Raw genomic sequence first — 283,471 nt, 5'->3', positions numbered from 1 at the left:
AGGGGGGCTGCGACCCCGCCCCGCGCACACCCCCGGCGCCCGCGCCCGCAGCTCCGCCCCCTACCCGGGCCGGCGCCGCCTCCGGGGGAGCTATTGTTCCGAAGGCGGGCGGGGAGCAAGGGGGCGGGGGGTCGTCCGCACCCCTCGGGCGGGCCGCGAGGGGTTGCGCCGGGCACCGAAGGCCCCAGCTGTCTTCCCCAGGACAGATTTGATCTTATATTATTTGTTTTTTACCGACCTTTGTGCACTGTTGGGAAACGTTTTCCTTACACCGTTTTGTGAAAGGCTGTGGAAGAAGGGCAGGTGGGCTGTCGTCGGCTCGCCAGGTGAGGAAGCCGCCAGGAGAACTAGATAGAAAAGGTGACTTGTCCAAGGTCACCTAGGGAGAAGAGGACGGGAGCGGGATTGGAACTCGGGAGAGGTTGAGTGAAATGGAGCCCACTCCCACCTGCTTCCCAGATACACAGCCCACGGAATCGTGTAGACTGCTTTTCAAGTCCAGAGTGCCCTTCCTCCCCTGTAATAGCAAAGACTTGGAGAGGCCTCCACGAAGCTCTTTGTGAGCGTTCACATCCTGTTCCTTGGCACCGCCCGACCACGGAGCCTATATTCGCATCTTGTAGAGTAGAAATTGGAACCCAGAGACTTAAAAATGACGCCCAGTCTAGTGCTTTCCTGACCACATCTTTCCCCCCGCCCCATACATACTCAGACGTACTGAGTAAGATCAAGGACTTAATTCTACCAAAGTCCTTTGCCTTTTTCAGTATATTTTTGCCTTCCATCTTGGAATTTTAAAATCTCATTGAAAAACTAATCAAAGTTGGGCACGGCTACGGCTCGTGGCTGTAATCCTGCCTACTTGGGAAGCTGAGATCTGAGGATCTTGGTTAAAAGCTAGCCAGGGCAGAAAAGTCCGTGAGACTCTTAACCTTCCACCAGAAAGTTGGAAGTGGTGGTTTGGCTCAAGTGCTAGAGCACCAGCCTTGCGTGTAAAAACCAAGCCAAGAGCACAAGGCACTGCCTGAGTTCAAGGCCCAGTACCAGCACAGGAAAGACTGAAAAAAAAGAAAGGCAGGAAGGAAACCTAATCGAGTTGCCTCATAAAATTAAGAAATGTCGATGAAATCCTCCTTGTACTACTGATATGTCATTTTTTTAAAAATGTATGAAAACTCACGAAAAGAAAGTCTACTAGGAAAAAAAAAGTCAAGGTAAATGTGAGAGAAAATATATATAGGTGTAAAGTCAAGGTGGTATCACAGAAAAATGGAAAACACATTCACAAAAAGTATACAATAAATGTAAGAAGATATTTCAATCATTAGTAATAAAGGGAAAGTAAAACCACCGGATTGTCTTCGAGTAACTAACAAGAGCTAAACATACTTACAAAATTTAGTATTAATTTATACATTTGGGGAAGGCAACTTGCTGTTTGAAAGAAACTTTACAGTGTATTTTACTCATTCATCTAACAATTCCATTTATCAGAATTTATACTAAAGAAATCATTGGATAAACACACAAAGATGTATAAATAAGGAACTCCATCATTGTCTCTTTATAATAATAAAATATAACCTGAACATTCAACACTGGTATGTTTTTGTAGGATTGAGTATCATGTAATTTTAAAAAATGATTAGACTGACTTAGAAAAATGAGCATGCATAAGAAAATCCTATTTTTATAAAAGATGCATGTGTATCCATCTAGGGGGGAAAAAACATCGAGACAGCACAGCATTACAAGTGGTTGTCTCTGAAAAGTGGTTTATGAATATGATACTTACTCTTTAAATGTTTCTGTACAGTCTGAAATTTTTCAGTAAAAATTTTCTATTGTAATAACTTTAGAAACTATGTCTTTTTAAACTGTACTTTACCATGCTCTTTATGTAAATAAATACATTTTGCATTGTTTTGATTTTTTGCAGGTACCAGGGCTTAATCTCAGGGCTTGGGCACTGTCCTTTAGCTTTTTTTTTTTCAGATCTGGTGCCCAACCACTTATCACTTCCAGCTCTCAAGTGGTTAATTAGAGGTAGGAGTCTCTCAGACTTTTGTACCAGGCTAATTTTGAACCTGGGTCCTCAGATCTCAGCCTCCTGAGTAGCTAGGAATACAGGCATGAGCCACTGGTGCCTAGCATTAAATCTGAATTTTGAACATTGTATCTAGCTTTTTTTTTCCTAGGCTTTTTTTTGTTGTTTTGTTTTGTTTTTTGCCAGTCACTGGCTTCTTTTTGCTCAAGACTAGCACTCTACCATTTGAGCCACAGTGCCACTTCTGGCTGTTTTCTATATATGTGGTGCTGGGGAATTGAACCCAGGGCTTCATGTATACGAGGCAAGCACTCTTACCACTAGGCCATATTCCCAGCCCTGTATATAGCTTTTTTTTTGTCTAAAATGTTAGCAGGGGCATGGCGATTGTTAACTAAAATGGAATTTCTGGCTTTCCTGAAGCAGGTGTGTTTCCCAACCCCTGGCTGCCAAGCCATAGGCAAAAACTCCTTCTCAGCCCATTCCTTTACCAACTTCTCTGCCAAGCTCAATCTGACTCATACTTCTCCCCTGACCCTGGGTCATGGCTTTCCCAGCCCTAGAATTCTGGAATTAAATTTTATTTGTTTGGTGACCTTATCCCAGGCAGAAATACTAAGAACAGATAACCCTTAAATAAAAAGTAAACAAGCCTGGGACTATAAATCACAATTAAATTTATATTTGCATCTTTGTCCAAATGAGTTAAGAAAAATTCAACACAGATGCCTCAGAAGTTTTCACACTGAAACTTTGAAACAAGATTTCTCTCTTTGATCTTACAATCTCAGAGAGGAGAAAGGATCTTAGAAGTTATCTAACCTCCTATCACACACTTTGGTATTGGTGACCCCAATATACCAGACAGAAGAATGTGGGACCACATAGAAACTACCCAGAGAGTTTAAAAGGACTGTAAATCTCTGAACACCACTCCAGACAGTCTGGGCAAAGCTTTAGCATCTCATTTCTTTTAAAGTTCTCTAGATAATGCAGGTATGTTGCCATGTTTAGAAGTCCTTGGCTTAACTTCATTCAATCAGCTATTTATCTTAAAAAAAGTCAAAATAAAATTTCAACAAACATGAAACAATAATCATTTCTCATAGGTCTCATGAGTCTAAGATCTAGGCTGGACCTGGGTATCTCTGCTTCAAACTGCAGATCCAGCTGGCCTTGCAGCCTGTCCATTCCTCTGGCTAAAAGGAAAGCAGACATCAGAAGGAATATTTCTGGACACAGTGATAGTGCAAGGGAACAGGTACAATTGTGCAAGCAGTTTGCACACTGCTGCTTGTTTTGTGTCTGCAAACATCCTGCTGGCCAAAGCCAGTCCCAGAGCTGAGCCCAAAGACAAGAAGTAGGGAAGTCTATTCATACAGATGTGAACGGATATTAATATGCAGTGAATAATTCTGAACAAGAGTTTACCAAGGCTGGGCAGTGATGTTTCACATCTATAATCCTAGTTACTCAGGAGGCTGAGATCTGGGGTTCAAAGCCAACCTAAGCAGAAAGTCCATGAGACTTTTATCTCCAATTAAGCAACAAAAAGCTAAGAGTGAAGGTGTGACTCAAAGCCATGAGAGGAAAAGCTCTAAGGGTCAGAACCCAAGCTCTGAATTTAAACTCCAGTACCAATACAAATACTAATACTATAATCTATCAGAGGTCCTCTACATGCACACCATTAATTCTTGATGTCAGTTTCAAGTGACAGAAAATTCAACCAAAATTAACCAGCAAAAAAAGGATTACTTGGCTTGAGTTTTATTTTATTTTTATAATGGTAGGGGTGCATGCTCTCCTATGAGTTGTTTTTGTCCTCAAACTAAAGCTTGGCTTGGAGAAAACATTGCATTCCTCCAAGAACCCTTTATGAGCATTCCTTGCTTGCTAGGCACCACAGTAGCCTCTGGGGGCAAGAGATAATCCCATCCTGGCTGTGAGGGAGTGGAGAGACATCTGAGAATTAACAGTTACAACACAGTGTGATAGGCTGGGGTAGGAGTAATTGGCAAATCCCATTCCATACTCCCAGTCCTGCCAAAATCACAGCTTTTCTAGACCTCCTGCTGAGTGGGCTAGCTGCATAATGAAATTCTGATGAACAGTAATGAGACACCTTGGGGCTGACTAATTGGCCCTAGTAGGAGAGAGTCACAAAGCTTGAGCCAGAGACAGGAAAAGGGGTGATTGGTGGTGAAGCACTGGCACAGCCTAAGACTGACCTCTAATCTGATTTGCATAACTAGACCCCACTTCATAAAAAGAAAGGAGTCTTGTTGTTTTGTAAATTGAGAATATAAAGTCATTCATTCATTCGTTCAGCAAATTTGCACAGTAGGCCTACTAGTCCCTGATAATTTATTGGTGAATACAAAAGACCTGTTGCCAGTCTTTAGGAAATATGCAGTCAGATATCAGTCAAACAGTTATGGAAGTAAAGTTGGAACCTTGTTGAAATGTTGTCTGACTTCTCAGGAGGATGCTGCTTATGCTACGATCTGAAGGATGGATAGAGGTTGACCAGGAGAGAAGATGTGTTCCAGGAAAGCAAGCAAAAGGCCTCTTTGTAGGAGACTTTGCATGCTGGCCAATATAGAAAAGACCTAAGACAGCAAAGTCCACTTATTTAGAACTTCCATGGGTTCATCAAATATCTACTAAACATTGTAACCCAGCTGGAGGCCAGCACCCAGACTCAGGGTTTCAACAAGTCAAGTCCAGCACTTGCTCAATTATGCCAAGTAATGGTGAAGGATAGACAAAGGATATTTACCATGCAAAATTGGCATGCCACCTGACTCCTTCCACAAAATAAGCATTTCCCCTATCCTAGGAGTACAGACTTGAGCTTTAGGTTTAAAGAGAGGAAGATTTGGGGCAGGAGGAGAAAGATAAGCATAAACAGTCCTAGTCAACATGTGGCCTGGCTCACTATCTCAGTTCTAGTTCTTCATGGGGGACCAGAGAAATTGTTATCGCTGTCATCACTTGAGGGGAGCAATGTGGTTCCCAAGAGATTATCATTTCTGCTCCAGAATCAGCTTCCTCATTATAAGTAATTATCCTGATTTAGGGCGTGGTCTGTCTCATTAGGCTCTGCTGTTTTTTGTGTTAAATGTCTTCTCAATCAGTCCTGTCCTTCCTGGAACCCAAGGTGACCTATTACATAAGGGGGTTGGGGGGGGCGGGGAACTCAGAGCAAATGAGAAAAATGTAAAATGGAGGGAAAACTGCCAAGTTTTTCTCCTGGTTTTAGCTAACTCGAGAACTGAAGATAAGAAATCAATGGTTTTTACCAAAAGCTGTTTCTAAATACCTGCTACTCACCTACCTACAATCTAAATACAGTGTTCTAAATACAGAGAAACAGCAGTAAACAAAACGAAGCCCCTGGGTAAGTTTAGCATATAGTCTAATAAAGGAGACCAGATAATAATGAGTTAGTGAGAGACAATAGCCATCAGATGGAGAAATAATAAAGACTACAATTCACTGAGGACTTGGGACACCTAAGGGAAATGGGAGGTCCTTCCTATTTGTTGTCACTTGTCTTTCCACTCTCCTTGTTCATAGGTATTAGTGCCAGTGATAAGTGATCAGTGATCAGTGATAAGGAAACAAGGTGCTAACAGAGCTCCAAGGCTAGGATGCTGGAGTCTCCTGGATCATACGATCCCAAAGCCCCACCACATTACAAGGAGGAGAAGAAAACAACAAGCAGCAACATCTGATATGAAAACTGAACAAAGATGAGGACTATCAAGACTGGAGCCGGACTGCTCATGATAACAAAGAAATCAGCCTAGGTACAAATCAAGAGATGAATGGATAAAGATGATTGCCAGGCACCAGTGGCTCATACCTATAGCCAGAGCTACTCAGGAGACTGAGATCTGAGTAACACAGTCAAAGCCAGTTCAGTAAAAAGACCATAGACTGTTATCTCCAATTAACCACCAAAAAGCCAAAAGTGTAGATGTGGCTCAAGTCGTAAAAAATCAATCAGCCTTGAGTAGAAAATGCCAATTAAGAGTTCAAGGCCCCAATCTCAAGCTCCAATTCAAGGCAGGGCACCAGTGGCTCATACCTATAATCCTAGATACTCAGGTAGCTGAGACTTGAGGATTTCAGGTCAAAACCAGCTGGGCAGGAAAGTCCATGATACTCTCATCTCAAATAAACTACTCAGCAAAAAGCCACAAGTGATGCTGTGCCTCAAGTAGCAGAGCACTAGCCTTGAGCAAGAAACTCAGAGTCAATGCCCAAACCCTGAGTTCAAGCCCCAGAACTGGCCCCCCCAAAAGCCTCAGTTCAAGTGCCTATGTGTGTGTTATGTACAATGGAGAAATTCAACCATAAAGAATGAAATCCTGTCATTTGTAGCAAATGGGTGGTACTGATAGACAGTAAGGTAAACACAGAATAAGCCAAACAATCAGGTAAACACGGGGAAAGTGCTCTATATTCTCTCACATGTAGACTGTAAAGAAGCTGATCTTCTAGAATAACAACTACTAGAGGTTGTGACAGGGGCATGGGAAAAAACAGCAAGGTACAAGAGGAGTGGTTAGATATGACCAGCATACACTCTGTGCATGTATGGAAATACCACACTGAACCCCATTAATGTGTTTAATTGATAAGTGATTAAAAGAATGTAGCCAGGGGTGGGGGAATGGATATAGCCCAGTAGTACAGCATATGCTTAGCATGCTTAAGGCCCTGGGTTTGATCCCCAATACCCAACATTAATTAATAACTACAGCCACCAAACAGCATGGACACACAAGCATTATGATCATGCTGCAAGAGAGTCTGAAGATTCTGATGGGTTTTCTTTGGTTTCATGATTCTTGTGATGCTATTGGTGGAGACACTGGCTGAAGGCACCACTGTTCTTACCCACACCCCAATTAATGGACCTCCATTATGAATCCAATGTGCAGAGACCAAGAAGGCATTTGCAGACATCTGAACAAAAATGTGCTAGAAATCCAGAGAACTAGCTAGCTACACTCTGCCTGGAGGAGGACAGAATCCCCACTTTAATTGTGTCAATTTGAAAGTCATCTCACCCAAACAGTCCCTGTGAGTGGGTAGTGAGAGAAAGAGAAGACATCTCCGCGTTTTTCCTGCAGGTCTTCTTGTCACTCAATTGTTCAGAGTTGCTCTGAATTCAGAATTAAGAGTTGTCTTGATCTCCTAGCAAATGGAAAATTTCAGCTACAATTCAAATATTTCTCCAAGGGTTTTCACTCATAATGATTATAGTAGTGAAATGGCTTCTCTGACAAAGACAAGCAATGGAAGTCAGAGGTACAATGCAGTAATTAAGAAGGTTGGCTTGAGAGCATATGCCTCTGAGCCCAGCCACTTGCTAGTTCTGCAGCTCTTGGGAAAGTTCCACAGCTTCTCTTTGCCTCAGCTCCATTATCTATTCAGTTCCACTTTTATCTACCTCACAGAGCTGTTGTAAGGTTAAAATGGGTCCTTTGCTTATTGCATCACAAGTACTTAATAAATAATTGGCTAGAAGTAGTTATGTCATAGAAAGCACATGATAAATGTTACTATCTGTGGTAATTGTTAACTGCTCTTGTACACTAGGTGAAAAGTTCTTCATGTATTACCCAATGTACCATTACCAAAAACCCAATAGGAGACTTGCTTTTGTCATTATCTTCATTCTGTGATTGAATTGAAACATATGTTTGGAGAAATTAATTTGCCCAAGATTACACAGTCAGTCGAGTAGCAAGGATGGGAACTGATTGCTCTAACTCCACAGCCTATACTTTAAATCAAAACCCAAAGAGGGGCAGGGAATATGGCCTAGTGGCAAGAGTGCTTGCCTCGTACACATGAAGCCCTGGGTTCAAGTCCTCAGCACCACATACATAGAAAATGGCCAGAAGTGGCGCTGTGGCTCAAGTGGCAGAGTGCTAGCCTTGAGCAAAAGGAAGCCAGGGACAGTGCTCAGGCCCTGAGTTCAAGGCCTAGGACTGGCAAAAACAAAACAAAACAAAAAACCCAAAGAGTTAGTATCAGCAGTTAAAAGAACTCATCTGGGCTGGCTGCCTAGTAGAGAAACACCCAGGAGGGCAGCCTGATGACTGGAAGGGGTAGCCAAGCTGTTGAAACAAATTAGCCATGTGGGTCAAAGAGAAAGACAAGAGGTAATGACCAAGAGCCTGGGAACTTGAGACCCACACCACTGATGTTACAAATTGTGGTAGATCCTTAGCTATTCAGGAGGCTGAGATCTGAGAATAGGGCTTCAAAGCCAACCCAGGCAGAAAAGTATGTGAGATTCTTATCTCCAATGAACCACCAAAAAGCCAAAGTGGAGCTGTGGTTCACATGATAAAAGTACTAACCTTGAACAGAAAAAGCTCAGAGACAGTGCCCAGACCCTGAGTCCATGGCATGAGCGTGTGCACACATGCGGTTCACGCACACACACACACACACACACACACACAACCGTAAAAGATAAAGCAAGGAGCTCAATACTTGGAGGAATTAGAATAAGTAAAATAAAACTGAATAAGTGAATTTTATCACTGAATGTGTTTAAGTATGTCAGCTTGCTTCTGTATGTATACATATGTATAGAACATATGCCATTTGCTTGTGTGTATACATATGTAATGCGTATATCTCCTCTTGCCTGTGTACATATGCGTAAGTGACAAGCATATGTCATTTTTTTCTCTATGTACATATATAGGGAGTAAGAGTACATCTCATTGCCTCTGTGAGAGTGTGCATGCATGCATATTTGAGCATGACAGCTGGGCCCTGTGTTTGTACATGTGCATGTGTACGCGTGTGTATATATCACTGTATATATGAAGTCATCTGCACTTGAATTAAGCCAATCATTTCTCAAGTCTTCTTCTTTGTTCCCAGTTGAATATCGTTACCTAACATTGAACGGGCTGGGCTGCAGGAAGAGTGCTGGTATCAGAGTCCTTACAGATGAACTCAACACTGTCTGAGTTCCCAGCAAAGAGATGTGCAAAGGTGAGGCAGCAGCAAGGCCCCATTCTGGAGCTGTTGTGCTCAGCATGAAGCAATAGTGATAAGGCATAAGGCCACATTGGCCTCAGTGAGTTCTCCAATGATGAAAGCAGGGGTCAGGCAGGGTAGGGAGTTTGGTGTGCCATTCGGCCAACAAGACTTAGAGATCGCCCATCACGTGCCAAGAAACCATGTGAGGACACAAAGATGAGCAGTACTAGAATTTGAACTCAGGGCTTCATGTGCTTTCTTGACTGGTGCTCTATCACTTAAGCCATGACTCCAGCCTGTTTTTTTACTGACTATTTTAAAGATAGAGCCTCATAGACTTTTCTGTTTGTGCCGGCTTCGAACCATAATCCTTTGGATCTCAACCTTTTTTGTCTAGGGCTTGAACTCAGGGCCTGGGAACTGTCCCTGAGCTTTTTGTTTCAATGCTAGCAGTGTACTACTTGAGCCAAAACTCTAGGATTACAATCGTGAGCCACCAGTGCCCAGATGTATAATATTCTTGAAAAATACAAAGAAAGTGAATCTTAAATGGACTTAATTCCCAAAATAATTATGTACAAGGTGATGCATGTGTTAGATTCAAGGAAAGTATCTGTCCACAAGGAAATACGCTTCAAAACATCATGTAATACACAATAAATACATGAGATTTTTATCTGTGAACTTTTAAAAAAGAAGAAACTGAAAAGGTAGCTGCAGCTGAAGCCTACAGAGTAAATAACCAGAATGAAGTTGGTTATTTCAGGAAGCAAATACTTCCTGTAGGACTATTATATCACAATAAGGATTGGGACTTGATTTTAAGATTAACTAGGAGCTGGGTGTGTAATTGTAGCACTGAGGAGGGTAAGGGAGGAGGATCATGAGTTTGAGAACAATTTGGCTACATAGCAAAACCATATTAAAAAAAAAAGAAGAAAGAAAGAAATGAAGGAAGGAAGGAAGGAGGGAGAGGGGGAGGACAGAAGAAAAGAAAGAGGGAAAGAAGGGAGGGAAGGAGGGAGGGAGGGAGGGAGGGAGGGAGGGAGGGAGGGAGGGAGGGAGGGAGGGAGGGAGGGAGGGAAGGAAATAGGAAAAAGATTTTAAGGGCCAGAAACAGTGGTTTACACCAGTAATCTCAGTTACTCTGAAGGTGAAGTTCAAGAGGATCACAATTCTAGATCATCCCAGGCAAAGAGTTAGTGATAGCCCATTGCAATTTATAAACTAGGTGTGGTTGAATGTGTTCTAATCCCAGCTATTGAGAGACTGTAGATAGAAGGGAAGTGATTAGCCTAGCCCAGGCAAAAACATTAGACCCTATCCAAAATATAAAGCAAAAGATGTCTAGAGGCCCAGAGTTCAAACCCTAGAAACATACACAGAGAGAGAGAGAGAGAGAGAGAAGCAGGGAAGAACTTGCCCAACACTGTGTTTGAGAAAGAACACTGGGTAAAATGGAGGTTATAAGAATACTATCTCTATGGGGCTGGGAATGAAGAACTCTTGCTAGCACACGTGAGGCCCTGCATTCCATCTGTAGCACTGAAAAACAACAAATAAAGTTCTAAGCAAGCTGTTAAACCAAAGTCACACGAAGGCTGCAGTGAGCAGAGTGGATTAGAAAGACAGAATGTATGTAGGAGAGCCAGGGAAGAGTATTGGAGTGACTTGGGTGAATGATGAGGTGGATTGGATCACCATCATGAGCACATAAATGAGAATGAGGAAATGAATTAGAAAGGTAGAGCACATAAAAATCACTTGGTGACTGAGTAGATATGAGAGTCACCACATCCAGGGGAGAGAAAACATTAAACAATAGTTTTCCCCAGATCCCATAGTACATATCCCATAGCATTATCCCATGCCTACTCTGGAAGAAAAGCAGGTATGCAGTGGGCATGATGAGCTCAGTCCCAGGAACAGAAATTGACGGGCCAGTGACACATCTGGCAGCCTCTGGTAGCCACTGGGTTTATCAGCCAAGTGCTGGGGAAGAGATCTGCCCTGGGCCTGTTAATGTAGGAGGCATGGGGTGGCGGGGGTGGGGGGGGGTGGGGATATGTGAGTACAAGTATGGAAGTACCTCAGATGACTTAATGAGGTACTGAAACAGAAGAGGCTAGGGCTTCCATGAAGAACATGAAACAGAGGGAACTGTGTGGGAGCTGTTAGAAGACTCAGAGGGAAGCCAAGGGAAGAAGAGTGTCATCTGACCAAAGAATAAATATGTTTCCAGAAGAGGATGGAAATGCCACAGAGAGGTCAAGGAAGATAAGACCTGAACATTATCTAACACACACTGTCCCTCGAAGTCACCAGTGATCTTAGCTAGAGCCACTTGGTAAAGTGGTAGGGCAGAATCCAATTTCCGTCTTCATATCACATGAATAAGAAGTAGGGAGTGGACAGGGCTGGGAATATGGCCTAGTGGTAGAGTGCTTGCCTCATATACATGAAGCCCTGGGTTCGATTCCTCAGCACCACATATATAGAAAAAGCCGAAAGTGGTGCTGTGGCTCAAGTGGTAGAGTGCTAGCCTTGAGCAAAATGTAGCCAGGGACAGTGCTCAGGCCTTGCGTCCAAGCCCCAGGAGTGGCCAAAAAAAAAAAAAAAAAAAAAAGAACAACAACAACAAAAAAGAAGTAGGGAGTGGAGACAGGACATTTAGACAGCTGGCTCTGAAGGGAAGAAGGTAAACAAAGCAAGGAGTGATAGTGGGCAGAGAAAAAACTATTTTTGTGTATGCATTGCCAGTACTGGAACTTGAACTCAGGTCCTGGGCTCTAGTCTTTAGCTTTTTTGCTCAAGGCTGACACTCTATCTCTTGAGCCCAAACTCCACTTCTGGCATTTTGGTGGGTAATTGGAGATAAGAGTCTCATGGACTCTCCTGCCAGAGCTAGCTAGCATCACACTCCCTGTCATCCTCAGATCGTAGCCTCCTCAGTAGCTAGGATTACCAGTGCCCAGTGGAGAAAGGATATCTTAAGATGAGACTGTAAAATATTTAAATAATGACGATAAAGGCTTAAATACACAGGAATAAAGAAAAGGGATATTCAATTGTCTAAGATTCTTGATAAGATTAAAAGAATTAGAATTTAAGCCAGAGTTGAAAGACTGCTCTTTTTATTTTTTTTTAAGACACTTTCTTTTATAACAAGAAGGAAGTTGGATACAATGGAAGCTGAAACATCAGGGCTTTGTAGGTGTTGTGTTAAGAGACTCAGGAAATGCTTGCATTGTGACTTCTGTGCTCTCAGAAGAGAAAAGGGAGTATGGCAGAGTAGGGATAAGAGTTGCAGACATGCCTGCTCCAAAAGGTAGCATAGAACCGGTGCCAGTAGCTCACAGCTATAATTCTAGCTACTCGGGAAGCTAAGATGTAAGGACTGACGTTCCAAGATAGGCCAGGCAGGTAAATCCAAGAGAATCTTATCTCCAATTAGCTATCAAAAAGCCAGAAGTGGACCTGTGGCTCAAGTGGCCAAATGCCAGCCTTGAGCAAAAATAAAGCTAAGGGATAGCCCCCACGCTCTGAGTTCAAATCCCAGTACTAGCATAAAAATAAAAATAGATATGACATACACACGTTATATAATAGATATCACTTCCAGCCAGATTGCTGCCTCAGTCCCTGTTACACAGAAATTCTGGGTAAGATTTGACAGGAGTAGAGAAATATTAAAGTGGCCATGGATGATAATTGGAGAGAAAGCACATGATTTTGCCCAGCAGAGCTTAGAAGTGATCAGGCAGGCACCAGAGAGGCATTCTGGGGCCAAGATGCTCCAAGAGAAGGAAGTTAGGAGCTTTTCCTCTCAAGTAGGCATTGCTTGGCATGAGGGAAAAATCTATCCCTGATAATACCCATCTCTAGCAAGAGTTCTAAGACAAATGGGCTCCAAAAAGATGAGCCAGAGTGGATCCTTTCTTAAGGTGACCTGAATTCAGACTTGTCAAACCCAGCTTTATCTTTTTTCCATATGAATGCTGAGGAATGATCAAGGCTGATTCAACCTGAAATTTTGAAGTTCTAATGAAATAACTGGTTTGGATAAGGACCATCAGTTGGCATTAAAAAAACAAAACAGAACACTGAATGAAGGGCAATGAGGGAACAAGATATATTTAAACAGTCTTAAAGCATCACCCACACAGATAATGCATTAACTAGAAGTGAATGTATGTAACTTCAGCTGGGCCTCAGTGTATCACTTCTATAATCCTAGATACTCAGAAGTCTGATATATAAAGATCTTGGTTCAAAACCAGCCTGGGAAAACCAATCCTTGAACCTCTTCATCTCCAATTAACCAGCATAAAGCTTAAGGTGCAGACATGGACCAAGAGGTGGAGCACCACTTGGAAAAGCCAGAGTTCAAGCTCCAGTACTGGCACAAGAAAAAAAAAATGTAACTCCAATATGGGAAGATCTGGCAGATAATACCTTCACCAAGTAATCAAATTTAATGTCACTAGTAGTGACACTAAAAACGTTTTCTGAAATTTGCCTCCAGAAACTATGCAGAGGTTCGTAGCATTTGTCTATGTGATTCACTTGTCAAAAAGTTTGACCTGAATGTAATCAGAATGATGAATCAAATAGATCCAGAATGTGGAGTACCTTATGAGGCTTGGACTTAAAACAATTAAATCATAAAAAAAGATAAGAATAAAGGTTTGTTCTAGAATATATAGGACAAACCAATAAAATGAAATATCAGTGAGAGCTGAGATTGTAAAAGCAGTAAGAGACATTTGGATATAGACTACATATTAGATAATATTGAATCACTGCTAATTTTCTGAGGTTTGATAAGAGAAGGGGAGTAATGTAAGGGAGTGTTTTCACAACAGTACAAGCATGCTAAAATAGGGATGAAATATGATATTCAAGACACTCCAGCAAATGCTTGAAGAAGAGAAAGAGAAAAACAATAGGTAAATCTAGGAAATGGATGACGGAAATATTTTTAAGGACTCAAGACAGTCTATTTCCTAATTTCTTCACCAAACATTTTCTTTTTCTCATGACCTTGGATAGCTTTATGCTTATAAATAACTGTGGTGCCTAATGTACTAAGTTAGATTGAAATCCTTAAAAGCATCATAGCAAGAAAATTGCTCTGTAAAGCTTTTTAGACACAAAAGGACTCCCACTTTGTGTAGGAGTCTAAGTACAGAAGTGGCAAAGTGGGAGAGCGAGTTACAAAATAATAAAAAGATTTTTCTAAGAGTCAGAAACCTTGGGGTCTGGACACATAATGACTAAAGATGTCAGTTTTCTCATCTGCCAAGTGCAGAAGAAAACAGGATGTAAAGGCCTTTCTAGTCTGGAAATGTGCATGCAAAGAAGCTGATTTTAGTTAGCAAGGCAGAGTGATGTCCCATTAGTGATGACTTTCAAATGTTACGTGTAGCAAGCAACTGAGAAGTCTCAGAGATCTGATTCAGTAGGTCCTACAATTTGCCTTGTGAAAACATATACCAGGAGAGCCACCCTGGAAGAGGTAGCTGTGTCTTAAATTGTTGCTTACTCAGTGTTTGGTCCATGGACCAGCCACAATACCATCACACAAAGTTTATTAGGAATACAGAAGCCAGCCCCCTGAAAACTTACTGAATCAAAACATATATTTTAACAGGATGCCCAGATGTTTTCTGGGCATGTTCAGGACTGAGAGAAAAGAATCTACATCTTTATGGCAAAACTGAACGGGAACTCGGGTTTGGGGCTTGGTTGATGATTCTCGGCTTGCTGTCAGAATTGAGGTTGCTACCTTGGTTTGTTGCTGTACCTCTAACCCCTTAGCTCTTCCCTAGGCTTCTCTGTTTCTGGGTCCTCAGTGTCCTGGCAGATCTCTAATAGAGAACTAGACATTCACAGTGCTTTTCCTTCCATGTCACTCACAGATACAAAGAACAGAGCAAACTCACTTGGGATTTGAATCTAGTTAAACTACTTTATTAGGTATGTGATTTCCTTCCCTTCCTTCCTCTTTCTTTCTCTCTCCTTTCTTCCTTCCTTCTTTCCTTCCTTCCTTCCTTCCTTCCTCCTTTCTTTCTTTCTCTCTCTCTTTCTTTCTTTCTTTCCTTCTTTCTTTCTTTCTTCTTCTTTAGCAAAACATTACATATATCACCTAACCATTTCTAACTTTCCAGTTCAGTGTTATTGTGTAATCATGTCCACTGTCCATTTTCAGAGCCTTTGGTATGGGACTTTGAACAAAGTTATTTAACCCTTCCTTTTCTTGTTTGAAACATATGAATGATATTACCTATACCTGCCAAGTACTGAACCATTAAACAGAGTATTACAGAACATGTGTATGGCCCATAGACATGCTCAATAGATGCTGATGCTCTTTTTTTTTTCATTTAAAGTAGCTTTTCAGGCCACCCTGGTTTTATAATTAGTATCATGTATTGTAATTAACTGATAAGAATTTTTTTAAATATACAAAATCTTTTACTCTGGGCACATCACTGTTATAGGACATAGTTTGTTTTTGTTTTTGTTTTCTTTTCTTTTCTGCTGGTCCTGGGGTTTGAACTCAGGGCCTGAGCACTGTCCTTGAACTTTTGGCTCACAGCTAGTGTTTTACTACAACTTGAGCCACAGTTCCACTTCTGTTTGTTTGTTTTATTGAGATAGTCTCATGGGCTTTCCTGCCTGGGCTGGCTTCTAACCGTGATACTAAGATCTCAGCCTCCTGAGTAGCTAGGATTACAGGCATGAGCCACCAGCAAACAGCTTAGAAAATTTCCAAACAGTAGTGTCTTATAATCTATAGAATTGGGCACTTTGAAATAAATTATAACCAATTACATTTCCTTTGGGAAAATTGCTTCTTTGGAAGCAACACCCTTTGGTTGCCATAGATATTCTTATATGGACTATATTTAGATTGTGTCATAAACAATTTAAATACATTCATTATCCTGATATCAGTAACATTCACAAATGGTTTTTTCCACCTTGGGACTGATATACTTGTATGCAGTATTTGAAGTCCATCTATGTATACCTTATCTTTTAAAATCTAAATTGGACTGGTGCTGGCGGCACACACCCGTGTGTGTGTGTGTGTGTGTGTGTGTGTGTGTGTGCGTGTGTGTGTGTGTGCTACTCAGGAGGCTGAGATCTGAGGATCGAGGTTCAAAGCCATGAAGAAAGTCCGTGGACTCTTATCTCCAATTAGCCACCAGAAAACCAGAAGTGGAGCTGTGGTTCAAAGTAGTAGAATGCTAGCCTTCAGCAGAAACACTCAAGAACAGAGCCTATGCCCTGAGTTCAAGCCCCACAACTGACAAAAAATAAAAAATGAAGTCTAAATTAAAAACTTGAGTTACATGCAATAAATTGAAAAAATTAGTTTAGCTTCAGAAGTACACTAATTAAAATACAAGAAGAGAATTGAGAGATCCTCTTGTCTAATAGTTGTACTTTATAAACAAGGAAATGAGAGAGAGAAAGAGACAGAGACAGAGACCAAGACAGAGAAGCAGATCTAAAATCCTAGTAACTTGCCCACAGTCATATGAGTTTTAGGCAAAGCAGGGTCTAGGATGATGGGATGAGAGCTCAGGTTCCAGGATTGTGTCCTGGTGTTCATTTGACCTTGAAGAATGGATAACCCTTCAGCAGCACAGGTGATAGGCAGGCATTGCAGAGAGACTGGGAGCTCTCTGGGTAGAAGGATCAACAGAAGCAATTTTACACAGCCTGGTTATAGAACTGGGAGATCTGTGATAGTGTTGGGGAATTGTCTCGCCATGTAGAAAGATGAATTAAGATGAAGTTCTGTGATGAGGGAAGACAGTTTCAGAGTTGCCTGCAATGCAACAACAACAACAAAGTCTGGGATTTTTTTCCTTTTAGTTGGTTTTGAGTTTACACTATTCTGTTTGTATTCTCAAATAATCATCACAGCAATTGTGAGCTATTTTGCAATCATGAGGCACTCTGGGAAGTGATGGTCTAATACTTGGTAGAGCAATGTTCTTTGCAAAGCTAAAATTTGAATTGAGACCTCTAATAGGAAGTTGTGTGTTACAGTTCTCAAAAGAATGAGTTCTAGAGCCTGATGGATTGGATTCAAACCTTTCCATCCCTATATAGAAGCCATATGACTTAAAAAGATTTTTTTAAAAGGACTGAAATTTATAGTAAATTTTTTTTTATGCACCAGGACAATTCCAGGCTTATAATGATTCAACTGAGGAGTTTTCAGCTCTATAATGCTGTAGAAGTGATAAGAACTATACTTCAAATTTGGAGTTTTTGTTCTTTATCATTATAGGTAATAAGAAATTGTTTTGCCAGGCACTGCTGGCTCATGCTTGTAATTCTAGCTACTCAGGAGGCTGAGATCTGAGGCTCCTGGTTCAAAGCCAGCCCAAACAGAAGAGTCTGAAAGTCATCTCTAACAAACTACTCAGAAAAAGCCAGAAGTGGCACTGTGGCTCAAGTGGTAGAGCACTAGCCTTGATCACAAAAAGGCTCAGGGATAACACCAAGCCCTGAGTTCAGGCCCTAGGACTGGCAAAAAAAAAAAGGGGGGGGGGAAGAAATTTTCTTGTGATGCTTGTTGGACAGCAAGCCACAGTTCACAGCCAGTAGTAACCACGAGGAGGCAGCTACTTCTCTACAGCATGTTGTATTACTAAGCTGTAATGTTCATTTTGTAATGTAATCATTCTATTTTTAACCTAAAAATATTTTCAATATATCACAGGCTTATCAGGATATAACCTCATCATAAATCAAGGGCATCTGTGTTATTCAGTTAACCCAACAATCTAATGAAGAGTATTCTATTACCAACACCATGTTAAATCCCCTCCATCTAGAAAATTGAGAAAAATGAAGGTATTTCAATCGAAGATAAGGAATTCAGTTTTCACCTATATTTTCTGTTCCTTGGTTTATTACGTACCCTTAGCTCCTTTGTCTTCCACTACATTCCTTCCCCCTGTAGCTCTGGTGGTAGAGTGCTAGCCTTGAGCAAAACAAGCTCAGGGACAGCATCCAGGCCCTGAATTCAAGCCCTGAAGCAAGCACAGTATATATTTAAAATTAATTCATTAAATTTAACCAAAGAACCAACATCTTAAGTAACAAGAATTGGAATTTCCACTCATCAAATCCATAAAGGAGGAAACTCAGACCAAAATGTAAAAAAGTCTCTTACCAGTCATCTGAAGTTAAGAAACTGAACCCATGTTTATGGGTAGAAACTTCCTAACACCACTGGCCTTGTAGTGAATGTATATTTAGTTCTTCCCAAAACAGCAATGCTATAAGGATATGTTTCCAGGTGGATCCTTTTGAACTCTGGATCTTTCCATTTCCATGCTGCAGGATCCCCATTCTGTATATTCCAGTCAGTACTAACAGTGAGAGAACCTTCACACACATTCTGCAGCTAGGTAATGTAGACACAGGAGCTGCCCACCTAACGATGACAAACTACACCATTACGCTTAAACTCAGCTGGTAAACCCAACAATTAGATTGGGTAATAGAGGTTCAATAGAGGCATTCTTCTAAAAATCTACATAAATCACATTGCTATAAATTGAATCTCACTCTAAATACACCAAAGGACTATTTAAAGAAATGCCATGCTGAAATTTTTCTTAAAGAAAATAATCACATTCTTTTACCTGTTAGGGATTTGTATTTGTACTTGTTATGTATTCATATGCCAGCTGCTCCTAAACTGTGGCCTACCTGAGTCACCATACAGGGTCATTTCTCTAAGCAGGGCATCTATAGCTCCATGGCAACAATAATGTTAAAATGCTTTACATCATACTTTATTTTTTTGTGCTGGTCCTATGGCTTGAACTCAGGGTCTGGGTGCTGTCCCTGGAGCTTTTTCACTCAAGGCTAGTGATCTACCACTTGTGCCACAGCTCTACTTCTGGCTTTCTTTTTTGTAGTTTATTAGAGATAAGAGTCTCAGGAACTTTCCTGCCCAGGTTGGCTTTGAATTCAGATCTCAATCTCCTGAATAGCTAGGATTACAGACATTAGCCACCAGCTCCTGGCTTATCATCCTTTATTTTAAAAGTGGCTTGTCGACCTTCAAGGAAGGTAGGTATTTTACCCCTTTCACTGATGAAGAAACTGAGGCAGAGATGAGGAAATCATGTTGAATGCATCATCTACGGCATGATGGGGAAAAGAATTTGCATTCACGGTTCACGGATTGCTTACGACCTTTCCCATGACTTCTGATCCCACTAACACAAAAGAGCCATTGTGAGCGCAGGTAGGGCTTAAGAAACAGGGCTGGAAAGAAAGAAGAGAGAAGAGGAAACACAAATGGATACTAAAGTGAGGGAAAACAAGAGGACCAGTCAGGAACCAGCTCAACAAGAAAGGAAAGTCATGGCAGAAATGAAGTGTCATTTATCTGGAAAGCTCAGACATTCGAAAATGCTATTAAAGAGGTAATTGTTTGCAATGACATTACAGAACCACTCCTCATGGCTTTGCCAAATATAATTATCAGGTCCCTCTGACATTCCCAGGAGGCAGAGTCATTCCTTTCCTCTGGACCAGACCAAGTGCTGATGTAATTGACCTGACACTGCTGAGACTGTTGACAACCACAAATATATTCTCTCACATACTGCCTCACTTCTACTGCCCTTCTTTATTCTGTAACAAAACAAACAGAAAATGCATTTTTAAAGTCTCCCTGCCCCCCCAAAAAATCCTAAAAAATTTCCTGAATTGTTGACACAGTAGGTAGGACCATATCTTGTTTGATTTTTGTAAAAGGGCCATAATAAGCCTATAATGTGACTACTTGCTCTTCCCAGGCAATACTCCTTTATACAATATGGGGCATTTAAAAACAAAACTAAAGGGCTGGGGATATGGCCTAGTGGCAAGAGTGCTTGCCTCGTATACATGAGGCCCTGGGTTCAATTCCCCAGCACCACATATACAGAAAATGGCCAGAAGTGGCGCTGTGGCTCAAGTGGCAGAGTGCTAGCCTTGAGCAAAAAGAAGCCAGGGACAGTGCTCAGGCCCTGAGTCCAAGCCCCAGGACTGGCAAAAAAAAAAAAACCAAAAAACTAAAAGTGAGATTCAAAAATCCCTGCAAATTTGTGGATACTCCCTTTCTGGAGAAGAATGGAGTCCATAGGAACTTCTTTTCTTCTAGTTGTTTTAAGAGATGGTGGTGGATAAAGGCAAACTAAGAGATGGCGATTGACACGCTTCCAGGTGCAATGGGAGGTATTGATGGCAAAGGAATGGGGTGATCAGCAACCCAACAGGAAGGGATTAACTTCAGATAAACAGAAAAGGCAGCTCAGGCAGATGAATGTGATAGCCAAAGAAGGCTTAAATGGGGGTGCTGGCAATCAGAGCTAAGGGGGTAGAGGAGGGGGCACTAGCATTAGTCTGTGCCTCAGCCTCTCCTGGGATGGATCAGAGCCAATAATGCATCCTTCCTTTCTTCCTTTGTTTCAGTCAGCAGTGTCATTTTCTTAGCAATCTAACAAAAGTCATCAAGTGCTAAATCTTAGCAGTTGCCCTTCAGCAGTACATATCCCATGGATCTCATGTCTACTCCAACTTCGTCCAGGCCGTCCTATCATTTCGGCCTAAGTAGGCCCAAACTCTCCTACCTAAATCCCTGACTTCAGTCTTCTGTCCACTCAGTTTCATCTTCCTGTGAGTGCACAACACTGCTCCATTTGCAAACCCCTCCCACAACGTTCCTTCCTTGCCTCCACCTACAAAAGCTTCCTCTGTTTTCTCAATCTCCGCCTACTAAAATATCAACTCTAAGTATGGACTGCAAGACCAGCCCCTCCATGAATCCTGTTTCTAGTGTAATCTCAGCTCTGATCTCAGCTACAGTTGTGTACATGGGAAGACATGCACTGATCAGGCCACAAGACCTTTGTTCAAGCTTTGCCTCCTATCTCGGGCTGTGTGCATGACCTGGCACAGAGGAGACTAGTGAACTGTATCTTAATATTTTTATCTACCTACCCCAACACCTGCCTAAAAATGGTTATTGCATTTGTACCGCAGGTAATGGAAAGCTCAACAATGAAATTAATTGGGATGTGCTATATCTGATCATGAACAAACAGATAAAGTAGCTTGTTGTTGGGGATTCATCTTGGCCTTAAGGGGAGAAGGGTGATGAGAGTGAGATGCCGCCCTTCCCCCAGCCCTGGGGCAGTGTGGAAGTGAGCCACACCTATCTCCTTCTGGGTCCAGAACCAGAAGGGATAGCTTTAAGACCATCCCCCACCTTGCGCCAGCCAGCATGTGTGCTCCCTTTTCCCGGGCTTTGCCCAGAGGGCGGTACTATGGAAAATGACGTTAGCCCATGAGGGAGGTCCTTGGGAGCTGCTCTTGGACGGACAAGCTCGCCAGCCTATTGCCAGCTCATGCTCAATCCTCGTCATCATCACTGTATTACTGTGAGCCCCTCCCAAATAAACCAGATTGCTCTTGAAGCTTTCTCCGAGACTCCTTGTGCGCCTGGCTTCCTTCGTGGGTAAGGAGGGAGGAAAAGGGCATCTCGTTCGGCTACGTGCACCTGAGGCCTACCTTAACTCCCCCACTCCACTCTGGCCTGCCTGCTGGTCGGGCAGCCAGGGGAGAGGGTGAGAAAGGGAGCACAGATAAGAGAGTAAGCTTAGCATCCCCACGACAGGGGAGATAAATCTAGCCCGGCAGCTTGTAATGTTATATGACTCAGGATCGAACAAATCCATGTCCCGGTGCTGGTTAATCACATCTATATTAGCTCCTCAGGAGCCTGAGATCTGAGGATCACAATTCAAAGCCACCATAGGCAGAAAAGTCCATGTGACTCTTATCTCCAATTAACGATCATAAAGCCAGAAATAGAGGTGTAGCTCAAGTTGTAGGGTACCAGCCTTGAGCTAAAAAGCAAAGCAACAGGGCGAGGCCATGTGGTCAAGCTCCAGTTCTAGCAAGCTTGCACATGTGCAAACATGCACCCATACGAAATCCATGATATTTTTTCAAGGAAAAAGTGAGAGGGTGGGCAGATGGGGCTATGTTTTGGAGTTAAAAGTCTCCAGATTGAGGTCTGCCTTGCCATTTACTGGCTACATTGTCAGGTGGTTTTCTCAGCACATTTTCTTACTGCTGAAGGACTTCACGATGTAGGACTTCATACTTAATCTTAGTCAAAAGGCCAAGAAATGATAGCTGTTTCATTCTCAAAAAGGTATACTTGATAAAACTAGATTAAGAACAGAAATCCTTATAAAAGGATTGAGAAATGAGATGGATTTGTAACCTCTACATAAAGTAGTTCTCAATCCCAATTATGTGTTATAATCACCTGTAAAATACAGGGTATCAAAAATACAGAGTACCAGGCCCAAACCAGGTCAGCTGACCCAGAATCCTCCCGAAGTGAGATCTAGGGACTAATTATTTATAAAATACTGTTTCTAGTGCATAGCTAACATTGCAAACTACTGTTATAAACTCATAAATATTAACAGTAGAGCCAAGGTGCTTTAGGCTGCTGGCTTAATTATCCTTTATTTGTTCTGTTAGAAATTAGTTCAATGCTTTTATCATGCAATTAAAATGTGCTTTTGTGTGTGAACATTTTTTGTTCTCTACTGCTGTTTGTGTGCTTAAGTTCCTAGATCATAACAAGCTTAGTGTGGTACATAACAATGCTTCATCATTGTTGGATAAATCCTTAAACCCTGATTTTTTTTTTAGACTGATAAAAACTATATGGGGTCCTCTAAACCCTACTCAGAGGTGTGTTGACCATTTAAGCAATTCTGGCCTGAGAGCAGAATTTCAGGTCTTACTTCAGAATGTGTGCAGGAGGAAGATTTCTACATGGATGAGAGAGGAAGCAAAGACAACCTTTCCTCAGTTCACATCTGTGTTTAGAGCCAGCTGGGATTAGGATGGAGAATCAAGTTCTGTCTTCCATAAACCATTTAAACTTGAGACTTCAGTAGGCGTCATTCTCTACATTTAATCTTAACCAAAAGGCCAAGAAGTAATAGATGTTTCATTCTCTAAAGGGTGCATTTAAAGACAACTAAATTAACAACAGAAACCCTATATCTTTAACTTCTAGTATCTCTTTACAGGATGTATCCAAAATCATTACCCAGTTCTTCTAAGAGCTTTCAAATATGAGGTAGTGTATAAAATAGAGATCCATTTCAATTTTACACCATGTGCAAACTGTGAGTCTGTGTGTGCCTTACAGAACTTATAATTCCCAGGACCCAAATTTCAAAATTATGAAGGAAGGTAGCTTAGTCACTGCCGGTGATAACTGTTCCCCAGTGGCTCATGGCTTTCAGGCCATCATGGTGTTGGCAGTACCCACCGAAGGTGTCAAAACGTATACCATGCCAAGGTGTTAAAGCAGACTCTGAACTTAGGCCAATTCCCTTGTTCTGTGGACAAGAAATACAGTGTCAAGGATTTGAGGAGTTACCCAAGGTCACACAGTAACTTGAGGCAGAGCCAGGCTTAGAACTCAGAGCCTGCCTCCTCTTTCTACCTGTTCTCCCCAACACAGCCTCTTTTACCTGGACTGACTCCTCCTTCCCTATCACATAGCCTTGAAATCTCAATATCAGAAACTGCTGATCTTCCTTGGCACTTGTCACTTTGCTACTCTCAGCTATTGCTGTCACCAAGTCCCAGGACTGCTTTTTGTTTCTTGGTTTTTTTGTTTTTTATTCTTGGTTGGTCATGAGGTTTGAACTCAGGGCCTAGGTGATGTCCTGAGATTTTTTGCTCAAGGTTAGCACTCTACCAGTTTGAGCCACAGCTCTATTTCCAGTTTTCTGGTGGTTAACTGGAGATAAGAATCTTAGGGAGTTTCCTGTTCAGGCTGGCTTCTGATTTCAGCCTTCTTAGTAGCTAAGGACTACAGGCATGAGCCACTGGCATCTGGCTCCTAGACTGTTTTTATAACATGATGCTACAGGAGACACTGCAGTATGGCTCCATCTGTATTTCCAAATATATTGCTAATAGATCCTTAAAGATCCCAATGCTGACCCAGTATACTGCCAGCTACATGCATCACCATTAGCTAGTACCAAGGAGGCTGTAGATGAACAAAGGGGGGCCATCAATTCACTAGTAAGAATTGGGCAGAAGGACTGAGGGAGGGGAAAAAAAGGAGTTTGGTTGGGAAAGCAGCACCTTAAAAAAATACAACACATACACAGTGTGACTATAAAATTACAAGACTTTTCTTTAATAAAACAAATATAACAGAAGGTAGAAATCTAAATGAACATTAAACCCTCTTATTACAGTCTTAGTTCCAACGAAACTACCATGGTTGGAGACCTTACTTGGAATTCCTCTTGGGGGGGGAGGCCTTAAAAGGCAGTTTTATGAGACACTTTGGAAAATACCCTTCCAGATGCTGTTTAGGGACAGAAAATCCACACTCCAGAGGATGGTCCTGAAGAAGGGAACAAGGGGCCGTAGCTCTCTCAGAGATACCCCAAAGGCCTCCAGCACATTTTGAGAGCAATGGCTTCTCCCTTGTAGAGATATGTGGCTGTCAGGACAGCCATTTTCAATGGGAGGGCATTGATTTGGATAGAAAATGACTACTTAGAAAGAAAAAAAAAAAAATCAGCCACACTCCTTTATAGTCACACTTGCATTTGATTAAAAAAAAAAAACCTACAACACTCACACATGGTTCTTACATGAATTCTAATTAAGAGACATTACATTCAGAATTATAGCACTCATCGTGATAATTTTCAGAAGAGTATAACAGCTTCTTTATCCCTGGAAGGGGACACAAGGTACAGCTGTTTTACCTGAATGTATTCTTAAATAAGTGACTACTACCACTCTAAGTTTCCTAGTTGTAGCTCAGTTACAAGTTACTGACCGCAAGTTCATATTCCAAACTTTTCATTTCCAACACAGATTAATTACAAGGTAGTCATTCCCAAAGTCTTAGGGTGAATTGGGAAAGGGCCGGTTAAATGAAGAAACAGGCCATTCCTTGGTAAAAGTCTGTAGTTTTCTTTCCCAATACATCTTCTTTTTATTGAGAACTTCCATTTTTATCCTATGCTCTTCCTCTGCCATCTCACACTCTCGCTCTATCTGCTGGATTTTGGCCACATGCACCTCATTCATTTGTATCAGCTGCAGTTGTAAGATGGACATTTGTTGATGGTGTTCTTCCTCATGCATCTTTTTTAAAGCACCTTCCTGAGAGGTTTTGCTCCTGTAGTTTTTATTGGCTGTTATTCTGACAGCTGAACACGAGGGTTCAGGTTGAGAAGTCCCCTCACATACTGGAAAATGTATGAACTCTTTCTCATCATCGCACAGTTCTCTATTTGAAACAGCAAATGATTCTGAAAGACAATAGCAGAAAACATATGTTCAAAGATTTTACAGGCAGTGAAAGAAGTCAATTGATTTCAAACCATAGGGCCTCTCCTTATAGGACAGATCTAAAATAGTGTCTGTAATATTTAGCCTTCAAGTCTACATGTACCCTGGCCACCCTTGACTTAAAAAAGAAAAAAAAAAAGTAATTTTCCCTTAAGAAATCACGATTAAGGATTTTACTATGCCATTTCTACAACTGAAAACTATAGGAACAATGGCCAGAGCACAGACCCCAATACAAGGCCAACCCGTGGATCTCCAGATGAAGTCCTCAGACTGATCACCTTGCCATTTCCTTACTTAGACGGGGCTCTTTTGGCCAGTCTCTCCAGGAGCATCATGCTGACTGCTGTTCCTAGGTGGGAGTCCTCACAGACACAGGTGGTCCTTCTTGCAAATGAGTCTGCATTCCTCAGCTTAGATCTCTCACATACCTCTTCAGCCTCCTGTATCTGGCTATAACCCCCAGCACTGCCATTTGGGGTCCATTTATCAGATCCCAAGGACAACCATGAACATTCCCCTCATTTCATCTCTCCCTGGCATTTGTCAAACTTCGAAATTTCTTTCCTCCACTAGCTTCTGAGCCATCAATTTCTCGTAAGCATGTCTATAGCCTCCTTCCTGTCTGACTGATGATCCTCTTAAGGCTCTTGAATGTGGGACTCCTGCTCAGCCCATCTATTCATTTTTCCTACTCTGGAGGTTTCCATCTCTGGCCCACTTCTCTCTCTACAGTAACTTTACAATCTCATTCTGACCTTCTTTTATCATTTTCGCTTAACTCTTCAAAATATCTTTTCATCTTACCAAACACCACTCACATTCTTCAAAAAGTTGCACATCTTTTGGCAACCCTATGTCTCATGATCTCCTCAGCTTAAAGTTGGACACATTATTTGTTATGCCTCATTTCTGCCTCCATTTTCAACCTTCGCACTAACTCCTATAGGTTCAGGACCAATGCTTCTTGTTCTATTGCTTGTTCTCCTCTATTACAGCACCCCATACAATGTTATTATTTGGGCATTTCTTAGTCGTAGGTATGAATTACTTTCCTTAATACATGATGGATGGCAGGTAATACTTACTGGCTAAATCTTTGACTACAAAGGATAAAAAGCATATAGATGCAAAAGGATTCCACTTTAGTTACATGTCATGTTGGCACACTGGTATTTTTACAGGGCTATGACATCAATGTCAATTAGAGAATTTCAATAAGGAAAGCACTAACTTCAGTAACCCGTGGAGTCTTTCAGCTATGACTCCAAGGCTTTCTTGAGACCTTTTCCATTTCAGATAATGAGAATCTTCTCCTCAGAGAAAAGTAATATCAATTTATTAACCAAGTTGATTACATTATTATGTCCACTCCATTATTCTGGAAGATAGGATGCTGGGAATGTTAATGACTACTAGGGGAAACCTAATTTGTAATACTCTGTTAATAAAAGGAAATGGCTACTGTTTAGATCACTTCACTCCAAGGGGTAAGGTAACAACCATAACTAGTTCCTAATTAAGATTAAAGAAAAGGTTAAAAAAAATCTTACTTTTGGAGGAGGTTTAAACAAAAAGAACAAAACTTCAGTATATCTAGAAACAATGAAACTGTATCCCTAGCACTCCCTACCAACTCTTAACAGCTTTAGCCGCCCTCATGTTCCTACTGCCCCCTGGGCCCATCTCTGGCAGAGCATGTATTAAAAATCCGGTGGTTTAAATACATCCCCTTTAAGTCTTTGAATTCTTTGAAGACAAAGACAGCCTGTTCCTCAACCTTATGAAAAAGTCAGTAGAAAGCCTGGCACAGTGCTGGGTGATAAGAAATGGGAGTGGGGTGAACTGATTCCAGGGGTTCCCATCCCTCTCCATGCAGCACCATTATGGAGAGAGGACAGAGCTCTGTGATGGGTGAGCAAGCAGAGAACAAAGGCATGGGAAAGGCTTTTCACTGGGGACAGACGTGCCCTTGGATGTGAGCATCCAATACTGAGAGCATTACCTCACTCGTTTCCTTTCTAGTCTCACGTCTGAAAATGTTTTGTTTGAAGCATAGACACATTAGATGCATTCGGATCCCTCTAACCTCTACTCTCAGTGCGCTTTGATTTCATTCTAGGGGACAGTTCTGGATATTCCTTGGAGTCTTTGAAGTTCACCCACTAACACTGCACCTGCTTCTCCCCAATTTCTAAATGCTTCTTTTTATCTCAAAATTCTAGGCTTGAGGGACATGGTGATGATGATGATGATGATGATGGTAACCATCATTTTTCTGAGCAGCAAATCATGTACTAGTATTTTACAACTTTTCCCCATCTAGATCTTACAACAACTGTCTAAGGAGGTATTATAGAAAAACAAATATAATATCCAAGGCTTTTTGGCTAGTTTAAAGAGCCAGGATTTCAAACAAGGTCTCTAGGACACCAAAATCCAAGCTCAACCATTCCAGCTTAGTCTCTCACTATAATACCTGCTTAGTTGATCCTACTGTATCCACTACAAAACTATTACTAGGTATATCAGTATACATTCAGACATTTGATCTCCATATTTCTCTCCAGACTTGAGAACAATAAGATAGTATCTATGTCTGGGAACAAAGAAATAACTACTTTTAAAATGATTCCTTTTTAAATGTGTGTTAACATACCCATTTTATTTTATTTTATTTTATTTATTTTTTTTTTGGCCAGTCCTGGGCCTTGGACTCAGGGCCCGAGCACTGTCCCTGGCCTCTTCTTGCTCAAGGCTAGCACTCTGCCACTTGAGCCACAGCGCCCCTTCTGGCCGTTTTCTGTATATGTGGTGCTGGGGAATCAAACCCAGGGCTTCATGTATTCGAGGCAAGCGCTCTTGCCACTAGGCCATGCTCCCAGCCCTAACGTACCCATTTTAAAGAAAAATAGCCTGCCCTCTTAAAAAGACTGGCAGAAGATAGGACTTAAAACTAGGAGGCTGGGGCTGGGAATATGGCCTAGTGGCAAGAATGCTTGCCTCGTATACACGAAGCCCTAGGTTCAATTCCTCACCACCATATATAGAAAAGGCCAGAAGTGGCACTGTGGCTCAGGTGGTAGAGTGCTAGCCTTGAGCAAAAAGAAGCCAGGGACAGTGCTCAGGCCCTGAGTCTAAGCCCCTGGACTGGTGCAAAACAAACAAATAAACAAACAACAACAACAACAAAAAGCCCAGGAGGCTGGTACAGTACATAATTAATGTTCAAACGAATATTATCTCATAAATAGAAGCTAGGGCTGAGGTAGGCAGATTATTCCCTTGGCTGGAATAGAACTATGAACCTGGTGTACACACACACCACATAATCTCTCTCACAAGTAAAACAAAGCCATTCAAAGTAGAAAGCAACTCAATTTTATGCAAAAGAGTAGAAGGCTTTTGTGGGACTGAGAACACACCCCAGAGAGTTCCTTCACTTGGGTGATTTGAGTAAATTTAGCTATCAACACGAAAAGGATTGTTAGTAAATGGTGTGCAGGCCAATCTCTAGTTGTTCTCAATAGAACAGGAAAGATTATTGAGCAACTAGAAAAATAAGATGTGGTAGATACATACCATGGTAGATAGATCTTAAAAATATGACTGAAAAAAAGCAAAAGAGATATCTGCAGCACAACTTTTAATCTGTGGAAGCTTGAAAAAACACATGGATATAAAACAGCACATTAAAAGAATACTCAAGCACATAAGACTGGTGTGGGTGCAAGAGAAGGGAATGAAAGTGGTAAGCGGGGATTAAAAGGGAATGTACACCTAACTAACACACAAGAGAAGCTTTTCACAAACAAATGATGCAGGTGGCCATAACTAAAAATACATTTCTCTGGACTCAAGTTCCTACCCCAAATGAACAGGAATGGATTAAATAATGATAATAATGATTTTGTGTATGTATGTGTGTGCTTGTATGTGCATGCAAGTCATGGGGCTTGAACTCAGGGCCTGGGTGCTGTCTCTTAGCATTTTCTGTTGACCTCTGCTTCTACTCATTGGGCCACAAATCTACTTCTGGCTTTTTGCTGGTGTTTTGTTCTGCCCCAGTTGGCTTCAAACTGTGATCCATGGATCTTAGCCAGCTGAGAAGCTAAGATTACAGGCGTGAGCCATCAATGCCTGGCAATAATGGAATTTTAAAGGCAATATTTACATGATTCAATTACAGATTTCTAGTAAAGAAATGATTGTATGAAATATAAAATCCCCTGAGACATTAAGTGTTCCTCAAAAGCCTAGCTTCCTTTAAGGCATTTGGCCTATCACATTCCCCTCAGAGCTATGCCTTGGCAAATTCTGATAGCTCCTTTAGTTTAATTTCCACACCACTTCTGTCAAAATAATGGAAAACAAATGTCAGTCAATTAATCACAGAATATATAGGATATAAACTGGTTTAATGTATTTATGGGGTGAATACTACAATTTTTTTTTTTTTTTTGCCAGTCCAGAGCCTTGGACTCAGGGCCTGAGCACTGTCCCTGGCTTCTTTTTGCTCAAGGCTGGCACTCTACCACTTAAGCCACAGTGCCACTTCTGGCCATTTTCTATATATGTGGTGCTGGGGAATTGAACCCAGGGCTTCATCATGTATACTAGGTAAGCACTCTTGCCACTAGGCCATATTCCCAGCCCTACATTTTCTTTTAAATATGTTCCCAAGTATTTTTCTTAAACTTTAAGACTACTGTGCTCAAATACAACTGTACTTTTCTTTTCTTGGTGGTGCTGACCTGGGGCTTGAACTCAGGGCCAAAGCACTGTCCCTGAGCTTTGTAGCTCAAAGGTAGCACTCTACCACTTGAGACACAGCTCCACTTTTGACTTTTTCTTCTTTCTTGCCTTTTTATTCTTTTCTCTCTCTCTCTCTCTCTCTCTCTCTCTCTCTCTCTCTCTCTCTCTCTCTCTCTCTCTTTCTTTCTTCCTTTTTTTTGGTGCCTAATTGCAGATAAGAGTCTCATGAATGTTCTTGCATGGGCTTGCTTCAAACCACGATCCTCAGATCTCAGTTTCCTGAGTAGCTAAGGATCATAGGTGTGAGCTACCGGTGCCCCACTCACAACTGTACATTTTGAGAAAGGCACTGCCAAAGTTCAGGAGAACCACTAGATGGTGATCAAGATGACAGTTATACCATCTCACACCAAAATGTAGTTGGAGGGAAGCCTCTAGTGAAATACTAGTAGGCTTTGTTCCAGCTGAACTCCCCCGAACCCCCCCCCCCAAACCTAGGGTTTGAACTCATGGCCTGGGTGCTGTCCTTGAGCCACAGCTCTACTTCTGGCTTTTTTTTGTATTTTTGGTTGGAGATAAGAGTCTTACAGACTTTTCTGCCCAAGCTGGCTTCAAATAATCCTCAGATCTCAGCCTCCTGAGTAGCTAAGATTACAGGTGTGAGCCATGGGTATCGGCCCAGCTTAACATTTTAATAAACTCCAGCAAATCTTTGGGCACCTACACATTTCTCTCAACAGACACCCTGGAAGGTGTCAGAATAGTAGTATTGAATGAAAACAGAAAATAAGCTACCTACCTAAGTGATTTTGGATGTTCTCATGGCCCCATTAACAAGAAAATAAGGTCCAGGTGCTCGTAGCTCACTCCTGCAATTCTAGTTAATCAGGAGGTTAAGGTCTGAGAATTGCTGTTTAAAGTGAGCCCGGGCAGGAAGACTCTTAGCTCCAATTAACTACCAGAAAAACAGAAGCGGCACTGTGGCTCAAAGTGGTAGAGTGCTAGTCATGAGCAAAAAGAGCTCAGAGATAGTGTCCAGACCCTAAGTTCAAGCCCTATGACTGACAAGACAGAGAGAGAGAGAGAGAAGAAACACTAATTTTAATCTACTACACCTAAACTATTATCATTTTTGCATGTAAGTGATGTAAAAAGTAGAAATGAAATATTTTACATTCTTTTTTGTGGTATTAAGTCTTCAAGATATGATGTGTACAATTATAGAACATCTCAATTTGGTCTGCCTACATTTCACGTGCTTATTACCCTCATGTGGCTCGTGGTTACCATACTGGAAAGCACAGTGCTAAAGAGACAAACGTAAAGCATACACACACATAGTCCATTTGTCTGAATATATACAAGATCTGAGGGCCACAAATGCTCCCTGTCCATCTCTGTTTGTCTTTTTGTTCTTTCTTGGAAGTAAATTGAAATACTGAATGAGTAAAACAACCTAAAAGCTTTTTTTTTTCTTTGTGGCAGGCTCTGGGGCTTGAACTCAAGGCCTGGGCACTGCCCACGATTTTTTTTTTTTTTTTTGCTCAAGGCCAGTAGTGCTCTACCACTTGAGCCACAGATCTACTTCGGACCCTCAAAGCTTTGCAGAGAGTGTTGCAATACCTTAACTAGTAATATTAGCTGATTACTCTGAGCATATATCCCAAATGACCAAGTACCAGAGTTCCCCACTGCTCTCCAGATGTGACAGGGAAACAAAGAGAGTAGTATTCAGTGGTACTTAATAAACCCCAGCAGAAAGGGACATCTCCCATGTCAACTATGCACAGACATCCGGTTTAAAATACATCCCTTTTGCAAGTAAGGCCTGAGCAAATGTCACTACAGGAAGGTCATCAAGAATCCTTATTTATTCCCTTCTTGAAATATATACACTGTGCTATAAGTGTATTATACTGTTTCTTTCAAAAAATAATGAGGGGGGATGAACTCTCTCAATTCTACCTCAGATTTTGAAAATGTGGAAATAAGACTGCCCCTTAAAAATAACTCTATGAAATCAACACAGGGTAACACAGGATTCAAGTGAGCAAAATGAGCTAAACACAGTTCATGTCAGCATCGCCCTCAGCAACTTGGCCAGGAGAACAGCCACCACGCACAAAGCAGTTCTGCTCAGTCTCCCTTCCCTCCCCCTGCACCAGTCTCTACATTGCCACATGGAGACTGAATGGCTCAGAGGCTAGCAAGATGGAGCGGAATCACTTAGTTGAAGCTATAAACCTCTCCTAAGCAAGGACACTGTCATTTAGCAGTGTGGCCCAGGTCCACTGCTAGGAGTTAACCTAGCTTGAGAACCCAAGAATTAAAGCCCAGGCATAAAAAACTTCCAGAGTAGGAACTGATGCCTAAGTTTTAGGACACTAACCACTTTGGCTACTCAACTAAGTTCCTGGACTCAACTTCGGTCAAATGACCAGCAAGCAAACTTATGATCCTAATTGAGCTCTGCAGGAATTTTTAAAAAGGTGCTAAGCAAAAGCTGTAGTCGGATTACTTGGTAATTATCTTTCTCACTCTACAGAGATAACATTCTAGGTTTCTTGTGACTTTTAATTAACAGAAGCCAATCCCTCAGAGCTCAGTCTACTCTGGGGACAAGTGAATTTCCCATCCTGCAAATGAGAATCAGATTTTCCTAGACAGGTGCTTGCTGGGCCCTCCCAGCAATGGACAGGCAATCATGAAGGCTAGCTCTCCAGCAACCTTCCTCTACTCAGGTGTCCTCTCCTTACTGCAATAAACCTTTACTGGCCACTTCCTAGCTTAAAAGAAATCAAAATTAGCCAGGTGCTGGTAGCTCATGCCTGTAATCTTAGCTAAAAAGGAGGCTGAGCTCTTCGACAAATGGTGTTGGCAAAACTGGGTCAACACCTGTAACAAACTAAAACTAGATCCCTATTTATCACCCTGCACCAAAATCAATTCCAAATGGATCAAAGACCTCGAAGTAAAATCAGATACCCTGAAAACACTACTTGAAGGAATAGGAGAAACTCTAGGACTCCTTGGCACTGGAAGAAACTTCCTCAATAAAGGTCCAGAAATGCAACAAATCAAAGAAAGGCTGGGCAAGTGGGACTGCATCAAACTGCAGAGCTTCTGCAGGGCAAAAGACATAGCTTCCAAGGTAAATAGAAAGCCCACAGATTGGGAGAAGATCTTTACTGGCTATACAACGGATAAAGGCCTCATATCTAAAATATATGTAGAACTCAAAAAATTAAATTTCTCTAAAACAAATCCTCAAAGAACCAACTGTCACCCTCAACAAATGGGCTAAAGACCTCTGAAGAGGAAATGCGAATGGCCAATAGACACATGAAGAAGTGCTCTACATCACTGGCTATGCAAGAAATGCAAATCAAAACATTGAGATTCCACCTCACCCCATTAAGAATGTTAATTATCAGGAAAACTAATAATAACAAATGCTGGAGGGATTGTGGCCAAAAGGGAACCCTACTACATTGTTGGTGGGAATGTAAACTGGTTCAACCACTCTGGAAAGCGGTATGGAGGCTCCTCAGAAGACTAAACATAGAGCTCCCCTATGACCCAGCAGCCCCACTTTTGGGCATCTACCCAAAAGACTACAAACAAGAACACACTAAAGCCACCAGAACAACTATGTTCATCGCAGCACAACTTGTCATTGCTAAAACATGGAACCAACTCAGATGCCTCTCAGTAGACGAGTGGATCAGGAAAATGTGGTACATATACACAATGGGATTCCATGCCTCCATCAGAAGGAATGACACTGCCCCATAAGTAAGGAAATGGAAGGACTTGGAAAAAATCATAGTAAGTGAAGTGACCCAGACCCAAAGAAACATAAACCCTATGGTGTCACTCATAGAGAATAGCTAGTACATGATTAGGCTAGTCATAGTAGAAGATCAAAATACCCCAATAGCTACACCCACATGATCACATAAGATGATGCCAAATGAAATGAACTCCACATTACGGAAACAAGAATTATATCACTGTTGTTATTATATTCAATATGCCATGTGAAACCGTACCTTTTTTTTTCTTGTCTGTTTGTTTGATTGTTTTATTTAGTTGTGTTTCTCTTGTGTTCCCTTCCTGTGGTTGTACCCCCACTACCACATCTGAATACCCCGAATACTGTTTATACAGGTATTAGAACTAGGGAAGGGAAAGGGAATATCAAAATCGAGAGACAAAGAATAAAAGAAAAATTTCAGAAGCAATACTTACAAAACCATTTGGTGTAAACCAACTGTACAACTCTTTTTTTTTTTTTTTTTAATTTTTTTTTTTTTGGCCAGTCCTGGGCCTTGGACTCAGGGCCTGAGCACTGTCCCTGGCTTCTTCCCGCTCAAGGCTAGCACTCTGCCACTTGAGCCACAGCGCCCCTTCTGGCCGTTTTCTGTATATGTGGTGCTGGGGAATCGAACCTAGGGCCTCGTGTATCCGAGGCAGGCACTCTTGCCACTAGGCTATATCCCCAGCCCCCCAACTGTACAACTCTTGGGGGGAGAGGGAAAGGAGCAGTGGGGGAGTGGGGGAAAATAAGGAAGGAGGTAACAAGTTGAACAAGAAATGTACTACACTTTAACAATAAAGAAAAAAGTTAAAAAAAAAAAAAAAGGCTGAGATCTGAGGATCAGTGGTTCAAAGCCAGCCCAGGCAGGAAAGTCCGTGAGACTCTTACCTCCAATTAACCACCAGAAAACTGAAAGTGGCCCTCTGGCTCAAGTGGCAGAGCACCAGCCTTGAGCTCAAGAGCTCAGGGACAGCACCCAGGCCCAGAGTTCAAGCCCCATGACTGACCAAAAGAAATTGAAAAAAAAAAAAAAGAAGTAGGAATTATTAGAAATTTATTGCTATACATTTTTATACCCTTCTCTTGCCTGAAGACATTTTAATAGTCCCTTAGTGCCAGTCTTTGAAGCTACAACAAGTTAGCCCTGTGCTCTGATGATATGGCACTCTTTTTCTTCCGTAGGACTATGTATGACATATTTAGTTCTCTTCAATGGACAAATAATAAAATTAAAAATTATTTTTTGTAGAATTCCTCTAAATTACTACAGTGCCACAGAGCAAACTTTAGATTACAATTATTAGGACAAGTAGAGATACTGGTTTTTAATCTTGATGAATACCAAATAGATGTTTTTGCTGATGTAGGGTAAAGTAAGGTTTGAACTCAAGGTTGCTTGAACCATGCAATCAACCAGTGTTTTGCTATATTGTCTCTTAATTTGAACTCAGGAAGTTGAGTTTGTCCAGCTTGCTTTCCCTACCACTTGGTGCTCTACCACTTGAGCCACAGTGGTATGAGCTACAGCCTTGCCTCTTTGGGTTATTTTTGGAGAAGGTATTTCATGGATTTATCTGCCCAGGCTGGCTTTGAACCCCCGTCCTACAGATCTCAGCCTCCTGATTAGCTAGGCATGAGTCACTGTGCCAGATTGTACTTCTGTTTGTTTTTAAGTTTGAAATAGTTTACTCTTTTTTTTTTCTTTTGCCAGTCCTGGGGCTTGAACTTGGGGACTGGGCACTGTCCCGAGCTTCTTTTGCTCAAGGCTAGCACTCTACCACTTGAGGCACAGTCCCCTTCCGGTTTTTTTCTGTTTATGTGGTACTGAGGAATCGAACCCATGACTTCATGCATGCTTGGCAAGTACACTACCACTAAGCCACATCCACAGCCCCATAGCTTTGGATGACTCAATACTGTGCTTTGCACATAATCAGTCCTCAAAAGAATTTTTTTAAATAAAAACAAAAAGACCAAATGAATGCACATAAATCCTCATCAACTTCTCTTTAATATATTTCAAATTAGGTTGAGGTAAGCAACAGAAGTACTTCATTATTAACCATCCAAATAATATAGTCTTGACTAATATAGTCCCTATAAACAGTAATAATCTCTAATAGAAAAAGCACAAAGAATGACGTACTCTTATTCTTATATACCATATGACTTGATTGTCCTATAGAATCCTGAGATTGTGAATCAAGAAATTCAAGTTTCCCAGGTACCAGTGGCTCAGGCCTGTAATCCTAGCTACTAAGGAGACTAAGATGTGAGGATCCTGGCTTGAAGGCAGCCCAGGTACAAAAATCTGGGAGACTCTTATCTCCAATTACAATCAACTACCCCAAAAAGCCAGAAGTGGAGCTGTGGCTCAAGTGGTAGGGTGCTAACCTTGAGCAGAAAAGCTCAGGGACAGCGCCCAGGCCCTGAGTTCAAGTGCCAGGAAGGGCACCAAAAAATAAAGAAAAGGAAGAAAAGGAAGGAAGGAAGAAGGGAAGGAAGAAAGGAGGGAGGAAGGGAGGAAGGGAGGAAGGGAGAAAGGAAAGAAGGAGGGAAGGTCAAGTGTGATGTTAAAGTCTTTTTGACAAATTCCCTCCAAATACACCATTTTTGAAGCTAAAATGATACGCAATTCGTCCCGAGGAGCAGGTACCTTGGGCTGGGGTGTCAGGGTGGTACTCGGGCTCCTCCTCCGGCGGGCTCTGTAGGAAGTACAGTTGCTCAGGCAGCATGGTGCTGATCTTCTCCTTCCCCAGAACGTGGCTGCTGAGCAGTGGGCTCACACTCCGCTTCACTTTCTCTCTCCTCTCATGAGCCATAATTTTTTTGGTCCTAGCCTTGATGTTCTCCCAGCACTTCTTTAGCTGTTTGAAATCCCGCAGAGAGACGCTGGGCTGGGAGTTGTATTCATGGGCAAGCGCCTGCCAGGTACGTTGTTTGAGGGCAATAGTTCGGGCATCGCTTTTCTTACACTCCAGCACATATTTGTACTTTTCTACTAAAGCAAGCAAGATGCTCTTTTCCAACTCCGAGAAGTATTTGGCAGGCTTTATAATTTCGTTGTTTTGCATTTTCCACTATATTTCTCTGGCTCGCTAGCTATCCTAGAAAAGAAGTTTGAAACAACAATGACCAACTCTGGCAAGAAAAATGTCACAAACCACTTAAGCATAAGCCCTAACTTGTTAGATTCCTTGTTTCAGAGAGAAGTACAATTGTGTGCCCCCCGGGGGTTCACTCCTATAATCCTAACTACTCAGGAGGTTGAGACTGGAAGATTAAGAATCAAAGCTAGCCTGGGAGGAACGTCAGAGACTCTTACCTCTGATTAACTAGCAAAAGGCCAGAAGTGGAGGTGTGGCTTAGGTGCTAGAATACCAGACTTTATCTGGTACACAATATCTACCTGAACCTCCATTTCCCTAATTTATTTTTCTGCTTAGTGTTAGGGCACTGGCTATTCCCCTGCATCCTAATTTCATGCAGCTTTTGAACCAAATAGCTCTCTCTCTCGAGTTTTTGTCACAGATGAAGACAAGAGAAGCCATTGTATAATCTAACAGAACAGATTATGCAAACAGCACCAAGATTTCGGAATCATGAGGAAATTACTCCAAAAGATCTGACATTTCCATCATTATATGTGTGACCTTAGGTCGTGGTCCTGGAGCAATCTCAGATTCATCCACACACAAGAAGGTATGCATTTCTGACTCCTCAGGTCTAAGGGCCACTTTTTAAAGCACACAAGCTTATACAATTGCTATCATTTCAGAAATGAAGGAGCCTGTGGAGAGACTTTGTCCACTACCAAGGGAATGGAGGACCAGAACATGAAGTAGATTGCTTGAGATTATCCCAGAAATCTAGTACTGCTACTGATCATCTACAACTGTCTCTTAGGCTCTTGAGCCTTCAGTGGCTCCAAACTATGCAATAACCACTCTTTAAGTCTGCTTTGCCATCCTCACAGTATTGAGTAAGTACATTTCACACTCAGGTCCTTAGTAAAGTCAAGCCAAGCAGTATAGGTTTCACACCAGAGTAACAAAATCTAACCAGGCTCTCCCACAACACACTACCTCGTCCCCAAAGTGAAGGTTAGAATGAGATACTGGTGTGGTCAGCATCTCCTACCAGGCACCACTCTTATTCACATGGGGAGCATTCAGTGCCAGAGACAGAGATTTAAACACATATTAAATACAGTTCAGACCCTACCAAGAACCAGTAAACAAGAAGGCATTTATCTTCAGGCAATGTATCCCTGTGCCCCTAACTTTCCAGGTTGGGGCTTGGATCATATTTCTCTAAGGTCTCTAATATGATACACGATAGGGCCTCCTCCTTCTCCAAATGCCCCAAATAAGTTTTCTGTATTTATCAGTACTTCAAGTCCTTATAAAAACTGAATGTTGGGGCTGGGAATATGGCCTAGTGGCAAGAGTGTTTGCCTCCTATACATGAAGCCCTGGGTTCAATTCCCCAGCACCACATATATAGAAAATGGCCAGAAGTGGTGCTGTGGCTCAAGTGGTAGAGTGCTAGCCTTGAGCAAAAAAAGAAGCCAGGGACACTGCTCAGGCCCTGAGTCCAAGGCCCAGGACTGGCAAAAACAAAACAAAACAAACAAAATGGAATGTTCTCCAACCTAAATCGATTAGTCATTGTACTATATAATCTCTCTTCTGTATGACCTCTCAGTCCGTTTTACTATGTGTCATTTTTATAATGAAATCAATGGATACACTGAATGCTCTTCAACTACATAGCACCCAGAGCAGATTTTTACCTCATCCCCCCCACCCCAATTCCTCTGCCTGAAGAGCTGCCATTATGCCCACTTTCCTCCTGCCCCTCACTCTTTAAGAATCACTGATCTAGCTGGGTGCCAGTGGCTCACACCTGTAATCCTAGCTACTCGGGAAGCTAAGATCTGAAAATGGTAGTTCGAAGCTAGCCTGGACAGAAAGTCCATGTGCAGCTCAAGTGGTAGTGTTAGCCTTGAGCAAAAAAAAAGCTTAGGGACAGCAACCAGGCCCTGAGTTCAAGCTCTAGGATCACAGTAGCACAAAGAAAGAAAGAAAGAAAGAAAGAAAGAAAGAAAGAAAGAAAGAAAGAAAGAAAGAAAGAAAGAAAGAAGAAAGAAAGAAAGAAAGAAAGAAAGAAAGAAAAGAAAGAAAGAAAGAAAGAAAGAAAGAAAGAAAGAAAGAAAGAAAGAAAGAAAGAAAGAAAGAAAGAAAGAAAGAAGAAGAAAGAAAGAAAGAAAGAAAGAAAGAAAGAAAGAAGAAAGAAAGAAAGAAAGAAAGAAAGAAAGAAAGAAAGAAAGAAAGAAAGAAAGAAAGAAAGAAAGAAAGAAAGAAAGAAAGAAAGAAAGAAAGAAAGAAAGGAAAGAAAGGAAAGAAAGGAAAGAAAGAAAGAAAGAAAGAAAGAAAGAAAGAAAGAAAGAAAGAAAGAAAGAAAGAAGAAAGAAAGAAAGAAAAGAGATCACTGACCTAAGAACTGACAGCTCTCATCCACACAACAAAAAGATTGGTCCTTCTTTTGTTTATAAATAGCATTATACATATTGCTATTTTACACACATGATATGTGAAAGGATATGTCCCGGCCATCCTAGGGGACCATGCAGAGAAAGTCACGGACAGGAAAAGAAGGTTTATAAGGAGGTTTATTAGTGGGGCCTTATCTCCCACAGGAGAGGGAGCAACATGGCGGCTGCACCTTACCCAGGTGGCAGCTTCTCTGGGGCTAAAGGGAAGTAGGTAGGTCTTAATGGTGAGTAGGAGTGGCCCATTATGGACCTGGGGGCTAATGAGAGGAGCTGAGGACCTAAGGTGGGAGAAATACTAACACTATGTATGTATACACACACATACACACACACACACACACACACACACACACACTTTTTTGGCAGTCCTGGGGCTTGAACTCAGGTCCTTGGGCACTGCCCCTGAGCTTTGTACTCAGGCTAGTGCTCAACCACTTAAGCACTGCACCACCTCCGGCTTTTTCTGAGTAGCTTATTGGACGTAAGAGTCCCGTGGACTTTTCTGCCTGGCTGGCTTCTCACCACTTCCCTCAGATCTGAGCCTCCTGAGTAGCTAGATTACAGGCATGAGCCACTGGCACCTGGCTCTAAATCTTTTTTTCTATCTATTTCTTCAAAAGATATTTCTAGAAGAGGGATAGTTGCCACAAAAGATCAAACAGTCCAGAGTTCTGAGACATTAACACCTTGCCCTTATAAAATGCTGTACCAATTTATATTCCCACTAACAGCCCATAAACATGCCTGCCCTCCCTACTTCATTTACTCTTGCTGTTAATATACTTTAAAAAAAAAAATCTTCATCAACTGTAGAGATTTTTTTTAAAGTCATTTAATCATTTAAGAACATATGCAATCCACATCCTCAGGCAAATAAACCACACTCTGACAGTCTTCAGTCCTTGGAATTCCTAGAACTGAAATTACACAAAATTCATGCCAGACAATTTAATAATTCCTCTTCACATGTACAGTACTGTCACATGCTGCTAGGTGGTGGTGGGCTTAAAGGGTGTCTAAAGATCACAAAGGATTTTGCCCTAAAAGTGGCCAGTAGAGCAATGACAATAACAGGTAACTTTTATTGAGCACTTCTTGTGGGTTAGGCACTATACCAAATGCTTTATATACACTATATCATTTAATCTTCCTAAAAATAGCCCTTAAGAGCAGTTTGTAACGCTCAAGATATTTCTGTTAAGGACAAATTTTAAGTACAGAAGAAATTATACAACTGCTCTGAAAAGCAAATACTTGAATTACCAACACCTGGGGACCATTAATAGCCTATTAACCAAACTGTTATTTAATCACTATTAAGTAAATCCAGACTTACCAATTTACTTGCTTAATTTTGTAGAACAGCAGGCCCCTGGGCCATGTGGTTGTGTTCTGCAGAGCTGTAAAGGATTCTAGTACAAAACAGTATACTCCTACGGATTCCCTATGGATTCTCAGCCAAGCAGTTTATTTCTACTAACCAATTATTCCCATTTCCTAAACAAGAAAACTGAGGCTTAGGAAGTTACCTTGGTAACATAGGCAATTAGTGGCAAAGGCCCTAGGATTTAAACCCAGTTCTGACTGCCAGCCCATTACTCTTCTGCTTTGCTTGGTTCTTTTCTTTTTTTTCTTTTTTCTTTTTTTTTTTGCCAGTCCTGGGGCTTAAACTAAGGGCCTGAGCACTGTCCCTGGCTTCTTTTTGCCCAAGGCTAGCACTCTACCACTTGACCCACAGCACTACTTACAGCTTTTTCTATATATGTGGTGCTGAGGAATCGAACCCAGGGCTTCATGTATATGAGGCAAGCCCTCTTATCACTAGGCCATATTCCCTGCCCTTTGCTTGGTTCTTTTATTTCAGATATAGTGACAGCCTCTAATACCTCCAATCACATCAGTAAGCAATTCGCAATCCAGATGTCAGATGGTAAAGGTCCAAGGGTAGAACAAATTAAGGGAGTAGTGTCTGCCCTCTATTAGTTGGCTCTGTCCCTTCTTTTTCCTTCCCCCATCCATATTCCTTGCTTCCATCACTTCCTCTTTGTCTGTCTCAACCAAGACCCCCTAAGCCCTTACCCACCTCCCTCATGATAAATCAGAGCTTTGAAATAAATTGCTGATGTTATTGTGAAAAAAATGTATGGTATGACTGGAAAGTAACTGCAGAGATCATATGGCTATTTTTTTTCCCTTCCATTCCTGGGGCTTGAACTTACGTCCTGGGAGCTGTCCCTGAGTTTTTGTTTTGTTTTGTTGTTTTTCTCAAGGCTAGCACTCTACTACTTGAGCCAGAGTTCCATTTCTAGCTTTTTGATGGCAATTAGAGATTAAGAGTCTCATCAACTTTCCTACCCAGACTGGCTTCAAACGGCAATCCTCAGATCTCAGCCTCCTGAGTAGCTAGGATCTGTAATCCCAGCATAAGCCACCAGTGCCTAGTGATATAGAGCTTTAAAGTGATCCACACTCCAGGAGGATGCTGGCATTTTGCAAGAGCACGTTGTAGTCCTTAGTACACAAACACTTCCACAGACATCTCCCCAGCAAAGCGTCTTACTGGAAACTATGAGGTTAGAAAACATATTGTAGCGTAAAGGTAATCAACGTCATCCATAATTGGTTACAGATGACAACAAGCCTCCCAGCCACATCAGCTTTTATTAGAGATGGTCTTCCCTTCCCTACCTCCTACTCTGCTAAAGTAGCAATCTCCTTTTGTGCCTCCTATTCTAATAGAGAATATGCTGTGTGTTCAAAGCATGATTGTGATTCAAAAAATCAGCCCAGTAACCTCATAAAAGTGGCCCTCAATAGGCATTTAATGAATGCATATATCTTTACACAGGTATAAAACTGCCTACCATGTGCAGAATATCATATACAATAAAGCAGTACACTAACAGCTGCATTAAAGTAAAAATGGTCAGTAAAATAACAAAATCCAAAAGCAGTGAAAGTTCCCCTTGGATGTGGCAAAGACCCACCAATAGATCTAAATAAAGCACAATTGTAGTATCATTGAGAGAGAGAGAGAGAGAGAGAGAGAGAGAGAAAGAAATGATTAGGATAATTCCCCAAGCACTAACATTAACTGAGCTACCAGAAGAGTGTAATAGGTATATTTAATATACAGCTTAAAGCAAAAAATCCAGCTGCTTATGGGCTGTGTGCTCACAAAATTCAATACTGAAGAAAAAAATATTGGAGCCCTAACCTCTAATGTGGCAATATTTGGGGGCTGAGTATTTGAGGAATTAAGGCCAAATGAATTCTTATACAAGTATGAGGCCTTGGTCCAACAAAATTAGTGCTCCTAGTGCTCCTAGAAGAAAAGACATCATAAAATTCACTCTCTGCCTTTGCCTTCCTCCTACCCACAAGACAGATAAGAGGCCTAAGAAAGAAACTTACCTTGTGGTACCATCTTGGTCTTGAACTTAAAGACCTCTGTCCAACTTTCTGTCTTTACAGATGAGGAAACTAAAGCTCAGAGCAAAATAGGGGCTTCTCAAAAGGCCTCGTAATAGACGAGAGCTGCAAGTGGAAGGCTGGTGGTTTGTTTTCCTCTTTGGAAAACTCTCACTAAGACTCTTTTTATTCTGGGTACCATCAAGCCTTTCCCACGATCTCATCTGCTAAGGCTTGGATCTTGAATGTCCCTCATGAATAAGAGGTTTGGTCCCCAGTGTGGTATTAGTGGGAGGAGGTAGAACTAGGGGTATGAACCTGGAGAGGGAAGTGGGACCTGAACCCTTTCCTCTTCTTTCACTTTCCTGACCATGTGGCTTTGCTCAGCCACAGGATCCTGTCATGATGTGCTTCCTTGCCACAGGCCCAAGGCAACAGGACGAAAGTGGTCATGGACTGAAACCTCTCAAACTATGATCCCAACAACCCTTTTCTTTCTATAGGCCGATTACCTAGGATACCCGCTACATTGATAGAAGGCTAACATAGCATCTGAAAACTGCTCTTAACTCTGTCACCCAACTTTTGACATTAAGCAAGACCTCTTTTCTCTCTCAATTCCTCACCTCTAAATCACAGCTCTAGTGGGTCCTCTTTAAAGTTCCTTCTAGTACTGGCAGTCCATAGTAGTAGTACTGTTAGTGGTTTGTTTACTTGCAACTTAACTTCTACTATTCATTCCTCAACAGACAAATAGATGGCATTTTCTTATTATGTCTAAAGCTACTGAGGCTACTGGCAAAGCAAAGAGACTGCAATGGAATCATGGTCCGAGTTCTATAGACAACCCTTAGTGGGGCTTAAACTCTCACTCAGCCTTTTCTGCTCATGGTTAGTACTCTACCACCTGAGCCTCACCTCCACTTCCAGGTTTTGGTTTTAGCTACCTGGGGTGGCCATTCCGTTTCTGCTGTACCACCTTCATTTTTTTGCTCTCAGATGGCTTTGCAATCTTAAACTTAGTGCTAAACTTACTTTCTCTAATGTGTTTCCTCCCCTTCCCCTTCCCTACCAACTTCAAGGGACCAAGCAATTTTGAAGTGTTGGTTTTTACCATCTGTGCCTGTGAACAGCACCAGCCATGTGCTCAGACACAGGCCCTCCCCTTTCTTGCCCTCTTCTGTCCTCCCACACTGTAGTCCCCCCTTTAAGCAAGATGATGGTTCTTCAAGGTCCTGATTCCTTTCTTCATTTTCCCTACAGCTCCCTTCTAAACCATCCACTGCCCAGGCTTCCCTGTATTGCTTTTAGAATCATTAAATCATCACAGAAAGCAAATCCAAAAGGCAGAAGGTCCCTTCTGTGGGTGTTCTCATTCTAGCCTGCTTCCTCTCTTCTGAAGAACACATTCCTACACCCCCACCCCTTTTGTTCAGACCACAGGCTCTTTTCTAGGCCAGGGTTGGGGAGTATTTACTTTTTACTGCAGCACTGTCAGTTTCTCAGAGCTGAGATCTATCCTGGAGGACATGTTGGGTAGGGGAATCCCAGGCTTGGAGCTCCCCTTTATGTGTAACTTTTGCCCACAGTAAATGCTTAGTGTTTGTTTAAAACAAAACAGGGGTATCAGGGAGAACCTCTCTCCCTAGTCCCATTTTCTCCCCTTAGCATCAAACACACTGTTTAGTGTTATGGTTATCTACCAACCACCTCTGTCTGGCTTTTCCCTATGGGCACTTCAGAAATCTCCAAGTCTCCAAAGCTAATTAAAACGCCCCTAGTTATTCCTCGACCTTCAAATCTCCTAATGTCTGATGGTGTCAGTCACATCATCATAGCTTCCCAAAGCTATGTACCCTGTGTACCCTTCAACATGAGCAATTAGTCTCACAAGCTTCCAACCCATCTTTCACACAACCCAGGAGACATCTTCCTAAAGCACAGTGATCATGCCACAGCCCTGCTATACCTCCCTCACATCTCTCCCACATATAAATGACTGCCAAGCCCAACCCTCACAGCACACTGATCTAGTCCAGATTATAGAACTCCTTCATCTCCACCTACCTCCACTTCTGTATCTTTCAACCTAACCACACAAAATTCATCTTCTTGCCTTTGCATCTGGGTGCACAGGACTCTCTCTGTAGGATGGACTCCAGGGTCCATCCGGGGTCTATTTCCATCGTTCAAGACCCAGCTCCTATGCAACACTTCTGAGGCTTTCCCCAGTGAGACTGTTGTTTATAACAGCTTCCTTCTAGAATGAGTTGGAAGCAGTTTAAAAACTACACACAAGACACCTAGATTCTTTTTTTTTTTTAAGAGAGATTATTGGGGCAGAGAAGACAGAGTAAAAGGAGGGAGGGCTAGGAGATAATGAAATATTTAGAACCTATATGACAGCCTCATACTCATCCCATTGAGAAGCACTGGCCACTCTTCTTTGAGCCCATTGCCGATCCTAGATGCTTGCTTGGTACCATTTTTTTTCTTTTTCTTTTTTCTTTTTGCAATTTTCTCTTTGTGGCCATCTTCCCTTCTCTGGACTTAAGGGAATACCTAATTTCTGACTCATCTCTGCACCTCAATATGTAGATCTGACTCAGCACACAACCTGTGTCCAGCAGATATTTGTTGAATGAATGTTCTCACGGACAGGAAAAACAATACAATTATGGAGCTCCTTGATATGCATTTAGAAAAAAAAAAAGGAAAATCGCAAAGTTAAGAAATGGCAGAGCAATGGATTCGAGCCCCAAACTATCTATGTTTATCGTCTTTCCATAATGATTACTCTTTCCACTGCATCTTCTCTGATGCACTCAAATATTCTCTCCTCTGGGCTGGATGCAAAACCAAACCTCCTGCTCACTTACAATACAGGCCAGCCTGAGTCCCTTGACCCTCCATTACACTTGGGTGAAAAATTGGGAGAGGGTAGGGTGCCTGTCCTTCGAACCCAGATCTGCAAGATTCTCAGCAGATTTGTGTGCTGAAGTGGTCAGCTCCTCTACCCGCGCCCCATGGCCTTACCTCCTGGGACTTCTGCTTTCCTCTTCCTTCTTCAGAGCTTTTCAATTCTCTTCATTCCATAATGGAACACTGTGTCCCCCCAACACTGTCTCCAGTCCCACTGCTTCTCTAACCAAATAAACAACCTCCCCCATAGAGCAGCTAAGTCCTTTAGGTGTCTTATCAACTTCTGGGACTGGTGAGTGATCCCCCCCAACTCCTGAAACACAATATAAGAATTGCAGGCATCCTAAGAAGAGACAATGACACTTCAGGAGGCCTAGTTCCGGGGGCCTGCATTCCATCTGAACACTTTTGTCCTGGCCAGAGAGTAAAAAGGGACAACCAATGACCTCACTTCCGGCACCCCTCCCTCCCTGCCTAGCTCTCTGAGGGAAGGAGGCTGCCAGGAGGGGACTGGATGACCCTCCGGGACAGACAGACAGAAAGACATACACACCTCCCCTAACATCTTAGCTGCTCCAGCTCCCAGAACCCTTTCTTTCCAGTCCCAAACTCTCACAGCTATCCTCAAATCTAACTCAGGAACTATGTTTTTTGAATTAACATTCGACAATTTTTCGAATAACACATCGAGGGCCTAATCTGACATTTTGAAATGTACACATAACCCAAGGCCCCATTATTATTCAACCTCCCGTTCTAAAGGTATGAAAAATTATGTCCTTATGACCGTTCTAAGTGCTGCAAGAAATGTGTACTCTTAAACGTTACCACCCCAGGAAATATTTATTCTCCAGAATGTGGGGATAGGGAGACTAAATTCTCTCACTGTTTCCTACTCCTAAATAAACATTATTTGTCATACAATCTACAGTAGTTCCCTCAGTGCCAGGACGATAGATTTAATACTAATTCATGCTAACTGTTTTGTTTAGTAACTCAGGCCTGGTACATTTTTTTTTAATAAGTGCTCAAAACGTAGCCAGATCACACACTTTATTTGCACTAGTATCAATGGGGTAGATGTTACATCACACCCCAGTCTCCCCTCCACCCCACCCCCGTTACAGAATCAGGGGCCCACAGGCCCGAAGTGGAGGAGCTTTCCCCCCAAGGTCAGTGGTGCAGGACTGAGATGCTCGGCTTTCAGCCCACGCTCCCCCAAGTGGGGGACCCCTCCCATTATAGACCTGGACCATGCACGGGGCGGGGGTGGGGGGGCGGTTCTTAATGGAGACAAGTGAGCTAAAGCGCTGAGCACAGCGCATGGCATACGGGGAGGGGGGGGGGGGAGACCCAAGAATGAAAGACGACCTGGATTCTTCTCAAGCGACTCCCCCAGCCTGCAACACCCCGGACCCGAGGGTCCTGGCCACCCCCTCCCCTCCTCAGCCCCCACCCCCTGCCACCGCACCCCACCTCCCAGCCCCCGAGCCCAGGGGCATCTGGAATCTCCCCCCCACCCCCCACCCCGGCCCGCGCCCGGGGGCTTTGTACGCAGCAGGCCGGCCCCACTCACCGTGTCCCGCGCTGGGCCTGCAGAGCTGGGGTCGCGGCGGTCGGGCCCGGAAGCCCGCCAGGCCGCCCGCCCCCTCCCCGGCCCTCCCCCCTCTGCTCCCCCCTCCTCTCCTTCCCCCGCCTCTCCGATCGCCCGCCCGCCCCCCCCTCCTACCTGCGGCGGCGGCGGCGCGCGGCCGCGGGACCCGAGGAGGCGCGGGCGCGGCGGCCTGGGCGGCTCTGGCGGGCGGGGCGGGGCGGGCCAGGCGGGCTCGGAGCGCCGGACGGCGGCGGCAGCGGCAGCAGCGGCGGCGGCGCGTCCCCGGACGGCCAGGCCCCGCCGCGCGCGCCGCGGCCACAAAGCCCCGCGCCGCCGCCCCCCTCGCGGGCCGCCGCCGTCTGCCGCTCGGTCGCGGTGGGCGCCGGGGAGGGCGGGAGCGCGGCCCCGCTCAGCTCAGTCCCTACCGCCCCGAGCCCAGCCGCGGCCGCCGGGGCTCCCCAGGGCGCTGGGACGGGGCGCTGAGGGTCCGCGCCGGGACCGGGCCAGGTCCCCTCCCTCCCCCTCCCCCCCCCAACTCCGGCATCCAGGGCCGATGCGGTTCCCTTTTCCCCCACCTTGGCCGGGGAGCTCCCTGGGGCCCCGGCAGACGGCTGCATTTCCGTGAACGACAACAAAAGAAGGCATTTCCACCCACACACAGTGCCTGTGGCGGTTGTGGACTTTAGTCAGTTCTTCCCCAACCTCTTGACCCGCCGCAGGCCCTTTTTTGGGGGAGGGGGACGACTCGGTGATGCCGGGAACAGCGCCCCCCCCCCCCACACACACACCCGGGCCGAGCTCATCCCTAACTTTTTGGTCGGACCGGTGTCCGGGGCTGTGCGCTCCCCGCCTGGCAGCCCACCGAGCTGCGGACCGGCTTCGGGCACGGGGTGTGGGCCCGGTGGGGCCGTCCCCCGTGAGCCCTAAAGCATAGCTTGACGGAGCCACTGTGGGACTGGGCGGGGCACCGGGCCCCTTCTCCAAGGAGGGCGGCTGGGCGGTTCCAGGACCCGAGAAGAGCTTTCTCGTTTTGATCGAGGTGAAGTTCCCACAGCGGGGTAAAACTAACCTCTTCCAAAAGAAAACCATTCGGCAGCGTTCACAACAGTTATCCACTCCATCTGGCTCAGAAACATTTTATCGCCCCAAAACACAAACCCCTCGTGCACGCAGCAAGTGGTCACTCCAGTCTCTCCTTCCTTCAGGCCCTGGCACCCGGCTCATCTAGTTTCTGCCTCTACCCATCTACCTTTTCTGGATGTTTCATAGACATGGAATGGTAAAATGTCCGGCTTCTTTGAAGGTCCACCCATGTGGTAGCATGTGCCAGTACTTCATTATTTTTCTTGTTACTCTGTTTTGTTTTCAAGACTGTAAAATGTGAACTTGAACTGTGTCTTAGAATCATTAAATCAAGGTTGCATGCAATAGCTAAAGGAACCAAAGATTCCTCCCTCCCTCCCCCAATCCTGGGTCTTGAACTCAGGGCCTGGGTGCTGCTGTCCCTTGAGCCTCTTTTGTTCAAGGCTAACACTACCAACTTGGGGCCACAGCTCCACTTTCAGCTTTTGGGGGTAGTTTATTGAAGATAAGAGTCTCAGACTTTCTTGCCCAGGCTGGCCTTGAACCTCAATCGTCAGATCTTAGCCTCCTGAGAAGCTAGGATTACAAGTGCAAACCACTGTTGCCTGGCCCAAAGATAGATAGATAGATAGATAGATAGATAGATAGATAGATAGATAGATAGATAGATGCTCCCATGGGAAGTTCCAATACACATGGCTAAGAAAAAGTAACAAACCAAGCAAACAGCATCCAGTATGAGCTGGCTTCCAGAAAAAGGCAAAACAAACCTCTACATTTTACTTTCACAGACACTGAAATTTTGGCTACCCAGAAGTCTCACGAGTCCCCTTAACAGTGCCATTCTCTGCTTGAGAAGGTACTGCAAAATAACTTTCTGGGGGCTGGGAATATGGCCTAGTAGCACACATGAAGACCTGGGTTCAATTCCCCAGCACCCACATATATAGAAAACGGCCAGAAGTGGCACTGTGGCTCAAGTGGCAGAGTGCTAGCCTTGAGCAAAAAGAAGCTCAGGGACAGTGCTCAGGCCCTGAGTCCAGAGTCCAAGGCCCAGGACTGGCCAAAAGAAAAAAAAAAAAAAGAAAAAGTTTAAAAAAAACAAAACTTTCTGGGACTCCCAGTTGAAAACATGTGATCTCAAACAACTTCTGGAGAGTACATTTTAAACAGACACTCCCCAAGGCTTCCTTTCCTGAATGAAAATGTAGAACATCTCTAGAAGATGATGTATGGCTCTTCCTATGTAGTACACAGATAGGACCACAGAAACAGCCACCATGAACACTAGGACAAAAGTCAAGGGTTGAGGATGATAAACTGAAAGAAAGAGGCTGGGCTCCTGGTGACATTGTTGAGCTGAGCTGGCTCAGCGTGGCCTGTGTGCTGACTCTGGGTTTTTCTTTTCCTTTACGGTAAAAGAAACCGTATCAAGAAAAACATTCACATTGTTAAGGATCCTTTATCAACATCCAATTCTATATTTTCATCATTCCAAACCCTGTACCCATTAAACACTGACTCCTCATTTCTTCTTTACCCCATCTCTATCAACTCTATTCTATTTTCTGTCTTTGTGTATTTGACTGTTCCAGGTACCTTATACAAGTGGAATCATAGCATATGAGTTCTTTTGTTTCTGTCTTTTTCCATTAAACTCAGAGCCTGGGTGCTGTCCCTGAGCTCTTTTGCTCAAGGCTAATGCTCTATCACTTTAAGCCACAGAGCCACTTCAGTTTTCTGGTGGGATAAGCACCTTATAGACTTGGACTCTCTTGCCTGGGCTGGCTTTGAACTGTGATCCTCAAATCTCAGTTTTCTAAGTACCTAGGATTACAGGCGTGAGCCACGAGTGCTCAACTTACCATGAATCTTAATTTTACTCCTTTTAAAGGCTGCATAAAATTCTGTTATACATATGAACCACATTTTCTTTATGCATTCATTTGATTTATCCTTCATGTAGGAAAACCTAAATTTTTTCCTTTGAGTTTCTCTGAATGACACTAATGAACTACTTCCTTTCACTTTCTTGAAGTAAAAGAAATTCCAATTGTGTGTGTAGAGATTTGTAAGAAAAAGTATCTGGGGAATGAACACTGTGCAAAGTAACTCTGCAAGTAGGGTAGAAAGAATACCCCCTTTCCTTTTAAAAAGCATAATATCTCTTCCTGTTGCATAAGGAGGATATAAGGAGATACTTAATATTCTATTTCATGAATGATATGGTTTTATTGCCACAGCAATGAGAATTTTTCTTAGGCCCTCAATGCTTAACTAGGGAAGAATAATAGAACCAAATCTCATGAGGAATGCATTCAATAAACAAGGTACATTAACTACACAATGAGTGAGTTCCAAAATGATCAAAGTCCAATTGCTCAATTAGGATGGAAGCAGGCATCTATGGAAAGGAATCTAATTAACGCTTGAGACATACCTTTGTAAGAGCATTTCTCAGGAGAAACTGGCTTGATCAACATAGCAGACATCCACCAGGATATGTCCAGATGCTAGAGGCGAACAGGACTTCAAAGCTTTAAGGCTTGCAGCGTGTCACTTTGTGGCAGCCTGAGCTCTCTGAGAAGTGCTAACGCATTGCATCCTGTGACAGCATGTACTCTTGATCTTCTGAGAAGCAGCTGGCAGAGCCGAGTGCTGGTATACCCTAAGCTGTCACAGCGCCATCAAACTCAAGAATTTACCTGCATTTTGAATTGCAGTTGTTGAAGTCACATGGGAAGGACTTCCATAGAGAAGAGGGAGTTTACTCTCTAAGTTCTCACCCATGGGAAAAGGTGTCCACTCTTGAAGTCATTAAAAGCAACCCTACCCCCATACACACAAATGTAGCAAACTAGGTGTTTAGAATAATTTCAAAATTGTGTGCCGAGCATTTTAAATCATTTATAATCTGCATTATTCCTTCTTTCATATTTGTTTTTAAATCAACTTAATTAATAAATATACATAGAAGTAAGTAAATGAGCCAGGTGCCAGTGGCTCACACCTATAATCCTAGCTACTCAGGGGGCTGAGATCTGATGGTCAAGGTTTGAAGCCAGTCCAGGCAGGAAGGTCTGTGAGACTCTTATCTCCAATTAACCATCAGAAAGCCAGGAGTGGCACCATGGCTCAAAGTGATAGAGCACTGGCCTTGAGTGAGAAAGCTCAGTGACAGTGCTCAGGGCCTGAGTCCACGCCCATGGCAGGAGGAGGAGGAGGAGAAGGGAGAGGGGGAGGGGGGAGGGAGAGGGAGGGGGAGGGGGGAGGAGGAGGAGGAGGAGGAGGAGGAAGAGGAGGAGGAGGAGGAGGAGGAGGAGGAAAATAAGCAAATAGCCTCTTTGATACTGTACTAAATCCAACCCAGTACAAGACTGAAAGTTGAGATTCTTGAATCATTTCAATAGATTATAGTGACAATTCACCTCTATAATTCTCCCTAGGGAAAATTACCTATTTATTGCATTATTCTAAACATGTTCATTTATATCATATCTGAATTAGAGTGGTCATAATTTATGGATGTTTCTCATTTTTTAGTGTAAACTTGCATATTAAAAATGATCATAAAGGGGCTGGGGATATGGCCTAGCGGCAAGAGTGCCTGCCTCGGATACACGAGGCCCTAGGTTCGATTCCCCAGCACCACATATACAGAAAATGGCCAGAAGCGGCGCTGTGGCTCAAGTGGCAGAGTGCTAGCCTTGAGCGGGAAGAAGCCAGGGAGAGTGCTCAGGCCCTGAGTCCAAGGCCCAGGACTGGCCAAAAAAAAAATGATCATATGGTCATTGCCTTTCCTCAGGGTACTCCATATATCTCTTATTTTGAAGCATCTACATTTATGTCTAACAGACAAATCTCTCAAATTTGATTGTAACTACCCATTATAAATTTTTTCCAACATCTTTTTTTGTTAATGAGACTTTTAAATTTTATTTTATTTGTTTTTTTGGTTTATGTGGTACCAAGTCATTGAACCCAGGGCCTCATACTGGGCAAGTGCTCTACCAACAAGCCACATTTCTAGCCCCTTCAACATCTTTATGAAGTTTATCCAAAACTTTCAAAGTTTCTGCTTCAGAACTTTGTAGGTCATACCAATCAAACAAAATGGTAGGAGATTCACTTTCATCATTTGATAAGGCTGTCATTGCATGAATTTCAACATTTTCTCAAAATTATAAAAATAAAGAGCCAGTTTGACCACAGAGAACTATGACAATGTGCCACTTGGTGCACCTACAATTAAGCTACCAATGCAGATGCCTAAGATGAAATGTTGTGAAGGGCTTTTTGGTTTTTTTTAGAGAATCAGCCTTGGGCATAGATTTTAAATCCGAAATTAGGATTAGCAAAGCAGTAATAGTTAGTTGCTCTTCGAGAAGCTTAGCAGTTGGCTTCATTAAACCTTAGAATATATACCTAAACAATAAGTGAATCACACTGGAATTTTCCATAGTCACTGGTTATAGATGCAGTTAAATAATGACCTACTATAAAATAGTATACAAAATCTACCACCAATTTTATCTCTATGGCTATTACAAGATTGACCAGTTATTTTCAAAATCTTGCCCTACATAAAATCCATAGCCTTATCTTTTGATAAGTGTACACATTATATTTGTCAAGCATTGTTAAATGCATATACATCACTAGAGACACTTCAGCCCATCATTTTTCAGACAGATGCACTGGCATTATAATAGTGTTCAAACTAAAGTCATCTTCTATAGCATTTGATAATTATCTTGAAGAGCATAAGGTAAATTCATCTGTATATCTATTTAGTAGAACAGAGTATGTCTTCCACATGCTATCAGATGCTATATCAGATTTTTTTTTCTAGGCTTCCAACCTGTGTGGTTAGTAGTGGTAAAACTTCAAATCATTAAGGTAGTATTTTCACACCGGGAATGTTAGGGAGATTGTTTTGAACACAGATAACTACACATAGTATACTGTTGAATACTATAATAGAAGTGATCAAACCTCATACTTTTCAGATTTGCAGTGTTGCTATTAGAATATATTTCTGAAGTAGCCTGAGCCTGGCAATTCAAGCCAATAATCCCTGCACTTCGGAGGCACAGGCAGGAGGATCTTGAGTCCTAGTAAAGTTTGGGTTACATGATGAAATTCTGTTTCAAAAAACAAAAACAAGCCAGGTACTGGTGGCTCACACCTGTTATCCTAGCCACACAGGAGGCTGAAATCTGAGGATCACAGTTCAAAGCCAGCATGGGCAGAAAAGTCCCCATGTGACTCTTATCCCCATTTACACTCAAAAACCAGAAGTGCCACTGTGGCTTAAGTGGTAGAGCGCTAGCCTTCAGCACAAAGAGGCTCAGGGACAGAGCCCAGGCCCTGAGTTCAAACCCCACAGCAGACAAAAAACAAAAGCAGAACTTGTAAGCTATATCTTCCATGATATCAAATAATATGTCACACATATGAACATACATTTTCTTCATCCACTCTTCTGTTGATGGGCATCAAAGCATATTCCATAACAAGGCTACTGTGAATGCTGCTACCATAAATGTGGACATACAGGTATCTCTATAGTAAGCTGATTGATTCTTTTCAGTAAATACCCAGATGTGGTATGCCTGAACCATATGGGAATTCTGTATTTAATTTTTTGAGGAATTTCTTTACTTTTACTATGACATTCCCATCAACATTGACCAAGAGGCTCTTTTCTCCACATCCACCACATTTTTTTTTTCTGTTTTTCTTGATGATAGCCATCCTGATTGGGATGAGATGTAAGTTGAGTTTTGTTTGTTTGTTTTTGTGTTTGTCCTGGGGCTTGAACTCAGCACCTGGGTACCATCCCTGAACTTTTTTGCTCAAGACTAGCACTCTAGCCACAGCTCTACTTTTGCCTTTTTGGTGGTTAATTGGAGATAAAGAGTCCTAAGGACTTTTGTGCCTGGGCTGCCTTCAGACCATGATCCTCAGATGAGTAGCTAGGATTAAGGGCGTGAGCCACCAGCATCCAGCTGAGATGTAGTTTTGATATACACTTTCCAGATGATCCAGGCTGTTTAGTATTTTTCATATATTTATTGGTCATTTGTGCTTCTTCATATGAAAAGTGTTAAGTTAATTTAACCATTTATTGATTTTTTTGATGCTTAGTTTTTTCTATTTCTTCATATATTCTGGATATCAATTCTCTGTTAAATGAATATCTGGCAAAGATTTTCTCCCAGTCAATCTCTTCACTTTGTTCACTCTTTTCCTTACAAAAGCTTTGAAATTTGATACATCTCCATTTGTCAATTATTGCTATTATTCCCTGAACTATTAGAGTTGTTCAGAAAGTATTCAGAAAGTTCTTGCCTCTCCCAAGATCTTGAAGTGTTACCTTTATGTATCCTTCTAGTAGTTTTAAAGTTTTGGTAAGATCTTGGATCCATTTTGAGGTGTTTTGTTTTGTTTTGTTTTTCTCTTATTTTTTGCCAGTCCTGAGCCTTGGACTCAGAGCCTGAGCACTTTCCCTGGTTTATTTTTGCTCAAGGCTAGCACTCTGCCACTTGAGCCATAGCACCACTTCTGGCCATTGGGGAATTGAACCTAGGGCTTCATGTATACGAGGCAAGCACACTTGCCACTAGGCCATATTCCCAGCCCTTGAGTTGGTTTTTGTAGAGTGATCAATAGGGACCTAGTTTCTGTCTTCTGCATGTGAACATTCAGTTTCCCAGCACCAATGTATATAACTTTGGCACTTTATGTGCAGGATCAGGTAGCAGAAATTGCTTGGGTTTACTTCATGATCTTCTATTCTTTTCCATTAGTTTACATGTCTGTTTTTGTGCTAGGACTGTGTTTTGTTTGTTTATCTGGTGCCAGTCCTGGGACTTGAACTCTGGACCTGAGCACTGTTCTTGAGCTTTTGTGCTCAAGTCTACCATACTACTACTTGAGCTACAGAACCACTTCTGGATTTTTGGTAGTTAATTGGAGATGAAACTCACAGATTTTCCAGTCTGGGCTAGCTTTGAACTGTGATAATCACAACTCAGCCTCCTGAGTAGCTAGGATTACAGGCTTGTTCCATCCCCACTCAGGTGCTTTTCTTTTCTTTCTTTTTCTTTTTTTTTGCCGGTTCTGGAGCTTGAACTCAGGGCCTGAGCACTGTCCCTGGCTTCCTTTTGCTCAAGGCTAGCACTCTGCCAACTTAAGCCACAGCGCCACTTCTGGCCTTTTCTATATATGTGGTGCTGAGGAATCGAACCTAGGGCTTCATGTATACAAGGCAAGCACTCTTGCCACTAGGGTATATTCCCAGCCCTCCTTTTCTTTCTTTCTTTCTTTCTTTCTTTCTTTCTTTCTTTCTTCCTTCCTTCCTTCCTTCCTTCGTTTTTTTTAAATAGCTTTGAAATATAGTTTGACATCAGGTATTGTAATACATCCCATATTGCTCTTTGTGTTCAAGATTGCTTTGGCCATTTGAAATCTTTTATTTCTCTATATGAATTTTAGGATTGCCTTTATCTATTTCTGTGAAGAATGTCAATGAAATTTTAATAAAGATTCCATTGAATCTGTGTATCAGTTTGGCAACAGGGTCCTTCGTAACAATTTTGATTCTGCCAACCCAAGAACATGAGAGGTCTTTCCATTTGCAAGTGTCTTCTTCCACATTTACGGTTTCCATTGGAGAGGTCCTGTAGTACCCATAATCCAATCTGTGTGGTTGTGACTCTGGTTTTCCCCTCTCACTCACGGAGGCCAGCGTTGGAGCTGAGGGCTGTTTTTTGCTTTTTGTTGCACAGTCTTTCTGTTTGTCTATGGCTTTGAAGCTAGCCAAGCACACAGGCATCATGAAAATCTCTAGTGTTTTAGTCATCTTCCCAATGACAAATAATGAAGCTATTTTCAGTGTTTTGTTTTGGTTTAGATTTTTTTTTTTTTTTTTGCCAGTCCTGGACCTTGGATTCAGGGCCTGAGCACTGTCCCTGGCTTCTCTTTGCTCAAGGCTAGCACTCTGCCACTTGAGCCACAGCGCCACTTCTGGCCGTTTTCTATATATGTGGTGCTGGGGAATTGAACCAAGGGCTTCATGTATACGAAGCAACTAGGCCATATTCCCAGCCCTAGATTTTTTTTTTTAAGACAGGCTCTCACTACACAGACCAGGCTAGTCTCAATCTTATGATCCTCCTGCACAGTCTCCTGAGGGCTGGGGTCCCAGGTGTGCACCACCATCCCTACCATCACAGAGTTGCTCTATGAGCATTGCCATACTATACATTCTTGTTCATCTACCTCTATGCATAAGTGTGGACATTTTTACAGAACACACTTCTAGATCTGGAATCTCAGAGTTAAGCCACTTACTGCCATCACTTCAAAATTTGATGATCAATGTCCAATTTCCCTTCCAGAAAGCCACACCAATTTACACTTCTTCTAACACAGTATCTGAATATTCTTATCTCTCTCTCTTGCCAATATTGGTCATCATCAATTCAATGTTTGCCCATACTGATAGTTTAAAATGATATGTAGTTATCTTAAGTTTTTCATTTCTTCATTTACTTGTAATGACAATGTTTCCTAAATTTGGTGATCACTTTGATTTCTTTTTACAATCAATTATTCAGGCTAGTTTTGGTGACAGTTAAGATTGTGTATGTGGGGGCTGGGAATATGGCCTAGTGGTAAGAGTGCTTGCCTCCTATACACGAGCCCTGGGTTCAATTCCCCAGCACCACATATACAGAAAATGGCCAGAGGTGGTGCTGTGGCTCAAGTGGCAGAATGCTAGCCTTGAGCAAAAAGAAGCCAGGGACAGTGCTCAGGCCTTGAGTCCAAGGCCCAGGACTGACAAAAAAAAAAAAAAAAAAGATTGTGTATGTGTCATTTATTTGTATTTTTTCTGCCAGTACTAGGGTTTAAATTGGGCTTTATGTGTGTTCAGCTGCTACTCTACTTGAGTCAAGTCTCCAGTCTAGCATTTTTAAACTATCTAGGAGGTAGAGTCTTGTCAACTTTTTTATCTGGGTTGGTTTTGAACTGAGATCCTGTGAATCCAAGAGTAGCTGAGATCATAGACATGACTCACCAGAGCCCAGCAGTGTGTGTATATTTTAATAATTGAATGCCTTTATCCTGCAGGATACATGCTTTTACTATGACAAACTTAAAAGTTTTATAAAGTCTAATGGGTAATAGATTTTTATTTTAGTGGGGTTTTTTTGTAAAGGCCTATATACCTTGGAAAAAGATTCTGTATTTTTCTAAAGATTTTTTTAAATTTAGAAGTTAGATTGGGAAGACGTTAGGTTCATATCATTGAAATGTTTAGCTCCAAATCCACAGCCAATCATCCATCTCTTGACTCATCTTTTCCTACGCTTACTTGAAATGTCAAATTCATCATGTACTAAATTCAGATGTATCTATCTATATATAAATCTCTCTCTCTCTCTCTCTCTCTCTCTCTCTCTCTCTCTCTCTCTCTCTCTGTAGAGATCTCACATATGCCACTGCAAAGGGAATAATTACCAAAGGCTCCAGCTGTGGCACTGTGAAAATCTATCATTGTTTTTGCTCTATGACCTTGCTTTCCAAGGGCTAATCCTGGTCAGTGGTTGAGCACTAAGTACATCCTATGGGCTTTTTTCTGGAAGATGAGCAATTCTCCCAGCTGGTGACTGGCTCAAGGACTTCCTGTCAATCTTGACAACATTTTCATAGACCTGCAGTGCAGGGAAGACTTCCTGCTTCCTTTCTAGGGAGGCAGACTTGCAAGATGGTCTGGTGGCTCTCCCAGTTTCCTTTACCCAATTTTCTTCATGCACACATTTCCTAGTAGTTGGGAGAGAGTTCACCCCTGCTTTGTTCTGCTTCTCAGGTTATTAAGACTAATGATGAAACACGTGCTTCAATTAGAAGCATCTGATATTTTTACCCTGTGAATGAGAAGAATCTTGTACCAGAAAACAAACTAAATTTTGAAGAAAGAGAGGAAGAGAGTCAGAAACCAGGACAGGGGTGGCAGGAAGGCCAAACTAAAGAAAAACAAAGCCAGCAGAAGAAAAGCAACACGGAGCTCAGAGCAAGACTCCAGCTCCTTGATTAGGGACAGGTCAATTGCAGACTACAGAACAAGGTTAACAGAGGGACTTTTCCCCCCCCATCAAATACCAGTTCTAACTACAGGGAAAGCCCACACATTATTCCCAGCAAACATTACTCCCAGTACAGGGATTTGTGAGGCCGTGGCAACTGCTATATGGATGAAGAAAGGCATTTTGTCACTCCACTCATCTCAGAGCATGAAAGGGAGATGCCATCTTGGCAGAGTACTTATTGTTGGAGACACTTCTAGGGGCCTAAGAATAAGGAGCAATCACAGCTCAAGGAATCATATGAAACACTGCCATAAAATTTGGGCATACAGCAGATATAAGTGGTATTGAAGAGAGAGAAGAATATCTAACAGGGCCCCACAGAGGACTTTAAACTGTGGGGAACTACAATCTGATGCCAAATGCAGTGGCTTGCAGTTCCTTGCACTGGTGACTGGGGCTTGGGATTCTCTGCCAAGTCACAAAACAGAAGCACAGGTGTGGCAGAGATATCAGCAGAGGACTTTGGGCCTCTGGAGGTATGGAGGTGGTGGTTGTGGCGCTACCCTTCCCAGCCAGAAGAGAACCTGATTACTTGATGCTTTTTATAGTACTCACTGTCTGTGGTCTGCTTTCTGGTTTATGTACTGTGATGATGAGAAGAGATTTGATGTGAAGATTCCTAGTGGCATTGATGACCTTTCCTCTGATGATTGGCAATGATGTTGCCTCCTTCTCTGTTCACACAGAAATTCAACCTTTATCCAAATTTCCATGATCAACAATCCTCCCCCAAATGAATCTCTAGTGACAATTGAGAAAATTCAGCCCAGCGCTGGTGGCTCATGCCTGTAAATACTAGCTACTCAGGAGGCTGAGATCTGAGGAACACAGTTTGAAGTCAGCCCAGGCAGGAAAGTTCCTGAGACTTTGATCTCCATTTAATGACCAGATATCCAGAAATGGTACTGTCAAAGTGGTAGAGTGCTAGCCTTGAGTGCAAAAGCTCAGGGACAGTGCCTAGGACCTGAGGTCAAGCCCCATACTGATAAAGAAAAAAGAATTGAGAGAATTCTAGTGCATAGAGGTGGAGGTATAGCTCAAGTGGTGGAGGAAATTGCAGTACACAGAAAAGACCTAAAGAATGGTTGATATTAACATTGGATACCTTCCGAAATGGAGATGCAGTATTAGAATATTGATCAAAACAAAATAATAACATCACATTGTGTAATTATTTATGTTGAGTGATATGACATCCTACAAATGGTGACCATAAAGGAAAGTTAATACACAGTATTATCTTTCCAAGAGAAATGAACAAATGATCTTTTGTTATTGTTGTTTTTGAGGTAAGTTGATGGCAAACCTGTGTATCTAGTTTGTGACTATGCATTACTAATAATGGTGAAAACCAGTCTGGAGCTTCATTATAGCTCAAAATCTGCTAAACTCAATGAATCAGGAGGCCAAATATCCATGGTGAAAATCAGTGTTCTTCAGCCAACTTTGAAATCGCGATGCTCTGTTTTCACTAGGCCTGTGACAGAGACAACGTTATTCAGACGAGTTCTGTAGGGGGTAAAATTGAAAAGAAGCTGAGGCCTCACATGGAAAGTGTGTCCACTTTGAAATTGTTAGCAACAGAGACATAAATTTATTTCATACTATTAGCTTGTCTCAGAGAATGCTTTCAGATCAGATTACTTACTTTGCACAAGATACTGGAAAACCATCAAAGGATTTTGCAGGAGATTTCCAAATTTTCTCTTTTGTTCATGGGATAACTACAGAGTTTGCTGTCACTGGAAGTCATGGAAGGCACAAAAGGCAAGGACTTATTTGAGAGGCTTGTTTTATCAATGAAAAACATTGGAAACATTGAATGGCCATGGTTGGCTTGCACAAAGGGTTAATTGCACTTGTCAAGAAAGAACTTAATTGTCTCAGTCTAAGGAATGTAATTTGTCTACCAGTGCATCATACACCAAGAAAGTCTGCCCACAGGCATTTCAGGTCAGCAATGTATTATCAATGGTAGTGTCATGCATAAATTTTGTAAAGAACAGAGTCTGACACCCCTTGATTCTGAGTACAGTGATCTTGTTTGTCACTCTCTGAAGCCAGGTTGCTGAGTAGAGGAAAATGTTCATGAGGTTTCTTCAACTGCAGATGAATTCAAGCGGTTCATCGAGATGAAGGGAAATCCTGTCAGGGAACTCAGTGATAGCAAGTGGCTATCAAGCTGCTTCTCAGCTCCCTAACCAGCTTCTTAGCTCCCTAGATTCAAAGGTGAAATCATTTGCAGCTAAACTAAGGCCGTGGAAAGTACAGCTCTAGAAGGATCAAAGCCTTCTACAAAACTTGAATATACTGGTGAATGTGCAAAGTTAATGGAAGCATTTAAAGTAAGATTCCAAGACATGAAAAATAAACAAATGAAATTGAACACTTTCACAAAACTGTTCAATGTGAAACCAGTTGATGGGCTCAATAACTTAAAACACGAAATCATTCCACTACAAAGCAAATATGAGCTGAAGTGGTAGGTACAACAACCTTCACTGCTTGAGTTCTATGAACATTACATAAACGATGACTTTCCCACTTTAAGGAGCCATGCATTGAAACAATTGAAGCAATTCTTTTCAGAACTTAGCATCTCAGAGATGACTGAGCTCCAGACGGATGGACACAAACCAGCCAAAGCAACATCAGCAAGACCAGCTAGCATCACACACCTCAGCAAAGAAAAGCAGTTCTAGCCAGAACATTAGGGGTGAGGTAATTAAATGGTTAACCAAACAGGAGGCTAAATGTTTCTCTGTGTGTGTGCCATTCCTGTGGCTTGAATTCAGAGCTTGGGCACTGTGCCTGAGCTTTTGGACTCAAGGGTAGTGCTCTATCATCTCCTGAGTAGCTAGGATTACAGGCATAAGCCACCAGTGCCTGGCTAGAAGGCTATTTTTTTTTCTTTTTTTGGTCAGTGGTGGGGCTTGAACTCAGGGCCTGGGAGCTTTCCCTGAGCTCTATTGCTCAAGACTGGTGCTCTACCACTTTGAGCCACAGAACCACCTATGGTTTTTTTTGTGTGGTTAATTTGGGTATGGGCTGGCTTCAAACTGCAAACCTCAGATATCAGTCTCCTGAGTAGCCAGGATTACATGTGTGCGCCACCAGCACTCGGCTTAGAAGGCTAATTTTTAATTTTAATTTTTAATTTTTTTTTGCCGGTCCTGGGCCTTGAACTCGGCCTGAGCACTGTCCCTAGCTTTTTTTTTGCTCAAAGGTAGCTCTCTGCCACTTGAGCCACAGCGCCATTTCTGGCCGTTTTCTATATATGTGGTGCCGGGGAATTAAACCTAGGGCTTCATGTATATGAGGCAAGCATTCTGGCCACTAGGCCATATTCCCAACCTCTAGAAGGCTAATTTTTAAGTTGAAAATTTTATATACCCTTGAATGGCCTTTGGCAGAAGGAAGATTCCTACCTCTGGATTCGAAGGAATTATTTAATAGCCATTCTTTTTTTTTTTTTTTTTCAGGCTTTGGAAGTAATTTCTGATGTTGATTTATTTAGTTCAAAATTGTAACAGCCATGTGAACAATAGTGATGGAAAATATTTAAAAGTATCTTAATATCTAGTATTGGTAAATATACCACATACAATTGCTTTGTGAGGATAAAATGTGTATTATTTAAAAATAGATATAGTCTGCTCATTTTGTAAACGTGTTTATGCAGTGAGCAAGGAATATGAAATAAAGGTGACAATGTAAAAATATTGTAATATGGGAAGGTTAATAGGGTTTCTAAGCAAAAAAGTAAAACATGCAATTCCTGAGGGAGACCAGAAAGAGCCCAGACTGCTCTGTCTTAGACATATGCTAATGTGGCTATATACAGTCTGAGGGGCTGGAAAATAATTGTTATGAATACTTTACAATGAGCAGTGGTTTTTGATAAGGTAAATTTTAAATTCTACTATGGTAAATATTTAATTGTAATAAAAAGAGCCACACTTCCATTAGCATGCCCTAGATAGCATCTAATTGGCACATATATTTTATGGAAAGGCAATATCACTCCTCATTAACACACTTTCTAAAAACATACTGTGATGAAATAATTAAATACTCTTAAAATAAGTTAATAGAACAACACATATAAGAGTAACTATGTAAAATGATGAATGTATTAATTTTCTCCTCTGCTGTTTCTTTTTCTTTGTATGTGGGTATTAAACATTATATTATATGCTTTTAAATATATGCATTTAGCTGGGCACCAGTGGTTCTTGCCTATAATCCTAGCTATTCAGGATGCTGAGATCTGAGGATAGTGTTTAAAAGCTAGCCCAGGCAGGAAAATCTGCAAGAGTCTTTTTATTATTTGTCAGTCATGGGGCTTGAACTTAGGTACTGGACACTCCCTGAGCTTTTGTGCTCAAGGCTAGTGCTCTACCACTTTGAGCCACAACACCACTCCCTGTTTTCTGGTGGTTAATTGGAGATGAGAGTCTCACAGATTTTGCTGCCCAGGCTGGCTCCTGAGTAGCTAGGATTAGAGGTGTGGGTCACCAGTGCCCAGCTCTGTGAGATTCCAATTAACTACCAAAAAGCTAGAAGTGAAGCACTCAAGTGGTAGAGTGCTATCCTTGAAGACAACAGCCAGGCCCTGAGTTCAAGACCCAGTATTCTCTCTCTCTGTCTCTGTCTCTCTCTGTCTCTCTTTCTCTCTCTCATACACACACATACACACACACACAGGTATGCATGTATGCAAGCACACATGCATGCACGCAAACAATACTAAAAAGGAACAAAAGAACTCAAATACTATTTAATGACTGAGCACAGAGAAAGATATTAAAAGGTCCTTTTGGGGGGATGGTGAGAACAAAAGGCATTTATTAAATTTGTTATTTAGGAACTTAAACCAACATGGAAGCCAAAAGACCAGACTCTCCACTATCATCTCTGAACCTCCTTGAAACTGAAATAATAAGATTCAAAAAATCAAAGTGAATGGCCCAAAACCATAGAATTAATAAGTAGCACCTGCAAGAATTACAAACAAAACTGAACCATATGCCAATGAAAAAGAATTTTGGGAAGAACATGATCAATAATTTGAAAGTATGGAAGATAGTTGTTTTTCTTCAAAAAGAAACAGGGAGAAGAGTGAGAAAAGTCTTGGTGGAAGAGATGACATTTAATCCTGAGTGACCAGCCCATCCATGGACAACTGGAATTAAGCAATCTGAAAAAAAAAATTTCCCTTTATTACTCCTGTTATCATTTAGCTATGTATCATAGCTTATGTTCATGATATCATAAATACAACGCTGTTAAGTTTCAACCAATGAACGAACTAAATGGTAAACATGGGCAAAATTGTTTTAGTTGGTGGTATGCGAGTGTCTTTAGAGGCTTTTAATATATAAAGAATGGTTCTAATGAAAAAAAATTGTTATTTATTTATTGCGCTGGTACTGGGGCTTAAACGTCTCCCTCTTTCCTTTTTCCCATTACCATTGCTGCTCTACATATTTTTTAAAAATTTGAAGTGACATAGATTCTACATAATCAGATATAGGGAGAGCTTTATCAAATGAGCCATGAACATGTGGAGTTGAAGGGAAATGGGGCATTTAACTTTAGTTAATTTGTTGACATTATCTATTTTTATGTTTATTTTCACTCTGCTCTTGCTTGGTGCTATAAGGGAAACTTTTTCCTAAATGTTATCTGCTTCATGTGGAATGACTGAGTTTATTATCTATTTATGCTGGTCTGGGAGATTTTTATGTGCACTCTTAAAGGAAACCACCTTTAGTCTGGTTGTTTGAATTACTTCTTGCTACTAATCACCAAGAGAGCCTTCAATGAAACAGTAATTCTGTGTGTGTATGTGTGTGTGTGTGTGTGTGTGTGTGTGTGTGTGTGTTTATGTGTTCAGGGAGACATGGTCTTCCATATAGCCCAGGCTGGCCTGGAACAACTCATGCTTCTCTGCCTTAATTTTGTTTTTTGTATGAAGTATACTTAATATTAAGTGTGCCCATTGTATAGTACTACATATTTGGGAATTTCCATAACATCCTTCATTTCAAGTGCTTTGGCAGTAACTGGTGCTCAGTTTGGAAGAAATCAGTATATCTGTATTATTTTACAATTTTTGGTGTGATAATTTACCACAGACATGATAGCTTAAAATAATACCCATTTATTATCTCATAGTTCTATAGGTCACAAATCTGAGACTATGTCAATGTTATTTTTTTGTTTTGTTTTTGTTAGTTGTGGGGCTAGAATTGGGGTCTGGCTCCTGTCTCTGAGCTCTTTTGCTCAAGACTAGCACTCTACCACTTTGGGCCACAGCACCACTTCTGGATTTCTGGAGGTTAATTGTAGATAGTCTCAGGGCTTGTCCTGCCCAGCTTGGCTTTGAACTGCTATTGTCAGATCTCAGCCTTCTGAGTAACTAGGATTATCGGCATGAGCCACCACTGCCAGAAAGCAGGAAAACAATACCAACAAACCAGATCAGTTCCAATGGAGAGCTGAAGCGGGATGCCATGGTGACCGGAGAAGAGCCAGGAGACAGGATAAAAGTCTCATGTTTCTGTGAGTAATGCTCATAGGATTCTATGAAAATGGAACAAATTAATGCACAAGAATCTTGGTATAGAGTCTGTCAAGTGGTTAAACGAATACTAATGTTTAGTAACAAAATCTAAGAGCTGGGTGCCAGTGTCTCACATCTATAATCCTACTCACTCAGGAGGCTGAGATCTGAGGATTTTGGTTCAAAGCCAGCCTGGGCAGGAAAATCAGTAAGACTCTTACCTGCAATTAACCACCAGGAAACTGAAAGTGCTGCTTTGGCTCAAAGTGGTAGAGTGCTAGCCTTGAGTAAAAGAGCTCAGGGCCATCTCCCAAGCCCTGAGTTCAAAACCCATAACTGACAAAAGAAAAAAAGAAGAAATTCATCTCAGTGACAGAAAACAACATTATTTTAAGGTGAAGTAATTGTTTTATTTCCCCCTTTGTTTCTCCAGTGACCCTACTGTGATCATTCAACAACGTAATGGCTCAATCTCCCTGTATTTCAAGATTTTCCGTGGTTGATTTCTAGTTTGATTTGATTGTGGATTGATACAATTGACACAATACAATTGAAAACATTCAAATACATAGAGATTGAAGAATATATTATCCAAGCTATTCAGTAACCAGAACTGGAGGATCACAGTGTGAAGTCATTCCAGGCTGAAAAATCCTCCAGACTCCATCCCTAACTAATCACTAAAAATCTGGACTGGAGTCATAGCTTGTGTGGTAGAGTACCAGCCAGGAGCAAGAAAGGTGAGCAAGAGCACAATACCTTCAGTTCAAATCTTGGTACCTGTGAGTGTGCAGCACACACACACACACACAAATAAGCTAGAGAATGGAAGAAAAAGTTTGTCAACTCTTCATCAGCTAAAGGATTAATATTCAGAACATACAAAAGGCTAAACAAATAGTAAAGAAACAAGTAATCAAATTAACAAATGGGAAAATGAATTGAAAAGGCAGTAGAAAAAAGGAACAAATGGCCAATAAATTCATGAAAAAATGTAGTCAGAAGTAAAATGGTCAATAAATATATAAAGAAATGTTCAGCATCCTCAGCCATAAAGAAATGCAACTCAAAACTACACTAGGATTCCATCTCACCCCAGTCAGAAGGAAAATCATAAAAGCAAACAAATAAAAGCTGGCAAAGATGTGGGAAAAAAAGAACCACATACGCTGTTGGTGGGAATGTAAACCAGTGTCACCACTATGGGAATCAGTATGTAGGTTCCTAAAAAAAAACTAAAAATAAGCTTACTTGATGACCATTTTATAACACTATTGGTCATATCTGGAATGTAAAAATCAACAGAGAAGAGAGGTTTCACTATACTCAAATGCTTCCCTGTTTATGTAATCTAGTCAGCTTTATACTACTTACTTGAGATGCTGCCTTTATAATGTACTAAGTTTTAAGAAGTATCACCTTCAGGATGTTGAATATTCTAACCCAATCAATAGAATTATATCGGCTTTGGTTACTATTTTAATATTTTTCTTTTCTTTTTCTTTTTTTTTCGTGTGTGTGTGTGTGTGTGTGTGTGTGTGTGTGTGCTGATCCTGGGCTTGAAATTCTCAGGGCCTGGGCACTGTCCTTGAACTTTTTTGGTCAAGGCTAGCACCCTACTACATGAGCCACAGCATCTTCCAGATTTTTTTTTTTTCTGAGTAGTTTATTGGGGATAAGAGTCTCAAGGGCTTTCCTGCCTGGACTGGCTTCAAACCACGATCCTCAGATCTCAGCCTCCTGAGAAACTAGGATTACAGGTCTGAGACATCAGTGCCTGGCTTGACTGCTATTTTAAACAGGTCCTTTTTACCATCTTCTAACAGGTTAATATCTGTGTAGGTGAAGACTATCAATATGTGAATATTAAGTTTGTATCACTGTTCTTTCTGAATTCTCATTTTGTTTATAATAAATTTTCTCTTGGTATTTGTATTCTGATATGGTATCAGACAATCCCTGTAATTGTTGAATTCACTTGTTAAAAAGAGTTAGGAAAAGCCTGTTTTTTGTGAGTTTTTTTTTTTTTTTTTTGGCCAGTCCTGAGGCTTGAATTCAGGGTCTGAGCACTGTCCCTGGCTTCTTTTTGCTCAAGGCTAGCGCTCTACCACTTGAGCTACAGCGCCACTTCTGGCCTTTTCTATATATGTGGTGCTGAGGACTCGAATCCAGGGCTTCCTGTATGCGAGGCAAGCACTCTACCACTAGGTCATATTCCCAGCCCCAAGCCTGTTTTTATGTATATACTTTCCATATCATAAACTAGAGATAGTAGTAAACTAGCAACCTGTTCATAGTTTGTTCGGCACACAGAGTTTTAAAAATCAGCCAGAAAATGTAAAATGCATTTGCTCACTGATTGTGTTAGTCACTTTTCAGCACTGTGAAAACCTACTTAAAGGAGGAAAAAGTTACTCTGGCTCACAATTTCAGTTGTTTCAGGTCATGTTCAGCTTGGTTTCATTGCTATGTCCACTCGGCTAAGGTAGAGAATCATAGCAACTAGGGTATAGCAAAGCAGAGCTGCTCACCTCATGGTAGAAAAGATACAGAAGAGTCCAGGGACACATTAGGAAGGCATGCATGCAACCAATGATTTACTTCTTTCTGATTAGGCCCTACCTCTTTATAGACTATTAAATATGAACTCACGAAAGGGTTGGTTAAACCATTGATAAAACTGGCTCCATCAAAAACAATTGCTTCTCATAAGCTACCAGCTGAGGACTAAGTGTATTTAACACAAAAGTCATTTGGGGCACAATGATATTAAAATCACCACACAAATACTTAAAAGATCAGATTTCTTATAAATGTTTTGGGATGTGCTTGAAAATGAGATTTGCATTCCTTTATGACAAAAGTTTGCTGTTGCTAGAGATGGCATGTTTCTTTTATCCAGGTCATGAGTACTGCTGTCAGCCAAGCTGCCACCAAGCTTGCTTACCTGGCTGAGTATGTTACCTTTGTCTTAGAGCAAAAAGTTGGGCAACCGTAAGAGCTACTGTGTTTGAGTGCTACTATATAGAAAGGGGTTTCTAGGCATTTATTCAAGGGCCTACTATATACCAACGACTGCTCTAGGCTTAATATACATAGAACAGAACAAAGGTTCCATATGGAGCTTACATACTAGTAATGATAGGATAAATAGTAAGTAAATCATGTAGTATGTTAGAACATAATAAGTTCTAAGAAAAATAATAATAAAAGAAAAAGGAATTGCTACTCCCAGGGGCAAGGTAGGTTGATTTTAACTGCGGTGGTCAGAATAAATGTGCCTGGGTAGATATTTGAGCAGGCTCAAGGAAAGGTTGTTAGTCCTGTGGATTTATAGGGAAGGGAGAAAAGCATAAATCAGACAAATGGAAAAGCTAAAGCAAAGGACTAATGGCATGTAGCTGCTTGTTTCATGTATAAATTAGATAAACAAATGAGTGTAGCTGAAGCACAGTGTAAAGAAGAGAGTAGGAGTGCTCGGAGGCTGAGGGTTGTGTGCAGGATACAGAAGACCTTGAAACCATCAGAAGGACTCTGCCATTTTTTTCCTGATGAAAGAGGAGCCAATGAAGGGCTTTACAAAAAGAGACCTGATCTGACCTATACTTTAAAATAATCATACACTTTCTCTAATGACATATTGAAGGGAAAAGAGAGTCAATGATAGAAGCAGAAAGACTTGTTCTGAGATTTCCTACAGTGATGAAGAGGTGATATGATCTGGGGGGAGCTGGGGAGGTAGGGAAAGTGGTGGCAGTCAGGTAGCATTTGAAGGTAGTCAACAGTAACTCCAGATGAATTAGATGTAAGTTGTGAGAGAAACCTAGATTTGGGTTTGAGTTAGTGGGCAAAATGGACTTGCTCTTTGAGGTGAAGAAGTTGTAGGAAGAATATTTCCAGAGGGATATTAAGGAATTGGATTTTGAACTATGTGGGTATTTTTGGTATCTGAAGGAAATGTTAACTAAGCTGATAGATACCATTCTGGATAGAGCTCAGAGCAGATGTCTGGCCCACAACCCTTTTCCTTTCTAATACAGTCTCACAGTTTTGAATACCATGTAACGCCAATGACTTCCATATATTTGCCTTTATGGAAGATCCAAGACTGATTGTGGGTGTGTTGCCAGCAAGTTAGGATGGGCTCTTGGGAGGGTCTTTTAACCTTGATTGCAGAATAGGCGGTCTTAATTTCAGTGCTTTGTCTCCCAGATTCCTGACATCTTTGTTTTATTCCTACCTAGCATATTAAGTGTGGCTCAATATAAGCTACCATATGTCTGGTAAACTGTAGAGACAAATTTAGGCCAATGCTCCATATTTGGGAGTTTTTTCCTTCAGGCTACCATGTCAATCTTGGGCAAGGCTACCCCTGAAAGGATCTTTGTCCTTCCCTTTTCATCTCCTTATCGAAGCATTTCATTCTCTTCCTTAACTTCTCTAGGCCCACATATTTTCAGTAGGAATTACAGGCCAGGCCCTACCTGTTAGGTGTATTTTGCCTTGCTTTGAATACTTATCTGTTCTTCTTTATTCCAGGTTAAGGTCCCCTGAAATTCTATCCTCGTGGTCCCTAAACTTTTCCTTTGCTCCACTCATTTCATTTTATACTCTCCTCTGCATGCGTCTCCAGGTCTGAAGAACCGTGATCCACTGGAGTAAGAAGAATGCTCACAGCTCACCTGGGACACAGGTCAGATAGAACTTGGCTAAGACCTCAGATCCCTGCTTTGTCCAGACGTGCCGGACAGACTCCGCCCCTCCCCGGCGACTTCCGGCGTGGCTCCGCCCCCGTGGAGGCGTGGCTTACATCTCCAGTTTCCCTCCTCCTGGCTGCGCAGAGCTGCAGTCTGCAGTCACGTGAGTGCGGCGCGGCGGGGGGGGGGGCGACTTCCGGGCGGCGGAAGGAGACGCGGCCGCGTGAGGTCGAAGCGGTTTGAAAACACGCTCGGGGACCGTCAGGCTCTGTCTGGTCTGCCCACGCTGTCGCCTCGTGGCCTTCTGCTCACACGCTCTTCCATTCCGCCTCGGCTTGCCGGTTCAGGCCGGCTCCTCAGGTGAGCGGCCGCCACCCGCTGGGTTGGGCCTCCTGACGCGCGGGTCGTCGCCCCTCGGTGGGCGCGCGGCCCAGGCGGCGGGGCGGGCCGTGACGGGCCGTGACGGGCCGTGGCGGGCTCGTGACGGATTTGTGGCAGACTCGTGGCGGGCGGACGGCCCCGGGGTCTCCTCGGTGGCTCCTCCACGGATCGGGTCCGTGCGCGGCGCCCCGCCCCCGTCTCCCTCGAGGCGTCTCCGGGCCGGGCGGGTTTGCGCGCTTTCGGGTCTCGGGGAGTTTGTAGGCCACGGAGAGTGGCTCGAGCCCCCTGGTCCCCGATCGTGGTGCTAACTGACGTACACAAGCGGCAGGAATGACAGTTTCTAAATTAAACACTGCCCCTCGCCCCCGATCTCGGAGGTTTTCCGTGTGGGGATGCTGGACTGGTAACGCAGAGTAGGGGGAGGGCAGGCCCCAGCCCACATCTCCTTTCCCCGGCCCCTGGCTGATTGCTGCATTGCCCCTTCTTGTCGGAATTTTGCTGCTTCTGGTCCTTCATGGAGTTTGGAGAAACCCTCGAGTGGCAGGTATTGGAGAGGGAACCATCCATGCTGAGCGCACTGTGCTGGCTCTCCTTGGTTTTTATTTTTTTGGGGGGGGATGGGGAAGTTGGAAATGAGGACAGGTAGGTAATACGGTGATTGGCAGGCAAACCAATTGGAATTCGGTTCAGTTGAATGCCTAGTACACTAGCTGTTTGTAGCGATATCTGCCGAAGGAAGATGAGAAATGATTTTTCAGAACTATTGGGGTTCACAGCAGCAGGGGAGCAGCGATGTGAGTTTGGTCCCTGCATGTGGAGCGGCCACCTTTTCAAAATCAACTGGAGAAGAGAGAGACCGATTTCATTTGCTGTGCTGTGAAAATATATTTAAGTGAAAGAGCAAATGCTAAACGATTTTTAAAAGTACCTAGTATAAAACAAGTTTTTCCACTTCTCAAATGGAGTGGACACAAGATAATGGGTGGTAAGGCATAAATTTGACAGTCTGATACTAAATGATGGATAATTTGGCAATTGGAAGTAGGCGCTGTTGGAGACCCAACATTAGGTTAAAAGAGAACCCTGAGGACTAGGGGTTGTGTCTATGTGAGACAGTGTTTTTTTTTTGCCAGTCCTGGGGCTTGAACTCATGGACTAAGCACTGTCCCTGGCTTCTTTTTACTCAAGGCTAGAAAGAACTCTACCACTTGAGCCACAGCGCCACTTACTGTTTTTTCTGTACATGTGGTGCTGAGGAATCGAATCCAGTATATGAGGCAAGCACTCCACCAGTAGGCCATATTCCCAGCCTGTGACAGAGTTCTGTGCAGTTTACTTTCATCTCTGGTGAAAAAACTGTAATAAAAGTTCACAAAGTGCCTTCTTGAAACCATTTTTGTATTAATAGAAGCCAGATGAATATCGGGACTTTATTTCTGTTAGAAATAAAAACTTGATATCAGGGTAAGTGAAATAAATCGAACCATTTTGCCTCAGTCTTCCAGTCCTGTTAGTTCCAGTATTAATAACAGAAGAGTTTAGTCTTAATGAATCCCTCTCCTCCTGCCTAATGAAAAGGATGGAGTAATAGATCTTTCTGAGCCACATCTATTAACATGAGCTTAGGACTACCTTCACATTGCTAATGAGCACATGTTTCTCATGTTCTGCCCAGTATGTTCAGATTATGAGACTTCATGAACACATGCACATTTTTGCTCTTACCATATATATATTTCATAAGACTTCTTAGGTACATTTTTGACAGTTACAAATATGAACTCATCTATTTCACTGACATCAAAGGATGATTTGAGGCAGGTATTGTTCCTCTCCCTGTCCTTGAGACATAGTGGTTAAGTACAACTGAACGGTGGCAGAATTTGAGTAGGAATCAATCTAGTTCTAGAAGTAGCTTCTTTCTGCCCCCAAATGAAAATTTTGCTAGGTTGCCCAGACCAACATCTGGGTTCAGTCTGTCTGCTTTGCCTGAGTTTTCTGCATAGCAGGGACTGTAGGAATATGCCATTATGCTGGGTTTAAAATAAACTTTTAGCCTGTATAGCCACATTCTAGCTCAGGGGACCTACGGTAGTAAAATCCTGCAGTCATGTGAATTTGAATATAATGCCTTAGTTGGCTTCTGAGTTTCCTGAACTTGAATCTGAAACTTGAGTTTCTCAGCCTTGCACTAGGTCCTGGGGCTTGAAATCCAGGTCTGGGAATTGTCTGAACTTTTGTGCTCAAGGCTAGTCCTCTATTGAGTCGTAGTTCCCCTTCTGACTTTTTCTGATAGTTAATTGTAGATAAGAGTCTCATAGACTTTCTTATCTGGGCTGACTTTGAACCTTGATCCTCAGATCTCAGCCTCCTGAGTAGTTAGGATTACATTTGTGAGCCACAGGTACCCCCAGCTGGGTTGTTTTTTTTTTTTAAATTTATAATTTTTTTAAATCTTTTTTTTAATCTTGCAAAAGTGAATACTTTTCTTTTTATCTTAAAAAAATAAGGTGAAGGGTTAGTATTTTGTATGGAAGTACTAGAATTTGAATTCTTGGCTTTGTGCTTGACAGGCAGGCATTTTACCGCTTGAGCCATGTCAGCAGCCCTCTTTACATGTAAGTGCCATTTACACTTAACTTCCTAGCTAGGATGACAGGTACACAGCACCACGCTCAGCTTTTTATTTGTTGAGATAGATCTCATGAGCTTTTTGACCAGGCTGGCTTTGAACTAGTCCCACTAATCTCATCCTCCCAAGTAGCTAGATTACAAGGTGTGAGCCACTTTGCCTGGCTTCATTATTTTTTTTTTTTTTTTTTTTTTTTTTTTTTTTTTTTTTTGGCCAGTCCTGGGCCTTGGACTCAGGGCCTGAGCACTGTCCCTGGCTTCTTCCCGCTCAAGGCTAGCACTCTGCCGCTTGAGCCACAGCGCCGCTTCTGGCCGTTTTCTGTATATGTGGTGCTGGGGAATCGAACCTAGGGCCTCGTGTATCCGAGGCAGGCACTCTTGCCACTAGGCTATATCCCCAGCCCTGGCTTCATTATTTTTGTCATGTGGAATATAGGCTTCAGGAAGAGTTGAATGGGTTCCAGATGGAGGAAGCCAGGTTTTAAATTCAAGTTTGTTTGTGAGAGGATGGTCAGGGCCACAGTAGAATACTTAATTAGTCATGGTAATGAATTTTTACTTTTTATGAGTATAGAACAACTGAAAGCTCCCGAGCCTTTGTCAGATAATGTAGTTAGAAAGAGCTATCTGGTGGCTGTGGGTAGTCAACTAAAGAGTAGGCTAGAGATAAACAGGGACTTCAGTGGAGAAGCTGTTCTAAGTTAAATAATAGTGGTGTACAAGTGGGTAGGAGACACAGGTTAAAGATTTTTATAAATTAGAATTTGTGACATGGTTATGCTGGAGTTATTTATCAAAATAATGGCTTAGCTAATCTTTGTGGTTTTTTGGTTGTTGTTGTTGTTCCTCTATTGTATTTCCTTTCATAATGCCTTTCTTTTTTTCTTTTGTCAGTGGTGGAGTTTGAACTTGGGCCTGTGTGCTGTCCTTGAGCTTTTATGCTCATCACCCTAGCCTGATGCCTTTCTTCTTTGAAGGGATGCATTTACCTTTTATATCTAATATAAATTTTGCCAGATTTTGAAATTGCTAGTGACTTCACTTCTGTTGTTCCAGGCTTTCCTGACCTTAACAGTTTTTCCTTGCTCAAAAATGCCTATTAAGGGGGCGGCGGGGAAGGCAGGGGAAAAATGAGGGAGGAGGTAACAAGTTGAACAAGAAATGTACTCACTGCCTTACTGTAACCCCTCTATAATTCACTTTGACAGTAAAGGAAAAAAAAATTTTTAAGTAAAAAACATACCCATTATCTTCTTACCTGTTTTTAAGCACCCAGCTTTGTTTCATGAAGCTTTTACTAATCATCAGCTACTTTATACATTAGCATTTTCGACCTTTATTTTCTTAAAACTACCTTGAGGCCTTGGGAGGGCCAAGAGCTTCCCAGCAGATACAGGATGTATCTATATCAAGTCTCTGTTGCTTTCCTATGTACAGAGAAGGAAATCATTTCATAATGTGTCCATTTACCCTTAGAAAATGTGACACAACTTAAAAACCTTGCAAAGGCAGTGACAAGACTTCTGCTGTACTTGTGCTCCACTTGTCTCTTTTATAGTCTTTCTTGACTAAATTTTTTTTTTTTGCACTTAACAGTACTTTCTATCAATTTTTTGATCCTTGGGCATAATCACAGTTGGCCATGATACAGGTTATGCTTGAAGTGTTAGAGTAATAGGAATGTTGGAAAATGTTTTTATCCTTCTGTCATTTGTTGTGTTTATTCTCTTAAAATTCTTTTTGATACAGCACTTAATCATGACTAAAAAAAGGAAACGCCAAGATGATTTTCAAAAAGTAAAACTAAAAGTTGGTAAAAAGAAGTCCAAGTTAGAAAATGCTACTGCTACAAACTTTAGAACAAAGACAATAAATCTGCCTGAACAACTCAAAGAAGATAGAATACTTCCAACAAACAATAGAAAACTTAACATAAAGGTAAATTGTAAATCTTATATTGATAAAATAAGATTTTCTTTGAAATCATGTTGAATCTGCTTTTGTGAAAAGTTGTTTTAAATCTTAGGGTAAATGTTTAGCCTAAGGTCACAAGGTTTATGGATAGATGACTTTGGAGTTTATCTGTTACCCTGTTCATCTGATCTTGGAACTGTGTCTTACCTGCTTTCAGAAAATTTTTCTAAATGAAACTCATAGTGATTTCTCCTTAGTATACTCATTTGATGATTTTAATATATGTCACTTGGAAAAAAATTGTAAGTTTAACTTTCTGTTATGTTAGGTGTGTCAATTTTTTTTTCATTTTTTTTTTTTTGGCCAGTCCTGGGCCTTGGACTCAGGGCCTGAGCACTGTCCCTGGCTTCCTTTTTGCTCAAGGCTAGCACTCTGCCACTTGAGCCACAGCGCCACTTCTGGCCGTTTTCTGTATATGTGGTGCTGGGGAATCGAACCCAGGGCCTCATGTATACGAGGCAGGCACTCTTGCCACTAGGCCATATCCCCAGCCCTTTTTTTTCATTTTTTAATGAGACAGGTTTTGCCATGTAGCTCAGACTGGCCTAACAAATGTTATACAGTGCAGGTTGGCCTTGTACTCAATAATCCTCTTGATATCAACTTTTTGGTAATTAATTTCCCAGCTGTTTTTTTATAGCTGGCTGTCCATTAGCCTTTCGCTCAAGGTAGCACTCTGCTACTTGAGTATTTTTAGTTGTTAATTTTTGATGAGTCTCATGTATTTTTCTGCTTCAGCTGACTTTAAACGGTGATTCTCAGATCTCAGACTCTTGAGTAGCTAGGATTACAAGTGTGAGTCACTAGTACCTGGCTGTATTCATTTTTGAACCTGTGTACCACAGTTTATCATTGGTTCACAGCATAGATTAACTCTTCTTAAATGCTTAGGATCAGAAGAGTTTTTGATTTTAGATTTGAGGGTATTTGCATATGCATTATATGCTCTCTTGGAGAAAGGACTGATATTTAAACAGTTAAGTTTATGTGTCATATACACTTAATACATATAACTTGAAATTTTATACAGTATTTTTAGTGTGTTTGTTTTTGATGGCTGTGTATCATGTGAGGTCGGGTATAGAATTTCCCACATGTGTTATGCTACTCAAAAGAGTTTCAGATTCAGTAGCATTATAGACTTTGGATTATGGATTTTTGAATAAAGAATGCTCAAGTTGCAAACACTTGAAGTCTGAGCAATAATTTTGCATAAAAGTATAACAACTTTGTTGATATAAAGTTTACCCATAATAAAATTCACCTATCTAAACTTTACATTTTCATGTTTGTTTGTTTTTACAATATTCAGAGTTATGCCACTATATAAATCTAATGTTAGAACATTGTTCATTACTCCAGAGGAATCCCTGAGTCAACATTTAGTTTATTTCTACTTTATGGCTCTTTAGGAATAATGGTCTGATGATGACTTTTGTTCTGATAAAAACTTTTGAGTCTTACCTTTTACCTCTGACGAGTAAATAACATACCTGAAGTTACATGTTTAAAGTGTTGCATAAATTATTCTATGAGTCAGATTGTCTACTGGCATCCTCTAAATAAAAATCCACATTCATCATGGAAAACGATTTAAAAGGCAGAAAAGGCTTAAGTTAGGAGCTTATAAACGAACTGATCATAATGTTTGGCACATAGTAGATCTGCAATAAATTATGTCCATCACTTTCATTTTAAATCAGAGTACCTCAGCCTGCATGCAATTTAATGTAAACAAATTTAAACTAATAAACTTTTTATTATGCTGAAAATTACTTTAAAGTTAAGAAACAATGTTTCTGACCTTAAAGCTAAGTAACATTTAAACATTACTTATTCAATACTTTGTCCAAGGAATGTCAGTTTCCTAGAATAGTTTTAGTTAGCATCTTTATTTGAAATTATTTTCATCTAAAAATCTGTATTTTTATTTATAGGATCTGCTGTCACAGATGCATCACTATAATGCTGGGGTTAAACAAAGTGCTCTTGTCGGACTTAAAGAACTTTTGTCTCAATACCCATTTATAATTGATGCACACCTTTCAAACATATTAAGTGAAGTGACTGCTGTATTTACAGATAAAGATGCTAATGTACGATTAGCAGCAGTTCAACTTCTTCAATTCCTGGCCCCCAAAATACGAGCTGAACAAATTTCTCCATTTTTTCCTTTGGTAAGTGCCCACCTGTCTAGTGCCATGACTCACATCACTGAAGGAATTCAGGAGGACTCTTTAAAAGTTTTGGACATTCTGTTGGAGCAGTACCCAGCTCTAATTACTGGACGTAGCAGCATATTGCTTAAGAATTTTGTAGAACTTATTTCTCATCAGCAGCTGTCAAAAGGACTGGTAAATAGAGACAGATCTCAGTCCTGGATACTCTCTGTAAATCCTAATCGGAGGCTCACTTCTCAGCAGTGGAGGCTGAAAGTCTTAGTGAGACTCGGTAAATTCCTTCAGGCCTTGGCAGATGGATCCAGTAGGTTGAGAGAAAGTGAAGGACTTCAGGAACAAAAAGAAAATCCCCATGCCACTAGCAACTCCATTTTTATCAACTGGAAGGAACTTGCCAGCGACCAGCAACACATCCAGGTTTATGAAAATGGGGGTTCACAGCCAAATGTCAGTTCACAGTTCAGGCTACGGTAAGAAGGATTTCAGTTATGTCAACACTCAGTTTTCCTATATTGAATTCTAACTCCTGGCCATTGATGGCGAATGGTGGGAAGATATGCAATTCTCTTTCATAATTTTCATAGAGTTACTCATTTGACCTTATGATTTTAATGGGAAGAGTCATTTGAATGTATATTTATTGATGCTTTCTTACAAAGCTTAATGAGAAATAAAACTTAAGCTCTGTTGGCTTTGTCATTTTACAACTATGTTTTCTTACTAGCCTTGATCAATGTAATTACTAGTTCAAGGTGCATCATTTTATTGCTGTGTTAATTTAATATTTAAATAAAAGGACAGCACATTTCTTAAATTACTAATTGTCCCTCTTCATTTTTCTTTATCAGGTACCTGATTGGAGGACTAGGCACTGTGGATGAAAGCCTGACATCTTCTGAAAGCTTGAAAGGGTTTATTGAAATAATAATTCCATTGCTAATTGAATGCTGGATTGAAGCTGTGCCTCCACAGTTTGCCACTTCTGTTGGAAATGGTATAGAGCGAGAACCTCTACAGGTTATGCAGCAGGTCCTTAATATTATTTCCCTTCTGTGGAAACTCTCGAAACAACATGATGAAACCCATAAATTGGTGAGCACTAATAGGTCTTTGATATGTTTACCCCTTTTAGTGAAATGTAGAACATTTGCTTGATTCTATTTTTTAAATTACAGTTTACAGTAGTATTAAAATGTATTGTTTATGGCAGATTATGTAGGGAACATAATCTTTAAGAAGTTGCTTATTAAATAGTATCTTCTTAGTTTTTGCCATGTTGCTAAGCAGAAAAGCAGAAAAGGACCTAATAATGAATATGGTGTTTATTTCATGTTTGCTGTGCAACTAAGGAAAATCAAACTGTGAGATTAAATTAGTGCTAAATCAAAATGGTAATATACTTTAAAAAGGCATCTGCAGGAGCACTACTTAAAAACTTGAAGCATTGAATTTGAATTTTTTTTTAAAGTTAGGAGTTCCTTGAATTTTTTCAAGGAAGATGAGGGCAGGTATGAATAGAGTTGACTTTGTAAACAAAAATCTGAGAAGGCAGGTATTTTTGTTTTATTTAGTCTTTATTCTAGGTTAAAGTTTTAGGTGAGTCAGTATGCTGTAAAACACTAAGAATAAATTAACTAGTACTAGATAATTTTGAAAAGCATGGAATTGCACTAAGGTATCAGTTCCCACCAGGAGATTCTGGGGTGACAGATGAAGAAATGCCCATGTGTAGTACTTTATTCTACTTATGATGTAAAGAATGAGTAACTACAGATAGTTAAACCCAAGATGTCTCTCCCACCCTTTTGTAAGTTCAGATTGGCTGGACACTTTCTTTAAGGACTTAGGGGAAAATAAACAAAAGGGCTCATTCCAAGAGGTACATAATAAGAAATCAGGAAGCATTACGATAAGTATACATGGACCCCTACAGAAAGGTCAGATAATCATAATCCTGTGTCTTTACTTAGACATAGGATAAACAAGCATAAACCAGGGTTTTCCACTGTTTTTCACACTCCAGGAACACTAGTCAAATTTCCTGCAGCCGCTCACAGTCCCCACAGTGCTGTAAGGTTCACACACTAATGTGTGTGTATGTGTCATAAGTATTAATTCTATCACTGTTAGCCCACCTGTCTACAAGACTAGTTTTTGGATTTTTCAAATAGGATGACATTTTATTGATTACCAACTTGAGTCTTTTAAGATTCATTGCATAAATCGACAAAAAACTAATCGTGATTAGGACTAGAGTATGACACTGGGAAAGTGGTAATGTAGCTTCTGGAGTAAAAAAAAAATCTCTGTTGAATAGTTCTGCAGACAGTTGCTGCCTTAAGGTGGCCTGACTTAAAATTCTACTGCATAGTGCAACAGTTTGTACAGTAATTTTGTTTTTTACTTTCAATATGATACTGAATAAGTTACTTGAGATATTTAATATTTTATTATAAAGTAGATTTTGGTGAGATAATATTGCAAAATTATAGACTACTATAAGTAGCTGAACACATCTAAGGCAGACTAGGCTAAGCTTTAATAGAGTAGGTGCATTAAATGCATTTACAATTTATTTTTTCCACTAACATATGTGAACCTTCTTAAGTTGGCAACTGCATTTTCATGTGAAAGGCTAAGAAAGAATGCTGGTACCATATACATCAACTCAGTACTAGCCTTTTTTTTGGCAATTGTGGAGCTTGAACTCAGGACCTGAGTGCTGTCCTTGAGCTTTTAGCTACAGTGCCACTTCTGGTTTTCTGGTGGTTAATTGGGAATAAGAGCCTCACAGATTTTCCTGCCCAGGCTGGCCTTCAAACTGATCCTCAAGTCTCAATCTCCTGAGTAGCTAGGATTATAGTCATGAGCTCCAATTACAGGTTGCCTGGCTCGATACTGTCTGTCTAGTAACAAAAGTTGCAGTCTACTTTGGAATTTAGTTATATATGAGCACCAGCAAACCTTTTTTTGTATTTTAGTAGTAATATTTTTATTTAGATAGAGCAGGCAGGCCAAAGTACAAAATATATAAGTTTGTTAGTTGTCTGTAAGTTTGGAAGCATAGTACTATATTTGAAAGATATAAATACCACTTTAACCTTGTATTGATATTTAAAACAGTATGCTTTAGAACTATTGTATTATTCTATTGTGACTATATTGGCATTTCATTAACATGAGATTAAGTTTAGATTATAGACTGTTAAAAGACAAGAATGCTAAATTGAAATACTGCATAAAGCTGAAGTGAAGTGGTTAATTCAAATAGAAATCAGTGTGTGTATGCATGTGCATGCTTGTGCAGGTATATATACATACATGCACACAAATACATAATCATATTTGCATGTTGAGGACTAAACCTAGGTTCTCAGTTCTACTATTTATAAGTATTAATTGATAGAATTCTCTAATTCAAATCTCAGCAGATTTGCTATACTGAGCTATTGTCTTAGACACAAAGTATAAAAATAAAACCTACTAGTTGTATAAAATGGCTTGAAAGAGCTTTTTAATTGACCTTCTTACCGTTCCCACTACTCCTCTATCATTCACCTTTATATGTATTCTAAAATTGGTTGATCTGTGTAACAGCTTACTCTTTATGAAGTACAAAATGGCCTTCCTTGTCCTTCAAGCATACAGTGGAGACCACAGAGTAAATTGTAACTTTTTCTCTGGTGTGTTTATTGAGATGGAGTCTTGCTAACTTTCTTTTCCAGACTGGTCTCAAATGGCAGTTTTTTTGAACTCTTGCTTCCTGAATAGCAGGGATTTATAGGCATGAGCAATGATGCTCAGCTCAAGTTTTTGTTTTTTTTCTTTGTAAACTATAGTACTTTGAAACTCTGATCCTTGCTTTGAAAAGAAATCTCAAGGGGCTGGGAATATGGCCTAGTGGCAAGAGTACTTGCCTAGTATACATGAAGCACTGGTTTTGATTCCTCAGCACCACATATATAGAAAATGGCCAGAAGTGGCACTGTGGCTCAAATGGCAGAGTGCTATCCTTGAGCAAAAAGAAGCCACGGACAGAGCTCAGGCCCTGAGTTCAAGGCCCAGGACTGGCCAAAAACAACAACAACAACAAAAAAAACCACAACGAAATCTCAAGGTACATTAAATCTTACTACAACAATTGAATACTCAATCCTTACTGAAGTTTTTTCTCATGCATTCTGTATGTCCTTAATGGAATAACTATTTACTTTGTTTTTTTAGGGTCCTGTATTAATAAACTCAGGGCCAGTATTATACAGCACAAAGATTTTTATGTTTTAACACTTGGCTTCTGTTTCTATATTCCATTGTTGTGATCCTTTTTTCATGAGAATTCTGGTTTGCAAGTAGTTGGATACATTTTAAGACATTTGCTCAGGTTTCTTGGGCACCTGTACACAGGACTACTTTAATTCATGTAAAATTAAATTCTTACTTCACTGGGCCCTTTTGGGTGGTTGCTTACAGTTGAACACTAGTCATGTTTTTTAAGTGCTCAATAGCTACATGTTCTTAATGACAAGGATAGCACAGATGATATTACAACATTTCAATGAAGAATAGGTCTTTGGAATACTATAATTCTACTCTAGGTTCTGGGGATACAAAGATGAGAATTAATTGATGAGGTGCTAGTTCTCATGAGTTGACAGAGTAAACAAATATGTAATATCAGTTCTAAAACGAAAATGAATGTATGGCAGGGTGGAGAGAGCATGGAGGAACATGTAAACAGCAAGCACATTGTGATTGGCTCCAGAGTATCGAAAAGTAGGCTCTCAGGAAGTATTCTAGGGAGATAGCAAAGTGGAGGAGCAAGTCTGCTAAAAGATCTGTAGCAAGCACTATCTTGACATAGAAATAGCATGTACAAAGGTACTTGGGTGAGAACTAGATTGGTATATCTGAGGCCTGGAAGAGACAAACAACTGGGAAAATGGTGGAAGATAAAGGAGTGGTGGCAGATCATTCTTAATGGGACTCTGTCCCCTAATGACTCTGTTCCCTAGTAAAGGAAGCTTGATTCCTTTTTTTTTCCCCCTGGTCCTGGGTTTTGAACTCTGTGCCTGGGCTCTGCCCCTAAGCAGTCCTTTTGCTTAAGGCTAGCACCTGAGCCACAGCACCACTTTTGGCTTTTCCTACCCAGACTGGCTTTAGCTCAGCCTCCTGAGTAGCTAGGATTACAGGCATGAGCCACAGGCGTCCTGCAGAAGTTTGATTCCAAACTAACTGTGATCAAGGGTTAATATCAGAGAAACAAGTTTTTATTTATTTTTACTTTAATATGTCAAATTTACCAAGAGCACAGTAATGAACCCCTATGTAGTCACTGTTACTGCTAGCAACAGTCATTGAATGCATGGCCAGTGCTGTCCTATACGTACATGCACCATTTCTTTCACATTTCTATAATATATATATCTTTGGCCTGTCCTGGGGCTTGGACTCAGGGCCTAAGCACTGTCCCTGGCTTCTTTTTGCTCAAGGCTAACACTCTACCACTTGAGCCACAGTACCACCGTACCACCTTTGGCTTTTTCTGTTTATGTGGTACTGAGGAATCGAACCCAGAGCTTCATGCATGTAAGGCAAGCACTCTACCTCTAAGTTACATTCCCAGCCCTATAGTTCTGTAATATTTTGAAGTGTGGTTTATGTTTTTTTTTTGTTTTTTTTTTGGCCAGTTCTGGGCCTTGGACTCAGGGCCTGAGCACTGTCCCTGGCTTCTTCCCGCTCAAGGCTAGCACTCTGCCACCTGAGCCACAGCGCCCCTTCTGGTCGTTTTCCATATATGTGGTGCTGAGGAATCTGAATGGAGAGCTTCATGTGTAGGAGGCAAGCACTCTTGCCACTAGGCCATATTCCCAGCCCTTGGTTTATGTTTTAAAAGATGACTTTTTGTGTGGATTTGACTTTTAGGATTTGACGAGAAACAGGGAGACCAGTTGTCCTAGGTAAGAAATGATGGTGGCCCAAAGTAGAATAGTAAGTGGTACTTGAAATAGTGAAAAGTAGCAGGATCCTGGTAAAACCAACAGCACCACTAGTGTGCATAATGAAGGAAAAAGAAGTCAAGGATAATGCCTGTGTTATGATTCAGGTCACATATTCATAGGGTGATTTTGGTTTTATGCATGGTAGATTTTAAGGTGCATGTTTAAAAGCTCAGAGGATATGTCAAAAATACATTTGTATTTAGAATCTGGAACCCAAGCAGAAACAATGTAGGGATTGATAATTGGGTAATCTAAACATTTGGGAGTCAGAAAGAGAAAAACTCAGAAAAGGATACTAAGAATAAAAACAGCTTGGTATTGCACAAGAATAGGCCTGAGGACCAGTAGAACAGAACTGAAGACCCAGAAATGAACCTGCAGAACTATGGCTACTTAATCTTTGATAAAAGAGCTAAAAAAAAAAAAAGTAGGATGGGAGAAAGACAACTTCTTCCATATGGTGCTGGCAAAACTGGATCAACACCAGTAACAAACTAAAACTAGATCCTTATATATCACCTTGCACCAAAATAAATTCCAAATGGATCAAAGACCTCGAAGTAAAATCAGATTACTCTGAAAACACTACAAGAAGGAATAGGAGAAACACTTGGGCTCCTTGGCACAGGACAAAACTTCCTTAATAAAGGCCCAGAACAAATCAAGGAAAGGCTGGACAAATGGGACTGCATCAAATTGTAGAGCCTCTGCACAGCAAAAGACATAGCTTGCAAGATAAATAGAAATTCCACAGATTGGGAGAAGATCTTTACTGTTATACAACGGACAAAGGCCTCATATCTAAAATACATGTAGAACTCAAAAAATTAAATTTCTTTAAAACAAATCCTCAAAGAACCAACTGTCGCCCTCAACTAAATGGGCTAAAGACCTAATTAGAGACTTCTCTGAAGAGGAAATGAGAATGGCCAAGAGACACATGAAGAAGTGCTCTACATCACTGTCCATAAAAGAAATGCAAATCAAAACAACATTGAGATTCCACCTCACCCCAGTAAGAATGTCAATTATCAGGAAAACTAATAATAACAAATGCTGGAGGGATTGTGGCCAAAAGGGAACCCTACTACATTGTTGGTGGGAATGTAAACTTGTTCAACCACTCTAGAAAGCGGTTTGGAGGTTCCTCAGAAGGCTAAACATAGAGCTCCCCTATGACCGACCCAGCAGCCCCACTTTTGGGCATCTACCCAAAAGACTACAAGCAAGACCACACTAAAGCCACCAGCACAACAGTGTACATCGCAGCACAATTTGTCATTGCTAAAATATAGAACCAACCCAGAAGTCCCTCAGTAGATGAGTGGATCAGGAAAATATGGTACATATACACAATAGAATTCTATACCTCCATCAGAAAGAACACCACTGCCTCATTCGTAAGGAAATGGAAGGACTTGGAAAAAAATCTTACTAAGTGAAGTGACCCAGACCCAAAGAAACATGGACTCTATAGTTTCCTTCGTAGGGAATAATTAGTAAATCTCTCGGATAGACATAGCAGAAGATCACAATAGCTTAATAGCTATGCCCGTGTGAACACCAAAGATAATGCTAAGTGAAATGATCTCCATGTGGTATATCGTTGTAATTAATCTCAACATACCATGTGAAACCGTACCTTTTTTTTCACTCTCATATTCCCTTCCTGTGGCTTTACTCCTGCTATTACTGTAACTGATCTTAGTATCCCGGATACTGTGTATACGTGTATTGGAACTAGGGAAGGGAAAGGGAATACCAAATCGAGAGACAAAGGATAAAAAAATCAAGCCATCCCCAAAGCAATACTTACAAAAACCATTTGGTATAAACCAACTATACAACTCATGGGGGGAGGGAGGGAGAGGAAGAAGGAGGAGATGGGGGTGAAAAATTAAAGTGTTAGACAACCTTTAATAGACAATAATGAAATTGCTGGTGAATAGAGTTATGGTTTATATATTAACATAAACTAGAAGACTTCTTTATGTGTTTTATAAATATACTGATGTTCCAAATTCAGAAGTTTGTTTAATATTACTCCTTTTTCCTTCTTTTTTTTTTGGCCAGTCCTGGGCCTTGGACTCAGGGCCTGAGCATTGTCCCTGGCTTCTTCCCGCTCAAGGCTAGCACTCTGCCACCTGAGCCACAGTGCCCCTTCTGGCCGTTTTCCATATATGTGGTGCTGGGGAATCGAACCAAGAGCTTCATGTGTAGGAGGCAAGCACTCTTGCCACTAGGCCATATTCCCAGCCCTCCTTTTTCCTTCTTAAATAGCAAATATATGTTAGAAAAGCAAAACCTAAACAGAAAGGATCTGTGGATAAAAATTGGATATTCAACATTTCTTGCTGATTTAAAATTTTATTTCCATAGTGTATTATTGTTAGAATTATGATGGAACAGCGGATAATGTTTGAATATTGACACATTACTGAGCTTCTGCTTACAGTTTTATTAGTTATTTTGCATTTTTTCCTCATGGATTTCTAATCTTAATGTTTACTTCAATAGGAGTCATGGCTTCGAAAGAATTACCTAGATGATTTCAAACATCACTTTATGAGTAATTTTCCGTATGCCTTAAAAGAAAAAGAAATAACTAAGCATCGAAGGAAAGATACAAATAAGAGGTATTGTGAATATTTTCTGTTGTATGCACTTATAAAGCTGTATAGCCTGAAACTATACTTTCAAGTATTTTACACTAGATTTTAAACAAGTTATTTTAAGCCTTAGCAGTAACCTTTTTTTTTGCCAGTGCTGGGGCTTGGGATTCAGGGTCTGAGCACTGTCCCTGGCTTCTTTTTGCTCAAGGCTAGCACTCTACCACTTGAGCCACAGCACCACTTCTGGCCTTTTCTGTTTATGTGGTGCTAAGGAATCGAACCTAGGGCTTCATGCATGCTAGTCAAGCACTCTACCACTAAGTCACATTCCCAGCCCTGGAGTAACAGTTTTTAAAAATTCAAAAAGCTTATAGTATCTTGTGCTTGATGAATATATTATAAATATGAATTTAATAAAAGTTACTGAGGGCAATTTATTTAAACGAAATGGCATGTAATTGTTGAAGCTGAATATTTTTAAGGTCACCTGGAATAAATGCTACCACTTACAAATGGACAGTAAAAATAGTATCATCCTGAAGAAAAAGGGATAATTAGAGAAAAATCAGAAAGAGTAATGAATTAGAAGATGGGAAAGTAAAAGAAATAATCCTGTTAAGTATTTAAAATGTTTACTTCAGTTGAGAACATATAAATGTTAGAACACATTACATAATATCATAATAAAACTTGACAAGCAGGTACAAACTAGAACAGTATAGTTGCCCCCAAATGAACAAATACTTGAAAGGGAACTTGAAGTCTACAAGAAGGTTCTTAAATATACTAAAGAGATTGAATTGGACAAGTATTGAGGTCCCTTGACCATGGTTCAAGGGGTATGTCCAGAAGACATAAGGCTTTTAGTATATGAATGTTTAATTCACTATTGTATTCAGTATTGTATTTCTTATTGTAAGTAGGGTATTTTTTTAAAATAAATACCTTAAAATGTACTCCTTGTTCTTTTAATGATTTAGTTTACCTTATAAACAACTTTGTTAAGGTCCAATCAGGAGATAAAAACTGTAGAACTGATTTTTAATAGAGTTTAATATAAATTATTTCTACTTAAGTATTAAACTGGAAAGATATAAGGTAACAGTAAGGTCTGGAGGTAGCAGTAAGAAATAAGCAAGTACCGAAAAGAAGGGAAGAAGCTTGGAGGAACGGAGTTGAATTTCTGACCAGAGAAAGGGATACTGTTCTGCCAGCCTGTATATGTTGACTTCATTGGAGAATGCTCTATCAGGTTGGGTGTAGAACTCTACAGAGGAAGTTCTGGCTGGCTGTTAACTGATATTTTCTTAGTGGTATGGTGGTACAAGCTCTGTCAGGAAAATTGCAAGGTGGAATCACAGTTTGCCAGAATGAATAGCTAGTTACCTGTAGAAGAGATACTGGTTGATATTGGCATCAATAGGAAACAAAAACCGGGGCTAGGAAAGAAATAACATCCTGACTCCTGTATTGATAGAGACTGATAAAAAGCTAGCTACAAAGAGAAAAAGATGTGGTGCATAGTCCGAGGCCTAGGATTATAAAGTAGAGTGTGGAGGGTGAGTTGGAAGCTGTGAAGAAATAGAGATATGAAATCTTACTCCTCCATACGATTTTCTTATTAGTAAAATTTTTAAATGTATAGTAGAAAGCCTTTGAATGCTAAACTGTGTTTTAGATTTGTATGTATATTTTTTTGTGGTAAGGGGTTCAATCTACAATTTTCATCAAAATGAGATTAGATAATGGTTAGTATGTTTAGGATTTAATATACTAATAGTGTAAGTAAAGTAAGTGTATGAGAATTACTCTCAACACCTTTGTTAGATGTTTAATATATACAAGGCAGTTCATATACTTGGTGCTGGGTGCTGCTCATTTAGTGGTATAGAGTATTTGTTCTCCCTAATGAGAGAGACTTACTGATTTGTCGGTCAGTGAACACTGTGTTCAAAAAAATAAGAGGGCAATGTAAGAGTATATAATTTAAAAAATAGAGTATATAGTAAAAAGCATATTCTGATCTTTGCGGAGTGGACAGTTCTAGGGTAAACTGCTACTCTGATGAAGTGACATTTATGCCAAGATATGTAAAGAAAGGAGAAGTTAACTTTATAAGTGTACTGTTCGGTGGCATTAAGTACTTTGTCCATTGTTGTGCAACCATCCCTACTGTACATCTCTAAAACTTTTCCATCATCCTAAACTGAAGCTCTGTACTCAGTAACTGCCATATTGCTGTCCCTCATTCCTTCGTAACCACAATTTGCTTATTGATACAAATGGAATCATGCAGTGATTTCCTCTTTTGTTTCATGTTCTTCTGTTTCATAGTATGTACCAAAATTTAATATTTTAATCTAGAGTTTTAGGTTAATATAAAATATAAAGTTCCCATATACTTTCTATGTTAATACGTTCTTAGACTGTCAGTACCCTTTACCAGAATATTACAGTTGTTATAGTCAATGAACTTATTAGATTGATATATCATCATCACTCAAGATGATAATTTATATTATAAGGTTCTCTTGTGGTGTTAACGTGTTATGAGAACTTTGATAAACGTATATGGCGTGAACCTGTCATTGTAATGTGATACAAGAGAATTTCACTGCCCTGGAATTCCTGTGCTGCTCTGCCTAGCCTGTTCATCCCTCTGTCCCCAGCTCCCGTTAGCCACTAATTTTTTGGTGTCTCCATAAATTTGCCTTTTTCAGAATGTCATATAGCACACAATCTTCTTCAGATTTGTTTCTTTCACTTAGTAATAGGCATTTAAGGTTTTTCTGTCATTTAATGGCTTGTAGATAATTTCTTGCTAGTGTTCAACAGTGCTCTATTGCATACATGCATGCACACACACTTTGTCAATGGGCATTGGTTTGTTTTTACTTTTGGCAATTATGAGTCTGCTATAGACCTCATCTTCAAATACTTGATCAAGTTGTTATTTTTGTTATTATATATAATGTATATCGCAAAGGATATAATTTTCACCTTATTGAAAATACTGAGGATTTTGGAATGAATGCAAAGCTAACTGGATATTTAAACTTGTACATTGGTCAAAGATATCTTCATAAAAATTAATTTGTGAATAGACATTTGTTGCAGTGATAAAATAAGAGGTTTCAAGCAAAAATGGGTATTTTAGAGAATATCTATTTACCACAATGAATTTTACTCTTAAAACTATTTTTTAAATTAATTTTATTGTCACGGTGATATACAGAGTGGTTAGTTATATATGTAAGGTAGTGAGTACATTTCTTGTCAAACTTGTTACCTCCTCCCTCATTTTTCTCCCACCTTCCCTCCTCCCCCACCCTCCTCCTTAAAATTCCTTTTTGTTCTTTATTTTTATCTCTGTCCTTCTGGGGGTGGATTTTGTTGTTCTTTTGTTTGGGTTAAAACATTTTGTTTTAATAAAACTTTCTCAGAAAACAGCAGATTAAAAATATACTAAGTCAAGTGATGAGGCAAACATAAAATATACTATTAGATAATCATAACTATTATTTCAAGCTTAATAATACAGAGTAGTAATGTAGGCTACTTTTAAGAATTGGCTTCTAAAGTTCTCTGAAGAAAATGACCATTTAAGAGAGTCCCAGGGAAATAGGAGAGCGAGCCATGTGTGAATATCTTTTTTTTTTTTCAAATTTTTATTATCAAACTGATGTACAGAGAGGTTACAGTTTCATACGTTAGGCATTGGATACATTACTTGTACTGTTTGTTACCTTGTCCCTCGTACCCCCCCACTCTCCTCCCCCTTTCCCTTTCCCCCCCATGAGGTGTTCAGTTCACTTACACCAAACAGTTTTGCAAGTATTGCTTTTGTAGTTGTTTTTCTTTTTTTACCCTATGTCTCTCAATTTTGGTATTCCCTTTCAATTTCCTAGTTCTAATACCAGTATACATGGTTTCCAATATACTCAGATAAGATTACAGAGATAGTGTAGGTACAACCACGGGAAGGTGATACAAGAACCTCGTCAATAATAGTAGCTACAAATACACATGGGACGTTGAAAGTAGTTACAACTGTGTTATAACAATCATTTCCATAACATGGAGTTCATTTCACTTAGCATCATCTTATGTGATCATAAGGGTATAGCTATTGGGCTCTTGTGCTGTGACTTGCCTATACCTGTACTAATTATACCCAGTAAGGGAGACCATAGAGTCCATGTTTCTTTGGGTCTGGCTCACTTCACTTAGTATAATTTTTTCCAAGTCCTTCCATTTCCTTACAAATGGGGCAATGCCATTCTTTCTGATAGAGGCATAAAATTTCATTGTGTATATGTACCACATTTTCCTGATCCATTCGTCTACTGAGGGGCATCTGGGTTGGTTCCAGATTGTAGCTATGACAAATTGTGCTGCGATGAACATAGTTGTGCTGGTGGCATTACTGTGATTTTGTTTGTGTTCTTTTATGTGTGAATATCTTGAAGAAAAGTTTTCCAGGTAGAGCAGAGCTAAGCCTGTGGCCCTGTTACCAAGTACAGGTAGCCACAGGCAAGGCCAGAAGTGATAGCAAATAGAATTAGAAAGGCTCACAGCTGATTTTAATATGTGAATTACAAAGTTATTTCATAACAATGCTTATCAGGACCTTTATCCTTATTTCCAAGATCAGACAAGATCGGGCATATTCAGGGTGGGAATAGTCATAGACATACCTTATTTCATACATGAGGAAATTATGACCTGGAGATTCCTTAAGTTACATGGTTAGACAGTCTTGTGAAGTACAGATAGAAACATTTGGTTTTTAAAAAGCCATTGAGTGTGTTGAAATTTTTAGACTTCTAAATTTTCAGGCAGTATTATAAGGCTATTTGCCTTCTGCGTAAGTAGCAGCTTGAATATTGAGTAGCTGAGCCATCTTGAGCCATCTGTATACTAAGTTTTCTTAATAATTCTGACTCATATAAATATTTAAGGAATTACATATATTACACTATAAACACTTAAGGAATTACAACTTAAACCTTACCTGCACACTCTAGACAGCTTTTAAAATCTTGATAGATTTTAAGAACTCTAACTGAAGCAGGAATGGTAAACAAAGCATCTTATAGAAATGTGTGTCTCTGTTTGTTTTTAGTGTCAAATATTGCACGATATTCTTCAATAACGTAGATCATCTTTTACTGAATTTAACACTGTCTGATATCATGGTCTCCTTGGCAAATACTTCAACTTTGCAGAAAGATTCCAATTGGATAGAAATGATAAGGAAATTTGTGACAGAGACCCTTGAAGATGGCTCTAGGCTAAATAGTAAGCAGCTGAACAGATTGCTTGGAGTATCTTGGAGGTTAATGCAGATACAACCAAACAGAGGTAGGTGATACTATTTTGCCCTTATGTAAGGAGCTTGCTGTTTAGGGTCTAGCTTTGAAAGGGTGGCTTCCATCAGTTTGTGTAGTTATGTTAATACTTTTAGGCAATAGAAGGTAGCTAGCCAAAGATTTTTTTTTTAATGAAGTACTGTCTGCTTCAGCACTAAAATTGCTATGGCTCAGTCCCTTTTGGGGGAGAGGTCTCTTGTGAAGCAGTTAATTGGGTAAAGATATACTACTTATACTAGTTGGAATAGGAATTGAGAGCTTTCCCTCCATAATTGTACAATGAGTCCTGCTTGTCTCTACCTTTCTTCTGGCTTGTCAGTTTTTTGCAGTGGCTTAGTACTGATTCCTTTCATTCACAAGGCTTTTCTGTTTGGTTCCCATCTAATTCACCTTTCGAATATCTTGGTTTTTGTCATCCTCAGGTTCATCTAATAGTTTCACTTATTAAACATGCTATGACTTGATTTGCCATAGAACAAAAACGGAAGAATTTGGGGGCATTTGAAGTCAGTCTTTTAATTTATATGCAGAGTTGTTTTCTTTCTGTTTTCAGAAGCTACAGAGACTCTGATTAAGGCAGTTTATACATTGTATCAGCAGAGGGGACTTATCCTCCCAGTTCGGACTTTGTTACTGAAGTTTTTCAGTAGAATCTATCAGAAAGAAGAACTGAGATCTTACAGACTCAGGTAAAGTTTTACATGTTAGTTTTCCTTTCTGAGTTTGTTTTTTGATGGTGTTGGGGGTTGATCTCAGGGCCTTGTAGAAACTGGGCAAATAAGATCTTTTTAAATTAGATGATAGAGTGATCAAATCTTTGGAGGTTTTTTCCTTTTCCTTATTTTATTTGGTACAGAAATGTCATAAAATTTTATAAACAAGCATACTTAATGGTGTGAGCATAAATGTATATTTCAGCATATATTTCTACTTATCCACTTGTAGCTAAAGGACAGAACAACTTCTTTTCTTTTCCATAAAAGTTATGGAGAGTGTAGCCAGGTGCTGATGGCTTGTGTTTGGAATTTTAGCCTACTCAGGAGGCTGAGATCTGGAGAATCAAGGGTTGAAGCCAGCCTAGGAAGAAAACTGATTCTCCATCTCCATTTAACCAGCAAAATGACAGACTGGAGGTGTAGCTTACATGGTAGACTACAAGCCAAGAATGCAAGCATAGTGAGAAAGCATAAGGCCCTGAGTTTCATACCTGCAAAAATATAATATAAAACACTCAAACCCTAATGCATGAACTTGGCATCACTAGCCATTAGTGATATATCAGGGCACTGGACAAGAGAGCAGTAGAACATAGAAAAGTTCATGGCTTAGTTTGGTGCTATCAGGTACATAACGAATTAACTTTTTGGTATGATGAGTTTGAATCTATTTGGGATAGTCAGAAAGTTGTATTGGTGGAAGATAGAGATTTGGAATAATTGATTGAATATGTGTAGGTAGTTGTGAGAACATTGTTTTTTACTGTATTCTTTTTTTTTTTTTTTTTGGCCAGTCCTGGGCCTTGGACTCAGGGCCTGAGCACTCTCCCTGGCTTGCTTTTTTGCTCAAGGCTAGCACTCTGCCACTTGAGCCTCAGTGCCACTTCTGGCCGTTTTCTATATATGTGGTGCTGGGGAATTGAACCCAGGGCTTTATGTATACGAGGCAAGCACTCTTGCCACTAGGCCATATCCCCAGCCCCTGTTTTTTACTGTAATCTAAGTACTTTTTAAAAATAACCTCATCAATTCTAATACTACTCCTATGACATAGGAACTGTTAGTGCCATTTTATAGAAGGAAATAGAAGCTTTTTTATTTGACATGTTAAATAAGCGGACCAGTATTATTGTAGAGTTTCTCATAGCTGATACTTAAGTCCGCTTGATTATAAAGTCCATGCTTAAAGCACTAAGTTCTTGGGTTAGCAAAAAATGTTTTTACTCAAGACATTGGAGCTTTAAGCAAATATCCTAGCAAATGAAATAATACAAGTTTGAAGCCATACTGTATGAGAGCAACATACCAAACACATCAGTGTCTTACATATATAGTATATATAGCATTGTTAACATTAATTAGGATTAAACAGCTCACGAAGAGTTAAAATATTAAATGTACATGTGTACACACTAGTTGTATATATTGGAATAAAAGCTTCAGTTAAAATGTATTTCCCTTCTCATTTTAAACCACATATTACTTGTTTTCCTTGGTCTTTTTAAGAAACCGCAGTAGAGTCTTATCCCGTTGGCTGGCTGGTTTACCATTGCAACTCTCTAATCTTGGCTCCCGAAACCCTGAGCTTTCAACACAGTTGATTGATATCATTCATACTGCTGCAGCCCGAGCAAATAAAGAATTATTGAAAAGTTTACAAGCTACTGCTCTCCAAATCTATGGTAAGGTTTTGTTAGATGCATAAGTAATTATTGGTCTGTTCAAAAATTATAAAGACCTTGAGGGGAATTCTTTACATTTGCCTTTTCTTTAGTTCAAATTATTTATTCCATGTCTAAATTGTTCAAACAAAACATCACACAGTAAATTCACTACTAAAAATTACAGAGGGTTAATGGTTGTAGATGCTTTTTGCAGTTTGAAATTAACTTTGAAACCACTTGGTATACATTCTTTTTTTTTTTTGGCCAGTCCTGTGGCTTGGACTCAGGGCCTGAGCACTCTCCCTGGCTTCTTTTTGCTCAAGGCTAGCACTCTGCCACTTGAGCCACAACGCCACATCTGGCCATTTTCTGTATATGTGGTGCTGGGGAATTGAACCCAGGGCCTCATGTATACGAGGCAGGCACTCTTGCCACTAGGCCATATTCCCAGCCCCTTGTTATACATTCAAAACTAACAAGGTACTTAAATTTCTTTGAAGCTTTGATGGAAAGATATTGTTACTTATTTAATTATAATATCTTGTACATGACTATTTCCTTATTCATCTCTGGAACTGATATTCCATTTAATATTTTAGGAAAGATATAAATAAAAGCTTATACATGTATGTGTCATTTATATTGAGATAAAACTTATATACTATAAAATCCATTATTTTACAATCTTAGTTGAGTGCTTTTAAATTAATTTCTAAGGTTATACAGCTGTTACCCTTGTGTAAATTATTGAACATTTTCACTGTTCCTAAAAGAATCACTATTCTCATTAGCCATTCCTTAGTATGTCTTTAGTCCCTGGAAATTGCTAATTTACTTTCTCTCCATGTGTATTTGCCTATTCTGAGTACCTCTTATAAATGGAATGAGGTTGGTGTCTAGCCTTTTTCCTTTAGCATCTATTTTCAAGGTTGTTCCATGTTGTAGTGTAGGTGTCAGTACCTATTCCTTCTTATTGCTGAGTGTTCTCTGGCATTGATAGGCCACCTGTATTTATCCATTCACCAGTGGACATGGGGCTGGCTTCCTACTTTTGTAGAATATATTTTTTTTGTGCCAGTGTGTGGCTTGAAGAACATGGGCTAGGCACTGTCCCTGAACTTTTGTGTTCAAGGCTAGAACTCTGCTCCTTGAGCCACACATCACTTCCAGCTTTTTGTGGTTAATTGGAGGTAAGAGTCTCACAGTTTCCTGTCTGGGCTGGCTTTGAACCATGATCCTCAGGTCTCACCTTCCTAAGTAGCTGTGATTACAGGTGTGAGCAACCGGCATTTAGCTATATTTTTAAATCTTTAAAAATATTGCACGTGTGTGTGTGACACACACAAACACACATGCATAGGTGTGTATTGAGATAATATACCCAGAATGAGTAAGCAGGTGGTTTATATCACATTTAGTTAATTCTGTAATTGTGACTGCTTAGCAGAATTGTTTGTTTTTCAGTTATGCTTTGTGCCCATTCCTTTTTCATGCTTACCAAAGCTCTGATTTCCCTTAAGACCCTTAAGTATTGTGAAATTATTGCAGTGTTAAGTTATTAAATAAACTATAACATTCAGTATTTTACTTGAGTAAATATCAAAACAAGCCATACATGTGTACTTTAAGATTAGACACTTTTGTATGTGATTGATACCATTGAAATTCTATAAAATTTGTCAGTATGTAATTCAGTGAAAGTCATTATCTGCTTTATTACTTTAACCTCTGGTTTGTATAACTTTTACAGTTGAATTTCATGTGTTTACTCACCCCACTAGATCCCCAAGAAGGCACAATGGTGGTTCTCCCTACAGAGTCTCAGCAACGTTTGGTTCAGCTTGTGTATTTTCTACCCAGTCTGCATGCTGATTTGCTTTCTCAGTTAAGCCGTTGCTGTATTATGGGAAGACTCAGTGCAAGTTTGGCTGTCACGCTTATTGGGATACTACATATGAGGTATCATGCTCAAGTGAGCTGTATTTTAAGTGCACACAAAATCTTTTACCCCCTCTTCTTACTGGAACTTGAAATACAGTTGAAAGATGTTACCATCTTCATTTACTACTTTTTTGGGGGGCCAATTGTGGAGCTTGAACTCAAGCCAGGGTGCTGTTGGTGAGCTTTTTCGCTCAAGGCTAGTGCTCTACCATTTTGAGCTACAGTGCTACTTCCAGTTTTCTGGTGGTTCATTGGAGATAAGACTCTGACGGACTTTCCTGTCCTGGCTGCTTCAAACTGTAATCCTCATTTCAGCCTCTTGGGTGGCTAGGATTACAGGTGTGAGTCATTGGCACCTGGCTTTCATTTACTTCCAGTGCAGTGATCACAATCAGTTAATGTCTTTTACTGGCTGGAGGAAATAGACTTATTCAGATTGCTAGTTTACTAGTAATCTGATTTCAGATTTACTAGTTTAGTAAAATACTTTATTAGTTTGTATATATTAATATGCATAATAAATATGTTCATACTTATTAGAATGGGATAAAGATTGAAATTGATTCACAAAAAGCTTGTAGGTGCGTGTACTGTTTAAAATCCCATAAACCCTTTGTGTATAATGTATTTAACAAATTTTGCCATTGGCCAGTGTGAATAATGCTCTTTTTTTTTTTTTTTTTTGGCCAGTCCTGGGCCTTGGACTCAGGGCCTGAGCACTGTCCCTGGCTTCTTCCCGCTCAAGGCTAGCACTCTGCCACTTGAGCCACAGCGCCACTTCTGGCCGTTTTCTGTATATGTGGTGCTGGGGAATCGAACCTAGGGCCTCGCGTATCCGAGGCAGGCACTCTTGCCACTAGGCTATATCCCCAGCCCGTGAATAATGCTCTTATAAACATTGGTGTACAAATAGCTTTTTTGAGACCCTGCTTTCAAAGCATTTGGCTATATATCCAGTTGTACTATTGTTAGATTATATGGTAATAACTTTGTGTGTGTGTGATGGCTTTAGGGCTTGAACTCAAGTCCTGCTGGGTGTTGTCTGTGAGCATTTTTGCTCAAGGTTAGCTTTGTACCACTTTGAGCTTTAGCTTCACTTCTGGGTTTTAGGTCATTAATTAGAGATAAGAGTGTCATGGACTTTCCTGTCCGGGCTGAATGTGAACCATGATTCTTGGATCTTAGCCTCCCTGAGTAGTTAGTATTACAGGTATGAACTTCCAGTGCCTACTATCCCAGCTTTTTGCTGGTTAATTGGAGATGGTGTTTGTGGATTTTTCTGCCTAGGCAGGCATTGTACTGAGATCCTCTGATTTGGATTAGCTATGATTACAGGTGTGAACCATTGTTACTGGGTTTGTATTTTGTTTTTGAGATAGGGTCTCCCTAACTTTGCCTAGGCTAACCTCAAACTTGGATCTTCTTGTCACTGTCAAGTAGCTGAGATAACAAGGGTGTCCTACAAAGCTCAGTGTGTTTTCTTAATTCTTTATGCCTCTGATTTGTTTCCTGTTGCATTGGCAAATATAAACTATAAACGAGGAAAGGAAATCTATAATGTTGAATAGAATGTTTGAGGAAAAACAAATGGGTTGAACTAAAAAAAAATTGACTTCTGTGAGGTGCCAGTAGCTTGTGCCTGTGATCCTAGTTTCAGGAGGCTGGGATCTGAAGGTCATGGTTCCAGCCCCAACAGGAAAGTCTGAGACTTTTCTCCAATCAATTACCAACCCACCAAACAAAAACCCCAAAAGTGGTACTGTGGCTCAAGTGATAGAGCACTAGTCTTGAGCCAAAGAAGCTCAGGGATAACCTAGGCCCTTAGTTCAAGCCCTAGTACCACCTTTCTCATACCTCTTAATTGGCGGGGGGTGGGGGGTGGGGGGGTAGAGGGTGGGGGGTGGAGGGGGGTGGGGGGTCGGGGGGTGAGGTTGGGTTTAGGCAGGGTGAAATATCCAGCCTGGTCTGCCAAAAACATTCTCAGAAGTTTTGTAGCTTGGACAATAATATGTAGTTATAACTCGTATTGATTGCTATATGTCTGATGCTCTTATATTTATTACTCCTTGTAGCCTCTGGGTGGCACAATTGCTTGCTGTATGTACTGTGTTTAACAGGATTTTTTAATTCCTCAAATAATTCTACAAATTCTACAAATAATAAATACAATTACAGTGATAAAACATTAAGTGCAAAAATTTATGAAGGAGAACGGGAAAAATCCTAACTTGACTTGATGTTTACTCTTATGTCTAATAAATTCGGTAATTTCATCTTTTTTTTTTTTTGCCAGTCCTGGGCCTTGGACTCAGGGCCTGAACACTGTCCCTGGCTTCTTTCTGCTTAAGGCTAGCACTCTGCCACTTGAACCACAAGTGCCACTTCTGTCTGTTTTCTACATATGTGGTGCTGGGGAATTGAACCCAGGACTTCATGAATACAAAGCAAGCACTCTTGCCACTAGGCCATACTCCCAGCCCCCTGTAATTTCATCTTGTTGAAGTTAATCATTATTTGCATTTTTGCTTGATCCATGTTGGCATGTGCTGTCTTTCTAGTTTTGTGGTGAGGAATATTTTTCAAGGAGTTACCAGAAACTAATCTCATAGCATAGCCAGGTAATTCTTATTTAGTGAGAAGCTGTTGTTATTTAGCTGTTATACCCTAAACACGTATTAATTTTGCTTTTAAAATAAAACTGCACATAAATTGATACATTAGAAATTCTAACTTTTATATTATCATATTTAAGCTTTTATATATGAAGTTAAAGCGATATACACTACAGTGTTTTAAGCTATTGAATCTGACTTGTTTTCAGTAAAGGAAAAGGGTGAGACTCAGGTATAACTCAGTGGTAGAACACACAGAAGTCCTGGCTTCAATTTCCAGCAAATCTCCCCTTCTGATAATAGTTCTCCCCCATTGTTTACTGTAGATCATCATTTTCTGGATGGAAGCATTCACTTACAGACTGGTTGTTAAATGATTTGGACTACCTCAGCTTCTTGTTTTCTACACTGTCAGGTAACCTCATTTACTTGTTAGGTTAAAAAGAAAAGAACCTAGTATGGTCTAGTCTAATCTGCCTAATTTGTACCTCAGTTTTGGGGATAACATTCTACCTTAGAATTACTTTTATTATGTAATATTTATACCCTGAATTGTCTGGTTACTGAGGCAGTGTGATACATGATTTATCTTTACATCTCATTAAAAAGTACCAGAGACTTGAGGATTACTATGACTATATTTTAATTTCCTTTATCATTGTTTATTTTGAACTGTACCTATTTATCTCCTTTTGTAATAGCAGAGAAAATTCCATTGCTGTGATTTAAAAAAGTTGATCTTCAGAATATGCATTTTAAACGATTTAAATGTTCAACTTGATATATTAATAACATTGGTTTTTGATTTGCTCTCTGCATTCCAGTTGTTTGTAGAGTTGTGAAATTAGATAAGTTACCTTATTAAGTTAGATAAATTGCTAATTAGACAAGTAGTATGATTGTATTATTGTATTATTTCAACATTTTTATATTTGGATAGTGGTGATGAGAGTTTGAAATACAAGTTTTGAAATTAGAGTTTTAGTGTATGTAGTGTCAGAATTAAAAACAAGCTTTATATGATGTTCACTCTAGAAAGGTAAATATTTCAAAAATTAAATTTCTACCTGTTTGATAGTGTTGGATGCACATATTTCATTTAGAAGGGATTTATATTTTAATAATAACTAACCCAACAAAAAGGTTTTAGTGGTTTAAGAAAGCCCATTAGAGGGGCTGGGGATATAGCCTAGCGGCAAGAGTGCCTGCCTCGGATACACGAGGCCCTAGGTTCGATTCCCCAGCACCCACATATACAGAAAACGGCCAGAAGCGGCGCTGTGGCTCAAGTGGCAGAGTGCTAGCCTTGAGCGGGAAGAAGCCAGGGACAGTGCTCAGGCCCTGAGTCCAAGGCCCAGGACTGGCAAAAAAAAAAAAAAAAAAAAAAAGAAAGCCCATTAGAGGTCAATAATGTTATGTGGCTGTTGAACTAGATAATGTCTCTTTAGGCTGTAGTGTAGTGATTTGGGCATCAAAGCACACAGGTAAGCCAGGCACAGTGGCCTTATGCCTGTAATCCTAGCTACTCTGGAAGCTGAGATCTGAGGATTGCAGTTCAAAGTTAGCCCAGCAAGAAAGTCCTTGAGATCCTAATCTCTAATTAACCATCAGAAAACTGGAAGTGGCACTGTGGCTCAAGTGGTAGAGCGCTATCTTTTGAGTTGAAGAGCTCAGGGACAGTGCCCAGGCCCAGAGTTCAAGCCCTATGACCGACCAAAAAAAAAGCAGACAGCTAGGTTGGTCCATATCAGTAGTCCATGAAAATTCTGACGTGTCTGTACATGTTAGGCTACACGTAATAGAAATCAAAACTTTGATAAGATGTTGATAGTACTACAAATGTATTGTCCAAGATCAATGCCTAGGTTCAATCCTTTGCAGTCCCCACTCCCCCCTCCCCCAAAAAACTCCCAAACAACTCCAGTAATGAAGGGAAAATTCAACATTTCAAAGGATTATGTGTAAGATCATGCAGTGCTTGATGTATAGGGGAAGGTGTTTATTACTGCTTTTACATGTTCATTTGTCTTTTAACACTAATTTGTTTCATAACTTATAGTGAAAATGGTAAAGCTTCAGTGGAAAGGAATACTTCTGTTTCAACTACGGCCATTTGCTAGAATTTCATTTCCTATGACATTCTGTGAGCTGTAGAAACTTAGAAAACAAAAACAGGGTAGTTTAAATAAGGGGTTTATGTGAAGGTTCATGTCATCTCTTTAAAAATTACAAAGAATGCTATTGGTCTGAGATACACATTTTTTTTTTTTTTTGTCACCTGCATTAGGATTTTCCAAAGAGGAGCTGACGTGGCTTCAGAGCCTCCGAGGAGTTCCTCATGTCATCCAGACCCAGCTTTCTCCTGTACTTCTCTACCTTACAGACTTGGATCAGTTTCTACACCATTGGGAGATAGCAGAGGTACTCTGTTCATGAACCACCAATAACTACTATGCACTAGAAATGCCTTTTATGAACTGTTTGGAGAGGAGAGTAGTGTAGGAAATGATTATTTTTGAAAGTGCTTATCATCATCTTGGATAGGAGATGTGTACTTTAATAAAAGAGGAGAGCTTTATGTTATAGTACTTCACTAAACTAAAAGAAATCAGCAATTTCAGTGATAAGGAAGAACTAATTTAGCTGAAGAATAGATCCTTGTATTTAGAAGAGGTTTATGGAAGAATTTTATAGTCATCTAAGAAATAAGACTTACTAGGGGTTGCTATTTTTGAAGGTGACTTTTTTGTGTGCTGGTCTTGGGCCTTAACCTCAGGGCCTGGGAACTGTCCCTGAGTTTTTTTTTTTTTACTTAAGGCTGACATTTATCACTTGAGCCACAGTTCGACATTGAGCTTTTTTGTGGTGAACTAGAGATAATAGTCTCTTAGACTTTACTGCCTGGGCATTGAACTGCTATCCTCAGACCTCAGCCTCTTAGAAATCTGGAACTTTGAAAGCCCCAATATAACTCAGAAAGTTTTGGATTTGGAAGCATTTAAGATTATTGGTGGCCTATAGGTAAAGTCTATGCAAATAGTCCAAAATTTGAAAGACTGAAATCTGAAAAACTTCTGGTACCCAAAAGTTTCAGTACTCACCCTGTATAAGTATTTGTCTGTAATGTGGCTTGCCAATTTGTTCATACAATTCAGGTCTTTGGAAATTCAGTCTCCAACTTGGAAAAGTACTTGAAGGGTAATATGAGAGGAGTTTTTTGTTTGTTTTTGCCAGTCCTGGGACTTGAACTCAGGGTCTGAGCACTGTTCCTGGCTTCCTTTTGCTCAAGGCTAGCACTCTACTACTTGAGCTACAGCGCCACTTCTGACCTTTTCTGTTTATGTAGTGCTGAGGAATCAAACCCAGGGCTTCATGCACACAAGGCAAGCAAGCACTGTACCGCTAAGCCATGTTCCCAGCCCAGAGGAGTTTTTTGTCTTTTGGTTTGGTCATAGGGCTTGAAATCAGGGCCTGGGAGCTGTCCCTTAATTTTTCTCTAACACTTGAACCACAGCCCCACTTCTGGTTTTCAGGTGGTCAATTGGAGATAAGAGTCTTATGGCCCTACCTGCTGGTGCTGGCTTTGAACTGCAATTGTCAGATCTCAGCCTAGGATTACAGGCATGAGCCACCAGCACCCACATGAGAGGAGTTTCTTATTCCCGTGTACCTGATACCTAATCTAGCTCAATATTTAACTGTTTACTTATACTATTTGGAGAATTTCCCCTGTGTATGAGGTCTTTGTTTTTTGATAGATGCATCTTCAAAGTAAAGGTTTTTTTTTTTCCCCTCCATTACTACATAGAGTAAGTAGGTTAAAATCTATTGAATTTGTTTTCTTACCTAAAATGTCATGATTTGGTTATTGGTTTTCTCTTTTTCTGACAGGCAGTTTGTCACAGCTTACTGGTTATCACTTCTCGACGTCAGAGCTTTGATGTCCTGCAAAATGCCATCAGTAAGCATTTGGTAAATATGCTTAATTTTTTTTCCTTCTTAAAAGGTAAAACACAAATTCTTTGGTTAAGTTTTTCGTAGCCACTGAGAGTATCTTAAGTTCTAAGCTTAACAGTAACTCAGCCTAGTACTGCATGATGTGGTGGAGAGAACTGAAAAATCTTCGGTCATTTTCTGGATTTGCACTCAGGGTGCATTGTCCCTAAGCTGTGTGTTTTGCTGAAGGCCAGCACTCTACCACCTTGAGCCACTTCCTGCTTTTTTGTGGTTAATTGGAGATAAGAGTCTCACAGACTTGCTTGTCTGGGCTTGCTTTAATCCAGGATTCTCAGATCTCAACCTCTTTGAGTACCTAGGATTACAAGTGCGAACCACTGGAACCTGTCAAGAGCCCTGTTTTTTTCTCTTGAGTTGGAAGAAAGTACTTAGAATTTCTAGTCCTCTTCTCTCCTTGCTATCCAACTTCCACTTCTTAACCCTGCATCATGAAAAATGCCCACTTTAAAAAATCTGGCCATTCCAAATGTTTACTGGTCTTGAACATGCCAGCCAGTCTTGACCACTTCAGAAAGTCTGATGGAGGAGGTGGAGACTTCAGGATTTGCTGTCTTTTTGTAATTAATAGTTTCCAGGATATTCAGATTGTTTATATACAGTTTTAAGTTAGACTTGACCTTAGTGACAGCACATGCAGTTCAGTCTAGATGAATGAGCATACCATAGTGGCCGTTATCTGGCCTTCCACTGTTTTTTGGCAGTGAGCAGTGTAGTGTTAAATATAATATCTCCTAGCAACTGGGATAGAGGAGGTATTTTCCTTATTTGTATCTGAATGACTAATGGAAGGTCAAAGGACAGCTAAATGAACTCTGTTTAATATGGTACCTGGTATTTAAAAACTTTAAAGTGTGATTGTTTGTATCAAGAATTTCTTCAGGCGCATAAGGTAATCCTTAAATCATGTTATTTCTGATCAGTCATAGAAATTATAACACCTGGAATGTTTTAAATGTGGTAATGAAGGTACTGGATTGAATTCAGAGTATTTCTTAGGCTGGAGCTATAGCTCAGTGTCAGAGAGCACTTGCCTAGCATATGTGAGCCTAAGTTCAGTCCCCAGTGTAAAAGATAGAAAATCCATTTCTTGAATTGGCACATTTTGAAGTAATGTATTTTGGGAATTAAATTTTCATAGGAAAATAGGACTTAAAACTGTGGTAAGTGGCATGTATTGTGTATGCTGGTTTTAAGTAGAATGGCTAATGTAGTTAAATCAAGTTGGGATCATTTGGAGGAAAGGTACTTATGAAGAAGTAATGAATCTCATTTTTCTTTCTGCGCAGGTTGGGTTGACTGTAGTACCTGACAGCACAGTTGGCTGTGTGTTGGGTGTTCTCTGTAAGCTCCTGGATCATACATGTGTAGTTAATGAATCTCTGCTGCCATTTCTGGCTTCTTGTTGCTACAGTCTTCTTTATTTCCTGCTTACTCTAGAGAAGGGGGAAGCAGAACACCTAAAAAAGAGGTAATAGTTTATTGTTTAACCTTATTATTTTCTTTCTGTTTTTTATAATAATAAGTAGCAAATAATAGATAAATGAGAATAGAACAGAACTGGATTCCAAAGTATTGTGAATTCTCTTTCAGAGTTTGTGCAAACCCTGTTCTAGCTTTTTCCTTGTTACTTTATGAATTTAATTACATTGAGAATTCTTAGTTTTCCTTTAAACTACAGACTTGAAAAGTTAGATGGCATTATAATGTTTCTTGAGAACTTTCTCAGTTTTGCCCTTAAGAGGTATAAGCCTTATACATGGCTTTGGGTTTCATGAGAGCTAGTAAGAAAATGGTGTTACCATGTTTATGTCCTTTTTTGTTTTTGAGATTAGGTTTTGCTATGCACAGGCCTCAATATAGGATTAAGAACATGTACCACAGTGCTCAGGCCTTTTTGTTCTTTACCTTTTTTTTTTGGCCAGTCCTGGGGCTTAGACTCAGGGCCTGAGCACTGTCCCTGGCTTCTTTTTGCTCAAGGCTAGCAGTTGGCCACTTGAGCCACAGCACCACCACTTATGGCCTTTTTTATATATGTGGTGCTGAGGAATTGAACCCAGGGCTTCAGGTATACGAGGCAAGCACTCTTGCCACTAGGCCATATTCCCAGCCCTGTTCTTTACCTTTTAAATTACATGAAGATGTATCATACATACTAATTGTATATAATAGCTTAAAAGACTTAATTATTAGTCTTAATTATAAGGAACACCAGTTCCTATGTTACAGATAGACTACCATCAGTATATATATTCTTCATGCACTTTTCAGTTAGATTTCTTATTTACCCATCACTTTTCTCCCTTTTGTGATAACTTTCTTGCCTTTAAAAAAATGGGTTTCAGCCAGGCACTACTGTCTCATGTCTGTAATTCTAGCTACTCAGAACACTGCAATCTGAGGCTCTCCATTCAGAGCCAGCCTAGGTAGGAAAGTCTATAAGCCTCTATCTCCAAATTTGTGGACTTTGTAAGAATTAGTTTGTATGTGTTTTTGTGATTTGATTTTCAATATCTGTGTGATTGATTCATGACTCATTTAGTTGTAAATACACTAAATTGGCTACATTATGAATCTAGATTTGATAGTATTTTTCTTAAGCATCAGCAAGCAGTCTGATATAGGTCAGGAATAGCTTTATAAACTGTAAGAAACTTTAGAGTTCTAAAGATTTTATAATATCTCCACTTATGACTAGTGTATATTACTATCTGTCTCTGTGCTGCATAGCAACATATTGGTCAATGAAGAATGCGTGTATAATAGTGGTCCCATAAGAAAATAATGGAGATGAAAAATTCCTAATATCTAGTAATATTTGGCCATTTTGTAACACCACAGTTGAACACATTACTCAAGGTGGTGATGATGCTGGTGTAGGCATATTGAATAAGATTAGGGTCTTGCTGTGTAGCTCAGTATAGCAAAGAAACCTTAAGATCCTCCTGCCTCAGCCTCCCATAGTACATAATACTTGATCCTGATAATACATGATTATTTTGGGTTTATGTATTTATTGTACCATAACTTTATAATCATTAGTGTTTTATTTCTGCTTACAAAAAATTTAAATGAACAGCCTCCTATCTCTGTGTCTTATTGTGTCCCTTGATTCCACCAAGAGGCAGTGCCCAGTGGTTCCATACCCTAGGTTTATGTAAGTGCACTGGATGTTTGGACAGCCACAAAATTGCCTAATGACAAATTTCTCAAATGTATTAAGTGCTACATCCACTGCACACTGGACCGTTATAGAAATAACTTGTAAAATCCCAAGAAATACGTATTAGAAATCCAACAGGAACCAAAATAGCTTATCCTTTTCCTTTTCACCAAGATTATATAGTAGTATATACCTTTGCCTCGTTTTAAATTAGGTGTGCAGCCTGCCTTTCTCTTTTCTTCCTGTGTAGCTATTCTGAGTCTGCCTCTGCATCAGTCAACAGAATAAAGATTCATTTATTGACCTCATGTTGTTGCTGTGTGTGGAGTCGGCTACTCAGTCTAGAGTCTAGACTTGGGTAATCGGGTTCTTTTAGAAAGATTGGTGCATGCTGTACTCTCATAGTACAAAAACTGCAAAGACTAAGATCCTTAGCAGTTTCCAGACTCTCCTCCACCCAGGTGGATATTGCTTCATTTGATCAGCACTCTTCTAGAATGAGGTTGTTAGGCAAGTTCATCTTTCTCTACTGTAAACATTGTTTACCCCTCTGTGAAGACTCCCAAGAGAATGTCTACTTAATGTTGAGATGTACTGTTTCTGGCTTTGTTAAGACCAAGTGTTGTATAAGTAGTTTCTTATTAGCTACTTCCTGAAATCCATTTTGGTCCTTGGTGAGTTTTTCTTTTTACAGATTTACTCTAAGCCCTTGAAGGGGTTCAGAAATCCAGTTTATGAGCTTAAGTTTTTATGAGTTTTTTTTAACCAGTTGGATTTTTGTATTCTTTTGGTACCTTGTATGTTGTACAACACTGTGATCCTGTCCAGTATTGGATAACAGGGGTGTGCATGTGTAGATCATTGTATTTTCTAGCTACTTCTCTGTTACCTGTGATCACTAAGACTTTAAGAATGTTTTGCAACCCTCTGGAAAGTGCTAATTGTCAGGCTTCCTGGAACCCATAAGATGGGGTGGGGGGGAGCTGCTTTTGCTTCATTGGCTTTCCTTTAGTTCTGATGAAGCCCATTCTTAATATGTTCTATGATATTTTATCAGGACACACATTTTAAAATGTGTAGAAATGTGTAAAATGTAGAAAGGACCTTACCCAGTATGTGTCACTTCACTAACATTTGGTCTCCATTATTATAGGGACAAACTGTGGGGAGTCTGTGTCTCCACCCTGGCGCTCTTTCCTGGAGTGCTCAAGTTGATGCTGCAGAGCCTGCGGGTGAACAGAGTTGGGCCCGAGGAGCTGCAGGTTGTGGGCCAGATGCTTCGTCTGCTGCTTCAGCATGCACCCCTCAGGACTCAAATGTTAAACAACGCCGTGCTGGTGCAGCAGATCATTAAGAATATCACGGTAAAAAGCAGGGGCTAAGTGCTTTATACTGAGGAGCAGGTTCATGGGAAGGCTAAGGAGGGTGCTCTTGAGAGGATGGGGTTTCTGTGAATGGACTGGCTTCTGAAATTCAGCCGAGCCTGTTGAGTTTTCAGTGCTTCCCCTGCTGTTCAGCACCTGACTGTGACCATGTTTTTAAAAACCCTTAAAATTCTCAAAATAACATAAAGGTGGCACCAGGCACTTGTAAAAGGTATATGTAGCAGAATTATTCCTATCTGGACTGTAGTCAGATTCTGTTGATTAACTGTGTAGTTTGGCAGTCCTCCCTCTCCCCTTATGTATCCAAGCTTGTTTTCCTCTCTATAAAAGTGGAAATAGTGTCATTTTTGCATGCCTTTGGGGCTTAGTAACCATTAAATGAAATCATAGCATATCTAGCATGTATTAAGTGCTACTTAAATGCTAGCTATCATTAAGGAAAAAAAATTAACAGGATCAACTTCCAGATAATTCCTAATTGCTTGAGTGGATAGTAAGAGACATCAGAAGTTTGAGCTTCAGCTTTGCCTACTGGGTGGCTCTCTGCGTTGACTAGGAGTGCTTTAGACTATCTGGGGTGTTAGCTTTGGTGCTCTAGGATTTTGGGGTGGCTTTGATTTGGGAGGTGAATGTTTTAGATGTTGGGGAACTCATTCTTTGAGATAGGTACTTTGCAGCAATAAAGAGTCTTTACATACATATAACATAGGTGCTATTTTGCATTTTTGGTGTAGTCTTTGTAAAAGTAATGGACAGTGGCAGTGGAACAATTCAAAAATAGTAAAATAGAAGAAAAGCACAACCTTGGATTATTATTCCCAGATTGGAGAATTTGCCTGGATATATAAGAGATTAACAGAATTGTCAGTGATCCTTATAGAATTATTATCAGTTGAAGTTTGTGTGAAGGTCATGGATCACTAAAATGCCAAGGAGAGGGGACCAGAGATGTAGGAATGTAGGAAATTTCAGTTAGCTCCCCACATATGTAGGAAGGAAAAGCTTGACCAGGGAACAAGCCACACTTACATAACAGGGAAATTTCATTGCCTGTGGGAATTCCCAATTAATAGCTCTCTTGTTCTGAGCAGTCTTACTTGTGTGAGCAGTGGTTTATATGTTGGGATATTGTTGCTTGGGCTTTGAAAAATGTGTAGATGTGAAAACTGTCACATGACATAGTGCTTTTGGTGCAATTTTTAAATGGCTGGTCTTTCTCCACAGACCTTGAAGAGTGGCAGCATTCAGGAGCAGTGGCTCACAGACCTGCATTACTGCTTCAGCGTGTACATCACCGGGCATCCCCAGGGCCCCAGTGCATTGAGTGCGGTGTATTGACAAGGCGCCAAGCTACCCTATTGGAAATTGTTCATAATCTACCTTATTTTGAAGAGAGACTGATATAATAGATGTTTGTCATTAAAGCTAAACTTACAAAAAGTTCTTCGTGGTCCTTCCTTTGCTTGGAAATGGGGAAACACTTGGGAGTACCTGAACTAATACAAATACGTGGTTACAGGTATCAGTGCATTTCACATTTCATAGGAGTGATGTATTTACAAAGTATTGTACCTTCTTGTTTACTAGCAAATAGCCGAATCTTTGTGATTTCATGTAGCTAAGCCTTGCAGTGTTTTCATAATTTTGAATATATTAAACTAAAAGTGAAGGCAGTTAAAGTTTGCAGACATTTTATTGCTTCCTGTCTCTTGGTGTTAGCCACAGGGATGGCACGTGGAAGTAAAAATATGATCTTGATACTGCTGTTTGTGCTTTCTGTCTATTCCCATAGCACCACCGTTAGTATAAGTGTGAAAAATCACTAGGTTTTATTTTAACCAGGCTTTCTTTAGTGCTAAAATGTGTGTAGTGTTCCCTGCCAGTCATAATGGCATTTTGCGACCTCTCATCTTTGCAAGTGGTCAGGAAACACGAGGATGTTGAGCCTGAGCCTTGCTTTGTGAGTACAAACCCTACCTTACTGACTTTGATATGACATGGCTGTCCTTAGCAGGGAGAATGCCATTCAGAGAGGACATGGTTGTGACTAACCCAGGAACTGGAAAATGTAAGGAATCACAGGAATGTGCTTATGCTCTTCTGGGCAGTTTCTAAATGGAAACACTGGTCAGGATTCTTACCAAGTAGCCATGCGGATATAGCACCTGTCACTATGTTGGTTGATTTCAGGGATGAATGAGATGAAGGTAGCTGCTCCACTCATTTAGATTTATCACTTAAGCTAGTAAACCAAGTCTCTGCCAGCTTACTGTCAGAAAGCCCAGCCTGTGTTTGTGGTTTTATTTTACCGTTTATGATCACTTCCCATTTCCAGGCATAGTGACTGAGGTGGAAAAACACCCAGCTGCACAGTCTCCAGTCCTTTCAGCGCAGCTGAGATGATATGCAAAACAGTACCTGGTAAGAGCACAGAGGAGATGGGCCCACATCTTCCAGTTGTTAGCACATTTTCAGGGCAATAAGGCTTTAGGTTTGGATACTAAGGCTTTCCCAAGATAGAAAAGACTTCGTAGGAAATGAGGCTTTTGTACTGATGCTTCCAGTCTTCCTCCACAGGCAGTCAAAGCTTTGGTTTGTTTTTTGATCGAGTAGCCGATTGCAGGTTATAAGAAAAGTTCTTTGATTTTCTACTGCTCTCAAGATGAATACACTGCAAGTTGCTCACTGTTGAAAACAATATCAGATGGATACTCAGGTTATGTTGAAAGGAACAGTCCTAGGTAGTGAGTAAAAGATTTAGGTTTGGGCTCTGGAACCAAGGCAAGTGAGGAGACAGTTTAGAGGCTAGGTGACTTAATAGCCTTAGGTTTTTCCTCATTTCATTCTGCCTGAAATAACTAATGAGATATCTTTCTCTGCATGTCTCTCATATAAATCTTATTTTTTTGGTTCAGTTGTGGGGCTCGAACTCTGCTCAAGGCTAGACTCTACCATTTGAGCCACAGTGCTATTTCTCATATAAAAGTTTCAATTCCCTTTGTGCTACATTTTTTTGCCATATTTTCCCAGCAAATAGATGTGTTTCAAGTCTTCATACCCGAAGGATGACAGACTGATAGGTATCCCAAACTTAAAGTGGATTTGTGAGGCGTTTTAATGACTGAAAAAAACGTTTTGGATATCAGGGTCAGAAAACAGTGCCAAAGAGGACATTGAGGTCTCACAGGAGACCCCGCTGAAGTCACACTGTTAAAATTGGCTCCTAACTTTCTGTGGAAAAGTAAGTCAGCTGTGTACACCTCTGTACTCAAGGTATCATTACCAACAGTCCCTTGAACCGTGACTATCCATTCACTGGGACAGAATTTAAAAGGAACTGCTTTCGTTTCTAAAGAGATAGGCGTGTGTGTGTGCTGGGTTGTGTCACACTGCTGACTTTTTCTTTGGGGTAGGTATAGAAGACAGCAAAGATTGTTGATCTCCTAAAAGCACTCTGGCAGCAGCCCAAGGAGGCTGCATTTTGAAGGGGGTAGAGGCACTCTGAAGCTTTAGGAAGGTATCTATATATATCGGAGAGTGGAAGCAGTAACACTCATTCATGGATATTTGAATGTCTATAATGTGCCAACCATTTTCTAAAACTAGAACATAGACAAGTCAAATTCCCTAACCCTACTGAATTTTGAAGGCAAAAGAACATTTTTTTAAAAATTCATGGCAACCAAAGTTAGTGCTCTCTGTGGTTCTATTTATTATCTGATTGTATTATGTGGGACTAAGACAAGCTCATTTCATGGTAATTCCTTCATTTAGAGGCATGTCTTGTGTATTAGACATAGAGACTTCAGCCTGCTAAAGAGGCCCTGTCTGGCCAGCTTAATTAACGGCTTGGATTTAGGTTTATTTTATTTTTGATTTTAAGCCAGTCAGAAATGAGTGTAGGAAAAATGTGATTAATGCTCATGTGAAGTCTTAAGAAACCATGATTTCTTTGAATTCATTTACTTTGTCCTCTCCCTAAGAACCTTTTGAGTTGCTAAACATCCTGACTTTTAAGGATTCTGAATTTTTCTCTTCAGAGTGAAAAATGATCAGATTATTTTATACTAGTACTTAAATAACACTTCTCTAGTAGTTATATCTGACAATTCAGTTTTTGAAATATTCTTCAATTCAGTCAAGTATAAACTAGGTATTTTTACATTGAATTGTGGAAAAAAAAAGTTTGTAACTACCTCATCACCACTCGCTGATCAGCCTGCCTGTGTTACATGAGCTATCCAACTCTAATTAAACATTTGGCAGTAACTCCTCTGCCTCCCCCCACCCCAAGGTTTTCCCCCTATCTAAAACTGAATGTTAAAGTTCACGCTGACAGTCATTGTTCACCTTGCCAGCTGCTCTCCATTCCTGCAGGTTGAGTGGATCAAGGAGGGTGGGGGAGTGTGTTGCTATAGCCACCTGCGAGCTACACTGGACCTGGCATTAGCTGCTGACAGCACTGAACTTATCATCTACTTTTAATGCTGGCATGAAGGAAGGGGCCCTGAGTAAAACTCACATGTCTTGTAGCTGAAGAGGGACGTGCCTGAGCCGCTCCTTGTGTGAATGAAAATGTGTACTGTTTGCCTGAGCAGGACATGCTATCAGTGTTTTGTTTATGGTGATCTTTCATGTTTAGTAAGCAATCACGAAAATGAGACAAGGATTCCTAACACATTCCTTGGAAAAAAGCCTTTTCATTTCCTTTAAGCAGGAAGGTATGTAAAAGTGATCAATATCATTTTTTTGTTTCTCCTAGAGGTAATGTTAACAATAGCTTTTAGATATAATAAGTTACTGCTTTTATGGATGTAAGTGTTGACTGCAGGGCTAGGAATATGGCTTAAGTGGTAGAGTGCTTGCCTAGCATGCATAAAGCCCTGGGTTTGATTCCTCGGCACCCCATAAACAGAAAAAGCTGGAAGTGGATCTGTGGCTCAAGTGGTAGAGTGTTAGCCTTGAGCAAAAAGAAGCCAGGGACAGTGCTCAGGTCCTGAGTTCAAGCCCCAGGACTGGCAAAAAGAAAAAAAAAAGTTAACTGCAGTTATAATCCTGTGAAAGGAAAATAAAAAACATGCATACTTGTGCCAGGCACCGGTGGCTCACTCCTGTAATCCTTGCTACTCAGGAGGCTGAGATTTGAAAATTGTGATTAGAGGCCAGTCAGGGAAGAAATGTCCATGAGACTTTTATCTCCAGTTAACCACAAAAAGTAAAAAGTTGAGCTTTGGCTCAAGTAGTAGAGTGCTATCCTTGAGTACAAAAGCTCAATGATTGGGCTGGGGATATGGCCTAGTGGCAAGAGTGCCTGCCTCATATACATGCTGATTCCCCAGCACCACATATACAGAAAACGGCCAGAAGTGGCGCTGTGGCTCAAGTGGCAGAGTGCTAGCCTTGAGCAAAAAAAGAAGCCAGGCTCAGTCCCTGAGTCCAAGGCCCAGGACTGACCAAAAAAAAAAAAGCTCAATGACTGTGCCCAAGTCCAGTTCAAGCCCCAGGACTGGCAACAAAAACAAAACATGCATACTTGAAACAAATGGCCATGGAAACCCTGACCACTCTGATCTATAAGCGACAGAGAAGGGAAACCCGGTGGTCTCTCCCCCATCTGCCATTGCTGGCGCAGCAATGGCTTTCTTACCTACCTGAATTCAGCTGCAGCACAGGAGGGGCTTTTGAAGGCCTCGTGGGATGGTGGATTTTCCCTTCTTGAGAACAACCTGAAACCAACCAACAGTAGTTATCTATGACCAGTGGCAGCGTTAGTCTGACCAGGTTCTGAATTCCCTATTGGGGTGGGCACTGGAGCTTGCAGGTAGGTGTTTGCTGAGATAAATTAAGCTGATGTGGAAGTATAAGTTTGAGAGTATCTCTTACCTCAAATGCTTAGGACCAGACATGGTTCAGTTTTTTAGATTTTGCAAAGGCTTTACTGTCTGGTCATTGCTAATCCAAAAAAGCTGAAATGTTCCAGTTTGAAACTGAGCCTTAACATGTTGACAGAGACTGTGAACCATATAGGTCCTAAGGCAGATCTTTCTAAAGGTGCTTCGGCTCAGCATTTTTCTGTTAGGGGACTAGCAAGGCTTTTTGCATTCGCACGCGCGCGCGCACGTGTGTGTGTGTGTGTGTGTGTGTGTGTGTGTGTGTGTGTGTGTGTATGTTTGGATGGGCTCTTTCCAGAGCTGGAAATATTTCAATTTACATCAATTCATCTGCTAAATAAATATTTACTGTAGCAACTGAGTTATGGACACTACCATAGGTAATTAACCCTATACTGTCTTAGCAAAGGAAAGGTCAAAGTGAGCCTCTGGCCATATAACATAAGACCTAGGACACACAAGCAGAGGCCTGTAGAGGTTTAAACTGTGAAACTCAGTTTTAGAGCTTAGCAAAGAACTTTGACTTTTCACTACAATGTTTTCTGGGCTGAAATGCTAGATTTCTCATGAAACCAAACCCAGACTTTAAAAGGAGGCACTAAACTGGGTGCTGAACATTCTACTGGTGCTTGGAAGTTGAATAAGAAAGCCTTTAATTCTGAATGGAGGGTTGCCTAAGGTTAATTGCGTCCTATTTCAGATTCACATGCGGCAGGATTTTAGTGCACTGTGAAGTGCCTGGGAGAACAGTTACCGTAGATTTGCTTCAGCACTGAGTGCTTGGTGGGCTTTGTTCCTGAGGTGCCTTTGGCTAGGCTCTTGGGCATCCTGTGTACTGAGGTGGTCTTCAGGAGCTTTACTTCCAGGTCCTTCCTCCAAACCAGGAGGAGGAGTGCTGTGCACGCTCGCTTCCATCGGAGCACATCTTTCCCTCCAACCTGCTTCACATGCACAAGGCCTGACAGATGCTTCCTGAGCTGATAGCTGGAAGAAAGGTCAGAGGAGAGGAGAAGCTTTAGCTATAGGAATAGTATTTGTCAAACTGGAAAGTTCTCAAGCTCCCATTCCCAGTTTCAGAGGCAGCATGTTTAACTTCTTTTTTTCCATCATTAATAGTTCCCAACTAGGAAGCAATCAGATGAGACCTAGCCCCCAAAGAACATAGACAGTGAGACAGGCTGAGATGCAAACTAGCAGTGCAGTGTGCCAAGTGTTGCACATGTACAGAACAGCAAGGCTGCAGGGTGTGTCCAAGGATGCTGTGGATTGTGCTCAGTTGAAGAAACCTAGGCAGAGATAGGCATCTAGGCAGCAGAAGGGACACGAGCAGAGATGTAGGAAAGTAATGCAACGTGACTGTATTTGGGGAGGGAAGGAAGATGTACAGGCAGGCTACACTGGAAGGCCTGCTGAGTTGCAGGAAGCCTCCCTTTGATTGAGTCTCCTTAAGGCAAACTATGTGAGGTTCAGGAAGACTGTGCAACTTACGGAAGGTGACATAGCTGTAGCCAAGAGAAACCATTACTAAAACCCAGTGTGATCTGGTCCAACAGCCAAACATTGCTTGGGACTTTGGTCTATTCCATACATAAGAATTTGAGAAGTGTGGCCATGGTAAATGTTACCTTTTACTGAGATTATTCTGCTGGGAGTTAAGAATTTGGGATGGGGAAAATCAAAGGGCACGGGAAAGATAGCAATACTTTGATGTAGTGTGCGAGTTTACCCAATAGACATCCCCAACTTATTGAGCACTGTTTTTGAATCCTCTAAAGAAGAGTCGCATCCTTGTTCTCTATCTGTAGCTGAATGAACTACTGATAAGCCCACAGGAGCTACAGACAGCAGCAACAGGCCCCATGCCCTCATTAGAACACACCAAACCAAGTTTGTCGAAAACTCTCAGTGCTGGGTGTAGCCCTCCCTCCTTCCCCAAAGGCTGATTTAAGTCAAGGGGACATGGTTCTTTCTTCCTTTCCTGGAGAATGACAAGTTGTGGCATTCTTCAACTGGACTACCATTCCAGAAAGCTAACTTTAATAAGAGAAAAGCTAGAGTGATGGAACAATGCTGTTCCACAACAGTTTCCTGTTTGAGATGCTGAGCAACTTCCCTGCTCTCTGTGCTTATGGACAGAACTTACTGAGAAGTTCAGGGCCAGGCCAGAGCTGTTGGGAGTTTTAGCTTTCAATGGACAATCACCCATTGAATGTATGCAATCACCTAGTTTGTGGAGACTACACCCTCATCAGGATATAAGAACAATCCCCATTCCCATATAACCCTGGGTTGTGGCAAAAAAGAGCATGTTCTATAGAGCTTTCACCCTTGGCTCAGGGCTCTTCTTGCAGTCTAGAACATTCTTGCTTATTCACCTCAAAATATGGAGAATTTACGGAAAGGTGACTCCACGTGTTATGGTAACAACGAAGTGTTTCACACATCAGCTTTCCTGCCTGTCTGGCCAGTATTGGCCTTTAATTTTTGAGTAGTCAAGTTTTAACTGATAATACAACACAATTTTAAAGCTGTTCCATTTTTGTTGAGCACAAGGTTCAGTCTGCAGCTTCTGTGCTTTGTCTTTGGCACATCCTGTGTAAAGCCAGCTCCTTTTTTTGGTCAGTTGTGGGGCTTGAACTCAGGTCCTGGGTGCTGTCCCTGAGTTCTTTGTGTTCAAGGCTATCACTCTACCACTTTAAGACACAGTGCCACTTCCAGTTTTCTGGTGGCTAATTGGAAATGAGTCTCAGGGCCGTCCCTGCCCAGGCTGGTACAGCCAGCTCTTATTGAGTGCCTGGGCACTGCACCCTGTCCCATATCCCATTTTTCACTGCTCCTTAGGCTGGGAGTCAGACACTCTGTTCTAGGACAGTGCTTTGACCTCCTGTTGTTCAAGTGGAGGATGTAGTTAAAATACAGCAGGATTAATTAAAGCAATCACGCTACATCACCAGGTGTAGCAAATGTGGAATCCCACAACCCCCCTGGGAGTTAATGTCCCTGGCCTCACCACTGTGCAGTGGTCCAGCTGGAGGGTCCTGCGTAATTGCATCCCAGATGGGTGCCCGGGACTGTGAACCCACTGTTCTTGGGGGGAATGACTGAAGGCTCATTTGTGATTCTGGATACTTAATGACAGGACCTGTCAGCTCCTGGCTCTTCAAAAGGAGTCCAAGAGCAGACAACCTGAGGGAGACATTTCAGTTAGGGCACAGCTGTGGGGCCAGATCAGGCAAACCTTCCTGGCTTGTTTAGATCCAGGTCTCAGCCAAAAGGCTTAACAAAAAAGTTCCTCTGCATGGAAGCCAGTGCATGTCCTGGCAGATACTCCCACATCTGTGAGCCATGGCCACTTCCCACCGTGGTGTCAGAGCCAGTGCGGGCCCCAGCTGGCTCTAATGTTGGTGGTTGATTAACATCCTGCATAGAATGGGGAGAATACAGTACCTGTTCCTCGGGGTTACTGTGGGGCCTAGTCCAACAAATGCTATTAGTCTTAGTGGTACTGGATGGTAGGAATAATGGAACCTCCTGCTCTGGCAGTTATCTCAGTATGTGGGCACTATCCAGACCATCCTTCCCTAGTGTACTCTTGGATAAAGAGCAGGAGGCCCACCTGCACTACCACAGTCATGACCACTGAGAAAATATTTCATGTCAAGGCGGGGGAAAGGCCCTTGGATGTGAGCCATAGGGAGGTTCAAATGCTGGATCTCCTCCATGAGCAGAAGTCATCTTTTCTCTGATGACCTGCTTCTCAGAAACCATGGGAGTCCTGTCTTGATGATGACCTTGTAGTGGCTAGAGCTGGACATGCGGACATGTTCTTCAGAAGCAGGACAAGTGGAAACCACACGACCTGGCTCCGGGGCAGGTAGGGTTTGGTGTGAGGTCCTCCCAAGAATCTATATTGCTGTCTTCTGTCTGGCAACATTGGTGTTTTCTTAGTACATTTTTGTTTTTTGTTTTTTCTCCTGGCAGAGGCCACGATACTTGGCTACCAGAGCACCTGGCTTACTTTGTGCCCCCATCATTCTCCCTCTTAGACATGGAGGCCACTAATGGCAGCTGACTGGCAATGGGTCCAGCACTTCCCTGGGCATTGTCACTAAAGCGAGTCTCTAGTTGGTTTTACGGTGATTATGTAAGCCCATAAAAACTTGTAGTCAAGGACTTCTCTGGTCCTTCTAGCAGGAATCTGACTACCATACTAGGACACAATCCCAGCCCCTTAGGATAGCCTCCATCCAACTCAATTCCCAGCGCCTCATCCATATAAACCTTATGAGCCGGGTTATATATCAAAATATGAAAAAAGAAGGATGTACAGAAAGGATGGATAGTGCTTTCGAGTTTATGAAGTGACATCACCCAGAAGTCAAAGACAATACAGGAGAGGTATATCACTTGTTAAGTCCTGTCTTACAGCTGAGGAAACTGAGGGTCAGGGAAGCCAAGTGATCTACCCCAAGTCAAGTAGCCAGTTAGAGTGAAGATGGAAACATTTCTCTTAGCATGCTATCCTAGGCATGCTGTGCTATCTTCCTAGGGCAAAAACACCTTCCATGTAACTCACTGTAAAATAGTAGCAGATAGAGGTAAGAATTTCATGGGTAGGCTCCACCAAATTATCCTTGTTCTGCTACTATGTATAGTTTGTCACCAGAAGACACTGGTGGGCACAGGCTGTGCCACGGTGGCATAGGAAATAACCAAGAACCTCATCCTACCTTCTCCAGGCTCGCTGGATGATGGCTGCCGCCTGGTTCTTTCTTCGAAACAGCTCTTTCCTGCTCCTTTCTCTCTGGATTATCTGCAGGCGGAGCTCCACGGGGAGGAGGTCAATATTCACACTCTGGCCAGAGAGAGGTGCAGGTTCCCGCTCAGTCTCCTTAGATTCCGGAATGTCCTCAGACAGGGGAGATGTCCCCAGCTTCCTGGGTCTTGACCTTATCTCCTCTGTGCTCTGGGGCAAATCCGAACAGATTTCTCCTGCAAGCTTCGGTGTCACCTTGCTTCTTGGTGTGCGATGGTAGCGAGGACTCTGCCTAGAACAGACCACCTCCTGTTTGGCAGTGCCAGGCCGGCTGGAACCAGCCGGGGAGCACCTTCCTCTGAGCTCTTGAGGGCACTTTTTCTGGGGAATACTTCCGGCCTTGGGTGCTGGGTCATGCCGCCTGCTGGCCTTCCGGTGGCTGTCCTGCTGGGAAAGGCTTGTAGGTGCGCGACTGGGGTCCTTCCCCTTCTCATCAGGCTCAGGCGCCCTGACAGCGCTGACGGAGGAGAGTGCCTTCACCACGCCTCTCCCCTTCTCACGCCACTGCTCGCCAGCCGTCTCACCTCTGCACTTCTCCACGGAGGAGACGCCCCGACACCGCTCTCCCTCACGGCCTTCTCCTGCTCTGACGTGGACACAGGCAGAGCAGCCTTTAGAATGTTCCTTGGATGTTTCTTGGGGAGACAAAAGAAAAAAAGGGAATGATAGTTATTGTCTAAAACTTGCAGAGTAAGGTAATTCTGTGCACTTGTTCACGTAACATTTATGAAGTATTTAGACTTCCTGTAGCCATGATCATAGTGGCAATTCTGACCAGGAAAAACTGCCCAACTTCTCTCTTTTGTTGTTTTCTTTTTTTGCCAGTCCTGGGGCTTGGACTCAGGGCCTGAGCACTGTCCTCGGCTTCCTTTTGCTAGCCCTCTACCACTTGAGCCACAGAGCCACTTCCGGCTACTTCTGTTTATATAGTGCTGAGGACTCAAATCCAGGGCTTCATGCATGCTAGGCAAGCACTCTATAGCTAAGCCACATTCCCAGCCCTCATGAACATCTTTTTTTTTTTTTTTTTTTTTTTTTTTTGGCCAGTCCTGGGCCTTGGACTCAGGGCCTGAGCACTGTCCCTGGCTTCTTCCTGCTCAAGGCTAGCACTCTGGCACTTGAGCCACAGCGCCGCTTCTGGCCGTTTTCTGTATATGTGGTGCTGGGGAATCGAACCTAGGGCCTCGTGTATCCGAGGCAGGCACTCTTGCCACTAGGCTATATTCCCAGCCCCATGAACATCTTTTGAGAAGCACCATCATGCCTTCCAGATCATGCAGGCAATCACTGGATGCAAAAAGCAAATAGAAAGTAGAAAATCTAAGCAATGAGTATCTAACCTAACCTCGTTACCGTTAAGGCAAGTAGTTGTGAAGTGTCCTCACTAAGAATCTGATTGTGGCTGGGTACCAGCAGCTCTCACCTATAATCAGGGAAGCCTATGGGACCATCTCTAAAATAACCAGCAAAAAGCCAAGCTGGAGGTATGGCTCAAGTGGTAGAGACTTGGCTGAGCAAGTGTATGGCTGAATTTAAACCTCAGTACCACCAAAAAACATCTGACTAATTTTTAGTATCCAGGTAAGAATAGCAATGAGGCCTTGCGGGCAGAAACTAGTGCAAAGACTCAATTGAAGTGTAGGCTAACAGACAGAAAAAAAGGGTAACACTCAAGAAAAAAAAAATCAGCTGGGTTTTGGTGGCTCCTATAATGCTAGCTATTCAAGGAGGCTGAGATCTGAGGATTGTGTTATGGTTCAAAGCCAGTCAGAGGAATTTTTTGAGACTCTAGTCTCCAATTAACCCCCAAAAGCTGGAAGTAGAGCTGTGGCTCATGTGGTAGAGCACTAACTTTGAGCAAAAAAAATCTCAGGGGTAGTGTCTAGGCCCTGAGTTCCAAGCAAAAAAATCAATCCAGATGGACTTCTAAGCAATGTTCTAAGTAACCCATAGGAAGCCAACAAAAGAGGAATGGAGGACTTGATAACTGGAGGACTGAAATCCAGAGGAAATAAATAGCAAAGCAAATCATAAAATGGCAGATGTAAGCACAAACATAATCACCTTAAATGTAAATGGTCAAATTGCACCAATCAGAAGAGTCTTATCCATAGACTTTCATCAGCACACTTACCATTTGTCTTTCTGGAGTCTGCTTTCTGAAGATCGGAGGGAACAGGTTGGTCCTTTGTAGGAGTTGTGGCTGGAGACCCCCTGCCGTCTCTTGGCAGAGGGCCCTGGGACTTGGGGCTGGATGGAGGTTGCTTGCGGGGGCCAGGTAGACAGGGAGGGGCTTGGGGTATATGAGAAGCTGGGCTCAGCCATTCTTTCTGCTGTTCTGCCTCCTTTCGCTTGTTTTCTTCTTCCCGTTTTCTGGAGAACAAAGTCAAAGAGGAAGAGGGAAAAAATGAAGACTATCCCCTGCTCAAGTGTCCTTGAAATCTGAAGAGGTGCTAACATACCAGAAGAGATTTTGAAATTCATACTTTCCAGAAATATTTTCTCCAGATCCAGTAAAAACCCTTCCCCTTTTACATTGGTCATTATAGTCCAAAGGAAGATGGGGTCAAAAAGAAACTCTACAGCTCATCCTCAGCCCTGTAGAGATATGCATGAGAGGCAACAGGCTACTTACTGTTTGAGACAACACACTGTGGGGCCCACACACCCATGGAGTACCTAGAACTACCTGAAACCCTTTTTCCCGCCTGGAAAGCATAGCCGGATGTGACTGGGCATAACTGCTTCTCTACTTACCAGAGAAAGACACTGCAAGGGTTCTATAAAGAATTACAAACGGTGGGGCTGGGGATACGGCCTAGTGGCAAGAGCGCTTGCCTCGTATACATGAAGCCCTCGGTTCGATTCCCCAGCACCACATATACAGAAAATAGCCAGAAGTGGCGCTGCGGCTCAAGTGGCAGAGTGCTAGCCTTGAGCAAGAAGAAGCCAGGGACAGTGCTCAGGCTCTGAGTCCAAGGCCCAGGACTGGCCAAAAGAAAAAAAAAAAGAATTACAAACGGATCACGTCAGGCTCTAATGTGTTTGACTCTAGTTGTGTTACATTTTGTCAGTCCCTAACCCTTAGGCTGCACTGTGATGCCCTAGTGTCTTGCCATCAGTGCTTGGCCCCCAGTGGTGGTGTTCAGTATGAGGCAATGGAGAGAAGGTGGTTTTTCGTACAGCACAAGGAGAGCAGAGCCACTTTAAGAGTATATGGTATTAGCCGTTGAGACACACTCAGGCAGCTGCCTGAGTTGGAATCAACACAGACCTCTGCCAGTAAGAGGGCCTTGAAGGCAGCACATTAGGTTTTGTTATCTGAGCAGTCTTTTCTTTCTGTAGAAAACCAAATGGCTGAGCTGGGTGCTGGTGGTTCACATCTGTAATCCTACCTATTCAGGAGGCTGACATCTTAGGATCACCGTTCGAAGCCAGCCTGAGCAGGAAAGTCTGTGAGACCCTTATCTCCAATTAACCACCAGAAAAACACAAGTGGAGCTGTGGCTCCAAGTGGTAGGGCACTAGCTTAGCACAAAAGAGCCCCTGAGTTCAAGCCCCATGGCCAATTAAGCAACAACAACAACAACAACAACAACAAACCCAAACAGCCCTCCTCTTTAATTCTAAGAAGCCACCAGGCAGTCACTCCCTGGGCAAAGTTGATCATTGAAGACTTTTCTGGGCCTCCAGTAAGGGCATCCACATGACAAGTAGGGGATGCAGCCATCTAGATGATGAAGACATCCAGAAAGTGATGAAGATGCCTTCTAGAGATGTCGTTGGAAGAGGTTTATTTTCATTTTGGTAGAACAAAGTAAATCAAAGTTGAAAGAACTCAATCACCACAGACATATGATTCAGCCTGAGTTCACAAATATAATCAAAGTTTTAAGAAAATTGATACATTTTTTTCATTACAATTTCCAGGTGGCATGTTCCACTAGTACCCCCCAACTGACACAGATGTGGCCATATTGAATGCTAGGTCTTCCCCTTGGGTCCAGCAGCTGGGTCTCATGTTCAAGGATATTACAGGGGTACACCTCTTTGCTCTTTCTTGTCATAGGTCTGACATGACCAATAAGCAGGGAGCTGGGGAACAGCACACCCAGCATACATTGTGAGAGTATGTGAATGTGTCTGCTGCCTTGAGCAGGGCAAACAAGCTACAGTGGTGCGTGCACTTTCAGAGAGCCCAGTGTGAAAATGGACAAAGACTGAAAAGAATACATGATCCCTCACCTATTGCAGGAGTTATGTTCCAGAGACCCCTGCCATCGGTAAAAATCCACGCAGTAGCAGCATGTTAGCCCTTGTACCTCACTACATCAAGGCTCACTTATTGCTACTTGGCGGACTTTCACCGGTGGCAGGGATCTCTGGAACATAACTCCCACGATAGGTGACAGATCACTATTTATATATTAAAAATAAAATCCGTGATACAGCAAAAGCCTCAGTAATGAACCATGATACAGAGAGGGACGACTGCATCTGGGCCAAGGCTTCTGTCTGACAGATGGGAAAACTAAGGTCTACAGTGACAAATGACTTCTATAAGATTTTAGACCCGCTAAAGAAAGTTACTGAATCAGTCGAGCGAGGGAGACACAAAGACATAATCACAGATCCTACTCTCAAGGCACTGACAAGTAGGGAAGTCAGATCCACACACTCCTGCAGATAGAGTTCTAGATGAGATACCTAATAAGAATGTCAGAATCAGAAGGGGGAGGACGGGAGGTTATTCCAGGCAGAGGACGAGTCAGAGCAAAGACCTGCAGTGTGTACCTCTCGCTGAATCTTTAACTAAGAAGAGATTTTAGAGATCTGTTCTTCATGTAATTTGACTAATTCCTTATATAATACCCCATAGAGATGACAATTCAACCTGTTAGAACCTCCAGTGAGAGAAAGCTCATGAGACAGAAAAGGTTGAGCTGTAACCTTTTCAGTGACTGTTGCACACTATCTGTGGAGTCTGTCAGATTTTTATCTCTTCATTGTCTTTGAGTAACAAGCAGAATAGTAGTAGGTCTTTAATTTCTCAAGGGAATAAGAAAATGTAGTGTGTCTTAGGATCTTTAACTTATAGACTATTGGAACTCAAAGGACCTTAGAGATCATTCAGTTCATTTTTAAAAAATCTTGTGACTTTTGGGTACCCTTTGAGAATGAGACAAAATATCTATAGCTCATTTTCCTCAAAAAAGAATATATGATGAGGGGAAAGCAGATGAAAAAAATACAGCAAAGGGGGCCCAATAGCTGCAATGGACATTGACGAAAGCAAACTAAGCAACTCAAGAGCAGTGGGGGCGGGGGAGAGAAATGAGAGAAAAAGAAGGAACTGATTACACTAAGCAAAAGGAAAGAATGTACATACCACTTGACCTGGAAGGAATTGTTTTATTGTTATTCATAGAGTTCATAAGCACTGTAGACTAGAATGGCAATGTCCATCATGGGGCAGGTAAAAAAAAATGAGGAAGGGGGTAACAAGTATGTCAAGAAATTCATTTGTATTCACTACCTTAAGTATGTAACTGTAACCCCTCCGTACATCACCTTGACAATAAAAAAAAGAATATATGCTTCTGACATATGAAATACTGCATATAGTCTCAGAACATTCATGGAGCCTTCACGAGTTTCACAAAGGCATATTAAGGCATATTCTTGCCATTTCACTGATGAGAAATGGAAGCTCTGAGAAGGGGATGGCATGAAGGAAAGCTGTGGAATTAATTCTCAGGGGTTAGAGGAACTCTGGCAAAAGAGTCAGAAATGTAAGTGAACCCTAAAGAGAGATGCTGACAAACTGGAGAAGTTCAGGGGAGCAGGCTGTCATAGGATCAATCACAAGGCCAAAATCTGTATAGGGATGGGACTGCCATCTAAAAGATGGTTTATGGAACAGGACTTAATGTTTCTCTTTGACTTCAAAGAATAGTTTTAAGACAAAGAGAAGGACAAAGAACTTTGGACATAGTAAACCTCTACTTTAGAATGTGCTGTCCTGAGGAATAGAAGCTCTTGATAGTTGCGGACTCAGAACAACTTCTTATAGAAGAGACGTAAGTACCACAAAAGTTTGAGCTGGGTGACCAAACTGGACCTTATTATGTAATTCAATCTCATATTGGTTGGAAAGAAGCCCAGGTCTTCCAGCAGTCATGGTAAGTTAGGAAGTGAAGAAAGCTCAGAATGACTGAGATATCATGGGCAAGGGTGTGGCAAGGCCTTGCTAGAGGAGAGGATTGAGATTTGGAATATAAATGGAAGCAAAATGCTGGAGGTACTTACATAGCATCATGGCTTGAGGTCAATAATGATAGCCCAGCCAGGCACTAGGGGCTCACGCCTGTAATCCTAGCTACTCAGGAGGCTGAGATCTGAGAAGTGAGGTTCAAAGCTAGCCCCAGGAGGTGAGTCCATGAGATTCTTTTCTCCAATTAACCACCAGAAAATGGAAATGGGGCTGTGTCTCAAAGTGGCAGAGCACTGGTCTTGAGCTTGTGCAAAATGAGCTCAGGGACAGTGTTAAGGCCCTGAGTTCAAGCCCCATGACTAACCAAAAGAGAAAAGAAAAAGGAATAAAGAGGTCAGGAGAAAGATTGTTGTAGTTTCCCACAGTGACTCTGCAGTGATAGTGACCACAGAGCAGGCAAACAGGAATGTCAAGCATTTCAAGTGTTGGCAAGTGACAAGGTATGGTAAAGTGGGTGGACAACTTTGAGTACAGTGAGTGGGAACCTGAAGGTATGGGGTTCAGTTACTAGAGTTTTAGAAAGCCAGGATGTGAGATTAAAGAGTTATTGACTGCGATAAACTAAACCATTGGTTTTGAGCGGGGATCTCTTTCTGCATTGCCCAGGCAGTTCTTTTTTTTTTTTTTTGACCAGTCTTGGGGCTTGAACTCAGGGCCTGAGCACTGTCCCTGGCTTCTTTATGTTCAAGGCTAGCACTCTACCTCTTGAGCCACAGAGTCACTTGCAGCTTTTTCTGTGTATGTGGTGCTGAGGAATTGAACCCAGGGCTTTGTGCATGCTAGGCAAGCACACTACCGCTGTCACATTCCCAGCACCGCCCAGGCTGTTCTTGAACACCTGAGATCAAATGATCCTCCTTAGCCATTGAGACTACAGGTATGCACTGCCACATCCAGCTGATATAAAATCTAACACTGGGCACCTTCATTTCCAGTAGAAAACAGCATAGCATAAGCAGAAGTCTAAAGAGTAACCTGCAAGGCTGACTTCAATGTGGAGACACTATAATTAAAAAAGTATATATGGGGAGAAAAATCAGGGAGTTAGACACCTGAGAATACAGAGTGAAGACCCAGTGAAAGGAAGCTTCAAGGAAGAAGAGTGATCAGCATAAACACGGTCTTATTTAAGTGTGCATTCCCCTTTTTGCTTTGGCAGGTAAATTATAGTAATGTTCATTTTGGCAATGGCATAGGTAGTGCTGAGTGTGTTATAAAGTGCCTTTAAATGGATTATAGGTATTTCTTAAGTAGTAGTTTCTGAAATACCTGCCTTAGAAAATATGTCCACAATTTTTCTCTCTCCTGATTTCTCTATCACTTGCCTTCAAATTTAGTAAGTTACTTCCTTTAAGGAAGGCAAGTTCTGCTCTCCTCACCTAATTAAATGGAAAAGGTACATTGCAATAATGCAATAAGCCTGGTCTCATCCAAGATGCAGCAGCGGTATTCTGATTACTATTTTTCAAAGCCAAATTAAATACTGACTCAGATTTTTAAGAAATTCCTTTTAAGAAATAAAATTAAATAAATTAGGTCAATTTCTCCTCAATTTAAACATTTCTAGCATTGGCTGGGTAAGGAGCAGAATGGTGGTAAGGGACCAAAAAGAATCTTTGCTTTTGGTTACTATTTCCTCTCTAGACTCTAGCCAAAGGCTTTGTACATATAGTAAGAAGTCAATAGTTCCTTCCTTCTCTCCTCCTTCCTTCTTTCTTTTTTTTTTCCCTTGGGCCTTGTGATCACTAGGCTTGCTCATTCATAGCTGGTTCACTACCATTTGAGCCACACTTCCAGCCTGAATATTTCTTGAATAAAGTACTTTATTGTTGGCCCTCTATACATTCCAAGTTCTTCATTCTCAAATTGAGCTAACAATGCATTGGAGATATTCAGAAAAAACCAAACCTTTCATCTGTACTGAACATGTTCAGATGTTTTTCTGGTTATCATTCCCTAAACAATGCAGAAACACAACTATTTATATAGCATTCCCATTGTACTAGGTTTCACAATTAATCTATAGGTGATCTTAAAATCTATGGTTATGCGTGCGGGCTATATACAGATCCCCTGCCATTTTATACAAGAGTTTTGGATTTTGTTATCTGCAAGAGTTCTGAACCGAATCCCCCGAACACCCAGAGAAGCAATGGTACTTAATACAGATTTATTAAGGACTAAGCAGAGAAGAGCCAGTTATTTATACATTTGGCTGCTTTAATCAAATCAAAATTAGACTTAAATTCATCTAATAAAAGTAGGGTAGATGTCAACATTAATTTCCTTCAAAAAGTCTGCAAAGGCCAAGGGAGGAGTTATCTCTTCCTAGCACTCTAAGCAGGGGCTAGGGGTGGGGATGCCTCCACCCTGCCCAGCCCCCCAGGGGAGGGGGTGGTCATGCTTCAAGGTAGCCCAGTGCTCTGCAGACAGTGGTGGGCGGATGGGGAAGGCAGTCAGACCTAGGATCAAAGGAAATTGTAATCTCCTCTGACTCTCCTGGCTATGCCCCTGCACGCTCCTTGCTCTTAAGACTTTTAGTTGGGAGAACACAGGGTCCCCAGCTCACACTTACTTGGCGGCAGCGTCTTTCCTCAGCTGCTCATGCTTCATGAGGAGGTTCTTCCGGTCTCGGAAGGCCTTCCGCACCTTGTACCCTTTGTAAACAGCTTGGATTTTGAAGGCAGCAATGTCCTGAATTGCTGCGATAGATAGGGCTCCATGCTCCAACATGAACTGGATCACTTCATGGCGCTCACCTAGCAAAGCGTAGTCAAGAGGCGTGTACCTGAAACACAGGAAGACTTTGTGAAAACTAGAATGTAATGGAAGGTACAGTCAAGCTGGTGATGCTAGCTAGCATTAAGGCAGAAAGAAACCTCATTCCATGAAGACTGAATGCAACTGTGGGGCCAGGCGCTTTGTGCTGTCAACCTTGTAAACTCTCAGGTTTTGAGGCTCGCTCACAAATAAGGGGAAGAGGTCTACACAGGCACATGGTCACTGGCTTTCTTTCCTACATGCCAAGTAATTCCCCATTCTTATAAGAAAAAGGATTGCAATCTGTACTGGAGTCCATGATTACTTGTGACTAATCATTTAAAAAAGCCTCAAGCTCATGATAACTATGGCTGTTGAAATAATTAAAAATGGATTATTAAACAAACAGGGTTAATAGTATGGCCATCGAGAAAAAAATACCTTTTTCTTTTTCACATTGCTAGGGTTTGATCTTAGGGCTTCACTACTTGCTGGACTCATACTCTACCATCTGAATCAATTCCAGTCTTGCTTTTTGCTATTTGCTTTAGAAATGAAGTCTAGTAAACTTCTCTGTCTACACTGGCCTTGAACTACAATTCTCCAGATCTCAGCCTCTGAGGACTATAAGCATGAACCACTGGTGGCTAACTAAACACACATATACAACACACACACACACACACACACAAACACACATGCACACACACTCACACATTTTAAGAATTCTGGCTGGGAATCTGGCTTAGTGATAGAGTGCTTGCCTAGCATGCATGAAGCCCTGCATTCGATTCCTCAGCACCACATATATAGAAAAAGCCAGAAGTGGTGCTGTGGCTCAAGTGGCCAAGTGCTAGCCTTGAGCAAAAAGAAGCCAGGGATTGTGCTCAGGCCTTGAATGCAAGCCCCAGGACCAGCAAAAACAAAAACAGGACCAGCAAAAACAAAAACAACAAAAAAACTAGGGCTGGGAATATGGCCTAGTGGCAAGAGTGCTCTCCTCATATACACGAAGCCCTGGGTTCAATTCCTCAGCACCACATAAACAGAAAAAGCCAGAAGTGGTGCTATGGTTCAAGTGGTAGAGTGCTAGCCTTGAGCAAAAAGAAGCCAGGGACAGTGTTGAGTTCAATCTCCGGAACTGGCAAAACAAACAAAAACAAAAAAGAATTCCAACACTGAATAGAAACATAAATATCAGAATTTAAATTAAGACAAAAAAAACAGCCCAATGATAATAACTAAGACTGTTACTTCTTAGACAACTTAGCTGATGCTTCTAAGCTTTGGCTTGTCTTGTCTAAACAAACTAATATGGTGGAAAGGAAATAATGAAGATAGGGAGCCTTGTGTTATGCTGGAAACAAAGGGGACCATTAGCAGATGTCAGTTATTAGTGTTATTATCACAGGACATTCACTGCAGCAGCTGGTGATGCCACGGTTGCCGATCATAACTATTATTTCCACAGGGCCCAAACTAGGATTTCTGATCACCTAACCGCTGCCCACAGAGACCCAGTCCTTTCTGGGTGACTGCCGCTCATCAACACCATCACAAAGTACTAGGGTGATTTCCACTTGTGTGCATACAATAGTGTGCACAATGGTACACAATTAGACTCAGAAAGCTATCATGCAAGGGTCACAGGAAAAAAGTGAATCTCTCCCTTCACAACTTACCTGACAGTAAGATATCAGAGGAAGAGGTTTTCAGAATATAAGTGGTTTGGTCACTTCAGTAGGGAAGCACAAGCATGTATGTTGTTTGCACAACAATCTACATTGTTTGTGCTCTCAATACAGAGCTTGTGTACTAAAGCCCTCCACACTGAGACTGAGGAACCATCTTTTTAAGACACCTTGATTTGCCAGTATTGGTCAGGGACCAAAAGGCCATGTAGAAATATCTAGATCAACTCTCAAGCATTATGCAGACACAGAGGTGGGCAATCCTTCTTTAACAACTCTATCAATTGTTGGATATAGGTTTCTCATAGACTAGAACTGCTTCTAAAACCAGTATGGAAACAGCATATGTATTTAGTAGCCTTGGTATATTTTAAAAATAATTATCAGCATCTAGTATTCTTCAAATAGTATATAATAGGATTACCTAAATCTGGTTTAAAAAATATAAGGTGTTATATAAATATAACAAAAGGAAGTAACATATGACATACTATGTCCTAAACAGGCATGGTGGCACACACCCGTAATCCCAGCACTTGGAGATAGAGGCAGGAAGACTGTAAATGAGAGGCCCACATGAGCTACAGAGCAACATTGTCTTAGAAACAAAATATAGGGCTGGGAATATGGCCTGGTTGCAAGAGTGCTTGCCTCGTATACATGAAGCTCTAGGTTTGATTCCTCAGCACCACATGTATAGAAAAGGCCAGAAGAGGCGCTGTGGCTCAAGTTGGCAGAATGCTAGCCTTGAGCAAAAAGAAGCCAGGGATAGTGCTCAGGCCCTGAGTTCAGCCCCAGGACTGGTAAAAAACAAACAAACAAACAAACAAAAACCAAAATGCAAAAACAAGCTGTGCTGGGAGTCAGGGGGCTGGTGTACCTTGAGCCTTCTATTAACTTCTCTGAGCTTGGTCCCTCATCTGCCAAAGAGAGAGAGAAGAGGAGGAAATTGATCTCTGAGGTTGCTTCTGGATTGAAATTACATCTGAAATAACTTTGTTATGAGAGAACTATATTTTTATTATGAGAAATTTCAAGTATAAAACTTGAGAGACTAGCATAATTTTATTTATATTCAATATCCAAATTTATTTGTTTTGTTTTTTGCCAGTCCTGGGTCTTGAACTCAGGGCCTGAGCACTGTCTCTGGCTTCTTTTTGCTCAAGGCTAGCACTGTACCACTTGAGCCACAGCACCACTTCTGGCTTTTTCTATATATGTGGTGCTGAGGAATTGAACCCAGGGCTTCATGTATACGAGGTGAGCACTTTACCACTAGGCCATATTCCCAGTCCCCTCAATATCCAAATTTAATAAGCAGATTTTTTTTCTATATTTGCTTTTTCCAAGCTCCTTTTATTTTTGTTCAAAGCAGATCTTGAATCTCCTACTATTCCATGCCTATGCATTTTAATATTCATCTACAAACAATATAGCATAATGGTAATTATACTAACAAAATGAGCAGAAATTCCTCCATAAATCTAATGCTGCTCTATAATGAAATATCTCCAGTTTTCTCAGAAATGTCTTCTTTTTTTTTAGAAATGTCTTCTTCACACTGGTGGTTTACTCAAATTAGGATTCTCAGTCAATTTTTGACTCAAAGAGACACCATCTAAATCTCTAACAAGGTTTTAAGATTGAAGTCTACCCTCATGTTTAAAGTACTGGCCACACAGTCATTGCTACTACTCAGATTTCTTCATTGCAAACCAATTTAGAAACATTAGAGTTCTGCAAATATTCCCATCAACGTTTGAGTGTGGCTGTCAGAGAGTTATCGACTGAAAGCCAGCAGAAGCTGGCAAAAATTAGGTCTTTACAGGGTATATCAACTGGTTAGTGTCAGTGCATGAGAAGTAAAAATTAGCACCACATTGATGGTAACCAGTCAAGAAACAATGTAGATTGTTTCTTAAAGACAAGAGGTGAGACTCAATTGGACTTGCCATGTAGGTATGGACTGATGGGATCAGGAGAATGTCTAAACCTGAATGTCAATAAACATAAAAGGCAGTTGCCAGCGTATGACATTCGTACCTCCAGGTGCATTGCTGATGAAACATTAAAAGAGACTGCCGGATGACCACTGTCTTTTTATCTAGAGACTGGCAAGAACACTTGGGGAGGATTTTTCCTTTGGTCTTGTGGTCTATAATTAATGTATGTTTATTCAAGGAGGCAGGAAGCACCTTAACTCATGTCTGAAAGTGAAGCCTTAGTATATAAATGGGAAATGAATTTAAAGAAACCATACTGTTCATGGTTTCTTTAAAAACATAGTCAGGAAGTAAATATTGTTGTTCTATAGTATAAGTTCTTTACAAATCACTAGTAATTCTTAGATTCTTAATGTCTCTCTCCTGGTATTTTATTTTATTATTTTTATTCTTGTTGTTTGCTGGTCCTGGGGCTTGACCTCACGGTATAGGTATTCCCTGAGCTTTTTTGCTCAAAACTAGCACTCTACTACTTGAGCTAACACACTAATTAGAGCCAGTTAGAGCACTGTTGCTTAATTGGAGATGAGTCTCATGGACTGTTCTGCCTGGGTTGGCTTTGAAGTGCAGTTCTCAGATCTCAGACTCCTGAGTAGCTACGATTACAGGTGTGAGCTACCAGTGCCCGGCCTATTTTTATTATTATTAAGAGCTCCAGAAGGAGACATCTGTTTTCTTACTGATGAGGAAGAGTTCTGAGCGAAATGGCACAAGGTTGGAAGGAAGAACGTGTTTCCACTGAGCTAGCTGGCCTAGCTCTTTCTCTGTTATTTCCCACCTGAAAGAATGGTGGGTGGCTCAGAGAAGATGGGTGATGTCAGGGCCATTCATTGAGCATAGTCATGAATAATGAAGGCGAATTCATATATGGCCTACAGGGATCCTAGATATAGAAGTCTAGTCACATAGTTGTAACTACCAGTTGCTAGAATCTTCCTAGCTCCAAGACCAACAAGAATTTCTGCTGCTTAAGATTTTATATTGTGTCCTTGGGCAACAGGCCCAGCATAACTGTATGAACCTTGTATTATTCAAGGAAGCTATATTTATACATTAAATGCGGAACTCCCAGCATCTATGTTTATGTGTTAATGGTGGCACTTTCATACCCATTAATGGATAATTCCCTCTCTATCAAGAAAAATCTTTTGAATACAGATAACATATTCTGCTGGCCTAAGTTGAATTCCTGGTTTTGGTTAATTAGGCCTTTTCTGATTTTATTCTCTCCCCAGGCCAGACATCTGTTTCCTCATGCAAAGTATGGATTTGCCCTAGGTAGAATCTAAAGTTCTGAATAGCTATCAAACCCAAACCAGCATTGCATGGGACTTTATGCTCTTTCTTTGGATCAAGATTTCTTAGTGTATTATCTCCTTATGAGCATACCTTTTTTTTTTCTGAACCAATATCTAAGTTAAAGAGTAAAAATCTGGCAGAAAGGATGTGAGAAATAAAACAGCACACTCATTTATATCAGCAGCTTACCTCTCTTCATTATTTTCCATCTGATTAGGGAAAGCAGCATAATGGAGTAATAGTTTGATGGCATCAAGGTATCCATTGTTACAGGACCAGTGCAAAGCTGTTCTTCCCTTTATAGAATGTGAAAAAAAAATCAAACAAGTGTACTGGGATGAATTTTTATATTTGGTTCTTTATGTTAATTCAAGAATATAATTATTCCCCAAATTACTTAGTGGTACAAAGGAAATAGAAAACAGAAATAAGAAATGGTATCTGAACCAAGATCATAATTAACACAATGGCTAAAGGTCATAACATGACAACACCCTTCATAGATGAGAAGCAATCAATACTGCTTGCGTAATATTCCATCAATGTGAAATCTGTATCAAGTTAGGAGGAAACAATACCAATACAAATCACGAGAGTCCTTACAAGGGAAAGATAAGCAGGAAGGTGACTTTCAGAGAGATACAGTCTCAACTAGCCAGGGTTGGCATTGAAGAAAGAGCAATGTGGTCATGACTCAATAAATGTGGGTGGCCTCTAGAAACTGGAAAAGGGAAGAAAACGGATTTTCCTACAAAGCTTCCAATATTTCCCTGTTGACACCTGTGTGTTTTAGTCCAGAGAGATTAATTTTGTGCTTTTGACATCTAGAACAGTAGGATAATAAATTTGTATTGTAAGTTTGTGATAATTTATCAAAGCAGCAATAGGAAAGTAAATATATCAATTAAAAATGACAACATGTTCAACTGCCTAGAAAGTAAACATACTTCTAAATAATCTTTAGTCCAGAGAATCAATCAAAGTAGGAAGTTGAAAATGTTTGAACTGAAGGACAGCAAAAATATGGCTTAAGTAGCTCAAAATACAGAAAATCCACAAAGTCTTTTGAAGAGTAGAAGCCAAATGGATGTTAAAAAAAGAGAGAAATAACAAAATATCAATATACAGGACTAATATGAGAAAATCATTATAGGTTTTACAGACATAAAAATGGTAAGGAACCAACTTTATACAGATACATTTAATGTTTTGAGTAACATGAACACACTCCTTATAAGTTTCAACTTCCCAAAGATGAAAGGAAAATAGTCATGGGACTCTTCAGATTGTCTAATTATTTTCTCTTCATCTTTGGGAACCTGATACCTACAGGGAATTTGTTCATTTTATAACCCAGAGATCAGAAGTAAATTTCCAAAATATTTAAGGAAGAAGATTCGGAATAAGGTTCTTATGAGACTAAGAAGACCTGCCACAGATGCCATCATGCCTAGAAAGAGTAGTTTAATATATCATGTATGCAAGAAACTGCCAACGGGCTGGGGATATAGCCTAGTGGCAAGAGTGCCTGCCTCGGATACACGAGGCCCTAGGTTCGATTCCCCAGCACCACATATACAGAAAAAACGGCCAGAAGCAGCGCTGTGGCTCACGTGGCAGAGTGCTAGCCTTGAGCGGGAAGAAGCCAGGGACAGTGCTCAGGCCCTGAGTCCAAGGCCCAGGACTGGCCAAAAAAAAAAAAAAAAAAAAAGAAACTGCCAACTTAGTTAAAATAGGAAAGATGTAACAAATGATAAGAGATGCATTCCTAAGACTATAAAGACCATATTTTTTCAACTGTTATTTTTACATATAGTAACAATCTTAATCAAAACTTGCTGAATGAGCTAAGAGAGAATCTATTTTCTTAGTTGGAAAATGTAATTTATGTACCTTTGTTATATGGGTAATAATAACAATAAAAAAGGACTATTTCCTAACTCTTTTGTTGATGTCTGCATACCTGGCAACCAAAACCTGACAAGTACCAACACAAGAAAGAAAAAAACTGAGGACTCAGTGATGGCTCAATTGAGAGTACTACTGCCTTACTGCATAGATGGAGCCATTAGAGATTAACCAATATCTTTAGAAGTCATTTTGGCATTATGCCTCCCAGTTAATCACACTTACATACCATTTCTTTCTTTGATTCAAGAATCTCACTTGGGGGGTAATTATTCTAAGGGAATAATGTGAAAGAAAAAATTAAATGGACAAATATGATTCCCACAATATTGTCTATAATAATGGAAAAGTGCCCAGCAAAAGGTTGAGTTCTGAAATATGTGAAACACATCATTTACACCCTGACTCTTCCAGTCTCAAATTCACCACATTAGAGTAATTATTCAAAACATGTGAGTTGTGATTTTCTTACCTTTAAAATAAAGTAATGATAGTAACTAATTAATAGAGTTGTATTTAAAGATGAAATGAACCATTAAAATATAAACTTATAATTTTGGAATATTATGCACTCATGATTATAAAGGTTATATGTATATTAAATAAAAATGTTGATTGAATGAAAAAGATCATTTGTAAAATCATATTATATATCACATATATTTATAAAATCATCTAATAAATTATATATATACAAATCATATTGTATTTCATAAAAGTTCACATCATTTCTAGTGTATATTATGACTATGTTAAATTATATAAATATGATTGAGGAGAATATCAACAAAGAAAAAATCGTAATCAGCAGATGGCTTTGTGGGTGAGCACTACGTTTGGTGATGTGTTTTTTTTACGTTAGTGCACAATGCAAAAAAAAAGAGTCTAAACATTTAGGAGGTAACTTCATATAGAGAAGACCCGGATGGCTACCTCCTTGTCCTGGATGTTGGGGTCTGCATTGTTTTCCATGAGCACCGCCATGCAGTTGATATATCCCCCATATGCAGCACACTGCAAAGGGGTTCTCCCTGCGTAATCCTGCACATTTGGATTTATCTTATTTTCTATCAGTATCTGGCACACATCAGCATTTCCTCCGAGTGCTGCCCAATGTAGGAGTGAATGTCCATCTTGGTCAACGAGATCTACCCTTGCTCCACCTGGAAAAGTAAAAGAATAATAAAAACGTCTAATGTAGACAGAATTTATCAAAAAGAATCAAAGTTAAAAAATGTAGCAACAGTCTCAGTTACTTCTCACTGAAATGCTTCCACATACACTGCTGACTTCAGAGTTTTACAATAAGCCTGTAAGTGGGTGAGGATTAAGAATTGCTCCCCTAATGAAACTGAGGATCAGACACATGAAATGACTTCCATAATCAAAGTGTCACTAGGCAGAGCCAGTAGACTGGGGTTTCCTAGTGTCAGATGGACACTAGTCATATGGCTTTTGGTCATGTGATGCTTTATTTCAAAATGAGCATGCAAGAATTCCCACCTTTTGTGAGTGACTTAGAAGAAGTACTTACCTTTGATAAGTGTCTGAATCACATCTTTGTGTCCCATCTCACAGGCTCGGAAAAGTGGAGTGTGTTTCATGACGTCAGTAGCATCTACTTGAGCATCGTTTTCTAATAATAATTTCACGGTGCTGACGTGGCCAGAAAGGGCAGCTGCATGCAAAGCTAAAAAAGTAGTAAAAGAAAATGAAAGGCTGCTAAACAACTTTACCTCTTCATTTTGCTGTGTCCTTTCCTCTGGTGATTTCTTGATCACTGTGGATCAACGAGGTCCGAATCCTAAGGATTATCTGGTTAATTTCCCACTTTCATAGATTTCTAACTTCCTTCCTACTCAGATAAATGACTCATACTTTTCCCCTTCTAGTTTCTCTTTTCATGTTCTCTTCCTTTTCTATTGGTCTGAAGTGACATCATCTTATTGGTTCCTAGTTTAATCTTTCCTCTTTTTAGAAAACAAGACAAGGGCTGGGGATATGGCCTAGTGGTAAGAGTGCCTGCCTCATATACATGAGGCCCTGGGTTCGATTCCCCAGCACCACATATACAGAAAATGGCCAGAAGTGGTGCTGTGGCTCAAGTGGCAGAGTGCTAGCCTTGAGCAAAAAGAAGCCAGGGACAGTGCTCAGGCCCAGAGTCCAAGCCCCAGGACTGGCCAAAAAAAAAAAAAAAATAAATAAATAAATAAAAAAATAAAAAAAATAAAGAAAACAAGACAAAATAACCAAGAGAATACTGCCTCCTAATCTGCTTAGTAAGTCCCTTGGGGACATGTTGACTGGCGCTGTCAACCTTCTGCTCTTCGCCTGGTCCCAGGTGCTGTTCCTTGGGTTGGTCTGGGTACCTATGAAAAACCAAAAGCCCAGACTGCACCGAGGACATTTTCCCAAACCACATGGCTTCGTGCAAGCCAGCTACTTCCTCAGGGTTCAATGAAGGAAACATCAATTCATTTCAATATGGGAGGAAAACCTGAGAGATTAAATCTGGCCTCCCCTGTGGAGCCTTCTAAGCATTAATTTTGAGTATGAGTGGTGAGTACGCTGTCCACGTGACTGCACTGCAGGGCTTGACTTGTACTGTCACTCCTTCGGTTTGAATGAGCCATGCTGACAAACCGGATGCTGGTGAAAGTTCCTCCAAGTGTTATGTTCCTGTAATGCTTCTCACAAGGCCTTTTTTTGTGAACAGTGATCCACCGTTGCTTTTACAGGCAAGTCTAAAATGACTGTAAAAAATATGGCCTTTTAGGCTGGGTAATACTTGTAATGTGGGCTGGGAATATGGCCTAGTGGCAAGAGTGCTTGCCTTGTATACATGAAGCCCTAGATTCGATTCCTCAGCACCACATATATAGAAAAGGCCAGAAGTGGCACTGTGGCTCAAGTTGGCAGAGTGCTAGCCTTGAGCAAAAGGAAGCCAGGGACAGTGCTCAGGCCCTGAGTTCATGCCCCAGGACTGGCCAAAAAAAAAAAAAAAAAAAAAAAAAAGAAGAAGAAGAAAAAAAAATTTGTAATGTTACTGGGAACAAAATAGATCAGGTTACATTCTAGGAAGGGAAGTAAATCAAATTAAAAAAAATGAAAAAAAGCCATGCCAGTAAAGTGATGGGTAGTGATGAATGGTATAATGAATGGTGTAATCAAAGGTATTTTGATGTGTAGAGTGACTGGGAGAGTAGTTTTGAAAGGACTACTTCGCAAAGGAGCTGACATTTAAGTTGAGACCTGAACCATAAAAACAGTATTTATGGGCCAAGGGAGCATTTAGAACAGCATAGGAGGAGTGTGTGTTTACGGAAGGTCAGGGTAGCTACTATACACTAAGTGTAAGTGAGTGAGCTAAGTCAGAAAGGTGGAAAGGACTGGAATATAAATGGTCACATAGGTTGGAATGATGAGAGACAAGGAAGGGCATGAAATAGGGAAGGACAGCATCTGTTTAATGACTCAAGTGGATCACTCCAGCTGTTGGGAAGAAATCTAACACAAATATACATGTTTACATTACTTATAAAGTCAGTGTCTAACCTATATCTGTCTGTATCATATCCCTACAGAAACTTAACATCTGCTGTGAGGTTTTGATAACAAAATACTTTCAAAAGCTATAGTCTTTCTCATCAAATTGAAGTTGCCTGAAAACAAAAACAATATTCTGGAGGGTATGCAAGGCTCAGTATCAGGAGAAAGATAAGTGTGCATAGCTCCCCTGCTCCTCTTCCCCCCCACAGTGTTGCACCAGTAGCTTTAAAACCCAAGAAAGTCATATTCAGGACAAAAGGTAGATGCAAAAGGCTCTAATACATCCCTATAGATCAAAATAGCCATTAATATTGTGAAACCCAATGCTAAGTTTTATCCTGTTCAGTTCTGCTGAGCTAGTGTGTGATTTTTCTTTTTTTACTTTTTCCTTCTGAGTTGGAATTAGGATATAATAACTACGAAATAGGCATAGTTTTAAAGTATAGGTTTATGCTCTAGTCATGTATAAGAACCAATGTTATGGTCAAATGTAGAAATGTGCTAACTTTGGTCATAATCCTTGGAAGAAATGCGATAACCTAGAAAGTTCAAACTTAAAGAGAAGAACAAAGACAAATAGCATTAGATAAGGGGCCATGTTTTTAAGTTTCTTTTTTACAGTTCGTAGCACCATCTACATTTGGGAGTCTGAATGAAATTGAACTGAATCGGTCTACTGGTTCTTACCTGTGAATTCATCTACCAGTTCTTACCTGTGCCTCCATATTTGTCTGCCATGTTAATATCAATGTCAGATTTCAAACTCAGCATGGTCCTAAGAACATCATCACTGCCCTTTCCTGCTGCCCACATAAAGGAAGTTCTTCCTTCCAGGTCTGAATCATCTTTCACTGAAGGATGTTTTAAAAACACTTTAACCGTTTCCTGCAAGGAAATTTCATTGAAAATATCAATCCAGCTAGGCACTGGTAGAACATGCCTGTAATCCTAGCTACTCAGGAGGCTGAGATCTGAGGATCATGGTTCAAAGCCAGCCCAGGTAGAAATGTCCATGAGATACTTATCTCCAATTAACTACCAGAAAACCAGAAATGGAGCTGTGGCTCAAAGTGATAGAGTGCTAGCCTTGAGCACAAAAGCTCAGGAACAGCTCCCAGACCCTGAGTTTAAGCCTCATGACTGACCAAAAAAAAGAAAGTATCAATCCAAGAGGGTAATATTCTTTGTAACAATAAGGCATCAATTATACATGTAACTTCAACTAAGAAGCAAAGTATTTTCTCTTGCTTTTGAATCAAATAAAATTATCTTTTTGTGACTAACAAAATGATAATTTTCATTGAAAAGAAAATCTTCACTATTATATATTAGTTTTAATTTCCACAATACTTCAAAAACATCATGCAACTCCTTCATTCAAAATCTTCAAAACTGAGAATGACTGTTTTCAATCAAGCTTCTTCAGTTCTATGTTACAGATGACAAAAGATTCAGAAGTGTCATGACCAACATTAAAATATACCTTTTCCTGTGCATTTTACAAGCAGAAATCCATATTCTTGGGCATGCTTCCAGGGAAGGTAAAAATATCATTTCACTATTCATTTTAATAATAAAAAATTTAAAGATGCTTATTAGTGCATTTATTAAATATTGATTGAAAATTACTGAGAAATGCAGTGTTCAATTCATTCAAACAAGTACTTAGCAGTTCCTATATTCAAGGTCTTTCTTCCAGATTGTCCCTGATAATCCTAATAGTGCCTAACAATTTGAATGGAAATTAATATTTCAACATTTTAAATTGTTTATTTTCTCCGAATTTAGATTCTATAAATTTTTAGAAAGATCAAGAAATGTTTGTTTAAATGGACAGAAGAGTTTCAAGAAGTTTTCTGAAGGTTGTGAGCAGACAAGAAAGGTACAAAATACTGACTCAGTATTTTACAGGAAGAGTCAATTCAATGGTTCATCTAATCCAATCCTTCATTTTACAGATGAACAAATTTATGTTGAAAGTCATAGGAATATTGGTGGCAGTTATAAGAATGGGTGAATCACAGCACTCTTTCCACTATATTGTATACTGTGTCCAAGTCTTAAAGTTGTGGAGCTATTGAGGTATAATAGCATAGTGCTTCTAAGATCTAGTATATATGTTCATTATGTATATTTGAATTAAAAAAAGAATTTAAAAAGTTGATGACTTTTGTTTCATTTTCTTTTACTAATTTGCAACTATAACTTAGTGTATTTTTTTCTAACAATGAATGTTTTTAGGTTTTTTTTGTGGTTTGTGAAAAAGAAAACTGTAACATTTTGTGAGTAAATATAGGCTAAAGGGAACAAGGAGCTTAAAATAGTTAAGAAATTTTACAACTTGAGCTGGAGAATGATGTAAAGCAAATATTTCTCTGAAATAAACATTCATAATATTTTACCATTCTTTCTTCTCTCATTAGCATAGGTATTTGATTATTGGTATCTGTATATTTGTTCAATTTGGAGCCCAATACTTAGGTGCAAGATAATAGGCAAGTAATTCAATGTCCTTGAACCTAGTTTGGTGGCTTTTAGCCTGTAAATGGAATGACATGATTGATCTCATGGGTTTGTGTTAAATTACTGGTGAGTTCTGATTTCCATAGAATGACTAACCTAAGCCGTGAATTCCTCATTGACTTATAGTATAAAGACTCCTCCTCAAAATGCTACTTAGTAATTTTTTCTGCTATATTGAGATATCAGGGAAGATAATGTTTTTCCAAGCCTAGGTAATAAATTAAACACATTTTTAGGAATGCCAAGAAGGAAAGGCTATAGGTATAATTTGTTCTGGGTACAGAGAGTAACAAAGGTATGAAAATTAGATATTCTAGTCATTTAGGATTCAATACAGCATTTGGAGAAGTCAAGAAGTTGGAATTATACTCTGCTGATGATAGTGTTATTATAATGAACCCAGGGTTTCATTACATGCACTCATATAGAAGGCAGGGATATTCACTATGACTCCTTTTTAACATGTGCCTCTTCGCATGAGTCTCTGCTTCTTGGTTATTCAGATCAAGAGGCAGAATTAGCCTGGACACTATAATTTTCTGAATGGCTGAGTGCACAGTGGATAAGAAAGTGCTTTGTAAACTACACAAGTCTATAAAGGAAGGACAATTAATAGTATTCAGTGTTTCTGTATTCTCTGATGCCCACCCATGAGCTGGTAATTGAGCTTTACCACTTTACTAGTCCAGCTAAGTCTCTAATCCTTTTTTTGCCTGTAGTTGTTTTTCAGATAAGGTCTCAGGCTAACTTTGTCTGGCTGGCTTTGGATGGCAATTCTATCCTTGTCTCCTGAGTAGCTGGGATTAGAGTTATAGTTACCATATCCCGTGCATTCTATTTCTTAAATGCTTGCTCTATGATAACAACACAGTGGATAGTTGTCATAAATTCTCTAATATTTATAATAATCCTGAAAGGAAACAATTATTTTTTTACATATGAAGAAATAAAAGAGGCTAAAAGACTTGTTCAAGGTCACACAGTTAGAAAACTGAAGAGCTGGTATTCTAGTAAAGGCTTTTGTGGTTTCAAGGCCTTGCTGAATTCAGGACAGTTATTGACCGCTACAAAAGTAACAAAGAGATGAAAGTATACTTATCTATCATAAAATGTTTGACTAAAAAAATAATAATAAAGCATTTGAGTAAAATCTTCATAAAATTTCCCACATGACTAGCAACTTTACAAAAACCCAGACTATAACTACATCACAGTCAAGAGTTGGCAGTGCATACAATTATTGAAAGGTACCTTCTGCACCAAACCAAGCTAATGAGTGCCATAGAACTGGTAAAATCTGTCACTATTAGGTTTGTGATATTGTGCTAGAAGTTACCACTAGGACAAACTGGGTGGATGGTACATGGGGTCTTGTATTTCTTGTAATGGCATGTCACTCTACAGTTGGCAATATGAAAAAAAAATAAAAAATGGTCCTATCTTACTTACAGCGAAGTTACTCTGAGCTGCGTAGTGAAGGGGTGTTGCTCCTTGGCTGTCCGATGGGATAGTTCCTGACTTATTTCTTTCTAGAAGAAGATGGACAATCTGTGCATGGCCTGAGAACAGACACAACAAAGTAGTTAACAAATATAAAGGATGATGATTTGAAGCTATTTTTAAAAGTCATAAGAATATACCTTATACTCTATGTGCGTGTATATACACACATGTGCACACAGAAACACACACACATACACACACATCTACCCCAGTACCAGGGTTTGAACTCAGGGCTTCACAGTTGCTTGTCTTACTTGCCAAGTGGTAGACCACTTGACCCATACCTCCAGCCCAGCATTTTGCTGGTGATTTTGGAGATGGACTCTCTAGGACATTTTTATGTTGGATGGCTTTGGATTGTAATCCTCTGGATATCAATATCCTGAGTAGCTAGGATCGTAGATGAGCGGCACCAGTTCCCAATTCAGAATGGTTTTGGAACAGCAGTCTCTAATGAAGCCTCTTCTAACTTCTCACCAGGCTAAACCATAAAGGCAAAAGCTAACTCTCAAACACCAAAAATGAAATACTTTAATCATAAAGGAAATGATACTGGGCATAACTGCTCAACTGAGAAAAACATCCTAGGCATCATGTCACTGTACTCTCTGGCTTCATTCTGTATCAAAGGAGGCCAGGTACTTTAGTGCCAGGTCCTCTTAGGCTTTACTGCTCCTTGTCACAAGGGTACACTGCAGTCAATCAGAAGTGTGAAGCCATTCTTTTCTACTGTTTAGGTAGACAAACTATAATACAGTCATTTCTCTAGAGCATCCTGACCACTCCATCTGTGTGCATGGCCTGAGAACAGACACAACAAAGTAGTTAACAAATATAAAGAATGATAATTTTAAGCTTTTTTTTTTTTTGGCCAGTCCTGGGGCTTGGACTCAGGGCCTGAGCACTGTCCCTGGCTTCTTCTTGCTCAAGGCTAGCACTCTGCCACTTGAGCCATAGCGCCACTTCTGGCCATTTTCTGTATATGTGGTGCTGGGGAATTGAACCTAGGGCCTCATGTATACGAGGCAAGCACTCTAGCCACTAGGCCATATCCCCAGCCCTTTAAGCTATTTTTAAAAGTTATAAGAATATACCTTATATTCTATGTGTGTATATACACACGTGCACACACACACACACACACACACACACACACACACACACACACATCTACCCCATTGAAACTGTCTTTCTCTGAGTCTTTGAACACTTAGACATTGATTTCCAAACCCACAAAACAAGAGGGCAGGTATGATGAGGCAGTGGTGGGATATTACCCTGCAGTGAGGTTTGGAGGAAGTGATTTCTACCAGGGAAGAAATGGACAAAAGATCAACATGCAAACAGTTGTGTATAGTCTGTAACTCCAGCTGAGAAGCAGAGGTTGGAAGATTGAGTGGTCAAGGCCAACCTGGGCTATAAGGAGTTTCAGGATAGCCTTAGGTACAAAGGGAGACTGCTTCAACAAAATAAAACAACAAATCAGTGTAGGGAAGGGATCTTTTCATACTATCTATCACTAGAGTAATAGGGAATTGGGAAACAGACAATATAGAAGCAGCAGCCAAGCAAAGATACACAGAATCAAAGCCAGGCGGACAATGAGAACTTGAATGGCACTGGTACTCATCTACTTGCTCTTCACAAGTAGAGGTCTTCATGGCGTCTCCATGAAATAAATGTAGGATCAAAGGCAACCTGGGCCACATAGTGCATCTACACCCATTTCATTTTATGTGAAGAACAGAGAAAATTTCAGAAAGGAGTATAGGAAAACACACTATAGGACAGGGAAAAACAAATGCCAAGAGAAAGATAAAGAGCATACCTCAGAAATGCTATAAAGAAGGATCCAGAGGAAGAATTCAGGAGACTGGCATCTTCAACTTAGTGTGAAAAGAAATGCCTTCCATGAAACAGAAACAGAATTCCTAAGAAGAAAACAGATTGAAATGAAAGGCAATGGAAGAAGAAGAAGGAAATATGATGAGACAAAAAGAAACAGGGATGAGAGAAGGAAATGAAAACACAATCTAAATTACAATCTATGTTATTGGGTGAAAGAAAACAGAATTTGTGGAATAAAGTCAGTTTAGTGATGTGGAGATAAATTTGCCAATTATACCCACATTCTAGAGGAAAAGGAAAAGAGATGAAATTGCACCTTGAAATGAAACTTAAGTAATAATTATTAATAGGGCCAGAAAACTGAATGAAGCTATAAAATCAAGATAATAATTGGGAGACACCCTCGGATTATACTAACAAATACAAAAAGACTAATGAGTAAAAGGTGATAAATTATTTTGTCTTAAATAGGAGTCAATAAATGAAATGTTGCTCTTGACTCCTACTCAGGCTTAAAATGTTCTCATTTGCTTATTTATTTATTATTTCTGGTACACAGGGTTGAACTTAGGGATTTGTGCTTTTGCTTAGTTTTTCCTTGCTTAGCTTGGTGCTCAATCACTTCAGCTATACCTCTACCTCCAACTTTTTGCTGGCTAATTGGAGATATGAATCTCATAGATTTTCCTGCCCAGGTTGGCTTGGAGCCATGTTCTTCAGATCGCAGCCTCCAGAGTCACTAGGATTACAGGTACAAGCCACTGGCACCTGGCTCAGAATATTCTTGATAAATTTAAAAGCAATCACTGGGACAGACTAAAGATGTTCTTAAAATATTAAGTAACTCAAAACAAAGTAACAGCAAGAAATCTAATCCACATACCAAAAAGTATAAAACAAAGGCAACAGGATAAAAAATAGGAAAAAATTCTTAAGATACTAAAAGACCACATTAGTTGTGTTTTAACCATAAGGGATAGAATTACATTACATGAGAAAAAGTTTCAGGTTGTAAAAATCTGACACATGTATACCTTCTTACATAAAAATGGATACCCTAAAAGGTTATGTGAAAGAAAAATATGAAGAAAAAAATCAATTATCACAACATTAGCACAAACATGAAGTTAAAGCCCTCTTTTCCCCCAATACAGGCACTGGGTATGAGAAGAGAATTATCTTACATTTTTACATGTTGTCCATGAATTGTCATTACTTTTATGACAAAAGTGAAAACAAAAATATGGTGTTGAAATTAAAAATATTTAACCAGAGAAAGGATTTATATTGCTGAAACTTAGGCATACAATAGAGTCAGCTTATAAAATATTTCAACAGCTTAATTAGAAATTGACATAATTAAACAAGATGAGAACCAAGAAAGAGCAGGAATAGGGATTCTGTATTGTCAGGCAGTTTTTCTTATTGCTGATCCTCTGATTCACAGCAACTTACCTAGCAAAGCTGCCCAGTGCAGAGGAGTTCGAAATAAGTTATCATAGGATGTTATGTTGCAACTTTCATACGAGGTCAAGACATCAACCACTGTCACATTTCCATCAGCAACTGCAAAGTGGAGAGGTGTGCGGCCCTCATAGTCCTGCCAGTTTAGTAAAGACTCTGTTGGAGCAGCATCCTGTTTTGAAGGAAAGAGAAACTTCAGACATATGTGTAAATCCTAAATAAATGATGGTTGGCATACTATCATACTAATAGAGCAATTTTCCAAACCTAACAGTGGCTACTTTCTTTATCGGCACAAAAATAAAGACAAATACAGAAAACAATGTATAGTCTCAATCTTTAGACTTATTCATCCTTGACTATCAGTACAGAAAAGAATGTAATAACCACTGTGTATTGATTACTTTTTATGGTACTAAAAGTTTTTCCTAGTGTACTTTTGTGTCTTGTATGGATTCAGCTAACACTGTGTTTTGCACTTTTCATTAATAAATAATTTATAATAAATAATCCAGAAATAATCCATACATAATTTTGTCTGTTTCCAATGTTTATATTATGATAATATATATGAACTCCCTTTGGCCACTTTTCCTTTTAGCACTGCACTTATGGGTATTTGTGTTGATACCAGTGCATTTGTTGACTTGTATGAATAAACCATGCTTTATTTATCCACTCTCTTTCTGAGGGACTGTTAGGTTGTTTCCATTTATTTTCACCATCATAAGTAATGTTTCAGTGAATGTGTCCTTTGCATGTCCCTTGTTACATATGTGTGATAGTTTTCTCTTGGCCAGATATCAAAAGAGGAACTTCTGGGTTGAAGGAGATCTTCATCTTCAACTACATACTGTCAAATTGCTCTCCAAATGGTTATGTCAATTAACACACCATGACAATGTGTAAAAGTTTTTATATCCTCTCATGCTGGCACAAATTCATCACTTAATTTAAGCAGGCAATAGAGTTGGTCTTATCAACTGACTATATTTTTTCTTAGCGAAACTTTTTTTTTATTATTTTAAACAAATTTTAATTGTTTTATTGTTATTAGAAAGGTGATATACAAAGTGGTTACATTTCTTTTGGGGAAGTGTCACTCCTTCCCTCACTCTCTATATTTTTTCCTTGTGAGTGTGAAAGACATTTCACTGATGGTTAATTTGTAGTACTTTTACGAATGAGATTGAAACCTTTTAATCATGTTTATAGGTGATTCAGTGTTATTTCCCTGTAGAATGACAGTTCATAATATTTATTTATTTTCCTATCAAACCTTTGTAACAGAGTTAAGATGCATTGCAAAAGGCCCTATTTCTCCAGTGCTGGGATGATCCTCAACTCTCCTTCCAGAGTGGCTTCAGCCAGGATCATGTTCCTTCTCAGGTTCAAGGCCATGCTTCAATCTGAGAGCTCAATTTGAGCTTTTTCTGAAGAGTCATCTCAGATTAGAGCCTTCCTGTGCCACCAGCCCATTTTACAAAAAAAGGAGTATGACTTAGGCTCTCGAGTTACCCAACCAGTATGATTAAGAGGATGGGAAAGATCTGAGAGAAAAATATCACTGAGTGAGAATTGAGAGAATTCTACCCTAAATGCCTTCAGATGTTAAACTTACCATATGAGGAACATTAAAGATCAACAAAAATATAAGAGAGTAATGGGAAGTGAGCAAGGAAGAGAAATAATCATAATGATGAGACAGATTTTAAGAAAGGCTAAATAAAAATTTAGGACATGAAAAATACCATCACTGAAGATTAAATACTCACCAGACAGGGTGAATAACCACATAAGAGTTAGCTGAAGAAAGACCAAGTGAAGTAGAAGATGATCTGAGGTGATTACCCAGAATGTAGCAGATAGACACAGGAAATGGAAATGTAATAGGAAGTTAGTAAACATGGAGAATAAGTGAAAAAGTCTCTCTCTCTCATATATACATATGGACAGAGACAGAGGAAGAGAGGGAGAAAGAGGAGAGAGACTAGCCTAAGCTACACAGTGAAACCCTTTCTCAGAAAACAACTAATCAGTAGATGATAATCACAAAACTGAAGATAATGTTGGCCTCTTGAGGAAGGAGAGACTGGAAAGTACTCTACCCTGGGGGCTTTAGTGGTACAATGGTAATGTACCTTTTCTTAAACTTAGTGTTGAGTACGTGAATTTGTTGTTTCCTTACTTTTAAAAATTATACATGCATTCCAGTACTCTCACTAGATCTATTCACTGTTCAGTAAAATCAAGTAATCAATAATAAAAATAAAACTATGTAAAGGAATGATAAATATAAATTCAGGGGAACAAGGATGAGGATAGCGAGGATGAGGGAATGCATCTGGAAGTAGGAACACAGGAACCTTCTGTGTGGTCTTCAACAGTGTTACTGAAATGCTCTGTATCTTGGGGGAAGGTTCACATGCCTGATGTGTTCTCTGGCTTCATAATCTGCGTGTATAGTGAACATATTCTTTTGTACGTCCTGGTTATTTAATCATCATTTTGTTTGTTCTACTCACCAGAATGCATCTCACTGTGTGCACAGCATTTGGGTCTTTATGGTTGGCTGCCCAGTGGAGTGGGATCTTGCCCTCGACATCAGGGATGCCAATGTTGGAATCATGCTTGATCAGCAGCTTCACGTGCTCAGGGTTGTTGTAGTAGGCACTCCAATGCAGAGCTGTTTGCTACAAGGTGGAGAGGCTCTCAAAGTGACATCTAACTTCTCCAAACTTTTTTTGGGGAGGGTTCAGTTGTGGGGCTTGAAGTGAGGGCCTGGGAGCTGTCCCTGAGCTCTTTTGCTCAAGACTAGCACTCTACCACTTGAGCTACAGCACCACTTCTGAGTTTTGAATGGTTAATTGGAGATTTGAGATTGGAGTTTTACAAGGACTCATGGATTTTCCTGTGTGGGCTGGCTTTGGACAGTGATCCTCAGATCTCAGCCTCCTGAGTATCTAGGATTACTGGTGTGAACCACCAGTGCCCAGCTCTCCAAACTTTTAAGAGGTGATAGACACTGCTGAAAAGAGTTTTTATACATTGTACATCACAGTCATTATAACCCTCTGGGAGATAAGTGTTCTTTAATTTGCATATAATTGACAAGGAGAAGGTATAATCTGCTCAAGGCCAGGATATACATGTCCTTTAACCCAGGAAGCTTGATTTTAAGAGTCTGGCCTCTTAATTTCCACAGTTATATAGTTCATCAAGTACACTAATAATAGTAAGAAGAAAGATAAAAGTAGCTCAATATCTGTGTGTGCTGGTGGCTCACACCTATAATCCTAGCTACAGAAGACTGAGATCTGAGAAAAACAGTTTGAAGCCAGCTAGAGTGAGAAAATCAGTGATCTTCTTCTCTCCAATTAACCATCAAAAAGTGGAGCTGTGGCTCAAGTGGTAGAGTTCCATCCTTGAGGGGAAATAGCTAAGGGACAGCACCTATGCCTGAGTTCACATCCCAGTACCAGCAAAAAAACAAATAAAAACAAAAGTAGCTCAATAATTACCAATGAAGAAAGGGATGGTCTTGATATCACACATTTGGTTATCACACACACCAAAAAACCCACCTGAGAATGTGATAGAATACTTTGAATTTTTAAATCATTTTAGTTCTTAGATAGTATCAATTAGGGTTTCATTTTAATAAGTCTATTTATGTATGCAATGCTTCTTGATCTTAACTATCATTTTCCCTCATCCGTGATCTTAGACATACAAAAATTAACATGGCATTTGTTTAAAATGTCTCTATAAACATTTGATATGAAGTCACTATTTAACTTATTACTTTTGTTTAGTAACAACTGACGATCACAATGAAATTACAAGTATAATGCCAATTATGATCATCTAATTTCTTAGGATTTGCCATGCTGCTTTCATAGTGGCTGCACCATTTTACATGTCCACCAGAAAGTCATGGGGGTTAGATTTCTTCACACCCTTCCAAACATGTCTTATTTTTTGTATATCAAGTGTTAGCTCTATCACCTAGGCACATTCCCATCCCAGCTGTAGGGGTTTTGTTTGGTTTTGCTGTCCTGGGGTTTAAATTCTGATCCTTCCGCTTGTTATAGAGGTACCTGCTCTCATTGTTCATACTGCTGAGCCAGGTTTCCAGCCTGTTAGTTTTTGAGACAAAAATCTTGTTATTCAGGCTGGTTTCAAATTTGTGATCCTTGAGCCTCAGAAGCCTGCTGAAGGAATACAAGAATTATGAGTGTGGGTCTATACACTGGCCTGACCGTGGCTGTGATCTGCACTTTTCTGATCAATAGTGCTGTTGATCATTATTTCTTCTGATTGTTGGGCATTCATATGTCTTCTTTGGAGAAATGTCGGTTAAAGGTCTTTGCTGATTTTTAATTGGTTTTTAAGGTGTTCATTTTTAAGTTATAAAAAATTAACCTATGGCTGATTAGAATTTTTTTTTTTTTTAGAAAGAAGCTGATCCTTTACCACAGAGAATTTGAAAATCACTCCCCTAGCTTTCTGTGTTACTCTCTTCTCTACTTCGGCCTGTACTACACAGCTCTTTCCACAGCTGTTGATGGAATGGATAAACTCCGAGATAACCTCCTACCCCTACACAGCAACTAATGGACAGAGCTATCTGAAGACCACAGGAAGTGCTATAAGATATAGGGAAGACACTTAGAAAACTTAAAGAAATGGAAAGCTTCTTATGTGATCGATATGAGTATTTGTGGGTAGATTAAAGTGCTTTTTATAGTGAAATATTAGCATTATGAATGCTATGGGTTTGGAATAATATTCCTGCACAAGTGTAAAGTAAATGTTGATCTCAGAACTCAGACTACTAAATAAAACTTAAAAATTACACAGAGAATGCTATGAGAGTGAGAAAGATTACTGAATATAAATCCAGTGGATTTAGTCATAAGAGTTTTACATGGGAGCATTGGTGTTAACAAAATTCTATGTCTAAATGCCGGGTGGAAAGGAAGGGGATTATCATTTTTTTCTAACTAAAGATGACATTTTTTTCTTTTGTAAAGAATGATAAGAGCATCAATCAAAACAATGACCAGTGTGGACAATATGTTAAAATTTAAGAGCAGGGAAGATAATGAATCATAGCAACAAATGCTAGAGCAGATGTCAGAACTGAAATGCAGCCAAATTATGTTTGTTGAGAGAATACTGTGTACTGGACATTATGCTAGACAAATTGTATGGATTGTATCATTTTATTATCCATAATCTTATTTGTTTTTTGCATATGAGAAAATTAAGGCACTGAGGAGCTAGGTAATTTGGCCAAGGACACAGAACAAGTACTGGTGGTTTCTGGATTGAAGGTGAAGGAAACTGAGGCCAAAGCAAGGCCATTAGACCACTATATACTTAGTATATAGTCCCGGGCATTGGGCCACTGTAAAACTAACCATCTACAGTAACTATGGTGACTCTGTCAAATACAGTATTTTGGAGTTAAATTTGGATTTTGGATTTGAATTCTAGTTCTATCACTTACATCTTGGACAAAATTTTAATCTCCCTGAGCTTCAGTTTTCCCATCTGTAAAAAGGAGATGATACTATGACCATATGGTAAGCAAGGCAGAAAAAAGTACAGAATTAAAGTAAAATGCTTTAAAGGGATGTATGTAGGCATGGAGCTGTTCTGCCACTTGTATAGGTGCAGATGTAGGCCTTCTTCCTTGAAGTTTTACATCATAGAAGAAAGTGTTTGTTTTCTGTTCTCATTTGACTTTGAAAGTCCATTACCTTATTTTTATCCTGTGTGTCTACTTCCCCAGGCGCCATAAACTTCAGCAGGAGTGCCAAACACTTAGGACTCTTGTGTCGGGTGGCCAAGTGCAAGGGTGTCATCTCTTCTAGATCCTTCTGCATCCAGTTTGCTCTGCGTGTAAGTAAGAGTTTCATGAAACGATAATTTCCCTAATATGACAGAGAGAGAGAGAGAGAGAGAGAGAGAGAGAGAGAGAGAGAGAGAGAGAGAGAGAGAGAGAGAGAACAAGAAGAAATTTACGTTGGGGCTAGTTTTCTTTAAACATTTCTTTTAAACATTTTTGAACATTTCAATAATTCTTCTAGGTAAGCACTGAGAGAAATTAATAAAAGGAAAAATACATCACCACATTAAAATAGCAATTCATTTTTTTCATTTCTTTCCAACCACTTTCTACCACATATGATTTATACAGTGGCTTGGGAATGTTTTATTGGGTTAAGGCAATATGACCACTTAACCAACCTACTATTACTAGTTACTTAGAATCTTTCCAATGTTTTCTACTGTAGAGAATGCCTCAATGCACATCCTTCCCCTCCTCCCACATAGTTATTTTTCCTTAACATGTTCATAAAAATAAATTACCAGGAACTAAACATTTTATAATTTTTTAATGTATTTCCAATTTGTTGTCTAGTAGCAGCAATGTGTGTGTGCACTGGTTTCAACACAGTCTGATCTATTTAGTACCTATTATTTATATCTATACAGTACCTATTATTTATATTTAAAGTCTAATACACCCCTGTGAAAAATATATATGAGATTCCAAGGGGTAAAATGTCCTTTGCGTGGTCCTTGTGTAATACTAAAGGGGTGGTAAATTTTCTTGAAGACAGTTATTGATACATCTAAAGGAGAAGCCGGGCATTCAAAGTTTATATCTCAGATTCAAATAAGGGAACCGCTAGAGCAACAATGAGGTACACAGTGAGGAAGAAGAGTTGCCTGGTTTCCATAGAAGATGATGACATAGGAAAAAACCGTCACAGGTTGGGGCAGAGATAAATGAGAAGACCGGCAAGGACAGAAAAGTCTGTAAGTCAGTTTACATTAAACAGATCTGGAATGAACTGAAAACAAACCACCCCATTTCCATTATTTCCTCTCAGGCAGATTTTCTTGACACCACAAAGCTGGTTTTCCTTTATTCTACCACTTTTCCATTTCCTGTATAGCACTTTCCTCAGTAGTCAGTGAGTCACGATTCTACTCAGTGAGAGTCCCTCACAGACCGAAAGCTCCAAGAAAGGCAGAGCTATATTTTATTTGTGGGGGGTGGGTAGGGAGCATTCTGGGGCTTGAACTCAGGGCTTGGGTGCTGTTCCTGGTTTGTTTGTTTCACTCACAACTAGTGTTCCACCACCTGAGCTATAACTTTTCTTCCAGCTTTTGGGTGGTAAATAAGAGATAAATGTCTCACAGGTTTTCCTCCCTGGGCTTGCTCCAAACCAAGATTCTTAGCTCTCATCCTCCTGAGTAGCTAGTGCCTGGCTCAGGACTATGTTTCATTAATCACTGTGTTAGCATAATTTGTGGCATAGAACAGGTGCTTCCTAATTCCAGGTAATGATGCAAAGGACTAAGTTTTTTTTATATAATTTTAAAATTCTTATTCGTAATGGAGAAGAATGATGAAAGAGGTGACACAGATCAACATGACTTATGGAATTATAACCTCTTTGTAAAATTGCTTAATAATAACATTGAAAAGAATCTCATTTACAACTGCCACTTAGGTTAAAGAAGTTGAGAAACGTAATTTTCAAACAGATGTCATTTGCTCACTTGTATATTTTAATGGTTTCCTTTATTCACTTTTCATTAACAGCATATAACATTTAACTATACCTCTCAGTTTATTCACCGCTTAAAAAGAAAGGTGCTTTGAGAGGGGGAATAAGGTGTTAAAATTTCCTCAAGAGGGCACCCTGCTCTAAATTTCTTGCTCTTTTCTTTGGAAAAAACGAAAATGTACCCAGGAAAAACAAATGCATATGACACTTCATGCCAAAAAATAAGGTCTGACCTTTCTGAGTATAACATTTCAAATACTACAGAATAATTCATCATGACCTTTTAAAGATATTCCATCAGACAATCATTTTGATTGTGAAATTAGAGAAAAGTAGGCAGGAGAACAAGGGGAGCTACTACTTGTTGGTGGTGACTAATGTGTTACAGACACAGTGCTTGTCCTACTGATGCTTTCCATCATTCTTGAGACTTTACCTTCACAGAACACAGCACCTGTTAGTGATATTTATTCATTTACACATTCAACAAACATCCATTGGGCCTTGATAGAAAACAGGCAGGAATATAATGTGTTCACTTCACTTTTATTTATTACAAAGCTTGCAACATATTTTGTTCTGCGACTCACTGAAATACCATGGGAAACATTTGCAGATTAAATAAAGTATCCTCCCATCCCTCTATTTCCTCATCCTTAAACCAGGGATAATAATATAGTACCTGCAATTCTTATGCATGTGAAATGAGACAGACAATATTTGTAAAGTAGTCACAACAGTGGACAAAGTAAACATTTATCAAATGTTTGCAAGGATTATTAGGAACAGTTTTCCAGTGTGGAGAAGGCAAAATGAAATGTAGGTGGTTGTGTGGAACAAAGAATGGCCCTAATTTGTGTGTGTGTGTGTGTGTGTGTGTGTGTGTGTGTGTTCTTATTCGGATAGCTATCCATGTCTACCCACAGATAATGCTAATGAGGACCAATACAGGCACACCCAACTGGAATTCCACTGGTACCCTGGGGAGCCACCAGTTATGTGAACAGGCTGGCTTCTCCTGTTCTAAAGGACAGAGACTTATCAGATGGTACACACAATAACTAGGGCAACAAAGAATATAATTCAGTTGGACTATGGTCAACCTCCCTATTCTCTTGAACAGGCATTATTAAGAGCCTATTAACATGCAAATTTAATCTCTGGAAACAAGTAGAAGGGACAGAGAAATTCAAGAACTGAAATCATGAGGATAGGGGGGAAGGGGGGGACCACTGTAGCTCAGTGGTAGAGGGCTGGCCAACATGCATAAAGTCCTAGGTCCCTTGGCACTGGAACAAAGTCAGAAACTATGTCTATTATCAGTGGAAAAGGACAATACTAGTTAGGAAAGCAAGCTAATTTGTCAACTCCCCAGAGATTCATGGTATAAGCCACTTTGTTTCCCATAAAGCCTTCTCAATAGGGGGGGGGGTGGTCTCAATATTTATTCCCTATTGTGTAAGGTGAGGACTTCTACCATTTTTTATATGTTATATTTATATATTTTTTCTGAATAATTACTTATTTTTTGTCAAAGTGATGTACGTAAGGCAGTGGGTACATTTCTTGTACAATTTGTTACCTCCTCCCTCATTCCCCACACCCCCTTTCGACTTCTCCCATTTTTAAAATATTGTTATAAGGTAAATACTTTGCAGGGAGGATTTGGGAGTTAATCCTTTAGTCTCATCGTTTAGGGCCACAAATAAACTAGTCCTGTAGCAAGGACTACTTATTTGAGAATCTGCTTTTGTAATTTCTGCCAGGGCAGAAAACAGTGTAAGAGTGGAGAAGGTATGCAAAAAAAGTATATCCTTAAGAAAACTCTGAAGGGCTGGGAATGTGGCTAAGTGGTAGGGTGCTTGCCTTGTATACATGAAACCCTGGGTTTGATTCCTCAGTACCACATAAACAGAAAAAACTGGAAGTGGTGCTGTGGCTCAAGTGGTAGAGTATTAGCCTTGAGCAAAAAGAAGCCAGGGACAGAGATCAGGCCCTGAGTCCAAGCCCCAAGACTGGCAAAAAAGAAAAAGAAAGAAAAAGAAAAGAAGACTCTGAAGGCTGGTGAGCAGAAATAGGAGAGCTGAAGTTGTAGAAAGGTCGTGACTAGTCACTAGAAAGACATTACTCTGATAGAATCAGGTCTATTCTGATTCTGAAATATGAAAAACTTTCCCTATGCTTCTGAATGAATAAAATGGCATTAGTTGTTTTTTGTTGGGTAGACATACTTCCCATCCTACTCTTCCTATAACTACTAACACTCAGAACTTCTTGTGTCTTTCACATGAGTGGTTATGACATTTGGATTTTCCTCAAACGTATGAAAAGGAGTGTAATCTCTGAAAGGTTGGACAAGAATTTTAAAAGTCCTATCATCTAGGGAACAGCATGTGAAATAAGTCAGCACATATTGATAGTATAAGGGGTTTCATTATGATATCTCCATACATATATAAAAATTGTATCCTGATTAAATTTATACCCTCTATCAGTCTCCCTTGTCTTGTGCTACCTTCTTCAATTTCAACAAGTTTCATTTCTCTATCTTCATATATAATAATTTGGCTATATTTACCCTCCTTTGTATTCTGTATTCTTCCCCTCCCACTGGTACCCCCCTCAAAACAGAAACTGTTACACATTCCTGTGATATGTTCTACATAGTGTATGTTAGAAAAAGCAGCTCCACTGTGTTATTTCACATGTGTTCTTTCTCGTGTGTGTGTGTGTACACATACATCTACCTATGTGTATTTGTCTATTATGTCTTTTAGGCTAGATTCTGCTTATGAGAAAAAACATGTGGCCTTTGTCCTTCAAAACCTGGCTTACTGAACATGATGATCTCCACATCCATCCCTTTTCCTGCAAATATCATAATTTCATTTCTTTATGGCTGAGTAGTACTGTATCATGTATGTACACCACATATTCTCAATCCATTCACCAACTGTAAGGAAAGTAGTCTGTTTCTATGGCTTGGCTATTCTGAATAGTTCTGCAAAGAAAACATGGGTGCACAAGTACTTCCAATCCTGCTATATGTCCAAGAGTAGTATTGCTAGACCATATTATATATAGTTCTATTTTCAAGGAATCTCCACCTTGTTTTCCAAAGTGGTTGCACTAACTTATATTCTTGCCAACCATGTATATGGGTTCTTTTTTGCCCTATGTCCTTGCCAGCAGTTGTTGTTTTTTATATTCTTGATGGCCATTCTTACTGGAGTGAGATAAATCTCAGTGTCATTTTGATCTCAATTCCTTCATGGTTGGGAATATTGAGCATTTTCTCATATATATATGAAAATATTTTATATTGTCCACATATATTAATTCCTTGTCAGAGGTATAGCTGGTAAAGATTTTCTTCCTTTATGGAGCCTTTTCATTCCACTACCTATTTCCTTTGTTGTACAGAAGTTTTGTTTTTTACTTTGAAGAAATCCTACTTGTCAATCCTTGCTTTTGTTTGCTGAGTTATTACAGCTCTCTGCAGGACGTTATTGTCTTTATCTATATGTTCCAGTGTTTTCCCTAGTAGTTTCAAAGTTTCAGGTCTTAGATTAAGATATCTGATGCACTTTGAATGGATATTAGCACAGAATGAGAAACAATCCTCTATATGTAGATACCCAGTTTTCCTAGCACCATCTATTGAAGACACTATCTTTTCTCAATGCATTTTTTTGTGTCTCTGTCAAAACTCATCAGGCTATAACTGCTAGAGTTATTTATCAGTCTTCTGTTCTATTAGTTTTCATGTATGTTTTTGTGCCAATACCATGTTGTCTTTTGTCACGCTCAGCAGTATAGTTTGAAGTCATATATTTATTTGATACTTCTCCCAGCATTGTTTGTTTTGTTCTTGGTTAGGATTGCTTTAATATTCAAAGTATTTTGTGCTGTGACATGAATTTTAGGATTCATTTTTCTATCTTGGTAAAGAATGTCATTGTAATTTTAATGAGGTTTGTATTGAATATGTAGACTGCTTTTGATAGCCATTTTCACAATATTGATTCTGCTGATCTATGGGAATAGGAGGATCTTTCCACCTGTGGCTGTCTTCTTTGATTTCTTCCTTCAGTGATTTATAGTTTTCACTGTAGAGATCTTTCACGTCTTTAATTAACTCCAAGGTGTTTTTTTTTTTGAGATTATTGTTTATGGTATTTGCTGTCCTGATTTTTTGCCCAGTCTGTTCATTTTTGGTGTAGAAAAGCTACTGATGGTTTTTTTGTTTTTTGCTGGTTGGTCCTAGGGCTTCAACTCAGGGCCTGGGTACTGTCCCTGAGCTTCTTTTTGCTTAAGGCTAGCACTCTACCACTTGAGCCACATTGCTACTTCGGGCCTTTTCTCTTTATGTGGTACTGAGAAATTGAACCTTTCCTTTAAAGAGTCCACTTAAAAATTACTAGATCTGATAAACACTTTGGACAACATGACAGCACATAAAATTTATATACAAAAATCAATAGCTTGGACTGGGAATATGGGTTAGTGGTAGACTGCATGCCTAGCATGCATGAAGCCCTAGGTTCAATTCCTCAGTACCACAAAACCAGTCAGAAGTAGTGTTGTGGCTCAAGTGGTAGAGTGCTAGCCTTCAGCAAAAGAAGCTCAGGGACAGTGCCCAGGCCCCTAGTTCAAGCCCCAGGACTGGCAAAACAAAAACACCAAAACAAGACAGAACAAAACAGAACCCCAAAGAAATAATAAAAATTATGGCAGAAGTTACTGAAATGGAGACTAAGATCAATAAATAGACGAAACAGTTGGTTTTTCACACAGATAAATAAGATCAGCCAACCTTGAGTGAAACTAACCAAAAGAATAAGGGAGGAGACCCAAATTAAAAGATGAAGAGGGAGATATTACAACAGATACAAATAAATTCAGAATTCAGAGAATATGTTGAAAATTTGTACTCCAACAAACCGGAAAATTAAGAAGAAATGGATTCCTTGGCATGTATGACACACCAAAATTGAACCAAGAGGATATAAACAACTTAAACAGATCTATACCAGGTAATGAGATTGAATCAGTAATTAAGCATCTCCCAACAAAGAAAAGCTCAAGACTGGACAGATTCACTGCTGAATTCTATCAGACAGCCAAAGAACATAAATAGTCTTCAAACTACTCCAAAAATAAAAATGTAAAGAATACTATCCAATTTATCCTATAAAGCCAGTATTTGCTTTTGCAAAACCAAGTAAGGGTAGAACAAAAAAGAAAGTTATATACCAATTTTCTTGATGAACATGGATGAAAAAACTCTCAAAAAAAACCCCTTGTAAACCAAATCTAGAAACATATTTTAAACAAGCCACCAATCATGATAAAGCCATTTTTATTCCAAGGATTTAAGGATGGTAAAATGTGTATAAGTCAATTAATGTAATATAATATATAAACAAAGTAAAAAACAACCACAAAAAAAACAACCCACATGATCATCTCAAAGATACAGAGAAAGCTTCTAACAAAATTCAACATCCTTTCATAATAAAAGCTAAGGAGAAACTAGAAATAGAAGGAACATACCTCAATAAAATAAAGACGAGATACAACCAAGTCATTATTGTATTAAATGGAGAATAACTGAAACTATTTCCTCTAAAATCAGGAATGAATGAGTTAAGGGTGTCCACTCTCTTCTCTCTGATTGAATAAAGTATTCAAATTCCTAGCCAGAACAATAGGTAAGAGAAAGAAATAAAAGGAATTCAAAAGGGAAAGTTGACGTTAAACAATTTCTATTTGCAGATGATACGGTTCCATTCTTAAGTGAACTTAAAGAGTCTACAAGTGGACTTTAGTGAGATTTTCGTTTCTTTGTTTTAATTTTTTTTTTTTGGCCAGTCCTGGGCCTTGGACTCAGGGCCTGAGCACTGTCCCTGGCTTCTTTTTGCTCAAGGCTAGCACTCTGCCACTTGAGCCACAGCGCCACTTCTGGCCATTTTCTGTATACGTGGTGCTGGGGAATTGAACCCAGGGCTTCATGTATACGAGGCAAGTGCTCTTGCCACTAGGCTATATCCCCAGCCCTGTTTTAATTTTTTTGTGTGTGTCTAGCCTGCTGTTTGCTTAAATTCAGCCCCTACTACCTCCTGGAGCCTTGTCTCTAGTGACTGGACTTCCACAGTCACTGTCACTTAGGTGGGAAGGGGAGAGGTAGCTGCTTGAGACTTGTAATTTGCAAAAAAGTTGAAAACTCTTGCTACCTCTCAAAACAGCTTTTTCTGAAGGTATAGCTTGGTATTAAGGTTAAAAACATATAAAACTTCCAAGTGTTTTCTTTAGTGAAAACACCACCATACTTCACTCACTCACTGGAAATAAAGGGGTCTTTTCTGGAGCCAGGTGAAGCTGTATATTCTTCAAGACTTGTTTCTTTCTAGTAAGTGTCTTTAACTAACATCTAAATAACTGACAGCTGACCTTCAATGCACTCTGCATCGTTACCTCTACACTTACTCCTCAATTGGTTATCATACTTTTTAATGGCTGGACACTAGAAGCCTTTGAGATCTGTCTTCTCTTAAGCTGAAACAATTTCTTTAACAGACACTCATGTCTAAAACTTGGCTCCCCCTGTTTATATAACAACCCCTTTCCAGATGTTTTGCTGAAATAATACTTTGAGTTCTGTTTGTCTCCCCATTAAACTCTTTGCATTCATGTTTTCTCTGTGTTTTCACCCTTTATAGTCTCCTTTGTACTTGAGGAGAACACAGTTATTCACTTAAAAATGATCACTGTATTTTTGGTTCATTTATAGGCTTGTATATAATTCTGTCCCAGAAATATTGTAACTACTTATAATAGCAAATATAAATGTAAAGAAGACATTCTGCCAAATATAATGCTAAATGCTAACCACATTATATACCAAAAATACATTATTTAAAATTCAAATGAAAATAATGAGAAAATGATTTGTTATTAATGTTATCTATATAATTATATATTTATAAACTTGCAAGGCATTTACTATATTAATTTTTTAAAAGAATCACTATCCCTAGGAAGTATATAGGTCACAATTACCAGTAATCAGTGAAACTTTTCTACCACGGTAGCAGACACAAATAAGTATTAGAAGTAACACAATAGTTTGGGAGAAGAAACAAGTGCTTCTACATGTACTCACTGGGTATGCTAACGATACAGAGGCTTGGACTCCTCTTAACTGAAGTCATTTCTCAGAGATGAGTTTTCAGTAAGCAGTCTTGAGAAATGAGGACAAAGTACAGGTTTGCTTAGTAATTATTGGAAACTATAGATTCAACATACCTCAGATATCATGCAAACCCACTGTGTGGTATGTCTATCTGGTCCTCTGTATTGCTTCCAGACTACTTAGAGATAAGGGAAACTGATGCAAATGCACAGGTGTTAGGCTACTTGCTATGCCATCAATCATGAGGTATTTTGTCTCTGATAAAAGTCTTGTGTTCATTGCCAGCATCTGCAGCTAACTGTTAGCCTGTAAAGAGGGTAAGATTAAATCTTAGAACTGACAAGACAGTGAAGGAGGATGAAATGCTGACATTTCTTAATGAGTAAGGAAAAGGCCCTACAGATCATCCTGAGGCATCCTCAGATTCAGGGGTGAGAAGACTTCCTGAGCTCAGGCCCAAGTGGTAGCCAAGGCTTGGGACCATAAGTGACTCCATTAGCTTATCTGTTAATGAGCCAAAATGGACAGAGGAAGGATTAAAGCAAGCTTTCCAAGTAGGGCTTTGGTCTTTGTTCACTTTCCTGTGGGCAGGCAGAAAAAGGGATGTTAGCATGGTAATAGGGTGGCAAGCTAAGGGCAACACGGTGGTGGTTGCTAAGCCAAGGAATTCCCAAGCAGAGATGAATGAATGGTAGTGGGAAATGGGACCTCACTATCTAACTTTGGGCAGAATGAAAACAAAACTAGAAGTTCATTTAGTTGAGATCGAAGTGAGTGGCTGCTCAAAAATGACTAAAAAATAAGTGAATGAACACACATGGCTGTTTAATACAAACAGCATAGAGCCTCCTGTGCTGTAAATCTTTAATGTTGCCCTGATACAGTTTTCTCGAAATCCCTCATCTTGCTTTGCTGATGTTTGTGCTCTAATGTAAATCTTATGTCCACTGAGAGAGGCAGTGAGTGTCTAGCCTCAGTGGTAACTGGAAGATTGATGGTGGAAGGGTCACTCAGTTCACTGGGCTGACCTCACTTTAGGCAATACTCCTCACAAGCATACCTGTATGAGTTCCTGGGCTGTTGTCAATGCTGTCATCATCAGGCCTGTCACTTAAAAGACTAGAGACAACACTCTGGAACCATGCACTAGACAAACAAATTGTGGCTCCCAATCAGATAGTCTGGATCATGAGTGCAGATGCCCACTGTAAGGGCCAGTTCACTGATGAAAAGATGTGCTTCACCCAGGTCATTGGCCTTTTGCCATCTGTCTCCATCTTTGCATTAGATATGACAATAAATCCATCATTGTAGACTGAGTAAAAAGTAGGTTTTTGATGCAAAAATATGTCACTGCATATGTCTTCTCCTTCTCCTCCTTCTTCTTTTTTGCCAGTCTTGGAGCTTGAACTCAGGGCCTAGACATTACACATATCTTATGTCTCTTGCCACAAGGATGTCTTTTTCTTCTGGAGAAAGAGTCCACACTACAAAGAGTTTTATTTCTGCTTGTTCCCAGCAAGAACCTTTTCTTACATCCTCCTAGGCTAGCCTTGTGTCTTACCACTGTTGACTCTTTTCAGACCACAATGTTGTGGTGACAGTCCGATTATCCTCCTATAGCCATATCACCAAGGGCCTCAAAAAGAAACTGTTTCATGTTTTTGGGTTTCAGGACCATCTATAGTCTGACTGTGGTGTGATTTTTTTTTTTTAATCACAAAGACTACCTAACAACAGACCAATAGTTAAGGTATTTTGATGGACATTCCCTGTTCCCTGCCATCTTTAAGTATCTGAATCTATTGACAGTCTATGGAACAGACTACTTAAAAATTAACTCAAAAATATTTCGAGCTCTGAATTTGTTATCTCTTCTTGGCCTAAACTCTTGAGGGAGGTAGTGTGGTTACTGAATGTGTCCATCTCATCTCTAGAAAGGGTTCCTTGTAATCTCCTGGGTCATAATCAGGACAAAAGTGATGGGGGAATTACACCTAGTTTAAAAATTTGTCTTTCGTGTCCCTAAAAACAATATCAGATTCTAGACCATAAATATCCCAATAGTCACTTGATTGACTTACCTTGATCATTCAGACCTCCAATAGTGGGCCTCATGTGGAGATATACCAAGTCTCCATAAATTGTCCTATACCCACGTAGCCTTCCAGATGAAAAGTATGGCTACAAAGAGACTATGGTTGAAGCTGAAGTGAAGTTATAATTTCTTGGATGAGACACAATATTTTTATAACCAAAGGGGGAAAGTAAAACTCTAGCACCTGGGGAGGGCATAGGTTAGACTTTGTGAGACACAGGGGAAGGGAGGATAATTCGTACTCTATTCTCTGGATCTGGTACGGCATTCTGGAAAAACAAAGATGGATCATCACCTTCATCAAACAGCATCTAAGGCAAGATGTCTGTCTGACCTGTTTCTTATTCATCACTTCTACCCCATGGATTCCAAATGGAAAACTTCTTATGGCCATTGGTAGTTAAGATTCTTTTGTCATGCTTGATGCCAACAATTGTAGCTCCTCATCATGTAATGTACCCACCAGTACATGCAGACATATATGCACTGATTTTATTTTAATCTCATGGCTATAAATCTTCATGTTCTTTAGATGTATGAATAGCCTTGTATAATAACACATAATAGCCAACTAAAGCTGAAATTAATTACTGATACTGTCTTAAGGCTTATCCAAATCAATGTAATGGAAATCATGGTTATCAAATACTAAGGTAAACTGACTTGTGCCTTTTAAAGTAATATGTTTGTATGTGAAAGAAAGAGGGCCCTGTTCCTGCATTGGGTTTGGAGGCTTTAACACCAAAGACGACCAAGAAAATTTCTATTCATGGATCATGATAGAAAATAGACTGTGCTTAGATTATATGCTGGCTATTTGAAGTTAAACTTACAGTCTACTCTGGTACTATTCACACTTGACATAATCTAGGGCACTGGGGGATAATGCTGAAGTTAATATTGCAAGACATTTTCATACATTGCCATCGGGAGTGTTGTTAATTAAGAACTGTGTGAAACTAATCAACGTGATCTGGTCCTGGCCTCTGTTGATCAGACTGACTGGAGTAGCTAATGGAATGATACAATTAGTCAGGCTGTTGAGTGAGGCAATCTACAATGGGCCTCATGTTTTTATTGGGTATATCCAGAATTCAAGAGTTGACCTCTTGTTATCTAGACCACTCTTCCACCCTTTAACCTCTCAGACACGTATCTGAAACTACTAGATGGATGAAGTCATTCTTCCTCTAGACTTAGGTACTGCTTAATACAAAAATGGGAGATTCTTAAAGTTTAGTGCTTTTTTTCTAGGTTTTACTGGAAACCTACTGTGTGAAGCACCCACCTGGGTCTTACAACTCTCTAAGGTTTTTTGGTGAAAAGGAAGTTGATGCAAACACATAGGTTCTAGTGCTTTCTTGTTGTGTCAAAACCAAGAGACTCCTTTGTCTCTGATCCTGGAATTTTGTGTCTATTTCCAGTATCCATACAATAGTACAATAGTAGCTGTCTAACCTCTGACATATATATATATATATATATATATATATATATATATATATATATATATGGGTAGAATCAAACCCTAGACCCTAAAGTAATTCTATATTATTGTAATATGGAACATACTATTTCAGTGTAATTAAGTAAGCAGGCAGGAGCAAGAGAAATGAGCAGTCTGATGTTGGACGATAAGGTCTCTAAAATGTATCATATAAAGAAGAAGGCTACAGACTAAATGCATTCTGTCAAATTCATATGCTGAAATTCTAACAATGTGTTAAGTAGGGCCTTTTGAGTTTCCATTCAGGGAGCCATTCTCATGAACTCTTAGGAGACCTCAGATAGCTCTCTTGCTCCTTTCTTCTAAAGGAGGACAGCCAGAAGACAGCCATCTGTTAATTAGGAAGCAGGTCCTAGTTAGATACACAATCTGCAGTGCCTCCAGACTGAGAAAAAAAAAGCTTGTTAATTCAAGCCACCTAGTTTATGGTATTTTTGTTATACCAGCCGAAGTGGTCTAAGGTAGGGAACAATGCAAAACTTCAGAAAATGACATGAATGGATTTGTATTTTTAGAAAATACTCTGGAAGTTGAAGCAGCAGTGATTTGTGGAGAGCAGATCTTTAGGTAAGGAGAACAGGTACAGAGTTAACAGTGGGTAAGATGAGAAATCTTGACAGGACATAGTGACTCACACCTATAATTCTCCCTACTCAAGGGAATCATGGTTCAAAGGCAGCCCTGGCAAAAAGACGAAAGACCACCTCAACAGAAAAAGTTGGGTGTGGTGGCATGGTACTGTGGTCCTAGCCACAGTAGAAGATGCAAATAGGATGACGACAGTCCAGGCCAATCTGAGCAAAATATAATACTCTAACTCAAAAATAACCAAAGTAAAAAGAATGATGGAATGGCTCAAGTAATAGAATACTTAGAGAGTCTGAGACTTTGAGTTCAAACCCCTGTACTGCAAGAAAACAAAGCAAGCAAGAAAGGAAAAGAAATATTGCCAACAAGAGATAGATCAGTGAAATATATAAGAATATTCCTGAAAAAAAGGTAAAAGATAGAGATTGATGTCAACAACTGAACACATGGAAGGAAAACTAGGGTTAAGAATAAAGATTTAGCCAGGTACTGTGACTTATACCTATAATCCTAGCTACTCAGGAAGGTGAGATCTGAGGATCATGGTTCAAAGCCAACCCAGGCAGGAAAGTCTGTGAGGGGCTGGGAATATGGCCTAGTGGCAAAAGTGCTTGCCTCGCATACATGAAGCCCTGGGTTCGATTCCCCAGCACCACATATATAGAAAACGGCCAGAAGTGGCGCTGTGGCTCAAGTGGCAGAGTGCTAGCCTTGAGCAAAATGAAGCCAGGGACAGTGCTCAGGCCCTGAGTCCAAGGCCCAGGACTGGCAAAAAAAAAAAAAAAAGAAAAGAAAAGAAAGAAAAGAAAGTCTGTGAGTCTTTCATCACCAATTAACCATCAGAAAACCAGAAATGGTGTTGTGGATCAAAGTGGTGAAGTACTAGCCTTGAGTTGAAGAGCTCAGGGACAGCACCCAGACCCTAAATTCAAGCCCACAACTGACAAAAACAAAGCAATTTTAGAATTTTAAAAATTAGCCAATTAACTTTTAGTTAACTGATTAATTTCAGTTAATTAGTATGCTTTAAGTTTTTATTTGTTAATACTGGAGTGTGGAGTGCTTGCTGGGTCAACCTTCTTCCGCTTGAATTATAACTCTCTTCCGGCCCTGGCCTTTTTCTCCTTTAGTTATTTTTCAAGTAGGTCCAGTGTTTTTGCCTAGGGCAGCCTCAGACCATGAGCTTCTTACCTATGGCCTCCTGAATACCTGAGATCAAGCACCTGCACCACTATGCCCAGCTTATTGACTGAGATGGAGTTTCATTGACATTTCTTCTCAAATGGTCTCAAATTGAGATCCTTTTGAAGGGGATCATCTATATAAACATAAGGAGAAATAAAGAGGATATACAGCTGGGTGCCTGTAGCTCATGTCTGTAATCCTAGCTACTCAGTTAAGGTCTGAGGATTGTGGTTTGATGCAAGCCCAGGCAGGAAAAGTCCATGAGACTCTTGTCTTCAATTAGTCACCAAAGAGCTAAAAATAGAGTTGTGGGTCAAATGGTGGAGTGTCAGTGTAGAGCAAAAGAGTTAAGTGATAGCACCTAGTCCTTAAGTTCAACCTCCAGTACACAGACACAGACACATACAGACACAGACACAGACACACACACACACATACACACACACACACACAGCAGATACATAGGTCTAAAGACTGGAGGAGAGGGGTATAGATATAGACTTATTTGTTTTATTTTTATTTTTTTATTTTTTCAAATTTTCATTATCAAACTGATGTACAGAGAGGTTACAGTTTCATACGTTAGGCATTGGTAGACTTATTTGTTTTAATAGTTGCCTCAATTGTTTTCTGTAAATATAGTAATAAGTTAAAAAATAAAACTACATAAACTGGAAACATGAATCTCTATATCTTTTCTTTCTTTCTTTCTTTCTTTTTTTTTTGCGCTAGTCCTGGGGCTTGGGACTCAGGGCCTGAGCAATGCCCCTAGCTTCTTTTTGCTCAAGGCTAGCACTCTACCTGTTGAGCCACATTGCCACTTCTGGCTTTTTCTATGTATACGGTGCTGAGGAATCAAACCTAGGGCTTTCTGTATGCTAGGGAAGCATTCTATGCACATTCCCAGCCCATATCCTTCTTTTTTTTTTTTTTTTTTTTTTGGCCAGTCCTGGGCCTTGGACTCAGGGCCTGAGCACTGTCCCTGGCTTCTTCCCGCTCAAGGCTAGCACTCTGCCACTTGAGCCACAGCGCCGCTTCTGGCCGTTTTCTGTATATGTGGTGCTGGGGAATCGAACCTAGGGCCTCGTGTATCCGAGGCAGGCACTCTTGCCACTAGGCTATATCCCCAGCCCCATATCCTTCTTGAACATAAAAATTATATATATATGCACACATTTATGTCTGCAGTAAATCTAGGATTATTCTTTTTCTTACATCATATCATTGACATGTAAAATGTAGAATATAAATACTTCTAAGATGATTTTTCTGGTTGTGTGTAGGGGAATGGGTACACACGCATGTGCATAAGGCTTGAACTCAGGGATTCATCCTCTTGTTTAGCTTGAGCTCTTATGCTTGAGCCACATCTCTGCTTCCAACTTTCCTGTATTAGTTAATTTAAGTGTCTGCTTGTTACTCTGGTTTCTTAGTTTTTAAAGTGAATTTTTATAGGAAAGCAAATAGTTGCAACAATCAAATTATTTAGAGATAATATCTCACTGAGCTTTGGGTAGGAAATTAAATCTGCATTGCTTTTCCCAGTGACAGACATTTTCTTTCCTTCCTTAATCTGATAGGCAAGCTTAAACACTGCATTTTATAGCTAAAATTTCTAATTGTTTATGATGGTAATCACATCACTGACCTTCCACCTTAAGCAAATCTTTGAAAGCATTTTTAAAAGTTACCTGACAATCCTCTAAGCTAAGGCTAAGAATGGTGATTCTTCAAGGACAAAATAGGGGCTTTATTTGCTATTTTCCAAGTTTAAGATGCTCATCCATCTGGCAGAGTAGCTAGACAATACATCAGCCAAGAACATCTCTCTGGCTTGAAACAGATTCTGGCTCTCAAAGAGGATTTGACTGAAGGAAAGGCAACATCTTTAGTTGCTCTGTGGCTGAACTCTCCTAATATTTCTCCCCAGTGCCTCCTCCAGGCCTTGGCTCCATCTACTAAGTTGGTTTCCATAGGGATAGACAGAGCTATCAAGTGGCATGTAGTCAAATACCACAGGGAAAGAGAAAATGTTACTGTCAAAAGAAAAAAGGAAGACATAGAAAGACAGGCTTTTCTCTATGAGACAAAACTATAGAAAGATATTGTTGATTCAGAGGCTTCCTTATTCAGTGCTAAATGTTTCTGGATGAATATAGACTATTTTTGAAAGATTTTTTAAAGTGAAAATTAGTCTCCTTGGTAGACAGCAGCATTTCATATATAGGAAGTTAACAAATTTAAATATTGATAGTTATAAAATTCTGTGATACTTATTTTCAGAAGGATAATTCTACCATGATTGTGAGCTTCCCTCTCTTCTGTAGGGTAGTGCTTTTTCTTGGTATAATCACTTGAGACAATTATAAAATGTATTGTGTTTCTTATCACTAATATTTTATTAGGGACACATTTTTTGTGTGTGTTCTAAAATCCTAATATCCATCAGGATCATTTGGAGGGCTTGAATAAGCAGACTGCTGAGGTTCTCCCTCAGTTCTTATTCATTGGATCTGGTGAGAGGCCCACAATTTGCATTTCGACTAACTCTCTAGGAGATGCTGGTGCTGCTTGCCTAGGAGTCTACACTTTGACAACTAGTCTGTTTCCAGTCCAGCTACTCACTGAAGGACTTGCCTCTGGATGGACAGAGGATCCCTGGGATCTAGGTGCTTGCTGGGTGGCTTGTCCCAGTTGGCATCTCTTTTGTCAGTCATGAGGTTTGAATTCAAGGCCTGGGCACTGTACCTGAGCACTTCTGCTCAAGGCTAGCACTCGATCACTTTTGAGCCACAGCACCACTCCCAGCATTTTGCTGGTTATTTAGAGATGAGGGTCTCATAGGGATTTTTTTGCCTGGGCTGGCTTTGAACCGTGATGCCGATTGCCCATTGCTACCAATAGAAGCAACAAGGAGATCAAATAGAAATAGCTTTTAAGCAATGAACAATAAATACTTGCAAGAGTTATTTATCCTTCTGTGAGTCCTATTAAATATGATACATAGGATAAAATCTGTCTCTTACCTTTTCCTAACACTCACCTACAACACAATACAGTATAAGCAACAAAAAGATAATGTACAAAAGGGTATGGATAGAATTGAGAATGTCCCTTATAGGGAGAAAAGAGAGCTAGATCAGGAAAGATAACTCCACGAAGGAGATGGAAATTGAATAGGTTCTTGATCTGGAGTCACCAAGTCTCTATCTTGTTCTCAAGATATTGTTCATATCCTTTGATATGGATAATCAATACTTTCTGAATTAAAAAATACTACATAAAGACAGTTTTGAGTTTTACTTTCACCCTTCTGATCAATTTGTCCTCATAAACCTTTTCTATACCAATGCTCTGAAGTCAACATAATTAAGTCACAGATATCAAACTTTTATATTGGCTTAATTCCCACACTATCCCTCAGTTCATCCATGGTATATAGTAAGCCATAGACGAATGTTACTCACTACTGTAATACAAAGTGTTTAGTCCCATGACAGATGTAAAGACAAATAGTAAGCTGGGCACTGGTGGCTCACATGTGTAATTCTAGCTATCCAGGAAGCTGAGATATGAGGATTGCAGTTCAAAGCCAGCTTGGGCAGAAAAGTCCATGAGTCTCTTATGTCCAGTGAACCACCAGAAAACCAGAAGTGCCACAGTGGTGACATTAGCCTTGAGCAAAAGAGCTCAGGGACAGTGCCCTGGCCCCAAGTTCAAGACTCAAGACGGACAAAAAAAAAAAAAAAAGACTAATAAGAGGAACTCTGAAGAGGGATACCTATTCCATTTTTGAGGGACCAGTAAAGGTTCTTAGAGAAAACTGCCTGAGCTACATCTTTAAAAAGCTTTATACAATTAAACCACTGCAAAACAGTTGAATGTGGAAGGGTATTTTGTGTGGCGATGAGGATGATGTGATTAGAATAAAACTTTATTATGTTCTGTTATCATGAAATGTGCACTGAAGATTTGGGACATAAGAGTACACACTTATAATGGACTCCATGTGGTTTAGAAGACAATGTCTACACACCCACCAACACTGAGCAAGGAGAAAGCACAGGAGGTAAAAGATACGCACACCAGGGGAATTTGAATGAAGGTCACAACAAATTTCTTAGCACTTGTTTGAAAGTTTTCTTTAAAGCCGGAACTACATCAAAATATAAAGTTAGGAGAAAAAGAGAAACAACTTTTCATTTTTGCCATAAAATAGCATGCTCATTTTAAAGGAGTTTCAAGCATAAAGAACAGTACAAAAAGGAAACCGTAGTCAGCCTGAGGCTCATAAGCCTGAGGAACCACTGTTTCTATTCTGCTAAACTTTCTCATATCCATTGACAGGAGTTGTTTCTTATCCCCAATTCCATTTCAGTTTCAAATACTTATGAATAATTAGTAAAAAGTCACATTGTTTTTTCCCTTCGCAGACAAGGAAATATAAATTCAAAAAGATAAAACTATGGATTTGCTTTAAAAAGACAATCAGGTTTGTATTTAGATCAGGAGAAAAAAAAACACTAAATAGCTGTATGACCATGACTTATTTACAGACTGCAATTTACCTTGCTATAAAATGAAAGTTTGGAGTAGATGATTTCTAGGTTTCTTTTTAACTTGAAAATGCCACAATTTTACCAACATCTATTACCATAATGTTTCTTTTTTCTTTTTTTTTTTTTTTTGGCCAGTCCTGGGCCTTGGACTCAGGGTCTGAGCACTGTCCCTGGCTTCTTCCCGCTCAAGGCTAGCACTCTGCCACTTGAGCCACAGCGCCGCTTCTGGCCGTTTTCTGTATATGTGGTGCTGGGGAATCGAACCTAGGGCCTCGTGTATCCGAGGCAGGCACTCTTGCCACTAGGCTATATCCCCAGCCCTACCATAATGTTTTAAAAAATACAGAATCCATAGTGCCCGGCAGGGTGTCTCATATATAACAAGCACAAAATAAATATTTTTCAAGTGAATAAATTATACAGTGTTCTAGCGTTAAAAGAAGGTTAAATATTATATATAAGCAATTTGTAAAGAATACTTTATAATTACTTGTTGATGATGATTTGAATAGAAAACAATATAAAACTAGATATTCATTACTTTAAAATAGAAATTACAGTTAAGAGTAACAGCCAATTGATGTCACCATTTTGCAGGAGTCTAAGCTATTTATTATGAAGTTGATTTCTATATTACTCTTGCTTCAAGTATAATTCACCTTATTCTCATCAATAACCAATTTAACTGACTGTTTACAGACAGATGGAGAGACAAATGACAAATTAGTACTCCCCAGGTTTGTGGCATGGACATAAAAAGTGAATTTATTTTTCAAATACCTTTTATAGCCATAGCCTTGCAAGTAGAAGACATCTTATCTGGTTTGCTATTGATCCAAATGACAAGTCTGAGCATCAGATTAAGGATATGTCAGAAACCTGAAAGAAGGCTACCAATGGATGTAGCAGGATGGTAGCTTCTTTCAAAATGATCTATTAAGGCTACGGTGTTTACAAAGGCAGTTGAGAAAACACGGCACAAATTCTGGGTTATATCAAGCAACCAGCAGTTGTTTGGCCATAAAAACTTTTGATACTAATGTGAACCCCCAAATGCGAATCACAATGTGTATTTATTTCCAGCAGTAAAAACTATGCACAGGCTTTGGAAGACAAACAAAAGATATGAGACAATTTCTGAGCCCACAACCCTTTCCTATTGTCACCTTTTCTTTCTCAACAAATAGTATCATTCCTGAGAAATGATACCTGTTGTAAGACAGTGGCAAAAACTATCTAATTTAAGCTCTTTGTCAATTGGAAAGGTCACGTTCAACTCAGGAATTTCATCCTGCCATTTTTAAGTGATGCTGAAATATGACTTTAACAATGACCAAAGAATACAATGTCAAAATGGAGTCTTTTAAAATACCAAGATGTTTCTCATATACAGCACAATAATTTATGGAAAAAATACCAAGCACATTAAGAAATAAAAAAAAAAATCTAATGAGAAGTGGGAAAATCTGGGGTGTGTGTATGTGTGTGTGTGTGTGTCTGTGTGTGATTGCCTTGGTATTAGCACTTCTTTACAGAAGATCCATTACTTCCTAGACCAAAATGAGTTGAAGAATTTTGTGAGAATTATGGGAATAGAAATACTATCAGAAAATTCCACTTTTGGATGCCTTTAGAAAGAGTTGAATGTTTTGTTTCCAAACCCAGAGTGGTCTCAACAATATCAAGGGACCAACATTTGACAATCTTATAGTTTAAAGAGACAAGACAATTCTAGGCTAAAACAATTTAAGACTTCCATAAACTTTCCCAAGTTTTTGTATGCCATATTTAGCCAGCATGTGACACCTTTTTAATAGCAACAATACAGTCTTTTGTCATCAGTTTATGCAATGGTGAATATAAATGTAACTGTACTGTCATTAAATGCTACAGATAAAAGTATTCTGGCTCTCATAGTTATCTACATATGGATATGTCATTCAATCTTCCAAACAATTATTGAGCATCTACTTAGTATATAGCATTGCTTTTATATATGATGAACAACACAATTTATGTGCCTCAATTACATCAATTATAACATGTGGGTGTTCAGTTAATTTATAAAAACTAGTACTTCCCAAAGTGTTTTACTACCCAAAAATTCCTTATATATTATTTATGCTTAAAAATTATTTGCGTCAAAGGCTTATGAGAAATCATGGATTAAGAAAAATAAGCCAGTGTTTCTAGTATATGATTTTTACAGCCTCCAATGCTCAAATTTACTGTAAATGTCCAACAATCCTCCAAAATTCTATGAACATGGAGCCATCTTTCACACAGCATTTCATGGGGATACCATTTTAACAAAAAAGCTTTGAGAAATGCTCAATGATGTTTGAGGCCCCTCCAAGTTTCATAATTTTTCTTGTTTATAACAAGAGACATAGAGTTACTGAATACCAAACCTCATTTTGCTTGAAAAAAAAAACAAATTTGAGAAAATAAGCTTGAGAAAAATACTTTCACAAAGTCAAGGAAGAAGTTATTTGTGAATACATTTATTAGCAACAAGTCACATTACTGGGTAGTAAATAAGAAATACATTGAGAATGAATACCAGAAAATGCACCAGGAAAAGAAAAATCAGAGTGTCCTGGAAGCACAGATTGTTTTGAATAAAGCTCTTTTTTCCCCAATCTATTTTATCGAAGGTGCATTTATCTAAAGTTAGGTGCAGTGTCCAGCTCTGAGAATGCCTCCAACATGCCTAGCATACATCTTCTACAAGCCCACTGCTTAACTTTCATGACTACCACTAACTCAAATTCCCTGTCACATCCTTAACTCCCTTCTGCCATGGATAAAAGATATGGCCCTGGTTAGAACCAGCTGGCAGTAAACAGGGCTGTAAAGCTCAGAGCTTCCACGTGCAGTCAGGCATGTCTGGGGAGGATTTCTGGTAGCTCACAATAAATCCAGTTAGTCCAAGGAGACTAAATTTATGAATGAGTCTGCTTAGTAATTGAGCCAACTTCAAGAATGACTCCACTGACCTAACAGTAGAATATTCAATGGAAAAAACAAAACTGTGGCAACAGAGCAACTTTAATTTTGAAGGCCACCAAAGCAAGCCATATCCATGAACAGCACTGTGTGATACTGGAAGCTTTAAGGTGTAGACAAGCGATATGTGAAAGAAAGGAGAGGAAAGGGAGAAGGAAAGGGAAGAAATGGGATGTCAAGAGAAATGAAGAAATCCAAATTAGGTAAGAAAAAAGAAATGGGTATGACAGGAACTCTAAGCTATCATTCTCTTCTATAACCAACTTCCTCAATGTTTATAGAAAATGTTATGGCTCCTTCTGCTTTCCAATTTTTTTTTACTCCATTTCCTCTGACTTTCCTTTGACCATTTCTTTCAGGCACAACTAAAATTGTAGTTCCTGCATCTACTACATTGGTTCTGTACAGGCAAAAAAAAAGTCATTTAGGTATTTTAGGCAGGAAGGATATTAATACTGAAATTACATGGTTACAGGATAAGTAGAGGGTGCTAGCTAGGCTTCAAGCGATGACCTATGGGAACAATATAAGCATCTTTGTGAAGGGAATATTAAGCTCAATGTACTTCTATAGCAGCATCAGGAAGGATAATACACAAGTTGTTGTAATAACTATTTCTTAATATCTAGAAGGAACAATAATAGAAGCTGGAATGTTTAATGAGACCTTCCCTTGATGATTGCTCCTGCTACTCTGAACCCAAGTACCATAGGCCTAACTTGCTTTCGAACAACACTCAACATACTAACACTAGCTTGAAGGTTATACTTGATTCATTTACACATCCATTCTCTTTACCTTGGGTGTCAGGTCCTTGGAGCTGAAACAGTTTCTTCCTCTTCTAATCAAACCAATTCAGTATGGATGAATTACTACAAACAACTAATGCCCTGTGAACTAAGCTGTTCTGGTTTAGTGCAAAGGAATGTTTTTCCAAGACTCTTGAGGTAAGTCTAGTCTTTATCCTTATTATGTCTTTATCTTTATTATATCTTATTGTGGGATAAAATATTTACACCCTGTTATGGAAATATATGCCTAAAATCAGTCAGATTATACCTTTGCAGATGGTGAGCAGTGTAAACTGGAATTGGAGGATGGACAAACACTTTTCTTAGATCTCTAACATCACTCTAAAGGCTTGACCTATGGTAAATGTGCTTTGTTCTTATTCTAGTTTGCAGGCAATTTTCCATGTTGTTCTTACACATGTAGTAATATGAACTGTCTTTTTAAGGTACATCTGCATAACAAGTGGATTTGGAAGATGGACATAGTAGCCCTTTTCTGGTGAGAGGATAGATTAGTTTGCTGGCCAGAATAATAAAGGTAATGCTCCATTTGGGGATGCGGGCATTATAGGTTTGTTCATAGTTCTAATGTAACGTTGAGTGTTTTATTATAATTTCCTGTGTCTCTGCAAATCTACTAATTTTTGAGAATATCTTAGATGTTAAATATGTTGTAGAAGCTCTGGACTCTGTTATGTTACATTGAAGAGTATCAAATTTTTGTTTTAGCTGACAGATGACTTGGCTGAACTCAAGCTCTTGTTTCTTCTGCATAGGCAGGCAGCAATTAAAATCTCTGATGAGTTATTTTAACCTTAGTTTGGCTGCTGAAGCATGCACATATCTTTAGAAGTCAATCAGAGATTTTTGGCACTTTATATGTAGAGTTGGGAGCTTTCCTTTTCTCTTCTCTGGAATAGTTCTTTAACTTGAAGCCATTTCTTCCCTTGTCCTCGCAACAAGAAGAGTATAGACTTTTATTCAATTTTCATCCCTCTGGAACATTTCTGTAAGCCCCACACAAATAGAAATGAGCTCAATGCTGCCCTTATACCCCAAGAGTGGATTTCTCTATTTCTGCTTGCTTTTGGTTATTCTTTAGTTGCTCTAAGAAATTGTTTTTACATTATGTTTACTATGTTTTATAACTGTTTTCTGCTGGAGAGTTGGTCCAATATCAATGACTACACTATTATCAGAAGGCACTGATACTTTAAAAAGCTCTTTAGATAGTTGATTCAAAGGTTAATCTTGATTGTCAACTTGATTGCCTGGAGAACCACATGGGAGATTAAGAAGGCATACCTCTGGGTGTATCTTTGAGAGCATTTCCAGAAACTAACGGGTGAATTCCTGCATTCAACATGACAGGCACCATGCCATAGGCTGGAGGCCTCAGACGGAATAAAAGGGGGAAGAGGAGAATGCCCAAAGCACTGGCATTCCCTCTCTCTGCTTCCTGGCTGCATGTGAGCTGCTCTGCTCTTCCATGAGAGACCAAAATCTCAGACATTATGAACAGAAATAAATCTCTTTTGTTCATAAATTGTTTTTCTGTTATTTTTCAGCGACAGAAAGACTGACACAGTTGAGAAACACAGTATTAATTCTGATGATTTGAAAATAATTTAGTCAGTTTCAACCATCATCATCCTTCTAACTAAATTAAATTAAACTTTATTTAGTTTTAGTAGTTCTTAGCTGGCTCCAGGGAAAGAAAGTATGCTGTGGGTATACATGCAACTATTATAATCCAGGATCCAATATCCATCCCATTGATTGTTATAGTCACCTCATATCTTACTCCAAGCAGCCTAACACTATACATTCAGTAACTGAACTAATAATTTCTCCCACTGGATAGAATAGCCATTAAATCTTAAACTCTATTCTGGTTGGTGATTGGGGCTCTTCTACTCTTGCCTACTTTACCTACAGTAGATTCATAAATATCAATTGAATTTGTATATACTTTTTAATTTAATGTACTGGCAATAGCTGTCCTTAATTAGAGATCAATTACAGTCTTTATACAAGTTCATATCCCATCCTACTAGATTTTATAATCTTCTGGCTAAGATGTACTGCCTTAGACCTTTCCTTGTCCAAGCAGATGGGCTAGTAACAAACTTCTCATTTTTTCTTACTCTGAGTGAAAGGCTATATTAGTAAATTCAAACTTAGTATTCTAAGTTTTAGAGCATGAGTAATATTTTAAATGTTTCTGCAAAATGGAAAACTAGAGAACAAAATGATCCAAAGATGTTGAATATTAAACTGAACTGTCCTACGTTCCATTACTCACAATATTTACTTAGTATCTATTTTGTGCAAGCACTTTAGTGGAATTCAAGATATATTTGATGGTATCCTATATTCTGGTAGCTGAACGAACAACTGTAGTATTATGTTCATGATTAGTAATATAGGACAAAAGGCTCTTATTTATAAGAAAACTGCCAATGGTATTCTCACAATTGTTACCTGAGTATATTTCTTTTTTTTTCTTATTTATTGTCAAAGTGATGTACAGAGCGGTTACAGTTTCATACGTTAGGCCTTGGGTACACTTCTTGTACTGTCATGAAATCATTTTGAATACATGTTTGTGAACACTAAAAGGGCCATTTCATTTTATGATATAAGTCAGAGCTCTTCAGATTGCATATTCCTTAATAAAACTGAAGGTTGTTTATGATTTTATAGTTATTCCAGTGTACTGATTTATTTTAATCCTGATGGGAAACTAAGTATGAGTGCAAATCTGAAGACTAGGCAATAGACGCTCAGAGTATTATAATTAAAAAAATCTGCCTAAAATGACTCAGAAAGCTTGTATTATGAGAACAGCTCTTCTTTTACATTAAAAATTATGCAATGTAAGCAATTTACTGACAATCTCATATATAATATAATGTACCCTGATCATATCATACCTGTAGAGCTTTTCTAATCTCCTCTCCATCCTTTCTTATTCTCCCTCCTAGATTCCTTCCCCACTGTCCCAGATTTTACATAGAAGAGAAAACATACTTGTCTTTGTGAATCTGGCTTATTTTACTTAACATGATGGATCTCAATTTTCCTGCATTTCATTCATTTCCTTCTTTATAGTTGAGTCAACTGTTTGCATCATATATATATATATGTATAATGAATTTTACACATACTATGCATATACCACATTTTCTTTATGCATTTACCCACTGACTAGCACCTAAACTGATTCCATTTACCTGGCTATGGTGAATAGTGCAGCAATAAATCTGGGTTTGCAAGTATCTCTATAGAATGTTGACTCTGTGAGTCAAGATTTTCTGACTTTCTTCTGCCACTTCAAACCTTCTGCCACTGTTACATATCAAGGAAAAGAAATAAATTAAGAGAAAAGGCTAATAAAAGTTGAATATACCAATTAAGTCAAGAAGTATAAGGACTTAAAAAGGTATCTGAATTTGGTCATCAAACAGTGGTGAATTAAGAGTAAATCTAAGAGAGTGTGGGAAAGGGTGACATTGTCCCCAAATCTACTCACTACTGACTTATGTAACTGTAACCCTCTGTATATCACCTCTTTAATAACAATAAAAATGCAAAAAAATATAGTAAATATTTTTCCTTTAGCACAATAGAATCAGTTTTCAATCAAATCCATTCATTGTCCTCCATGTAGGACCCTTCATGCTCCAATCCCACTTTACTTGTCCACTATCATTTGTCCTTTTTCAGCTTTATATTTAATAATGCATATATACGAAACTACATATTTCCTCTCTCTTTGAAAATATCTTGTATTCTCACCTCTTTTTCTCTTCTCCACTAGCATAGATATAATCTCTTGAAGGAAGCCATTTTTTGAACACAATATTCTAGGATAGCTTAAGGGACTCCTCCTACATTGTCCTATGATCTCTTTAACACAAGAATACTACATTCCTAGTTACCCATTATCTTGCCTATTCTCCCCATTAAACTAGGAACTTTTTGAGCACAGGATTGTCCCTTTTGATAGTTCTATATCCACAAGTCAAGTGAGTGGCTTCTGTAAAAATATTTATCAAATGAAAAATATGCATTATGAGGAATTACAAGGCACCAAGATATTTTAAGCTAATCTCAAAAGCAATGTATTTGCTTTTAAGTCAGACAACTTGCTTTGGCCAAAACCCCAAAAGTAAACCTAGCTATTTAAACCTTGCACTTCTTTTACTAGGGTATCAAACCTGCCTCTACCATTTCCTATGAGTAATTCTTCTTAACATCCCCACATGAAATAGTTGTATAAGGACTACATAAAGTTGAAGAGACTTATGCAATGTTGAATAGTTTTCTTGAGACTCACTTTCCCTGTAGATCAAACAAAAATGATTACTTGAGATAACTACAATTTTAAGTACTAAGCATGAGAATTTTGCTAATTTTCATTGTAGAGCACAAAGAGAGCAAAACCATTAAAATTTTCAAGTAACCACTGATATAGGAAAAACTTAGTGAAATATTGGTAATGCTAGTGAACTCTGGGTTTGAAGAACCAAAGAATTCACTAAGTTTAGCCATCTAGTATCTACTTTGTACATTAGTTTAGAATTCTTTAAGTATTTTTTGAATACATTCAAATTGGTTGCGTGGGCTTTGAATGACCATGGGAAAGATCTTGGGATTACGGAGCTAGGCTGTACATATAATCCATAAGTTAGGAATGCCCATTTACATACTTGTGGCATTTCTGTCAACTCACATTCAGTCAAGGTTTTTATGAAGATATATTGTATAGATCATGCCTAAGCATGTTCCCAGTACCTAGTACATTAAAAATGATACTTTTTTATATGATAGAAATATACTGAGTTTAATTCATAAAGACACTGTACCTATAAGTAAAATGAATTTTGTTTATATGACAGGCTTAACAGTTACCATTATTAATGTATTCTTCTGGAATTTAAATCATTCACTTGGCTTTGAAGAGGTACTATTGACATCTCGGTAGATTGAATGGCAAAGTAATTCGTTTTTCTTGAATAATTTCTCCATTAATACTTCAAATGATAGCACTATATATATATGTACAGTATAAATATATAGAAGCATAAAGGATAGATTTTTAAGGTTGAATTGAATATTATACCATTGGTATCATTTTAATCCAATGCTATCACCTTGTTTTATTTTGCTAAGAAAGAATAAATTGAGCATTTCTTTAAAGAAATAATTTAGCTAATGCATAATTCTTTTTTCTTAAGGTTAGTTCTCATAAGAGTAATGAAAAAGTTTGCTTCATGAAGATCCACATATGTAAATGAATACAGGAAAAATACTGTTAAATACCTGTTTTTCTTATTAGCTCATTTATCTTTTAATTTAATGTGTCTTTTACTTTTTTAATACTAATGTTGAAATGCTAATCATTGTTAATTCTAGTGAAATTCAGAACTGATGTAATTTATCCCAGAAGGCTTCATTTTTAATCTCCATTTAAGTGGTTTACCTTTCTGCATTATCAAGGACAAAAAGAACCAACCTGAGTGTGCATAGATTGGGTGCATGCATGTGTGTTGCTATGCAGGCTTAAAAATATCATTTGAAGTTCCATACACTTATTATGCAAAGAAATATCTAATTAGATAAAAAAGAGAGTGTATGTTAGCTGAGTCAACTTCAGTATCTATTCCTTTGTATAAAGGGCTTTCACATGCCTTCTTCCTCAATTCTGAAAGCACACGGTTCCTTATTCCCTTCACCATGAATAAGGCTGACATTTGACAGCTTCACAAGGCTGACAGGGTTACCCAACAGCCCACCCTCCCTATTCTCAATCCAATTAGACCTCTAATCCTCCAGATGAAAGGCCCAACTGCTCACGTTCCTCATGACAACGACAGCTATTGATTATTTGTCACTGCAGCTAACACCTTCCCTGTCGAGGCTGCTCTGACAGAAGCAAACCTACCAAATTAGACAGCACTTTATCTGCCCTGGAGGCCAAATGGCACAACAAGTAAAGGCTAATAAATGGTATAAAAATGAACAAATCATAACATTATGACAGGCTGATCGTTGCCAGCAGCCTCCCAGCTCAAGCTTGATGTTCTGTTAGACTTGCTCCTTTTCTTTCCCCTCTGCTCTAGCTCCAACTTTGACTGAATTAAAGGCCAGAACAATTAAGGCATTTGACCAGCAAAGATAAGCCAATTGAAGTATCACCAAGGGACATAAATGTCAATAAATGACTGCCATTTGTCAATACAAACATTTGGGAGATGCAAATGCTCAGGTCTCCACTCTCCACTAGGCTGCACTGACTCACTTTCCAAAGAGAGTCATTGTGAATGGACAGTGGTGGCTATTTAACAAGAAAATTGGGGGACGGGGATGGGAAGAAAGAAAGAAGAAATTCATAGTCCCAAGAGAGGAAGTATTATATAAAGAGTAAGCAAGAGTCATTGATGTGGGCAATGGGGTTTTTACAAGAAAAAAAAAAAGAGCTAGCAAGTGGGAGCTAGTCTTTGTTTAGAAAACATTCTAATATTGGACAACTGGAATATCGTTGTCTGTTTTTCCCGGAGAATATATGCATATGTAAGAAAGTCTGGGCTATTGGGGGAATTAATAAAGTCATAACTTTAGAAATATACTCATTCAGTTGACAAATATTTTTGAACATCAATCATGTATTTGTTCTAGGCAATGGGGAAAAATAGTAAATAAGCCGGGGAGGGGGGGAACCTCGTAAGTTCATGGACACTGATTATATTCTAGTGGGGTGAAAGACAATAAGTAAGATAAATAAGGAAAATATATGGTATTTTGGACAGCACTCAACACTGTGGAAATAACAAAAGGCAGAATTAATCAAAGGTCTTGAGATGAATACAGGAATTAGGTTACTCAGGGAAGGGTCCACTGACATGGAGACTTTCAAATAAAAAACTGTAGAGTGAATGAATTTAATATGCAGATCCCTTTTAGAATAGTATTCCTAGCAGAGGGAAAAGCAAATGCAAACATTTCTTGACTGTTGGAGCAAAGCACTAAAGCTGGAGAGGCTTATGAAGTGAGGAAAGGGGGAGAGATTCAAAATAAGGTCATGCAGACTCATATTGTATGTGCAAGGCCCTTAGTTCATTCAATACCTAGCTATGATAGATAGATAGATAGATAGATAGATAGATAGATAGATAGATAGATAGATAGATACATAGATACATAGATAGATACATAGATAGATAGATAATCTACAACATGCCATTTCTGCCCGAACTCATCCTGGCTCTCTCTCTCTCTCTTTTCCGGCCAGTCCTGGGGCTTGAACTCAGGGCCTGAGCACTGTCCCTGGCTTCTTGATGCTCAAGACTAGTACTCTACCACTTGAGCCATAGCACCACTTCTGGCTTTTTTTCTGTATATGTGGTGCTGAGGAATGGAACCTAGGGCTTCATGTATGCTAGGTAAGCACTCTACTGCTAAACCACATTCCCAGCCCTTCCCTGGCTCCCTTAATCCCCTTATTTTGGTATTCTGGTTACCTGTGTTAGTTGTAAATAATCATTTGGGACTTGTAAAAGCTTATTAGCCAAAGCAAATGCAAAGAGTCTTATGACTGACAGGTTATAGGGAAAATATTATGCTCAGGCCCAGGAAATATATATACCATTGGAATAACAAGTCCTCTGATTGCCTAGTACTCTTTATTTTTAAAAATTAATTTTCTTCTTCCTTTGACATACTAAAGATTGATTTCAGGTCTGTGTGCTTACTAGGCAAGCACTCTATTTCTTGAGCAATTCCCTAACCCTTTGTTTTTATTTTTGAGGTAAGAGTCTCACTTTTTCTTCAAACTCTTGATTCTCTTGTTCCTACTACTTGAGTACCATAATGCCCAGTTCCTCTTAGCCTTTTATTAACCATTAAATATGAGTGGGAGAAAAATAAGAGAAGCTACATGAACAATTATGGTTCTGTGACATAGAAGATAATTCAAGAATTAATGCTCTTATTTTCTTTTGAATTGATGTTACATACAAAATTAATTTTTAAAAGGTTAAAAGAAAGTAAATGGATCTGAAGTTCCTTTTTATCAGCCATAAAAAAATATATTTGTTGGCCTTGTGCCTGGAGTTTAAAAGAAATCAGCATGAGTCTAATGAAAAACAAGCTGTTGGTCTCAGGGAAATTCAATATATACTCTTTCTTTTCCCTTTAGTTTTTGATTGGTTTCCATGGGAATGAAGGCTTATGGGGATCTCTGAATCTCTTCACAGAAAGCAGATACTTGTATTTTCATGACTTAGTAAAAGTGAAGGTCAGTAAAGAGATACAGGTGATTAGCCAACTATTATAGTTATGGAAATATTATGTTTAAATCAAAATTCTATCAGCCATGTCGATTTTAAAACACAATCTTCAAGTTTACTCTAATGTGTTTGAGAAATATGACAAAGACAAGACAAATAGTGAAATTAAAGGAAGAAGCTTTGGGTTCAAACTCTGAGTCAGGTCTATGAGAAAGAAAGGGGTAAGTATTTCTTTGGAAGTCTGATGGGCAACTGGATTTGGCAAATTACCTGGGCCAGAAGTACAAGTCTGAGGAAATAAGCTTCAGGAAAATAGACAGTTCCCTTTTAGGGCAGCATTATTGAGGTGCCAGACTTTGAAGTCAGGCCCCACCACGTGAACCCCATTTTAGAATCGAACCCTGAGCCAATCAGATTTGTACCTGTGTGCTAATCTTGCTTGCACAGCTGATTGTTGTAACCTTGTTCTTTGCCTTTATAAGCCCTGTGTAATCACAGCTCGGGGCTTCCTCCTAACCTCCGCTGTGTCGGTGGGTAGGACGAGGCCCGAGTTGGCAGCTCGTTCAATAAACCCTTGCCTTGCTTTTGCATTTCGGAGTGTCTGAATCTTGGTGGTCTTCTTGGGGGTGGTCTTGCAACTTGGCACAACATTTGGGGGCTCGTCCGGGATAGCCCCAGAGACCCCAAGATCCCAGACTCCGAAGGTAATAAAACAGCGCTGTTCATTTGTCTTGTCCTGTAATTTGTCTGTTTGTCTGTTTTGCTTTTGCTTATACTTGTAGGGCGCGAGTCAGTTTGGTTTTTGGCCGGAACTGACCAGGAGGGCCTCCTAAACGAGACTCAACCCGCCCACCTTGTACTTGGGTCTGCTCCTTCTGCTTATCTGGCAGGAGGTTGTGGGCCAACTTGGGTCCACTCCTCCTGTACACTGGCAGGAGGTTGTGGGCCAACTTGGGAGATCTCCAACTCGTAACTCGGGTCCACTCCTTCTGCACCCTTGCAGGAGGTTGTGGGCCAACTCGGGTCCACTCCTTCTTACAGGAGGTTGTGGGCCAACTCGGGTCCATTCCTTCTGCACCCTTGTAGGAGGTTGTGGCCCAGCTTGGGAGATCTCCAACTCGTAGCTTTTCTTAGGCCTGTGTGTTTTCCTCCTTTTGTATTAATTGTTTTGTTTTTTGTAGCCTTTTGGACTGAACATCTGATCAGAGCTATGGATAACGTTCTATCTTGAGGACCACCATCTAGCCCCCTAGACTTGATCCTAGCTCACTGGAGGGAGGTTAAGGAGATAGCTCATTTTTGTGTGTTTCTTGCACCGTGCCTGACTGACAAACGGATGATGGGGAACGTTCCTTCCACTCCCCTGGACTTGACTTTAGCTCACTGGAAAGATGTACAGGTGACAGCCCACAATCAGTCAATCAGTGAGAATGTCCGCAAAAAAGAACTCTAGGGGGACCCCCACCCAGCCTTCTTAAGCAGAAACAAGCCCTGGAAAATGAGGCTGGAGAATGCTAAAATCATATATTAAAGGTTTTGTCTTAAAATGTGCGTGTTGCAGGAGTAAGATTGACAAAATATGTCTTGCCACTGGAAAATGTATGGCTGATGCTTATTCTGCGTGCTTGAAGATCTTTTGAAAATGTATGTGTTTGTGCATGTGTGAGTTCGTGAACATGTTCAAGACTGCAGTATGATGCAAAACTAAGTTTAAATTCAAAGGTCTTCATGCCATGCAGTAACTGGGACTGAAGAAAAAAAAAAAAAGAGGCTCTTTTGGAACAAGCAGCCCGTAAGCAAAGGGTGGCACCTGGTTTCAGATTGCCTGTGAGCTTCAGTTTTTCCAATGCAGATAAAAGCTAAAATGTTGTGTTAGTGTTAAAAAGGCTTTGGAAATCAAGAATACATTTCTAGATAAGAAATTTGGAAGTAAAATTGTCCTAAATAATTATTGCAAAGTGAGAAAAGGAGAATTATGGCTACCAAAATGTTTAATTGCCATTCCAGCTTCTTTGTAGGTTTTTTTTGTAACAGTTTCCAGCAGGCCCACAGAGAAGCACAGGTGATTCCTACAAGTTTGTCAAGATCTAATACTGACCCTTAATAAGTTCCAGGTAAGAGAGCATGCTTAAAAACTACTTCTGTGTGGACCACCTTGTTGCTTATAATTGGAGTAAAGTGGCCCCTTAAAAGACTCATTGATCTGAATCTGCGGTTCGAAGCCAGCCCGGGCAAAGAAAGGTCCCTGTGAGAGACTTGTCTCTAATCAGCCAGCAGAGTGCTGGGAACGGAGTGGTGTGGAGCTCAAAAGTGGTACGGTGCTAGTCTTGAGCTGGAAAGCTGAGGGACAGCACTCAGGCCCTGAGTCCAAGTCCAGTGGAAAGTCACTCCTCCTGGGACAAAAGTGATGGAGCATCCAGAGGCAGTAAGCCACTGCTTGGATGGCAGAGATGGTGTCAGATCCTAGAGTCACTACTGTTGGCCTTTCAAAAGTTAAAGCCGGGAAGTCCTAGAAGAATAGTTCATAAGCATGCCTTTCCAATGCCCATGTCTGTCTACTGGGCAGGAATTTGCCAGTCATCTGTGATAGTGGTTAGTAAGAGTAAGTTTGTCAAATGAGAGGATAGATTAAAATCTCACCCCCCGCATTTACTCAAAGCCCTGACTGGCAGTGAGAATTTTAAGCTCATACATCTGTTTAGTAAAGCTTGTAGACCTGAGATTGTGTCCTTATTGAGATCTGTTAAAGGCCTGCAAAGGTATATTGTTAAAAATTGCAAGATCTGTCAGCTTACCAATGCCCCCAATCAACAAGTTACTAAAGGAGCTCGCTTCCGTGGGGATAGGCCAGGCGTGTATTGGGAAGTAGATTTCACAAAAATCAAACCTGGAAAATTTGGATACAAATATTTGCTAGTTTTTGTAGACACCTTTTCAGGATGGGTGGAAGCCTATCCAACAAAGCATGAAACTGCGAATATAGTGGCTAAGAAGATCCTGGAAGAAATCCTACCCAGGTATGGCTTCCCATCCACCATTGGGTCGGACAACGGACCGGCTTTCGTTTCAAAAGTAAGTCAGGGAATAGCCGCTGCACTGGGGACAGATTGGAAATTGCATTGTGCTTGTAGACCCCAGAGTTCAGGACAGGTAGAGAGAATGAATCGGACTCTAAAAGAGACCTTAACTAAATTGGCCTTAGAGACTGGCGCAGACTGGGTGTCACTCCTTCCTTTTGCTCTACTTAGGGTAAGAAATTCTCCCTATCAACTTGGCTTTACTCCTTTTGAAATAATGTACGGGTACCCTCCGCCCATTATCCCTAGCCTTCAGACTGAATTGCTCACTGATTTGGATGATATTGAATTTTTGTGTAAACTTGATTATTTGCAGCTCGTGCACAAGAAAATGTGGCCCCAACTCAAGGCATTATATGATTCTGCTTCTGTCCCTATCCCCCATTTATTCAGGCCAGGAGATTGGGTGTTCGTCCGGAGGCATAACTCCAAATCCTTAGAACCACGATGGAAGGGACCCTACGTGGTGCTACTGACTACTCCCACGGCCCTTAAAGTAGATGGCGTCACCACTTGGGTCCATTGCTCCCACGCCAGGCCAGCTGACCCCTTTGCCCTGGATGACAACTACCGTGATGGAACATGGGAGGTCTCCAAGCACCCAACTCAGCCGCTTCGCCTTCGCCTCAAGAAAAGAAAGTTAGACTGAATATTGTTATAATTTTCTTTTTGCCTTCTTTCCTTACTACCCTGGCTAGTGTTGATGTCATTTTGGCAGCTCACTCCAAAGTGAGGTGACCCCCTTATTTTAGGTAGTTTTGAGCTTGCTCAGGAATACGGGTATAGCCACCCGACCCTTAGAGCACAGTTGAGAAGTTTATGTATTATTTTGTTGCTTACATTTGGATACTAAACACTATAGAGCTAATGGTAAGTCTGTATAGCTGAAAGTTAATTTTCAGTTTGCAGCAATCCTGCAGTCCCTTGGAAAAGTAGACTAAGGTTATAGGTTCCTGGCTAGGTAAGGTCAACGCCCCTGAGTCAGCCTGAAGAAATTACAGAAGATGGATGATCTTCACCCATCAGCCCCCCTTTAAAATCAAGGGACCAGAGTTGTTTTTGGGAAGATGAGGCAGGATAAACTAGAGACATGCAGAACAGAGGTACAGAGAATATTCTTGTAAGAAATGGTGACAGGCCCTTTGGTTACTACATTGGGTCCTACTGGCCCATGCCTTACCTCTATATCATCCCCTAGACATGCAAGCCATTGAAATGGACAGAATGGAGCCATGATTGGCTCCCAAGGTACCAAAAAGAAAAAGGGGGAAATGAGGTGCCAGACTTTGAAGTCAGGCCCCACCACGTGAACCCCATTTTAGAATCGAACCCTGAGCCAATCAGATTTGTACCTGTGTGCTAATCTTGCTTGCACAGCTGATTGTTGTAACCTTGTTCTTTGCCTTTATAAGCCCTGTGTAATCACAGCTCGGGGCTTCCTCCTAACCTCCGCTGTGTCGGTGGGTAGGACGAGGCCCGAGTTGGCAGCTCGTTCAATAAACCCTTGCCTTGCTTTTGCATTTCGGAGTGTCTGAATCTTGGTGGTCTTCTTGGGGGTGGTCTTGCAACTTGGCACAACATTATCAGAAGCACTGAGTTGGGAATCAGAATAAGAGAATTCTTAACTCTGTAACTGACCAAGAGGTCTCAAAGAACTACATCAAACTAGACCTCAGTAAACATATACTATATAGATAGCATACAAATATTCAAAATTCCATGAGACTATTATGAAGCCAAATGAGCTTTTTTTCATATTAGAATCATGCTGGAAAATTTCAAAATAATGATTTCAATGAAGATGCATCGACATGTTGTGCCTTGTCACTAAATTTACTCATGCAGGTAGAAAAACATGAATTATAATCAACATATTAAAGGACAGATAGATTTGATTTCAATTCTTGGATTGTTCAAAAGAACAGTTGGCTTTAAGTGGGGCACTCCTGTTTTTTTTTTTTTTTTTGGCCAGTCCTGGTGCTTGAACTCAGGACCTGAGCACTGTCCCTGAGTTTCTTTTTTCTTTTTCTTTTTCTTTTTTGCCAGTCCTGGGGCTTGGACTCAGGGCCTGAGCACTGTCCCTGGCTTCTTTTTGCTCAAGGCTAGCTAGCACTCTGCCACTTGAGCTGCAGCGCCACTTCTGGCCATTTTCTGTATATGTGGTGCTGGGGAATTGAACCCAGGGCCTCATGTATATGAGGCAAGCACTCTTGCCACTCAGCCATATCCCCAGCCCCCTGAGTTTCTTTTGCTGAAGTCTAGCACTCTACCATTTGAACCACAGTGCCACTTTCAGCTTTTTCTGTTTATGTGATTATGAGGAATCGAACCCAGGGCTCCATGCATACTAGGCAAGCACTCTACCACTAAGCCATATTCCCAGACCCTAACGCATTTTAACGTAAGATCATAAACATTTGACAGCAGTTTCTAAACTGCTATCAAAACGAGAGGTAGGTTTGGAAGTAGTTTCTGACTAGGTGGAAGAAGACAAACATGCTTGTTGAAACTCTAGAAGTTAGGCTGAAATGAAGCAGATTCTTCAGATTAGAACTTTCTTCCTGCCCAGGGAAAACTAGGAATACTCTAGATAAGAACTGAAATAAAAAAATAAAACAGAGGTAAACTGAAAGCGTTGTCTAAAATGACCCATCTTAGGCTACAGATTTCTTGAGAGTTCAATAATACGCTAGAATATAAGTTTTATCTGTTAAGACCTAACATTTCTAAGCAATGAGAATATCGTGAATATTTCATGCTGCTTTCTTTTAGAGGCTTACCAATAGCCCAAAGCTCAGGAACAGTGGGATTGTTTACTATTCAGGTAATTATTGGCTACACATTTATGCTAGAATGGGCACTTATTGAATAGTTCTAAAGAGGACTGAGTTAATACAACCATACAGAAGCCAAGTCTTCCCCACTGATAAAGTTTAACTAAAGCAAAGGTATACATTATGGTACAAGTACAAAATTTTTGCTACAATGGGCGAAAGTTTGAAAAAACAGTTAATACATGGTAATCTATTAACCTCGAATAAGATGATCAAAGTCTTCACAACCCTATTGTTACTTCACTAATAGCTCATCAATGGAACAGTCAAATATTGGACTTAAGAATTCTTTCATGTATGTTACACCATATATAAAAAATTACTTTTCTTAGACATAAAGGGATGGATATATGTTGGTTATTCAGAAAGAACAAAGTGAAGATTGAGAGTGTGCAAAAAAAAGAGAAGAGGTTATTTCTAATATATAGTCTCCCCTAAAAATATTATTGAGGCTTTAAGTAACAGCTTAGTTGAAATATTTTCTTCTTAATGTGCTAAAGATCTTTTCCTTGTACTGCTCTGGTTCTTTGCTAATATTTTACTTATGCTTCAGCTCCTTAAATGTTGTTGTAGAGTTTAATTACCTTTCTTTGCAGTAATCTGTCTATCATTTGTGCCTATGACACTGGATTTTTTTTAAAAAACTTACAATTATCCTGTATATTTCCATTATTTAAGTCTTCCTCAAAAATATCTATCTTTTTGTGTACTAAATTTAAAATTTAGTTTCTTATTTGTGTTTAGGAAGGTTTCGTACTTTATAGTCTTTTTTGGTACTCTGTTCTTAAAGTGTGTTAATTTCTTACCAATTCATATGTATATGTATCATATCATATATCATATACCAATATATCATACACACATGCATATGGATAAAACCAAGGCCCTTGTGCATGTTGGGCAAGTACTCTACTGATGACTTAATCCCTATCCCATGTCCTAAACAAACTGTTTGAAACCTATTCCTTATTAATTTAATAATGTAGTTTGGAGATGTTTTCATTTACACAGCAAAACAACCTCATTCTTTTCCAGTCCTATTGTAGTCCACTATATAAAGATACCGTCTTTCGTGAAACCAGATTCCCGTCGCGGAGCATCTGGACTCTTTCCCACCTTGGTTTTGTAAATATTGCTGTCATAAATAATCTTCTAAATACATTATTTCTGGGCTGGGGATATGGCCTAGTGGCAAGAGTGCTTGCTTGCCTCATATACATGAAGCCCTGGGTTCGATTCCACAGCACCACATATACAGAAAATGACCAGAAGTGGCGCTGTGGCTCAAGTGGCAGAGTGCTAGCCCTGAGCAAAAAGAAGCCAGGGACAGTGCTCAGGCCCTGAGTCCAAGCTCCAGGACTGGCAAACAACAACAACAACAACAACAACAACAACAACAACAACAACAACAACAACACTATTTCTGGGCTGGGGATATGGCCTAGTGGCAAGAGAGCTTGCCTCGTATACATGAGGCCCTGGGTTCGATTCCCCAGCACCACATATACAGAAAACGGCCAGAAGTGGCGCTGTGGCTCAAGTGGCAGAGTGCTAGCCTTGAGCAAAAGGAAGCCAGGGACAGAGCTCAGGCCCTGAGTCCAAGGCCCAGGACTGGCCAAAATAAACAAAAAACAAACAAACAAAAAAACACTATTTCTTATTTGTGCAGGTTTATCATTACAATCAATGATCACAAACAGCAGTGCTAGGTCCAAGGATATATGCATTTACAATTTAGACAGTTATTCTAGCAGCAATATATGAAAGCACTTATTTATCCCCATACAGTAAGTTGACAGGTAGGAGCATGGGCACCCATGTTTAGCATGTGTTTCTTTAATAAGCAGGTTTGAAAATATTTTCATGTGCTTGAATGTTATATAAAATAGGGTTCTACTACTAACCTATCCATTTCATAGAACTGTGAATACAAAATAAAGATAAAATTCTAGTTGATAATGGCAGAGATTACAGAAAGCAAATAAGCTGACTATCTACAAATAAATATGAGTATGGAACAGTATCTGAAGACCACCTGTATCACAAATACAGGTATTTTCCCAATTACATTTAGAAGTTGATATAATTAATATTTAATAATAATATTTAATATTGTCATTGAAACCAGTTCTTGTATTTTGTTAACTGATAAATACTAAAAGTAAGTATGTTAACATTAGCATTTCTACTGGTGTGTGTGTGTGTGTGTTTGTGTGTGCACACACACGCTTGAACTCAGGGCCTTGGCACTGTCTCTGAGCTTTTCTTTTTTGGAATGTTTATTATCTTTAGTTGTACAAAGAAGTTGCCATTCAGCAAAGCAGTTTATGAATACATCTTGATCAATTCACCACTTTCAACATTCTCACCTATCCTCTCAACACATCCCTTTTCTTACTTTCTTTAATTTTAAGGTTATATATTGATTTTTTAACCATTTAACAAAGCAGTTTATGTATACAATGCATCTTGATCTGTGTTATCCCTTCAACATCTTCATCCCCCATTTCAATCTCTCCCTCCCCTTGTTTTTCTCAATTCTGTGGTATATACAATGAATTCTTGACTGAGTTGTCTTTTCTCCCTTTATTCTTCTACCCTTCTCCACTTGGCCCCAACCTATCCTCTTGCAAGCACTCATTTCTTGGTATACTTACTTTGTTGGGGTTGACTTAGTCTTTCTAAAGAATTATATTATTAGAGCTCTCAATAGTGTATTATACTTCAGTTCATTCATTTGTAACTGCGTGCATACCACCCACTTTGTTTTCATTAATTTCTTTTCTGGTACAATAGTATTATAAGGATATGTAAATATATTTCTCTTTTAATATATTCATTGAAATATTTGTGAATATCTGTTATTTTTATTATTATTTTTTTTTTGGCCAGTCCTAGGCCGTGAACTCAGGGCCTGAGCACTGTCCCTGGCTTCTTTTTTGCTCAAGGCTAGCACTCTGCCACTTGAGCCACAGCGCCACTTCTGGCCATTTTCTGTATATGTGGTGCTGAGGAATCGAACCCAAGGCCTCATGTATACGAGTCAAGCACTCTTGCCATTAGGCCATATTCCCAGCCCCACTGTGATTGGTTTTAAAAGAACCCAGTTGGAGTGTAGAGATAAAAAGATTATGAATTAATAATTATTGCTGAGTGCCAGTGACTCACACCTGTAATCCTAGCTACTCAGGAGGCTGAGATCTGAGGATCGTGGATGGTTTGAACCCAGCCTGGGCAGGAAAGTCCATGAGACTCTTATCTCCAATTAACCAACAGAAAACTGCAAGTAAGGCTTGCAGTAGTAGAGCACTAGCTTTGAGCAAAACAGCTCAGGGACATCCCCCAAGCCCTGAGTTCAAGCCCTACAACCGACCAACAAAAACTGAAGTGGGGTGATGGACATATTGGGTATTAGGTGAGGCTTATGTTATTATTAGTTATCAAACTTTTATATGCATACAATCTCTCATCTTAAAGTATTTCCTGACTGAACTGGGCATTACAGCTACAGCCTATAGTACTAGTTATTTGGGAGGTAAAGATTGAGGGACTTCCATTTGAGGCTAACATGGCATAAAAGTCTGTGAGAGAACATCTTGCTTAATAGCAAGACGGAGCTTGGATTCAAGGCTTCCATGTAGGTCCTCTGACTGAAGTTGGGGAAATGTGAGCTCACTCGGTATTTACAAGGACATGTATCATTTAAAACAATCATTTATGATAGAACATGCATACAACAAATTACATAGATCTTTAGAAGATATATTCATTTTATGTGGTTACCACATAAGTCAAGATGTAAAATCTTTCTAACACTCCTGAAAGCTTCTCCATGTCTCTTCTTAGTTATTACCCATCCCTCAGGTAACCATGAGTGTGGTTTGAATTACTACATACCAGTTTTGACTATTCTTGAAATGCATAAAAACATATAAACAAAAAGTTCTGATTCCTTCTGTCAAAATGTCTATGAAATTCAAGAACTTGAATGTATCAGTATTTCATTTTTTTATTGTATAGTCACAACATACTACAATTTATTTACTCATTTGTTTGCTGAAAGGATGTTTGAACTGTTTGAGTTATTATTAAAGTTTTGGGGCTAGGAATGTATCTCAATAGTAAGTACTTACCTAGCATGCCCAAGGCCCTGAGTTCAATTCTATCAACAAACAAAACAAAACAAAAACCCCAAAGAATGGATTGAATGTTTGTTATTATAAATAAAACTATGATCACTCTTACATAAGTCTATGGCAAAAAGAGGCATTTATTTTTCTTAGGTATTTATCTAGATAAAATCTCTGAAGAACTGTGGCAAAGGAGTTATGGTAGGCATATCTATACTGAGGGGAATATAGGATCACTGAACTGAAGGGGACTGGGGAGTGTATTGTTTGGTGTGTTTGTGTGTATGTGCACAAAACAAGGAAATCTAATAGTATTATTTGGTATTAGTTTTCCTAAAAAATTTCAGAAGTATTCAATCCTTCTGTTTTATAGTCTATAAATCATTAATAAGGAAACAGCATTCTTAAAAACTGAAAGTTAGCATTTAAGATTCAGTTTTCATAGGCAAATTGAAAATTGTTCCTGAATTTTTTCTTTTTTTGGCCAGTCCTGGGCCTTGGACTCAGGGCTTGAGCACCGTCGCTGGCTTCTTCCCGCCTAAGGCTAGCACTCTGCCACCTGAGCCACAGCGCACCTTCTGGCCATTTTCCATATATGTGGTACTGGGGAATCGAACCGAGAGCTTCATGTGTAGGAGGCAAGCACTCTTGCCACTAGGCCATATTCCCAGCCCTGTTACTGAATTTTTAAAAGCACAAAGCAGCCACAATGTGATTTCTTTAGTTTTCTTGGTTTACCATGATGATTTTTCTTTTTTTCTTTTTTTGCCAGTCCTGGGCCTTGGACTCAGGGCCTGAGCACTGTCCCTGGCTTCTCTTTGCTCAAGGCTAGCACTCTACCACTTGAGCCACAGTGCATTTCCGGCCATTTTCTGTATATGTGGTGCTGGGGAATCGAACCCAGGGCTTCTCTTGCCACTAGGCCATATTCCCAGCCCCTACCATGATGATTTTTTCAAAATGGGTAGTCTTAATCCTCTGAAAGTCAAACTACTAAGCTCCTAGAACAGTAACCATGTACAAGTATTAACATTTGGTAAAATTTCTAAAGATTTAATAAAATAAGTCTGATTAATAAGTAACCATATTTGTAGAAGTCAGAAATAGTAGGCTCCCTGGAGCACAACACTGCTAACAATAAAATATATATTTTTAGTTGTGAGAAGCTTAGAAAAGGTATGACCAATTTCTTTCTTGGATTACACTGAAGGTACCAAATGAAAAACAAATTAGGCACAGATGTTCAGAATACTGAGATTAATTTTTATTCCCATGGGTACCATTTCTCTAGCTTCTTGGACTAAGAGCAATTTATTTCCAGAGAAGTGAATATATGTCAGAGCCAAGCAGCGAAGTTCAATAAGTTTTCTGCATACATATATTTTGAAGCTGGATAAATGTTTCTAATAAACAAAATGTGTAGCATTTATATTAATAATGACCTTCTATGTAAGTAGCATAAAATTCATTCAAACACATATGTCAGACACTGCTGATCTAGCAGGATTAAAAAAGAAATGAAACAAGGTTTTTGCCTGAGGGTCCCACTTAGTAGAAAAGAAATAAGTAAACAATAATTACAGTGCAAGGAAATGGGACTCAAACAGATATGAACAAAATGCTATTGGGAACATGAGTTTTCCTCACTAACAGCCCTTATGAATGAACAACAATAACATTTGCTCTCTCTCTTTCTCACTCACACACACACACACACACACACACACACACACCCTAATAAGTGACACAAGAATGGTTGATCTTTTTAAGTCCATAATAACAATGGCTACTTACATATTTTGCTTATTGCTAATTTATAAAACTGACCATGGGATAGCTTTCATTTTTGTGCTTGAATTGAGTACTGATTATAGATAGCTTTAACTAATAAACAAATGAGTCCATGTACATAGACATGAATGTTGACAATTAAATAAATAGCACACTTCAGAGTTTACGGATTCAGGGTATCACAGATACCAGAATTAAATGAGATAGATAATACTTGGAAAGAACACCTAACATCCAATTTATCGGAAAGGTTTACTACATGGAGGGAAATGAATTTAACAGTGTTGGTATGACGAGCCCCTACCTATAGTAGATACATGTGATTCATTTTCTCATATTCTCTCTAGATATATGATCATGATTACACAGAAGATATTTGGAAAATACTTATTTTTTTATTAAATATTTTTATTGCAGTGAATAAGCAAGCTGGGCAAAGGATCACATGCCTGACATCTCAGTAAACAGGAAGCTGAGGCAAATACTTATTAAATCAATATTTACATCTCTATATCTTTGATCCAACTTCTTTATACTGACCTAAATATAATAGCTTTCTATACACTTCCATTTTCTTCTGCTTTCAAAGTATTTTAGGCTGCCATGACAGACATTTTGATTATGTAACTTTAACTTCCCAATTTCCAAATGCTCCTTTAGTACTCTAGATCTTTCATTTAAAAAAAAAAGTGGGGCTGGGAATATGGCCTAGTGGCAAGAGTGCTTGCCTTGTATACATGAAGCCCTGGGTTCAATTCCTCAGCACCACATATATATAGAAAACGGCCAGAAATGGTGCTATAGCTCAAGTGGCAGTGTGCTAGCCTTGAGCAAAAAGAAGCCAGGGACAGTGCTCAGGCCCTGAGTTCAAGGCCCAGGACTGGCAAAAAAAATTACATAGATCATATACAATATAAAAGCCTAGACCACGGCACTACAAACACTGTATGGCTGAAAATGAAATGGTGTTGGCAAAATTTGTTACCCATATGTTTTAAACTGAGAATGGATTTCTACACAAAAATCAAATCGTTATATATTAAAGACTTAGAAGTGAAAGGAAATGTATAATTAAAAATAGTCACTGTTCAGCTTTTAATTCCCAGATGTTGTTTATTGCTAGGTTTCTTAAGAGTCACACCTACAAGAGCAATTGACCAATTTGCTAATGACTTAGGAGCAATTCATATCTAGTTTTTTTTGGGTTTCTTCTTTACAGTTCTCTTCATTATAATATTTTGTCCTTCAAGTTCCAGCCACTAGTATCTCCACACAACCCCTACCTTGATTTCCTTAATCTAATAGAACCATTAGGGATGTATTCTTTTGCACTCAAGTTTTCAAATGCTTGAAAGGAAAAAGCTAGGATGAATGTGGTGCTTACTTTCAGAACTCTCCTTATCTGAATGATAATATTCTCTTAGATCCTGACTATGCTGATTATTCTTATTACTCTCCATTGTTAGTATGTATTTTACGAAGTTGTAATAGATGTTTCCGGTAGGCAGGCAAGTAAAACACCATCAATCATGGTCATAAGTGATGCATAAAAGTCTTTTTTTCATATCTCATTTTTATTCTTTTTATCTTTAAATATTCCCTCAAGGATTATTTTACATTGCATATCTAATGATGCCAATACCTGCTGTTTTTCATAAAATAAATCTATTGTTTCTACTCCTCTCATTTATGGTAGATTGCTTCCTTATGTGTTTGGTAACCTGACATTGAGAGCATATTTTTTTTTTAATTACTATGGAGGATCCTGCAAGTTTAAGATGTTTTCTCAAATAGCTGTATGAGTCTGTCTTTGACAGGCTAAGACACACTTTGACATAGCATCTCCAAATAGTCTTCAAAAATTATTTCTAGATCATTTAACATCTTAGTCCTACTTAACCTACAATTTTCCTGATTTCTTAAATACAAAACCAAACACAAAACCCAGGATTCTTTGGGTAGAGTACTAATGAATTATTACCACTCTTTTTCTGGACATTATTTTAGTGCTAGTATAGGTTATGGCTACATTACTGTTACTAACAAGCACGTGAGAACAAACAGCAACAGAGAAAAAGGGAAAAGGTATAATTATCAGATCTTAGAAAGAACATGGAACTTGTTATTCATGAAATCAACTATATAAGTTCTATTACATAAAATGTAATTCTACTTGTTATTTGGTACTATTAAGGCCATAATTAAAAATCAAAATGAGAACAAAAAGCAAAAGAAAACAGTGTATTGCATCTTATAAACATAGTATATCTGATTGTGCATGTCCCTTCTGTCAAACCTTTTGGTCATATTATTTCTCTAAAGATGTTGTAGTGCAGATCACCAATTTATACCCTCTTCTGCTCCTCCTTAACACATAATCTACTTGATCTTAGACTCTTCTAATCTATAGTTTAGAAACTGAGTTTAGCATCTATATAAATCACAATGAAAAAATTTTAAGGCATCAAATTCTTAATATTGGTGTTATTCTCAATATTTTTTATTTCTTAATATTTTTGATGATAACAAGCTAAATGGATTTACCTTTCCTGAATGAATAATTTTACCATATGGCAAGCCTAGATGAAAGGTTATAAACACTTGAACAGCAGTTAAACTCAGGTTGAAAATGAAAGAGACTTTTTTCCCCCAGAAATTACTATAATGAAAGGCAAATTCAGGAGAAGCAACTTTGCAAATGACCTGACATCCCTAACTGAAAGCATATAACTAGCATATTCAATAGTATATCTTAATGTCAGTTTCCTTTTTATATGCTCAACTAATGAAAAGTTATTTTTCTAGCCTTCAATCAATCAGCTCTAACTGGGCACTTTTAAAAATGGGAAATAACTCTAATAATTTCTGCTGGATCTCATTCATTTTCATGCATTTTTATTCCAAAAACAGAGAAGTATAAAATAACAAAAAGAAAAATACCATGTACTGGAAGTTAGAGAGAAAAAAATCACTTTCAGGAAAGTTTTTAATTTAGGACCTTTCAATTTTATCTTTGTCATATATTTGTGAAAATCTGAGATATTTAAAATCTTAAAATGATTATATTGACAACATAATTTTAGATTTTAAAACACTGAAAATATTCAGACTTTTTCTTTATATCCCCAATGCCACATATTTAAAGAGATTGCAATTTTTTATTGTAAAATGTAATATTTATGCCAGTCATAGGTGGCCTACACCTACAATCCTAGTTATTCAGGAGACTGAGATCTGAAGATCACAGTGTGAAGCTAGCCCATGCAGGAAAATCCATGGGACTCTTATCTCCAACTAACCACCAGAAAGCTGAAAATGGAGTGAGTGGTTGTTCAAGTGGTAGAGTATCAGCCTTGAGAGGGAAAAAAAAAATCTCAAAAAACAAAGCAAAACTCGGGGACAGTGCCTGGGCACTGAGTTCAAGCTCCAGGATAGGGGGAAAAAAGTGAAATTATAAAAATTCACACACACACTTCTCAAATTTAAATGCAAGGACGATTAAAATTTTGTGTATTTCCTTTCCCTCACTAATCCTGCTCTTAGGTCATAAAATGAATTCCATGGCTAAAGAAAGTTGATAAGTTATATGTATCATCCTTTATGCTGCAATTGAAGGACTGCTTTTAGGGGAACTATGAAACCTAACTTTATTACCTGCCCATCTTATAGTTCTATTAATCAACTAACAGATGCTATATAAGATGTTACTCTTCAAGGTAATTTTACTTCTTACCTTTTGAGCTGCAAGATGGAGGGCTGTTCTTTGGCTATGATCAGTTTTATTGACATCTGCTCCTGCCTTTAAGAGAGCATCTGCACAGTCTAATCTGTCTGCCAACACACAATACATAAGTGGTGTTCTCCCAAATTGGTCTTCTTTGTCTTTAAAAGAAGCGTTTCCTGTAAGTACAAGAAACAATGATATTTGATTATTCTTGTCATGCCAATATAAGTAGGAACTACATTTACAAAGTGCTTGTTATTAAACAATCTGCCAAATGCATTAAATAAATTATTTTATTTTTACTTTTTCTGTGAGGTAGACATTACCATTCCTGGATTATAGAGAAGTATCCCTATTCACAATGGTGAATACGGTGGAGCTAGATTTCAGATTGATGACTCTCCTATTTATGTTGAACAAACATTTTGAGATATAAAGCTTAGTCCTGTTTTAACTACATTCTTTTGTCATCAGATAGTGTCAACTGTAGAGTAAGCATGAACATTTATATGCAAACCTACTCAGCCTGGGCTGCTATAACAAACTAACAAAAGACTGGGTGGCTTGGAAACAACCCAAATTTATGTCACACAATCTACAATCTGAAAATATAAAATGAGGATGTTGTCATAGTCAAGTTCTGGTGACGGCCTGCTTCTGGATTGTAGACTGCAATTCATTTTATTTTTCTACAGTGACAAAAGAGAGCTAGAGCACTTTCTGGGGTCCCCTTGATAAGGGCACTAATTTCATTCAAGGGAGCTCCATCCTTATGATGCAATTATCTCCAAAGACCCCACCTCTTATCTTAACATGGAGGAGAGTTAGGATTTCGGTATATGAATATGGGGGTGGTGTATATTAATTTATTCCATAATAGCACAGCATATAAAATTACTTAAAAATAAATCATGAATTTTAATGTAAAATCTGTAATAATATAAAACTTCTAGAAGCAAACAAGGGTGAAATCTTTGCAATCTTGGGATAAAGGTTTAAATATGATAGAAAAGAAAAATTTCTGGACAAATTAATAAATTGCATTTCATTCAAAATAAAATACTTTGGTTTGAAAAATATCATTAGAAAACAAAATGACAAGCAGCAAACTGAGAGAAAATATTTGCCAAATACCAATCTGATAACACCTTCTTTCCCGAGTAAAGAACTCCTACACTGATTAATAAAAAGACAACGCAATTAAATATGAGCAAAATTTTTGAATAGACATTTCACTAAATAAGCATATGAAAAGACACACACCCTCACTAATATACAGGGAAATGTAATTTCAATTTAGAATGTGTTACCATTACTCATGCACTTGAATAGCTGGGATGAAAATCAAACCCAAAGGAAACCTGAGAATGTCGAATACTGATGATGATGTACAACCAATAGAACTCGCAGATGTTACTGGCAAGAATGCTAAATGGTAAGATACGTTGTGAATTTTGTACTAACAAATATATACTTACCACATGCCTAGTAAACTTTTGCCAACATATTTATTAAGGCAAAACAAAAGCATGAAAGCTATGTTCACGTGAAACCCCTTCCATGGATATTCATGCTAGTTTGAGTCATAATTGCTAAAAACAAGAAACATTCTAATCGGATACTGCTCATTAATAAAAAGGTATTAATCCTGATTTTTCCCAAACAACACAGAAAAATCTCAAATACCTTATGCAAAATGTGAGAAATCAGTCCTATATGCATACATAAAAAATAAAATAAACCCACTAAAATTGCTTAAAAAGGGGGTGAGGGGAGATAAAGAGTATGATCATATGCATATCAAGAAATACAACAATGAAATCCCTTTGGTTTAATTAATATACACTAATTTGAAAAAATGAAAGCTGAAAACAAAGGGTTCACAGTGCATGACATTTATATGGCATTCTGGAAAAGTGAAAACTCTAGGGGCAGAAATTTGATTAGTGCTTCCTAGAGGCTGGGTTCAGGGAGGAAATCCATTAGAAGAGTTATAAGGCAGTTTTCTGGGTAGGCCAGAACTATTCTTTATCTTATTTGATTGTGTATTTTTCAAAAGTAAGCAATTGTACATGGAAGAGAAGGAAAACTAAACAACGAAAGATGCCAAAGCATGCCAAGTAAAAATGTTTGGCTAGCAGGTCACTAATGGACATTAGTCCTGTAACCCTAGCAACTCAGGAGGCTGAGATTTGAGGATTACTATTTAAAGAAAGCTGGGACAGAAAAGTCTATGAGACTTTATCTCCAATAAACTACCAAAAAGTCATAAGTGGAGTTGTGGCTCAAGTAGCAAAGCAGTAGCCTTAAGCACAAAAACTCAGGATCAATGTACATGTCCTAAGTTCAGGCCCCAGGATCAGCACACAATTTTTGTTTTTTGCTACTTTTATCAAAGATAATGATCAGATGCTTACAAATTAGTTTAACATATCACATAGGCATTGAGCATGAAGACAGGTGATTTGGGCTGAACTCTGTTAATGGGGGAAGCACACACAGATCAAATGAAATGTTTTCTTTGAGCAAATACCAATGCTAGATTAAAACAACAACAACAATAGCAATAAAACATGTTGCCTGTGTGCCTAGGATGTTTTGTGCCTGAAACTAGGGATTATATTAGTTCTTAAAAATACTGATCAACTGAGGATCATGATTTGAAGCCAGCCCAGGCAGAAAAGAAAAACAAACAAACAAAAAAGCCAGAAGTAGTGCTGTGGCTCAAGTGGGAGAGCACTAGTCTTGCACACAGAGACACTCAGGAACAGCACTCAGGCCCTGTCAAGCTCAAGGACCAGCAAAACAAACAAACAAAAAAACCCACACAAAAACTGATCAATATATATTTTAATCTTGGGTATATGGTACACAGAGAGACTTAATACCTTCTTCAGTCAACTTACTTTGCAAATATATGGTTCCTCAAGTAATAGTAGTAAGAGAAGAAAAGTCATTGCTCCTCAAACTGAAAGAGCCTTACTAATACAGGTTGTGTGAACCTCCTGGAGGAAATGAGTATTCTTTTTCAGAATCTTGAGTTTGAAGTCAGAATTTGAATCAGTGTTCCTGATTTAAAAAAAAAAAGCTGCAATGCATAAGGCTTCTGAGTGGTACATTACTAGATATTATTCTCTCTGATACCTACTCTAGAAGATTCCAAAGATCCTACCACTGCATTTATAGGTAAGGTCTTATTTAAAACTAAACTCAATGTAGATCTAAAATGTGGTTAGGCACATTCCCTTTCTTGTTTTGAGCTCTCTGGAATCAAAGGGATTGTAGCGAATACATTATAGCAAGTTAAAGTCTCTAGTTGTCTCTTTTGAGTACAGGACATTCTCTACTAATGTCTTATTTGTGTTATTTACAGAGTAGTAGCTAGTAATAACAAGGCAAGAGTAATTAATATTATAATTCCCCTTAAAATGTGATTCTGTCTTGGAAACAGTAGTAAGAGAGAAGATTTGGTAATTGTGTTTGTAATAACTGCAGAGATATGGAGGCAATCATCACACCAAGAGATAATTCTAATTGATAAAGCACAGGGTCAAGGCAAAATCAATACCATGGGGCTAGAAGGTGACTTTACTTCCCAGGACAGAGAATTTTAGGCTGGTTGCTACCTCCTTCCAAGTCTCCTGTGATACAGGGAAATTTCAAACCTTCACTTCAATCCCTGACAGAATTTGCTTTTGAGTAACTAGCATTTGTATTTCCCAGAAGAGAGGATTTAATTGGGTTATGTCACCAGCATTCAATATGTTGTGCCTATGAGGCAAAAGCTGTCTTTTTGAGGAAATTGGAAATATATATTATCTATGCATTGCTAGAAAAAGCAACATTCAACCTCACTGGGTCCCACTTTGGGCCCTTTAGGAATGGTACAAGGGCAAAGACAGTGTGTTTCTAACTATTTCCTGCATAAAGAGAATAGCATCAGGTTTTGAGCTTCCTGGCCAAAGAAAGTAAATGAGAGAGATTTAGGCCTTCATCAATCTATGTTAGTTCCCATTTTCACCATCTTCAATTTCAACATTTGGCTAATACTTATCAAGTCTATACCATAACTTACTTTGAAGATAAAATACAACAATTCATTACTAGGAAGTTTTTGATACCTGCAACATGTTGTACAAACATAAGGTTTATTACAGAAACTAATATCCACTGGAGGGCAGTGCATTTGAATTCACATTCTTGTCAGGGGCAGTTTATAAAAAAAGGAGCTGGCTAATGTGCTGTGTTTTTAATTATTCTGGCAACTGCGGAGATGGCCTCTAATCCATGACCAATTGGTGCTTGTTTAACTGGGTTTGCATTCTGCATGTGCTCTGTCTGAACACAAATCAGTAGGCTGAACTGATGGAACCCTGATGGAAAGCCACTGCTTGATTGCATTCAGTTATTTTAAGGCTAGTTGAAGCAGAAGAATCTGACTAGTTAATGGGCTGGTATATGCAGAAACCAGTGTTCTAACTGTAGTTAAAGGAAATGAGTGTCACTAGCAATGACGGTTGTGCTAATCAAGAGAATAGCTATATCACCACACTGCCCAACACAAATAGGACATCATCTACCGACATGCTGTTCTTTACTCTAAAATGTACCTTCATGTGACATCAAGATATATTTATTTCACCTGCCTACACCCACTTCATCACGCTGTGAAAAGGCACTTGGGAAGGCACTTGTTATCATTTTTTAAAAAATATTTATTTCCTGTTAGAGAGACCACATAAGAACAAAGGAAAGAACAAACAATTGACTTTCAAATAACCTGGTCTGAGTTTCAACTCCACTAGTTATTAGCTGTACAACTAAATTCCTTAAGTTCTGAATTTTGTTGTCCTAACATGAAGTGAAATTAATGATAACAGGGCCATATTGTATTTTTCACATACTTGAGATATTACTGTATTTTGAAAATATATTGTCCCATTCTAATTGTTTACTTACAACATAATATATACTTACGATTATGGCAAAATAATCATTATTGTTAGACTGTTATAGATCTTGTTATTTATTGTATTTTCTTAAAAATTATGGCATATATGTTGTTATATAATGTTTTAATTTCACATAAATTGGTATATATTAATTTCAAAATATTTGGTAAAGGTACTTCAACATACTTATTTCCTTTATAATCTTGTATATTGTCTTTAAGGTCCTATTTTTTTCCTGAGATCTATATGCTTTAGCACATTGACAAAATAGTCCATAATGCATGCATGTGTGAGCACATGTGAGCACACACAGAGACACAAACACACACACACACACAAATCTAATCTAGATAACCATTCCGTTTATCATTCAAGTTTCAAGCCTAATCAGTTCTTTCTTATTCTCTACTTATAAAGAGAAAAATATACATGTGTGCAGAAATATTTACCCATAGATTCACTGTTTAAAATATAGACCCTACAGTCAGACCTCTTGGCTTTAGTTAGTACTGCAATGTATTAGACAAATTATTTAATCTCTTTGTATCTCAGTTTCTTTACCTATAAAATGAAGCTACTAAGATTACCTAAACCTTTTTCATTATTAAATGGACTAATGAATTGTGACATAATACAGCAACTTTATGAATGTAGGCCTATTTTATTAGTTATTTTTATGGATGCAAATACATGTTAATGTAGTCACCTCTTGGTGTCCATAGGGAATTGTTTCTAGACCATTCATACTCCAAAAGCTGTAGATGCTCAGTCATAAAATGCCATATAGTATTTGTATGTTACCTACCTTATCTTCTTTCCTATATACCCCAAATTCTCTTTAGATAACTTATAATTCTATTAAGATGTAAATGCTACACGAATAGTTATACTATATTACTCAGGAAACAATGACAAGAAAAAGAGTACATGTCCAATATAAAGCAATCATTCTGAGTATTTTTAATCTGCAGCTGATTGAAAATGTTAATGCATAAACCACAGATTATATAGATACAGAAGTCTGAGTATCCATCTATAAACATGTATACATAAGAAAGCCATCTTTAAAACATTTACTAGCCCTAAGATTTAAAGCTTAAGGGTTAAGGTTAAGGAAGATGTATCTAAATTAGTGCCTTTAATGGTGTCGTTTGTAGAGCTTATTGCCATGTCTATGGTTGTGGAAAATGTTTTAAAAGATAGGGAAGAAAATGACACAGAGAGATTATGCTTGCTCAGAACATGGACAATGTAATGGAAGTTGTGATAGAATCGGACTGAAGCTGCCTAGTCACTACATCAATGGAAAGAAACGCCAATCTGTTAGCATCAATGATAATATCAAATATCATACACTGTATATATTTATAGATCATTTTATTTGGTTTTCACAAAGAAAACAGTACTAGTCTTCGTAGTATTTAGTGCTTTTTCATTCTGTGACAATTCTGAAGTGACTGGAGACTTAATTATTTTTACCTTTACTCTGAATCCAACCTGATGTAACAGTAAGAGTCATAGGGTGCAATTTATTATCTACTAAATGTCAGGGGCTATGGTAATATTTTATATCAATTTTGTCATTTAATTCTCGCACAAATAAAATACAACCTGTACTTTAGATAAGGAAGTGGAAGCTCAAAAACATAAAGCAACATAGCCAAGAGTACCCAATCTCCTTTACTAAGCAGAACTAGAATTCTATGTGCACCTTTACCTGACTCTATAACCTTTATCTAACCTTTCTATTATACTACACTGTACAGTGCTATAAAGAATCCACTCAGCCAGGCTGGATGAATCATGCCTTGTAACCCTAGCTACTTAGGAGGCTGAGCTCTGAGGATGGTGGTCCAAGCCAGCCCAGGCACAGAAGTCTGTGAGACTGTTATCTCCAATTAACCATCAAAAGCTGGAAGTGGAGCTTTGGCTTAAGTGATAAGAGTATTAACTTTGAACACAAACTCTCAGAGACAACACCCAGGCCCTGAGTTCAAGCCTCCAGATCAGCACACACACAAAATAACTAATTCAATTCTATCATAAATTACATCTCTGGTATTCAAAAAATCATTTGAATTTCATTTTAAGAGAAAAAGCTTCATGCTGTAAATGATAACTATGACATATAAAGATTTTACTCTATACGTTTATGTTTATAGTATCCAGAACTAAACTCTAACCCATAAGAATCTAGGAAATAGTGGATAACATTAAAACATTAATCCACTGACTTAGGTTAACCACTACAAGCTGCTACTGAAATGATGCTTCATTCAAAGAAAGCCTCTTCAGTTCTCTGCCAGGACAATGGGCAGCACAGTAAGTGTTCGATTTAATTAGTTGTGTATGTAGAAAGAGACAGTCATCCGTTTCCATGGAGTCAAACACATCACTGACATACTTCTCCATGGAAACAGAGAAAGGAAAATAGAAAATGCTAAAGTGAATGAATTCACTGAGCAGTTGGTGAACAAAGATTCAGGAAAAAAATTTCATCTGTAGTACTATATCACTTGCTTAGAAAAGAGATATAGCTTATATTTAGAAACCATCAACACATGCTAAGTAAAATACATGGATGAATTTTTTGTTTCAATATGAACAGCAAGTGTTGGAAATGCCACTGAGCAAAGGTATCTCTGCCCAGAAGACACAATGGCACAGCCCTAAGGATGAAATTGTTCCCTTACTCAGTAATGAGCTAGGCGTTCCTTAGACCAGGTGATAGAAAACACAGGAAAAGTTGATCAATTTATCAGCTCTGCACTGGCTCCACAGCATGACTGCTTTTTGATTCTTGAGGATTTTCTCTTTGAGAAAATAAAGTTATAGGAAAGCTTTCCTATTTTACAGTGAAACACATTAGTTAACTGGTATGCCTGAACTGGTGTGTTCTTAATTTACAACATACTGCTTATTTTGTTTTCTTTAAAGGTTATATTCTTCAGAAATTAATTCTTTTCCTCAAGACTTTCTGATTTAAATTTTTGGTTCTCATGGAATTTAATCACAATTAATTCAGTTTAATTCAACTCATTCACTTTTAGTTCTGGCCTTAAGTTTAAAAATGACTATACTATTTATTAATTCCGTCAGCAAATATTTCCCATGGGTCAACTGTGTGCCAAGCATAACACTGTAGTGATGTAGACCCAGTCTATTCCCACAGAAGCACACCAGCTTATGTAAGACACCAGTTGTACAGCTGGATGCTGGTGATTCATGCCTGTAATCCTAGCTACTTGGGAGACTAAGATCTGAGGATCACAGTTCAGAGCCAGCCTAGCCAGGACATTCTGTGAGACTTTTATCTCTAATGAACTACCAAAAAAGCTGGAAGCGGAATTGTGGCTCAAGTGGTAGAGCAGTAACTTTGAGCAAGTAAGCTCATAAACAGGCCCTAGGTTCAAACCCCAGGACTGGCAACAACAACAACAAACCTGCCCTCCCCCTCCCAAAAGAAAGAAAGGAAGGAAGAAAGAAAGAACAAAAAAGCCCAAACAACCAAAACAGTCATTCACATAATTATACAGTTATGTAATCAGAGACAAATTCTACTGTTGTCTTTTAAGAAGTAACCATAGACTGGAGACTAGGTGACTAAGAGTAAGACAGAGAATGGAGAGAACAGCATGTCAGGAAATCTCCTTGGGATGGGAAAGGGCCTGGCAGGTTTGAGAAACAAAAAGAAATCGAGTTTCCCTAGGAAGGTAGTAGTGAGAGGTAAGGGTGATATTGGAGAACAAGGAGGTACACATAGTCTTTTAAATTTTATTCTTAGGACTAGAAGTAATGAAAGAGTTTTAAGTAAAGAAATGATCTAAATTGGGGCTGGGGATCTGGCTCAGCAGAAGAGCACCTGCCTGGCAAGTGCAAGCCCTGAGTTCGGTCCTCAGCTCTGGAAAAAAAAAAAAAATATATATATATATATATTTATATATATGAAGACCAACCCCCACCCCCCAAAAAAAACCAAGACAACAGAAATGATCTAAATTTTATTTTTAGAACTGGAAACATTGAAAGAGTTTTAAGCAGAGAAATTATATAAATATATATACACATATATACAGTTATATCATGTATATATATGTATATGTGCATATATATAAATACATATATATATATATTTCCAGCTCAAGTGGAGATGGTATATTTAGTAAAGAGAAAAAGCTTTAAAAAGGGGCAAAACTAAGTTCCAGTGTTTAAGGATATATATTTAGAGAGTAAAATGACAATGTAATGACAACCATCAAAGCTAAGATTGACTGGAGTGCACATCAGAGGTGCAGTGCTTAACATGTATAAAGCCCTCAGTTTGACACAGCACTCAAAAAAAAAAGGCAAACAAAGCAAAAGAGCAAATTACTCTAGGGGAGAAAGGAGACTTGCATGAAGAATTTCAGAGGACAATTTTCTGTTCCTTGACCTAGGTGGTGGTCAGATGGATGTTTGCTTTATATTTACATATTAAATTACACATATGTTTAATGTCTGTATGTATGGTTCAAAATAAGAAGTATATACATCTATCTTGTTCCTTTTATTAAAGAGGTGGTTAAAGTGAAAAAGTGGAGACAATGGGTGAAGATGGCTCACAAGGTTTGGTTTGGGTGGCAGGTTTTTCATTACAATTATCATCCCATTCTCTTATTTTCTTTCTGGAGAAGTTGCACCTGAGGTTTGCCTTGGTATGACGCCACCTTCAGAAAGATGGGTGTTTAGCCTCTTTCATCTGAAGCGAGGCCCTTTGGCTAAGTCTAGAGCACCTCCACTTTCCTTAATGAGACACTGCTTTCTCTGTTCTGTTGTCTGGGATTTGACTACAAATATAGTATCTTCCACTGATCTAGAGATGTAAGCCATTTTGATTTTGAGAAAGGTAGTCAAGTTCTACGAGCAACCCAAGCAGATTTTATTTATTATTTTTTTATTATTATTTTTTTTTTTTGGCCAGTCCTGGGCCTTGGACTCAGGGCCTGAGCACTGTCCCTGTCTTCCTTTTTGCTCAAGGCTAGCACTCTGCCACTTGAGCCACAGCGCCACTTCTGGCCGTTTTCTGTATATGTGGTGCTGGGGAATCGAACCCAGGGCCTCATGTATACGAGGCAAGCACTCTTGCCACTCGGCCATATCCCCAGCCCCTCCCCAAGCAGATTTTATAAGGCAGGTTGTCTATCCATCTTGGACTGCCTATGTATCTTTGTTCTATAATGAAAATTGAATATACTGTACAGTATATCTTCTATCTTCTTCAAATTGCAATTGGAGCAGTTCAGCTGTACATCAACACAGTTGTGAGACATGGTTTTACATTCAGGTAGATGAAAGAAGAGGGAAGTTAAACACAGAAAGAAACAGATGCTCAAAACTGGAGAAGGGAAGTCTCAGTGAAGATGAGAAATGATTGCTTTTCCTTTGTAAGTGAGCTGGAACTAAGAGCCTTTTAATTGAATGATGGAATGGATGTTCACATGAGTGCTATGGAGGCCGTGAGAAACATCAGTTCCAGGGGGGAATTGTGCATGCAGCAGCTGAGGTGAGAGGTGAAGTAACGACATTGTCTCTATAGAGGAAGAGAAATCTTCAGAGTATATGGCACATGGTTTTGGATCTAAGGATAAGAAGGAGTTTAGTAGTTTGTTTTATAGAAAAGGTAAAGTAGAAGCAGAAGAAAGATGTAGAGAAAAAGTACTGAGAAACAGAACAGCCTCTCACTTCATTAGAGGGTAGGGTACATGGACAGAAGCTCCAGGTGAAACTAGAAAAACAAGATGAAGGGGGCTGGGAATATGGCCTAGTGGCAAGAGGGCTTGCCTCCTACACATGAAGCTCTCGGTTCGATTCCCCAGCACCACATATATGGAAAACGGCCAGCAGGGACAGTGCTCAGGCCCTGAGTCCAAGGCCCAGGACTGGCAAAGAAAAAAAAAAGAAAAACAAGATGAAAACAAATGTTGAAGAAACAAGTGTGAAAGTTCAAGTAGGTTGGATTTCATTTTGCAGCCTGAGTTGTCAGTCATGATGTTACCAGGCACTGGCGTACATGAAGACTACAGATAAGATGAAAATAAATGGTTTGTCTTTGTTGTTGTTATTTCTAATGTACCCTATGGAACTGTGCCTTTTTCTTTTGTCTTTCTTCCCCATGCTTTTACCCCTGATGTCACTGTAACTGACTTTGGTACACTGGGTATTCCATGTATGTTTATTGGAACTAGGGGAGGGGTACACCACAATGGAGAGACAAAGGGTAAAAGGTGAACTAATGCAACAGCAATACTTACAAAACAATATGCTGTAAACCAACTGTACATCTCAGGACAGGGTAGGGAGGGAACTGGGGAGGGGGGAATGTGGGAGAAAAACAAAGGAGGAGGTAACAAGTTTGATAAGAATTGTACTCACTGCCTTGCATATAACTGTAACCCCTCTGTACATTACTTTGACAATTAAAAAAAAGTTTAAAAAAAGAACGTAAGCAAAACAAAAAACTTAAATGTTTATTTTATTTATTCTTGTGAGGGTTTGTGAATACATTAGAATTATTTACTTTACAACTTGGAAAAATTCTTAGCCATCCTAGCCTTTTAGGCCAGATTCCCAGCCTCCGTGCCACTCTACTCTTAAATATTGCCTTTCTCCTATTTTATTTTCTCCTTCAAGAACTTCGACGTTGGACTTCAACATTGATATCATATATATAGATAAATGAGTGAGAACAATGAATCACTTTTAAATCACAAATTTATGTCTAAGTATTAGCACTTGGAGTGTACTCTATATTAAATAAAAGATCATTTATCAACTATCTTCATTCTAGATCCTTTTTATTATAAAGATGAACTAACACTTTTTTTAGGTGATGCCAATCATACAGCCTGTGGTACTACTTATGCCAGGCAAGTAATCTGAGTCACACCCCCAGCCAAATAAGTTCCCTATGTAATATTGTATTATCTAGATTCAGAGTCAAATACATAGAAATTTCATAAATAATTTCCATCTAACCCTAATGCATATTTTTAGGTTTCAGGACTTAATTTCTTTCTTATCCAAGTGCTAGAGTAAATACTAATATATTTTCATGTAAATAGGCAAGTGCATTGCAAATCTAAACTAATGTTAAGCAACTTTCTTAGGACAAAGAGTTGTGTTCATGGTTTCTAAATCTAAGGGGAGTGCTTACCTATTATGAGTCTCTGAAGAGCACCTTTATCTCCATTAACTGCAGCAGCATGAACTTGTGATGCTAATGAGGAGCCAGTGGATAGCAGATTCTCTGGTGTGCTCATAGTCTGGCTCAACAACTGCAACCTGAAATAATGATTCAGGCAATAAGTTTACGCAGGAGACATTTATGATATCTTCTCATTAGTTCCAAGTAGGTATGTATAAGCATTATTTACTAGAAATGTTTGATTAGGATAAAGAAAAATCTACACCCCTAGGCCTTGAATTTCCATAGTGTGGGAAATTAGATGCCCTTTGTATATTTAACATTAGGCACAGAGTTCAAAAGTCATAGTGACTTCTAAGTGCGAGTAATAGAATATCATGTAATACTAGATATTAAAACTGATGCTGGGAATCAACTTATTGATCAACCCAGAAAAAGGTTTTGTTGTAAACTTAATGATCAAGTCAATTAACTAGATTTAAACACTAAATTAAAAGGTACCTATTTCTTTTCTTCATGAACACAAAGGCAATATTTTTATTTGTTCTCTTCTTGGTCCTTCTCAGGAATAAATAAGACTAGTTTGAGATATTACTTGGAACACTTTTTAAGATTAACCATATGACATTAAAAAGTATTTTCCAGATGGTGTTGTGTATGTTTTTGTGTAATAAACAGAGGTTGGGCTATGTCATAAGTGCAACAAGTATTCAAGCATCTGATAAGAAAAAGGGAGGGAATAGGTGCATTATTTATCTTAAAAATCCTTCCTAAACATAAGACATTCTATTAAAGTTTCAACCTGAATGCCTATGAGGACCAGAAAGGTAACAAGTAAAAGATACGTAGGGACTATAGCAAACTGGAGTGTACATACTTATGTGACAGGAGCTGTTTTTAATACATTCCAGTTGATTGTTGCCATGAAGGTAGACAAGTCCTCCTCTGATTTCATAAAAAAGGATGTCATTCCAATTTCTTTGTTTTCTGGGGATCTGAATGTTTTGCTCCATAAACTCTGGGTCTGTGCTACAATTGCTGAACTGGTTCTTACGTTGTTATGAGCATGGAATATTGATTCAAATTCATAGAGAGAAAATATTTGTAGAATTATGGTACAAGGTGAGCTCTTTGTGTCTTTATTTTGATGACAATTTGCGTTAACATGATGGCAGAAAATATGGAGGTAGAGGATGTAATGAGACATGTCTCAACATGTCTGTCATGTCAAGAGGAAACATCCTCATATTCTGGGCTACATTTAAATCCTGTAGGAGAGACTACAAAACAGGGTGAGGTGGAAACATGGTAGAAAAATAATTATACTTGAGTACTTTGCCTGGTGTGTTAATAAGCAGCAGTGTGTTCTTAAGACTATCTCAGCTTGCTTGACTCTATAAAATGGAAAGGATGCCCCATGTTCATTCATTTAGCAAGTGGTGTCAAGTATGGGTAAAGCATTGTTCTGAAGATCTGACATTTTAGATTCTGAGCTTTAGGCACATCAGAATCATGAAACTCCTGCTATACTTTGAAAAGGATATAATAAAATTAGACTTTACTTATGCATTTTACCTAATAAATTTTAGCATATAAACAGATACGATTGGTGCTCAGTAAATGTTTGTTGAATGAAAGGTCACAGGATGAATCCTAAGTGCAAAGGGTAAGCAGGATCAAAGTTTAACTTTTTAGATTAAGGAGCTCATGCTCATGAATCTATTCTTTCTTAATTCCCCAGTTTTAACTTGGGCTCTGTCAGAAAGGTTGCAGAGTTGTATAGAGATAAGAACACTGTGGCAGGAATTAGATCTATGTGAGATTTTGCCAGGAATTTTGACACACTGGGAAAATCATTCCTCTAGGGTTCTTTATAGCACAAGTGCATATTTTAGCAGTGATGTTTCCCCAGTAAATCACTTTTTTATAGATGACAATCCAAACCGCTTTGTTAAAGAGCTATAACATGTAAATGTATAACATAGTTAATTATAACACAAGCCAGTGTAATACATGACCTAATAATCATAGCTGGGCAAAGCTAGTGGTGCTACAGTCACATACAAAGGAAATATAATTCTATCTACGAGGAAAGGCTGGTAAGTTGTGACATGTCAGAGATAATGACGTCTGAGATGGCATTCCACAAAGAGAAGGGAGTGAAGGGCACCTCAGGAAGCTGGAAAGCTGAAGCAAAGGAAGAGAGGAAGACCACAAAAGCGGAAGAGTGCTTCTTGGGAGCTCAGGAGTGATTACATGGCCAACTTGTCCAACACGTGGGCCGGACTGGGTGTTTACAGAAGACGCTGGAGGGGTTACCCGGGGCCAGGTTAAATCCTAGACTGCTTGGCTAACTTGCAGGAGTGATCCATGACTTAGAAGCAATCGCTCTGGCGCGCTAAACTTTCCAGTTTCGAACGTGCTTTTCCCAACCTTTACCTTCTCTACTCTTGACAGGGAAAAGACACTATCTCACTGAAGTCCCCAGTGGTGGCTCACTTTCTATAACGGAGCCTCTAAGCGCATAAAGAAGAGGCAGCAGGCGAGGAGGCCAACGATGGAGGCTCAGGCCACAGTCAGACCAAGAGGGCCCAGGGTGGGCAGCGGCGGCCAGGACGGTGCCCACAGATCGTTCCGAGCCTCCCCAGCCAAGGCCCATTCCTACTCACCCTCGCCTCCTCCAGGACTGAGGTCCCAGGGACGGCTCCAGGAGGCACGACCCCCCTCGCCGGAGGGGGGACCGCCCCTCCTGCCAGGCCCCCAACAGGGTCGAACCTCGGGGTGCTGAAGTCAGCGAACCCTCAGAAAGCCACCCTGAGCATTCGGCCGCAAAGCCTCATGGGATCTGTAGTTCGCATCTTGAGAAGCTCAGAAATACGCGGCCCTCTGCCCTCTCAATCCCACAGGTCCCCGCGCGAAGAAGGCTCGGCGCTGGGCCTAGGGCCTACTGGGAAAGGGAGTTCTCATTGCCGCATGATTTGGCTTGACGAGGGTAGGCTAGAACTACATTTCCCGTCGTGCTCTGACGTGGGCAGGACCCGGAAGTGAGGGCGTGCGAGGCCTCTCTGGAAGTTGTCCCGGGTGTTCGCCGCTGGAGCGCCGGGTCGAGAGGACGAGGTGCAGCCGCGGGCTCCCGGAGCCCAGCCCTTTTCTAGCCTAGCCCAGCCCGATCCCCGCCGCCGACTCCTGTCCCCGCCAAGGACCCCAGCATTACCATGAATCCTGCACTCTTCCTCTCCTTACCCGACCTCAGATGCTCCCTGCTGCTCCTGGTGAGTGAGTGGGGGAATGACAAACCCTCGGGACGGACACACCGACCGCCCCCCACTCTCACTGGGAACGGGGATGGCGCTGCCCCGGTTTCCCTACGTTCTCCTACCGGGGCTAGGGACGTACCCTTCCTCAGTTGCCTTCACTTTTGTCATCTTGTCTTTTGCCTTCTTGGGCCCCGGGTCCTAAAGGCCTGGGAAACCTCGGTCGAGGGGGTTGGGACCCGTAAGCCCGAGAATCAGCCCTGGGGAAGGGGAGTGGACGGGAGGGTCACGGCGAGGGAGCTGTCTTTTACCCCCCATTCTCCCAGTACCCTGGGTGTTCCCGCCTTGTCAGGGCGTGTAACCCGAATTCGCGAGGACCGAGGAGAGACCAAGGGTTTCCTCCTACCCTCTCGGTTGGGAAGGGTGTGAAGCGACAGGTGCTGGGGTCCTGGGAATCTCACTCACTCTTGAGATCCTGAAACGGTGCCCGGCCTGGTACAGCCCTCTGTTGTGGCCTCTTACGATTGGTTGGGAACCCGGAACTGGAGACTGCTTTTGGTGTCTACTGGGAGGACTAAGGAAAGGTTGGAAAGGTAGAGGGTGTGATTATGCTCAATTCAGGTTCTCTTCCAGAATTTAACAATCTAGCTCCTCACTGAAGCATATTTCTTCATCATTGCTCTTGATTTGAGAATAGCCAGCTGCAGACGTAACACTGACTACTTCTCAACCTGTTCCCCATCATTCCATCTTAGAAAAGAATCTTTCATCAGCGCCCTCCAGCCAAGTTTGAGTGTGCGAAGTGGCCCAAACTTCAAGTTAAAATGAGATAAAATGAAGATCTAACTCCATATGGCAAAATTATTTGTGTTCATTTGGACTGTTATTATAAAGCAGTACTTGAAACTGCACTAATTGTGAAAAATAAAAGGCTTTAATTACAAAGACAAATTTAAAATGAACGATGAGTAAAAGCTACTTTCTTTACGGTTTAAGATCCAAAATAAAATAAGTCACAGGAACCTAGCTTGTTACAGACACAACTAGGACCCGAAACATGTATCTTGGATTGCAATGCTTTGTTCCACCACGTCGTATTTAATGTTTAGTGTTTTTTGTTTGAAATGTGTTTCTTTCTTGGTAGCTTGCAATCCATATTTTAAATCTATATACAACATTTGACCCTTTTCAGAAAAAGCACTATGAAAAACACAAATGAAACCCAGGCGCCAGTGGCTCATGCCTGCCTAGCTACTCAGAAGGCTGAGGTCTGAGGATTATAGTTCAAAGAAAGGCAAATCCATGAGACTATTATCTCCAATGAGCCACCGGAAAAAAAAAAAAGAAATGTCAAAATTCTTTTGGAAACTGAAAGTTGTATATAAACATAATAAGCAATAAGGTGTCGTATTGCCATTTCTTATAGATATATAATGATAATATGTATGTAGGAAACTATAGTGTGCTTTGTGTGTGTGTTTTTTTTCTTTCTTTCTTTTTCTTCTTTTTTTTTTTTTTTTGCCAGTCTGGAGCTTGAACTGTCCCTGAGCTTCCTTTTGCTCAAGGCTAGCACTCATCCACTTGAGCCACAGCATTGTTTTGGCCTTTTCTGTTTATGGAGTACTGAGGAATTGAACCCAGGGCTTCATGCATGCTAGACAAGCACTCTACCACTAAGCCACATTGCCAGTCCTGTGTTTTTCTTTTTGTAATTTCATCATATACTGTGATTCTTTCTTCTAGAACTGATGGAATACTATTGTTAGGATCACTTTCCTTAAGAACAGTAGCTACTAAGTTTTTCCTTATTTGTAAATGACTTCAATTTAAAATTGTCTGCTAGAATTTTTTGAAAAGTACAAAGGGTAAAAAGAATCCTTAAGATATTAGGAAGAAAAGTTGAAACATTGAGTAGAAGAACTACATTAGATACTTTCCCCAAATGCTATTCTTTAGTTGTAGAACTAAGAGTCTGTTTTGAAATAACATACTTTTTCTAGAAAACCATGTTATACATAAAGGAAGCATTGATTTTTTAAACTCTAGATTTAGCTAAAACCAAGCTAAAAATATTTGTGCATTTATCTTTCTACACAAACCCAGAGAACTAGAAACCTACAAGATGTTTTAAAGAATACCTGTAAAGATTAATGAGCTGTAAAATAAAGCAGAAAGGATTTATTAAACCAGAATTGCAAGTCAAACTAGGTTGAATTTGAACACAGTGTTAACTTAGTTCAAATTATCTTATACTTAGCAAATATTTAGAAAACATTGGTCTAATCAAAACTTCAAGTTGCTTATCTGACCGTCTGATTCTATCTCATAGTGATAGAACCTTCCTGTTCACTATTCTACTTGTTCCACCTATGGAGATATATTCCTTAAATATATCTCCGTGTTCCCCAGTGTACTCTTATTTTATTTTATTTTTTTGTTTTGTTTTTGTTGCCAGTCCTGAGGCGTGGCTTCAGGGCCTGAGCACTGTCCCTGGCTTCTTTTTGCTCAAAGCTAGCACTCTACCTCTTGAGCCACAGTGCTACTTCTGGCCTTTTTGTATATATGTGGTGCTGAGGAATTGAACCCTGGGCTTCATGTATACGAGGCAAGCACTTTACCACTAGGCCATATTCCCAGCCCTCTTTTTTAATTTTTAATTTGTTATTATAAAGGTGATGTACAAAAGTTATATAAGTCAGGTAAAGATATTCTTTTTGCGTAATGTCATCACTTCCCTCACTCTTCCTCCCCCGCTCCCCTCCCCCCGGCCATGTATTCTTGCCCTTCTTCTCCAGCTTCCCCTCAGGCTTCACGTTTATGCTTTCCACATAATAGAAAACCCACTTTCCAACTTAGCCTAAGTCATGATTTTTTTCCTTAAATTGCTTGCTCCAAACAGCTGTATATTCTTTTGCTACAACTCATTTTTTTTTCAGGCACTCTGTACCTCAGCCTTAAAGAACTAGGCTTATTTATTTTATGACTTTCATAAAGCTGAAACATAATCCAAGTAGGTATAGGCAAACAGGATATAGACAGTCTCCCAGTCACAAAAATATTTTAAAACATATGACTGTATCTATAAAACTTTTCTGGTTGGATAAACTCTGTAATATTTTTTCCCTGAGCTTTGATATAATATTAAATATGTATAACTATTTGGTCCCTTTCTCCTTACCTTTGTATCTGAGCTAGATTTATTCAAGGTTGACAATAATTATTTTCTGCTTAACTATTTCTTGCTATTGTTCTTTGGATATTGGTTGTGTACAGGAGTTTTGAAAAGTAAGGTAAGAGGAGTAGGCTAAATTGGAATGAATTTATCATGCTTTCTAAGTAACTTCTTCAGTGGCTCACAGGGTTTTTTTCACCTTCCAATCTATTTGCTTCATTGAAGATGTAGTCTCATTATCTCATGGTAATTATGCTAGAGATCATAAGCTTATAGCCCTAATTTCCCTGTGCCTTGAGCAGTTAAGATTTTTGCAGTTGTTGCTGTTGGTTTGTTCAATATGTACAGAGAGCCAGGAAAAGTTTGTTTTTACTTTAGAGGAAGCTAAGTAAATTAGAGAGCTAAGTTATAGCATCTCTTTGTAAGTATCTTAAATAGAAGTTCAGTAGAACTCAGAGATGTCAGTTTTACCCATTAATGCCCATCATAAATACAGCTTCCAATCTTCAAGAAAAGTACTTGTAGAGGCATATAAGTTGATGCATAACTAGGTGACTTATTAAACCTTTTTAAAAATAATTTGCCCTATATCTGTAACTTAGAATCTTTAGGTACAGTTTTAATAAAATAACATATAGGGATAAAACTCAGGAGTGCAACTTGAATGCCCTGGAATCAATCCCCCCGTTCTGAAAATGAATGAAAGAATGAATGAATGAATGAATATTAGAGGAAGGTCCCAGCCCTATACTAGATCAGTTATTATATCTGTGAAATACAGGCATTTCTCTCCTCCCTCCCTTCCCAATATCCTGATCGTGTCTAGGAAAGTTAATCAAATGTATTAGTGAATGTTGGGATTTTCCTGACGTTTTTTGGACAGGGACTCTGATACATTACAGTTGGTTCTGGTTCATGTCATTCTCTCTCACCTCTCCCCTCTCCTTTCTCCCCTCTCTGTTCTCCCTTCTCCTCCTCCCCTTTCTGTCATTGAATGCAGGGCCTCCTGAATACCAAGCTTATGTTACTGTTTTTCTATACTCCAGCCTCCCATTTTTTTTTTTTTGGCCAGTCCTGGGCCTTGGACTCAGGGCCTGAGCACTGTCCCTGGCTTCTTCCCGCTCAAGGCTAGCACTCTGCCACTTGAGCCACAGCGCCGCTTCTGGCCGTTTTCTGTATTTGTGGTGCTGGGGAATCGAACCTAGGGCCTCTTGTATCCGAGGCAGGCACTCTTGCCACTAGGCTATATCCCCAGCCCCCCATTTTTTTAATCTATAGGTTTCCTTTCCATCTCCTCTTTTTTTTTTCCTCTTGTAATGCTCTTATAGAATTTCCCATGATATGATGTTATGTTTCTGTGTTCTTTTTGTTGTTGTTGGTAGTGGTTTTAGGGCTTGAACTCAGGGCCTGGGCGCTGTCCCTGAGCTCTTTTGCTCAAAGCTGTCACTCTACCACTTTGAGCCACAGCTCTGCTTCCAGTTTTGTGGTGGTTAATTGCAGGTAAGAGTTTCACAAACTTTTCTGCCCTGGTTGCATTTGAACCATGATCCTCAGATCTCCTAAATAGCTAGTATACAGGCATGAGCCACCAGCGCCTGCCTGGCTGTTTTTGTTTCTTTGTTTCTTTTTTTTATGTTTGTCTTTATAATCATGGATATTTTACTGCCATCAAAATCAAGTGTATAAAGCAAACTGTAATTGGATAATTCTTATCTATTTGGCCCCTTTCTCTGATCTCTCTAATATAACACTTTGAAATTTCATGACCCTTTTAAAAATTTGAATGTATACAAGTTGTTCATATATATTTGATTCTTCCTCTCTGTTGAATAAAATGCAGATATTATTCACATGTTTTTAACTTAAAAATTTATCTAGAGGTGGGGATAGAAATATTCCATATCTTTAAAAAACAGCTTATGCTCCACTGTGTAGATATGCCAGCCCACTGTTTCCATTCTTATGCTGTTACAAATAGTTCTTCAGATAGGCTTATGCATACATAGTTGTGATAGTGTACTTTGAGATGGATTCCTGTAAGTGAAGTTACCAGGGCAAAAGTTAAGTGGACAGCATATGTTACTTTGTACATGGTGCTAGATATTATGAAAGTGATGTATATAGGGTTGCCATTTTGTGGTCTTGCTAACATTGTAACAGTTATCCTATAGCCCAAGCAGTATGTGAGGTTAAAGGATTGTGTACTAGTTACTGTGAAACAGAAGAAATGAGGAATGGTATCTCTGTGTTTTAATTTGCTTCTTTTTAATTTGCTTTTTTTTTTTAAAGGTTAATGGTATCTTTCTAGTGAAATGTCTTCTATTTTTATATGCTACACATACAGAGACAGAATAGGGTAGATACTATGATACTATGATTTTAAAATAGCTTTCTAGTAATCCAAACTTGCACTGTAAGTTCATCTTATGTTAAAACATAGTGATTATTGTTTATATTTCCAGTTTTTTAGGGTTAAAAATGTATAAAAGCCACGTATCAGTCACTCATGCCTGTAACCCTAGCTACTCAGGAGGCTGAGATCTAAAGATTGTTGTTGGGGCTGGCGGGGGATGGGATCTACAGTTAATTACAGAAAAGCTAGGAGAAGGCTGGGAATATGGCTTAGCAATAGAGTGCTTGCCTAACATGCAGGAAGCCCCGGGTTTGGTTCCTCAGCACCACATAAACAGAAAAAGTCCAAAGTGGCGCTGTAGCTCAAGTGGTAGGGTGCTAGCCTTGAGTAAAGGAAGCCAGGGATGATGCTCAGGCTCTGAGTCCAAGCCCCAGGACTGGCAAAAAAAAAAAAAAAAAAAAAAAAAAAAGCTAGAAGTGGAAGAGCTATGGCTTAAAGTGGTAGTGTATTAGCCTTGAGCAAAAAAGCACAGGAGCACAGGGACAGGACCAGGCCCCAGACCTGGCAAAGATAGACAGACAGACAGACAGACAGACAGATGACAGACATTCACTGCAAATCTCCAAATATATTTTCAGGGCTTCTTGAATTATATTTCTTGGGATATCTGGTATATCTTTTATTTAAGATTTCTGATACATGCAACCAAATTGTCCTACTGAAAAGTTTCCTAATGCGTATTCCTTTCAACAGCATGAATATGCTCAGTGCCTCACTCTGTAATTGACAGCAGGAATATTATAATCTGTGCCAATATAGTAGACCACAATATCTGATTTTCTTATAACCAGAGTTGAATATCTTTCCCTAATTATTGAGCATGTATATTCCTATTGTATATAACTTGGGTTACTTACCCTCTTTTCAAAACCTTGATTACTTTTACGTCATTCAGTAATTCAGAATAAGTGTATTTACAAGATATAATGAACAGTGGAAGATACCAATCTAGTGTTTGTTCAAGAGTGCAAGGGATAAATTTCAGGGTATCTTTGTGCAAGTTCAAAGTCTTCTTTTGTATAATTTGTCTAAATAAAATTTTAGTTTTTAAGGTAAACACATCTGGATTTGATGATTCAGTAATTCTTTGTGCTTTGCAAAAGGATATTCTTCTAACACCCCTTAATTATAGACAGTTTCTGGTTTGGTACTTCCTTTAAAAATGTAAAAAAAAATTTAACTTTTATTTTTTTTTTATTTATTTATTTTTTTTTGCCAGTCCTGGGCCTTGGACTCAGGGCCTGAGCACTGTCCCTGCCTTCTTTTTTTTGCTCAAGGCTAGCACTCTGCCACTTGAGCCACAGCGCCACTTCTGGCCATTTTCTGTATATGTGGTGCTGGGGAATCGAACCCAGGGCTTCATGTATACGAGGCAAGCGCTTTTGCCACTAGGCTATATCCCCAGCCCCAAAAATTTAACTTTTAAAACGCATTGCATGAGGGTGCTACTCACTGTTTTTCATGTAAGAGGTATGTACACGCACTTGCGCACGTGTGTGAGAGGATGTTTAATAGTAGTGCATGTGTGTGTGCTTGAGTAGATGTTTAATAGTAGTGCGTGTGTGTGTGCTTGAGTAGATGTTTAATAGTGTGTGTGTGTGTGTGTGTGTGTTATGGTTTTAAATAGTATAAAGTTGATTCAGTCCTGGCGTAGAGTGGTAGACCATTTGTCCATGGAAATAATAGAAAAGATACTGCATGTATACTTAAACTTGTCCCCTTACAACTTGGAAGTGATTCTTAACTTGGCTATTTACCCAGGAAGTTAGTTAAACTTCCTGATCTTCCAAATTATTACCTGCTAGACGTACAGACCTCTCCTGCAGAGTTCTGTCTGGAGAACAAGTGAGACTTTATGAAAGTACCTGTAGTGCTTGGTTAGGAAACTTCTGGTTTTTGCCATATAATAGATGCTTGATTCATGTTGCTGGGATGAATGTAGCAGCAAATGAATGAATGAAGTAATAAATGAGTGAATGATTAAATGTGTATCTTTTTTTTTAGACTTGCAAGTTGTCTATGTAGTTGTGTTAAAATTGTGTGCACTGAGGTAATGAGTTCCCATGACTGGCTTCTAGATCCTGTGGTCTTCTAACCCTGGTCATACTAACAAAAGAGACTTAAAATGGGATGTTAAGTGAATAAATTACCTAACTTCCTCTGTTTTATAAATAACTTATTAGTATTGAACTTAACTTCATTGTATAATTATGAAAATAATACATAGAGTCATTTGGGTTTTTGTTTTGTTTTGCCAGTCCTGGGGCTTGAACTCAGGGCCTGGCCACTGTCCCTGAGCTTCTTTTGCTCAAGGTTAGCATTCTGCCACTGAAGCCACAGTATCATTTCCAGCTTCTTCTGTGTATGTGGTACTGAGGAATTGAACCCAGGGCTTCATGCATGCTAAGCAAGCACTCTACCACTAAGCCACATTCTCAAGCTCGGCACTTGGGTTTTGTTGAAGAATTCAAAGACTTGGGTTTTTGAGTCCTGTTTTGTTAACTTGAACAGATTTCTCATTTGGTTCTTAATTCATTTAATGAATATTTTTATTTTTACACATGCTGGACACTACACAGATCTGAATTTCCAGTTTATCAAATAGGGAATACTGTGATTCATACTTGAGCTTTAGAGTTGCTCTGATTATGTAATAGATAACATTGACTTAAAGAGATGTGTATGTTTGAAAAGTATAAATTTGTTAATGTTGTTAAAACATTTGTGCATGCTTCAAATGCCTGTTTGTAACTTGGATTCTTTTTTCCCTAGAAGGCTAGGTGTGCAATGTACATCTGTTTCGGGGGAGTTGATTTGTTACGGAAATCATTGTGGGCTCTGTAGTTTTAGGACAGCTGACAATACTAGAAGGTAGAGTTACTTTGAAAGTGAAAGACCTGCTTAATTTCTGGCCTCACGCTTTAGCTATATGGTATTTGGCAATTTTCTTTTCTTTTTTGAGCATTGGTTTTTATACCAAATTGGGGATAATTATTTAACAAAACAAGACTGTAAGATTCAGACATACTATATATAAAATACTTTACATTATACCTGGCATAGAGGAGGTGCTTGTTTTGTAAGGTCATGAGTAGAAAAGGGAAGCTTGTCAAACAAATGAAATAATTGTGAAATGGAGAAAGTTCCTTGGAGGAGAGTAATGGCTTGTGTTGATCATCCTTCTAGGTTTATACTGTCTTCCACCCCTCTGGAATAAGTAAATGGATAAGGTTTTTATTTTAAAGTTCTGATACTAAGTAGTTTTGGTTTCTTAAGGTGGTTATCAACTTGTCTCTTTCCCCTTACAACTTATGAAATGGACTTATCAAAATAGTGAAAAATGTAATTATGATTGATAGGAATGAAAGTCTAACATGATAGCTTTTAATATGAAAGCAAATAAATTCCTATAAGTGGTATAAATGTAAGTGGGGAAATAAGCTTAGTGCTTTCCTGTTTTGAAAGGTATCATTAGCCTCACATAGAAAAACATGGTTTATATTACTTCAGACATTTAGAATCATTTGGCAGATATATTTATTGCACTTGACTAAGTGGTATATAGGAAACAACGATGAGTCTTTAGAAATATATAATCTTTCTCTAGTTGAATTTAGTAAGAGATTATTACTACAGACTTGGCCATTGAAAATATTAAAAAAAAAAACCCACCTCCTATTTCAGGAAATATGGACGATTCAAATTGCTGGTTTACAATCTCATTTTCTCCTCTAAATTTGATTTACATACACTGTAGTTAACCCTTCAATATTGCATCTAGTAGAGGGTAAAGTTATTTACACAGAGCTTATGTTTTTTTTACTACTTTTTAGTAAGTTTTAAAGAAGTTAAATGCACAGACTTGATGAAAACTAGAAAAATATTAAGAGATAAGTATGCTTGAAAAGTATAAATTTAAGTTACTGTTAGTTTGAGACATTTGTACATGCTTCTAGTACATGTTTGTAAAAACCTATAATGACATGTCTGTAATCCCAGCAGTAGAAGGCTGAAGCAAGAATATCTTTCTTTGCTGGTAACCATGAAAGACTATATAGAAATCTTTCTCTTTTTTTTGGTTTAGAAATTGTACTTGGCAATGCCTTTGTGTATAAGTTAGAAATGACATGTTACATAGGGGCTGGATAATTTCATTTGCTCACTGGTAGAGCTTCTGATTTTGTTTGCTTTTCTGTGAAAACTTTTACATTTGTGAGTTGAAAATTTGCAAACAGAGATTTCATTGTCTGCTTGACTGGAAGCTATCAAACATGTTTTACTTTTTCCTTGTAACTGTGACTCTTAAGTTGCAGTAGCTTCCTAACTGAAAATTGGTATATCCTTTGGTAAGTCCTCCATTCATTACCCACATAGCATTTTATAATATCATCAACCCCATTCCTTTTGCTATGCCTTTCTTTATGGTGGTTTGTTTTGAAGATTTCCCCTCATACATATAGAATGTTCTTATTCTAATTGTATAGTCACATATACCTTAATGTGCACATTTCATTTAATAAACATTTAGGTTTTTTCTAATTATTGGCAATAACATTAAATACCCACATGTATGTTCTCTTTCTGTTGTTGGTGTTTTCTTTCCTTACATATTTCTAGGAGCTTTGAAGGGTATTGACAAAAACAGCAAAGAACACTTCAGAAAGTTAAGGGCACAATTTACAATGGTAGTGTAACAGTTGTTAGCACCTGTAAATGAAGTAGCCAACAGCAACATTTATAAAGCAGAAATTATAGGAGATAAAGAACCAAGAATAATGAATATATAATGTATTGTCATTTGTTTTTCTTATTTTAGCATGAATATGTATGATCTAAACAATCTTTATTAATATGTTAGATCTGAACTCATTATCTCAGTATATACCGGATAGGCATTTGGCAAAGTTCGACAACATGCTTGACAGAATAAAAGATCTGCCTCAGCCTAAATGCTATAGTCATGTTTATTAGAAGAAATTCTAGAAGCTTTATTTCTAAATTTAGCCAAGGAAATTAGCACTATTAGCTAAAATTGCCTTGATGATTAAACAATATATTTTAATTGGGCCAATGTTTATTCATCTTTCTTTATTGCTCATGGCAGCTAGGAAAGTAGGGACAAAAGTGAGGGAGATAGATTCCTAAATTCCAGTTTCCTGATTAGTTTTTGGTGAAGCTGCTTACAAAGCAAAATTACTAGATGGTGGTGATAGAGATCATGAGTCAGTGACCAATATTGTATTTGAGAGCTTTCAGATGGTCACTAGGGGGATTTTATACAAAATTAGTCAAGGGCAAATCTGTTTGTTTTGTAATGCTTATGTAAACAGTATGTAGCATGTGGAAGAGCATCGGAGATTTTTTTTTTAATGTGTGTGTGTGTGTGTGTTGCACTGTTTTTAAATTTCAGGGCCTAGTGCTTTCCAGGCATGTGCTTTACCACGTGAGCCCTTCCCTCCCTCCATGTGAGCCCTCCCCCCCACCCCCACCCCTCTTTTTTTTTTTTTTTTGCTTTTAGTTAACTTTTCAGATAGTTTGCCTCATACTGATATCCTCCTACCTACACTTTCTGTGTAGTTGAGATTAGATGACAGGTGTGTACCACTACACCCAGCTTGGTTTGTTCAGGTGAGAGGTCTCTATTTTCTTTTCAGATTGTCCTAAACCTACAATCCTTCCAGTCTCCTCCTATCAAGTAGCTGGGATTATAGGTGCGCAACTACTTATCTAGTTCATTAAAGATTTCTTCTAATCGTTATGATAAGCACTGCCTCCCAATAATGCCCCATGTGGTAACGTACCTTTTGTCACATAGCTTTTACAGCATACTTGAGATCCAAATCAGAATGCTTTTTTGAGGGACCTTTGTTTCATCAATCAGAATTTTTCCTTGGCATATATTTGCAAGTATTGGCTGGGAATATGGCCTAGTGGTAAAGTGCTTGCCTCGTATATTTGCAAGTATTTCTTGTGAATGTTATTTAGAAGGACTAGTGTTAGATACTAATTGGAACACATTGGCAAAAACATTAATCACTAATCATTACCACTTGCTTCAACCCACAGGTACCAGGATTTGTATACAAAAGGGTGAATATAATTTTCATTTTGATTTTTCTCCTAGTCTCAGTTGTGCCATTGCAACTAGTTTGGGTTCTAGCAGAGCAGAATGTGATAATTTTAAGAAAATCCTTTGTACCCATTGAGGAGCTCTTTCCTAGCTCTGAAAACCTATTAATAACAATTTTTTTCTAAAGTTCAGAAAAGTACTTTGTCTCTTCCAGTTAAATTAGTTCACTCCACTTTTATATATAATGAAGAACAAAACTACAGACCAATTTTAATAGAAGTCAAGATCATTTTTAATGGAAATCCATTCTTGATCAAAAAGTCTGCCAAAAAATATGAATTACAACTACTGAAAATTGTCCATGGTTGCTTTTACTGGTTGAACATGAGATTAAGAATTATATTTACTTATCCTTGAATTTTGTTCCTCAAATATGTCTTGAACTATCAGTAACGTTTACTGTCCTTATAACCACACAAAAACAGATGGGCTCATCTGTGACAATTCTGCAATAATATGTATGTTGCTGTGATTTTAGAAAGATGCAACATCTGTGACTTTATTATAATTTTAATGTCTAAAATTAGATATATATTTAAAGCGTATGCCTTTCTACTTAAAAAAAAAACTTTACTAGATACTTCTACATGAAATTATTGGCATGAAATAGAAAACGTCAGTACAGGGCATTTTCTCCCCTGAGGTATTACTGTTGTCAGTGGACATTATACCCACTAGACATTTTGTAGTAGCTTAGTGTATTTTGTTATATCTTTCATTTACTTGCTTTTTTGTTGGGAGACTCTCAGGGCTTGCTATGTATCAAGCAACAGCTCTCTTCCATTTCAAATCCACACTGACAAGTCAGCCTGCTACCTGAAGTCCCAGTGCCATGGAACCTGGGCTTCTCCCTGGAGACTATTTCTCTGACTACAATGCCAGTCTGCTCTGACTCTCAGTTTTGCACTAAGCTGGCAGGCAAATGAAGCACAAAGGTTTGCAGTTGACTGCAAGGAACTAGGAGATCTTGAAAGGTCCCTGGAGAAAAGAAGCTGAGGCTGACAGGAACTAAGGGCCTTGAAGTTAGGTATCAATCAAGGTACATCTCACACTGCTAGCATTCCCAAGAGAGCAATATAATGAACTAGAAGTTCAAAGAGAAAGGAAAAATAGAACTAAGCATAGAATATCACTGGGATGCTATTTTAACCCTTAAACTGCTCAGTGGTACAGCCTTCCTATGGCTGCTAAGTTCTTTTCAGTCCTGTGGAAATGCTGACACACTACTGGCAAGACTAGCCACATAGGTGGCCTTGGAGGATTTGGGGAGCTGTAAGGAAAGGAGAGCTTTGTGGTCCTCACAGATACCTTATTTGATGTAATGGAAGAAAACATTCTTTACTTACTGAAGAAGCTCCTACCATTTAAAGCTAGCCTATCAGCTTTTTTAGAAAATGAATTTTTGTACAATATTACCTCCTTCTCTCATATGCCTTTCTTTTATATAAGATCTCACTAGACATTTTTGACTGAAATATTTATAATTGGTATAATAAATACATGTTGGAGGAGTTATCTAACAAATGATGGGCAATTAGAGATGTCTCTCTCCACTTCGTTATTAGCATAAGAATGAGCAAATGAGCTGAAGAGAATGACTAAGTTAAAAAATACCTTGTGAAGTTTTGTCCACATATTTATGTTCATTGTCCATTATGTTGATAATGATATTTCATTGTTAAATCTATGTTCTCCATAATTATTGAGTTCTATTCAAAATTTACATGTAAGTTTAGTTTTTAAAACATTAAAAAGTTTCCTTCAAAGTCTGAATTAACAAAATAGTAGTTCCTATCTTCCCTTCCTTATCTGAACTACTTGTCTTTATTGTACTTAATCCTTATAGCATTTGACACACAAAGATGTTTCTCCAGGAAAATCTTGTTTGTGCCCAGGGCTGACATGAAAAGAAACAATCTGTCAGACTAATGAAGCTTGCTAACAATTCCAATAGCCTGTCTTTCCTTCCATACCACATATTAATAGAAATGTTCTTGGTAATAGGGAAGCATCTCCTTTACTCTTGACAGGGAGGAGAGATGGATCAGACACAGTTTTCTTGCTGTGGGCCCCCTTACCAAACTCAGACTATTTGTTGAATGCATCTTACTAGTTACATATTTACTAGGGTAGTATTTTAAAGTCATAGATATTTGCTTAATTCTACCATGTTGATCATTGCCTCATATTTGCTATGTAAACACTTCCAAGTGAAATACAATTAAATTTAGGATTTAAACATAAATTCTCTAGACACATATCTTTATAAGAGGTAACTACCTCTTCAAAGGTAGATTCTCTTGGATATAACCAAGTACAGTTGTTTTGCTCCTCTGTATCACCATTAATTACTGTTTTAAGAGCCCCTTGAGGCAGCATGCTGTGCCTTATACATTTATGCCCTCAGTAGTTGGTAAACTCTGTTGAGTTGACTTTTTGATATTGATCAACTTCATTGCTCAATTATGTGTGTGTGTGTGCGCGCATGTATATTTGTTTTTGCTGATTCTGGAATTGAACTCTGGGCTTCAGTGCTGTCTCTGAGCTTCTTTTGCTCAAGGCTAGCACTCTACCACTTGAGCCATAGTGCCACTTCCTGCTTTTTTGAGTAGTTTATTGGAGATAAGAGTCTCATGGCATTTCCTGCCAAGGCTGGCTTCCAACCAAGATCCTCAGATTTCAGCGTCCTGAGTAGAGTAGCTAGGATTACAGGTGTGAGCCACCAGCACCTGGCTATATTTTTGGTTTTTAAGTTTTTCTCTAATACACAACTCTAAAATCTTGTTGTGCTAATATACTTGAGTTCCATAGTTATCTAGAATTGGTAGTAAACTTATAGGAGAAAGAGCTGTCTGTGAGATATTGATATTATATGGGAGAAAAGATCTCTTTCCGTCTCTGAAATCATCTTGAGGCCCCTGTAACAAAAGACAGACCAAACAAGAGGCAAGCATATATAGTTAATACAGTGAAAATATGATAGGTCACAGGATCTTTCAGAAATGGTGAGTGTGTTTTATGCTTGATGAAGAGTATGCAGTCATGTTGAAAAAAATCATATGGATAAAGGGAATATGATCTAGTGGTAATAAGCTGGGGCCTTAGCAAGACCTGTTCATTCTTGTTTGTGTCTCTGTTTTCAGAGATAAAGATATTCTTTTCCTCCAGGTATAGGGAGAGTGTTTCTTTTGAAAGATCTTATGAAAAAGATTAAAAAATTGTTTTATAGCCTGTGTCAGGGCAGAAGAACAGGAGGTCAGAAAGATCTTTCTGCTCTTCTGTTTTCTCAAATGCCAAGGTATTGTGATTTAATGTCTGATGCTCACCTAAAATAGCAATGACTAGTGAAGGATCATCTTTCCAGATAAATTTTTTAAATTTATTTATTTATTCATTGTCAAAGTGATGCACAGAAGGGTTACAGTTTCATACATAAGGCAGAGAGTACATTTTTTTTTAGTGGAGAATATTTTGTTTATTCTGCTAGCATGAGTCACCACCAGATAATTTTAAGACACTGAAAATAATGAAACTATTTATACAAATAAAATTCTTTGAAGATTGGCAATCATAGATACATGCCACTATACCCAGGTTTTCCTATTAAGATGGATTTCACAAACTTTGAGGCTGACCTCTAGCCATGATCCTCCACACCTCAACCTCCTGAGAAGCTATGATTATAGGCATTAGCCATTATGCCCAACTCTTAGAAATATGCATATATATGTCCATACATATGTATTCTTTTGGCAGTTTACAGGGGTTTGAACCCAGAATGAGTGCTCTGCCAGTTGAGTCACAGCTCCAATCCTATTTTTGCTTTTGTTATTTTTTCAAATAAAGATGTTATTCTTTTGTTTGGGTTGGCCTCGACTGCCATCTTCCTGTTTACACATGTAGCCCAACTGGGATGACACACAGCTTTATTGGTTGAGATAATGTCTTGTCACTTACCCTGCCTCCCTGCTCCAGCTGACTTTGAACGTTCATCTTCCCAGTCCTGCCAACTGAGTAGTTGGGATTATAGGTATGAGTTATTGCACTCTACCTAGGAAGATTTTAACAAGGATTAAAAAATATTATCTGGCTTAATTTACATGTTAGCCTTACATATTTCTGTGTATTTAGTATTTAGGTTGAATTACTGATGAATTGTAAAAGCATAAAATATTATGAGATAAGTGGCCAAAGTATGAAATTAAAAATTGTTTCCAGTATTATGATCAGAGACTGACGTTAGTTGCTACTCAGTAACAAGAGTAATATAGTAAGTGAAAGAATGCCTATATACAAATGGTTTTGAGCAAATCACCTTGCAGGGAACTAACACAGTATATTAAAAGGTGGAGCTTGAGAATAAATAAGTAAAAATTTGCTAGTTTAAAAATATATCTTGGCTGGGAATGTGGATTAGTGGTAGAGTGCTTGACTAGCATACGTGAAGCCCTGGATTCGATTCCTCAGTACCATATACATAGAAAAAGCCAGAATTGGTGTTGTGGCTCTGGTAGTAGAGTGCTAGCCTTGAGCAAAAGAAGCTCAGGGACAGTGCCCAGGCCCTGAATTCAAGCCCTGGGACTGGCAAATATATATATTCTGTGTTTTGCAGGTGGCAGGCTACATTTTCTTTGATAAACTTGAACTTTGGCCTTTAGACATTAAAGTGGAAGCAAAATGTTCTCTTGTGTTACTTAATATCCCTCACTTACGTGAAAATGTAGAAAGGATTTTGTTTAAAATTTACAAAAGTCTTGCCTGGATTTTCCTTCATTATTTTTTTTTCCTCTTAGGAATATAGTGGTATAGAATCAGTAAACTTAGCTTTGGTTTTGTATAGAGTTAATCAGAATGGGTGAGAAATTTCTCAGTTTTCCTGATGGTTGGAAACAATTTCTTAAATGTGTTTGGAAGTATAGGAATTGTTATCTGACCAGTTTCTAGTCCGGATAAGTTAATATTTCTATTTCACTGATCTATTAAAGGTCAGAATTGTTAACAAAGATTAAAATCAGTTGGTGATTTTCTGAGTAACAAGTGAAACTATCTTCATTAATTATTTTAGACTGTGCCTTGTCTTTCCTGGAAACAGTTGTTAATTTCATACTTTTTCGTCTTTCAGGTAACTTGGGTTTTTACTCCTGCAACAACTGAAATAACAAGTCTTGATACAGAGAATATAGATGAAATTTTAAGTAAGTACTTTGATATTTCTACCACATTTTTTCTTAGACTCTATTGTACAGAGGGCTTCATTTTGATATGTTCATATGTGCATGCAAGGTACCTTGAGCAGATTCACCTCTGTCACTTTCCTGTACTCTTTTCCCACTTCCCAGACAAATTTCAACAAGTTCTTTTGTTCCTTTTTCACATGTGCACATAAAACATTTTAACCATATTCACTCACCCTCCTTCACCTTCTCTGTTTGCTATTTTTTTCTTTATGAACAGTTGGTATACAAAACATAAAATATCAGTTATCTAGAATAATGAAGAGCTGGCATTGTGAGTAATTCAAAGCCTTACAGGGTTTAAAACACTTTGTTTTTGAACATTAGTGAAATTTCTTAAAAATAGATGTCTTCTTTCTTGTGTTATAAGTAATACTTGTAGTTTTTTTTTAGTTGTTTGCCTTGATATAGACACCATGCTTGATATAGACACCATACATAATATATCTTTGCCAAGATCTATTTAGAATCTTACAATTTTGATGTGTTTCTGTGCACCAATAAAGATTAATATCTTAGGGTAGAGCCTTGATTTTTTTTTCTTAGTTTATTTTAAGTTGCTTATTCTGATTATCTTTTTTGGTGACATTGTTCCAATTAAATTCAGTAAATATTTTATAATGAATAATAAATGCATTATTTGCTGACAGTGGGATTGTAAGATAAAATTAACTTGGTAAAATCATTCTAATTTTTAAAAATAGCAAACAGAAGGTGGTTGATTAAAAAATGATAAATTAGGAGATTTTAGACACTATGCAATATACATAGATGATTTCTTATTTTAAACACCAGTTTAGTTTACACCTAACAAAACCAAAAGGAATTGGGGCAAAAAGATTTGAAAGATTCACTGAGCACTATATATTTGTTGTTTATCTCGTCTTATGGAATCTCTTTAAAGCAGTATCTATAAACTGATGTATCACATGGAAGGTTTATTAATACCTTCAATAGTAGTTACTGACAAACTATGAAACCCTCTAGTGCTGTTTATCAAGAACCATAGTTTTAAGATTACAGCTTTGGATTGAATATGCAAGTGAATAAACAATGGGGTAAAAAAAGGAAAGAACTTTCTCCTTTAATCTTCTATATTCTAGAATATCTTTGTGTATTATTTCTGAGGTATTGGAGGAGTTTAGGTTACTCTGAGTTAGGTTTAGAGAAAAGAAACAGTGCTAAAACTTTCTTGTGTCTTTGTACTGAGACATGTAAATGATAGTTATTTTTGCCACAGAAACAAACTATTTCAAGAGTAGGAAGTAGAAGTACATCTTGGGCAACACTGCTAGTCTCAGGTTAGTCATTGCTACTAAGTGGGCATCTGAGTTACGAGTAGTTTAGTATGCAGATCTCTTCTGTGGAATAGGATTTTACTTGTAGAAGTAGTCAGTTTTTCATGACTGTGAAAGCTCAAAAATGACTTGTTAAAATTCAAACCACTCTACTTTATGAGCAGGATACTCATAGGTAGCAGCTTACTTGCTTGACCTGAATTTGATTTCCTTTTTCCTTATATTCACTTAAGGTGTAATGAAAGCATAAGGATGTATATGCCAACCATGACGAAATGGATGGATTTCTGAGTGAGAGATAACTTAATTATTGTGGATTTTAAAAGTGACCCTTTGTAAACTGAAAATGTGAGGATGAAAATCATATTTTTAAGTATTTCACAATTTCAGTCACAAATAACTGATTTTATTTTTAAATTGCAGACAATGCTGATGTTGCTTTAGTAAATTTTTATGCTGACTGGTAAGTACTCTTGTTTTTTTAATTTTTGTCTGTAAGAAATTGTTTTTTTCTGTTTTTTGTCTTGGTGTAATTCCCCTTGACTGTAGAAAGAGGGTAGTGTTTGGAGGTTAGAATTTAGGTGTGGCAAGTTTAGAAAGAAAACTAATGTTGATTGTCAACTTATATAATGCAACAGTTCTTCTAGGAAGCCTTTACTCCTTCCTCTGAATCAGATCCTGTCTTCTTTGTTTATATGGGACTCTGTAGACTACTTTCTTCTTCCCATTCTAAGTGGAATATCTCTTACCTGAAATGCGTAGGACCAGAAATGTTTTGGATTTTTTTGGTTATAATTTTGTAATATGTGCAGAGAATTTACCAGTTGAGTATTTGTAATATAAAAATGTGAAGTTTAAAATGTTCCAAAATTTGAAGGTATTTCAGCATTATTTCTGACTTAGATTTTTAAATTAGTTTGGCTCAACCTGTACATTGTTTTGACTTTTTTTCTCCTAATCTGCTTCTGCTCTAGCAAACAGGCTTTAAAGCAGATAATGTCTTACTAGTATTCCCAGAATCTAGAACTGTGACAGGATATGTTATAGATAAGAATATGTCCTAGAGATAAAAGAAATAGAAGTTTAGCTGGAGAAAATTTCAAAATGCTCCCATATTTCTATGTCCAGACAATTATGTCCTATTTTTTTGGTCCTCTTTGACTCTTAAAGGCTTACTGTGCACTATTGAAGTCCTGCAGTTTACTTAAAGTTCCTGTAACAGTTGTCTTCTAACTTTCTTTCTGTGACTCTAGTTATATATATTTTCATTCTGTTCTCTACAATGTAACCCAGAGTTCTTTGTATGGTGCAGAATTTACCCTCCTCTCCTTAAACCTCTTAAGTGGTTTTCTGTTGTTTTTGGTTTAAAGTGTAAGTCTTTACTTTGACCTTGAAGATCTGTGATTTGATTCCTTCCTATGTCTTCAGTCATTTCATTCCTTCCCATCTCTTCAGTTATATTTTTTACTTCTCTCCACTTCTACTTCCATATTCTTCTTGTTATATAGAGCTCTTTTAACTCGTTAAATTCTGTGCTCTTTTTATCACTGAACTCGATATTTACCCATGCTTTTATGGATCACTTCTTCTTACCTATTTCTACCTATTTCTTAGTTTAAGTGCTAATTGTCTTTTTTATTTTTCCTGTCACCCCTGAGGCTTGAACTCAGGGCTTGAGCACTGTTCCTGGCTTCTTTTTGTTCAAGGCTAGCACTCTACCTCTTGAGCCACAGCACCACTTCTGGCTTTTTCTATATATGTGGTGCTGAGGAATTGAACTTAGGGCTTCATGTATACGATGTATACGAGGCAAGCACTCTACCACTAGGCTATATTCCCAGCCCCCTAATTGTCTTTTAAGTCTTAAATTCAATGCCATTTGCATTATGTCATCTTCCTAGGTCAGTCCACCTTGTTTCTTCCTCTCAAGTCACAATAGAAACCCTTTTTAAACATATGGCCCACAATTTAGCGATTCAGATTATGATTTTTTGTTTTGTTTACATGGTATGAAAGTGATATACGGTGAATAGAAATTTACATTTTGATCTTTAAATTTTGATATTTTCGTGGGCCAGTGATAAAAAGTGTTATATTATTCTTTTTTTTTTTATGGTAGGCAGTGGTAGAGAGGCTTCTAGTCAAACCAAAAACAACCAATACTCGGGTGTGGACTTTGTTTCTGAGTTATAGTCTTTTTTTTTTTTTTTTTGCCAGTCCTGGGCCTTGGACTCAGGGCCTGAGCACTGTCCCTGGCTTCTTTTTTTTTTTGCTCAAGGCTAGCACTCTGCCACTTGAGTCACAGCGCCACTTCTGGCCATGTGTGCTGGGGAATCGAACCCAGAGCTTCAAGTATACGAGGCAAGCGCTCTTGCCACTAGGCCATATCCCCAGCCCATTGTTTCTGAGTTATAATACTTGGTAGATTAGGCATAATAAATGCATTTTGACTTAGAATATTTTAAATTTATAATAGGTTGAGATTTAACCCCATTGTAAATTGGGGAGCATCTGTATTTCCCATAATATTCCAGTCTCACCCAACCATAACTGCATGCTATAATCTCATTGATAATTTCCTACTCTATGCTTTGTGTTACAAAAACAGTTTCCAGGGCTGGGAATATGGCCTAGTGGCAAGAGTGCTTGCCTCCCATACTTGAAGCCCTGGGTTCAATTCCCCAACACCACATATACAGAAAATGGCCAGAAGTGGCGCTGTGGCTCAAGTGGCAGAGTGCTAGCCTTGAGCAAAAAGAAGCCAGGGACAGTGCTCAAACCCTGAGTCCAATGCCCCAGGACTGGCAAAAAAAAACACACACACACACAAACTATATTTTCAATATTAATTTCTAAGCATTTCCATAATACATGGCTGGTATTACACTATAAATCTCTCTTAAATGAATGTAATATTATATTATTACTAAATGTGAATGATGTATTAAAGAATTTTAATTAAAAGTGGAAGATTAACAGAGAAAATTCCATTTATACAATGTGTAACAATGGTAGCACTTTCTATGCTAAGTTAGGATCAATATTAATCTCAAAATGTAGTAGAAGATTTTGTAGTCCAATACACTTTATAAATAAGAAATCTGAGAGGAGTAAAGTTCTTTGCCAAGGTTGTAACAACAGTTTATGGCAGAGGAAATGCTAGAATACAGTTCTAAGGGATTTTAGTTTGTTATATAAAAAAAAAGAAAACACATTATTGACCTTTTTGCAAATTTCTAATCGAAAATGTCGACTCTCTAGAAAACATACTACCTAAAAATATCTTGAGCTGTTAATGAATTAGTGCTTTTTTAATTCAACTGAGAAAACTTTGTTAATAATTGGCCAAATAATAATTGAACAAAGGCATATTCTCTGTGGTCTGAAAGACTAGGCTCAGTTCTTTCTGGAAATTCTCTCATAGGGCACCTACAATATTGCTATGTCTTAGAGAGGACTAATCATATTAGATACTGTTATGTGACAGATTTTACTTATGTGTTTTTACTGCTCAGTATTGCCCTGCAGGTGGGTACTGTAATTTCCATTTTAGACTGAGGAATTGAGGCTAGAAAGGTCATACAGCTAATAATGGTATGCTAGGATTTAAATTCAGGTACGTTTCTAAATCCAGAGTTTATTTTTTTTCTCCTACTAGGTCATCTTAGTAAGTGTCCCCCAAAGTTATTTCTGCAAAGGGTTACATATTTGGTTGATCTGTTAAGGACTGACTTAAATACTAGATTGGAGACTGCGTTCAGATGACTCTAAGGTTCTTTCAATAGATCTTTGACTTTAATTTTTTTTTTTTTTAGTATTTTTTTTAGTATCATGGTATGAACTAGCCTTGCACTTGCTGGCAAGCATTCAACCAGTTGAGCCACACGTTAGCCCTTCTGCTTTAGGGTTTTTTTGTTTGTTTGTTTGTTTCTCAGATACTCTCTTGGTTTTGCTTCTTGCCAGTCTCTGATCCTGATCTTCCTACCTCTGCCTCCCAAATAACTGGGATTACAAATGTGAACTGTAATGCCTAGCTTGCTTATTGTGATAGAACCTCAGGACTTTTTTGCCCAGGCTGACCCCTAACCATAGTCATTCTATCCCTACCTCCCAAATTGCTGAGATGCAGGCAATGTGCTACTATGCCCAGTGGTGTCACTGTTACAAATGTATTGCACTTAGATGTGTGGGGACACTTGTATATGAAGACACAAGTTAAAACTTTTATTTCATATCCTGAACCCATGTCTAAAACACTCTGGGCATCAAACTGGACAATCAAGAGAGAAGGAGGGCTGGGAATATGGCCTAGTGGCAAGAGTGCCTGCCTCGTATACATGAGGCCCTGGGTTCAATTCCCCAGCACCACATATACAGAAAACGGCCAGAAGGGGCGCTGTGACTCAAGTGGCAGAGTGCTAGCCTTGAGCAAAAAAAGAAGCCAGGGACAGTGCTCAGGCCCTGAGTCCAAGCCACAGGACTGGCCAAAAAAAAAAAAAAAAAAGAGAGAGAGAGAGAGAGAGAGAAGGAGCCCTTGATATGAATATTTACCCTTAAACCAGAAGAGAAGCCTGGCTAATTTTTCATTAAGCCATAGCCAAAGTTTTCAAGAAACTAAGTTCCTACTGAGTGCCCTCTCCCTGCCCTTTGCCTATCCTGTAGTCATAAACCTAGGGTCCTCACTGCTCTTGCTTCTTCCAGTCTATCAACTTTTTCATTTAATAGACATCTATTGAATGCTTCTTAGAATACATAGTCAAATAAGTCATGGTCCATGATGTCCACAGACCCTTTCCACCTATCCCAGATGGGAGAGATTTAAGAATGCTAAAAGAGGAAAGAACTACTTGAAAGCAAGAGATTGAAGAATACAGATTGTCTCCTTGATATATTCTAGGACATCTCCTTAGGAAGTCAGGTGAGTAGGCTAGAAGAGATGTATAGAAGAGGAAATAGGAAGGAAGTGTAACATTTGCACCTTTTCATAGGGCTTTACAATATTTTTTATTGGATTATAGCTAATATGTACAAACTAATCACATGTGGATTAAAGCATTCACAGGCTTTCTTCAAGTAAATTTCTTGCTGCACAAGGGATCTGCAAGCAACAGTAGCAGTCAGAGTTGGTTAGCATTCCCTCAATACCTTTTTCATCTGAGAAGATTCATTCTCACCCAGCTGGTCACGTGTGTGCTCATTATCTCTCTTTTCAAGTCCCCTTAGTGACCCATAACATATTTGTGGAATCGTTTTCCTGATTAAGGGATAGTGAGAATTAAGAGTAACATATGTCAGGTTATTGTGGGGTGTATGCCCCATTTTGAGTGTATGTGCTGCCTGCTGAAGTGAGCATTGTACTCTTTAAAGGAGAGAGAGAATTGTGGAAAGGAAGCTTTGTTTAGGAATTTAAATTATTTTCTTCTGAACTTAGTAAAAGCCCGTTTTAACAAGGAAGAATATCTAGGATAACAGTTTATTATATGATGTATTATTTTAGTATAAGTTACTTATTTATTTAGTATGCTAACTTGTTTCTAAGATTTGATAGAAAACTGAATGAGTTGGTCTGATATTTCTGATAAATTTATGAGATTATAATCTAAAATTGTGTTCATTTTTTAGAATAAGCTAGCTTGTTTTCTAAATGTTCAAATCTCAGTAGTTTTTTATGGAGGTATGTTGTAGACTTATTTCATAAGCTCTGCAAGAAATCCCTTGCCATGTGCTTCCTAACACTGACAAGTATTCTAAGTGAAAGAAACAATTCTTTTAATTACACAAGTATTTGAATTGGATTATGGTCTTTTAATTCAAAATTGTCTTCTTTCCACTTAAATGATATGATGAAATATGTGGTTGCTTCACCAAATTATTTGTTGTTCATGTATTAAATATTAATGGGTGAAAACTGAAATAAGATTTTGTTACTTCTCCTGTTCACTTCTAATTGATATGCTTGTCTGGATAGGTGTCGTTTCAGCCAGATGTTGCACCCAATATTTGAGGAAGCTTCTGATGTCATTAAGGAGGAATATCCAGATAAAAATCAAGTAGTATTTGCCCGAGTTGATTGTGATCAGCACTGTAAGTAACTCCATAGAAGCCTGAAAGAAATTGTCTCATGCTGTTAATCTTTCTTTTTTTCTCAATGCCCCATTTTAACTAGAGTACAAACCCCAAAAGTCTGGAATGTAGTTTAAATTGTTAATGTTTAATCTTTGCATTCATATAGTGCAACTTCCCAGTTTGCCTTTTGGGAAAGGTTTATTTTTTGATACATTTTTCATTAAGACAGTAGGTCAGGCATACAGGTACTAAATTTTCCTAGCAATATTTCTTATTCGTGTTAATGCCAAAATCAGCAAATATATGAAACAGTTTTAGAAGAAAATATGAATTTTTGTAACTGTTAGTAGTATATAAAACTCTAATTTCAAATAAGACTGCTAGATTTTTGTGTTTCTGTTATTTTAGAGTCTACTAGGATTGGCTTAGACTTATCATTGAGAGGTAATTAGTTGTAATCACTGGGTGTGATTATTGGGAGTAGTTAAAATGTAGTTTATTGGATTTTGCTGTTAGTATTCTTTGACAAATACTCATATTTTTCTGTATAACTGACTTATGTCTCACCTTGAGCTAATGATCTAACAATGTTTCTTTCTGAGTAATCCATTTATACTTGGATTTTATTCATAATTTAGTATATTTGGTAGTTCTCGTTTAGAGGGGTGTCTCAGTTGTTTAGATTAAGCTCTTTTTCCTCCTTTTTTCTTTTTTCATGCTTTCTTTTAAATAGAGACTAAATAATTGGCTAATCTCTGAATCTCAGGCATATCAGTTTTTAGGTAATAAAGATTGCTTGTTAAAGCTATTGCATTGAGTTATTGGTAAATTAGTCTGAAGAAAGAGCTCTCTCCCATTCTGCAAATTTCTTATCTTTTAGACTAAAACTACTGTTTAGAATGATCACATATGTGCAAGGCATTCTAACTTCTTTGACTAATGAGGAAATGGAAATAAAGTGGCTTAAGCAACATTACCGAGCTTAGTGTTAGTGTTAAACAGCTCAGTATTAGTCATACTAGAATTAGAATCTGATCTCCTGACCAGATGTGTGCACAGACCAATTTGTGTTTTGGTAGTTTTTTTTTCCCTCTTGAATTCAAAAGGCATTTTGAGGATTTATTGGTATAGTCTATGCCAGGCAGAAAAAAATTTCCAACAACAAATCATTTCAAAGTCTTACAAGCTGTGTACCATATTTCTGCTAAAATTCATAACTAGCTCAGAAGAAGGGAGTAGTAAAAGATTGTTAGTATAAGCAGGGACTATATTTCCACACTACTGTTTTGATCTTTCCTCCTCCTTTCCAGTGACAAGAACATGATGTGTTTGATGTGGACTCTCTTTTCAAATTGTTTTATTACTTATTTATGGGCATTATAGTGCAAACTAGAATTTGTACTTTTACTGTGCTTGCACATATCTAAAATTAGGCTCTCAAGTTTGTAGTCATTAGGGAGAAAATGGTCATTGTATCATTTTCTTTCACTGGTGACTTTCTTTCAGGTGACTTTCAATCTATGAGTTATTAATAAAAGCAACTTCTCATTTCTCTTCCACACAACCTCTAGAAACCATTCTCCTTTCTGTTTCCATTCATTTGAATACTCTAGATACCCTATGTAAGTGGAATCATCCACTTTTTGTCTATGTGACTGGTTTTTTCACTTAGTAGAATGTTTCAATATTAGCTCTATTTTACATGTGCTAGAATTTCCTTAATTTTTTTTTTTTTTTTTGGCCAGTCCTGGGCCTTGGACTCAGGGCCTGAGCACTGTCCCTGGCTTCTTCCCGCTCAAGGCCAGCACTCTGCCACTTGAGCCACAGCGCCGCTTCTGGCCGTTTTCTGCATATGTGGTGCTGGGGAATTGAACCTAGGGCCTCGTGTATCCGAGGCAGGCACTCTTGCCACTAGGCTATATCCCCAGCCCCTAGAATTTCCTTAATTTTTAAAGGTGAGTAATATTCTATTGTGTGTATATTGTAGTTGTCCATATGATTTTGTTTGGCCTGTCAAGATTTCCAGAATCAGTCCTTAGAATAGAGCCATTACTGAGTTAAATAAGGGTTACTTGAACACAAGCACATGCAGTACTACCACAGTTCCTCTGATAACCAGACAGCAAGTAAGTGACCAATGCGCAGATAACATATACATTTTGTATGGAGACAAAAGGATTAACTAACTCCTGGTCAGGATAAAGTTAAGAAGTAGTAAAATGTTATCACAATACTCAAAATAGTGCTCTATTTAAAACATAAACTTTATTTCTGGAATTTTGAAGAATATTTTCATGGTGCAGTTACTAGAACAGGAATGCAAGAATGCAGCTAACAGAAGAACACTGAGTGTAATTTATCTGTCATCTACTGATGGGCAGTTGGGTTACTTCTGTCTTTTGGCTGTGAACATGGATGTATAGATATTTCCTTGAAATGTTGTTTTCAATTCTTTTACAGAAAGATATAAAAACTATTCAAAAGTATATCACCAAGTAGTAAAGTTGATAAATCCTATGGTATTTCTATTTCTGACCTTTTGAAGAACTGACATATACTGTCTTCTATAGTATCTGTGCCATTTTACCTTTCTGTTACTGGTGTATAAGGATTTCACTTTAGGGCTGGGACTATAGCTTAGTGGTAGAGTGCTCGCCTTGCATGCATGAAGCCCTGAGTTCAATTCCTCAGAACCAAATAAAACAGAAAAAGCCAGAAGTGGCACTGAGGCTCAAGAAAAAGGAAGCCAGGGACAGTGCTCAGGCCCTGAGTCCAAGCCCCAGTACTGGCAAAAAAGAAAATAAAATAAGAAGCTCAGGGACAGTGCCCAGGCCCTGAATTCAAGCCCCAGGACTGGTAAAAATAAATATTTTTTTAAAAAAAGGATTTCACTTTATCCACATACTTTCCAATACTTCTTAATTTTCTGGTTTGTTTTCTTTAGTAGCCATCTTAATGAGTAAGAGGTCACTTTGGTTGTTTTTGCATTTTCCTCATAATTGATGATGTTTATTCAGATTATTCTACTCATCAGTTTGTTGTTGAATGGTAGGAATTCTTTATATGTTCTACATATTAATCCTTTATCATGATTTGCAAATATTTTTGGTCCATTTTGAGTTTTTTTTGTATATGGAGTAAAGTAAGGGTCAAACTACATTGTTTTGTATGTACATCTCCAGGTATTCCAAAATCATTTGTTGAAGAGACTGTCCATTCTTTATTGAATGATCTTGACATCCTTGTTGCAAGTCATTTGACAATATATGAGAATTAATTCCTGGGCTGTTCTGTTCCTGTATGTTTTATGCCAGTATCACATTGTTTGAAGCAGTCTTAAGTTAGTTTTGAAAGGTTCATTGTAAGTTTTGAAATCTGGAAGCATTTGACTCCAACTTCTTTTGGGTGTCTTTTGAAGAGTATATCTTATTAATTGTGAAGAAGTCTAGTACAAAACTTGAAAGTACTAAGAATTTTAAAGAGATGCAGGGGAATGTTTCACTATACATTGCATAATTAGATCAGATTTGTCTTTTAAGTATTTCTTGCTGCTGATATTATTGTAAATTATATATTTAAGTTTTTATTCAGAATTGAGTTTTAACATACTATATACTTTGCATTACTTTTTTATATCTTACATTACCATACATTGTCAAAACTAAGAAACTAGTAAAATCTGCATGCTGTCCAAATTTTATTAATTAATCCCCTAGTATCGTTTTTTCTGTTCTTAGACATTTCATTTAGTTATTCGATCAATCCTCTTTAGTTATCTCTGACCATTTCTTGATCCTTCATTATTTTTCATAATCTTGACAGTTTTGAGGACTATTAAATAATGTAGAATGTTACAGATTTGAGGATTATATGGTGGGATTTTTGCTTCATTTTGGGTTTTTTTGTGTGTGTAGGTCATGAGGCTTGAACTCAGTGCTTAGGCACTGTCCCTGAGCTTTTTTGCCTATGGCTAGCGCTACACCATTTGAACCACACCTTAACTTCTGGCTTTTTGGCTGTTAATAGGAGATAAGAGTCTCACAAACTTTACTGCTCAGTCTGGCTTTGAACTACAGTTCTCACGTCTCAGCCTCCTGAGTAGCTAGGATTACAAGTGTGAGCCACTAGAGCCCTACCATCTGATGTTTTTTGGTCAGACTTTGTATATGTTTTATCTATTTTGAAATATATTTATTAAAAAAGAAATATATTTATTTTTGATGCTATTATAAATGACATTGTTTTTTCCATTTAATTTGTAGTTTTTGTTGCTAGTATGTAGAAATACATTTTTCTTGTATTTTGCTCTTATATACTAGAGTTTATTAGTTCTAACAAGTTTTGTTTTATTACTATTGTTAGGTAGTTGTACAAAAGGGTTTCAATTCAGCATGTCAGTATGTGATCAGTGTCATCCTGTTCATCATTTCCTTCAAGTTCTAACAAGTTTTATGAAGACTGTATAGGCATTTCTATTTAGATGAGTTTCATTTATGCAAATTAAATGTTTTACTTTTTTTTTTTTTGGCCAGTCCTGGGCCTTGGACTCAGGGCCTGAGCACTGTCCCTGGCTTCTTCCTGCTCAAGGCTAGCACTCTGCCACTTGAGCCACAGCGCCGCTTCTGGCCGTTTTCTGTATATGTGGTGCTGGGGAATCGAACCCAGGGCTTCGTGTATCCGAGGCAGGCACTCTTGCCACTAGGCCATATCCCCAGCCCAAATGTTTTACTTTTTATGGTCTGTATTTCCTTACAATATTCTTTCCAGCCAAGTATACCTACTTATTGCTTTAGAGTTAGGTTTTATTGGGCAAAAGATTTATAAAAAGGTTGTTAAGCAAAGGTAGAATGTGGCCTTGGAATTGGATAACCTCCCTGCCCTTATATGTCTCTTTCTTGTTAGTTACCTGTTTGGTATCTATCCTCTCTTCTAATACTTCTGTGTGTCTACTTTCTTCTGACTCACCATTTCACATAGACCTGTCATTCAGTGTCATCGAATTATGTCTTGAAGTTCCCGTAAATTTCTAGTCAAATTACCTGAGGAAAACCTGTTTATTGAGTCCTTGTATCCATTTATGCATGCTTTTACATGTATTACTTCAGTTATGACTACCACAATTCCTTGAATTCTATAGAGGTACTCATTCATTCAGTCCCCCCCTTCAAATGTATGTCTACTATGCATAATGTCATATGGGAGGCCCTAGAAACAAGGCAAGAGACTAAGAGTTTCAGATAGGCAAAAGCAGTAAGTACAAAATTGTGTATTGTGATGACTGTTCTGAAGGACTTTATTAAGTACCATGAGATAATATAAGTCTTAGCCAAGTTTAGAGAATTCTGCTCTAAGAAGTAGGAATTTCCAGGAGATATAAGGGAAGAATATTTCATACAGGAGTAGTAGATGTAAGTAGGTGTAAGTAAGTAGATGTAAGTAGTAGATATAATATGAATTTTGGGCTTTCAAGGCCTAGAATGTGTTACTTAGCATTTTACAGATGCAGCAGAATCATTTGCAACATCTTATGAAATGTGTCTTTGACAAGAATTTTCTCATTACCAAGTAGAATATATTCCAGTAATCCAAAGATGGCTTCACGGTTGTTGTTTTTTTTTGCCAGTCGTGGGCCTTGAACTCAGGGCCTGAGCACCTCCCTTGACCCTTGGCTTGTTTTTGCTCAAGGCTAGTATTCTACCACTTGAGCCACAGCACCACTTCTGGCTATTTCTATGTATGTGGCGCTGAGGAATCGAACCCAGGGTTTCATGAATGCTAGGCACGTATTCTACCACTAGGCCATATTCACAGCCCGATGGCTTCACTTTGAGAAATACAATAAATCTATCAAGTGACAATAAGGAAAACCAGCTTATTCTGTCAGTAGTGACTTGTTAAACTTCACAATTTCTTGAAAAAAATTATTGCGGCAAACTGTATTACAGCAACTTTTGCTGTATTTGATTTTTTAAATCTCTACTAGCTGTTGATTGCATCATACATGTGCTGCAAACTCATATTATGGTGACACTTGAATTCACTTCTGAAATCTGTCAGAGATAGAACCTTGTATATTGTCTCAATTTTGGAAAATTTTGAAAATCTGTTACTTTTTTTTTATCAGTCTACTAGGAATTGGTGATGAGGTAAGACCATAAAGTCAAGAAATAACAGCACAATAATTCACTGAGACAGGATGGATTTAATTTCCTAAAGCTTTCCAGTTGAGTATTTTCAAAGTAATATCTTTAGGAGGCAGTGCACCTAACTCATTCCTTAAAATAAGTTGGGAATTCATTAGGACTTACCCTGTATGCCAGTTTGTTAGGTATCAGACCAGAGTTAGATATGTCATCTCAGTCCTTTGTTTTGCTGCCTATATATCCTTCTACTTTTCTTCTACCTACTAGCATCTTGTGGAACTTCCTGTTCTACCTTTGCATCATTCTCTATACACCCTTCTTAGGACTTTGTTCAGACATTCTCTGCTGAGAACTTGGGAAATGGAGAGCAAGCTTATTCTACCCAGTAAGCTCTTCTATTGTTTTTTTTTTTTGTATAAAATGAATATAGAAGCCTTACTATATTTTCCTCCACTCCTCAAGTGAAGCTTAATAGCTATATAAACTCAAGTGTATATTTTGAAATCCTGTTGTAAAGCTTACAGTTCTCCCTTGAGCCCTAAAATTCTCTATTTGATGTATTTTATGTAGGGAGTAGATACATTACAAGATCATAGGAAGAGAAAAAAAGCAAGATATTAGCCAACATTTTAGTAGTGGTTTTCCTCTGTGGTGATTGATTACAAATGATTCTTTTTTTGTCTTCATAATTGCCTTTTTTCCCCTAAAATTTCTTCATATAACTCATGTGCATGCGTGCACACACGTGTACACACACACAAACTTTGCTTCAAATGTGCAACATGACACATCTGTAGTCTCCTCCTTGTAGAATTCAAGGATCAGGTTTTGTGTGTTGCTCTGGAGATTCCATCTGTTTGCCCCCAGTGGGACTAGGTTCTCTGCTGACCCCCAGTGGTTACCAGCTGCATGGCACTAAGCAAGAGATAGTCATAGGTTATTTGTTGGTCAGTGGAGAACTTTCAGACTCCCAGTAGCTTTTTTTCCTAGATTGTTGTTGTCTGTGAATTAGGTAGAGTATATTTCCATATCCTTCAGTTACTCTTACCTGGTGGTCTTCCAATTCAAATTGAACCTTCTTCATTGGAAATTAAGAAGCTTTTAGGTGAGTTTTACCTAAATGCTGCATTAATTCGAAGAAAATGGCTGGGCACTGGTAGCTCATGACTGTAGTTCTAGCCACTCAGGAGGCTAAGATCTGAAGATTGCCTTTTGGAGCTAGCCCAGGCAGTAAAGTCTATAAGACTCCTATCTCCACTTAACCACCAAAAAATGGGCTCATATGGTAGAATGCTGGCTTCAAGCAAAAAGCTCAGGGTCAGCATGTAGGCCCTGGGCCTGGACAGTGCCCACGACCAGAACAAGAAAATATAAAACAAAGAGCTCATATCTATAAAATTGACTTTGGATGATAAGGTCAAACCTGAGTTTTGAGTAAGCTGCTTGTCTCACTTTAAATTTTCTGTTTAGATTTTGTTATATGGGTTGTTTTGTTTGTTCTGACAGCAACAATCCTCTTTTAGGAACCAGAGAAACAGTAAGACCTTGCTGTTGAAATCATCTGCATCTTTGTGGTTGCCATGGGCAATCTAGCAGAGAGGGCCATTAATAAGATAGGAATGTGACTCAGTGTCCCTACTGGGCATTAGGGAGGCATGTAGGAAGGACACATCAAGGAAAAATAAGTGACCACTGAAGCAAAAGTACAAGCTAATTTTCCAATCAGGGAGCTGTTAACCTCTGAAATTTATAATTCCTCTGACATCCATTTTAACATTTGATCTCTTCAGTTTATAGAAGGAAAAAAAAAACCTACTCATTATGCCCTTAAGTCATTCTTTATGTTGTCAAAATGTCACATTGTAATTATCTTAAAATAACTTTTGGCCAAAGCTTATAAAAAGTCACCTTTATATCTGAGGTTATTGATCAATGTAATTTTAAGGTTCAAAACCTTTTTAATTATCAAAAGCCACCTCATTATGCTCCATGCTTACTGCCATAATGTTGTTTGAGAATGAAACCATTGACTTTTTTTGTTCTGTTACCAGAACTTCAAGGCAACCTAAATTAATGCTTAAAAGGTAAACACTCTTGTTTTTTTGTGTGAGGATTATTTTAGTAGTTTCCTAACTGATCTCCTGGTTCTCTGCTACTGCCTGGTGAATATTTTGAAGGCTTAGCCCATAATTTTGTGGGTGCTTGTCATAAGCAGCTCAAACTGATGACTTATCATTCAAGACTCACTTTCTACAGGTGTTTAACCAATTTTCCCAGCACCCTTTGTTGAAAAGGCTGTCTTTGTTCTATTGTATTTTTTGGGCTCCCTTATCAAAGATTAGGTAGCCATAGGTCTGCAAGTTCATTTCTAGGTCTTCAGTTCTGTTCCATTGGTCCTCAGGCCTGTTCTTGTGCCAGTACCAAGCTGTTTTTATTACTATAGCTTTGTAATAGAGTTTGGAGTTTGGTATTGCTATTCCTCCATCCCTTTAAAGCTCTTTTCTGTTTCTTCTAGTCGCAGTTTTAGTAAGTATATTTTCATAGAAGTGTTTACATTTTTGTTTAAATATTCATACTTATTGTCATTAAGTGATTAGGAAGAGGTATCATGGTAAAGATTTTAAATGTACACTTTTGAAAGAGGGAGCACATTAAAAGTTCATACTAAGTTGGGCATATAGGTTGGTGGTAGAGTGCTTGGGTAGCATACAGAAGGGTCTGTGTTCATTTATCACCACCATAGAAAAGATGCTACTACTTCTAATTCAAATTTATATTGTAAGACTTTTACCTAGTCACCCTTGAAAAATTAACAGATAATGTTTTTATTGTATATCCCATGTTTTGAACATTTTTGAATGTTTAAATCCACCAATTTACAATTCCACTGCATTCCACAGTTAGTATTTTCCTGAGAACATATAATACCTACCACTCATTCTCTACATAGTTCATAAGTATCATAATTAACTATAGCTATTATCATAATTAGGTATAGCTACCTTGCTGTATGAAAAATTCTTGAACTTTATTCCTATTATCTAACTATACTAATCTGCATCTTATTTCCTCCTCGTACCCAGCAACTGGCCTGTGGTAATCACCATTGTTAGTTCTATGAGATTAATTTTCTTAGAGGATTTCACTATGAGTAAGGTCATGTAGTGTTTGTCTTTCTGTGCCTGGTATATTTCACTTAATATAATATCCTCAAGTGTATTTTTGTTGTGAAAAATACCAGGATTTCATTCTTTTGTGTAGTTGAATAATATTCCATGTGTGTATATGCTACATTTTTCATCCATTTGTTGATTCCACATTTTGAATCTTATTAATAGTGCTGCCATAAATATGACAGCGCAGATTTCTCTCTGCATACAGATTTTATGTCCTTACATATAGTTCAATATTTACCAATATCAACATATTTTTATTTTGAATTTTTTGAGGAACTTTCATACTGTTTTTATAATGACTTAAAAATCTCTTCTGTTAATATTTTTAAATTTTTTTGTTATACTTAAGTAGTGTGCAGAGGTTTTAATTCAACATGTCAGTTTGCAAGTACAGTGTATCTTGATCAATGTCATCCCTTTTATCATTAAGTTAAATTCCCACTGAAAGTATGCAAGCCTCCCTTTTCTTTATATCCTTACTAACACTTGTTTTAAAAATCTTTTTGATGATATTCATAACAAAACTGAGATGATACTTCACTGTAGGTTTTTTTTTTTTAATTCTACATATGCGAGGCAAGCACTGACCTCTTGAGCTATATATCCCTAGTTTCTCAAGGTGTTGATTTGCATTTTCCTGATGGATCATTGATGTTGAAAATTTTTTCATATATTCTTTGACTATTTGTGTGTCTTCTTTTGAGAAATATCTATTCAGGGTTTTTGTTCATTTTCTTGTTTTTTGCTTTTTGTTGTTTTTTTGGTCCTTTCTGCTTGTATTGGGGCATGAACTCAGGGCCTGGGCGTTGTCCCTTAGCTTTTTCACTCAAGGCTGGCACTCTACCACTTGAGCCACAGCTGTGGTTCCAGCTTTTTGGTCAACTGGACATAAACATCTCAATACTTAACTGCTCAGGCTAACTTCAAACTGTAATCCTCAGATCTTAGCCTCTTGAGTAGCTAGGATTGCAGGCATGAGTCACTGGTTCTTGGCATTTTTGTCTGTTTTTTAATTAGGCTCCTACATATTTTAGATATTGAGCTTCATTAGCTATATGATTTACAAATATTTTCTTCTGTAATTTGTCTCTTTAGTTTGTAGATTTTCTTTACTGTAGAGAGGTAATCCTATCTGTCTGGTTTTATTTTGTTTGTGCTTTTGAAGTCTGTTCTTTTTGTTTGTGTATTTGTTTGTTACTGCTTGGGATTGAACCCAGAGTCTTTTTCATGTTAAATAGTATTCTGCCAACTTGCACTGAAATTCTTATCCAAAAAGATCGTTTTTTAGACTAATGTCATGAAATATTTTCTCAACATGTATTTTTCCCCTAATCTGAAAGTGTTAATTTTTAATGACACTAGCACAATTGTTTATGTACTTTATAATATATGTGTTAAATTTCAAAACAACAATGCAATATCTAAATTTTTAATTCACTTTTGTCTTAAGGTTAAACATTTCAGTAGCTGTATGGTCAAAAGTGCAGTAAGAACATCTAAATTTCTTCTCTGCTACTATTTTCCCCAGCTTGTATTTTGTGGAGGTGAAGAAAGTGCAAGGAAGCATATATGTATAAGCAAGCATATACTCCAAGTGTATGTGTGTGTATATGTATGAACATCTGCGTTTATGTTCTTCCTTGACTTTCTTCTCCCTACTTCTTTTTTTTTTTTTTTTTGGCCAGTCCTGGGCCTTGGACTCAGGGCCTGAGCACTGTCCCTGGCTTCTTCCCGCTTAAGGCTAACACTCCGCCACTTGAGCCACAGCGCCGCTTCTGGCCGTTTTTTGTATATGTGGTGCTGGGGAATTGAACCTAGGGCCTCGTGTATCCGAGACAGGCACTCTTGCCACTAGGCTATATCCCCAGCCCTCCCTACTTCTTATCTAAAGAATCTCTCCTGGGCTGGAATGTAGTAACTTAGTGGTAGAGTGCTTGCCTAGCATTCATGAAGCCCCGGGTTCGATTCTGCACTACCACATACACAGAAAAAGGCAGAAATGGTAGCATGCTGGCCTTGAGCAAAAGAAGCTAAGGGACAGTGCCTAGGCCCTGAGTTCAAGCCCCAGGACTGGCAAAAGAAAAAAAAAGGAATCTCTTTTGTACATAATTTTATTTTCTCCATTTGGCTTATTTCACTTGACTATGTATCTTAAATATTGCACTTTAGCAACATAGAGAGTTTTTCATTTCTTTATGTAACAGTAACAACTTAATTCTTCCTTATGTGGGCACATACCACTTTATTCAGACAATCTCTCTTTTTTTTTTTTTTTGGCCAGTCCTGGGCCTTGGACTCAGGGCCTGAGCACTGTCCCTGGCTTCTTCCCGCTCAAGGCTAGCACTCTGCCACTTGAGCCACAGCGCCGCTTCTGGCCGTTTTCTGTATATGTGGTGCTGGGGAATCGAACCTAGGGCCTCGTGTATCCGAGGCAGGCACTCTTGCCGCTAGGCTATATCCCCAGCCCCCCCAGACAATCTCTTATTGATGAGCATTTGGGGAATTAGTAACTTACAGTTATGAGATATTTTCCATATCATAACATTGCTGCATTGGCCAGTAGAATTGTTTAGCCTGTTTTAACAGCATTTTAGTTAAACATTCAGTCATTCATGTAGCACTGCAAAGCTTTATTTTGTAATGCACTATATTTCATTGTATACTGGGGAATAAATTTATTTTGTAATTGGGAAAGTTAAGTCCTTCCTTATTTTATTCTTCCTTCCAGTTGTTTTTATTATATATAGAGTAAGTCCAAGCCTTGTAGTCTCTGTCTTATTACAAGGACCTCTGTGTAACTTAAAAGACTTCAACCCACCCCTCAGCTTCGAATACCAATTTAATTTCATTTACTTCTTTGCTCAGGTAGTAGTAGGACTCTTCTTTATAAGTCCTCAAAGGCATACTCTCACATACTCTCGCAGTACAAGTTATCAGCTGAAAAGGGCGTAGAGCTGGTAGAGCTGCTGTCATCTGGTTTAAGGATATATCAGCTCTTAAGTCAGACTGATTGTTGTCTAAATTTAATATGTATTAAGATAAATTGATAATTCATATTTCTCTGATTTTGCAGATAAAGCATTCCGCAGACTCAGATACGAGACTGAAGGGGGTCTCCCTTTGTTTACTCATATATTTCTAAGTAATCTTATTAATGAATCTTTTCTATCTTTATGAAGCCCCCTGGAATTTACCAGAGTATTATATGACCTTAATTCCAAAGGTTTTTCATTACCCCTTGTCTGTCCCATGCACTATCCTTACTTAACCTCTAATATTCCTCTAACATTCTCTTACTGCTTATCCCAGAAAGAAAATAATGCATCTTGTCAAAATATTACTGCTCCTCCTGAGCACTGTAAAAGCCTTAGAATATTCAGTATAATTTACTTCCTGCATATTTCCTCTAGCTTTTATGTGAATGTGTCACTGTCATGTATTTTAATTTATTTCATACCTCACAGGCCATAATTATTGCTTCTTTTTGTATTCAGATGTGCTATACTTTGTACCATAAATTTATATTATCACGAAATCTATAAAATAAACTTACATAATAGAAATTATTATAATTACCATATTAGATGAAGAATTAGGATATAAACAGTCTATGTGAACTGAAGTTTGTACAGAAAGTAAGTGGAAAGTTTGGGGCTTAAACACAGGCAGTGTGAGTAAAGCCTGGTCTAATAATCAGATCAAGCTCAAGTTATGACTATTTTTTCTTTCTCTCACTGAAAAAGAATGGCATAAACCAAAAATACCTCACTAAGTAATTGAAAGATTTTTAACTATTGGGCTTATGGGTTTACCCTGAGTAGGAAGCAAAGTGTTTTGTTTTGTTTTTTAAAATTTCTTCTAGCTGATATTGCCCAGAGATACAGGATAAGCAAATACCCAACCCTCAAGTTGTTTCGTAATGGGATGATGATGAAGAGAGAATACAGGGGTCAGCGCTCAGTGAAAGCACTTGCAGATTACATCAGGCAACAGAAAAGTGACCCCATTCAAGAAATTCAGAATTTAGAAGAAATCACCAATCTTGATGTAAGTTAACTTTAAGTAGATCAAATGAGCGTTACCTGCTTAATCAAGGTGAATATACCTTGATGTAAACAAGGAGTCTGGATAATCTGTATGGCTCTACATTTTGTATATCCTATATAGTTCTTTGTAATGTACATAGTTAGATATTTCTTTAGTTAGTTCTCAAGGGAAGTGCTAATATTTTATTAAATTTCTGCATAAAATGTTTAGTATACAGAAAATTTGCACTGATTTGAATTTATTGAGGGGAAAGGGAAACTTAATTTATAAACAGAAGTTAAAATCAAGCATACAAGGTTTCTGAGTTTTCCTTAGTGAAACTCTTCAGATGTTTTAATTACTTCATATCAGCTGTCTGTCAATTGTATGCCCTCAAAAATACCTTTCTTAATCCATTCTCCTTGTGTACTCAGCAGTAAAAACAAAATAGCATACAACAAAAGCAGAAACATTTGAGTTTGGGCTTTATCACAGTGACTGATTTTGCTATATTTTACAATGAGTTTCCCAGTTATCATTTCATAGATATTGTCAGGAGATATCCTACATTCTGGGTCAGAAACAAGGGACTTCATCACTCACATCACAAAAAGTGGTGGGAACATGTTTGCATTTGGTTCTTTCTCCATGCCCAGACCTGTGGAGGTAATACAAAGGGCCAGATAGATGGCTGCACGTGCAGTGGGTTGTGTGGGAAGTGATCACTGTGTTTGGGAAATGTGTCATTTCAGAGTAAGCAGTACATCTGCTTTTTGTCTTAGAAACAGATATTCCCAAGCACAACCCTGGAAATGGCCTAGGGTGACAGTGGTCAGAGTTAAGATATCTCAAAGGAGGAGTCTCTGCTAACAACGGAGTTTATTAGTTGGTGAACTATTTTAGATGTACATCTTAGAATGTCCTTTTATTTAGGAAAAGATTATCATTGATTATGTTTCTTGAAATTTTAAAATTGAATGCTAGAAGGATATGTTTATAGTTAGATTTTATTATAATCAGTGCTGTTTTTCAACTTAATGTAATCTTTAATAGTTTCAAACTAGGTATTAAAAGCTTAACATGGCTTCATAATTATACTTCAAGTGGAGATAATTGAACAACAGCTGGAGCTGTACAGTGTACTAGGACAGGGGTAAATGAAATAACATGCTTGTAAAATTATGTATGTTTGCAAAATAATTAAATATTTCATTTTACAGCGCAGCAAAAGAAATATCATTGGATATTTTGAGCAAAAGGGTTCAGACAATTATAGAGTTTTTGAAAGAGTAGCGAGTATTTTACACGATGACTGTGCCTTCCTATCTGCATTTGGGTAAGTATATTAATTGAGAGCATGCCAGAGGGTAGCTCAGCTGATAGGTTAAATTCTTATATTTAGATATTTTTCTGAGGATGACCCCTTTAAAGATTATATCATTATTTCTCTTAAACTCACTAACCAATCCTTGTATCTACTTAATTGTGAATCCTTTTTAAGGGCTAAAAAATTGTGTTTATTTTTTTAATTTATTATTTATTAGTTAATTTTTTTTATCAGGGCCTGGGCCTTGTCCCTGTGCTCTTTTGCTCAATGCATGTGCTCTACCACTTTGAGCCACAGTGCTGCTTCCAGTTATCTGGTGGGTAATTGGCAATAGAGTCTCACAGACTTTCCTGCCCTGGCTGCCCTTGAATCATGATCCTCAGATCTCAGCCTTCTGAGTAGCTAGGAGTATAGGCATGAGCCACTAGTACCTGGCTGTTTATTTTTTAACATAGTGTCTGTTTCAGAATAGAAGAGGAAAAGAATAAACCAGTTTAACATTTAGTTCTTTCATGCTTTTGTTCAACTCATTTACTGACATTTCAGCCCATGTCAGACAAAATGCTCACCTGTAGGGGTTACCAGACTGTGAAAACACATGCCGAAGCGAGGACTTTCTTGTCATCCTTCATTTCCATCTCTCCACACCTTTTCCAGTGTCTTCCTTGTCTCACAATAATAATTCTTCCTTTTTTTTTAAATTAATTCTTGTGCTGGAGATGTAATGCAGAGCCTCACTTGGGCTAAGCATGTGCTCTACCCCTGAAATACACCCCCAACCTAACAGTTCTCCTTTCTGAGGCCACCCTCTTCACTCGTGTTATCGTTACTGTTCCCCTGGGGCTTTAATCCATCAGTTGTCCCTCCCTAGGTCATGTTTTCACCTGGATCCTTTTCATAAAATTCTTTCTTTTCTCAAAAACATGTTTCTCTTTTCAGACCTGATCTTTTGAGCTCTCATCTTTTTCTTTTCATTCCCATTGTTTTCGAAGATTAGTTTAAGCTTTCTTACCCTGATTTCTCACTCAGTTAAACATCCTAACCTCTCAAAAGTTGACTTCACTTCTGTCTCGCTGATGAAACTTGTCTTTGCTGTCACAAAATGACTCCTCTCCCATTAAATCCAGAGACTTTTTTCTAGTTTTAATCCTCCTCAGTTTTCCTGAAAGATGTAACCTTTACCTACCCTTCCCTTTCTCTGCTGTGTCAATGTTCACTTTACATTGAATCCTTAAATTTTGCTCCTTAAGTTTCTAACCTCTCTTAGCGTTCTCTCTCTCTTTTTTTCTTGGGGGAGGGGGGGCTGCTCTGTTTTCCTCCAAATATAATACTCTGTCCTTGGTTCTGACCTAGACTCTCTATTTTTTCAACTATCTTTTGCTTTATAAAATGTCTTTCTCTTTTGTTTTTGACCCATAACTGTTGAGCTTAATTGCAGTAGCTATCTTGAGGAAGGCCTGGATTTCTGGCACAGTATATCCTCTCTAATTTATGATATTTTTCTTTACTTCTCACTTCACTGCATTTGTAGATCTTATGCATATGTGTGTGCATATGTAAGCATGTGTTTTCCTGTGAGCATTACTAAAGAGTTTTCAAAATCAAGGGCAGATGGGAGAACTCTCCACACACTCTGGGATTCTCATATCACTGCTCTCCAGCCACTCAAACCTCCTTGCTGTTACTCCTCAAATGTAGCTGGCTTACTTCTGCTGTAGAGCCTTTTTACCCTTGGTGCTCTGATACCTGGAATTACTTCCCAGAGGTCATTGCATCAGAAAATCCTTGTTGACTAAACTTACAGAAAGTACCATTACCATCATTCAAGTTGTCATTCCTATTCCAGTTACTTTTCCTTATAACACTCTTTCTTCTTTTAAAATCTTGTGTCCTTGGTCTATGTTTCTGCACCAAAATAAATTCCATGAAAATGAAGGTTTTGTTAGTTGATTCACTATTTCATATCCAGTGCCAACATGATTCCTGATATGAAGGAAACATGTAATAAGTCATTATTGAATGGATGGATGGATCATATTCCTTTCTGGTCCCACTGACATCAGCTTATGTTAGCAAGTTTTTGTTGCTTTTTCCTTGACTATTCTAGTAAGAAACTACTGCTACATTGATGTTCATTTAATCTACAAATTATCAAGAGAAAGAAAAAGTTACCTATTGGACTTAATATTTGATGTAGGATTCTCTCACCAAATATTTATTGTGCTGGATAAATGTTTACTATGCTAGGTCACATGTTTTCATGCTAGATACTGTACCAGACACACAAAAGCCCTAGTAGATAGATAGATTTAAAAAAATTTTGGAACTATATTTTCATGAGAGAGGTTATTTCAGTTAGTCTCTTTGTTTATTTTGTTGTTTTACAAGTGTTTTAGTCTTTAGAAGTAGAACATTCATGATTGAGCCTGTCTTATAAAAAAAATACTGTATTTTATTAGTCAGTGTGACCAAATTAATATCTTTGGTCCATAATTGGAAAATGGTCTGGGGTCAAAGCTGCCTTAATGATAACACTGCCAGTTGAAACTAATAAAATGCTAGTCACAAAAATGGCAGGCTAAAATTTTCCCTTCAAATGCATACCTTAAAAGGTCCACATTTAGAATAGAATGTGTACCTAAGTACGTACTTTAGTCTTCTCAGTGGGAAAGATGATGGAGTAATATATATTTCAGTCCTTATATCATACATTTCAAAATTGATGGCTAACTCTGCTTTGACTTTTGGATGTATTGCTCCAGTGTTTATCTGGTTTTTAAAAAGCCATTATTACTGTTTTTTTCTTCCTGTTAGGGATATTTCAAAACCAGAAAGATATAGCGGAGATAATATAATCTACAAACCACCAGGGGTAAGTTGCTGTTTCCTATAGTAAGATACTTAATGCATGAATGTAATTTTGTTTTAAAGTTTGTGAAATCATAGAACTTTAGAAATATGAAGGCACTTTGAAACACTATTTTATGCTAATCCAGATATTTCAAAGTGAAGATAGAACCATTGAAGCCTAAAGTACACAGGCATTTCGTGACAGACAGGGATTAGAGATTCCCTGGATCTCAGGTGCCTTTCTCTCTCCTACCCAGCCCTCTACATCTTGCATGCAGTCTTGGAGCAAAATTTTTAAAATCCGTCAGCGATCCATTGTCATCACTCTTAACTGTAATGTTCCAACCAAATTTCCATTTTTCCTGGAGTGTAAATTAACCTCATACTTGCTAGATAATAAGGGAAAGCTAAGTTGTGTTAACCTTGGCTATGATGTTTTAAGTGAGTCTAAATGTAGACGTAGCTGCTGCAGTTCAGATGATGGTAGCTACAATGAAAAGGCCAAAATCACAGTGTTATCCTACACTCCATTATAAACCGACTACTGCCTATTTTTATTTTCAGTGTTTTGACACTAAATTTTTATGTGAGATGAATTACCATTACTGTTGTTTGCTTAGAAAGTTCCTTCATTTCATCTTTCCTTCCTTTCTTCCTTCCTTCCTTCTGTCTGTCCGTCCATCATGGGGATTGAACTCTCTGGGCCTGGGTGCTGTCCCTGAGCTCTTCAGCTCAAGGCTAGTGCTCTACCACTTGAGCCACACAGCACCACTTCCTTTTTTTTTTGGTGGTTAATTGGAGATAAGAGTCTCATGGACTTTCCTGGGACCCGGGCTTGCTTTGAACTGCAATCCTAGATCTCAGCCTCCTGAGTAGCTAGGATTACAGGTGTGAGCCACCGGAGCCTGGTGAAAGTTCATTTCTTGTTCTGATAATAACTCTGGCCATTTTCTGTTGCTGTAACAAAATACCTGAAGATAGAAACCACAAAGAAAAAAGGCTTTTTTTTACCTCACACTTTTGGAGGCTAAAAGTCTATAAAGTCTGGTGACCTGTTTGTTTAGCCTGTCATGAGGGATGGCCCTTTTTTATTGTGTCACAACGTGGTCAAAGGGCAGAGAGAGAAAAATTATGTACAGCAAGGTGAGAAATTAGATATGAGGAGACGGCCAGTCTTGTTCTTTTTATGACAACTCACTGTCATAAAAAAGTGAGGTCCTGCAAAAGCTACATTAATCCTTTCCAACGGCAATGTCCCCAGTGACTTAATTCCCCTCCATCACTTTTTACCTGTTAGAAGTTTTGCCACTTTTCCTATCACCATTCAAGACCAGTCTTCCACACATGAACTCTTGGGGACACACTTAATCCATATTCAAATCACAGCAGATGGGCCTCTGCCTGAATTTTCTGTATGTGCATTTCCTTAATAGTAGTTTACAAAATATCATCATCTGTGGATTTTCAAAATTCAGTAGTGTCTCCCAATGTAAGGTGGTCATTAATAGCACAGGCTCTGTTATTGCACTGCCTGGTTTTGACTGTCAGACCTGCCACCTTCTAGGTGTAGTACCATGGGAACATTTCTTACCTTCTCTGTGCTTAAGTTTTTATCATTAGTAAAAATAAGGAATGTTAGTAATAGGATTTGGGATGTAGGATCATTGGGAGTACTAAGTGAATCAACATGTAGAAAGTACCTACTGCAGGCCCACTTCTTAAATACTAATCACGAGTAAATGCAAAAACAAATCTGTAAGTAGTTAATATATTATAGATCACATGACAGATCTATATAGCATCTTGTCAGTTTCCAAGTTTTTTCAGTTGTTTTTTTCGATGAGAAGGAAAAGTTTATTCATTTGGATAATTACTCTTTTCACATTCCTGCCTGCGAGTGGTGAACATACTAATAATTGTTCTGAATACAAAGAAAGAAAGGCTTATATGTCACAGACTGAGTTATCAAATTCCTCTTAATCACAGTTGACTTTTTTTTTTCCAGTGTCTTTGGCCTTCTTCCTTATAAGTTTCATTTTTTATGTTTTTAAAATATCTTCTGTGGAGTTTATGGATTTGTAGACAGATTTTAAGATGTGCTTTTGCCAGCACAGATTAGATTTGCTTAATTATTTTCTCTGTTTTTATTGGATAGCGTTCTGCTCCAGACATGGTGTACTTGGGATCTATGACAAATTTTGACCTGACTTACAATTGGATTCAAGATAAATGTGTTCCACTTGTCCGAGAAATAACATTTGAAAATGGAGAGGTATGCATTAGAGTGCCTGGGGTGGAGAGGAGAGTGAATTTATTCTTCTGTCAGGCTAATACACTTACACCATTAACCCTTTTCTTCCTGGGATCTTGCAACTATGGCATTACATGGGTTTATTCAGTTGTTCATACCTGAAAAATAACTAGGACTGAACAGAGAGACCAATAAATTCTTAGTGAATTCTTCTCTGCAGGAATTGACAGAAGAAGGACTGCCTTTTCTCATACTCTTCCACATGAAAGAGGATACGGAAAGTTTAGACATATTCCAGAATGAAGTGGCCCGGCAGTTGATAAGTGAAAAAGGTAGACAGGTTAAGGTGTTTATTTTCACTCTTCCTTGCTCTGCTTTTCCCTTCCTCTTTCCTCCATCACATTCACATCCCCATAAGCATATTTGGGCTAAAAATTTAACAGGGGTGAGGAAACATTGGTAGATATTTAATATAAAGAAGTGTGAGGGTTTTGTTGTTGTTTTGCTTGCTTTCTGTATGCCTGTTTTAGAGAAAAAAAAGTCAAATAACATGAAAAGTAGGATCATGAGTGAATAATATATGATGTTACAGCACTTTGTCCCAACACCTTAATGCCTGTGTGACACCTTACATTCCCAAAGGTTCATATTTATTTCTTATTTCTTAGTGATTAAATGAGAATTTCTCTGGAATATGAGGCATTAACAGCTTCCCCTCTCTCCGTTAGGGAAGCAAGTCAATCAAAATCAGCCTTCAGCGTCATATAGAGCTTCCATTTTAGTCATTTATTAAGAAGGTGTTCATTTAGTAAGAAGATGGTTTCACTGAAACAGCTTATATATTGGTTTGAGGAACTCACAGCCCAAAATATGGGTAATATACAGAGCATATGATTACCCATTAAAATAAATCCACTATAGCATTTGAATCTGAGTTTTGTTATAATTCCCAAGGAAATTATATTCTGCCTTGAGAAAATCTTACCTCTTTTAAGTAACTGTTATATCATTTAGGTTGTAGTTTTATCTGATCTATATTACTGTAAAGAATGTTGGTGGTGGGGCTGGGAATGTGGCCTAGTGGTAGAGTATACATGAAGCCCTGGGTTCGATTCCTCAGTACCACATATATAGGGGGAAAAAAAGAATGTTGGTGGTTTTTATTTATTATTTTATTTTTGTGAGTTTACAATCTTAATACAGTCATGAAAATTCTAATGTACTTCTTAACATTCTGCTTCTCCCAAAGGTACAATAAACTTTTTGCATGCAGATTGTGACAAATTTAGACATCCTCTTCTGCATATACAGAAAACTCCAGCAGATTGCCCTGTAATAGCTATTGACAGCTTTAGACATATGTATGTTTTTGGAGACTTTAAGGATGTATTGTAAGTATTCATTTTGCTTTTTAAAAAACACAATTGAATTTAAATAATTGTTTGAACATTTCAGTCCTAGGTTATGAAAGTAATATTTGTTGATTGGATAGAAGGATTTGAATGATTTCTATTTCTTTTCACAATACAGTGTGGTGTAACTGAGAATTATTGTATATCCATGTAGAAGTACCACTTAGGTGGTTGAATGGTGGGTGACTAATGCTTAGGAATCAATCTCTGGGGAAAAATTGGTCTATGTGAAGTTAAATGCTAACTTCTTCATTGAGTTTGGTCTTTGCATCATGGAAAATAAAACCTAAGTTAGGTTAAAGAATTGCTGGAATTATTGCTGTTCCCTTGTGATTTCATGTAGTAAAAACATTAAGAGGATATATACATGACCCAGAATTTTGTGGTTACTATGCATTTCTAATGGCATGCATAGCTAGAACATTTCCAAGAACAATTAAGCTTCCTAACTCTATTTTCAGATATTTATAGCATTAATAAATGTGTAGGCCTTGTAACTATTATAGATATTAAAGAGATGTTAAGTACAATGATTTAAAGTGGAGGTATTTTTTAATATTTGAACTTTTTTTTTTTGCCTATCCTGGGGCCCTGAGCACCATCCCTGGCTTTTTCTCAAGGCTAGCACTCTGCCACTTGAACCACAGTGCCACTTCTGGCTGTTTCCTATATATGTGGTGCTGGGGAATCGAACCCAGGGCTTCATGTATACGAGGCAAGCTCTCTTGCCACTAGGCCATATTCCCAGCCCAACATTTGAACATTTAAAGTTCTATCAAGAGTAAACTGCCTCACATACTTGTAAATATTTTGGTGGTTTGATTGTTTTATAGAAAGTTTTCAGGGGCTGGGGATATGGCCTAGTGGCAAGAGAGCTTGCCTCTTATACATGAAGCCCTCGGTTTGATTCCCCAGCACCACATATACAGAAAATGGCCAGAAGTGGCGCTGTGCTTCAAGTGGCAGAGTGCTAGCCTTGAGCATAAAAAAAGAAGGCAGGGACAGTGCTCAGGCCCTGAGTCCAAGGCCCAGGACTGGCAAAAATAAAAAATAAAAAAATAATAATAATAGAAAGTTTTCAGTACCAAAACTAGAGTGTATGCATAGATCTGATTCCTGCCGGTCATTTAACTTCATTGTTCTCCTTTCTTCGTGTCTAAAACGTAATTAATGGTACCATCTTCCTCATGAGATTTGTATGAAAATAAATGAGATATGTGGTGATCTAAACCATAAAATTGTAACAAATCTTAGTTGTTTTCCTTCACCTAAACTCAGCGATGATGGTTGTGTTAAAAACCGTAAAGTATGTTAGATTTTAGTTCTTACTTTATGTATGCTGATAGAATTTAGCCTCTTAATTCATTAAATACTTATCTAGCTCTTTTAAGTGAAGGCCATCATGCTAGGAATCAGTTGTTAAAAATATACCAAGACTGGAGGGCTGGGGATATAGCCTAGTGGCAAGAGTGCCTGCCTCGGATACAAGAGGCCCTAGGTTCGATTCCCCAGCACCACATATACAGAAAACGGCCAGAAGCGGCGCTGTGGCTCAAGTGGCAGAGTGCTAGCCTTGAGCGGGAAGAAGCCAGGGACAGTGCTCAGGCCCTGAGTCCAAGGCCCAGGACTGGCCAAAAAAATATATATATATATATATATATACCAAGACTGGAGCCTTTGGAGCCTGGGACTGGCCTCATACGAAGACAACAGCTGTAGAACCAGTGTCTGCTAGGGTTTGTGCTGGGTTGGAACATGGATCCTGTGGTCTGGCCTGGAAGCTGAGCGTACACAGGTGCCAGAGTAGAGGTTAGGTCTATAGCAGTAGCCTGTGTCCCAGAGCACAGTAAAACCTGGGTCTGCAGGGGCATTCCTGGAGCCCAGTTCCATAGATGCTGGTCCAATTTTAAGGTTTGTTGCAATGAGTATTGATGTAGGAGTCAGCCTATTGCTAGGGCCATTTCACACCCACTGGGGTGTTCTGGCACTAGGGCTGTTCTGGAAACAGTCTTCTGGGTAACTTGGAAGCTGGGGCTGAGTGTTAGAGCAGGTTTGGAGTCTCAGTGTTCGAGTACAATACGGAGCTTGGAGCTTCAGAGACTGGCCTGGTTCTGGACAGGCCTGGAGTCTGTATTTGCACTGAAGTAAGACCCTGATTCTTCACAAGTACAGGTTTCAAAGTGTCAAGAAATATAAAAACAACAACAACAACAACTAAAAAGACACAATTATCTCCCAAATATTTCCCAGGAAATTGCCCACAAAAATTCAAAGTAGCCATGCTGGTGGCTCACGCCTATAACTAGCTTCTCAGGAGGCAGAGATCTGAGGATTACAGTTCAAAGCCAGCCCTGGAAGGGAATTCCATGAGATTCTTATCTTCTGTATACTACTCAGAAAAAGCTAGAAATAGTGCTGTGGCTCAAGTGGTAGAGCACAGAGAGGCTCCTGGACAGAGCCCATACCCTGAGTTCAAGCCCCAGGATCAGCAAAAAGAAAGAATTCAAAGTAATATTTTAAGGAAGCTCTGTGAATTTTAAGAAAATATTGAGAAATAATCAAGTCAAGAAAACAATAATAAAGTCAGAGTGAAAATCAAATGGGGACTTGAAAAACAAAAGAAAATCAACTGAAAATTAAAATCAACTAGAGTTAATTTTTGGAAAGATTAAGTGGAAGAGGCTTTAGCCTAGACAAGATGGAAAGAGCAGTCATTAGAAATATATTTAAGAAATAGGAAGGATAAGAGAACATGCCAACAAATTGATGACTTGGAAGAATTGGACAAATTCCTGGATCCACAGACCACACACCAAGGCTGAATGATGAAGAAATAGAACATTTTAATATATCAATAATAAGGAGACTGAGTCAGTGCTGAGAAATCTCCCATTAGAAGAAAACAAGTAAGGCCTCTAGTTTCACTGCTGAATTCTACCAAAAATTTAAAGAACTGATAGAAGTTCTTTTCAAACTCTTCCAAAGAAACTGAAAAAAGGAGGGCATTTCTCATTTTATAAGGTCAACATTACCCTGATAACACAGCCAAACAAGGATACTGCAAGAGGGCTGGGAATATGGCCTAGTGGCAAGAGTGCTTGCCTCCTTACACATGAAGCTCTCGGTTCGATTCCCCAGCACCACACATATGGAAAACGGCCAGAAGGGGCGCTGTGGTTCAGGTGGCAGAGTGCTAGCCTTGAGCAGGAAGAAGCCAGGGAAGGTGCTCAGGCCCTGAACCCAAGGCCCAGGACTGGCCAAAAAAAAAAAAAAGGATACTGCAAGAAAAAAGTTACAGGGTGATCATCTTTGATGAACATAGATGAAAAAATTCTGTACTGAATAAATAGCAGCAAACTAGAGAGCCCAGATACAAACCTGCTCATTATGGTCAATTAAGTTTCAGCTCAGGTGCCAAGAAATAGCAGTGGGGAGAAAGTCAGTTTGTTCAATACAGTGCTGAGAAAGTAGGGGGTAACAAGGTATTCACATGCCAAAGAATGAAATTAGACTCTTACACCATAGGCAAACATCAACTCAAAATGGAATAAACATAAGATCTGAAACTGAAAAAAAAAATAGAAAGGGAAAGTTCCATGACACTAATTTGGGCATCACTTTTGGGGGGATTTAATCCCAAAAGTACAAGCAACAAAAACAAAAATAGACAAATGAGATTACATCAAATCCCAAAGACTTTATACAGCAAAAGAAACAGCCTGATGTAAAAGTAATGGGCAAAGTTCTGAATAAACAATTCTCAAAGCCTTATGAATAGCCTATAGATATATGAAAAAGTTCTCAGAACCAATAATCACCAGAGAAATGCAAATTAAAGCCATGAGGAGACACAATTAACTTTTAGGATGACTGGTCTCAAAAGATAACAAATATTAGTGAGAATAGGGAGCCCAGGCTCCCTATGGGTGGCAATACTATTGTGGTAAACAAGATGGATGTTCTGCAAATGACTAAAATATACCTCCCACTGCTGATCATATCCAAAGGAAATGAAGTCAGTATGTCAAATGTTATCTGTTCTCCCATGTTTATAGCTGTATTATTCTCACTTGCCAAAATATGAAATCACCTAAGTGTCCATCAGCTGACAAATGGATAAAGAAATCATGTATATAAACCTTATGGATACTATTCAGCCTTCATGAAGAAGGAAATCCTGTAATTACAATGACATAGATGAACTTGGAGGGCATTAAGTGAAATATGCCAGGCAAGGAAGACATATAAGTGAGGATGGCAAGAAGTTGAGCTCATAGAGAGTAGAATGGTATGGTTCCCCTGGTGGGGAAGCATAGAAGAAGGAACATGTGCAGAGGACTGAGGAGACTAGTCAAAGCAAAGCCAGAAAAGAGTGATAATCCTGGTAACGAAGGGCATGAGTGAGCAGCTCAAGCAGAAAGGGTGCTCACCTGGAAGAAAAAAGTGTCTGATAGATTGATGAAATCTAACATTGAATTGGAAAGTGATGGTGGCCTAAATTTTACAAGAAGCTTGTCTCTAAAGGGAAAAAAAAATCGGGGAGAGGTAACTCTAGAGAGACACAGATGGCACAGTTTCCACCCTTCCCCATCCCCCTAGTGTGGAAAAAACTAAATATGATTCAGTGCTTGTGGGATCAAGTCAGATTGCTTCAGGAAGTGTTGAAAAGGGGCCTAATTGATAAAGCAACAAAATAAGGAACACAGGGGAATGAGAAGTGCTAGCCTTCTTTAGTGAGAAGGGAGGAAGAGCACAGCATTTCTCTGGGGTTGTTTGGGGCTTCTTGTGTAACAGCTACTGATTGTCATTTTGCACTAGCAGGCCAGATCTCCTGCTGAGAGGAAGTCAGGAAGAGTTGAGAGGGCAGGATTATATTGGATTTTAAAAGGAAGAGCAAGAAGGGGGAGCACAGAAACGGTGGGATGGAGAGTGAAGCAACTCAGCAATGAAACCCACTGTTGGAAATTAACTATACAATTTTGGGGTCAGGGAAGTCAGGAGGAAAAAATTGGGAGAATGAAAAGGAAGTGCCGCTCACTGTTCCAAAGGAAATTTACTCATCTGAATTGCATAACTGTAACCCCTCTGTACATCACAATGAAATTTATAAATGAATAACTATTTTAAAAAATATAAAGGAAGAGCAATTATAACCAGTAGACCAGGCTCCAAACATTTAGGAGCTTTTAAAGCAAAAGGAATGCATACAGTTCCCTTAGCAAGAGTATGGGCATTGACCCTTGGGGCTACAGAAGGCTGTCTTAAGTAACTGGATGTCTTCTTCTTCCTCTAATGATTTCAGAGGTGGTTTTTTTTTTTTTCTTTCTTTTTTTGCCTAAAGCTACAAGGTCAAGCTGAAGGGATGAGGTTTTTGGGAAAGAGAGAGGTTTTCATGGCTGGGTGTGCTAAAAGAACTTATTTATAGGTAGAATGTCTGCTTGGCACTGAGATGCTAACTAACCCATGTGTCATTTATATGAAGTATATCTTCATTTTCCTGCCTTGTGTAGTGTGAATAAATCTGAAAGGTTGTTGTTGTTTTACTTTTCTATATTAAGAACCTTAAGACGCTAATTATGAAGTCTCAAATTATTTGTGGAAATCAAGAAGATGCTAGCTCAGGTTGGTCTTATCCAGTGAGCAACCTAACGCTGTGCAACTTTGGATTGTATTCTTGGGAATAGTACTCATCAAGGATATCCCCTTAAGGAATTCCAACTTGGCTTCATAATTTTCTCCTGTGATTCTCAAGTCAGATTCAAAACACTAATACTTTGAACCTCACTTAATGTCTGCCCCCCAGGAAACCCAAGCTAGCACAAGTGGCCATGTTCTCTGTCACTTGACTCAGCCCATTGACTCCCCAGCCATGGTGTACTGGATGAGGAAATGGGTTGTTGCCCAAGTGGTACAACACAAAAACAAAAACCAAAGCTGAGTCAATAAAATTCTCCAGAGGGATCTATATTGGGACATGATCCTTATCCATTCTATAAGTGTTTAGTTCTTTGATAAGTTCTATATAAGTGACTATTTGAAGCTTTTTGAATAAATTTTAAGATATTTCTCCTTTAGGTTCATGGTTCTTCTTGTAGTCACTGTTCCATCTAACTTTTTTTTCTCTTTTTTTTATTATGAAGAGGCACATGCTGAATCTATATGAATAGATGTTAATGTTAAAAATCAAATAAAATAAGCAGCAAGTGAATCTGACATATTTAATGGCTTATATAATTGTTATTGTGCTGCATGCTAATTAAGGCTTAAATGATAAGCAGTTTTCATAAATTACTATAATTACTCTTACTTTTACTTAGTAACTCAGCATATCTGGGGTCATCTGGAGGAAGCAGTAATTGCAGTGAGAGAGAAATAGCTGATTTATTAAGGGTCACACCCTGCCCATGCCAGAGGGTGGGCATTAGGAGGTAGAAGCTACCAATCTTTTGTTTACTTCTTACTTATTTCAGAGAAACTTGGAGTTTTAGTGAAGTAAAAAAGCTTGATGGTCACCAACTAATTAGTGCCAAGTTAAGATTTCACTCAGAATATATTGAACACCAAAGCCCTATCTCCCATTACTTTTATGACATCAGTGACATTTTTAGTACCTATAAAAAGCAGTATAAAATCAGTGTGGAAGATGTTTGAAGAGCTAGTACTTTTAAAGCTCTAATAGTATCATTCATAGAAGAAAGTTTTCAATTTGATGAAGACCCAGTTTATCAATTTATCCCCAAGCTAGATCACAGCTTTGTGAATGCTTGTTTTATCCTATTGTTTGGTCCATTGATCTAAAGAAAGAGGTGTTAGATGGAGATAATGGAGAATGGAGGTAATTTCAGAATTTAGGACAGCTCTAGAAATGCTGTGTAGCTCTGAAAGAATAAATGATACCATTTAGTATAAGACTTTTGAAGGACTTTCACAGAAGATAACATCTCTAAAATGGTGCCAGTGGTTCCTTTTCCTAAGAGTGCTTAGCTGTCTTTGGAGTTCGAAGTGGCAAGGGAGAAAACAGCTACAGAACCAATTTGGGTGATTCTCAAGTTTTTTGTTACCATCAGAACCATCCCTCAAGTAGAGTGAGTTACTGTTGATAATGACTTCCCAGTTTGGGGCCCAACTCATCTCTACCACATCATAGAAAGTCACAGTCCCTGAAACTACTGAGTATGGGGATATTTTCCTGCTGATTGGGTGTATTACTGGTAGGGTAAGCAAATAGGCAGTGGGAGCAAACTTTAATGATGTGATAAAACATGGGTATCTCAATGCAGCTGTTAGCCTACCTTCTTGTTCTCAAAGAACCAGGACTCAGATGGAATTACAGAGAACTCAGAAGGGTTAGTTAAGGCAAAACAAAGTCAGGTTACCATTAAAGTCTTTGTGTGTGTGTGTGTGCTATGTGTGTGCGCGTACCAGCTCTGGGGCTTCTTGAACTCAGGGCCTGAATACCATTGCTCAGCTTTTTTTTCAGCACAAGGCTAGTGATCTATCACTTGAGCCACAGCTCTACTTCTAGTTTTTGATGGTTAAGTAGAGATAAGAGTCTCACAGTCTTTCCTGCCCAGGCTTGCTTCGAACCACAATTCTCAGTTCTCAGCCACCTGAGTAGGCTAAGTTTACAGGCATGAGCCACCTGCTCTCAGCTCATTAGGATCTATTTTAACTGAGAGCCTGGTTTTTTGTTCATCATTATCTCAGTGACTCTTTTTTCTCTGATATGAGACAGCTCTTTTTTTTTTTTTTTGCCAGTCCTGGGCCTTGAACTCAGGGCCTGAGCACTGTCCCTGGCTTCCTTTTGCTCTAGGCTAGCACTTTGCCACTTGAGCCACAGTGCCACTTCTGGTCATTTTCTGTATATGTGGTGCTAGGGAATCGAACCCAGGGCTTCATGTATACGAGGCAAGCACTCTTGCCACTAGGCCATATTCTTAGCCCCATGAGACAGCTTTTATTAGGGTCACAGCTGTTGTGACCTGGAGCTACAGAGGCACTGGAATATCAAAAGCCAAAAGAAAAATTAATGAATTGGTCTTCATCAACTTGAAAACTTTCTTCTGAGACTGATAGTGTTAGGTTGTAAAAATGATAAACAGGCGGCAGGTAAGCACAGGCGGAAGGTGTCCAGCATCATCAGTCCTTAGAGGAATGCAAATTCAGACCACATGATACTATTCTATATCTTTAGATGACTACCTGGGTTAGGTAATAAACTAGATGTTTGTGAGAATGTATAGCAACTGTGACTCTTGAACATTACTAGTGGGACCATAAAATTATACAGCCACTTTGGAAAAAAGTTTGACAATTTCTGTACAAGTTACAGGTACACTTACCATCTGTCTCAGTATTTGTTCTTGAGAAATAAAGTTCACACACAAATGCATGTAGTAGCTTTGTTCATGATGGCCAAAGCTTGCCTCCCCTCCTTCCTTTCCTTCTTTCCCTCCCTCTCTCCCTTTTTCCCTTCTTCCCTTTTTTTTTTTTTTTGGCAGTGCTGAAATTTGAACTCAAGGCTTCATACTCAAGTGCTATCACTTGAGTCACGTCTCCAGCGCACTTTGCTTTAGTTGTTGTTTGTATAGGTTGTCAATCTTTTTGTCTGGGGCTGGCCTTAGACTGAGAGTCTCTTAAGGCCTTCTGCATAGCTGGGGTTACAACTGTGTTTCACCACACTGAGCTTCCTGGTCATAGATAGGATCTTGATAACTTTTTTGCATCAGATAGTCTCAAATCTCTGTTCTCCCAATCTTTGCCTCATGACTAGTCACCAAAATCATGAAAGAACTCAAATGTCCTTGAATAAATAAACTGATGGGTTTTTGTGTCTGTCTGTGGAACACTTTTCAGCAACAAATAGAAATGAATAGCACATTGTATGCTAAGAGAAGAATATCCATTCTCATGATTACATGTTGTGTAATCGCATGTGTTTGACATTACAAGCTAGTTAAGAAATCAGTGGTTGCCAGAGGTTAGAGGAAGTTGGCCTTTGAGGGTACATCAGTATAGAGGTGGTAGCAGCAGGCTATGCATATGTTAGAACTTGTGGAACTTAAGCCTAAAAGCAGTAGATTATACTGTGTAAGGATTTATTTTCATAATAAAGAGTTCTTACCTTGTATGTATTTGCCAAAGTGTATGACACATCTTACATTTGTACATTTCCTATGTCTAAATTTTGCCCCCAAATGGAAAATTGTAACCCCTAAATAAAGTATGCAGGATGCAAAAGAAACTTATTGATAGTCTAACTAGAAAAATTGTTCCCTGAGGGGTTCTAATTTTATAATTGGTAAGGTCTTTTTAGCAGATTGCCATGTCAACTGTTTTCTGTACAACTTACTGTTGTTGATTCACTGGTTGTTACTTCCTGGTAATGATGGGTAATTACTGGCACATGCTCAGTAAGAGCTGTACTGTTGTCTCTTTCATCAGACTACTCCTGTCTCCCTTGTCTGTGTGATTTATTCATAGCCTTTTTATCTATTAACAGGGGTGTGAGGTGATCAAGTTAGAGAAAATTTTGTCTTAAATGTTTTCTATGCATTTGTCACAGTTAAGATTTTTGAAAATTTTAGTTGTGGCAGTCCTGGGACTTAAACTCAAGGCCTGGGTGCTGCTGTCCCTGAGCTTTATTAATAAGCTCAAGGCTAGTGTTCTACCACTTGAGTCACAGCTTTACTTTTGGCTTTTTTGGTGTTTAATTGGAGATAACAGTCTCTTGGACTTTACTGTGAAGCCTGACTCTGAACCAGGATCCTTAGATCTCAGCCTCCTGAGTAGGATTACAGGCCTGAGTCACTGGTGCCTGGCTACACTTAAGATTTAATCATTCCTAAATTGTGGTGACTAGCAGATGCAATTCATTGTGTTGTGATAGTCTTTGGACCTCTAAGCAGGGCCTTTATCTTAAGTGTGTTATAGACCATTTGCATTTCTGTAGATTGAATAGATACTGCTCTGTACTTTGCAGTGGGGTGACAGTAGATGATGTCAGACTACATTTGAATTGATCTCCTCTCCATGTTTATCTCTGGTGCATGTGCAATTATTGGAGCACTGGAGAACCTTTCAGAGGTCTTCTGTCAATACTGCTACCTGACAGGCATTTGTATTTGTAAACTGTGCATTTGGCACCTGCTGGTCTCTGTTGCATTGGAGCTAGTGGGGAGCCAGAAATGGGTGGATGGTGAAGTTACTGGTTGGTACAGCTCAGTGGGAGTTATTGAAGCAAAGAAACAGCACTTCCAGGACCTCAAGTGAGGATGTAAAGAAAGACTGGTGATATTAGCACACGCCAAGCTATTCTTCATTACTAAAAATGATTGCAAAAGTCAGTCTATTTTACTCAGAGAATTAAAGTGTGACACCTATGTTTTTAACTATTGAAACAGGTACAAAAACCAAAGGGTTTATATCTATCTATCTATCTATCTATCTATCCACCAGTTTTCAAAAGTACCAAGATACAAAACAGACAACTCATGAGCAGTAGTATAAATCCAGCAGTGGAAATAAAATGCTTAGTTTCTGAAGAAATACAAATTATAATGAAGATGTCTTGTAATTACCAAAAGCATCATGTTTTGTATATAAAATTTACATAGCTTGTCACAAGTTCTTTTTAATGCAATGGTTGTATCACCTTAGCCCAAAAAATAGCTACAAAGAAACAAACCTAATAAGAAAACCTATTATACAAATCTGCTTAGCTCAATAGGGTAGATTCCACAGCCCTGTCTTTGTGCTGCAGATTTGCCCATGCATAATTAATTATGTCTGTAGAAAGTGTTGTATTGGTTTCAGGTATCAGGTTTCTGATTTGAATGTTTTGGAGATGGGAGAGTGCCTTTTCACAGTCAAGAGAATGCCTTCGGGCTATGAAGACCCCCCCAAACTAAACAAAATAATGGGAAATCTTATGGAAGTGTTTTCCTGGTGTAAACAAAAGCTTTTTCTTCCAATGTGAAGCCAGCTGGAGAAATTGCACATCTGGCTGTAGCAGCTGGGAAGATGTTTCCCCCTGTGCTGAGATTAAAAACAAAAGTCTATCCCCTGGATCAAGCAAATTCTATGAAACTGATTCTTAGTAGTAGTGAAAGCCCCTAAATTCTCTATATCTGAGAGTTAAGCCTTCAAAGGCTCTACCTGCTGGCCCTGTGTTCACATACTGGTGGAGATTCTGTGTTGCTAGTATTTTTGTTACAAGGTCTTTGTAGTGCTCTAGTTGTAAAACTCTTCCTTCCTTCCTTCTTTCCTTCCTTCCTTCCTTCCTTCCTTCCTTCCTTCCTTCCTTCCTTCCTTCCTTCCTTCCTTCCCTCCCTCCCTCCTTCCCTCCTTCCTTCCCTCCCTTCCTTCTTTCCTCTTGTCCTGGGGCTGGAACTCTGGGCCTGGACAGCTCCCTTTGCTCAAGGCTCAGGCTCTACCACTTGAGCTACTGGCCACTTCCCACTTTTTTGAATAGTTTATTGAAGATAAGAATCTTGTGGACTTTCCTGCCCCAAGCTGGCTTCAAACACAATCCTCATATCTCAGCCTCTTGAGTAGCTAGGATTACAGGCATGAGCCACCAGTGCCTGGCAAAACTATACCATTTAAAATTATTAGCCCTTCAACTCTTTTATTCTTGAGCCCTGGTAATTTCTGTGCAATTTTGCAGGACATCTATTTGTTTTTGTTTTTGCTGGCACCAAGATTTGAACTCAGAGCCTCATGCTTGCTTAGCTTGCTTGCTTGGCTGGTGGCTCTATTCCTTGAGTCACTCATCCAGCTCAATTTTTTACTGGTTAGTTGGACATGGAGTCTCAAAGACTTTCCTGATTAAGTTGGCATCGAATCATGATCCTTCAGATCTCAGCTTGAGTAGATAGGATTTATAGATGTGAGCCCTTGGTGCCTGGCTGGAACATACTTTCTGTTATTATTGTTTTTGTTTGTTTGTTTTTTAGTTTATACTTACTTTATGTTACAGAATATAAAATAAGTCTATATTATTAAAGGAAATATGTAAATGCCTACCAATAAGGATACTAAAGTAAATGGGCTCAGCATCTGATAGAATATTTGCCTCTGTTAAAATAATAACATAGGAACTTTTTCTATAAAACTAAACAGAAGTGAGTATCTAGATATCATAATTACAGCTGTGTACGAATGTTTGACATATACCTAGCTTGTAATTGTTGGTAGGATTGGTAGAATAATAGATAAAATGTTACTTTCTTACTGTTTTGTTTTCATTTGGTAAGATAGAAATTAAGTTTGTTTTAAGTTTAATCTAAATTTGTATTTGACTTTGGTTTTAGAATTCCTGGGAAACTCAAACAGTTCGTATTTGACTTACATTCTGGAAAACTGCACAGAGAATTCCATCATGGACCAGACCCCACTGATACTGCCCCAGGAGAGGTAGGACTCTTACTAGTTTTCCAGTGGAAATGCTCTGTTTCTACAGTTATAAAGAAGATCTATGGTCTCTTACATGCAGCTTAAATTTTAGCTTCTCAGTATCTTTGTTTTTCCTTTTTTTTTTTTTTTTCTTTTGCCAGTCCTGGGCTTGAGCTCAGGGCCTGAGCACTGTCTGGCTTCTTTTTGCTCAAGGCTAGCACTCTGCTACTTGAGCCACAGCACCACTTCTGGCTGTTTTCTGTATATGTGGTGCTGGGGAATTGAACCCAGGGCTTCATGTGTATGAGGCAAGCACTCTTTCCACTAAGCCATATTCCCAGCCCCTCTCACTATCTTTGTAAAGAAATTCTAACCAGACTATAGGATGTATACATACTTTGTCCTTTTCAGATACTTTCTGAAATTTTAAGGCCTTCAAGACATTTGCGAGACATTATACGATAGTTCTTTTGTTTATTTTGTTTTTTGTTTTTTGGCCAGTCCTGGGACTTGAACTAAGGGTTTGAGCACTGTTCCTGGCTTCTTTTTGCTCAAGGGTAGCACTCTACCACTTGAGCCACAGTGCCACTTTCAGTTTTTTCTGTGCATGTAGTGCTGAGGAATTGAACTCAGGGCTTCATGCATGCTAGGCAAGCACTCTACCACTAGACCACTAAGATAATCTGAGTGTGACCTGTAGAATATGGCTGGTCAAGGGTTAAATATAATTGGCTTCACATAGAAGTAGGAAATTGGAATTGGGAACAACTTAATCAGTGATGAAATTAGTGGATTCCAGTACTTGCTCAAGCCTTGTTTTGTGGCTGGAAGAGTGACCACAGTAGAGAAAGCAATGATGTGTTGTTACTTATGCTATATCGTTGTTAGGTCTTCCACAAATACAGTGTTGCTAGTGCTTTTATGCCTTATGGTTTCCATTTGAGATTTAGAGTGATTGATAATTATTTGTCCAATTTTTAATTTGCTCTTGTGTATATATAAATTCTCAAAAAGTTATTTACTTATTTATTTAATATTTAAAAATGTACTTATAAATAAACAAATATTTATTTATTGTCAGTCATGGGACTTGGGAGCTTGAACTCAGGGCCTGAGCACTGTCCCTGAGCTCTTTTGCTCAAGGCTAGCATTCTACCACTTTGAGCCACAATGCCACTTCCAGTTTTTAGGTAGTTAATTGGAGATAAGAGTCACAGCCTTTCCTGCCTGGGCTGGCTTCAAACTGCCTCCATTTGAAGCCTCCTGAGTATCTAGGATCATAAAGTGTGAGTCACTGGCATCCAGCTTCACAGTATATAGATGGATTGATAGGTATTCAAGGAGGATAGATAGGTAGAGATAGATAGATAGTTTTAAACCTTTGATAATTTTCTATTTTATTAATTATTTTACAAGTAATACAAAATTCCTTTACTAGACAGGAAATGATATATACCTGAAACTTTCCTATTTTATATGTCTAGAGCATATATCCATTATCTTATCCAAAAAAAACTTCTGTTTATGAAGGAAAAGTTAGAAAGTTGAATTCTCCTTTACCTTAAGAATCAGATTAGGTTCAGAGTCAAGAGTTCTCTGTGGGAATCTTATGGCATGCTTTACCTTGAGAGATGAGGTCAGTGTTGTCATTGATGATTAAACAACTGTAGAAGGAGACATATTAGTTACTGGCAGTTATTCCCGTGCTTGCTAATCTGTCAGATTAGGAAAAGATTTGGTTCACTCTTATTGTGTAATTGAGAAATATTTCACCTCTCCAACAGACAATGAGTAAATGCCTTGTATTTTATTTATTCACGTTTGTGTACTAATATCCCCTGTGCAGCAAATACTTTAAATGTTTATTTTATAGTAACATAATTTTAGCTTAATTATTTTAAATATATCTTACCAGAAAAAATATGTTGGAGAAGCAGAATAGAAACAGACAAGTTAAAGGGGAAGTTTGTTCACCCAGCTTTAATGTCACGGGCATGTTCTAGTATATATAGTGTGTAACACATGCGTTGGGTGCCAGGTTTGTGCAGAGGATATGGAAACGGGTGCACGCCACCTCCAGAGCAGCTCACAGTGTGGAGATAAAAGACAGACCACACTGCCTTTTCTTTAGAATTCTTGGAAGTCACTTATACTTTCCCTTAGATTGTATTTCTGTCTACTGTTGATACATAAGTAGAATATTACACGAATTAATTTTTTTCAGTATTGTATATTTTTCCTCCTTATTTCAACCAATTTTTATATAATGTCTGCCATGCAGGTAATTGATAAGCAACAGCTGGAGGTCAGGCACAGTGACTCACATCTGTTTTTTGTTGTTTTGGTTTTTTTTTGCCAGTCCTGGGGCTTGAACTCAGGGCCTGAGCACTGTCCCTGGCTTCTTTTTGCTCAAGGCTAGCACTCTACCACTTGAGCCTCAGCGCCACTTCTGGCTTTTTCTATATATATGTGGTGCTGGGGAATCAAACCCAGGGCTTCATGTATACAAGGCAAGCACTCTACCACTAGGCCATATTCCCAGCCCAAGTGACTCACATCTGTAATCCCAGCTACTCAGAAGGCACAGATTGAGGCTAGCCCAGGCTAGAGAGATCTCTAGTTAGAGAGATCTCATCTCAATGAAATAGCTGTCAGCATAGGGCTAGAGATGCCACTCAGCAGTAAGAAAACCTGTCTCTCCTAGGCATTGAGTTCAAACCCCAGTCATGAGAGGGAAGTGTTTGGGACCCACTAAGCTTGTGCAGATGGCTATGGGCTCCAGTCAGTGGCCTTGAGAAGCCTTACCCTGGACATCTCGCAAAGGACATTGAAAATGAGAAAATTAAGATCTCAAACATAACTATGTCTTGGGCAACAGTTGCTATCTTTTACTGATTAATAAACAATTATAGGGTAACCACCATTTATCTAAGATCCTTATTAAAATATTATAACTCCTTAAAATGGTTTCGTACAGGGGCTGGGAATATGGCTTAGTGGTAGAGTACTTGCCTTGCATGCATTGATTCCTCACCACCACATAAACAGAAAAGGCCGGAGTGGCTCAAGTGACAGTGTTAGCCTTGAGCAAAAAGAAGCCAGGGACAGTGCTCTGAGTCCAAGCCCTGGCCCTGAGTCCAGGACTGGCAAAAAAAAAAAAAAAAAGGATTCATACAAAGATGTTTTATTCTTTCTTTTGTAGCAAGAGCAAGACGTAGCAAGCAGTCCTCCAGAGAGTTCCTTCCAGAAGCTCGCACCCAGTGAATATAGGTATACTTTGTTGAGGGATCGAGATGAGCTTTAAAAACTTGAAAACAATTTGCAAGCCTTTCAACAGCAGCATCGACTTACATGGTGGAAATAGTAAACCTATATTTTCATAATTCTATGTGTATTTTTATTTTGAATAAACTGAAAGAAGTTTTGGGTTTTTTAATTTTTTTCTCCCCCTGACTAAAAATGCATTGTCATTTACTATTGCCTCTTTTTAAAAATCTGCTAGGGTTTAAAAGAATAATAATAATAAAAAAAAAACCCAGAGGCCTATCTTCTCTTTAAATCTTTCCTTTACAATTTTTATAAACCAAGTGAAAGGTGACATTGCCAGAAATATACCATTAATTTGCACCACTAGGGTAGAGAGAATGTAGGGTGTTTCCTGTGTAAAATGTGCTTTTCTTCCTTCTCATCTGATCATGTCTGTTGGTATTCTCATTATCGTATTCTGAAAGCTAAGGGGATATATATTCTGGATACTTGGGAAGGGAATAAATTAAAACTTTCACACTTTGCTCCGTGTTTTACTGATTGGTTGGGCATTACTTAGGAAAATTCCATAGTGGTATTTCTTGGATTCTTAATGTGCAACTTAAACATAATATGAAGAGGAGGAGAGCCATAAGCCAGAACATTTGGCAGAAATTGTCTTTATGGATTAAGAAAAAGAAAATGAAAAGTATTATTAAATTTCTGTATGTTTGTCTAAAAGAGTGGCATATGGATGGCATTTAGAACTCTAAATGAATTGAATGTAAATCTAGGAAAGGGAGATAGTAGTGGAGCAGGTGACTCATATTGAACTAGATTCCTATCATGTGACTTTGGTTTCCAAAGAGAAAAACCAACCGAGAAATTGCATTTCAATCATTGTAAACCTCCTTCTATCTATAGTCTCATTATAGCTGTAGAGATCAAGCAAAAACGATAAAGAACATGTATATTTCATTTTTTTGTCATTGTAAAATTGTTAAGGGACCCTCCCCCTCTTGCTTCCCTGATCGCCCGGGCCTGCGGTGTGTAGTCAGATGGTCCCTACCCCAGGCCTCAGTGCTGCCAGGGAGTAAAAGCAGAGGGAGAGGCCCTTCAGTGTCATATCAGGAATCCCAATGCCAGAGGACAGACAGCTTCTAAATTGGCTTTCCTCTGGGCCTGGGTGGTGCTATATATAGACCAAGGGTCATTTTATACTTGGGGTAGAAATCAATCCCAGTTTGGGGAAATATTATTTTTAAGCTTAAAAGGTTGACTTGTGCCATTATACATAGTATGTAATAAATGTAACATCTTCCAATCCTTTTAAAATAAAATGAATATTTATAATGGATATTTAATAATTGTTATTTTTAAAAAAACAGCTTATAATCCTTATTTATGCATGACTTTCTCGATAGTTCCCATAGTGTAATTCAGAATATTAAATGTTAACAAGGTGATAAGGGCATGTTTAGAATATTTTACCAGGTTGACCAGGAAAGTAGGCCAGTGCTTTCTAGAGGTTAAACACCCAGTTCTGTCCTCATTGCTTTTCATTAGTAACTGGATGTCAGAGTTGTGGTCTTCAGATGAGAAGATGGACCACATGTGAGAGAGTGGTAACACACGAGACCAGAAGCAACACATGCAGATAAAAATGGAATAAATTTGTAATCCTGTAATGAAGTTAGGAAAAGTAACCAACAGAAGTTAGCTTTCAAGTCCTGGGTTGCAGAGAGCTGGCTTGAGAGTAGTTATTAGGAAAAAGGCATCAAGGAACACACATTTGATGGGGAAGTAAAAGTGGTATTTTTTTAAGAGGAGGTGGGTATGAAGAGACATTTTCTAGCATTTGTGTATTTGGGGACTTAGGCTGCATAGACTGTGAAGCCAGTGAGGACAGAGAGGCTGAGCTTTTTTGTTTTGTTTCTGTGGGTTGCTTTTGTTTTTTTGTTTTGTTTTTTTTTGCCACTCCTAGGGCTTGAACTCAGAGCCTTGGACAGTGTCCCTGAGCTTTTGCTCAAGGTTAGCTACTCTGCCACTAAGCCACATTCCCAGGTCCTTGCTGAGCTTTTTGTCTGTATATCCAGTGCCTAAGCATGTCTGACACCTCTGTTGTCATACTCTGATGTCTGTGGAATGCGTAAGACACAAAGTAGCCGTGGGTGGCTTTGTACCCTGGCGGTGCTCAAAGCTCATAAGGATTTGGTGCCCAATTGTATAAGAACGTCTTTAACAAATCCAAGTGCGTTCCACTAAAAGACAACATAGTAAGAGGTTTAAAGCATAAGCGTTCAGGCTGATTTGCTCAGAGAAGACTTGGGTCTGAGAGCAGTATAGTACTTGAAGACCTGGTATTCTCTATCTGCATCCCAGGAACTGAACTAGGACGACTGGATAAAGTCATGGGGAGGCAGATTTCTGTAGAGATCTATTCAAGACAAGTTTTTTGGTGCCATAATATGATGTAGGATACAAAGTATGCTTTATTAAGCATAAATTCTGCCCTAGAATTGCATGCAGTCTTACCAGGATGCCTGAGCAATAGCATGTGTTACAGGTTTAAAGGTGGAAGAAATAGCAGTTCAGGTGGCTGGCATAAAGGAGCAGTGAGTTTCAAGGATCTCACTGAGATTATTCTTATGTTGAGTTTTTAAAGGGTGAATATGTATTGTTCAGGAGGAAGGGATCTGGGTGGATGGAAAAATCCTAACAAAGGAACAAAAACAGCATAATGCACTAGAGAAAAGTTTTCGTAGGAGGCTTAGTGCATTGGAGGAAAATAAAGAAGTGTGTTGCAGAGAATGTTCCAGAAGTAGTCTCAGTGTCCCCAGTTTATCTCAGGCCTGGAGCTGATGGCAGATTATATGGAAGAACAGTTGAGTAGCAAAACTGGATGCTGGCTGTTCTGTTTTTCCACCACCTCCCTTTTCCAGTTTTTCAAAAACCTTTCCAATCACAAGAGGAACCATAAAAAGATGGGGGAAAAGTAATTAAAGCTAAGTGAACCCAGAGGAATAAATAGGCACCTGGAGCGCTCAGCTAGCAGAGGCCATGTACAAAGTAAGGAACCTGCATGCTAAGAAATAGGAATATGAAGTAGAAAGCAGCGTTTGAAATGCGAAGGCTCAGGATGAACTTACATTTATAGAAAATGCTAAAGTTGCCAACAAAGCTTTTTTTTTTTTTTTAAAGCCTGATTCAAGGCAAAAAAGAAGAATGGCAAAGTAATGGTGATGAACTGACAGGAAGGCAATTTTTATTTTCTTTGACAAAGAGATAAAATGTGGCGGGGGGAAAAAAAAACTGACAAATTGCAAAAATGGAAAGTGAAAAAAGAAAATCTTGCCACCATAAATGATTTCAGGGTTGTTAGGCCCATGCTTCTGTGTCCCACAAGTTGCACGTGCTGTCTGTGGACAGGAGCTGGCAGGTTTGGAGAAACCACAGAGAAGAGATGGTGACAGGACAGAAGGCTGGAAATGGACAAATAGGATTCCAGTTTTCCAAATACTGTAAATGGCTCTAGCTATTTTTCTAAACTTAAGTCTCATGAACCAAACTGAAATGTGAATAGTCTGTGTTTGAAGGAGGTAGGGATTTAAATAGTTATAAAGAACAAAACACTTTACCAGTTTTTAAACCCAATATTGAAAGACTGAAAACAAATTGTCTAAGAACTTAAATTGTTCATTGCTGATAATGACTGGTTGATGTGTTCATTGAAACTGGTGGGATAGGACCTTTGCTTAGAATTGTTTTTCAGCTGTGTTTAAATTTTTGTATGCATTTCCAAGTAATAAAACTATATTTATAAAATAGCCCTATATTTGACTTTTTACTACTTCATGATGTCACAAATACAGTATTGTGGATACCCTCAGCATCTGGAGGGTCAGAATCACTAGGTTTTTCAGGTTTCAAGTTTGTTTTCCAGATCATTTCATTGTACTCCATGTGCTGAGGAGTCAACCCAGGCTCTCTTCTCATTGAAGCATCACTTCTCTCTTCAGTAACCCACTGCCTAAGACTGTCTTAGACTGTGGGAGAGGAAACGTGCAGCCTACAAGTTCTCAGAACTGCTCTTCTCCACTCCCACCTTTGCTTAACAGATTCCTCCTCTTCATCCTTCCGTGCCCACGACAACCTCAGCCCTGTGGTCCCACGGCTTTTGGTGTTTTCCTTCAAAGTTGGGAGTGTGTCTAATCTTTTTCCTTATCACCCTGGGAGTGCAGGTTGTAAAGAGAGTAGAACGAAAAGTAGAAGAAACGGAAAACTGTCTTTGTATTCCCAACAACTTGGTAATGAAATGCTCAAGACATCTCTGATGTTGAGTAAGTGAACACTTGCATTAAAGACAGGACATGATTGTGGTCGTTTCAATACACTCAGCTGGTCTGCAAATCTCAACTATCCAATGATTCTGTCAGTCATCCTTGTCTAATTTGCTAAGCTGGTTTTGGGGGTCCCGAGAGTTTCTATCCAGACTAAAAGCTTCTGGTGCTAGGGTTATAACTCTCAGGATGACACCACTGCCCTCTTGGGCAATGCTGAGTGCAGGGAGATTTCTCAGGAACCGTGTTATCTGCAAGGTAGACTAAATAAATGCCTGGTGTGTTGACAAAAATGCCACATGTGCTTTAGAAAACACCATTTATCATTCAATAAGTGTGAACTACTGTTGCCAGGCTCAAGATTCAACAGTTGCCAAAAGACTACCCTATTGTCATGGAGGTGAAAGGTGAGTGAAGAAGTAAAACCTTTTAAGGCAGTTGTAATGGAGTGGCCTTGCTGTGTTGTGAATTAGCCCCAGGGATTAGATGTCCAGTCTTGGGAACTAGAGCCCTTGCTAGAGGAACAGACGAGCTACTCTTAACCCACCCGCATCAAGGCTCCTCTCCTCCAGAGGAATTGTTTTTGTAAACATGATTAGTCTTCTATTTCTTAATAATTGGTAACCATGTGTTGCTGACCTGCTGTTTCTCCCAATTCATGCACTCAGATAAAAGCTCACATTGTTGCCTGTCAGATTGCATACATTATTGTTTGGATATCATTCTTTTTTTTTTTTTTTTTTTTGGCCAGTCCTGGGCCTTGAACTCAGGGCCTGAGCACTGTCCCTGGCTTCCTTTTGCTCAAGGCTAGCACTCTGCCACTTGAGCCACAGCGCCACTTCTGGCCGTTTTCTGTATATGTGGTGCTGGGGAATCGAACCCAGGGCCTCATGTATACGAGGCAAGCGCTCTTGCCACTAGGCCATATCCCCAGCCCTTGGATATCATTCTTAATGAAGGTGACAAAGACTTCCAGGAATCTGTTATCACTGTACCCACGTAGTAACCTTTTTAGAAAATTTGTTTTAAGTATTTGTGGATTTTTTTTCCTCAAGTCTTCCTCATTTCAGTTTACATCTCACTGTTTTTTAATTCAATTTTATTGTCATGGTGATGTATAGAGCGGTTGCAGTTACATATATAAGGTAATAAGTACATTTCTTGTCATACTTGTTACCCCCTCATTTTTCTCTTACCTTCCCTCCCCATCTCCCTATTCTTTTTTTTTTGGCCAGTCCTGGGCCTTGGACTTAGGGCCTGAGCACTGTCCCTGGCTTCTTCCCGCTCAAGGCTAGCACTCCGCCACTTGAGCCACAGCGCCGCTTCTGGCCGTTTTTCTGTATATGTGGTGCTGGGGAATCGAACTTAGGGCCTCGTGTATCTGAGGCAGGGACTCTTGCCACTAGGCTATCTCCCCAGCCCCCATCTCCCTATTCTTGAAGGTACAAAATGCTCTCATTGATGCACATTTCCTTAAACTTGGAGAGAGAGATCATTGTCACAGAATAATAGTAATAGCCACATACCTTTGTATGGTTGCAATGAACCAGGAACTATTTTAGACATTAAACATATATTATGTTAGTGCCCTTGACCACCTGCTTATACAGGCAAGGTGGGGGGGGGGTTAGGATGTCCTGAGTCAACGCACACTCTTCCCAGGTAATGGCCATAGTCTTTTATGTATAATAAAATCTATAGAGGGAAGAGAGGGAACTGTGAACAGTGTCATTTCTTTTTCATTCGTACTATTTGAAAGGCTGTTATGGAATAAGTATATGAACCTTAGCATTAGAGACCTGGGTTCAAGTCTTGTCAAATGCCTATCTCTTAATTTTGGCCTTGCCTTCACCTAATTCCACCTCTGTGCCTGCCAGCCCTCACACTCCTGCCTCTACTCCATTTCCATCCAACTGTAAATCTTGGGTTTTTACTGCTCCAGTCCTGAGAATCTTAATGCTAAGAGCAAATAATTAATTTTCCACAGGTTTTCCTTAGCAGTTCAAGTCTTCCACTCTCTTTCAATCATGACTTTTAATTAGCATAAGAAATATCCTCACCTCCAAATTCTGGAATTTTCAATTAATGACTTCCAAATTGTAGATGTGTTTTCCCTATTCTGTTGTATTTTTCATCCTCATTAGTATACAAAAGTGGACAGTAAGTCAAAAAATTTTAAATGTTATTATAAAGTTGATGTGCATATGTACCATCTCCTAAGTAATGTAATGAGTATATTTGGGGGGGAACAGTGTCACCCCTTCCCTCGCTCTCTCCGAGTTTCCCCATTCTGTCTCCACCCACAGCTATATAGTTCATTTTCAACAAGTATCTACTGAGTACCACAGCTGCATTTGTTCATCTTTTCCCCCTCTATTTCTATGTTCTCCTACCTCCCCAAAAGACAGATAAATGAACTAGAAAAAAAAAATCATCTTCACCAACAAGAGAAGAAAAGCCTTGTTTCCATTTAGTAAGCCAAGATTTGATATGTCTTGGAAAGTTTTGCACATTTAATGTCCCCAGAAGATGGTAAGACTTGTGGATTTTTGCCTCATCCCTCATCATCTGAGAACCATGCACAGGGGGTAGTTTCCTATTGTCCTCTCACCAGTTATTGCATGCCAAGAAATGGCTATTCCAGGAGGCTGATGATAATTGGACTTCAAGCCTGAAAGAAATGGACAATCTAATTGAAAAGACCCAATTACCACCAATGAAAGTCACCCACAAAGGAAGATGGGAGCCACTGAATTCCATTCATGGAGATGGAATACTGGATGATGAAGGTATTGGACACAAAGGTAGATTTCCTGGTGTTTCTCAGTGGAATGAGTAGTAGACAGAAGTTGGGCATCTATATTGTACAGAAGATCTCACAAACAGGTTAAGAAAGGCAATATATATATATTTTTTTGTCACTTGTGGGGCTTGAACTCAGGGAGGGCCTGGGCACTGTTCCTGAGCACTTTTGCTCAAAAAGCTAGCATCCTCCTCATTGAGCCACAGTACCACTTCCAATTTTCTGGTGCTTCATAGGAGATTAGAGTCTCTGTGGGGTAGCTAGAATTACAGGTGTGAGCCACTAGGGACAAACCATTCCTTACAGGTGGAAAAGGGAGCCAAAGACCCAATCAAGCAAGAACCCAAGAAAAATGTGAAATTATTAGTTCCTTGGCAACGAGCAAACTGAGAAACTCAAGTTTTGCTTTCATTTGACACAAAGCATTACTTCACTTAAAGAATTAATATATTTTAGTAAATACAACGGCCCTAGTCTGTATTTCCATCCAACCAGTTTCATCATGTGGCTACGTTGAATTTATTCCTTGGTTTCTTAATTCCATAGTTACTTTGTCTTGGACCCTTTCTTGTCTACAGTTCTCCTTCCCCTCGAATTCACTGCCCCCTTTCAATGTGGCATATCTTTTCTAGGCTCTGCCCAAATTCCTTCCTGCTCCACAAAGACCCTCCTCTTTATGTGGTCTCTTCAGTTGTAGCCACCTATGTATTCATTCCTGTTTTAAGCTGCTTAAGGCTACAGTGTTTGGTTGTGGCTGCTTTGGGGTAAATGCATGGTTTTCTAGGATAGTTTCTTCTATCTAGAATAACTAGCAAATATCTAGTCTGATATCTTTCTATACCTTCTGGTGTCAGGAAACACACACACAGGAATTCAGTTGGAAATTTGTTAAACAAGTGACTTTATTGCATGTTTTCTTATTCAAGCACCACTCAGCAAGAGAATAAATGACAGACAAGTTCAGTAAGCATTGGAGTTTGCAAATTTGTCATGGAGAGCCTTTTCTTTTGCTGACCTTTGACAACACCAAAAGTTTAAAAATAGAAGACATTTTAAGTAGGTTTAAACAGAAGTAAAGTATCTTTCAAGAGAAAAGCTCTAATATTGGGGGGAGGGGTATTATTGAATATCCTTCTCAGACACTCCTCCACGAGGGTCCTCTTGTTGGGGTGGCTGGACCATGGTCAGAAAGGCTGGAGGACTCTGGTATGGAGGAGCCTCGCGCTTTGGCATCAGCTACCCGGGGAACAAGGCTAGCATTGCTTTGAAGGCTGAGTAACTGAAGGCCATTTCTTCCAGGGAAAGGGAATTCCTTTTTGCCTGATTTGCAGTGTTGAAGCTGAGCTGAAAGAACCCCAAGCCTCAGCACACGACTTGATAGATGGCTGGCCTCACACAAATGCAGTGAAATGACTAAGGATTTGTTTCCCTAAACTATTCCGGGATTGGAATCCCAGATCTTGTACAAAATAGCTTAGTGGCCCTGGCAAATCATTTGTCTTGGACACCTACCTTTCTAATTTCAGTTTATTTGCTCCATTAGCATTGCACAGATGTATTTTTGTCACAATAATTTCTTTGAGGGTGGCAATGCAGACCCTGGAATTTTTTTTACCCCCTAGAAAGGGTGTCAAATTAATGAATATAAATAGTGAAAGCCACCTGCTAGAAACATAGTGTTAATAAAGACCATGAACAGAAACAACAGAACCAGAACATGAAACCTTGAAAGGAATCTAGGCCAGAGGGGAAGCGCCCTCCCTTTTATTAGGCCTCTGACCACTTAACATCATCTACCATTCATCAGCACCCAAAAGCCACAGCTGCATTATATTTGTTAATGAGAAAATGTCCAGGGTCACAGGAGAGAGGCTTTTTGTCTTCTTTCTCCCCAAAGATGTCCCAAGGCAGCAGGGGGTGGGGGGGGGGGCTGAGGATCACCTTTCCATTTAAAGGGAACACAAACATCATTTGGTTTCTGTACTTTCATAGGTGGAGAATGTAAGTTACACATTTATGTTACGCGTTTCCTCACCTCTGATGAGTGATATTTAGTCAATTTGGCACTTAAAGACAGGCCAGCAGTGCTCAGAGGGAGCCGTGGGGGTGGGCAAGGCTGGTGGCATAGCGGGTGTAACACTCAAGTCCGCTTGGAAGCACTGGCCACACCTGTTTCCAGCACTGTGGGGTTGCTGGCTCCTGTGTCAGCTGGGGCGCTAAGCCAGCAGCAGACAAGAAGGGAAGAGGGATCACAGGGCCAGGAAATATGGCCTGTGACCAGCACAAATGGAGAGAGCTTTTCTTATTTGCAGAATGTCGTTGGAGGCAATTCCAAAAGAAAACGTTTCAGAGTGGTCTCAGTAATGCTTGAATCAGGAAGTATAGAGCTTCCCAAAGATACATTTTTAAAGGATACTAATTAATTCTATGAGTTATGGCAGATGTGTTTTTAAAAGCCATAAAGTTCATCTTACGACTATGTAAACAGCACTGTTTAAACAATGATACCCAATGGATACAACAATGTGTAGGTAGAACAGAGATTCTTAAATTTATAGTATAAGGACCAAATTTAGCACTATATTTGTGATAGCCACTGTTAAAATTTTGGAGGCCAGGTGTGATGGCTCACACTTGTAATCCCAGCTTCTTAGAAGGCAGAGATAGGATGATGATGGTCAAGGCCAATCTGGGCAAAAAAGTTAGATTATCTGAAAAATGAATGTAGAAAAGGCTAAAGGCATGACTCAAGCAGCAGTGCTCGCCTTGGCACTGAGTTCAAGCCCCAGGAAACCAAGTAACTTTGAGGCTGCTGAACACTTGGAAATCAAACAAGGTTGGGAAGAGAGGAAATGAGCAGCACACACGACTCAAAGCTTGCCTTGCAGACGTGAGGGAAGCGGACTGATGAGCCACCTCAATTTTGTGTCAAAGGAGAATGGGATGTTTTCTGTAGTTGAACATCTCCTTTTAGCCCAGCACCAACCTTTTTGCTATTGGATAATTCTCTACAGTTTATTGTCCCCCTATAAACCGCCCAGCTCTGTCCCTGGCAAACAGTGCATTCCATAAACATTAGTTTCTCTGTCAGGGTTTTTCTTTTCAAACTAAGGGCTGTAGCCCACTAGCAGACTATGAAATCAATTGAGTAGGTGGCAACAAGTAA

At 39.1% G+C, this 283,471-nt stretch overlaps 4 protein-coding genes across 8 annotated transcripts; 2 read left to right on the top strand and 2 right to left on the bottom strand.

Annotated features, from left to right (window-relative positions):
* Positions 1-24,320: 24,320 nt before the first annotated feature.
* Msantd3 (Myb/SANT DNA binding domain containing 3) lies at positions 24,321-47,735 on the bottom strand. 2 transcript variants are annotated; one of them, XM_048338170.1, is made up of 3 exons: positions 47,717-47,735; positions 36,754-37,204; positions 24,321-25,482 (listed from the first exon to the last, which is right to left on the bottom strand). In XM_048338170.1, exons 2-3 carry the CDS (start codon positions 37,169-37,171, stop codon positions 25,073-25,075), a joined length of 828 nt encoding a protein of 275 aa, XP_048194127.1. In that variant the 5' UTR covers positions 37,172-37,204; positions 47,717-47,735; the 3' UTR covers positions 24,321-25,072. The 2 variants fall into 2 exon arrangements, with proteins under 2 accessions (XP_048194127.1, XP_048194118.1); XM_048338161.1 differs by lacking the exon at positions 47,717-47,735 and adding an exon at positions 47,564-47,621.
* Positions 47,736-70,271: 22,536 nt separating this feature from the next.
* Positions 70,272-108,173, top strand: Tex10 (testis expressed 10). Its single transcript, XM_048338115.1, has 15 exons — positions 70,272-70,446; positions 74,848-75,036; positions 77,010-77,722; positions 78,101-78,344; positions 85,769-85,887; positions 90,989-91,227; positions 91,789-91,924; positions 93,458-93,633; positions 95,397-95,574; positions 98,495-98,583; positions 100,456-100,589; positions 102,060-102,140; positions 103,472-103,653; positions 106,499-106,709; positions 107,955-108,173. The coding sequence occupies exons 2-15, from the start codon at positions 74,857-74,859 to the stop codon at positions 108,066-108,068; spliced, it is 2,796 nt and encodes a 931-aa protein (XP_048194072.1). The 5' UTR covers positions 70,272-70,446; positions 74,848-74,856; the 3' UTR covers positions 108,069-108,173.
* Positions 108,174-108,252: 79 nt separating this feature from the next.
* Invs (inversin) lies at positions 108,253-211,413 on the bottom strand. 3 transcript variants are annotated; one of them, XM_048338102.1, is made up of 18 exons: positions 209,642-211,413; positions 208,778-208,905; positions 196,643-196,809; positions 150,028-150,201; positions 146,785-146,952; positions 144,251-144,431; positions 140,894-141,003; positions 137,635-137,806; positions 134,907-135,062; positions 134,306-134,535; positions 131,654-131,760; positions 126,287-126,499; positions 119,572-119,810; positions 117,962-118,072; positions 117,352-117,448; positions 113,376-113,605; positions 112,382-112,456; positions 108,253-109,415 (listed from the first exon to the last, which is right to left on the bottom strand). In XM_048338102.1, the coding sequence occupies exons 1-18, from the start codon at positions 209,779-209,781 to the stop codon at positions 109,312-109,314; spliced, it is 2,802 nt and encodes a 933-aa protein (XP_048194059.1). In that variant the 5' UTR covers positions 209,782-211,413; the 3' UTR covers positions 108,253-109,311. The 3 variants fall into 3 exon arrangements, with proteins under 3 accessions (XP_048194059.1, XP_048194040.1, XP_048194050.1); XM_048338083.1 differs by having other exon boundaries at positions 117,352-118,072; XM_048338093.1 differs by lacking the exon at positions 209,642-211,413 and having other exon boundaries at positions 117,352-118,072; positions 150,028-150,163; positions 208,778-208,902.
* Positions 211,414-211,825: 412 nt separating this feature from the next.
* On the top strand, positions 211,826-273,705 carry Erp44 (endoplasmic reticulum protein 44). 2 transcript variants are annotated; one of them, XM_048338138.1, is made up of 13 exons: positions 211,827-212,040; positions 219,612-219,735; positions 228,860-228,932; positions 230,693-230,732; positions 236,238-236,353; positions 249,517-249,701; positions 250,901-251,016; positions 253,822-253,879; positions 256,013-256,129; positions 256,329-256,440; positions 257,358-257,499; positions 269,835-269,937; positions 273,119-273,705. In XM_048338138.1, the coding sequence occupies exons 2-13, from the start codon at positions 219,733-219,735 to the stop codon at positions 273,218-273,220; spliced, it is 1,167 nt and encodes a 388-aa protein (XP_048194095.1). In that variant the 5' UTR covers positions 211,827-212,040; positions 219,612-219,732; the 3' UTR covers positions 273,221-273,705. The 2 variants fall into 2 exon arrangements, with proteins under 2 accessions (XP_048194086.1, XP_048194095.1); XM_048338129.1 differs by lacking the exon at positions 219,612-219,735 and having other exon boundaries at positions 211,826-212,040.
* The last annotated feature ends 9,766 nt before the right edge of the window (positions 273,706-283,471 follow it).

Source organism: Perognathus longimembris, chromosome 1, assembly GCF_023159225.1.
Source record: "Perognathus longimembris pacificus isolate PPM17 chromosome 1, ASM2315922v1, whole genome shotgun sequence".
In the NCBI taxonomy this organism is placed as follows: Eukaryota; Metazoa; Chordata; class Mammalia; order Rodentia; family Heteromyidae; genus Perognathus; species Perognathus longimembris.
This window is presented reverse-complemented; position numbering and strand designations above follow the sequence as displayed.

Excerpts from the sequence above, each read along its gene's own strand:
- Msantd3 (XM_048338170.1), bottom strand. The coding sequence starts at position 37,171 with ATGCAAAACAACGAAATTATAAAGCCTGCCAAATACTTCTCGGAGTTG. Across the intron at positions 25,483-36,753 it reads CCCTGACACCCCAGCCCAAG|AATCATTTGCTGTTTCAAAT; the intron begins GTACCTGCTCCT and ends ATTGTCTTTCAG.
- Tex10 (XM_048338115.1), top strand. The coding sequence starts at position 74,857 with ATGACTAAAAAAAGGAAACGCCAAGATGATTTTCAAAAAGTAAAACTA. Across the intron at positions 91,228-91,788 it reads GCAGATACAACCAAACAGAG|AAGCTACAGAGACTCTGATT; the intron begins GTAGGTGATACT and ends TTCTGTTTTCAG. Across the intron at positions 93,634-95,396 it reads TACTGCTCTCCAAATCTATG|ATCCCCAAGAAGGCACAATG; the intron begins GTAAGGTTTTGT and ends TCACCCCACTAG.
- Invs (XM_048338083.1), bottom strand. The coding sequence starts at position 209,781 with ATGGAGCAAAACATTCAGATCCCCAGAAAACAAAGAAATTGGAATGAC. Across the intron at positions 150,202-196,642 it reads TCCATCTTGCAGCTCAAAAG|GGAAATTATCGTTTCATGAA; the intron begins GTAAGAAGTAAA and ends CTGTCATATTAG. Across the intron at positions 109,416-112,381 it reads TGTGCTGCAGCTGAATTCAG|TGAGCAACTTGCAGTGTATT; the intron begins GTAGGTAAGAAA and ends TGTTTTCAACAG.
- Erp44 (XM_048338129.1), top strand. The coding sequence starts at position 211,984 with ATGAATCCTGCACTCTTCCTCTCCTTACCCGACCTCAGATGCTCCCTG. Across the intron at positions 230,733-236,237 it reads GTAAATTTTTATGCTGACTG|GTGTCGTTTCAGCCAGATGT; the intron begins GTAAGTACTCTT and ends TTGTCTGGATAG. Across the intron at positions 269,938-273,118 it reads CTGATACTGCCCCAGGAGAG|CAAGAGCAAGACGTAGCAAG; the intron begins GTAGGACTCTTA and ends TTTCTTTTGTAG.